At 40.4% G+C, this 235,984-nt stretch overlaps 4 protein-coding genes across 11 annotated transcripts; 3 read left to right on the forward strand and 1 right to left on the reverse strand.

The window, feature by feature from the left end:
- Positions 1 to 6,397: 6,397 nt before the first annotated feature.
- On the forward strand, positions 6,398 to 40,335 carry CDADC1 (cytidine and dCMP deaminase domain containing 1). Of its 2 annotated transcripts, none has more exons than XM_040266955.1 (10): positions 6,398 to 6,614; positions 7,359 to 7,456; positions 13,097 to 13,171; positions 16,319 to 16,496; positions 19,422 to 19,991; positions 24,023 to 24,072; positions 27,449 to 27,618; positions 29,277 to 29,466; positions 31,812 to 31,872; positions 35,725 to 40,335. In XM_040266955.1, the coding sequence occupies exons 1-10, from the start codon at positions 6,533 to 6,535 to the stop codon at positions 35,796 to 35,798; spliced, it is 1,548 nt and encodes a 515-aa protein (XP_040122889.1). In that variant the 5' UTR covers positions 6,398 to 6,532; the 3' UTR covers positions 35,799 to 40,335. The 2 variants fall into 2 exon arrangements, with proteins under 2 accessions (XP_040122889.1, XP_040122890.1); XM_040266956.1 differs by lacking the exon at positions 35,725 to 40,335 and adding an exon at positions 35,653 to 35,691.
- Positions 40,336 to 63,595: 23,260 nt separating this feature from the next.
- CAB39L (calcium binding protein 39 like) lies at positions 63,596 to 158,229 on the reverse strand. 5 transcript variants are annotated; one of them, XM_040266969.1, is made up of 11 exons: positions 157,966 to 158,134; positions 149,994 to 150,143; positions 149,287 to 149,361; positions 118,036 to 118,176; positions 114,060 to 114,224; positions 108,606 to 108,724; positions 96,689 to 96,857; positions 91,703 to 91,762; positions 85,832 to 85,897; positions 74,759 to 74,902; positions 63,596 to 65,884 (listed from the first exon to the last, which is right to left on the reverse strand). In XM_040266969.1, the coding sequence occupies exons 4-11, from the start codon at positions 118,135 to 118,137 to the stop codon at positions 65,705 to 65,707; spliced, it is 1,005 nt and encodes a 334-aa protein (XP_040122903.1). In that variant the 5' UTR covers positions 118,138 to 118,176; positions 149,287 to 149,361; positions 149,994 to 150,143; positions 157,966 to 158,134; the 3' UTR covers positions 63,596 to 65,704. The 5 variants fall into 5 exon arrangements, with proteins under 5 accessions (XP_040122903.1, XP_040122904.1, XP_040122905.1 ...); XM_040266970.1 differs by lacking the exon at positions 149,994 to 150,143 and having other exon boundaries at positions 157,966 to 158,015; XM_040266971.1 differs by lacking the exons at positions 149,287 to 149,361; positions 149,994 to 150,143 and having other exon boundaries at positions 157,966 to 158,229.
- A 469-nt stretch (positions 158,230 to 158,698) lies between these two features.
- On the forward strand, positions 158,699 to 196,876 carry SETDB2 (SET domain bifurcated histone lysine methyltransferase 2). The gene is made up of 14 exons (XM_040266944.1): positions 158,699 to 158,789; positions 161,636 to 161,992; positions 168,673 to 168,798; positions 169,814 to 169,879; positions 173,579 to 173,675; positions 177,386 to 177,949; positions 182,173 to 182,289; positions 185,323 to 185,492; positions 187,132 to 187,351; positions 187,877 to 187,976; positions 189,335 to 189,428; positions 191,535 to 191,860; positions 195,607 to 195,695; positions 196,247 to 196,876. The coding sequence occupies exons 2-14, from the start codon at positions 161,977 to 161,979 to the stop codon at positions 196,362 to 196,364; spliced, it is 2,103 nt and encodes a 700-aa protein (XP_040122878.1). The 5' UTR covers positions 158,699 to 158,789; positions 161,636 to 161,976; the 3' UTR covers positions 196,365 to 196,876.
- A 3,377-nt stretch (positions 196,877 to 200,253) lies between these two features.
- On the forward strand, positions 200,254 to 232,468 carry PHF11 (PHD finger protein 11). Of its 3 annotated transcripts, none has more exons than XM_040266965.1 (12): positions 200,254 to 200,664; positions 207,059 to 207,180; positions 216,465 to 216,572; positions 221,128 to 221,261; positions 224,137 to 224,171; positions 224,368 to 224,439; positions 225,971 to 226,014; positions 226,744 to 226,926; positions 227,339 to 227,387; positions 228,404 to 228,535; positions 229,748 to 229,819; positions 231,733 to 232,468. In XM_040266965.1, exons 1-12 carry the CDS (start codon positions 200,571 to 200,573, stop codon positions 231,867 to 231,869), a joined length of 1,182 nt encoding a protein of 393 aa, XP_040122899.1. In that variant the 5' UTR covers positions 200,254 to 200,570; the 3' UTR covers positions 231,870 to 232,468. The 3 variants fall into 3 exon arrangements, with proteins under 3 accessions (XP_040122899.1, XP_040122898.1, XP_040122900.1); XM_040266964.1 differs by having other exon boundaries at positions 200,278 to 200,664; positions 231,730 to 232,468; XM_040266966.1 differs by lacking the exon at positions 226,744 to 226,926 and having other exon boundaries at positions 200,287 to 200,664; positions 231,730 to 232,468.
- Positions 232,469 to 235,984: the final 3,516 nt, after the last annotated feature.

Below are 235,984 nucleotides of genomic sequence, written 5' to 3' on the forward strand. Positions count from 1 at the left end.
TGACTGAGCAACAACAATGGATGCAGTCAGGGTGAGAGAGACTGTACTGGATATTCTGGCCGACAACTGTGTAACGTTTTTTACAGTTTGAAACATAAACCTGTTTTTAGAGGGCTGCTGCTGCCTCTGGGAACTCCAAAGGGCCTCAGCCACTGCCAGGGTCTTATGAATGGTGGCCCCTGGAGGTAGGCAGGATACAACTAGCTCAGCTGTGAGCTACAAATGGTGACTCCATAAACAAGGGTCTGCTCCACATGGTGACCAGGTCCTTTTTCATGCTTTTTCATGTGATCAGCTATATACGTGATGCCTTCAAGTCTGCTTGAAGCGTCCTAACACCCTGGCCCTGCCCTCATACAGCAGCGAGGAAGCCTCCCGTCTACACTGTGTTTCTTGCAACTAGTGGAAGAGGCATACTGGTCACTGGGGGCAGCGGTCTCTAAACTGTGTTCTGCAGGTTTTAAGAGAACATTTCAAGAAAGGATTCTGTGGTCAGCTATGACAGAAAAACACTGCATGTTGTACCCACCTTCCCAAGAGTTACACAACACAAAAGAGCATGTCGGAGGCTCTGAGAAGTTGTTGCTGGGGTCACTGATTGGGGGCTCACTGTGCTCTCAGCTCAGCCTTGTGCCTCCGCCACTCATTTGTCTGGTGGCACTAAGTGGACACGTGCTGGAGCTGCAACCATGCAGTCTTTCTTCTCATGTGAGTTCCTCTCTGGGGCACTCAGAAGTGGCTTCTTCCCTGTGGAAAATCATGGCTAAGAATTGATACATTATTTATAGTATAATGCTTTTATGTTTTTATCTACAATGTTTTATTTATGGTATAAAGTTTAGAAGCAAAGAGCTCTCCTTTGAGCTTTCTTGTTTGGATTCTAGAAAAGAGGGATCTGGATCACACTTTCCTGTGACAAACGTGTTTCCAGGTGACACAAGGAGCATCACCCTTCCTTACCACTGGGTCCCTGAGATGGAGTCTCTGAATTCCATTGCTCCTGTGGATGGCTGGGCACCTGCTTTCAAAACACCCACCTCATCCATTGGCGGATTGTGAGATAAGTGCACTCTGACACATGTTTATTGGAATGTGAATAGATTAATCAGTATATCATGTGTACTAAGGCCAACTGTTATGTTGTGAAACTTTTGTTGCAATTATATATCAGTTGTATCTTTCATGGTTCATAAAATGTATTCTCATTGTGGGTCATAGTCAAAAATATTTGAAAAGTTGTTCTAAGGTCTAAAATTGTTCTGTGTTTAGTCATGTCTACAGAGAAGACACTGGCACCCCACTCCAGTACTCTTGCCTGGAAAATCCCATGGACTGAGGAGCCTGGTGGGGTGCAGTCCATGGGGTCGATAAGTCGGACACAACTGAGCAACTTCACTTTCACTTTTCACTTTCATGGATTGGAGAAGGAAATGGCAACCCACTCCAGTGTTCTTGCCTGGAGAATCCCAGGGACGGGGGAGCCTGGTGGGCTGCCGTCTCTGGGGTCACACAGAGGTGGACATGACTGAAGCGATTTAGCAGCAGCAGCAGCAGTCATGTCTAACCTTTTGCAACCCCATGAATTGTAGCCCATCAAGCTCCTCTGTCCATGGGATTTTCCAGGCAATCCTGGAGTGGGTTGCTATTTCCTTCTTCAGGGGGATCTTCCTGACCCAGGGATCAAACCCATGTCCCCTGCATTGGCAGGTGGATTCTTTACTACTAGCACCACCTGGGAACCCCCAAAGTGTTCTCTAGCACAGCAGAAAGTGTCCTCTCACGTTGACCACTAGCTGTAAAGGGTAGAGGCATCATAGAAAGACGTGAGGAGTGGCCTCATGGGTCTCAAGGGTCACTGGAGAGGGATGGGTGGCTGTGATTTCAGTCCTGGGCCTCCCTCTGCCCCGCAGATGGTGTCCTGGAAGCCCTGACTGGGAACTCTCGCTGACCCCAGAAAGAGCTCTCTTTGAGCCCCCCAGCTTTTTTCAAGTGAGGTACCAACCTTGGGGAAGGGTCTGTGTTTCATTAATTGACTCCACAAATACTCACCAAGCAAAGTGTATGACAAAATACTCTAGAAACATTAGTTCATGTTATGGGGTTGAAATCATCTCGACTTTTGAATGGCCTTTTTGGCCTTGAAATGTATGACTGTATCATCCAGACTAACCACAGATTCAGCTCACAGGACAATAAAAGCACTGACATCAGAAAGGCCTGCAGAATTTCAGGTGATTAAAAAAAAAAGTGGTTCTGTATAGATTCTGCTTTGATAGGTCTGAAGGAGGGCCCAAGGTTCTTCATTTCTAATAAGCTCCTAAATGATGCTGATGTTGCTGGTCCAAGGGCCTTAGCTTCCTTGCCTGTAAAATGGAGATGATGAAAATCTGCATCATAGATGTTGTATTAAATGATGAACATTTATATCTTTCTCCCACCCCTCTCAAGCTATGTCTGCTTGATCAAGGTACTCAATGTCTCAGCTCCTATCAGTAGGGATAAAAATAAAAATACATACTTCATACGGTTGTTGGAATGAGTAAATAAATATGTAAAAGGGGCTGGGCTTCCCAATTGGCTCAGTGGTAAAGAACCTGCCTGCCAACACAGTAGACGTGGGTTCAATCTCTAGATCACGAAGATCCCCTGGAGAAGGAAATGGCAACCCACTCCACTATCCTTGCCTGGGAAATCCATGGACAGAGGAGCCTGGCAGGCTACAGCCATGGGGTCACAAGAGTTGGACATGACTGAGCGACTGAGCACTGAACACATGCAAAGTGGCTAGAACAGAGTCTGGAATGTAGAAAACGCTCTCTACTGTAAGATACCATGATCATTACCATTATCATTGTTGTAAAGTTGATTCAAGTAGCTGTTCCACCAGCATAAGTTCCCTATTCCCTGTCTTCCCTCTCCTCTCATTCCTACCCCTCCCTCCAGTCCCTTGACTTCTAACATGAAGCATCAGAGAACCTCTTCAGGCTGCTGATTCAGAAACACCCAAACCCAGTCCAGACGGTGCTGCACACATGGGAACCCTCACGAAGCATGGTCATGGACCATGGTACCAGGCCCACTGCCTGCCTGCTCCCAGGCCACCGATGGCAGAGAACCCCAGGACATCACAGGAGGCAGGCCTGCCCGTCCTTCCTACCTCGTGGGGCACAGACGTCCTCAAGGTCCCTGGACAGTCTTACTTTGTAGCATATTGACCTATGTGGCACCAAATTTACTTTTCTGAGGACACCAGTAGGGACAATATATGGAAAACTTGAGAAGTGACTTCTCTCTGGCAGCACTGCCCTCCATAACAAAGCAAATGTGCCATGAAGGGCGTCTGGACTTTGTTTTGGCTTCTCTTTGCTTCTCTGAGGTTGAAGTGCTGCCAGGAACTGCCTTCCAAGAACTCTTTAGGAAACCTCAATTTCTGGATTCAGGGTGGTGCTTATGGTTACATCCTTGCCTAAAATGACCACAAGAGGGCCGATCCTTTGTACAAGGGTGCACTGGCCAGCAGGGGTCCCTGTCAGTCCCGCGGTGACCTCATCTCCAGGCGTGCAGGAGGCATGGTCACTGGTCCTGGTGTGCCTTGCACATACCAGAGCAAGACCGAGGGTGAGGTAGGTTTTCTTCTACCAGCCAGGTATTCGGTCTCTGCCGAACCTCACCAGTACCAACAAATCCAGCACAGACACCTCAGCTTGTTTTATTGTAACAGGATTCTCTCCAAATACACACACTGCTAGGACCAATGTTCCCAATCAACAGGACCTAGAATAAAAGGAAGAGATCTGGGTTATCTACAAAAAATAAGTAAATGAAACACAAAGCAGGGAAGGATACTAATTAGTGATGTTGAGCACCTATTCTTTACCCCAGAAAACCCCAGGACATCACAGGAGGCAGGCCTGCCCGTCCTTCCTACCTCGTGGCGCTACCTGGGATCATTGAGTTTTTAAGAAAACTTGTGATAAATATAATAACCCTCCCCGCTTCCTCCATCCCCTCCATCTGTCTCTCCCTCCTTCCTTCCCCATTCTCTAAATAAGTTGGTCAAAAAGTCATTTGACAGGACTTCCCTGGCGGTCCAGTGGTTAAGACTCCGCCCTTCCAATGCAGGGGTGAGGTTTGATCCCTGGTTGGGAAGCTAAGATCCCACTTGCCACAACTAAGACCCAGCACAGCCAAATAAATATATAAATATTTTAAAAATAAATAAATAAAACATACATGGAAGATTAAAGGGTCAAGAATAACCAAGATACCCTGAAGAAAATAAGGTGGCTTTTTTTAGGGGGGTGCGGGGGGGAGTTAAGGGGGCAGAGGTATAATAAACCAATAATACAGAACCGAGAAAAAGATTTACATATATACGGAAACTTGATACGACAGAGGTGACAATGCAGATCAATAAGGAGGTAATGCTGGGCTAACTGATTATCCAAGTGGAAAAGAAAGTGGATCCTGACCTAACATCACACTGCTGCTGCTGCCAAGTCGCTTCAGTCGTGTCCGACTCTGTGCGACCCCATAGACGGCAGCCCACCAGGCTCCCCCGTCCCGGGGATTCTCCAGGCAAGAACATTGGAGTGGGTTGCCATTTTCTTCTCCGCCTAACATCATACACAGAACTAAATTCTAGATGAATGATGATATAAATATGAAAGGAAAAACTTATGGCTTTTAGAGGAAATATAAAAGCTACTGTTTAAAAACTGAGATATAATTGACAGACAAAAGATGTCTTTATAAACAGATAAAAATGCTTTTTGAAAAGATACAAAACTCACCCAAGAAAATTATTCATACGTTTGGCATGTTAAAATAAAGAACTATGCACTGAAAAAATAATTAAGTGAAAAAGCAAGTGACAAATGGGGAGAAGATATTTATCATACACATTCCCACCCAAGAATGAGTATCAAGGATGTATAAAGAATGCTCACAAATGAATAAGAAATAACTACCAAATAGAAAAATGGTTAACAGGTATTTCATAGAGAAGACATATGTATGGCCAATGCACCTAAGTAGAAACCAGGGAAAATCATAACCACAGAATATCATTTTATGCCAACCAGATTGGTAAACATTAAAAGTTTGACAATACCCAAGAATTAGTGGGGATACAGAGCTATGTAAATTGGTCCAATCTCTCCGGAAAACTTTTCAGCAGTATCTGGAAAACTTGACAACTCAAGAATTCTACTCCCAAGTGTAGTCCCTAAAGAAGCTCATCCATATGAACGTAAAAAAATATACAAAAAGAGTTTAAAGCAGCACTGCTTGCAATAGCAAAAAGCTGGAGATAGAGCAAATGGCTCTTGACTCAAATATGGGTAAATAAATTGTGGTATATAGCTACAATGAATTACTATACAGCAGTGACAATTAATGAACCACAGTCATCTCCATCAACACTGAAAATTCTCTTCAGTCTTTTACAAAATAATGTACTTTCATAACGTTGGCTTTTGCTTTCATAGTCCTGGAGCGGTTTTTGTGCCTATTTTTTAAATATTTCAAATTATGATAACAGCTTAGGTTGGTGACGGGAAATGGGCTGAGTCACTGGGGGGAGGGAGGAGTTTCATTCTGAGTCATGCCTAGGACACATAAAATAATAAAACTAAATTGCACTGAGCACAAATCCACAATGTCTGGTACCTCTCAGATTTTCCAAGGGCCACTTCCTCCATCCTCAATTTCCTGAGGACAGTTCTACCTTCAATGTCTTCATGTGTTTAAGAAGCAGAATGTTCTTGTGGCGGTCCCTGGCACTAAGTTGCCCCGGACTGGCCAATCTTAGAGAATAACCACCTGGCACCGCCGAGCTCCCACCTCATTCGCTTCTCAAACTCTCTGAGACCCTGACCGCTAACTGTATGGGGGCTAGTTTCCATCATAATGGCTCAGGCAGTAAAGAACCTGCCCGTAATGCAGGAGACCTGGGTTCGATCCCTGGGTCGGGAAGATCTCCTGGAGGAGGAAGTGGCAACCCACTCCAGTATTCCTGCCTGGAGAATCCCACGAACAGAGTAACCTGGCGGGCTGCAGTCCATGGGGTCGCAAAGAGTGGGAGACGACTGAGTGATTAACACTAACTTCCACTTCAATTCTCCTTCACTCTCGGGCCAACTCTCACGTATGCGAAGCCCTCATCGCCCTCGCCGAGTGTGCGCAACCTGGGACTTCGAGCCAAGACATCCTCAAGCGACCAGACTTCATTCAGCAAACCCTAAGAACGCAGTCAAACACAAACGTCAAATGATTCACGGACCCGTGTCCTCTACTACTCGCCGGGTCGCCACGGGAGGAATAGGCCCTACGCCACCGCGGCCGCGCCTCGCCGTGACGTCACACAGGGCGCCCGGAAATGGCCGCCGAGCTCGTGCGTCATCTGACCGCGCCGAATTGGCTGTCGCCGTCCTGTCTGTTGCTAGGAGGAGACGAGAGGTGGGGTTGCTGGGGCAAAGATCATGCAGGACAGCGAGAGGTTTCCTGGGCTGCAGAGGCCGCTAGGCTGGGGATGAGAGAAGCGGGGCAGATGCAAAATCTGGAGAGCGCGGGGGCCGGACGGTCAGTCAGCACCCAGACGGGCAGCATGACCGGTGAGTGCCCCGAATCCTGCTCCCGCCGTCAGCCTCTCGCTCTGCTCTGCGAGTCTCCCGCCGTTTCACTCCGGGTTTGCTCTTGCTCTTCTTCGCCTGCGTTTCTGCTCTCGGGTGTCCCATCCCTGCCCCGGGCGCGTCCCGGCCTCCGTCACCGGGATCTCCTGGCCCGGCTGCACTGGCTTCTGAAGTTGTGCTCACTCCTCACTCCCCTTTACTTTTTCTCCCAGGACGTGGATCGGCGAGCCTGAAAATTCCATAAATCGTGTTTTGTTTTGTTTTCGATTTGATTCCAAAATTAACCGCACGCGGCGCTTTCCTGTATTTCAGCTCCTTTACCTTTTAAGGTCACTATTTTTCGTTCTATGTTCTAATCCCTGCGCTTGTTGCAGCTCCTCATCACAGTTCAGAGTAAAGCTTGCTTCACCGTGATCTCCGATGCAAGGACTTTTCATAACTTTTAAAAAAATAATTCCCATAGCTACGTGCATCACTTGTACTTTTTTTTTTTTTGCCTGCTGGGTGAAAGAAGGCCCAACTTCGGAAGTTGCTGGAAGAGGTTGCCCTTAAGGAGGCTGAAACTTTCTGATAAGAAAGTGCTTTGATTCTTTTGCACACGAATCCTTTTTCTCTGCCTCTTGCTAAAACAGCGGAGCCAAGGCTGCAGCACCCAAGTGGCAGTGAGCTTAGTTCTGATTTTCATCATCAGTAAAAGTTTTAAGTGTTTGCCCTCTCTTTTTGTAGGTGAAATACCAAGGCTTTCTAAAGTCAACCTTTTCACTCTGCTCAGCCTCTGGATGGAACTCTTCCCAGCAGTGAAAACCCAAAGACAGAAATCTCAGGTATAATTTGTTTCATAGTTTTTCAACCTTTAGACAAGCGATGGTCTAAAATCTGATTTTATTGCTCTAGTTTCGGTCACACTTAAAAACAAACTCAACAAGCTTTCAAATTGCAAAACACCCTCGCGATTTAGTGTGATGCTTGTAGTTCACAGCTGTGACGGTTTCGCTTTCCAGACTAAAAATAGAATATTAACAGTTACCCTCTCAGACTGCCATCGGTATTTTCTTTGGTCAGCTGACTGTTAAGGTCTTTGGCCCACATTTTAATCAGGTTATCTGTTTCCTTACTGTTGAGTTTTAAGAGTTCTTTGTATATTTTGGAGAGCAGTCTTTTATCAGCTGTGTCTATTATAAATATTTTCTCCTGGTCTGTGACTTGTCTTCTCATGCTCTTGAGACATTGTCTTTTGCAGAGCGGTTTTTAATTTTAATGAAGTCCAACTTACCATTGATTTCTTTCATGTATCATGCCTTTGGTGGTGTATTTAAAAAATCATTGCCACACTCAAAATCATCTAGGTTTTCTCCTGTGGTTATTTTCTAGGAGTGTTTTAGTTTTGGTCTGTGACTCATTTTGAGTTAATTTTTGTGAAGAGTGTAAGGTCTGTGTGTAGATGGGAAATTTACTTCATGATAAAATGATAGTTCTTGGAGTGGTTTTCTCCCAATACTTATGTGAAATGTTTTATAAATAAAACATTATTTAAGATGTTGTGCATTTTCATTTCCTATTTTTCAACCACTTACTGTTATTGGCTTTGAGAAAGTTCTTCATTTTCTTCATGGATTTTGAAGTCCTTTATTCTCCCCAGTTGTTAATAGCTTAGTATTATTTTATGAAAATAGAAGATTGCCAAGCTGTTGGGTTTTTTGGTTTGGGGATTTTTTTTACTGATGGAATTTGTCTTAAAAAGACAGAAGCAGCGTTCATAGCGACATCGCTTTTTGATCCTTCGATGTCGGCTCTTCCTATCATTGTGAAGCAGAATTCACCAAGCGTTGGATTGTTCACCCACTAATACTAACACATATATATGGAATTTAGAAAGATGGCAATGATGACCCTGTATGCAGGACAGCAAAAAGACTCAGAGGGAGAGGGAGAGGGTGAGATGATTTGGGAGAATGGCATTGAAACATGTATAATATCGTGTAAGAATCGAATTGCCAGTCTGTGTCCGATGCAGGATACGGCACGCTTGGGGCTGGTACACAGGGATGACCCAGAGAGATGTTGTGGGGAGGGGGGTGGGCGGGGGGTTCATGTTTGGGAACGCATGTACACCCGTGGTGGGTTCATGTCAATGTATGGCAAAACCAATACAGAATTGTAAAGTAAAATAAAAAATAAATTAATTAATTAATTTAAAAAATACAAAAAAAAAGAAGCAAATGTTTAAGACTTAAGCCTTTTAAAGTGCATGTAAAAGCTGGACTTTACATTGCTGTATTTTTCAGCTGTGAGAAGGAAGGACATCCTCCTATTTGCAGCAGAATAAATAGACCTTGAGCACATTATGCAAAATGAGTAAGTCAGACAGAGAAAGACAAGTCTGTATGGCCAAACTTGGAGAGAGTGAAATGGTGGTTACTGGGGGCTGAAATAGATGTCGTTTAAGGGTACAGACTTATGAGTAGTAAATAAGCCCTGGAGATCTAGTGCACAGTCGCAGGGAATGCAGAAAACAATGCTGTTTTATAATCATCAAACATGCTAAGAAATTAGGACTTAATTATTCCAACTGCTAGAAAGAAGTGAATAGTAGTTGTGTAACATGATTATTCCAACTACTAAAAAGAACTGAATAGTTGTGTAATATGATTGAGGTGCGCTGCTGCTACTGCTGCTAAGTCGCTTCAGTCGTGTCCGACTCTGTGAGACCCCAGAGACGGCAGCCCACCTGGCTCCCCCGTCCCTGGGATTCTCCAGGCAAGAACACTGGAGTGGGCTGCCATTTCCTTCTCCAATGCATGAAAGTGAAAAGTGAAAGGGAAGTCGCTCAGTCGTGTCCGACTCTTGGCGACCCCATGGACTGCAGCCCACCAGGCTCCTCGTCCATGGGATTTTCCAGGCAAGAGTACTGGAGTGGGGTGCCATTGCTTTCTCTGGATTGAGGTGCTAATTATTGCTATAATGGCAGTCATATAATATACAAATGTATCAAAGTAATGTACACCTTGATTTTTTACAATGTTATATGTCAAATGTATTTCAATTAAACATTAATTAAAAGCGGGGCTTTTTACAAATTGAGTAATAATTTTTAAGAACCTTTTTTAATATAAAGACTTGCTATCATTTTAATTCATTCATACACACCACACACACACACACACACACACACACACACACTCCAAAATATATCTTGTTCTTTTTCATCAGACAGGCACATTAATTTATATAAATAATTCCACTATTAATTGCACATGATGCTCACAAAGTTGATAAGATCTTTTTCCTAATAAGAAAAATGTTCTCTAAGCTAAAGTAATAAATTCATTTCACTTACATTCTTTATCCTGCTTTTGCTATAGAAAGTAAGCCACAGAAACTCTAAGATGCAATTTCACATGTATTTGTATTGGAAACACTGCTTTTGACACTCTAAAAGTCTTTATCTTTTTAAAAATAAAATATTTTTATGTGTGATGAAAATAATACATGTTTATTATTTACAAAATAGAAGAAAAAAATTCCTCATAATTGCACCACTTGGAGACTGCTAACATTTTTGTGCTGTTTCACAACCTTTTTGCTCTATTTCCTTTGTTCACTGAATATCATTTAATTCTGGATCCTGCCCTTTTGACTTAACAACATTGAAAATGCTCATGTTGCAATACTGTTATAAACACTGGAGTGGCGACTTAGTCTAATGCTTTTGGAGTAGCCACTGGTTCAGCAATTTCCCTCACCCTCACCCCTATCTTTGTCGACCATCATTCTGTTCTCTGTGTCTATGAACTTGGGGATTTTTGTTTGTTTCTTTTGAGATCCCATATAAGAGAGATCATATGGTCTTTGTCTTTCTCTGTCTGACTTAGTTCAGTTAGCATAATGCCCTTGAGATCCCTTTATGTTGTTGTAGATGGCAAGATTTCATTCTGTTCTATGGCTAAATAATATTCCATTGTGTGTCCTGAATACTCACAGTGTTTCTTCTCCATTCATCTGTTGATGGACGCTGAGGTTGTCTTCATATTTGGGCTATTGTAAGTAAATAATGCTGCAGTGAACATTGGGAGTGCATATATCTCTTCAAGTTAGTGTTTTCATCTGCTTTTGATAAATACCCAGAAGTGAAATTGCTGGTTCATGTTACAGTTCTATTTTTAATTTTTAGAAGAACCGCCATACTGTTTTCCATAGTGCCTGAACCAATTTACACTCTCAGCAACAGTGCATGCTGCTGCTGCGTCGCTTCAGTCGTGTCCAATTCTGTGCGATGCCGTAGATGGCAGCCCACCGGGCTCCCTCATCCCTGGGATTCTCCAGGCAAGAACACTGGAGTGGGTTGCCATTGCCTTCTCCAATGCATGAAAGTGAAGTCAACAGTGCATGAGAGTTCCCTTTTCCCACACTCTCCCTAACACTTGTCAATTCTAGCTTCTTTGATGATAGCCATTCTAACAGGTGTGAGGTGATATCTCATTGTGATTTTGATTTGTACTTCCCTGATAATTAATGATGTAGAGTATCTTTTTGTTTACCTGTTGACCATCTGTATATCTTTGGGAAAATGTCTCTTCAGCTTCTGCCCATTTTTTAATTGGATTTGTTGATTCTTTTTTTGCTGTTGAGTTGTATGAGTATTCTTGCCTGGAGAATCCCATGGACGGAGGAGCCTGGTAGGCTACAGTCCATGGGGTCGCAAAGAGTCGGACACGACTGAGCGACTTCACCTTTCACCTTGTGTGAGTTCTTTATATATTTTGAATATTAGCCTTTTGTCAGATATGTGATTTGCAAATATTTTCTCCAACTCAACAAGCTTTTTAGTTTGTTGTATTTCCAGTTTATTTTTGCTTTTGCTCTTTTGCTTTTGCTGTCAGATTCAAAAAATTACCAAAACCTATGTCAAGAAGCTTACCACCTGTTTTCTTCTAGGTTTTTATCATTTTTTGTCATCGTAATGATACCACCTGTTTTCTTCTAGGTTTTTATCATTTTTTGTCATCGTAATGATTGCATAACAATCCATTCTATCAATGTAACATGTCTGTTTCCTTATTATTGGACATTTAAATTATAATTTTTGCCAACCTTAGGGAATTGTTAACTACAACCATTTCTGAATATAACTGCTGAGTTTTCTGTGTTGTCAAATATTTACACTGTATGAATGTGTCTTGAGGTTTGTTCAGCAAAGTATACATAGTATAAAGAGTAAGAATTTTTAATTATCCAGTCTAAAACTAGATAAATGAGTGGGACTTCTGAGGAAAAAAAAACCCATAAGTACTTAAAAATTTTAGAATAATACACAATGGAATATTAGCCATTAAAAAGAATACATTTGAATCAGTTCTAATGAAGTGGATGAAGCTAGAGCCTATTATACAGAGTGAAGTAAGCCAGAAAGAAAAACACCAATGTAGTATATTAATGCATACATATGGAATTTAGAAAGATGGTAATGATAACCCTATATGCGAGACAGCAAAAGAGACACAGATGTATAGAACAGTCTTTTGGACTCTGTGGGAGAGGGCAAGGGTGGGATGACTTGGGAGAATGGCATTGAAATCTGTGTTTTACCATATGTGAAATAGATCGCCAGTCCAGGTTCAATGCATGAGACAGGATGCTCAGGGCTGGTGCACTGGGATGACCCAGAGGGATGTGATGGAGAGGGAGGTGGGAGGGGGGTTCAGGATGGGGAACACATGTACACCCGGGGTGGATTCATGTCAATGTATGGCAAAAACCACCAGAATATTGTAAAGTAATTAGCCTCCAATTAAAATAAATAAATTTGAAAAAAAAATTCTGGAATAGAAATCGAATACTATTGAACATGGCTGTCATTTAAAAATAGTTATCTTTCCTACTAGTTCATAGTTTTAAATTTCAGTTATGTAAGACTTATCTAAAATTTCCCAAATATTACTTCATTAAGACTTTAGAATAATTGCGTTGTTCCCTCATGTTTCTCTATACATCATGTATTGTCTTTCTCCCCCAGCTCTTCCCATGGTGTCCTCTGGGACCTTATCTTTATGCTGAAAGACCTCACATACTTTTCCAGGACAGAAGTAATGTAGCATAATGGTGAAGACAGTGGATTAGGGGCTCAGATCCCTGCTTACCCATTTATTAGCTCTGTGACCATGGTTGAGATATTTTATCTCTATCCACAATTTCTTCATCTGGAAAATGAGAATAATCATAGCTACTTTGTAAAAGCTGGGAAAATTAGAGAAGGTGATTTAGGACCAGATACATGGTAACTGTTGGGAATTATTATTATCATCATACACATAGTTAGCATTACCACTACCACCACCCACACCCCCATCATTTCATTACCAACATCATTACTTCCTCTGCTTCCTGTTCTTTACATGGGAAATATTGAATTAATCACATTTTATGTACTAATCCTTTTTTTCCCCCCTTAATCTGCTTTTAATTAGGAAAAGGAGGAAGGAAAGCATGGACCCCTAGGAGACAATGAAGACATGGGCAGAGTATCTGCTGACAAAAAACAGGTGCATTTTTATGATTTTTAAAAAAGACATGTTCATAATAACAAAGCAAAAGGGATGATACAAAGTAGAATAAAAGTTTCTTTTATATTCAAGTTCCCCATTCCCATTTCCAGGAGAGTTTTTGTGTATCCTTCTAAAAACCATACATTTACAAGACCATGTGTGTCTCTCCAAAGGCTGGGGGTGGGGAGGTGAGACCAGATAGGATTATATAATCTATAATCTGTTCCTATGTCTTGCTCTTTTTTTTTTTTTTTTTAACATTTTCAAGTTTCACTCTCATCACCTTCCCGTGTGAGTTCATATAGAATGTGTTGAGAAACCCTCTTCCATATTCTCTCAAACTCCAACATATCCTGCTCGTCTTGCCAAGAAGGCAAGGCCCTCGCTGTGCTCTGCCCAGGCCATTTCTCAGGAGTTGAGTTTGCAGCAGGTGACCTTGAGGGTTGAAGTAATGTCTCTCTCTGGGATATAGAACAGGCTTGCTCACCATTCTCAATAAAACACAGCAGAATTCCCGAGCACAGCGTTCCTCTCCTGTGACACAGCTAGCTCACTCTGTGTCTAGAAATCCATATAGGCCCGTCCACGTGACCCCTTGTGGGCAAGGGGACCATCGCAGACGTGAGGCTTGGCACTGCTTGCTGTACGGGAGCCGTAGTCATTTCTGATGTAGTTTGTCTTCTGCTGGCATCTATGGAACAGTACCAGGCCAGCTTACTAGCTTATAAGTAGAGTCACAGCAAAGCCCAGACCTGACCAGATGAGCCTTGTTCTTTTTGATATGCCTCGTATTTCCTTGCCATCTTAATCTTTTGAGTTTTCCAGAGAGACTCTGTGATTCACTGGGTGTGGAGAGGAGATAAAACATTCATATTTTGAAAAAAGTTACCTTGTACATTTTTATCATTCAAAAAAGTTACCTTGATGTACATCCCTGGAGACTTCTGGTTATTTCTGAGAGTGAGTCTTGAAAATGCCCAACAAGAATATAGAAATGATTTGTTTTAGAATATTTAGATGTTTTTAATTATAAGAAAGGTAAAAGAAAAAAAGTAGTGAACGTATACAAAACAGACTGTCCTCTTTCACGTCTGTTTTACTGTAAAACTCTGCGATTAGGTTTACGTAGACGACTTGTCAAGATGTTAGTGAAGTGAAGCAAAATCAGTATCTAGAACAGTGACTCACTGCAAAGATTTAGTTCTGGGAGTTGGAGTAAGCAGAAGTCCCAGAATGGAATGCAACAGAGGCTTTTATTGGCTTTAAGTTGGGGATGGAAGAATCCTGGTCTCAAACTTGAGGTTTTGGCCCTAGCTAGAAACGGAATGGGAAGAAAAAAAAGATATTTTCGAAAGTAAAAAGTACTCTCAACAAAAAAGTGATAAATGTGGCCTAAAAGATTGTTCTAATAAAAAAGTTAACTGATGAGTAATGCTTCATTTTTTAAGAATGATTTTTAGATATTCCATTGAGTCTCATTTTCCTCTGTTACAGAAATTTATACTCATAACTGAAACCGAAACTTGGCTCTTTTAGTTTGGTCTCATCTTGAAAGCAATTTCAAACATGTCCTCTTGGGAATAACTTTAGAGTAAAATCTTTTTGAAAGGGAATAGGGAATAATGGACACTGTGTTCTCAGCCCAAGTCCCCCTCATACTGTAAAATCCCTTATGAACCCAAGGATTAGTTTTAATGTCCCTTCCTTCAGAATTTTTTGCTGTGAAAACAGCTATTTTGTGGCACATGCAGAACTGATTTTTAACCTTAATGTGTTTTATCTGATGTAATATTGTTACAGCTGCCTTTTTGATTAGTATCTGTATAAATTAGATCACCTTAGGTTTAAAGGAGCCACTCTTTAGCCCTCCAGCCCATGCCCAGCTTCTGGGACTGAAAAATAAAAGTCAGTCCAGCCCCTTACTGTGGGCGGGAGACCGCTGAGACGGCTGTGGCTGACTGCTCTTGCCTTGAGTTCTCTCTCTTTCTAACACCCGAGGTTATGTCTTCCTTTCCTTGAGCTTGATTATACATTTTAAAACATTTTAAAAATTATAAATAACCTATATATTTGTGGGAGGTGAATCCTAACCACATTAGTCTAGAGTGCCATAGTCTTAAAAATTAATAGAATCATTTGTTAGAAAGAAGTTGAGAATTATCTTATTTTAGTCAGTATTTAAAATATTTTAGCGACTGCCCTCATGGTCCAGTGGTTAAGACACTGCTCCCAGTGCAGACAGCACAGGTTCAGCCGCCGGTCAGGGAACTAAAATCCCACATGCCAAAGCCAAATAAGTAAATAAACAAGAATAAAAAGTAAAATATGATCAATTAGAAAATTTTTAGTTAGTAGATGTAAACTTTATATAGAATGGATATAGCAAGGTCCTATTATATAGCAGAGAAAACTATATTCAGTATCCTATTGTAAACCATAACGGAAAAGAATGTATAAAAAAATGAATGTGTATATGTATAACTGAATCACTTTGCTTTACAGCAGTAACTAATACAGCATTGTAAATCAACTATACTTCAATTAAAAAAAACTTTTTTTTTTTTTTTTTAAATTTAAGATGACCTCTGATTTAGTTCTGGCTTTTACCATCTGTGAGTCTTTCAGAAAGTCATGTAAATTTTCTGGGCTTCACTTACCCATGTGTAAAATCACAGGGTTTGCCAAATTTTTCCTTCTTACTATCTAGAACCTTAATACTAAGTAGTCTTAGGCTAGATGCTATAAGAAACAAGTCAGGATTCATGTCAATCTATGCCAAAACCAATACAGAATTGTAAAGTAAAAATTAAAAATTAAAAAAAAAAAAAAAAAAGAAACAAGTCAAATCAATCAACTTCATTATTGCCCTTTACTAGGGTAAAAAGTAATTCATTTTTTACTAGGATAAATTTGTGATAATTAAATGCTTGTTTGGTTAAGAAAGCCTAGATTTAGAAAACTTCTGGTATAAAGTCAGCGTTTTAAACCTTCAGAAAATTTTTTGGACCTAATGAGAAATGTGTATTTGTTCAAACTATGTTCAGATGAAGAATTAAACTTTCGTTTTATTCATAAATCAAGTATAATCCATGAGATGATCTTTAGATATTATAAAATAAATTACTACTTTATATCTTAATATAGGTGAAGAGAACTGGTCTTGTGGTGGTGAAAAATATGAAAATTGTTGGTCTCCACTGTTCAAGTGAAGATTTACATGCTGGGAAAATTGCTCTGATAAAACATGGGTCAAAGCTGAAAAACTGTGATCTCTATTTTTCCAGAAAGCCATGTTCTGCTTGTTTGAAAATGATTGTAAATGGTAAGTGCATATAAGGCTTTGTTGGGGATTAGTAGCATTTATCTGAGAACAAGTCAAATTGCCTAATATAATTTAAAAATATACATATGTATCTGAAGACAGTTTGATATACTGTAAGAAGAAGAATCGGAAAACATGTATTCTGCTCTCAGCTGTATCACTAACTAGTTAGGTGACCCTCAGTGTGAAGTGAAGTGAAGTCGCTCAGTCGTGTCCGACTCTTCGAGACCCCATGGACTGTAGTCTACCAGGCTCCTCTTGTCCATGGGATTTTCCAGGCAATAGTCCTGGAGTGGATTGCCATTTCCTTCTCCAGGGGATCTTCCCAACCCAGGGATCAAACCTGGGTCTCCCGCATTGTAAACAGACGCTTTACTGTCTGAGCCGCCAGGGACCCTCAGTGTATTGGTAGACTAATACTAGCTGCTTTCACAAACACCAGCAACGTTTCAGTGGCTTAATATATTAGACACTCATCATGCATGTAATAGTCCAATGCAGGTATTATCAAACAGCAGCCAGCTATTCTGTGGTTGATCTGTGGGCCTCAGCATCTTCTGTCGTAAGCTACTGGAATCCCTACTGGCCTCTCCTGTATCTAGAGACAGAGTAGAGCAGGCATGTTGTTGTTTAGTCACTAAGTAGTGTCCGACTCTTTGAATGTTTAAAAAATGTTGCTTTGTTATTGTTGTTTAGCCTCTTAAGTCTTGTCTGCTTCTTTTGCGACCTCGTAGGACTGTAGCCCACCAGGCTCCTCTATCCATGGGATTTCCCAGGCATGAATACTGGAGTGGGTTGCCATTTACTCCTCCAGGGGATCTTCCCACCTCAGGAATCAAACCTGAGTCTCCTGTGTTGGCAGGCAGATTCTTTACCATTGAGCCACTAGGGAAAGCAAGAGAAAGCATACCTGTTTCTTAAAAACCCTGGCCTGGAAGTCGCAGACATCATTTCTGTTTGCGTCCATTGTGGGAACTGTAATTCCTGGCTGAGTGGCTGCCTCCCAGTGACTACCCCTCAGAAGGAGGAGCACAAAGAATTAATGTATAGCTATCTATACACACTGGGCTCCTCTCTAATCTTTGTGTTTATGATTCTGTTTTGCACCTAGGTGTGTATCCAGACCATTTTTCCTGTTTAAAAAATGGTATATCTTTTACATGGGCATCCCGGGTGGCTAGTGGTAAGGAATCTGCCTGCCAGTGCAGGAGAGTAAAGATCAGATTGATGGTAAGGAGAGTTCCCTTGAGCTATAGGCACTTCCAGAAGTGGTCACGTGGCTAGAGCCTCCTTCAAAGGAGGCCTTCACAGTTACCTTACAGCCCAAGCCACAATAAGAGTCTGTAGTAGCAAGGAGTAGATAGAAATGTGCATTTGTTCAACTCAGATGTTTATTATTTTGAATACAGAAAACCTGTGGTCCATCTGTCTATTCACTTCTGGGCACAATGATAAAAAAATAAATGCCTTTTCTAATGGAAATTGTATGAGACATGAGCAAAGAGGTTTCTTTGTTTTAAATACTAATTAATTGATGAACATTTATGTGTTTAATTCTGTATCAGGCATCTTGTTGTTCATTTCCAAACACAAATTTAAAACTGTTTTCATGTTTGTTATTCAGTTTTGCTTTCTCTTTTGTAAATTTACTTTCTCTCTTGTCAATTCACACGTGCTCTCAAGGATTTCGGTCTCTGTATGTTAAAGATGGGACTTCTTGGTGGCTCAGTGGTAAAGAATCCACCTGCAGTACTGCTGGGTTTGATGCGGGTCAGAAAGATCCCCCTGGAAGAGGGCATGGCAACCCCCTCCAGTATTCGTGCCTGGAGAATCCCATGGACAGAGAAGCCTGGCGGGCTACAGCCCATCGGATTGCAAAGTGTCGGACATGACTGAGCTGCCAAGCACAGCAGCCCATATGAAAATGACTAACTATTCCTCTGCTACATTGATTGAAGAATGTTCCTTCTAGTTGTTGTTTTGTCTTTAATTTTGTATTCGTAAAAGCAGCTCACACTTCTTCCTCTCCCCCTGCTTCCCTGCTCCCGTCACGTTATAAATTCTTTATGGATGTTTTAGATAACTGTATATTTTATTATGAGGAGGACTGTAATGTGTTAAACTGTTCCCCTGTTCTGGCCATTTAGATTTTTTCTATTTTTACTGTTTTAAACAATGTGCTGCACTAAACATATACGTACATGAATTTTTATTTTTTGTCTTTACTTCAAATATTTTCTTAGACGAGCTTCCCAGAGAAAGAGTTTAAAGTACCAGTACATTTTTCATGCGTGGATGAATTGTTTATTTTAGGTTCACAACTCTAGTCAATATCAATTATGCTGTACTATTTCTAGAAGCAGCCGTTTCATTACTTGGAGTACTCTGGTACATCTTCCTAGCTCTGGGCTTTGGGACCACACTTAGCAAAACCATTGATTCCCACGGGCTTTGTTGTCAGCAAACATTTCCTATAAAGGGCCACATAGTAAGTATTTTAGGCTTTACAGGCTGTATCGTATTCATACAGCTGTTCAGCTCTCAGCTAATCCATCGTAGTACAGAAACAATGAGACTATGCCAATGATTAGGTATGTCTGTGTTCCCACAAATCTTTACGGGCACTGAAATTTGAATTTTATATAATTTTCATTGTGTTACAAGTATTTTTTTTTTTCATTTTCTCAACTATTTAAAACTGTGAAAGCCATTCTTGACCCGCAAGCTGTACAAAAGTAGGCAACGGGACAGATTTGGCCTGTGGCCATAGTTTGCCAACACTCAGGCTATATTACTGGTGATTTGGTAGTAGACATTTATTACACTGGGACCTCAGGATCAACTGCAATGATATGATAGATTTATCAAGAAAACCCTTAATTTCAGCAGGCATCTGCTAACTACCTTTCATATTTTTTATTTCAGCTGGAGTTAATCGAATTTCATATTGGCCTGCTGACCCAGAAATCAGTTTGCTCACTGAGGCTTCCAGTTTTGAAGACGCAAAGTTAGATGCCAAAGCAGTAGAAAGACTGAAGTCAAACAGTCGGGCCCACGTGTGTGTCTTACTTCAGCCTTTGGTGTGTTACATGGTGCAGTTTGTAGAGGAGACCTCTTACAAATGTGACTTTATTCAAAAAATTTCCAAAACATTGCCAGACACTAACTTTGATTTTTATTCTGAATGTAAACAAGAGAGAATAAAAGAATATGAAATGATATTTTTGGTTTCCAATGAAGAAATGCATAAGCAAATACTGATGACTATAGGTTTGGAGAACTTGTGTGAGAATCCGTACTTTAGCAATCTAAGGCAGAACATGAAAGACCTTGTCCTTCTCCTGGCCGCAGTAGCTTCCAGCGTGCCCAACTTTAAACACTACGGATTTTATTGTGGCAACACCGAACACAGTAATGAAATTCACAATCAAAGTTTGCCACAAGAAATTGCAAGGCACTGCATGATTCAGGCCAGGTTACTGGCATATCGAACTGGTGAGTTACATGCTTAGTTCCTAAATCGGGGTTGATGGGGTTGTATTTGTGTCAGACATAAAGTGGTGTTCATTTCACTTCTGGTAGCGTTTATTGACTCTTAGATACTAAAGTGTTGCTGCTCATACCAATATAGAGAAGTTAGTGAGACCCTTGAGTAGACATCTCTTTCTTAGAGCAGTTTTAGGATTTCTTGTGGCCTATATTGGATGCTGCATTTATAAATCAGGATGTAATTCAGCCCTTTCTGCTTCTTGCTGTTATCATTTCCCAGTTGAATGAGCCCTCACTAGAGAAAGGACAAAAAGAAAGAGAGAGAACCAGAATTATTCCTCTTTTTTAACTACTCAGTATTCTATATCTATTCAATATTTAGTAAAAATGTAGAAAAATCTTTAAAAATATGAATTTCAAATAACCAGTAGAATCAAAGAAAATTTGGCAGATTCTTCCAATTTCTGGTATGTTTTCAAACAGCAAGGGGAGAATCAAATAGTTTTAACTTTATTAAGTTGTACATGAGTATGTATGTGAAGAAGGAAAATATTACTTGGGAATTTTACCTTACCATGATAAAGGGTGGTATCTATATTTCTAGTTACAGAATAGTGTTTTTACATCTTACCAGACATAACATTTTTGAAAGTAGAATGATGATCACTTTTTAAAATGCGACTTTGGAATAGGGAAAAGAAAATGCCGGCAGGAGGAGCGGCAGAGGAATGCCTGGCGAGTGGGCTATAGTAGGAATTTTAAAACTTATCCCAAGAAGAGAAGGAGGATAGAGAAAATCTTCAGAAAAAGTCCATACAGATGCACTGGTCTGCAGTGCATGCTCAACAGAGACCATGGGTTGAAGTAATTTCAGTAAAATGGAGGTTTTCAAAAGGCAGCTTGTCAGGATCACCATAGAAACTTTTATTAAAAGTGAAAGTTCAGTTACAGTCGTGTCCAACTCTTTGCAACCCCATAGACTGTAGCCCATCAGGCTCCTCTGCCCATGGGATTTTCCAGGCAAGAATACTGGAGTGGGTTGCCATTTCCTTCTCCAGAGGATCTTCCTGACTCAGGGGTTGAACCCGGGTCTCGCACATTGTAGGCAGATGCTTTACCATCTGAGCCACCAGGGAAGTTCTAAGTACAGATGCTCAAATTGTAATCCAGACCCACTAAGCCTGGTCCCTGTAGGTGTGTCCTAGGCCTGTGAATTTTTAAAATTCTTCAAGGGATTCCAACATTCAACAGGGTTAATCATCACCTTAAAAGAATTTGATTCTACTACAGACACAAACTGTATGATGCCAAACCACTGTAGGGCATCTAATCTTAACTATCTGGTTTAAGTGTGAATTTTGATTTCTTTTTATGTCCTGTTTTCCATTAGACTAGGTGTTTTCCAAAGCTGACAATTATGCCTTCCTCCTGAACCACACAATGTGGACGATGAAAGTAGGGTGACATAGCCAAGAAAGCTTAACTGTTTCAAATCATAACTCAGCAGTTCTCAACTTTAAGTTGAGGCGATGCTCATGAGAAGTCTAGGTTCCCAAGTCTGCTGCCTCCCTTGGAGAGGTTAATTCAGGGAGTTTCCATGGAAGTCAGGAGTCTGCCTTTTGAACAAGCGTCCAATGGTTCTGATGCAGTTGGTCTGTGGACCACACTTGGACAAACCCTGATGTGACCACAGTATTGGGAGTAAAAATAACCACACTTGTGTGCCAGAACAATAGCATAAATAGTCCCCTGACTTTTGGTGATCAAAGGGTCCGAGGACTTTCAGTGATTACAAGTTGACCTTTCCTTCAAGGGTATACAGAGAAAACCCTGTGAATGAACAGATCCTGGGTAGCAATTTATAGACATGAAAGATTTTAAGTTTTACATAAAAATTACAGATGTGAAAAGCTTCTTGAGAAATTACCTCATCTGTCATCCAACCTTGAGGGCTGGGTGAAACCTACTCCATTGTATATGGATGAAATTTTATTCCGATTTCAAAAGACATGTAGTAAAGTATATTCTCTTGGTGAAACTAACCTTAGCTAAATAGTGGAGCTTAGAAATCATATTTTGGGGGGCTTCCCTAGTGGTTCAGTGGAAAGAACCTGCCTGCCAGTGCAGGAGACACGACCTCAATCCCTGGTCCAGGAAGATCCACATGCCTTGGGACCACTAAGGCCATATGCCACAACGGTTGAACCTGTGCTGTAGAGCCCGGGAGCTGCGGCTGCTGAGCCCATGTGCCCCAGCTCCTGCAGCCTGGGCGACCTAGGTGAGAGCCCATGCTCTGCAGCAAGAACCCACCTCAATGAGAAGCTCTCGCACGGCAACTAGAGAATAGCCTCCGCTCACCGCAGTTAGAGAAAACCTTGGACAGCATCGAAGACCCAGCACAGCCATAAATAAAATTCTAAAAAAAAAAAGAAAGAAAATTTTTAAAAAACCACATTTTCCCCCCCTCTTGACAAGATTTAGTCTGTCCTTAGACTGAAACAGAAAAGGTGGCTCCTGGACTAAAAAATAATAATATGAAGAGTCTTAGTGTCAGTGGTAGGAAAAGTAGACTTGATATGAAGAATTTCTTACCACCCCCCAGCAAATAGATATTATTTCATTAAAATCATATTACTCTTGTTTTTTTTCATTCAGCAAAAGGTTTTTGGGCTTTTACCATATATTAGTCACTGCCCTGAGCTCTCTAGATAAAGTTAATATGTTTAACTTTTAAAATTAAAAACTTGGGATCTGAAGAATTTCCATGAGTTTTTCATTTTTTGTTCCAGATTTATGCATGTATTAAGTACAATTTTACTTAGAGGTTTTCATTTTTAGCTTCTGCTACTTGCCTTAGAAATGAGCATAAAGCCATAATTATGTTCTTTTCTCACCATGTTATATTCTGAAGATCTTGGAAGGCACAAGACTTTGTTTATCCCCAAATCCTTTTGTTGACAGTCTCCCCCTCTAAAGTACATTCCTGCCTCACTGTTCCTTGGTATCATGTTCCTTTCCTTTATAGCCCAGCACACTGCCTCTGCTTTTAGACTCTTTCTTGTTACCACCTTCCTCCCACACCAGACCATGAGCTTCATGAGTGTAGGGACTCAGGTATTCAGTAAAGGGAAGTCTTGGTTACGAAATTCTTGATGTCAGAGGAAGGCAAGCAGATTGGATGAAGAGATCTAAATCTTAATCACTTAATTTGAATATGTAGAATTTCTATTTTGGTTTTGTATTTTCTGTTTAAGGTTAATAGTTTAAAGAAATACAGCTTTGCTTGTTGCAGAGTAATTAAATTGGTTCTGCAGGGAAATTTTAATCTAATATTCATAACTTCTACCACTTGATTTAGAAACGAGCATCATGTCAACAACTTGGCGTTCTTCTCCCCGCAAGGTAAACTCTGAAGGTCAGGGAAAGGACATCATTTTGTGTAAATTAAAATTCCTTTCATGTACCTTCCAGCAATATATATATATATGTATGTGAGGGCCCATAAGGATTTATGTTTATGAGTTTGAACTTTTTTCATAGCAAGAACACGTCCATGAAATGTATTGATGAGAGTGCAAAAAATGCTAGGAGTAGACATTGCTTGTTGTGATTGTTTGATTGTTGTGAATGGTTATTATATTACACCAAATCCATTAGTTCAGAAACTTCTGTCTTACTTTCATCATCTATTAGAAATAGGTATTTAAAAACTGACTTGGTGGAGATTCAGTAAAGTTACCCTAAAGTCTTGTTACAGCTTTGAAGTCACCCAAGTATGGGCACTGCTCCTGCACACACATCGTCTATGACTGGGTTGGTAGTGACACTGTCTATAATTAGTTCATACCTAGCTCTCCTAGTCTGTGCTTGACAGTATTCTCATACTTTTCCATAATTAGTGAGGTTGTCAAGGATTGCTGCTATATTTATGCAGTATATTTCAATAAATACATGTTTATTATTTTTGGAAAAACAATCTATTTCTGAAACTAATAGATCATTGGTTTTCACTGAGTCACATGCCATGTATCTTTCAGAGGATCATAAAACAGGAGTCGGGGCAGTCATCTGGGCGGAAGGAAAATCTGTAAGTGTGAAATTAATTCTTTATAATCATTTATACTTGATTTTGTTTAACATATTTTGATCTTAAGTGCATGACATTTTGTTGACCCATGGGGATTAATATTTATTAGGGTATTTATTAAGTTCTAAAAACATTACTTTGCCAACAAAGGTCCATCTAGTCAAGGCTATGGTTTTTCCAGTGGTTATGTATGGATGTGAGAGTTGGACTGTGAAGAAAGCTGAGCGCCAAAGGATTGATGCTTTTGAGCTGTGGTGTTGGAGAAGACTCTTGAGAGTCCCTTGGACTGCAAGGAAATCCAACCAGTCCATTGTAAAGGAGATCAGTCCTGGGTGTTCTTTGGAAGGAATGATGCTCAAGCTGAAACTCCAGTACTCTGGCCACCTCATGTGAAGAGTTAACTCATTGGAAAAGACTGATGCTGGGAGGGATTGAGGGCAGGAGGAGAAGGGGACGACAGAGGATGAGCTGGCTGAATGGCATCACTGACTCGATGGACATGAGTCTGGGTGGACTCCAGGAGTTGGTGATAGACAGGGAGGCCTGGCGTGCTGCAATTCATGGGGTCGAAAAGAGTCGGACACGACTGAGCAACTGAACTGACTGAACTGAAAAACATTTGTGCTTTCAGCAGTTTTCTAGATAGATACATTCATTTAGTAAGCCTTCATTCAACAGCTTCCACAGGACAGGATAGACTCTGTGCCCCAGTGAACAGTGGGAAGTTAAAGGCCACATATTCCACCCTTCATGGCCTTACACAGTCTACTGATGGAGACAGAGGTGAAAAAGAGACAGGCATATAACTAACCATAACATGACTCCATGAGAGCATAGAGGAGGCCTCTTACTCTGCTCGGAGAAATTAAAGCATTCTTGGAGGAGGTCAGGTGCTATTAGTTTTGAAGAATGAGGTGGAGTTCATCAGCAGAGCAAGTTAGTGGGACTTGGAGGGCAACATGCAGAGGTAGCACGTAAGAATATGGGGAAATGCAAGCGATTTGGCATATTGGAGTCCAGAGTCCTGTGTCTAGTAGAATACCAAAAAGATTAGGCTGCACCATGAAGAACTTCATATACCATGGAGAGTTCAGGCTTTATCTTTTAGACAGTGGGGATACCCGAGCATAGCACTAACCAGCAGAAATGAAAAGCAAGCCGCATACGTGATTTAAAAGTTCTTAGGAGCCGCATTAAAAAAAAATAAAAAACAAGTGAATTAATTTTGCTGCTGCTGCTGCTGCTAAGTCGCTTCAGTCGTGTCCAACTCTGTGCGACCCCATAGATGGCAGCTCACCAGGCTCCCCTGTCCCTGGGATTCTCTAGGCAAGAACACTGGAGTGAATTAATTTTAGGAATATACTTAGTCACCTGTTGAGAAATACTACCATTTCAGCATGTAACCAATATAAAAATATTGTTTAATATTTTTAATAAAATATTTTGCATTTGAGGGGAGTATTGAGTCTTCATAATTCTGTGTGTATTTTATACTTGTTTGTTGTTTAGTCACTTCAGTTGTGTCAGACTCTCCTGCGACCCCATGGACTGTGGCCCCCCAGGCCCCTCTGTCCATGAGTCTCCCAGGCAGGAACCCTGGAGTGGGTTGCCGTTTCCTTCTCCGGGGCATCTTCTGGCCCCTCTCAGTTTGCACTGACCATGTGTGCCCAGTGGCCACTGTATTGGACAGTGCAGTCCAAGAACATCTTAAGTGGGAAAATGATCAGATTTGCATTTTAAAAATAAAGTGGGGGTAGACAGGAAGTAGAGAGATTAAGAAAAGAGATAATGAGGACTTGAAATTATGGGGATGTGTTGAGAAGGAATGGAACTAGGAGACAGTAAATATGATACTGCTCATACTATCACATGAGTAATTATAATATTAATATATTGAAATTTAGTGAGGTTTATCGCTAAGAGTCGGGCATGACTGAGCGACTTCGCTTTCACTTTTCCCTTTCATGCATTGGAGAAGGCAATGGCAACCCACTCCAGTGTTCTTGCCTGGAGCATCCCAGGGACGGGGGAGCCTGGTGGGCCGCCGTCTCTGGGGTCGCACGGAGTCGGACACGACTGAAGCGACTTAGCAGCAGCAGCCGCAGCATAGCATTTTCCAAACTATTTTGAACAGGTTTGGTTTATTAAATATTTTACTCTTAGAGTTGATAAAGCATTCATATTAACACCTAATATGCCACTGACCAGGAGAAAGAAACATGCCACTTAGGTAGGAAGTTCTATGTTTCCGTATATATATACACACACACACATACACACAATAGAGGCTCAGTAAACTTAAAGATGAAAGGAAAATACATTATTTATTTTCCAACTGTATATATAATAGCACATTTTTAACCCCAAACAGAAATTGCTCAAAATATTTTTGGAATTTCTGACTAGCTAACCAGGAGCACAGCACAGAGCATATAATAAATTAACAAGAATTTATAATAATGTAGAGTACCTGCTCTGTATGGACCACTATAATAGGTGTGCTTTAAGGGCCAGAAAGATGGTATAAGACATGGTTTCTGTTCTCTAGGATCTTATAACCAATCAGTGAGGGATATCTGAGTCAAGTGAAACAGTTTGTGGATTAAGCTAGTATTTAACAAACTGCTAAAATGAAGGACTGTCTTGATATTATATACTAGAGATGATTAGCCTGCTTGAAATTTAACTTTGACAAGATCACCCTGCTGAAGGAAAATCCAATACTGTATTTTTCTGATGGCTCAGTGTATCACTGTTGTTCATTGTTGAGTCACTAAGTTGTGTCCGACTCTTTGCGACCCCATGGACTATAGCCCTCCAGGCTTCCCTGCCCTTCCCTCGTTTGCTCAAACTCATGTCCATCGAGTCGGTGATACCATCCAACCATCTCATCTTCTATCGTCCCCTTCTCCTCCTGCCCTCAATTCTTGCCAGCATCAGGGGTCTTTTCAAATGAGTCGGCTCTTTGCATCAGGTGGCCACAGTATTGGCACTTCAGCTTCAGTCCTTCCAGTGAATATTCAAGATTGATTTCCTATAGGATTGACTGGTTTGATCTTGCTGTCCACGGGACTCTCGAGAGTCTTCTCCAGCACCACAATTTGAAAGCATCAGTTCTTCAGCACTCAGACTTCTTTATGGTCCAATTCTCACATCTGTACATGACTACTGGAAAATCCATAGCTTTGACTATATGGACCTTTGTCAGCCAGGTCTCTGCTTTTTAATACGATGTCTGGGTTTGCCAAAACTTTATAGTGTGTTATGGAAAAGTGAATCCATTATACAAAGTGTGAGGCTAGGCTTTAAAGATACAGTGTAAGATGCCTTTTCAGAATGTTGAACACGGCTTTGTTGGTTTGCTCACTTTCCATAGAGAAGCTGTGATGGGACAGGCGCCATGTACTTCATAGGATGCGGTTATAATGCTTTTCCTGTTGGATCCGAGTATGCTGACTTCCCGCACATGGATGACAAACAGAAAGACAGAGAAATAAGGAAATTCAGATACATCGTACATGCGGAACAGAATGCCTTAACATTTAGGTATGAAATCTGTTTGCGTGTATTTTGTATAAAATGTAGCAAGGGTTAATTGAAATTAGCTTTCATTTTGCTATAATTTATTGCCTTTTTAAAAATTCCAAGAAATATCCTTTTCAGAAGTATAGCTCCGGTCGTACGTGGTTTTTGCTACGTGACCAGGGGCCACTGTCAGGGATCCTCCAGGCCTTCAGATTTATCGAGCAAATCTTTTTTCCTTTCTTCCTTCTCTCTCCAGGATAAAACTACTTGAAGTGTGTCCTTAGAGTCTTGCATATTTCTGCGTTATAAAATCACCTTTGTTTTCTAAATTCTGAGCATGTATTTATGAATATATAGATTTTATTATGAACCAAATTGCTTTAACATAGTTTTTGTTAGAGCTTATCACTGGCATTACCTCCTTCTAACGTGAATTTAGATAATTTCCACAAAAATTTCTCAGCATTTACCATTTAGTGGGTGTTCTTGGGAGATTCAAATCTGTATAAGTCATGGTTTCTGTCCTGAAGAGTTTATAGTCCAGTGTGGAATATAAGACTGTACTCAACCTAACATGGTCAGTTGTGTGGGAAGGGTCAACACAAAGTGGGTAGAAATTCAGGGGCTGCAATAGATGGAGAGGGAGTGTGAGGGAAAACCTTTATGGAGAAACTGGCATTTGAGCTGAGCTTTAAAGCTTTGGTAGGATTGTGGCAATTGAAGATCCTTACTTGAAGGGAAACCATTCTTGCGTGAGGCATAGCAGTGGGCTAGAAGACGGAAAATGCTTGTGTGTTTAGGAACATAGATGTTCCAGTTAGGCTGGACTGTGGGCTAGCTTGGGATTGACAAGGGAGAACTTCGAGTTTAGACTTCACTTGGTAGTAGTGGACAAATGGAAAGACATTGACAGAGCTATAGTAATGATTACTTAGGGTACAGGTGTACAGTTTGAACAGGCTGCTGCTGCTAAGTCGCTAGATGCATACAATTCTGCTTCCCTGGTCCAGGGGAAGAGAATGAGACTCTAAACTTAGGACATGGATGCAGAAGGCTGGTGATGGGGAGCATACGACTGAGAGCTTTGTAAACCACAGAACCCGGAAGTGCAACTCCTCTATCCTCAGTCCTAAACTACCCCGGCGTGCAGAATTTCACTACACAGGTTTTTTTCTTGAACTCTTCATTACAGATTTACTTGCTTCATTTTTTCAAATCCAAGTGTTTGTTAAGTTATCCTATGTGAGGTAAAAGCAGTAAGGGAACCATAACTCAAAACAGAACTCTAACATTAATCAATTTATTAAGCATTTATTAAATATCTATTAGGCACCAGATGAGAGGTAGACCTTCTGGCTACCATGATGACTTAATGTCTAATCATACATGGTACATTCTCAGGGAAGGCCTTAGTTCTGGCCCGTAATTCTGGCTTTATAAAGAGTTTCCTACTTAGAAAGCATTATTCCCTCTGTTTTCATTTCCTTTGTAGTCTAAATACTGAAAATCTTGGCATTGACTAATTCAGCAAGAATAAGGCTTGATCATTATTGTGTATAATGTTGTAAATCTGTTTCCAAAATGGCTCAATTTTAATGTTTAAAGATTTTTCTAAAACATAACTTACCCTTTTAGAAACTACCTTCCTAATTTTTTCATATGTATATATATTTTTGTAGGTGTCAAGAAATAAAACCAGAAGAAAGAAGTATGATTTTTGTGACCAAGTGCCCTTGTGATGAATGTGTACCTTTAATTAAAGGTGCAGGCATAAAACAAATCTATGCAGGGGATGTAGATGTTGGAAAAAAGAAGGCAGACATCTCTTACATGAGATTTGGGGAACTTGAAGGTGTCAGCAAATTTACAGTAAGTAGATACACATTTTTTCAAATATGCTTTGTATTATGTTGATAGCTGTTGTTTAGTCGCTAGGTCATGTCCGACTGTTTTGTGGCCCCATGGGCTGTAGCCCACCAGGCTCCTTTGTCCATGGGATTTTCCAGGCAAGAATAATGGAGTAGGTTGTCATTTCCTCCTCCAGGGAATCTTCTCGACCAAGGGATTGAACCCTTGTCTCCTGCATTGGCAGGCGAGCTCTTTACCACTGAGCCACCTGGGAAGCCCATGTTGTTAAGTTACTCTGCTGCATATTTTAAATTAGCGATTCTTGCCCTTTTAAAGAGTTTCAACAAAATATTATCATTGAGTTTATTTTTATGTGCAAGCACTTGCCTAGTCACAAATGTTCAGCTTAGGACCTGCCTTATGAATATATATCTCTAGAGAGAGAATTTTACCTTGACCTTGTGCTGTGCTGTGCCAGGCTCCTCTGTCCATGGGGATTCTCCAGGCAAGAATACTGGAGTGGGTTGCCATGCCCTCCTCCAGGAGATCTTCCCAATCCAGGGATCCAACCCAAGTCTCACACTGCAGGTGGATTCTTTACCAGATGAGCTACCAGGGAAGAACTTGACCTTACAGACCTTGAATCAGTTGGTTCTACAGTGCCATCTGGTGGCTAACAGAAGTCCCTGACCCACCTCTTCCCGCAGCCTTTTTTTCAAATTCAGTGGTTCAGTTCAGTCGCTCAGTCGTGTCCGACTCTTTGCGACCCCATGGACCTCAGCATGCCAGGCCTCCCTGTCCATCACCAACTCCCAGAGTTTATTCAAACTCACGTCCATTGAATCGGTGATGTCATGCAACCATCTCATCCTCTGTCATCCCCTTCTCCTCCTGCCCCCAATCCCTCCCAGCATCAGAGTCTTTTCTAATAAGTCAGTTCTTCGCATCAGATGGCCAAAGTATTGGAGTTTCAGCTTCAGCATCAGTCCTTCCAGTGAATAGTCAGGACTCATCTCCTTTAGGATGGACTGGTTGGATCTCCTTGCAGTCCAAGGAACTCTCAAGAGTCTTCTCCAACACCACAGTTCAAAAGCATCAATTCTTCGGCGCTCAGCTTTCTTCACAGTCCAACTCTCACATCCATACATGACTACTGGAAGAACCATAGCTTTGTCTAGATGGACCTTTGTTGGCAAAGTAATGTCTCTGCTTTTTAATATGCTGTCTAGATTGATCATAACTTTTCTTCCAAGGAGCAAGTGTCTTTTAGTTTCATGGCTGCAGTCACCATCTACAGTGATTTTGGAGCCCAAAAAAATAAAGTCTGCCACTGTTTCCTTTGTTTCCCCATCTACTTGCCATGAAGTGATGGGACCAGATGCCGTGATCTTAGTTTTCTGAATGTTGAGCTTTAAGCCAACTTAAATTCAGTAGTATATAGTAGTAGATAGAGGTGAACGTAGTTTAAGATTACACAAAAGAAGGGGACACATACACACACGTGCATGCACACACACACGTGCGCGCGCACACACACACACATGCATTTCTCATGAGAAAAATCAGGAAAAAATTCGAAGCAATTAGTATTTGATATTTCCAAAGAACTGCTGAGGTGGTAATTATTTTGTGGAAAACTCAGAACTTTAATGCCTCATGATTTTTTTTAACTACTCTGGTTTCTAAAAACCTTTCTCTTTTTAGAAATAATCTCAAGCATGCAGAAAGGTTACAAAAACACTATGAAAAATTTTTTTCCAGAAACACTTGAGAGTTAAGTTGTTGCCATGATGCCAGATCACTCTTAAATACTCTCTTGTGTATTTCCTCAAATAGTAGGTTGTCCTACGTAACCACAATACAACCACAAAACTCAGGAAATTTTCATTGATATATCGCTACCATTTAATCCACAGAGGTCAGTCAGGGTTTACCAGTTGTCCCAATAAAGTTCCTTATAGCAAAAGGATCCTGTCCAGAATCATGTGTTGCTTTTTAATGATAATTCTGGCACTTAATATAACTTTTATATGCTATAGTTTGCAGTAAGTGCAAAAGATATAATAGTACTGTTTATAGATTTCAACTTGACTTTTCTGTTTGTGTCCAGGGTGCCTGGAACATATAAAGCACCTAAAAAATACTTACTAAACCATGTATATAAGATTCTCTAAGAATATTGATCCTTAATCCGGCAGTCATATCATTCAGGGTCATCCAAAGTTGTTATTAGGGCTTTGGGTGGTATGACACACTAACTTTTCTTACTGTTTTAAGCTGTTTTTATATTTGAAGGCACAATGCTGAAATGCTGTTTTTTAAAACCTTCTTAAACATATACAGAAAATGTTTGTGTCCTTTTATAGTGGCAACTGAATCCATCAAGAACTGGTGTTCTTGAGCAAAATGAGCCTGAAAGCAGAGAGAGTAAGTATCTCCAAGTCCTTTATTGAGGTTGACTTTGTTGCTAAGAAAAGAAAAATAGTGACTTATAATGATCAGATGTTGGAAATTGCTGTGGTTGGAGGTAGACCATATTCTTTTAGCAGGTTAGATTTTTGCCATTCAGTTTGTGCACTTGTGTATTGACTATATGCTAGATGTCATGGGAAGTGCTTATTAATGACTAGTCCTATGGACTCTGTAGTTTAATGCAAATAATCATGCAAAAATTGAATTTATAAATTAAATTTATATGAGACTATAGGCAACAATGCTCTTCTATACCAAAACTAAAGCCTCTTGAGCAGTTAGAAAGGAAAAATACATCTAATTAATACAGATGCAACCAGGGCCAAATTATGAGGCTATGTACATTCTTGTTAGAGTAAAGCCACATTAGCTCAGATTGGCCAGAGAATGGAAATATCCTGGTTATTTTAATAATCTAATTAAGAGTCATCACAGTTACCATAAATGAATTACTAGTATTCAGAATTTTACTGTTTATATATTAATACATATTTTTAATGCAATATAGTCTTTAGGAGACCTTGCAATTCCTCATGCATATTATTTTGAATATGAATTATTACTGTACAATATTATTTTTAAATATTAGTTGTTATCTTTCTGTTTGGATTCAAGGTAAGTAGAAGTTCAGTATAATAAGTAAAATTTTCTTGATAATAACAATGATTTGATTACTCTGAAAAATCAGCAAATATGAAAGTCTTTATGAAAATAATGTCTATGTGAATATCCTGATTTTCTGTGTTCTAACTTAGCTTTACTTTATTCAAGTAGTGAAATTTTAATTTGCAGTCTGGAAAAAAAGTACATATCCACTCCATCTTTCTTTTTAAAAATTTATCGGGGAGGGTAAGAAGTGGTTAAAGATAAAAGGAAAGGAAAAAAATATGGATCTGATTGAAGAATATGTATTCAATAATAGTGTTCGAGGGGGGTGAGTTAATAATTCCCTGTTGTTAGGGAGAAGACACAAAAAAGCATTAAACATGAAAAACATTTATCTGTGTTAAAATAAAGAACATCTGTTTGTCAGAAGATAGCGCTGAAAGAGTACAAAGGCAAGCCAGGAAAGAGGAGATTTTTGCCACTTACAATCAAGAGTCTTGTAGCCAGGATTCCCTGTCCGTAGATCACTAAGGAAGGGGAGACGTGCTGTCAGGGGTGTCCTGAGAGGGGAAGGAGGGGTCATGGTGGCGAGGGGATGAGAGGAGTGCTTCCGTTTTGCTGGCAAGGCTTTATTTCTTGGCCTGGGTGATGGTTAAATATGTTTGCTTTATGACTGTCCACTGAACTGCAGGTTTGTGTTTTGTATGTATTTTTTAACAAATACATATTTGTTTTTTAAAAAATTATTAATATGTATTTTTTGTATTTGTATATCACTAAATAATATCCTTATCTCTTTTTCAATTTTATAAGAGCTTGATTGAGGTATAATCTATATACCATAAATTTGCCCTTTTAAAGTACAGAATTGGGTGGGTTTTGGTAGATTCAGAGTTGTGTAACCATCACCACAGCCTAATTTCAGAATTTTCCATCAGCTCAAAAAGAATCCTCTTACCCATTTATTAGTCATCCCTGTTTCCTCCTACCTCCAGCCCCAGGCTACCACGAATCTACTTTGGTTATTTGGATTTGTATATTCTGGCCATTGATTTTAGATCATTCTTCTTTTCTCATATATACATTCACTGCTGTAAATTTCTCTCTAGCATTTCTTCCACCGAATGCTACAAATTTTGATAAGTTGTGTTTTATTTAGTTCAAAATATTTAAAAATTTATGTTGGTTTTTTTTTTTTTTTTTACTCATTTGTTATTTAGCAATGTATTATTGAACTTCCACATATATTTTGGGATTTTCCAGTTATGTTTCTATTAGTCATTTCTAGTTTAATTATATTGTGGTCTGAGAGCAGATATTGTATGATTTCTATTCTTTTAAATTTATTAGGGTGTGTTTTATGGCCCAGAATGTGGTCTCTCTTGGTGAACATTCCATGTGAGGTTAAGAATAATGTGTATTCTGCTGTTGTTGGATGGAGTAGTCCGTGGTTGCCAATTATATACAGTTGATTAATGGTTGAGTTCATTTGAGAATGGGTACAAGATAGTTACAGGTATTTCACAACAGAAGAAACACAGACATCTAATAAACACATGAAAAAATGCTCAAGCTCATTAGCAGTCATGGAAATGCAAATTAAAATCACTGCAACAATGTTTACACCCCTATTGCTGTACCTACTAGAGTTGCAAAATTAAAGTTTGCCGCCACCAAGTGTGCTAGTGAGGAGGCGGATCGTTAGAAACTTTTGTATATTGCTGGTTGGACTGAAAATGTATACAGCCACCTTGGGAAAGCAGTTTAATGTTATCTTTGTAAAACTAAAGATGTGTATATTCCATGACCCAGCAATTTGGCCTCTAAGCATATACCCTAGGAAAACTCTTACATGTTTCGTAGAAAAGACAGAGATAGATAATTCATTGCAACATTGCTCTTAAAAGCAAAAACTGGAAATAGCACAAAAATTTATCTCTGGAAATTAAAATATTACAGTGGAATATTATAAAGCAGTGAAAGTAAAATGAATTATAGCTTCTTAAACATGGATGGATCTTAGAAATATAATGCTGAATGAAAAAATCAAGTTTCAGAAGACTAAATACTTTATAATGCAACTCCTTTGTAAAGATAACAAGAAGGCAAATAGTGTATTGGTTAGTACATGTGGCAAAATTATTTTTAAGAAGCAATGGAATGATAAACGATTCAGCACAGTGGTTACCTCTGAATAAGGGTGACCGAGGGATGGGATTAGACTGGGGGGCACCTGAGAGGTGGTTTTGGGGGTGGTTTCACCACCACCCCTCAGTTTTGGGGGTTGGGTAGTAGATTCTTGAGCAAACTCTGGGAAAGAGTGGAGGACAGAGGAGCCTGGGGTGAAAGAGTCGGACACAGCTTAGGGACTGAACACTGACAAAGTAGAGTCTTGAGTGTTAATTTATTATTAGGCTTTAGGACTCCCATCTGTATCACACACGGTCTTCTTTTTTTAATGTTTCCAATATTACATAATAAGAGAGAGAGAGAAAGCTTTCCAGATCTATTCTCCCTGCACCCTGATCCAAGTGTCCTCAAGACTAGGAAGAGCGAGGCGAGCACAGAGGCTTGGAGGGCAGGCAGATCCCTAGAAAGACAGAAAACAGCAGGATAAAAGGAGACTCTCAGAGGTGGTGGGTATACTTACCATCTTAAGTGTGGTGGTGGTTTCTCAGATGTGTGCTTGTGTTGAAACCCATCACATTGTGCACTTTATACGCACACAGTGTGTGTCCCAGGAAAGCCAGGAAATCAGGTCATGGGGTGAGCTGGAAGCCAGGCCCGTCTCCCACCTGACCAAGGTGATGAGTCCGCTTGCCTTGTCCCCTCACACCTCACTGCCCCACAGACGACTCCCTTTTCTCCCTGGACCACAGACGGGTCCTTTTGTCTCCTCCAGCCTAACAGTAATAACTTTTCCCCCGAAAAAGTTTTGTGAATTGTTGTCTATACACTGTTGATGAATCCAGTTTGTAAAAGGTCAGATACATTGTGTCACCTGTGAGTGACTTATCTAGAATCTGTTCTTTAACAGTTGAGAATTTTAAAGATAAAACCAATATGCCCTTTTTCATTTTTATTTTTAAAATATTCCTCTTTAGCTTAAGCATTGTTTTGATCTTACAGCCTCTGACCTTAACAAATGCTCATTTCTTTGAAGTGACATTTTCCTGACGGTAAGTTATTCTTGACCATCAGATGGCGTTTTGGGATCCGTACCCCTGGATGAAGAACCACACCAGAACAAGAAGCTGCGTCTTGCAAACCACTAAGAAGTCTTGTCTGAACAAGCGGTGAAGGCCTCCAGAATTTTTATTGCACTTTTAAAATCCAGCCTTGTTAACTCAGAAAATAAGAATGGATTTTGTAAATAATTGAAAAAAATTTTTTAAAGGAAGCTAATTTATTATTAGCATATGAATGATACTAAGGAGAATATTTTTATTTAGATTTATTTGTATGTTTTCCAGAGTATAGTGGTGTGTTCTTTTTTTACACTGAAGCAGGTGTCAGTCATTTCAAGAGACCGGTTCAGTCGGCTACAGGGATTGATTTCTCCTGGTCTTAGCTTTAGGGGATCCAGTCTGAAAGGGGCTGGTTCATTGGAGGTCACATCTCAGCAGAGAAGTACACACCTTTTCAGAAATATTAATCCCTTTGGATTATGAAGGTGATAATTAGTAATCTACTCCATGGAAATAAACAGCAACCTGACCATTTTTAAGTTAATGTGAGACTCACCAAAAGGCCCCATTTATACCCAAAGCTTTCTGGAAATCAGAATTTACTTGATTAGCCTGGAGTCATAAAAAATGAATTTGGTGGACCTGCTCTCCATTATAAAAGTGTGCTCCTAACAAGGTTATTCATTTGTTTTTCAGTCTTTCAGTGTGTAAAAATCATGATTACTTGCTGGACTCTGGTGTTACATCACTGATTCAGGGTAGCAATAGGAAGACAGCATTATTCTCAGACAATGTTATTCTCTGATCTCAACTGACTCTTGAAACCACTAACAAGAGAAGAAATATTTTTGTCTGGAATTCTATTCATGAATGCTGCCCATTATCCCCTCCATATAATTAGCAGAGAGAGTTTCAGGGCTTTGAATGGAAGGCCTTATAAAAACATTTGCAAACCTTAAGAATACTGAAAGTCTTGACGGTGAACATGATGGTTATTTTCCAAATTGCTCTTCGTGAGTCCTCTCATTTTTTATTTGTTGAGGAAACTTTCAGAAAATCAGCCCAAAGATACAGGCACGGGCTTTGTACTTTCCTGGAGTTAGGGAGAGCGCTGCGTGGCCGGTGGCCCGTGGGCAGCCCTGGGGTGCGACGGGCTCTGTGCGGGGAGTCATCTTCACCTCTGCTATCGCCCACTTTCTCCCTGGGGCATCTCGTATCCTCACAGGGCCTCCTGCCAGTCTCAGGAGAGTGCACAGGCCACCCCGCACGCGGGCCTGTGCCCCTGGTTGGACGGCAGCCTGCTTAGCCTGTGTTGTGTGTGTAAATTTTTTTTTTAACTGCTGAATCTAGTGCCTGCAAGAGTGTCTGGCACGTGACAGGCATTCAATAAATATTTGTTGACTGAATGACTGCTGGACACCGGCTAAACCCTGGAGATGAGACGTGTAAGAAATGCTCCCTGACCTCAAGAAGCTTGCAGTCTAGTGACAGACATAAGCATAAAGTCACGTATTAATAATAGTGCTTCTCAGAGTGGGGTCCCTGGACCAACAGCGTTAGCCTCATCTGGGGACTTGTTAGAAGTGCACATTGTTAAGCCCTAACCCAGACCTGTTGAATCAAACTCCGGGGCTGGGGCCAGCGTTCCCTGAAGGTGCCTCTGAGGACCTTCAAGGTTGAGAACTGCCCTGTGGATGTAACTGAAGGAACAGTGGTGGAAGGAACACACAGGAGGACAGGCAGGCACTCGGGTGAGTCACGGAAGAAGGACCTGGAGAAGCGGAGGCCCCGTAGAAGTGGAGGTCCTGAAGGGGCTGCAGGGAGCGGGCAGCCGAACAGGGGGGGTGAGATGAACATCTGAGAGAGTCATGGAGATGGGTGGTCACCCCGGGCAGCAGGAAAGGGGAGCGACTGGGAACTCACGCAAAGATTGCTAACCTGTACCAGGAGCCCCCTGGGGCAGCAACAGTACTGCCTAAAACCTAGTCACCCACAGTCAAGAGGGCTCACCCCTCAGGCTGAGAAATTGGAACTTGCCCTTAAAAATACATCACCATTAATTTCAAAGATTGGGAAGGCAATAGTAAATGCATAATTTGAAACAGAGCTCTGCATTTGTTTACTGCCAAGGACAGCAGCTATGCCGACTGGAGGTGGGGTGAGCGCAGGCCTGGCTCGGCGCTCGGCTGTCAGGTGGGGTGCGTGAGGGTTTACCCGTATCTAATCACTGCTAACGCTTTTTCTTTTATTCGGCTTTTCCATGGGCTTCTCTTCCCCAGTTACTTAATGAGTTTGAGAATATACCTTCTCATAAGTCTTCCTCGGTTTATGCATGAACAGTTGAGCTTTCAGATCTACCACAGCAGTCTGCTTCTAAACTCACTTTAGAGCTGTTTTGAAGTTCTGATATTGCCAAGAGTGGCCGCTTAGCATTGAGCTGCAGCTGTTACTACTGCTTCTTAAGGTCAAGGAACAGTTTAGAACCTTCATTTCATGTGTCATATTAAGGAGTTTTTCTGTGATCATTTAAAATTATTACATATAAGAAAAGTGAAAAGCCCTATTAATCAGTACTAGTTGAAAACAAGGCCTGTTTAAAATGGAATACCCTTTAGAAATGCATCCATAAAATGTGTTTACCCTATTCAACTACTGCACTTAAACAGACTCAGATTTCAAAGAAACTTAGATCTCATCTATTTAGAATATTCCTCTGTAGAACTGGAAACACGAGTGTCCAGAAGGTGAATGATTTCTTAAAGTCTAGCTCAGGATGTCACAAGGGCCTAAATCAGTATCAGCTTTGGTTTTTTTTTCTCTTTACATTTTCAGTTTTGTTTTTAATATCAGTGTTCATTTGTCCTGTACCTGTTGACGTATTAGCTGATTTTAACATGTATGTGACAGTAATAAAAGACTTCTATCATTGCAAATTAAGTCATTTTTTAAGTAAAATTAAATCCTACACATTTAAAATAAGCAAATTAGATCTATAAACCTTTCTTTGAAACAGTAAGACCCACTCTGTCTTCTGTATCACCCCTCCCCAGAGGCCACCAGGCTCAAGGATTTTAGCTGATTTACTTTGTATTTGTCTTCAAATCACATGTTTGTTAATAGTGTTTCAGTTTTAGGTATTTTCTTTTGAATTTCCTTCATGGAAGGGCTTTCTTTCACCTCCCTCTCCTCAGCACACACTTCCATCTCTCCATCCTGTTAATCTTTCAATTTGGTTGCATCACTATTCATTGTTTGGTATTTAAGTGCTTACTCACAGCTTTATCTTGTTAGGTACTGTGATGACTTTCTGTATAAAATGTGTTCTCGTGCATTTCAAATTTGTTTTTTCTGCGCAGGGCCGCGGGGATGTTGATTTTGTATATTTTATTGCTAACCTGTAACCAAACCCTTCTCCCAGCTGTGTAATCTTCTCTTGGTATTCAAGCACATTGGGTGTCCTAAAAAGCTTTTCTTATTGAAGAAGTGCCTCCCAGAGCCTCTGACCACCTCCAGCCTGGGCTGATCAGTCACTGGACTTTATGCGCAGCTGTCTTCCAGGGTTCTCCCTCCGCGGCACTCCTGGGGTCGGGGAGGGCAGGGACAGAGGCATCCTCCACTGTCTTGAACTGGAACCCCCAGAATCCAGAGTTTTCTCAGTTGGCGGGCATATCTTTCAGAAGGTCCCTGAGAAAAGGTACATGGTGGTAAGATGACTGTTGATGGGGAACAGTTTCAATACTGTGAGTATCTGTGAATGTCTTTATTCTGCCCTCAATTTAGACACTTTGTTGGGTGTAGAATTGTAGATTGGGAATAACCACCACCCCAGACCCTCCCCTCACCACGCCTCAGAATTCTGAAGGCCTTGTTTCATGATCCTGGTTACACTACTGGAATGAGTTTCAAGGTTGGCGCTGTCAATCAGACTCACAAGATTCAATGAGGGCTGCTGGGCAACGTCTTTCAGGACAGTATAGAGCAGAGCTCAGCCTCGTGCACCGCAGCACGTTCCCAGGCAGAGCGTCCGACTGTCCTCACTGAGTCCTCTATTCTGTCTGTCCTGAGCTTACATTTAAAACAGAGAAAGCCAAAAAAAACTTCACTCTCGTTTTATGATTTCAGGGCCATAAACAGAGGTGAATTAATATGTTTGTTCACTTCTCCATTTTCATGTTTTCTGTAATGTTTTGGCTTTAAGCATGAAATTCCTTCCCTGTAGTCATTTTAAATAATGTATTTAGTATAAATGGGCTCAGTTGCTTCAGTTGTGTCTGACTCTTTGAGATCCTATGGACTGGGGCCCGCCAGGCTCCTCTGTCCATGGGAGTGGGTTCCCATGCCCTCGTCTAGGGGGCCTTCCCAACCCAGGGATCAAACCCACCTCTCCTGCATTGCAAGCAGATTCTTTACCGCTGAACCACCGGGGAAGCCCATTTAGTACCAATAGCCACTCCCTAATATTATGTATCTTTCCCCTGGGGATAAGCCCCAAAGATACTGTGTCAGAGGAGTATGTGTTCTTCTGCTGAGGGCTATTTTTTAGACAAGGAAGGAATACCTGAAAAATACTGATTTTCTAAAACACAATCTTTGGGGATAAAGAATTAAAATCTATTCGACACCACTATAGCATCTGAGTGTCTTTCTATTTGTTATTTCTGATTGTATATTTTAAAAGGCTTGAAAATAGAAAATATTTGACCAGGCTAACCATGTATTTTGGTTCATATTAAACATCTGCTGGAATTGGCCCACTAGGTGGCTTCAGGCTCCAGTTTACTTGCACAGTATATATCTGATAGAGTTAATGCCTCAAATATACAAAGAACTCATAAAAGTCAACATTAGTAAAACAAAGCACTCAGTTTAAAAAAATGAGCCAGGGGATCTGAAGAGACAAATTTTCCAAAGAAAATATACAGATAGCAACAGGCACATGAAAAGATGCTCAGCATCACTCATCAGAGAAATGCAAATCCAAATCACAAGAAGATACCATCTCAGAGCTGTCAGAAGAGTCTGTTATCAAGAACACAATAACAGATGACAACAGAGAAAAGGTAACCATTGTTCACTCTTGGTGGGAAGGAAATTGGTATAGTCACTGTGGAAAAAATTGGAAAAAAAAAAAGTATGGCTATTTCCGAAAAGAAATATAGGTCTACCATATATTTTAGGAATTCCAGTTCTGGTTATTTATCTGAAAAAATTCAAAACAATTATCAGAAAATACATGTGCACCACTACGATCACAGCAGCGTTATTTACATAGCCAACCCAAGAGCCCATTAATGGATAAAGATTCTACATACGTACATATGCACAACAGGATATTACTCAGCCATAGAGAAGAATGAAATCTTGCTAGTTGAGACAACGTGAATTGACCTAGAGGGTGCTATGCTAAGTGAAAATAAGACTTAGAAAAACAGTTATTGTATGACTTCAATTATTGGTATAATCTAAAAAACAAAGCAAATGAACAGATACCAAAACAAAACAGATTTGTAAATACAGAGGAAAAAGTAGGTAGTCACCAGGGAGGGGAGTGGGAGGAGGGAAGAAACAGGTGAGGGAGATCAAGAGCTACAGACTTGCAAACAAATAAACAGTCTTGGGTATAAGATTTGAGAAATGTAGTTAATAGTTATGTGATACTTACCTATGTATGATGACATACACAGACTTACTGTGTTGATCATTTTGAAATGTCCAGAAATATCTAATTGCTACATTGGGCAACCAGAACTACCGTGTCATAGACCAATTATAGTTCAACAAACGAACTCAGAGTAAAAGAGATTTGTGGTTACCAGACGCAGTGTACTCCAGGTTACAGGCAAATTTAGCCTTGGAGTACAGAATGCAGCAGGGAAAAGGCTAACAATTGTGCCAAGAGAACGTGCTGGTCACAGCAAACACCCTCTTCCAACAACACAAGAAGACTCTACACATGGACATCACCAGATGGCCAACACCAAAATCAGATTATGCTTTTTGCAGCCAAAGATGGGGAAGCTCTACACAGTTAGCAAAAACAAGACCAGGAGCTGACTGTGGCTCAGATCATGAACTCCTTACTGCCAAATTCAGGCTTAAATTGAAGAAAGTATGGAAAACCATTAGACCATTCAGGTATGACCTAAATCAAATCTCTTACGATTATACAGAAGTGAGAAATAGATTCAAGGGATTAGATCTGATAGAGTGCCTGATGAACTGTGGACGGGGGTTCGTGACATTGTACAGGAGACAGGAAGAAAAAGAAATGCAAAAAACCAAAATGGCTGTCTGAGGAGGCCTTACAAATAGCTGTGAAAAGAAGAGAAGTGAAAAGCAAAGGAGATTTGGACTCTGTGGGAGAGGGAGAGGGTGGGATGATTTGGGAGAATGGCATTAAAACATGTATATCATATAAGAAACGAATCGCCAGTCTAGATTCAATGCAGGGTGCAGGATGCTTGGGGCTGGTGCACTGGGAAGACCCTGAGGGATGGTGTGGGAGGAGTCAGGGGTGGGAGAGGGGTTCGGGATTGGGAAAACGTGTACACTCATGGTGGATTCATGTTGATGTGTGGCAAAACCAATACAATATTGTAAAGTAAAAATAATAATAAAAGCAGGGTGAAAATCAAAAGAAAAAAAAAAGCAAAGCAAAGGAGAAAAGAAAAGATATACCCATTTAAATGCAGATTCCAAAGAATAGCAAGGAGAGATAAGAAAGCCTTCCTCAGCGATCAATGCAGAGAAATAGAAGAAAACAATAGAATGGGAAAGACTAGAGATCTCTTCAAGAAAATTAGAGATACCAAGGGAACATTTCATGCAAAGATGAGCTCAATAAAGGACAGAAATAATATGGATCTAACAGAAGCAGAAGATATTAAGAAGAGATGGCAAGAATACATAGAAGAACTATACAAAAAAGATCTTCATGACACAGATAATCATGATGGTATGATCACTCACCTAGAGCCAGACATCCTGGAATGTGAAGTCAAGTGAGCTTTAGGAAGCATCACTATGAACAAAGCTAGTGGAGGTGATGGAATTCCAGTTGAGCTATTTCAAATCCTGAAAGATGATGCTGTGAAAGTGCTGCACTCAATATGCCAGCAAATTTGGAAAACTCAGCAATGGCCACAGGACTGGAAAAGGTCAGTTTTCATTCCAATCCCAAAGAATGTTCAAACTACTGGAATCAAGATTGCCAGGAGAAATATCAATAACCTCAGATATGCAGATGACACCACCATTATAGCACAAAGTGAAGAACTAAAGAGCCTCTTGATAAAAGAGGACAGTGAAAAAGTTGGCTTAAAATGCAACAGTCAGAAAACTAAGATCATGGCATCTGGTCCCATCACTTCACGGCAAATAGATGGGGAAACAGTGGAAACAGTGACAGACTTTACTTTGGGGGACTCCAAAATCACTGCATATGGTGACTGCAGCCATGAAGTTAAAAGATGCTTACTTCTTGGAAGAAAAGTTATGACCAACCTAGACAGCATATTAAAAAGAAGAGACATTATTTTGCCAAAAAGGTCTGTCTAGTCAAAGCTATGGTTTTTCCACCAGTTATGTATGGATATGAGAGTTGGACTATAAAGAAAGCTGAGTGCCAAAGAATTGATGCTTTTGAGTTGTGGTGTTCGAGAAAACTCTTGAGAGTCCCTTGGACTGCAAGGAGATCCAACCAGTCCATCCTAAAGGAGATCAGTCCTGAATATTCATTGGAAGGACTGATACTGAAGCTGATACTCCAATACTTTGACCACCTGATGCAAAGAACTGAGTCACTGGAAAAGACCCTGATCCTGGGAAAATTGAAGGCAGGAGGAGAAGGGGATGACAGAGGATGAGATGGTTGAATGGTATCACCAACTCAATGGACATGAGTTTGAGTAAACTGGGAGTTGGTGATGGACAGGGAGGCCTGGCGTGCTGTGGTCCATGGGGTTGCCAAGTCAGACATGACTGAGTGACTGAACTGACTGGCTGGTGCAGTGTATGGGTGGAGAAGGAACTAGATGAATGCAGCCAAAGTTACAAACTTCCAGTAATAAAATTAATAAGTGCTAGGTATTTATTTAAGGTACAACATGACTAATATCATTAACATCCCTTTATGTTATATATGAAAGTTATTAAGAGAGTACCTCATAAGAGTTATCTCAAAATTTTTTGCTATTTCTTGAATTTTATACCTATATGAGGTGTTGAATGTTCACTAAACTGATTTGGATAATCCTGATATATGTTCATCAAATCATTATGCTGTAGACCTTCAGTTCAGTTCAGTTCAGGTCAATCGTTCAATCGTGTCTGACTCTTTGCGATCCCATGAACCGCAACACGCCAGGCCTCCCTGTCCATCACCAACTCCCGGAGTCTACCCAAACCCTTGTCCATCGAGTCAGTGATGCCATCCAGCCATCTCATCCTCTGTCGTCCCCTTCTCCTCCTGCCCTCAATCTTTCCCAGCATCAGGGTCTTTTCAAATGAGTCAGCTCTTCGCATCAGGTGGCCAAAGTTTTGGAGTTTCAGCTTCAACATAAGTCCTTCCAATGAACACCCAGGACTGATTTCCTTTAGGATGGACTGGTTGGCTCTCCTTGCAGTCCAAGGGACTCTCAAGAGTCTTCTCCAACACCACAGCTCAATTCTTTGGCACTCAGCTTTCTTCACAGTCCAACTCTCACATCCATACATGACCACTGGAAAAACCATAGCCTTGACTAGATGGACCTTTGTTGGCAAAGTAACATCTCTGCTTTTTAATATGCTGTCTAGGTTGGTCATAACTTTCCTTCCAAGGAGTAAGTGTCTTTTAATTTCATGGCTGCAGTCACCATCTGCAGTGATTTTGGAGCCCAGAAAAATAAAGTCAGCCACTGTTTCCACTATTTCCCCACCTATTTGCAATGAAGTGATGGGACCCAATGCCATGATCTTAGTTTTCTGAATGTTGAGCTTTAAGCCAACTTTTTCACTCTCCTCTTTCACTTTCATCAAGAGGCTTTTTAGTTCTTCCTCACTTTCTGCCATAAGAGTGGTGTCATCTGCATATCCGAGATTATTGATATTTCTCCCGGCAATCGTGATTCCAGCTTGTGCTTCATCCAGCCCAGTGTTTCTCATGATGTACTCTATAGAAGTTAAATAACTAGGGTGACAATATACAGCCTTGACATACTCCTTTTCCTAGTTAGAACCAGTCTGTTGTTCCATGTCCAATTCTAACTGTTGCTTCCTGACCTGCATAGAGGTTTCTCAAGAGGCAGGTCAGGTGGTCTGGTATTCCCATCTCTTTCAGAATTTTCCACAGTTTATTGTGATCCACACAGTCAAAGGCTTTGGCATAGTCAATAAAGCAGAAATAGATGTTTTTCTGGAACTCTCTTGCTTTTTCCATGATCCAGCGGATGTTGGCAATTTGATCTCTGGTTCCTCTGCCTTTTCTAAAACCAGCTTGAACATCTGGAAGTTCACGGTTCACATATTGCTGAAGCCTGGCTTGGAGAATTTTGAGCATGACTTTACTAGCATGTGAGATGAGTGCAATTGTGCAGTAGTTTGAGCATTCTTTGGCATTACTTTTCTTTGGGATTGGAATGAAAACTGACCTTCTCCAGTCCTGTGGCCACTGCTGAGTTTTCCAAATTTGCTGGTATTTGAGTGCAGCACTTTCACAGCATCATCTTTGAGGATTTGAAATAGCTCAACTGGAATTCCATTACCTCCACTAGCTTTGTTTGTAGTGATGCTTCCTAAGGCCCACTTAACTTCACATTCCAGGATGTCTGGCTCTAGGTGAGTGATCACACCATCGTGATTATCTTGGTCGTGAAGATCTTTTTTGTACAGTTCTTCTGTGCTGTAGACCTTAAACTTACACAATGCTGTATGTTGATTATATCTCAATTCAGTTCAGCTCAGTTCAGTCACTCAGTCGTTTCCAACTCTTTGTGACCCCATGAATCGCAGCACGCCAGGCCTCCCTGTCCATTACCATCTCCCGGAGTTCACTCAGACTCACGTCCATCGAGTCCATGATGCCATCCAGCCATCTCATCCTCTGTTGTCCCTTTCTCCTCCTGCCCCCAATCTCTCCCAGCATCAGAGTCTTTTCCAATGAGTCAACTCCTCGCATGAGGTGTCCAAAGTACTGGAGCTTCAGCTTTAGCATCATTCCTTCCAAAGAAATCCCAGGGTTGATCTCCTTCAGAATGGACTGGTTGGATCTCCTTGCAGTCTAAGGGACCCTCAAGAGTCTTCTCCAACACCACAGTTCAAACGCATCAATTCTTCGGCGCTCAGCCTTCTTCACAGTCCAACTCACATCCACACATGACCACAGGAAAAACCATAGCCTTGACTAGACAGACCTTAGTCGGCAAAGTAATGTCTCTGCCTTTGAATATACTATCTAGGTTGGTCATAACTTTTCTTCCAAGGCGTAAGCGTCCTTTAATTTCAGTCACCATCTGCAGTGATTTTGGAGCCCCCCAAAATAAAATCTGACACTGTTTCTACTGTTTCTCCATCTATTTCCCATGAAGTGATGGGACCAGATGCCATGATCTTCGTTTTCTGAATGTTGAGCTTTAAGCCAACTTTTTCACTCTCCACTTTCACTTTCATCAAGAGGCTTTTTAGCTCCTCTTCACTTTCTGCCATAAGGGTGGTGTCATCTGCATATCTGAGGTTATTGATATTTCTCCCGGCAATCTTGATTCCAGCTTGTGTTTCTTCCAGCCCAGCGTTTCTCATGATGTACTCTGCATATAAGTTAAACAAGCAGGGTGACAATATACAGCCTTGACGTACTCCTTTTCCTATTTGGAACCAGTCTGTTGTTCCATGTCCAGTTCTAACTGTTGCTTCCTGACGTGCATACAGATTTCTCAAGAGGCAGGTTAGGTGGTCTGGTATTCCCATCTCTTTCAGAATTTTCCACAGTTTATTGTGATCCACACAGTCAAAGGCTTTGGCATAGTCAATAAAGCAGAAATAGATGTTTTTCTGGAACTCTCTTGCTTTTTCCATGATCCAGCGGATGTTGGCAATTTGATCTCTGGTTCCTCTGCCTTTTCTAAAACCAGCTTGAACATCAGGGAGTTCATGGTTCACGTATTGCTGAAGCCTGGCTCGGAGAATTTTGAGCATGACTTTACTAGCATGTGAGATTAGTGCAATTGTGCGGTAGTTTGAGCATTATTTTGCATTGCCTTTCTCAATTAGACTCGAAGAAATGAATAATGCCTTAATAAAGCTAACTTTTGGCTTCCCGGGTAGCTCAAATGGTACAGCTTCTGCTTGCAATAAGGGAGACCCAGGTTCGATCCCTGGGTTGGGAAGATTCCCCAGAGAAGGGCATGGCAACCCACTCCAGTATTGTTGCCTGGAGAATCCCACGGACAGAGGAGCCTGGTGGCCTACAGTCCATGGGGTCACAAAGAGTCAGACACTAGTGAGTGACTTTGATATTCACTTTCAAAGCTAACTTAGGAAAAAACTTTATACCAAGATTAAGTGAGTTCAACACCAAAGAATCCAATGTTTTGGTTGTTAGTGTTAGGTAGGTAGAACAGGGAAAAGGAGTCCAAAATGGCGGTGGCTACAGACAAGGAAGGGAAAAACCTGCGAAAATGAAAAAGAAGGTCCGAGGACGGGTAAAACAAACAACACTCCTGGCTGGCCCAATTTACATAGGACAGGCCCAGGGAGAGATAAACATATAAATAGAAGAGCCAAAGCCAGCTGTCTCTCTGCTGCATGCTGGGCGCTCTGCTCTTCGCATCTTTGGATCGACGTGCCCTCACGCCTCGAAGATGGATTTTCCTGCTATCTTCTAAATAAAATAGAGCTGTAACACTGATTTGTCTAAGAGGTATAACATGGTCCATTCAAGACCTGAGAGCTATAACACGGTCTATCCAAGACCTGAGAGCTGTGACACACCGAGGGGGCTTTAATGTCCGTCACTCCAAATCTTTGTTGTGACGAGACAAAGAATCGAGGAACATGCACTTGCGTGACATTAGGAAATATAGTAATATAACTAATTGACTTACAAATTTTGGAAAAGCATGTGATCAACTTGATAGACACAAAGTAGCATGGTAGAATATTGCAGGGAACAATTATAAAAATAAAAAAAGATATTAACGCTTATGTACCCAAAGAAATCTCCAATACCCACACTAGTTCACCTATAGAGAAATAATACATTGATTTCCTGTAATTGTCAGAAAGATCACTAGTAGACATGCACCCCTAACAACACTTTGAGTAGTAAAAAAACCATCTCCATTTGTAGAGCATGTGGATCTGTAATAAGTCTGAATAACCGATGGAAATTCATTACAGAAAATAAGGCAAAATATATATTTTTTAAAGTCTTTATTGAATTTATTACAATATTGCTTTTGTTTTTTTTTGCTGCAAGGTATGTGGGATGTTAGCTCCCTGACCAGGGATTGAACTCGCACCCCTTGCAATGGAAGGTGAATTCTTAACCACTGGACCACCAGGGAAGTCCCAAGACAAAATATTTTTAAAGACTATAGTATAAGTGGAATCCCAGGGACAGAGGAGCCTGGTGGGCTGCCATCTATGGGGTCGCACAGAGTCAGACATGACTGAAGCGACTTAGCAGCCGCAGCAGCATAGCATAAGTATGTAATACACAGTTCACACAGACACATTAGTTAAAAGGTCTATTAAAAGGGAGGCTGCGAGTTTAAAAGTATAAAAGAAAATAAAAATAAATCTAATACCACATGTGGAAAGCGCTCATATGAATAAAATTATCGTGAACTCCTCATATAGATAGTACAGGAAAAAATAACTGAAGAAAAGGAAAAAACGACTTCCTTAAATATAATAAGAAATCTTACCTGTAAAGAAAAATATACCAATATCCAAATGTGTAACGGATATTTGCGTATGTCTGTGTGTGTGTATATATATACAAACACATATACAAGTATTTTTCTGAGGATAATTTATGGTTTACATGAAATATTTTATGAAATTAAAGGCTATTAACTTAAACACATTTTACATACAAGATACTTTAGAAAAATTACTATAGTTACACAAAAGACAAATAATTAATTCATACCATATCCAAAAAAAAAAAAAAACCCTAAAGGAACTGTTGTAGCCACAAGTTCCAAGAAACAAACTCACTCAGAAGGACAATGCAGATAGTGGAGTGCAGTTTATTATACCCGCCGGCCCAAGGCAGAGTCTCCTCTTAGCCAAGGACCCTGGCCAGTTTTTGTGAAAACCTTACATACCCTAAATTCCCTGAAACAAGTCTGAATGAAGGAAAAAGAAAGATAAAATCAAAGTTAACCCATGATTCATATACCTTAAACCTAGGTAGTTAACGGAGGACAATTATCAATAGGCCTGTGGTCATACCCCAATAAGCATAATAGAATGTATGATTCTATTCGGTTACACAGATAATTAGGGTATTCTTTTAGGCAATGGGTGCTTCCTTCTGGGGGCCTGGTTTTCCAGTTGGTATGTCGTTTCCATGGATACTGTACCTATAGCTCAAAGTCCACAGTCCAGCCCAAGATGGAGTCCTGCATTCAAGATAGAGCCTGTTCTGTTTCCTCCTTCAGAACAACAGCAATAACAAACAGAAAACAATGAAAATCCTTATCAACAACTTAAACATTAATGGATGAAATTCTCCGATTAAATGACACAAAGTGACAATTAATTTAAGAAAGGAATCTACAGGGAATTCCCTGGAGATCTAGAGGTTAAGTTCCTGTACTTTCACTGCTGGGAACCTGGGTACAATCCCTGGTTGGGGAACAAGGATCCTGCAGGCCAAGCGGCATGTCCAAAATAAAACAATAATTTTAAAAAGAACGTGCAGTATGCTGTTTACAAGAGACTTAATTCAACATAAGGACATATATAGATTAAAGTGAGAGGATATGAAAATATATTCCATGCAAATAGCAGCCCAAAAGACAGAAGTAACTACTTAGTACATGTTTTCCATCCAAATCAGTCACAAGAGGCAAAGAATGTTTCCTTACAGTGATAAAGGGGTCAAATTATCAAGAGACTATTACAAGCATACACGTATGTGCACCCAGCACTGGAACATGTAGATACTTAAAGCAAATATGAACAAAACTACAGACAAAGGTGCCGGGGGCCAGCGTGAGGAACCCCGCCCGTGGCAAAGGTCATGAGGAAGGAGGCTCGGCTACCCCAAAACCAGACTCTGTTTTATGCTCTCCCCCATAACCGTTTCTCTCGGAGAAGGAGTAAACGTGCAGCTCCAAGGCAATAAAAATTCCTGGGCGTGACAAGGCTGTTTCAGCTTACGGACTCCTCTGAAGGTTATCTAGCCCGCCTGTATAGGTTCGTCCAGCCACATGTGATTGTTTACAGCCTCCCAACCTGAGAGGCACGAGATGTTTTAGACTTACTAAAGGCAAATTCTTTTGGGGAGTTGGAAATTATTAGTATAGTGGGTTGGTTAGGAATTATATCGCTGAAGGGTTTTTCATTTGTTGTGCCAATAATTGCTGCTAATTCCCTGCCCTGGGTGGGACAAGGATGTTTTAGGTCAAACCTCTCTGCTGACAGACTAGCTTGTGTGACAGGATTATCCATACTCCTGCCACTAGGCACATGATTGTTTACTACCTCTCAACCGAAAACAGCACAGAGAGTTTTGGAGTATTTTGAAAGTCTTAATTAGCATAGGGCTTTTCTCATTGTTGAGTCAATGATTGCCGCCAGGCCTCCATATCCTTAGGCACCTGGGAATATATTAATCAATGTATTTGGAATATAGAAAAGGAAATATAGTAGTTTTTAAGGTTAGCAATACTAGACTTTTTGAGTTAATGGATTTTCTCTTTTGTAATAGATCACTGTACTTTGTTATAAATCACTGTGTCCTTGCTATGTAAAAATGTAACTTTATCACTATCTTAAGACTAAATAGATCTTAAGGGGAACACTGGTGAAAGGATTTTCATTTGTTGGGCTGATGTTTGAGGCTAAATCTCCATATTCCCTGCCCTTATAATGAATATAACTAGCATATAGGAGAAGTAAGTATTAACCTTTAAGCATATAGGAGAAATAAGTATTAACCTTTAAGATTAATCATGTTAACCTTGGGTTAAATAAATTCCTTTCTTGATTGTAACTCACTACACCCTCATCCTATAGGAATGCAACTTTATTTGGAGGGTGGTGCCTGGTTTAAGAAAAAACACCCTTGGAAGAAATAAGTTTTTTGGTTATCAGAAAGAAAGGATCATAAAATGTCAGCAGGTCTCACTCATGGCCAGAAGATGATGTAAAATCCCTAAGACCTTTTTATGTGAAGCACCTGATTTTGATAAAGGTCAGGACTGCTGACCCCTGTGTGACTCTGTATTCATCCCTATGTGTAACAAAAGGTATAAGCAAACCCCAAAATAAGGAAATCGGATCAGTTTCCGGAAAGACTGATTCCCCCATGTCGTTTCTTTCTTGTTCCCCGTTTTTCCGGCTGAATTCCCATCTGGAGCATGGATGCTATTCCACGTAAACCAAATTATTCAGCCTCTTTTTCTCCACTAATTTTCCTACTACACTATCGATTTCTATTCCCTCTCTATCTGTAATTAAATATGTATTTTTCCAAGGACGCCAACTCCGTCCCCACCTTCGAATCACCCTGGATCCACCGGGGCTGGACCCCGGTACAAAGGAGCAGTAATGAATAGCCAGGTACTTCAATATCCCATCTGTAAACACAGATAGATCTCCAGGCAGAAAACTAATGAAAAACACTGACCTGCATAACGCTTTCGAAAAGTAAGAAGTGTTAGTCACTCAGTCATGTCCAACTCTTTGTGACCCCTCTGTCCATGGGATTCTCCAGGCAAGAATACTGGAGTGGGTTAGCCATTTCCTTCTCCCATGGATCTTCCCCAACCAGGGATCAGAACCCGGGTCTCCCACCTTGCAGGCAGACTCCTAACCAACTGAACCACCAGGGAAGCCTTAGAAAAGTAACCCTAACAGATATATGGGCTTCCCAGGTGGTGCGGTGGTAAAGAATTTGCCTGCCAAATGCAGGAGATTCAAGAGACCCGGGCTCCATCCCAAGTGAAAACTTCAGAGCTTTTCCTGTAAAATCAGGAACAAGGTAAGGCTATCCACACTCACGACTCTCATTATAGATAGTACTGAAGTCCTAAGCAGAGGAATCTGACAGAAAAATAAGAACTAGAAAGGCATCCAAAATGGAGAGGAAAAAGTAAAGCTTCTGTCTTCAGAAAACGTGACCTTATATATGGCTCCCCCGCCCCAAATGTTATTAATAGTAGTAGTAAGTACAATAAGGTTGTAGGATACAGAATCAATATACAAAAGTCAGCTGCATTACATATTAATACAATCTGTTGTTTTATCATTCAGTCGGTAAGTGGTGTCTGACTCTCTGCGACCCCATGGACTGCATGAAGCATGCCAGGCTTCCATGTCCTTCACCATCTCTTGGAGTTTGCTCAAACTCAGGTCCATTGAGTGGATGATGCCATCCAACCATCTCATCCTCTGCCGCCTCTTTCTCCTCCTGCCCTCAATCTTGCCCAGCATCAGAATATAATAGTGACCAAATATTAGAAAGAAATAAAATAATTCCATTTACAGTTAACTATCATCCTCGACCACCCCAAGGCCGTCTATGACCGCGCGGCTCTGACCTGTTTAGTCTGCTGAGCCCAGGGCTTCAGGGTCCCCTCCAGTAGCATCTGCTGTCCCCTCCCCGCTGGTACTTGATCTAACAGTGGAAAGAGCGCAGAGGCACTTGGCTAAATCAAGGGACTTGCGAATCTATGGATCAATTTTAAGCCCGAGAACTCGAGAAGCAATTAAGTATTACCGGAAATTCCACTGAAAGGTGAGGGCAGGTTAGGAGGCTGAATCCCGCCTCCGGGGGTGCAGACCCAGGACCCCCAACACCCACCCGCATACACTCCCGGCCCACAGGAGGAGGGGACTCTGCGACTCCAGCCCGAACTCTGTCCTGCCCCCTCCCCGATTCCACGCGGGGCCAAGCCAGCCGGGCAGAGGGCAAAGGGGCGAAAAGAGAGACCAAGATTCCCCTGGACTAAGGTGCTGGAGGAGAAGGGGATGACAGAGGATGAGTTGGTGGGATGGCATCACCGATTCAATGGACACGAGTTTGAGTGAACTCCGGGAGTTGGTGATGGACAGGGAGGCTTGGCGTGCCGCGGTCCACGGGGTCGCAAGGAGTCGGACACGACTGAGCTGAACTGAACTGAACGGAAGGTGCTGCGGGGCCGCTCTTCCGAAGGAGCAGCCGCAGCTCGGAGCGAACCCCCTGCGCCTCAAAAGTCGGCCTTGCGCCGCCCACCCCCACCCCGACCCACGCGGTGCAGGGTGCGGGCCAGCGCACCTGGCGGGCGGCCCCAGGTGCGGTCTGGGCTTCAGCGGGGGCGGATGGCAGAGTCGCGGCGCTAGGAGTTCCGGCTCCGCAGTGACCCCCCCGCTCCACTCCCGGCGGCGGGGCGCTCGGCCCCCAGTCAACTGCAGGGTCTATTGTCAGGCCCCGCCCCGCCCCAGGCGCTAAACCCCAGGTGTCCGGGATGGAGGGCTGGTGGGCGGCTTTTAGTCGCGTGACCCAGCTCCACCGCTCCGTCTGCCCCTTAAGCCTGCAACTGCAAAAGTTGGGAACTCTTCCTTGATCCCAGCACCTCACATAGCTTTTGACGCCAAGTCTAGGATCAGTGATTGGGCAACAGATGGATACGTGAGACCCTTCTGCTGCGGGAAGGGCTGTGGGGACAGGAGAGAGGCTCAGATGGGAAAGAAAGAAGTTTGCCGGGGGGCGGGGGTGGGGAGAATCTCTCGAGAGAAAGGGCGCAGGGATGAGCACAGCCCACCCACCAAAATACCGCCGCCTTTACAGGCTGCCCGTTCAGGACCGCCACTCCCCCATCCCCCCTTTTCCAAATGCCAACACCCACGCAGGCAAGCTGCAAGTCTCAGAGTCAAGCAAGGGAGTTCTGGGTCCAGAGTCCTGCCTCTTTAGAAACAGCCCGTCAGCCTGTCTAGCCCCTGAGCCACCCGATCAGAGGGGAAGTGACCCATCGGATGCCGAAGGGGCCTCTGTGAGGCCAACCAGTTTGGGCCGGAGAGTCAGAGGCGCCCGGGAACCAACCTCTGCCCTCTGGGCTCATCCTTGGGCTTCCACCAGCCGCGTCTCGCAGCCTGGAGGTCTGGCTGGGGAGCCGCAGGTGGGCTCCGCTGGTGCCCGGCGCCCTCTAGAGGCCGTCCTCTGTAAAGCCGACGCTCGGCCCTTCCTCCTGCCTTCCATCCCCAGCACTTGAGCGTCTGCCAGCCTGGTTGCGATCCTCCGCTCCCTCTAAGCGCCGTGAAGTGCCCTACAGACGTTTAGGATCTCTTGGAGAAGGAAGCTCTTTCGGTCAATACAACTTGACCCTGCGAAGGTGGTTTCAAGCATGAACCTGAAATATTGTTATTTTTCTCCACGTATTTCCAAGGAGAAAGAGCTCTAGTTTTCCAAGTTATAAGAAATATAAAGTTAGGGACGTCCCTGGTGGTCCAGTGGTTAAGAATCCGCCTTGCAATGCAAGAGATGAAGGTTTGCTCTCTGGTCGGGGATTTAAGATCCTTCATGCCACGGGACTACTGAGCCTGGGTGCCACAGCTAGAGAGTTCTGGGCAGCTATGAGAGATTCCCCCATTACCCAGTGACGAGGCCCTGTGCCGCAACCCAATAGAGCCAAATAAACACACAGTTAAAAATACAAAGTTATAATGTATTTTTGATGTTCTGAGCCAGGACTGTAAAATTAACACTTTAGAAAGTTTGTTCTTTTTGAATGGATCTTTCATTGAAGATAGAAAAAAGATCCCCCTGTCGATCCTTTGAAATGTAAATACATGCAATTTCTCTCTGGACTTGGTTGATTCAGCTGTGACATTTGAAAGAGAAAGCTAAAACTGCGCATGAGCAATTTTTCTTCACAAAATTCGATCGATCAATCAGCCCCCTTAAATCAAAGTGACCCTTTTGATTAAATCAGTCATCTTAAATCCCATGACCCCCATTAGCTCAGTCAGCAAGATAACAGTTTTCATTTCACAGGAAAGTACCAGGAAGTGTTCCCAAGAGCACAGTTCTATTTAGGCAAGTTCACACACACACGCACACACACTCACACACAGTTTTTGAGTTCTGTGCACATATCCTACTATTTAAGACTAGCAGATAATTTATCTCTTTTTCCTCAGTTTTAGAATTTCCATTCTAAAAGGGTAGATGTGATGCTTTGTACTTTGAAAACTAATATCTAGAATCTGTAGTACATTCACATGGTGCAAAACTAAGATATATACATACGTGTTTATATTTTACACACACACATATGTAATACAACCGTGTATTTGAGTTTATGGCCCTGTCATAATTTACTGAATCAGTCTCTGTTGATGGAAATGTGAGTCATTTCCAGTCCTGTACCTTCGCCGTCTGCACAAATATCTTGTGCGTGGAAATAATTTCACAGGGATATCTGTGGAATAATATCCAGAAGTTAAAATTTGAATATTATCAAGTACCCTCAAAGAGGTTACCCCAGTTTCTACTTACATCATCAGTGCATAAGACTGCTGGTCTCAGGCTTCGATGTTCACATCTCCCAACCTCAAAAGTCATGGAGCAGTTTGTAAAGTGGGGACCTTGCAGCTGAAACACCGGGCAGGTGCTCTTGTTCCCTGTCGGAATGACCTGGAAACCGAGCTGTGTGGAGCAGGCCACGCCAGCGCAGTTCAGACATCCCGGGACGCTGGGACCGGCTCCGAGTTGCTGTCACCGAAAGGGGGGTCCCTCAGGCAGGGCCGGGGGCTGGGGCGCTGGACTGCGTTCCCTGGCTTGTCGCACATCAGCTCATGACCTGTGGCACCTGTGCTTGGCTTGGGGCCTGTGGGAAAGGAGGTTCTTTGGAGAGACTGACTCTTCTCTTTGGTTCAGGGCCTCCTCTGTGTCCTGCTTGGAAAGCCAGGCACCAAGTGGTCAGGAAATGATTCCAGGTCACACAGCTGATGCAGGCCAGGTGCCCAGCCCTCACTCTCTCCACCTTCCCAGGCGCCATGGTGATCCCACGCATCAGGGTCCCTCGGAGAGGCCCAGGTCTCGTGGCTGGGAGTTAGAAGCCAGGGCACTGCCATGAGAGGGGGGACGGGGCCTTTCCTGGGCCCCTGATGTCCAGAGGCTGCTGTCAGCGAAGGGCCAGCAAGCACACTGCACTCTGGGCTGTTTCTTCTTGCAAACACCGGGAGGAAAACACAGTATTGCAGGCTCATTCTAGAAACCCACCTTCTCAGGGTTAAAGCATATTGACTAAAAGAGCTTCCTTTTCCAAGAGATCCTAAACCTCCGCAGGACGCTTGTTTGCACTTAGGGGGAGAGGATGGGATAGCATCAGCCTGGCAGGTGCTCAAAGCCACTAGCTGGCCAGGGCTGAGAATCGAGGCAGGAGGGAGGGCGGAGAGTTGACCCCACAGCGATGGGTCGCTAGAGGGCGCCAGAGCACCGGCGGTTTCAGATCGCTAGGTTCAGGGATGGGGTTGGTGGAACCTCTTCCCGAAGCGGCGGAGTTGGTTACCAGACACTTCTGGCCTGGAGAATCCATGGACTGTATAAGTCCATGGGGTCACAAAGAATCTGACACGACTGAGCAACTTTCACTTCACTTCACTTTTTCTGACTCTCCCGCCCCAACTGCCTCGCTTTCCTCTTTAGGAAGAGCTGCTGGCAGCCGCTTAGTCTAGGAGAACTTTGGCCCCCACGTCTTCTGAGATGGGAGAGGCAAGGCTCTGTGCGGTCCCAGGGCTTGCTGCAGGGGGGATTCCACCTCTCAGCCGCCTAACCACCTTCCTCCCTTAGAATACTTTCCAACAAGATTTAATGTAGATCCATGGGCCCCACCTCCAGGGTTTCTGACCGGGTGAGTCTAGTGTTAAGAGTCAAATAATTTGTATCTCTGACAATTTCTCAGGTGCTACTGCTGTTGCTAGTTTAGGAACCACACTTTGAGACCCAATGCTTTATATATTCACTTTATTTAGGTGAACTGCACATTAACGGAGGGCAGCCTTGTGGTGAGGAAAGAGATCTGACATTTACTGAGTATCTATGACACTTGCTTTGTGCTGGGTACCTTGGGGCTTCCCTGGTGGTTCAGACAGTAAAGAATCTGCCCACAATGCAGGAGACCTGGGTTCGACCCCTGGCTGGGGAAGATCCCCTGGAGGAAGAAATGGCAAACTACTCCAGTAATCTTGCCTGGAGAATCCCATGGATAGAGGAACCTTGTGGACTATGGTCCATGGGGTCACAGAGACAGACACGACTTAGCGTGCCTGCAGGCAGGTACCTCAGCAGCACTTTGCACATATCGCCCCATGTAATCCTCATATCTGTCCCACTGATCAACCCATCAACTCATAGTTGTTTGCTGAGGCCCTGTCCTGTATCATGCAATGTGCTGTGCTAGGGTTATGGAACGAACCTTACAGACATAATCGGGGAAACATGCTTGAGCAGATAATTACAAGGGCAATTAGTTCGACCCATAGAAAGTGGAAGGCCACAGAGGTTACATTTCTCAGCTAAGGTTGCCTAGCTAGCGGGAGAGAAAACAAACTTAAAAATTGTTTTACTCCAAAATGTCCCGTTCTTCAGCCAAACCAAAGGTTGTCGAATTTTTGGTCTCAAGACCTCTTTACAGTCTCAAAAATTATTAAAGACCCGGGCTTCCCTGGTGACTCAGTGGTAAAGAGTCCTGCCAGTGCCGGAGACATAGGTTTGATCCCTGATCCAGGAAGATCCCACATGCCACAGAGCAACTAAGTCTGTGCGCCTCAACTCTTGAGCCCGTGCTCTGCAACTACGGAAGCCACTGTGATGAGAAGCCTGAGCACAACAACCAGGGAATAGCCCCAACTCTGTGAAACTAGAGAACAGCCCATGCAGGAACAAAGACCCAGAACGCAGCCAATAAATAAATAAAACCATTTCTAAAATTATTAAAGACCAAATGATTCATTTATTTGGGTTAAATCTATTAATGTTTGCTGCTCAGTTGCTCGGTCATGCCCAACTCTTTGCGACCCCATGGACTGCAGCGCATCAGGCCCCTCTGTCCATGGGATTCTCCAGGCAGGAATACTGGAGTGGGTTGCCATGCCCTCCTCCAGGGAATCTTCCCAACCCAGGAATTGAACCCCGGTCTCCTGCATTGCAGGTGGTTTCTTTTACTGTCTGAGCCACCTATCAATGTTTACTATATAAGAAATAAAAATATTTACTGTATTAGAAATGAGAACCACTGCACTAAACCAGGCTTCAAATAGTAACATCTTTCTTAGATTCTGAGCCCTGATCTGTTTTAATGACTTCTGTAGTCGTCAAAAATGAAGAAACTTCTATTTTTTTTAAATATGAGGGTCTCTTTTAAGCCTTGGCCTATATTTCTAGTGATGATGGCTTTCTAAAGATAAGCCTGACCTGCTCTGGAACCCCTGTTTTTACATGTGTGTGCATGTGTGTGTGTTTATGATAAGGAAAAGCAGCAGGTAAGCAGGACGAACTAAGATGTGGTGGCTGTGCTAGTCACCAAAGGGTCGCTATCCCAGCCGAGAGCATTAAAAGTTACGGTTCATGGGGCTTCCCTGGCGATTCAGTGGTTAACATTTTGCCTTCCAATGCAGGAGTGTAGATTTGACCCTGGTCGCCAAGCTAATATCCCACATGCCTGGGAGCCCAAAAACCAAAACATAAAACAGAAGCCATCTTGTAACAAACTCAATAAATGCCCCACAGCAAAAAAAAATCTCTTAAAACGATACAGTTCCTGAAAGTTTATGACTGTGCCTTGCCTTCAGGGTTCCTGGGGGCAAACACCACCCCCAGGGAAACCCAAGGAAGGGCCGAGGGATCCCTCCTGCTGCCCCATTACAGTAACAGAGTGAAAGAAAGTGAAAGTCACTCAGTTGCGCTGAACTCTTTGCATGCTCTTGGATGCTCCAGTCCATGGAATTCTCCAGGCCAGAATACTGGAGTGGGTAGCCTTTCCCTTCTCCAGGAGATCTTCCCAACCCAGGGATTGAACCTAGGTCTACCGCATTGCAGGCAGTTTCTTTACCAGCTGCGCCACAGGGGAAGCCCAAGAATACTGGAGTGGGTAGCCTATCCCTTCGCCAGTGGATCTTCCTGACCCAGGAATCGAACTGGGGTCTCCTGCATTAGGAGGCAGATTCTTTACCAGCTGAGCTATCAGGGAAACAGTAATAGAAGCAAATGGATAATTGGACTCAAGTGCTGGCAGCTTTTCTGTAATATTAGGAGCAGAACCCTGTTTAATGGTGGGCTAATGACCGGAATTCTCCCCTTTCCCATCATTTATATTGTCTAATGGGCCTGAGAAGGTCTGGTAGATGATACATTCCTTTGGTATGAAATGGTCCGCCGTTGTTCAGACAGAGGCACTTGCTGACTCTGAATGCTTTATGGCTTTTGTTAAGTTTTACTGAGTCAAGTCATCAAGTCAGAGCTGATGTAACTTGATGTGATTCTCAGCAGATGATCAGTGAGTCCAGATCTTTTATTTTTATAGAAACCAGTGAACTGGTGTGTCGGGGCGGGGGAGGGGGGCGGGCGCTGAAGCAAGGTAAGTGCTGTTTAGATACAGCAGGTTCTTGGATGAGAAGCAGATGAGTTAGTTGGATGGCATCACGGACTCAATGGACATGAGCTTGAGCAAGCTTCGGGAGCTGGTGATGGACAGGGAGGCCTGGCGTGCTGCAGTCCATGGGGTCATAAAGAGTCGGACACAACTGAGCGACTGAACTGAACTGACTGGATGAGAAGCAGGAAGAAAGAGAAGCTGCAAGTCATCTGACCGTGTTGTCTTCTTGACATCGAACACCTACGTCTCTGGTTCACGGGGAGATTTTTTATATGTTTATCCAAGTGTACTGTGTCACGTGGGCATGTCCCAAAGCCCAAACCAACCAACCTGAAGACGTATGATGCTAGATGGCCATTTGTCATCTTCCATAAAAGCTGCAGTTTTCCAGTTGACCTGGGCATTGTGGGGTCCTTCACATGGCATCTCTATGCACAGGGCACATTGTGCCAGGTGATTGTGGCTTTTAGAGGAGATATTTTTCTGGAAAGAAGCTCCTGGAGGAGGGTTGATGGTCCAAGGAGTTGTACTAGCAAGTTGAACCTCCTCTTCACTGTCACCTCAAACAGCAGGCTCTTACTTGTCCCCTGAGGGGCCACCTCACAGGAATCCTTTTAGCCAAGTTTCGCGTGCTCTTAATGCCCTGATCTTTGAGAAGGGATTTGGAACTAAGCCCAGTCAATGTCAAGTCCTAAGTTATTTCACAGATTCCAGGGCTCCTGCCTCTGGCCCCTGGGTTTGAATCTTGCCCCACCGTGTGCTTACCGGACAATCCCTGGCCAGTGACCCACGCTCTCTGAGCCTCGGTTCCTGCATTTGTAAAGTCAGGATCGTAAGAGCTCTTGCCTCACAGGAGGTTCTAAGGTTTGAGTTTAGTATCTGTGAAGCACCTGGAATCAGGTCAACCCAGAGAAGGCTCAGATCAGCCATAGTTGCTCTTAGAGCCTCCTCGTCTTGCACCCCCTCGCTCAGCACTCCCCAGGCCAGGCCACTGCCCTCCAGACTGACACCTCTCTGACAGGCAGGATGCAGGTCACTTCCTGCTGAAAAGCCAGCTGCCTCCATGATGGCCCTAAACCCTTGAGGTGCCACTGAAGGCTCCCCTCCGAGATCCTTCCCTGTGTCCTCACGCTCAGTACTCAGGGCACACACCTGTCATCTCCGCACGTGTTTCGTGCCTGTGGCCCCTTCCACGCGGACTCCACACTGGAGCGTGATTCCCTCTCCCACTGGCCGTGAACCCCAAGGGGTAGCTAAAGGAATCAACGTGGCAGTGACCCTGGGTTGGCACATCACAGATGTTATCTCACTGATTCTCTGTGAAGCAGCTTCTCTTTCCCAATCATGTTACGGGTAGGAAAATGAAGGTGACTGATTCTCAAGATCGAATCCTTGTCGTGGAGCTGGGATGAAGTCCAGGTATGGTTGTCCCCACTGTCTGTGTAGTTCCAGCAACTCCACACAACCCTTTGGTGTCATTTAAGAGGGAAAACCAGCCAGAGGTCTTCAAGGGGGTAAGATGCTAAGAGGATGTGAGAACACAGCCCCCGGTACAGCACCTACATGGGGAGTTTTGAACACGTCCATTTAACTGAGCTGCAACAGGCTTCCAGGGTCTCCTCTCCTGCTTGGTTGGGCTCAAAAGAAAGTTGGCAGCATTGCCAATGGAAGTGAGGTTGGCAGCCACCCTTTCACTGGGCAGGTGGAGCCATGACAGCTCAGGCCTCCTGGCTGGGCCTGTCATCAGGGTCCAGCCCCACCACCCTCCCGCCCCCCCCCCGCCCCGGGGACCCTCTCCTTCAGCTGCTCCAAATCTGGGCTCAGCCAGGGGAGCTCTACAGTGAACTGTACCATCCTGCAGTCAACCACAGGCTTCCCAGGTGGCGCCAGTGGTAAAGAACCCACCTCCCAATGCAGGAGACACAGGAGACACGGGTTTGGTCCCTGGGTCGGAAGATCCCCTGGAGGAGGGCATGGCAACCCATGCCAGGATTCTTGCCTGGAGAATCCTATGGACAGAGGAGCCTGGTGGGCTACAGTCCATGGGGTCGCAAAGAGTCAGACAGGACTGAGCAACTGACACTTTCACTTTCTGTTTTCAGAGTCAAGAGATTGCTCGAAAGGATCCAGAAGTTCAAGATGGAATCTCTTGTCCCACGTGTAGATCTAATGTTTTCTTCCAGTATCAGACAACCACGTGGAGCAAAGCTACCCCCTGAAATGAAGCTAGCTTTTGAAATCTTCCTGCTGAGTTCTCCTTCAGCAGGATTTCCGCTTTTCCTTGGGGGCCATGATGAAGGATGTGTCTGTCCTGGGGGCGGAGCTGAAGAGCAGGCTTGGAAAGAGGCGGCCCAGGCGTGCAGCCTGGACTCTGGGGTCAGACCTGGCCCTCAATCCTGGCTCTGCTGCCAGCTGTTTGATCGGGTGAAGTTACTCACCCTTTCTGTGAGTCAGTGCTTTCCTCCGTCACCTCTGGGACTGATACAAAGGGGTGTCTGAAGAGGCTTAGCGCCGGCTAGGCTGCTCATTTTGCTGTACTTTGCTTTCATTACGTAGTCATGTACTAACACTTTCTTTTTAAAATAAATTTTTTAGTATTTTTATTTTTTAATTTTTTGGCCACCCCAAATGGCATATGGGATCTTAGTTCCCCAACCAGGGGTCAAACCCACGCCCCCTGCACTGGAAGCACAGTCTTAACCACTGGACCACCAAGGAAGTCCCATAACAGCACTTTCTGTACGTCAAAAATAAAACCACGAGCTTCCCTAGTAGCTCAGGGTGGTAAAGAATCAGCCTGCCAATGCAGCTGATCCCTGGTCTGGGAAGATCCCACATGCCACAGACCAACTAAGCCCGAGTGCCCCAACTGTTGAGCCTGTGGTCCACAAGAGAAGCCACCGCAGTGGGAAGTCCACACACTGCAATTAGAGTAGCCCCCACTTGCGGCAACCAGAGAAAGCCTGCTTGCAGCGATGAGAACCCAGCACATCCAAAAATAAATTATGTAAAAAAAACCCACCCAAAATACAAAATCACATCCATGTTCACAGCCATCTTCTGTCTTTTCAATCTTCTTAGGAAGACTAAGTCTAGCTTTTCCAGGTCTCTTTTTGTTTCGGGCTTTATCTAACTATGGGCCCTCATTAAAATAGCCCAAACTTTCCTGAAAGAACAGGCATGAAAAGATGGTGGTGATTCATCCATACATACAATATTCTTTTGGATAACACAGAAAAAAACAAGTAAAAGATATAAATCTTAAGTGCCTCTAAGACTAGAAAGACCCATCAAGTTATTTTAAAACAACTATCATTTCATATTTTAAAAATCCTAGTGATTTGTGAATTTCATTTTCCTTCACACGATTCCAGTCACTTTCAGGTCGTATGTCATTTCCAGATCGCACCATGGCTCAGAGCAGCTGCGTGTCACACGGACCAGCAAGTGCGGTTGCTGACAGAGGCATTGGGAAGTTCACTGCCCACCCCCCTCCAGGAGGTACTGCTCCCCAGAGCCTCCCAAAGATGGGCAGCCACAGAAGCTGGCAGTCAGAACGGTTGCTCAAGGACCGCGTGCCTCTTGTCCTTTCCTCCCACGATAATAATCCTAACATTTGGGCAAACGCTTGGCTTGAGCCAGAGCCCCGTCCAAAAACAATATGAACTCAATCCATCCTGGCTTCATTCTAGAGCCTTCACCCCTGGGAGCCTACCAGGTGGCAGTGGGGGAGGGCACAGCATGAGTCCAGACCCCCAGGACCGCCCCTCGTTCACAGCCCTGGGATGAAAAAAAGCATAAGAGTAGGAGTTTGGCCTCTGGCCACCGTGGCTTTGTTCCCCAGCTCTGGTCCATGTTGTCTGGGGTAAACTCCTTAGCGCCTTGGTTTCCTCAAATATAAAATGGGAATGACTGGCTGTAGTGAAGCACCCGTGAAATGTCTACTGCCTGACAGGCAGCCCTTGGTCAAGGGCAGTGAGCCTCACAGGGCGGGGGAACGTGGGGCCTCCGGGCAGCCCGGTGCTTTCCCTCTTTGGAGCGGTGACAAGAACACAGGGGCGGGACACACAGAGAGAAACGAAACCGACCAAGGAGTATGTGGCACCTTTTCATTTAGTCAGTCTTTATTTAAATGTGTGCTTTTGAAATGGCTTATTAAATATGACCTTTTCGAAACTCAAATCTCACAATATTTACAGTGACTTTTATGCAGACGTACTTTAACTGTGAGCTTTTGGCTCCCTCTTTCTCACGTTAACAATTTACAAATTTGTATCACAGCAAAACCCCAGCTACTTCATTTATTACGGGGGTTTGCTAGGAAAGAGCTAATTCAAGCTCAGGGGAAATAAAATATGTTTTACTTATCAAAAACAGAACTCTAACAAGGCTTTGCTTTCCACTTGAAAGTACATGTCCCATGATGTGTGGGACAGTATTTAAGCAAAGAAATAAATTTCCAATAGTCATTGCTGTGCCTTCTTTCTTTCTTCCTTTTTTTTTTTAAATATTTATACTCATCTCTTTTAAACAAACAAAACCAGAAAAGTCAGATTCGAAGAGACTCTGGACTGTCAGGGAATGTTATAAAAATAATCTGACCTCAGCGATGCAAGACTGAAGGCCATCAGATGGTCCAGCACTGGTCAGTGCTGCTACAAGAAGCTCCAGCAGACCCGAGAGCATCTGCCTCAGAATTCAACGCTGGGGCTGGGGGCGAGGATAAACGTAGCCAAGAAGGATGAAACCATGCCAGGTGATGCTTCAGATGCTAAATCTACAAGAGCGTGGATCCTGGAGGGGGATCTTCCCCTCTCTGGCTGGAGAAATATCTGGTTCAAGAACACAGTACCCTACACTGTAAAAAGTGAAGATTCCTATGGAAGGCACTAATTCATGATCTGGAAACAGAATCATTAAAAAAAAAAAACAGACTAACAATTGTACTTTTAATGTTTTGTAAATATAGCTTTAAAATTCCATTTTGTACACTTGATGTCTGAAAACAAACCGTGACCTTTATTTTAAAAAACACAAATTAATTCCTAAATCATCCTAGTATGCAAGAGAGTACTTGAGACCAACATTTTTACAGAAACCTTTTCAGGGAAGAATCTGATGTGAAATTACAATGACAGATCAGAAATTAGAGTGAAATTTGTTTTAGTCCTTTGAGGATGTTTCCTGCGTGTCATCATTTGTCCTTCCAACTGCAGTGTCCCCTTATGTATAAGTGGTCTAAAGCCCTGTGTGACCCTCTGGACCTGTGGTTTTACACACACTAGGCATCTCAATGCAATGATTCTTACTCTGAAAAACACTTTCACCACAAAACTTCTTTCCCAAATTAAGAAGTATGAATGAAATATTCCAAATATTCACTAACCCTACAGAAGTCTGTGAAACAGCAATTACTTCTGCTAGAGTTGTGGTTCTTGACCGTCGGTTACAAGTTTTCAAGTGAGCAGATCCTACCCCAGTGGGTCCTCCATGCCTGTGATCCTTGTTAGACCATCCTGTTTATACCTAGTTGGTTCTATACTAACCTGGTCAGAGTAGGGTGTGTGTGTGTGTGTGTACCATGAGTCAGGTGTGTAGAGGAGATTCACTGAGATGGAATGTGGGGTCATAAGCAGAAAGGAGGGTAGCAGTTTCCTAGGAAGTTAAGAATGAGTGATTATGGTTAATAGATGTGGGCAGGGAATAGAATATGGAATGGCTGAAAATACTGGACCTTATTTTCTTCATGCCTTAAGAAATTTGTGGGCAAATGCGCAGACAGGCAAAACAGTTTTGTGTCTCTTGCCCCAACTCCCAATTCTCCTCTGAGAATTTAATCCTCCTTGAGGACTGGGTGATGTCCACCCCGCGAGTTCCCAGTACTCGGTGGCTCGTGGTACTGAGGGCTCATCTGCAAGCCCACAGCCTTGCTGCCTTCCATTAAGAAAGTGTTAAAGTTGCCTTCATCAATTCCCCAATACAATGGCTCTGATTTCATATAAATAATCACAGGTTTAAATGAATATATTATTCTAAATTAATTTTTTTCATTCAAATGATTATATCCCACCTACCCTGAATGACAGATTGAGGAAAAACAGGCACCTCCATAGCCTTCCCAAGAATGGCTACTTTTTGAAATGACACTTGTCATACGAACGGAATAAACGAGATGGCGACGGTGGCAGGAGACTCGGTGGGACTTTAAGGGGCTGCCTTCTTCAAGTCACGAATCTGTTTAATCAGGTAGTTCTTCTCATCAGTGAACTGCTCATCGTCGGTCCTTTCTTTTTGGAAGTTGCTCAGAAACTCGATGAGTTTGGGTTGGTTTTTCAGAAGAATCTCCACAATAGGCTGTGTTTTGTGAGGACTGGCCACAAACACCTGAAACATGGGGAAACAAACACCCAGGTCAAGGGGTGCACACCTGGAAACCACAGGTCCCTCCCGCATCTCATTGGTTACTTGAGTTATTGAACACAGAAAGCCTGAGATTTTACTCCCTTTTAGAAGAAAATTACAGTGTAGGTGGAATGAGAGTCCATGAATCAGATTTTCTCTTTCTTTTTTGGTGGATTGTATATTCCTTGGATTTTGTCCATTTCATCTAGGTTACCTAATTTATTTATGTACAATTATTTGTAGTATTCTCTTATGATCTTTTATTTCTTTAAGGAAGTTGAATCAGGAACCAAAAACCTCTCAACAAAAGTCCAGACAGAACCAGATGATTTCACAGTAAATTCTACACATTTTAAAAGAAAAATCGACACCAATCTACTTCAAATTGTTCCAGAAAATGAAAGAGAAGGGAATAATTCCTAACTCGTTATATGAAGTTAGCATTACCGTGTTACCAAAGCCAGACAAAACTACCACGAGAAAACTACAGACCAATATCCTTTATGAATGAAGATACAAAAATCCTCAACAAAAGACAAGCAAATGAAGTCCAGAATAATATTAAAAGGATTACACACTATGACCAAGTGGGAGTTATCTGAGAAATACAAGCATGGCTCAACATAGTGAAATCAATCAATGTAATACACCACATGTACTGGACTGAACTGCATCCTCTCAAAAGATGAATGTTCAAGCCCTAAGCCTCAGTACCTGTGAGTATGACCTTATTTGGAAGCAGAGATGTAATCAAATTAAGATGAGTTCATACTGGGCTAGGCTGGGCCTGAACCCCACTATTAATACCAGTATCCTTAGAAGAGGAAATTTTGGACACAGAAACACACGGACATATGCAGAGGAAAATGCCATGTGAAGATGGAGACAGACAGGAATGCTGCAAAATCAGCTTTACTTCAGACACAATGAATAAACTTGAATTAAAAAGAAAAACAAAAAAGATGGAGACAGAGACTGGGGTTATGCATCTATAAGGCAACGAGTGCCAAGGACTGTTGGCAACCACCAGAAGCTAGGAGAGAGGCATCGATTTTCCCTGAAAGCTCCAAAAGGAAACAAGCTTGCTGATGCCTTGATTTTGGACTTTTAGTCGACAGAATGCAGACACGACTTTCTGTTGTTTTAGGACACTTAGCCTATGGAACGTCGTTAAACCAGCTCTAGGAAGTCAATATGACACATGATTACATTGAAAGAAAACCATATGATCATTTTAACTCATGCAGATAAAGTATTTGACAAACTCCAATACCTTTTCATAATAATTTTAAAAACACAAACACTCAACATGGGACAGCTGGAAATCCACATGCAAAAAAAAAAATTAAGTTGGATCCTTATTTCACACCATAAACAAAAATTAACTCAAAACTGATCAAAGACCTAAATATAAGAGCTAATAAAAATTTTAGAGGAAAATATATGGGTACATCTTCATGACCTTTGATTTAACAGTGGTTTCATAGCTATATCAGAAGCATGATCAAGAAAAGAAAAAAATGGGTAAAGCGAACTTCATCAAAATTTAAAACATTTGTGCATCAAAGGATACTATCAAGAGAGTGAAAAGACAACATAAAGAAGGTTAGAAAATATTTACAAATCGTATATATGACCAGTGTCTATTATCCAGAATCTATAAAGAATTCTTCCAATGCAACAAAAAAAAAATACACACAATGCTTTTTAAAAAGGGGCAAAGGACTTGAGTGGACATTTCCCCAAAGAAAATATATAAATTATCAATATGCATGTGAAAAAAAGTTCAACATCATTAGGTCACTAGTAAACACAAATGAAAACCGCAACGAGACTAGTGCTTGCTGTGTGCTCAGTTGCTCATTCATGTCCAACTCTTTGTGACTCCACGGACTGTAGCCCACCAGGCTCTTCTGTCCATGGGATTCTCCAAGCAAGAATACTGGAGTGGGTTGCCACTTATTTCTCCAGAGTATCTCCCCAACACAGGGATCGAACCCATGTCCCCTGTATTGACAGGCAGATTCTCTACTGCTGAGCCACCCGGGAAGCCCATTTTTTCTGTGCATATGGCTAAATGTAATAATTGAGACAAAACTGGGCTTCCTGGGTGGTGCTAGTGGTAAGGAACCCATCTGCCAGTTCAGGAAAGCAGGGGACAGGGGTTCAATCCCTGGGGCCACAAGATCCCCTGGAGGAGGGCATGGCAACTCATACCTGTACTCTTGCCTGAAGAATCCCATGGACAGAGGAGCCTGGGACTACAGTCCATGGGGTCACGAAGAGTCAGTCACTCACGCACCACATATGCTCAAGTTCCAGCAGCTCTGAAAGTGGTGAGCTGAAAGGCACTGACCACCCCCATCCTCTACATGGCTTAGTAGAAAGTGGCAGTCGGGTCCTTTGCTATTAAGGAGGCTAACAGGGAAAGGAAAGAGATACCAGCTCATAGTGGATTCCTAAATTCACATTGGGCGCCTCTCTGGAAGAGGCAGGATCATAGAGACAAAGGTCTCCTGAACCTAGTATCCTGGAATTACACTTAAAAAAAAAATACTGCATGTTTATTTATTTTTTCTTGGAGTATAACTGCTTTACAATGTTCTGTTATTTCTGCTGTACAGTAGGATGAATCAGCTCTGTGTATAAATACATCCATCCATCCACACCCTCTTGAGCCTCCCTTCCACCTTGTCCAGACTTTTTTCATTTTAATCTAACTGTACTTTTTAAACATTTTTTTATTTTTATTTATTTACTTGGCTGTGCCGGGTCTTAGTTGCCGCACATGGTATCTTTGATTTTTGTTGTGGCACATGGGACCTTTAGCTCTTTAGTTGTGGCATGTGAACTCTTAGTTGGAGCATACGGGATCTAGTTCCCTGACCAGGGATCGAACCCGGGCCCAGGGCACTGGGAGCGTGCAGTCTCAGCCACTGGACCACGAGGCAAGTCCCTAACTTCAACTTTTTAAATTTAACATTTTGCAAGTGAAGATACAGATCCGAATGGATTTGCCCAAAGTCACTGATGGCAACTGAGCCACAACAAACACCCAGGTCTCGTGAGTTCCGGCCAGTCCTTTCCCATCATACTATCTTGTTTGTCAGTAGCAGAGAAAACATGAAATGGTATCTCATTCAAGTCTTTGAAAGATTCAAGCAAGCTAATGAAAACTGGCCATTAATAATCTGGTGAAGACATCACATTTTCTGTATCTTATGGAAGGTACTTGGGGAAAGAGACTATTAATAAAGAAGTGAAAAAAAAATGTGAAAATAACTTTATTTTTCTAAATAACAAAATATTATTTTTGGCAAGTAAACAATTCAGTGTGTGCTTCAGTGGAAGGAAGAAAGTCAGGGTCCGGGGTACATCCAGTTTATACACATCCAAGTACTCTGTCCAATAATGAGATGATCCAAATTCTGATCTCACAGGATGGAAGTAGGTTATTTCTATTTTGCCACCCACTGAATACTTCTATAATACTGCATTTTGGAACAAAATTATATGAAGCATGTTTTCGTCTAGGATGGCATAGTAAAACTCTGTGGGAGTTGGAATGACAAAACAATGGCAAGCCTTCTATAATTTCCTCAGTCAAAAAGGAAGGATCTTAAGAGGGTCTATCATTTTATACTGTGCAGGCATTTTCCTGTCCTACAAGAGCCTATTTTTATTCCATCCAATTTGTGCTTATTCCTTATGAAATAATACAGAGAAGAGTACAGCAGTAACACTGGAGATTTCAAGTTCCCACCATCAGCTCTATCATTTTTGCCATATGTGCCTTCAGAATCTGAATAAAATAAAACGTTACAATTAAAATTAAAGGCCATTAGACACTTCTTGATGTCGTTCTCTTTCCTGATGTCATTCTCCCTCCTGTGAGGTGACTGCTATCCTGAATTTGGTGTTTATCATTTCCATGCAGGTTTTTAGACACTAACTGCTGCTGCTGCTGCTAAGTTGCTTCAGTCGTGTCCGACTCTGTGCGACCCCATAGACGGCAGCCCACCAGGCTCCCCCGTTCCTGGGATTCTCCAGGCAAGAACACTGGAGTGGGTTGCCGTTTCCTTTTCCAATGCATGAAAGTGAAAAGTGAAAGGGAAGTCGCTCAGTCGTGTCTGACTCTTAGTGACCCCATGGACTGTAGCCCACCAGGCTCCTCCATCCATGGGATTTCCCAGGCAAGAGTACTAGAGTGGAGTGCCATTGCCTTCTCCTAGACACTAACTACATACGTATGAATCTATACATAGTATAGTTTTTCATGTTTTAAACTTTAAATAAATTAAATCCTTTTAATATTTGCTTGATTCCACTCAATGTTTCTGAGACTTACCTACATTGATCCCATATAACTATTAATTTTAACCCATTACTATATGCTATTATATAAAAATATCACAATTTATTGTCCTAGATTTCTGCAGATACCCAATTTTTTTTCATTTTCATGCTAAACAATGTGCAATAAACATTTTGGTACATAATTCCTTATGCCTGTGATCAAGACTGTCCAGGAAATGAGATTTTAGGAATGAAGAGTATGGACACTTTCAGTACTTAATTTTGCTAAACTGCTCTCCCAAGTGCTTGTATTAATACTAATTTACAGTGTACAAACTGACTGCTCTCCCAACCTTACTACAATTTGATATTGTCAGACCTAAACATTTTTGGCAATATGAAAATTGTAACGTGACATCTCATTGATATTTTAATGGTCATTTCCATGACTGCCACTGAGATGAGCACCTTTACTTATTTGTTGGCCAATCAGGTTTCCCCCGGAGAAGGAAAGGGCAACCCGCTCCAGTATTCTTGCCTGGGAAATCCAATGAACAGAGGAGCCTGGCGGGCTACAGCCCATGGGGTCACAGTGTCAAACACAACTGAGTGACTAAACAAACAACAACAAAAACAGGTTTCCTCATTTGTAAGTTACCAACTTGTATCCTTTGCCCATTTTTCTGTTTAATTGTTTGCCTTTTTCTAAACGATTTGTAACTCTCTGTGCCACATTCCATCCTGTTCTCTCATTTTGTTTATGATGTCTTTTCAAATAGGTGTTAAATTTAATGTCAAATATTATTTCCTTTTATGCTTTGTGATTTCAAATTCTTTTAAAAAATTCTTCCTTCCCCAACATCATAAACAGTTTATTTTCTCTTTTAAAAGTTAAAAGATGTTTTGCTTTTCAAGTGTAGATCTCTACTGATAATTTATTTCTGAATATAGTGGATGGGAGTTTTCTATATTAATAATCCCTTATCCTAGAACCATACACAGAAGAACTATACAAAAAAGATCTTCATGACCCAGATAACCACGACAGTGTGATCAGTCACCTAGAGCGAGACATCCTGGAATGTGAAGTCAAGTGGGCCTTAAAGCATCACTGCGAACAAAGCTAGTGGATGTGATGGAATTCCAGTTGAGCTGTTTCAACTCCTAAAAGATGATGCTGTGAAAGTGCTGCACTTATATGCCAGCAAATTTGGAAAACTCAGCAGTAGCCAGAGGACTGGAAAAGGTCAGTTTTCATTCAAATCCCAAAGAAAGGCAATGCCAAAGAATGCTCAAACTACCACACAGTTGCACTCATCTCACATGCTAGTAAAGTAATGCTCAAAATTCCCCAAGTCAGGCTTCAAAAGGACATGAACTGTGAACTTCAAGTTGGATTTAGAAAAGGCAGAGGAACCAGAGGTCAAATTGCCAACATCCACTGGATCATCGAAAAAGACAGAGTTCCAGAAAAACATCTACTTCTGCTTTATTGACTATGCCAAAGCCTTTGACTGTGTGGATCACAACAAACTGTGGAAAATTCTTAAAGAGATGGGAATACCAGACCACTTACCTTCCTCCTGAGAAATCTGTATGCAGGTCAAGAAGCAACAGTTAGAACTGGACATGGAACAACAGACTGGTTCCAAATTGGGAAAGGAGTACGTCAAGGCTGCATCTTGTCACCCTGCTTATTTAACTTATATGCAGAGTTCATCATGCAAAATGCCGGGCTGGATGAAGCACAAGATGGGATCAAGACTGCCAGGAGAAACACCAATAACCTCAGATATGCAAATAACACCATCCTTATGGCAGAAAGTGAAGAAGAACTAAAGAGCCTTTTGATGAAAGTGAAAGAGGACAGTGAAAAAGTAGGCTTAAAACTCAACATTCAGAAAACTAATATCATGGCATCTGGTCCCATCAGTTCATGGCAAATACATGGGGAAACAATGGAAACAGTGACAGACTATCTTTTTGGGTCTCCAAAATCACTGCAGATGGTGACTGCAGCCATGAAATTAAAAGAAGCTTGTTCCTTGGAAGACAAGCTATGACCAACCTAGACAGCATTTAAAACTGCCAACAAAGGTCCATCTACTCAAAGCTATGGTTTTTCCAGTAGCCATGTATGGATGTAAGAGTTGGACTATAAAGAAAGCTGAGCACGGAAGAATTTATGCTTTTGAACTTGGTGTTGGAGAAGACTCTTGAGAGTCCCTTGGACTGAAAAAAGATCAACCCAGTCAATCATAAAGGACATCAGTCCTGAATATTCACTGGAAGGACTGATGCTGAAGCTGAAACTCCAATATTTTGGCCACCTGATGTGAAGAATTGACTCATTTGAAAAAACCCTGATGCTGGGAAAGATTGAAGACAGGAGAAGGGGACAACAGAAGATGAGATGGTTGGATGGCATCACTGACTCAATGGACATGAGTTTCAGTAAGCTCTAGGAGTTGGTGATAGACAGGGAAGCCTGGTGTGCTGCAGTCCATGGGGTCGCAAAGAGTCAGACCTGACTGAGCAACTAAACTGAACTAAGAAACAGTAACCCTTTCTTTAATGATTTATAATTTCTCCACTACCAAATATCAAATTTTCATATTTGCACAGGCTCACTTCAGGGCTTTACTCTGTTTTGTTGCTCTATTTATCTGTCTCCATGCCAATACAGTATTATTTCCATTTATGATAAATCCCAGAGGAAGTCTTAATATATAGTAGAGTGGATTTCTCTACCTTGTTTTCTTTGAAAATTGTCACAGATAATCCCAGGCCATTGCTCTATCATACAAATTTTAGAATCAGCTAGTCAGGTTCCAGAAAAAGACTTGCTAGGATTCTGAATGCAATTAAATAGAATTTATAAATTAATATGGGATTTGAATGGCTCTAGTGTTTTTCTGCACAATAAAGATCTGGTGGCTTGAAAAATCGACTAAAATTTTTTTTACCTTTCAAAGCAACAATTACACACCTTAAAAATTGCTGTGTCGCTGACTTATATATGTAAATTCAATCACAGAATATACCTTACAAAGATTTAAAAAAGAAAAAGAGGTTGGAACTCTCTCAACCCTTAATTCTATTCTAGATACTGATCCTAAGAAAATAATCCTAAAATTGGAAACAAATTAGCTCAAAACATAAAATGCTCCTTGTAGCTACAAATTGAAAACAGCCTAACTATAAACAGCATGCGAATATTTAAGTAAACTAAATATACTCAGTGAAAAACTATGATACCAGTAAAACTATTGACTCTTTTAAAAAGCTATATATAACAATAATGAATTATAGTGTTCACATATGGTATAGCATTAAGTGATAAAATTAGTGTATCAATATTGTGTACAATGTGAATTCAGCTGCAGAAAAAAACGTTTACATACATGCACAGGAAAATAAAATTTACTAAAATCTTTACAAGAGTTAAGTCACGGTAGTGGATTATAGATTAGATTTCTCTCATCTACCCTACTTTTATTTTTTTTTAGTTTATTTTTGAAAAGATTTGACTTCCCTGCTGACTCAGATGGTAAAGCGTCTGCCTACAAGGCAGGAGACCCAGGTTCTATCCCTGGGTTGGGAAGATCCTCTGGAGAAGGAAATGGCAACCCACTCCAGCATTCTCACCTGGAGAATCCCATGGACGGAGGAGCCTGGTAGGCTACATACAGTCCATGGGATCACAAAGAGTCGGACATGACTGAGTGACGTCACTTTCTTTTCACTCTTTTAAAAAGATTTTATTTATTTATTTTGGGGTGTGCTGGGTCTTCACTGCTGCGCATTGCAGCGAGCCGGGGCTACTCTTTAGGTGCGGTGCACGCCCTTCTCACTGCAGGGGTTTCACCTTTTGTGGAGCGCGAGCTCTAGGGCGTCCTGGCTTTGGCAGTTGCGGCACACAGGCTTAGCTGCTCCTCGGCATGTGAGATCTTCCTGACCTGGGATCAAATCCATGTCCCCTGCACTGGCAGGTGGATTCTTAACCACTGGACCACCAGGGAAGCCCCCCACTCTACTTTTAAACAAATCTACTGCTTAAAGTTTCTAGGAGATGATTTTATTACTCTTACATCACAGAAAAAAATATTTGAAAAAGTAGGTATTATATAGACTAGTTTTCTTTTAAAATGCATTAAAATATTTCTAAGCAAGGAATAAAAGTAGTACACTGTGTTTCTTTCCGTTTCATTTAAAGTTCAAAGGAACATTTAAGACAGAAGTGAAACATTCAAATTCTGACACTCGGGGTTTGGGTTTTAGCTCAATCACTGATTATCTTAGTAACTTCTGGGAAACAGTATCCACCTATTTTCTTACTGAAAAAGATGCAAATATTTCGAGATATAGATTCATCAGCAAATCTTTTTGAAACAAATGGGCATCCACTCAAATAACTCTAGAATTTCACCTAAGCCACACAAAACCGACAGATTGCTTAGTTCATGTTCTCTCAAGTCAAAAGGAAGGTTTAAAATAGGGATTTTGCCATTTGAAACTGGAAAAGGAATGTCCACATTATTTCTGCAGGGTGCTGTTTACCTTAAAGACGTGAAAGGCTTCAAACTGGATGTTGGGGCTTTTATCCCGGAGGAGGTTCATCGTCAGTTTGAGGTTCTCTGGCTTGCTGATGTACTTGGTCATGATGGCAAAGTTGTGCCGGTCCAGGATCAGTTCACCTAGCAGCTACAGAAAAACACAAAATCAAAGTAGAATCTGAGAGTCTGCTTATTCAAAATATATCCCACTCCTTTCTCACCAGAAAACAAAATGTAAGTTATGAATGTTGACATGAAAAAAAAAATCAGAGTCCTTAAAGTGCATCTTAAAGCACAGGCATGGAAGCTGTAGTTATCCTTGTTATTTTTAAACTTTTCATACAGTCATGCTAAAGTCAGTGCTTAATCCATTTCTGAGTCTTTTTTTTTTAATGCCATTCATTGTTGCAGCTTAAAAAAAAGCTCTTTCAGGCTTCCCTAGTGGTCCAGTGGTTAAGGATCCACCTTGCAAAGTAGGGGACACGGGGTCCATCCTTGGTCCAGGAAGATCCCACATGCACAGTGGCAACTACGTCCTCACACCTTAGAGCCTGTGCTCTGCAACAAGAGAAGCCACCACATTGAGAAGGCTGCCTACCACAACTAGAGAGTAGCTCCCACTTGCCACAACTAGAGAAACGCAGCAACGGAGACCCAGAGCAGACAAAAAGAAAGCTCTCTCTGCAGCTTTCATCAAGTTAGCCAGAAATTAATTTCTAATTTTTATCCTTTGCTTTAATGTGATTCTCACTAATGTATTGCTCCTTAGGCACTGAGATAGGATAAGAATAATAAAACTGACTCAACAATGATATCTCCCTTATCTGAATAAATATACTCTGGTAGTACTGGAAAAACAGATAATATTAAGTGACTCTTACCTTCTCCCTAAATTTTATGACAAAACCTGATATAGAGCTAGAAGAGAAAAAATTCATTGACCCTGAGTCCATATGAAATTTAATACATATAGCAAGTTTTTATCAAAAAGTAAAACAGAATATTTTCTAGGGACAATAATTTCTAAAATGCAGCATTACTCCGTGTTATGAACTGCAGGTTTTTGTCCCTGTAAATCTATATGTTGGAATCATAATCCCCAGCGCAGTGGTATTAGGAGGTGGGGCCTTTGGCAGGTCAACAGGACATGAGGGTGGAGCCACCATGCATGGGTTTGGTGCTAATACACAAGAGACCCCGGGAGCTTTCTTGCTGCTGGCCCCTTGATCTCAGACTTCCTAGCATCCACACTGTGAGAAACAAATGTGCGTTCCTTAAGTCACCCAGTCTATGGTATTTTTGTTATTGCAGCCCAAACAGACTAAGACATTTCAAAACAAAATAAAAATGCCAAAAGCGAGAATAGTTGAAGACCCTCTGGCAGGAAATAGCTGAACTTTTATTTTCACCATAGTGGCAGCAAAACTAAGACTCAGTGCAGCCAAATAAACAAATAAAAATATTTTTTAAAAACCCGAAACAAAACCCACTGTGACTGGACTCATTGCTACTCCATCCCTCCCTCCACTACCTCACTTATTTTTTCTCATTCTTCTGCTTCTGTGGCATAACTCCCCTTGCTCCAATTTTCCCCCAGCTTTAGCAAGGTGTAATGACAAAACTGTATACATTTAAAGTGTACTTCATGAAGATTTGATACGAGTACATACTGTGAAATATTTACCACAATCAATTGAATTAACACATCCGTCACCTCATGTAGGTACCCTTTCCTTTTTTTGTGGTGAGACTAGTTAAGATCTACTCTCAGCAACTTTCAAGCATACACTACAATATTACTATGAATTTTTTTTTTTTTTTGGCTGTAAGCGTGGCATGTGAGATCACAGTTCCTTGCCAGGGATGGAACCAGCACCCCTTGCGTTGAAAACTTGGGGTCCTAACCACTGGACTACAAGGGAAGTCCCACAATACAGTATTAATAACTATAGCCATCATGCTGTACATTAGATCTTCAGAATTCATTCACCTTATAACCAGAAGCTTGTACCCTTTGGCCCACATCTCCCATCCTCCTGCCCCTCACCCTATAACCACCATTCCACCTTCTGTTTCTATAGCTCATCTCTGTTTCTCAACCTCAACTTTTCTCCTCAGCTGAATCACCTCTCCTGCCTTTGTGCTCTTTGCTTTTTCCTAGTTGTACTTACTCTGCTTTGCAGAACAGAGTTACTGGTAAACTTATTTAGAATACAAGCTTCACAAGGGCATGTGTCAAATCCTGCTCACATCAGCAGCCTTGACAACCTGTGTGAGGTGTGTGGATACTGTTTGCGATATAAAGTCCAAACAACACAGAATCCTCTCCACAAAGTGTAGAAAAGAAAGAAAGCAGTTTTGTTACTGAATACGTGTATCCAGAGCATGATGCTATCGGCACTCTACACAGAAGACATTACAAAGACATACAATCCTGCCTCATTTATACAGGCAAACAGTTATAATCCAGTACCTACATATACGCTCAAGATGAAAGATAACTGGTCACTCCCCTTTAAGAGACCTTCCCTGGTGGCTCAGACAGTAAAGAGTCTGCCTGCAATTTAGGAGACCTGAGTTCAATCCCTGGGTAGGGAAGATTCCCCTGGAGAAGGAAATGGCAACCTGCTCCGGTATTCTTGCCTGGAAAATCCCACGGACAGAGGAGCCTGGCGAGCTACATACAGTCCATGGGGTCACAAAGAGTCAGACACGACTGAGCAACCTCACTTTCCTTTCTTTCCCCTATAAAAGGGCTTGATAGCACCCTTTCATAGTCCACTCTGAATTCACCCAGCCATGGAAGTAGCCATTTGTTTTACCTAGCTGCTTTTATCCAACTAATGAAGAGGAGAATAAATCTTTTCTTATCACTCTGACAAGCAAATAGTTACAGCTTGGAGAGCAGGACCAAGGTTAAATTCTCCTGTGATGCAGAGGCAGGAGTGCTATCTTTCTAGATGTTCACATTCCAGGGGGATGGCTCCCAGACTCTCAAAAAAATTATGCTCGGTTGTAAAACGGACAAGCTTCTAAAGATATATATACAGATACACACACACATATATTTATCTGCATATATACCCACACATATGGGTTCCCCTGGTGTCTCAGTGGTGAAGAACCTGCCTGCAGTACAGGAGATGCAGGTTCCATCCCTGGCTTGGGAAGATACTCTGGAGAGGGAATGGCAACCCACTCCAGTATTCTTGCTGGAGAATTCCATGGACAGAGGAGCCTGGCGGGGTATGGTCTATGGTCTATGGGGTCCCAAAGAGTTAGACACAACTGAAGCCACTGAGCACGCGCACACACATGCACACACACACACACACACATATATAGCTTCTGTGTAACTATAAATTCTATGTAGATACATATTTATTTAAATATAATATGAATAATATATACACATAGATCATATACTCCTACACATATCAAAAGGTCTTTTGACCACAGAGAAATTTCATTTAAAAAATTTAAAATTTGTGCACACACACATTCAATAAATATTAATTGCAGTGATATTTATGAGTTAAGTTCAGGTAAAGTCACTTCAATTTTTATTACATGAGGATGCCTACATATAAATTCTATCAATCTATCTTCCTTATATAATTTCACTACTTTTCAGAAGCAAGCAATTGTGTTAAACCACTTGGCCAAAACACTAAGTCTTTTAGTTATTAGATATTAGTCTATTCATTAATACTGATTATAAAAGAGTTCATTTCATAATAATACAAAGCATTATAAAGAAATACTGTACTAGGTAAATGGCAAAAGATTCATATTTCTGTTTCTTTAAATTTCATGTTACAGGCTTAATAGCACACAGTGAAACCATGTAGAAATAATGAGAGCTTTAAAAATAAAACCTTTATATTTTAATAAAATTGATCAGTTCAGTTCAGTCACTCAGTCATGTCTGACTCTTTGCGACCCCACGAATCGCAGCATGCCAGGCCTCCCTGTCCATCACCAACTCCCGGAGTTCACTCAGACTCCCGTCCATTGAGTCCGTGATGCCATCCAGCCATCTCATCCTCTGTCGTCCCCTTCTCCTCTTGCCCCTAATCCCTACCAGCATCAGAGTCTTTTCCAGTGAGTCAACTCTTCACATGAGGTGGCCAAAGTACTGGAGTTTCAGCTTGAGCATCATTCCTTCCAAAGAAATCCCAGGGTTGATCTCCTTCAGAATGGACTGGTTGGATCTCCTTGTAGTCCAAGGGACTCTCAAGAGTCTTCTCCAACACCACAGTTCAAAAGCATCAATTCTTCGGCGCTCAGCCTTCTTCACAGTCCAACTTTCACATCCATACATGACCACAGGAAAAACCATAGCCTTGACTAGACGGACCTTAATAGGCAAAGTAATGTCTCTGCTTTTCAATATGCTATCTAGGTTGGTCATAACTTTTCTCCCAAGGAGTAAACGTCTTTTAATTTCATGGCTGCACTCACCATCTGCAGTGATTTTGGAGCCCCCCAAAATAAAGTCTGACACTGTTTCCACTGTTTCCCCATCTATTTCCCATGAAGTGATGGGACCGGATGCCATGATCTTCGTTTTCTGAATGTTGAGCTTAGGCCAACTTTTTCACTCTCCACTTTCATCAACAGGCTTTTGAGTTCCTCTTCACTTTCTGCCATAAGGGTGATGTCATCTGCATATCTGAGGTTATTGATACTTCTTCCAGCAATCTTGATTCCAGCTTGTGCTTCTTCCAGCCCAGCGTTTCTCACGATGTACTCTGCATAGAAGTTAAATAAGCAGGGTGACAATACACAGCCTTGATGTACTCCTTTTCCTATTTGGAACCAGTCTGTTGTTCCATGTCGAGTTCTAACTGTTGCTTCCTGATCTGCATACAGATTTCTCAAGAGGCAGGTCAGGTGGTCTGGTATTCCCATCTCTTTCAGAATTTTCCACAGTTTATTGTGATCCACACAGTCAAAGGCTTTGGCATAGTCAATAAAGCAGAAATAGATGTTTTTCTGGAACTCTCTTGCTTTTTCCATGATCCAGTGGATGTTGGCAATTTGATCTCTGGTTTCTCTGCCTTTTCTAAAACCAGCTTGAACATCTGGAAGTTCACGGTTCATGTATTGCTGAAGCCTGGCTTGGAGAATTTTGAGCATTACTTTACTAGCGTGTGAGATGAGCGCAATTGTGCGGTAGTTTGAACATTCTTTGGCATTGCCTTTCTTGGGATTGGAATGAAAACTGACCTTTTCCAGTCCTGTGGCCACTGCTGAGTTTTCCAAATGTGCTGGCATATTGAGTGCAGCACTTTCACAGCATCATCTTTCAGGATTTGAAATAGCTCAACTGGAATTCCATCACCTCCACTAGCTTTGTTCGTAGCGATGCTTTCCAAGGCCCACTTGACTTCATATTCCAGGATGTCTGGCTCTAGATGAATGATCACACCATCATGATTATCTGGGTCGTGAAGATCTTTTTTGTACAGTTCTTCTGTGTATTCTTGCCACCTCTTCTTAATATCTTCTGCTTCTGTTAGGTCCAGACCATTTCTGTCCTTTATCGAGCCCATCTTTGCATGAAATGTTCCCTTGGTATCTCTAATTTTCTTGAAGAGATCTCTAGTCTTTCCCATTCTGTTGTTTTCCTCTATTTCTTTGCACTGATTGCTGAAGAAGGCTTTCTTATCTCTTCTTGCTATTCTTTGGAACTCTGCATTCAGATGCTTATATCAGAGCCATCCCCAAATCCAAATTCCACCAAGCTTCTTTTGAATTATAATCTTTCCTGCTAGTAATTAAATAACAGGCCTCTGAAGAAGATAAGAAATAAATCCTAAGCTGTGTCACCTGAGTGAAAGGAGTTTCTCTGTTAATTACTTTTTATTGACACCAGGAATCTAAACACCTCAAGATAGTTCAAAAAATTTAGAATATGATTAATAATAAGCAGCAGGTAGCAAATACTTTGGAATCAGAAAATAGCCTAGTTTTCAGTCTATTACTTACACAGTACTGTGAGTAAATACACTTACAATAATCTAACCTCTCTTGTTTTCTAAAATCATGAAATATCGCAAAATACTACAGAATCCAGAGATATAAACATTGTTACATCAAAACAGGACACACTGCTACCACAGATCTAATTTCCCAAAGGAAAACCCACCAGCGCATGGGGGAATTCTCCAGAACCATGTTCTTTGGTTGAAGGAAAGAGCAAACAATATTTAAGGAGTTCATTCCTTGAATAGAGCGATACAAGACCATCCAAGCAATACCTCTGCCTAGAATCTAGCATTCAAAAAGGACATCTTCAATAATGATTTGAACAATTTTTGCATTCTTGATATGCCTTATCTGCCTTTTACTAGTGCTTTTCAATGTCTGACCAATGCTCGGTTTTACCACGTTGTAAGTCAAATATTGGTGAGATAGTCAGCTGTAAAGGATTCTAGGCAGAAATGGTGGCTTACGTAGTATGTGTGGGTGGATTAATAATGAACAAGAAAGAGACCTTATGAGTGGGCTGGGGCATCTGTAAATAAGCAGCTAACAATCAGTTTGAGAGGGAAGAGGTTTCTTTTTTTAATGCCTTTGTTTGCTGTGCCACGTCTTCTTGTGCAGCATGCAGGATATTTAGTTGCAGCATGTGGGAACTAGTTCTCTGACCCAGGCATCGAACCTGTACCACCTGCATTGAAAGGCAAAGTCTTAACCACTGGACAGCAAAGGAAGTCCCGAAAAGGGGAGAGTTTAAAGGAGCCTTTCTATACTAAATACTGTACAAAGTCAGATGCTCTCTGCCAGTGTCACTGGGAATGGTGCTGAGGTCTTCAGCTGCAGAACCATGTAAAAAGAGGAAGAGAAGCTGGATGATGGAGAGCAGGGTGGTGAGAAATGTGTCTTTCTCACCTTTGCTACCCACCAAATGTGTATTACGCGTTGTACTAATCATACATCTACTGGGTGAAGAGGCTTGGATTTTTAAATGCAAATGCATCCTGGTAGGAAAAAGCCTAACTCATACAGGTGTGTGTGTGTGTGTGATCAGTCACTCAGTCGTGTCCAACTCTTTGCGGCCCCACGGAGTATAGCCCACCAGGCTCCTCTGTCCATGGGATTTCCCAGGCAAGAACACTGGAGTGGGTTGCCATTTCCTCCTCCAGGGGATCTTCCTGACCCAGGGATCAAACCCAGTGCAGTTCAGTCGCTCAGTCATGTCCAACTCTTTGCATCCCCATGCTGTAGCACGCCAGGCCTCCCTGTCCCTCATCAACCCCCAAAGCTTGCTCAAACTCATGTCCATTGAGTCGGTGACACCATCCAACCATCTCATTCTCCACCATCCCCTTCTCCTCCTGCCTTCAGTCTTTTCTAGCATCAGGGGCTTTTCCAAGGAAGTCAGTTCTTTGCATCATGTGGCCAAAGTACTGGAGTTTCAGCTTCAGCATCAGTCGTTCCAGTGAATATTCAGGACTGATTTCCTTAAGGATTGATTGGTTTGATCTCCTTGCAGTCCAAGGGGCTCTCAAGAGTCTTCTCCAACACCATAGTTCAAAAGCATCAATTCTTTGGCACTCAGCTTTCTTTATAGTCCAACTCTCACATCCATACATGATCACTGGAAAAATCATAGCCTTGACTAGATGGACCCTTGTTGGCAAAGTAATGTCTGCGCTTTTTACCATGCTGTCTAGGTTGCTCATAGCTTTTCTTCCAAGGAGCAAGCTTCTTTCAATTTCATCTGCAATGATTTTGGAGCCCCCCAAAATAAAGTCTCTCACTGTTTCCCCATCTATTTGCCATGAAGTGATGGGACTGGCTGCCATGATCTTAGTTTTTTGAATGCTGAGTTTCAAGCCAACTTTTTCACTCTCCTCTTCCACTTTCATCAAGAGGCTTTTTAGTTCTTCTTTGCTTTCTGCCATAAGGGTGGGGTAATCTGTATATTTGAGGTTATTGATATTTCTCCCGGCAATCTTGGTTCCAACTTGTGCTTCCTCCAGCCCAGCGTTTCTCATGATGTACTCTGCATATAAATTAAATAAGCAGGGTGACAATATAAAGCCTTAACATAATCCTTTTCCAATTTGGAACCAGTCTGTTGTTCCATGTCCAGTTCTAACTATTGCTTCCTGACCTGCATACAGATTTCTCAGAAGGCAGGTAAGTGGTCTGGGATTCCCACCTCTTGAAGAATTTTCCACAGTTTGTTGTGATCCACACAGTCAAAGGCTTTGGCATATTCAATAAAGCAAAAATAGATGTTTTTCTGGAACTCTCTTGCTTTTTCGATGATCTGATGGATGTTGGCAATTTGGTCTCTGGTTCTTCCGCCTTTTCTAACTCCAGCTTCAATATCTGGAAGTTCACAGTTCACATACTGTTGAAGCCTGCCTTAGAGAATTTTGAGCATTACTTTGCTAGCTTGTGAGATGAGTGCAATTGTGCGGTAGTTTGAATATTTTTTGGCATTGCCCTTCTTTGGAATTGGAATGAAAACTGACCTTTTCCAGTCCTGTGGCCACTGCTGAGTTTTCCCAATTTGCTGGCATATGGAGTGCAGCACTTTCACAGCATCATCTTTCAGGAGTTGAAACAGCTCCACTGAAATTCCATCACCTCCACTAGCTTTGTTCATGCATATCCTGCTGTGGCAGGCAGTGTCTTTACCACTGAGCCACCTGGGAAGCCCTCTAATTCATACCCTAGTCCCAATTATTTATTTAGGATAGATCAGTGCCTTCCAGAGACTGAACTCTGGGGACAATGATGAAGAATATTTATTAATGAAATTTACTTCAATTTTCTTTAGCAAATATATCCAGCCCTTACCATTTGATGGGTTCTGCTCTAACCATTTTACAAATATTAACAAGGGAACAGGACCAGGTGGGGTTGAAAACATCCTGAGAAGAGAATGAGGGCACATGCGTATGACGGTATGACAGGACAGTGGGAAAGAAAAGCAGGAAGAAGTCCAAGAAGGGAGATACCTGGGTAAAAAAATGTCAGCTTTATAACTTTGCCTAAAGCCCTAGAGACTGTCAATCTCAGAAAAATCTGCCGCAAGTTCTCATCACTGTGGGAAATGGTGTGAGGATCAACTCTAAGCCCATGACCCCAGCTTTCTTGATCCATATTTGTTCAAGCATCTTAGTTCACATCAACCTCTCTACTTTGGTCCAGTATCTGACAGATGCCCATTAAAAAGAGGAAGGACTTGGAAAATTCATGACAGATTAGCTACACATTGACCCTTTAGAGCACTGTTACCTCTGTTTCCTGTTCCAAAGTCCTCTACCTCTGTAACACAGAGTTTCCCTGGCTTGACTCTTTCAGTACATGGCTATCCCAACAAGATGCACTCTCATCTTTGACTGCTTCTTTTTTAAAAAATATTTTTAATTAATTTATTTATTTGCTGCATAGGGTCTTAGTTAGGTCATGCAAGATCTTTCACTGTGGCACACTGACCCTAGGTATGGAGTGTGGGCTCAGTACTTACAGGTGTGTGGGCTTAGTTGCTCCACGGCATGTGGGATCTTAGTTCCCTGACCAGGGATTGAACCCATGTCCCCTGAACTTCGAGGTGGATTCTTAACCACTGGACCTGCCGGGGAAGCCCCTTCAACTGCTTTTAACAAGCTTTCTGGACATGGGAGAACACAGCATTGATGGCCTTTGCCTGAAGTTCCATCTCATTACTTCACCTCCAGTACAGAGAGCAGCGTACCCATGGTATGTTTTTTTCAATGTGGATCACACTGTATGGGTTTCTCCACAAGGAGAAACTCAATAAAGAGTGCTGAATGACTTGCTGGAAATAGTCCACTGATCTCCCCCTCCACGGGTAAAGCTGGAGCAGCGAGGGCGCAGGTACAGGGGAGCATGGTCAAGGCCGACACAGTCACGGGGACAGTGAACTGACAAATGTGTGCTACAAGGCAGATTTAATTTATTGCTTTAGCTTAAAACTGCATCCAATATTTAGAAACAAGTGTACTGTTCTATAATGTCAATATGTAAAAATAATATATTTTAGAAATAATATATAGAATATGAATATGTAATAATATATAGATTTATCTGTTGAGCTTAAAACTGTATCTAACATTTAGAAAAAAATGCACTGTTCTATAATATAAAAGTAATATATTTTAGAAATAATAAATAAAATAATAATATAAAATAATATTTAGTAAGCTCAAGCATCATATAAACGGCTTGACAAAAGATAGCAAATTATTATCTGCCAAAAACCTTGTTTTGAAGCTCTGAGGGGCAGAGATACAGCTCCAGCCCATGCCCACTCTCTCAGGAGCTGTCCCTCTTCGTGTGGACAAAATGACTGCCTCCAGGCACCTCTCCACTGAGGAAGGGGAGATCCCTCATGGACGGGTGTGGCTCCACTCTGCCGGGTCCCCGTCTGATGAGGGACAGGCATTTCATCGGAGACAGAACCTCATATCACAAACGCTGTTTGGTTACATACGAACACAGACTCCTCATCCTGTGCTTACGCTGTACTCAATACTTTTACTGTTACTTCCAAAAAGTATTTGAAACAGGGCACTTAGCTTGTTTTGCTATAAAGTACTGTCATAACACGTGCTTCCCTGGTGGTTCAGATGGTAAGGAATCCACCTGCAGTACAGGACACCCAGGTTCCATCTCTGAGTGAAGATCTCCTGGAGAAAGAAATGGCAACCCACGCCAGGATTCCTGCCTGGAGAATTCCACGGACAGAGGAGCCTGGCTACATGGGGTCACAAAGAGTCGGACACGGCTGAGTGACCAATATACATGGTCATAACATAGAAAATAGTTCTCAAGTTACAAAAAAAGAGAAGAATTTTTCTGTATTTCCTTGCCCACTATTTTTTGGTTTGTTTTTTGCTGGTGCCAAATGGCTTGAGGGATCTTAGTTCCCTAATCAGAGATCAAACACCTGACCCCTGCAGTGGAAGCTCAGAGTCCTAACCACTGGACCGCCAGAGAATTTCCTACTTGTCCACTATTAAACCAGTCATTTAGGAACAAGAATGTCAACTTCTGGAGACTCTAACCTAAAGAAATTTGACATTACCTTCAAAGATTGTCTCTTAGTCACATAATTCTCAGACTGAAGCAGTTTCTCATAGTCTTCAAAAATCTAATGAAAAGAAAAGAAATATTAAGAATGTAAACCCAGCAGTGATTTCTCTGCATTAAGTCTGTTTGCTTCAGAAGTAAATCCCCAGTCCTTCAGCCCAGCCCAGCGGTTGTGCTGTGTATCTCTGGGCGGATTGCCTTTGTCCATGGGGAGGCTTCCCCGTTTCTCCATCCTCACTTACTCATAGAGATACCAGGGGACGAGGAGGCGGGTGATACCAGAGACATGCTTCCCTCTGTTCTACAAATTAGAAATTGAGTAGAAAAATGGAGTAATTGAGTCCTCCCAATAAATCACTTTGACTAAAACATCTATTTTATTTTTGGCTGTGTGGGGTCTTTGTTGCAGTGCATGGGCTCAGTAGTGTTGGTGCATGGGCTTGATTGCCCCTCAGATGTCGGATCTTCCCAGACCAGGGATGGAACCCATATCGCCTGCATGGGCAGGCAGATTCTTAACTCTAGAACACCAGGGAAGTCCTGAAGAAAGCATCTATTAACTCATCTAATGAGCTGCAGGATAACTCATTTTATGCCATTTTTAAAGAAATGCGTTTATGCAGTCTTGCTGGTAGCTATTAGTCTTTGGATAATTTGAGAAAGTGAAGAAGAACTAAAGAGCTTCTTGATGAAAGTGAAAGAGGAGAGTGAAAAAGTTGGCTTAAAGCTCAACATTCAGAAAACGAAGATCATGGTATCCAGTCCCATTGCTTCATGGGAAATAGATGGGGAAACAATGGAAACAGTGGCTGACTTTATTTTTCTGGGCTCCAAAATCACTGCAGATGGTGATTGCAGCCATGAAATTAAAAGACGCTTACTCCTTGGAAGGAAAGTTATGACCAACCTGGACAGCATATTGAAAAGGAGAGACATTACTTTGTCAACAAAGGTCCGTCTAGTCAAGACTATAGTTTTTCCAGTGGTCATGTATGGATGTGAGAGTTGGACTATAAAGAAAGCTGAGCACCAAAGAAATGATGCTTTTGAACTGTGGTGTTGGAGAAGAGTCTTGAGAGCCCCTTGGACTGCAAGGAGATCCAACCAGTCCATCCTAAAGGAGATCAGTCCTGGGTATTCATTGGAAGGACTGATGCTGAAGCTGAAACTCCCAATACTTTGGCCACCTGATGTGAAGAGCTGACTCACTGGAAAAGACCCTGATGCTGGGAAAGATTGAGGGCAGGAGGAGAAGGGGAAGACAGAGGATGAGATGGTTGGATGGCATCACTGACTCCATGGACATGGGTTTGGGTGGACTCTGGGAGTTTGTGATGGACAAGGAGGCCTGGCGTGCTGCAGTTCATGAGGTTGCAAAGAGTCGGACACTACTGAGCAACTGAACTGAACTGAATTTGAGAAAAGATTGAAGACACTTAGCAACTCATAAAGAATCAAACTGGCAAATTCACAGCATGAACAGGTAGAGGAATAGGGCCACTCTGCCACATGATGGCCATGTGAATCCCAACTGGCCTCTCGGGAGCACTTCTACTCTCCCCAGAAGCTGGGGGATGCTGGTGACAGGGGCCCGTTTCCTAGTGTGATTGGTCATCAAACACACTCTAGGTCATTCGGTTGAACACAGAGTTCTGGCAGCTGGGAAAATCCAGTCAGCCTCTGGTCACACACAGGCACACTCAGAGGCCACTTGGGTGGGAGGGCAAGCCTAGCAGAGAACTGAAGGCAAGAGAGTTTAGGGGCTGGGGAGGGTAGCAAAGGGTCCTTGGAAGACCAAATGCCAGGTATGAGTGATGAGGACAAGCTGTGCACACTGATGAGAATGCCCAAGAGAGAATTCAGAAACTGAGAAAACAAAATCATGGAGCTCACGTTAAAGTCACAATAATTTCTTTTTCTTTTACTTGAAGGACTTATTATTTATTCTGATTGTCATGGAACACAAGAAGGACTTTGTGGGTTACTCAATGTAGCAGACAAACATCGTGGTAAATGTTACTTGTAACCACAAAATGTAAATACATGCATATAAGGTATTATCGACTCCCTAGGCTACCAGTTTCATTATTTTAGGTCATATATCATGTTCTCCAGCTTCAGGTTTACTACTAAAGAAATAAGAAGCTCAACAAGTAGGAAATGTTTAAGGAGGATGAGTTCTGGAAGCTAATGCTCAGGTCGGTGCAATAGGCTCAGTATCTGTGAGACTACTAAATTACACAAGATGCAACTATAAAGACAAATTTAGGTAAACAAGTGCGTGGAAAATCCCATGGATGGAGGAGCCTGGTGGGCTGCAGTCCATGGGGTCACGAAGAGTCGGACACGACTGAGTGACTTCACTTTGACTTTTCACTTTCATGCACTGGAGAAGGAAATGGCAACCCACTCCAGTATTCTTGCCTAGAGAATCCCAGGGATGGGGGAGCCTGGTGGGCTGCCATCTATGGGGTCGCACAGAGTCGGACACAATTGAAGCGATTTAGCAGCAGCAGCAGCAGGTAAACAAGGGTCAGAGAGAATGAGCTTATGGCCTCTCAAATTGTTGCTTATTATACTTGAGTGCAAACTGCACAACACACTATTTCACTCATTCTATAGAAAAGAGTAGTTGATACACAGGTTTTGTCATAAGCTATCTTTGTCCTCTTATTTTCATTTATTATAAATATTATACCTAATGAATTTGAGAAAACTATGCACTATGTCCATAGTGAAGGACAGGGAAGCCTGGTGTGCTGCAGTCTATGGGGTCACAAGGAGTTGGACATTATTTAGTGACTGCACAACAATGAGTCTTTAACATTCCATTCAGCATCTACAGTTACGGAACAAACTATAATAGCAGTTTGTTCCCTAAATTCAAAAATATATGAGTCTCTTTTGGTCTTGAAGCTTTTGGATACATCTGGCAGTAATCTTTTTCTCCCTTCATATTTTACACTTTGATCAATGATCTCCAATTGATTCCATGGATTTTCTCTTGATAATTTTGATTTCATGATTACATTGATAATTCTTAATCTCAAAGGAAGAGCAGCAAACAATTTATGAAGAAGAAAGCCATAGTTTAATTTCTATGATTTGGATGTGTGAAAACACAGGATATGGGTACGGTATTCCATAGCTTCCCAGAGTCATCTGTTTCCTTTTACCTTTTTTGTGTGGCTAACTACAAAATTTTAAATTACACAGTGGCTTGCCTTATGTTTCAACTGGACAGTACTGGTCTAGAGCAGCTAAACTAACACTGCAACAAATCATGTAAAGTTTTGTCTCTAAGCCTGTGCTATGTTTTACTCTAATTCATGGCAAATAGATGGGGAAACAATGGAAACAGTGGCTGACTTTATTTTTCTGGGCTCCAAAATCACTGCAGATGGTGACTGCAGCCATGAAATTAAAAGATGCTTATTCCTTGGAAGGAAAGTTATGACCAACCTAGACAGCATATTAAAAAGCAGAAATGTTACTTTGCCAACAAGGTCCGTCTAGTCAAGGCTATGGCTTTTCCAGTGGTCATGTATGGATGTGAGAGTTGGACTATAAAGAAAGCTGAGCACCGAAGAAATGATGCTTTTGAACTGTGGTGTTGGAGAAGACTCTTGAGAGCCCCTTGAACTGCAAGGAGATCCAACCAGTCCCATCCCAAAGGAGATCAGTCCTGAGTATTCATTGGAAGGACTGATGTTGAAGCTGAAACTCCAATACTTTGGCCACCTGATGCAAAGAGCTGACTCATTGGAAAAGACCCTTATGCTGGGAAAGATTGAAGGCAGGAGGAGAAGGGGAAGACAGAGGATGAGATGGTTGGATGGCATCACTGACTCAATGGACAAGGGTTTTGGTAGGCTCCAGCAGTTGGGGATGGACAGGGAGGCCTGGTGTGCTGCGGTTCATGGGGTCACAAAGAGTCGGACACGACTGAGAGACTGAACTGAACTGAACCGAATGCTGTTTCTATCGCTGATACACTTAGCAAAAGCATAGCAGCTCTTGGTTGGGTCTGCTTATTCAATGTTCATTTAACACCACCAAATATATGGTACTGAGTTAGGTATTAGGGATGTAAGTAATCATGATAAAAATTAATCCATGGTGCTATCCCCAAAACCTTAAATCTTGTCAAATTCCTCCAACAACCCTATGAAGTAGCTATTATTAATATCTTCATTTTTTAGTAGGCACAGAAACTTGTTCAGAATCATAATTAGTAAGAGATACAGCAGGATTCTGAAGCAAAGCAACTGGACATAAATCTGTACTGCATTCTGAACTCCTGTGTTTGACACATAAGGTTCCTGCCTCCCAGGGAGCTTATGAACCAGACAGAAAGAAATAAAGACACACCATAATAATACTGTACAATGTGGAAAACGTGTGAGAAAGAAGGAGAATGGCAGCGGCGGGGAGAGAGAGAGTGTGTGTGTATTTGTGTGTGTTTGGGGGTGAGGGGGTTAGGGTGTATGTTAGGGAAAGCTTCCTAGAAGAGTTACATGATGAAACCAAGCAGGACCCTGAGGGCAATCCCGGGGATGTACCTTCCCGAGTCTCCCACTTCTTGTTTCTAGGAAATGTTTACCCTCCAAGGCCCAGGTTCCAAAGAGCAAATTTAATCAGAGAAGTGAGAAAATGCAGAAACAAAGGACAACAGTCAAGCAAGACAAAACAGTAATAGTTTAGCCAAAAACAAAGTCAGGGATCTTCAGTTCCTCCATAAAGTCTATAGATAATATCCTGAGTCATATCCTTGAGTTGTTTAAGAGAGAATGAAATCCCCACCAGGTGGAAGAAGTTAACTGTATACTGACCACAAGTACGAAGACCTCATACTGTTTGAAACGAAAGGGTTGATGATGTTAACCCCTGATATACCACCTTGTCACCTTACTACCAACCAGTCAGAAGACGGTCCACTCACAACCCTCACCCTTTCCTGGAAAACTATTCAAGATCTGAGTCTTTTGAGCATTTATTGCCTTGCAGTAAATGCTGGACTTTCCTTCACCACAACCTGGTGTCAGCAGACTGGCTTTGCTGCATGCTGGGTAAGTTTGGTTCAGTAACAATGATAGCTGATTATCAAAAGGATGAGATGGATTCACCCTTAGAGAAGGGAGCTGGAAGACAGATGTATATTTTGGTGTTTCTACTAGTCAGTGAACCTAGTTATCAACCATGTAAAAGGATTCATTTTATTAAGGGTGGGATGCCCTACATGGCTTAGATGGTAAAGCATCTGGTGCAATGCAGGAGACCTGGGTTTGATCCCTGGGTCAGGAAGATTCCCCTGGAGAAGTGAATGGCAACCCACTCTAGTATTCTGGGTCTTCCCAGGTGGCACGAGTGGTAAAGAACCTGCTTGCCAATGCAGGAGACATAAGAGACTCCGGTTCGATCCCTGGGTGGGAAGATCCCCTGGAGAAGGGCATGGCAACCCACTCCAGTATTCCTGCCTGGAGAATCCCAAGGAAAGAGGAGCCTGGTGGGCTATAATCGGGTCACACAGAGTCGGACACGACTGAAGGGACTTAGCACGTACATATACACTGCCTCTTAAGGGCAACATGGATGCTCTTAAGTCAAGGTCAAAGTGAGCTGGTGCTAGTTGTTTCCTGGAGCTCCAGAGCACAACAGGAAGAGATAAGAAAAACAAGGACGCCCTGATCTCCTGCTATCCTCTATTTTTCATAGTTTCTTAATGATCTGACTTCTGGGTAATAAACCAAGCGGGTGGATGGTTGGTTTCAACTTCTCTCATAAATAGAAGTAAGGGCTAAGAGATCTAAGAAGAAGAGAGAGAAAGGAAGAATGAGATAGAGACTTAAAAATGACTTCTACTTACAGTGTCATAATTTTGTTCTAAAAAGTCTGCTACCAACACTTTATGTCTGGTTAGTAAATCCTAGAAAAAGAACAGTCAATGAAACAAAATTATTATAGGTAATAATTTTACAAATCTATTCTTTTCTTCTAAGATTTTCCAAGTCAATTAATTTGAAGCACAACAATTTCAGAATATTTTCATTTGCATCCCAGAATTATTTCCATTTCTTAGTTTAAGGTGTGAAATACAATTTGTTTCATGGTAAAAACAACAAAGAGTGCTTTAAATTTGTATCATTGTTAGATTACAGAAATAATTTAGTGAAACAAATGTCACCAAAGAGACAAGCTTATATTATATTTCTTCAAGCCCATAACTATACATTGTAAATATGATACAATAAATATTCAAATAAAGCTTATGATGATCTTTTAAAATGTCATTAATAACTATTAAAAGCAAAAAACTCTGAACGGACTAAAACCATATCTCACAAGGTAACAAGATTTTCAATGATTGACTTTTAGTTTTCTTCTTAATCACTTTTGAAATGGAGGTGCCTAGGATTCTCGGAAGCACAAGAACGACATTTAAAAAACTATATTTATTTTACTTATTTATTTGGCTGCACTGGGTCTTAGTTGTGGCATGTGGCATCTCTAGTTGCAGCATTCAAACTCTTAGTTATGGCATGTGGGATCTATTTCCCTGACCAGGGATGGAATCTGGGCCCCTGCATTGGGAGCGTGGAGTCTCAGCCACTGGACTGCCAGGGAAGTCCCACAAGAATGACATTTATCTCGGCATTGTCCTAGTCCTGCGCTTGGGTTAGTGGGCTGTGAAGTGTTGTGCAGTTACTAAGTAGCACAATGCACCCTTTCAAAGTTGAGGACAAGTCGCCTGATCTAATTATAGACCTAACTCCCAGGAAACTGAACAAAAGCATAAAGGAACGCTTGATTGGAAATTCACACCTAAATTATAACCTTAAGTCACCTTGATGTCAAAAGAAAACAAGCCCCAGCTAATCCTCTTAATATGCTTAAAGGCTAAATGCCTTGCCTAGGTACTATGCAGAATTTAATTAAAAACAACATGAATTTTCAAGTTTTCCAAAATAAACTCTTATGCTTTAATACATATTTAATTAAAACTTTTAATTTAATTAAAAGTATATACAAGATACACAACATAACCTCACAGAGAAAAAGAAGGCAGCTGCAACGGTAAAACTCACTTCTTTTTAAAACAATTTTTTAAATTGGAGGATAATGGCTTTACAGTATTGTGCTGGTTTCTGCCATACATCAACATGAATCAGTCACAGGTATACTTATGTCCCCTCTCTCCTGAACCTCCCTCCCATTTTCCCATCCCATCCCATCCCACCCCTCCAGGTTGCCACTGAGTCCTGGGTTGTAAAACCCACTTATTTTTATTTCAAAAAAAGGTAAAATATTTAAAGTACTTTGCACTACAGTTTTCTTCTTTAAAATTTTTATTGGCATATAATTAATTTACAATGTTGTATCAGTTTCTGCTGTATGGCAGAGTGAATCAGTTGTATATGTACACATATATCCACTCTCTGATTCTTTTCCCACATAGGTCATTACAGAGTATTGAGGAGAGTTCTCTGTGATATACGGTAGGTCCTCATCAGTTTGCACTACAATTTTCAAGCCCCAAAATAATGAAACTGGCTATTAACTTCATTTCCTATTACTTATCATCACAACTTGTTTGACCACTGGATCTATCAATGGAAACATGTACTTGTTTCCCCAGGAGAAAGTAACAGTTCAGTTCTGGAACTGGGATTTTAAAATGGGAAAACCCTCTAAGGAACTCATCCCAGTCAAAATTCAAACTAGTTGCTACATCAGGGACCCCCTAGTTCCACAGCATCCTTTTGGAGTCCTTAGTCTTTTTCTAAGTGGATATTTGGAATGCCCAATTTTCACGTCCCCAATCTCCTGAGCATTACTAGTGGTTTTCTGAGCTGACTCAGGTTAGAAAGGTCTCCACATGGGCTGCAGCAGGCACTCTGGATGACTGCACCCATGGAGCTCTGCATCTATGATGCCAGTCATCAGCCTTGAGTACAAGAATCACAATCTGCCGTGGCCTCAGGCCCTACACCTGCAACGATGGTGACACCGGAAAGAGTACCTGGCAGGTAAGTGCTGCCTGAGAAGGTTTTCCATTCACCCTACATTAGTGTTACACAAAGAAAGAGAAATAAGGAGGGGTTCTGTGGGCAGCGGCTCCTTCAAATTCTAAGGGGAAAAAATAACTTTAGAATCCAACAATAGAATATATAATAGGGTAGGGAAAAATTTCTCCAGCACATATGTGTGTGGATAGAGACAATAAGTGAGTGTGTACACATTATATATACATAGATATACCCTCAAATTTATACACATAATAATGCAAAACTGGAGGGACTGTACCATATCCAGGGCATCTTCCCATCCCAGGGATTGAACCTGGGTCTCCTGCGTAGCAGGCAGATAGGGAAGTCCCATATACATATATGCGAGCTAAGTCGCTTCGGTTGTATCCAATTCCATGTGACCCCATGGACTGCAGCCTGCCTGGCTCCTCTGTCCATGGGATTCTCCAGGCAAGAATGCTGGAGTGGGCTGCCATGCCCTCCTCCCGACCCAGGGATCAAACCTGCATTGGCAGGCGGGTACCTTACCACTAGGACCACCTGGGAAGCCCCCATATACATACATAGGGTGGGCCAAAACGTTCACTTGGATTTTTCTATAATATCTCATATATGTGTGTCTGTGTATATATATAATATATATAAATAACATATTATATTATATATATACACACATGTATATGTATATAATACATAGACAAATACAGCTGTTGCATTATTAAAGATCAAAGAACTGAGTGGGAAAAAAAATAGCTAGGATTCTACCAAAAAAGGAAAAAGCCAGGAAATTGCCAAGAAAGCTAAAATTCAAATTTTTAAAAATTAAAAAAAAATTTTAAAGTATTCAAAATAGTGTATTCTTTCATCCCACCTCCTAACAATTCTGTTTTGACAGGACTAGCTTCTGCACAGTCTAAGTCTTATGCTAAAAATTATTGATATTGGTATTTTAGTGAATTCTCACAGCCTGGAAGAACTCGGGGTGAAATGACAGAGACACACATTCCATGGCAGGGACCCAAGATCACAGCAGCTCACAGCAGCTGCATTTACTATGTGCTGGAGAGTGTGCTTTGCACTTTACATAGGTTATTTCTAATCTGCACAACTCTGCAAAAACGGGGATTATGTTCCTCATCTCACAGATGAAGAAAATGAGGCCCAAGGGTTAACTAACTTGCTCAAGGACATACAGCAAATCAGGTGCAGACAGAGATGGAATTCAAACCACTTTTTAGCATGTCAATTCTTGGTGGGGGGGTGGGCATGGAAGAGACTGTGGTTGTAAGGAATCTTTTTGGGGAATGGAAAATTTGCAGACAAGGCCATGAGAAAATATAATCCAATAATGGTAAAACGTCAATAATTAAACTGAAGAACAGTCGTCCTACAGGTCAAAAAAAAAGGCTAAGCCTAGGAAGTTAAAAACAAAAGCCCAAACCAGCCAAGCAATCAAGCTAACAAATCCCTCTGAAAGCAGTTACTTAAAAAAAGAAGTAGGACTTCCCTAGTGGCCTAGTGGATATGAATCTGCCTGCCAATGCAGAGGACAGGCAGAGGACATGGGTTCGATCCCTGGTCCAGGAAGATCCCACATGCCTCGGAGTAACTAAGCCCGTGTGCCACAACTACTGAGCCCCAGCTCTAGAAACTATGTGCGTCAACAAGAGAAGCCACTCCAATGAGAAGCCCTCACACCGTGAGGAAGAGTAGCCCCCGCTAGCTGCAACTACAGAAAGCCTGCACACACAGCAATGAAGACACAGTGCAGCCAAAACTAAATAAATTAATTGGTTTTTAAAAAGGGACTTGCGTTCATTACATTATATTGGCCACAGAATTTTGGTAAAATGTAGAAAATTGGTGTTTTCAATATCAGTAGCATACTAGGAAAGTTTACTTTTTTAAAGGTTATTTAGATTCTCAGAGACTTAAGTTCAACAAAAAATATGCTCAAGTACAAACTGTTGTAATTTATCTTTGTGCTTCAATATTGTGCTGAAAGTTAAATTGGGTCGATCATATGATGTCAAGACATTAGTATCACATTTGCTTATTCTATTAAATGTTGAAAAATCTTTGGGGAAATTTTCAGAAATAAATGCTGAATTGAATTTGCTTTCTTCCCCTTCATTAGAGCTGCTGTAGGTGTACAGCTATTTGTGAAGCCTCACTGATGGTTTTTCAAAAAAGGAACTAACTTGTTTCCATGATGGCAAAGGGTCATCAGATAGAAAAGGGAAAAAAAAAAAAGTCACTACAGTATTTACTAATAGAGAACAGCTTCTTAATTATTTCGGCACAAATATTTGCTGGAAAGAAATGGAACGGTCCTTTGTGTTAAATGTCCGTCTTCATATTTGACGCACCAAGGTCCCTCTTACCATGTGTTCTAGGATAGACTCTTGGGGGTTTCATCTGTAGCCACTGTACAACTGTTGTTTGGCCAGGTGAGACTTTTTATGTGCCCAGGTGCCTCATGTCATGTGGGATCTTCCCCAAACAGGGGTGGAACCAGAGTCCCCAGCATTGCAAGGTGGGTTGTTAATCACCAGACCACCAGGGAAGCCCCATGACAAGCATGTTGAGTTGCTCTTTCCACAATGTGACAGAACGGGTCTAGTAGATTGTGTTCTGTTTACTGAATTCTCTTACGATCCACATCATACATGGTTGGCTATGCTCAGGTTTAAGAAATACAATTTTCTGCTTTTTAAAAGTAAACTGCCTCTTAGAGCCAAGTGACTTAAGTACTGAAACTAAATAACCCTGCTGATTCTGGTGGGTGGGTGGGGGTGGGTGAGGGGGGAGGGGCAGGGAATTACCTTAAAAGTTGCAAAGGCATCTGAAGCAATATCAAATGTTGACAGTTCGACATACTTAAAGAAATCTTGGAACTGATTAGAAAAGAGGATGATTTTGGCAAGTGGTTCATGTCGAATACATTCTCTCAGCATAATACCACAACGTAAGGCGATCTGTGGGACTTCATAGCTAAAGCACAAACAAGAGAGAGAGAACTATGTATTAAAAGAACCATTTCAATACTGCTGTTAATGGAAGCATAGGTACCATTTGTCACAGTTCATTCAAACACCACTCACTGAATACCCACTAAATACCTACAATGTGCCTGGCACTATTTCAGATGCTGGGGATACCTTAAACGTAGCAAAGGCATCTGAAGCAATATCAAATGTTCACAGTTCGACAGACTTAAAGAAATCTTGGAATTGATTAGAAAAGATACAACAGTATCTTTTGTTGGGGATACAACAGTCAGCAGACAAGGTCACTGCCTTCCTAGCATTCACAATTTAGTGAAAATGTGTCTGGTGGGAGAAGAAACAGACTATAAACAATGACCAGATAATTTCATATATTTCAGAGCTATGAAACTGAAGAAAATAAAATAGGTACGCTAGCGAGTGTGACTCCTTAATTTGTTTTACTTTAGACTAAGTGGTCCTGGAAGGAGAAAAGCATTCCAGGAAAAGGAACTAAAAGTGCAAAGGGTCCAAGCAAAGAACCAGCATCTTTGTAAGCCAAGCAAGTGTGGTAGGAAGCCTTTGTAGAGTTTAACGTATGCAATTAACACAGCTGATCAGATACTTTTAAAATGATCATTCTGGCTCCCTGTGGAGAATTCTGTAAAACAGGAAAGAATGGGCTGTGGAGCTAAAGGGCAATCAGGGAGACTAGCTAGTAAGGAGGAACAGCAGCCCAGCTAGACGATGGGGGCCTGGGTTGGGCGATGGAAGTAGAATAGAGGACTGTGGGCAGGTCATGGATATTGTTCAGAGGAAGAGTCAACAGAGCTTGTAGATATTGAGGTAGGTTGAGGAATAAATTTGGGCTGAGGGAAATTGAGGATTCAAGAATAACAAAAGAATATTTACATGAACTTCAGATTTGAGAATAAAATCTCTTTCCCACAATTCAGGAAACAGGCTACTTGGCAACTTCAAATTGATAATTATAGTAGAGAAAACAGCAAAGAAAGGTCTCTGAGAGAAGTCATTAAACCTGGGCAGTATTTATTCATTTTGTCCCATTTTTATGTGGAATAATATTCACAAATATCATCTGAATATTCCCTGAAAAACTCATGTTAACATTAAATGCTAATATATTCAGATAGGTACAATTCTTTGTAGAATATTTAAAAAATGCCAAATTATAGTGTTAGCAATTTCCCTTATCAGAAGAATTTGAAAATCAGAGCTACTGGCATGCATGGAACAGTTATAAGGTGGGTTTTATTAAAGATGTACCCTTTCATAAAGAGGGGTACATTTCCTGAAATGTGAAGGAGAACAGTCATTTACTAATAGAGCACTGAAGAAGTAATTAAAAAAAAAAAAAAGACTGTTGACCTAGAGAAAAAACGTAAGGGGCACACAATTAAAATCCTAAAATGACTTATTAGTAAGATATTTATGTTCAGTTCAGTTCAGTCACTCAGTCGTGTCCGACTCTTTGCGACCCCATGAATTGCAGCACGCCAGGCCTCCCTGTCCATCACCAACTCCCGGAGTTCACTCAGACTCATGTCCATCGAGTCAGTGATGCCATCCAGCCATCTCATCCTCTGTCATCCCCTTTTCCTCCTGCCCCCAATCTCTCCCAGCATCAGAGTCTTTTCCAATGAGTCAACTCTTTGCAGGAGGTGGCCATAGTACTGGAGTTTCAGCTTTAGCATCAGTCCTTCCAAAGAAATCCCAGGGCTGATCTCCTTCAGAATGGACTGGTTGGATCTCCTTGTAGTCCAAGGGACTCTCAAGAGTCTTCTCCAACACCACAGTTCAAAAGCATCAATTCTTCGGTGCTCAGCCTTCTTCACAGTCCAACTCTCACATCCATACATGACCACAGGAAAAACCATAGCCTTGACTAGATGGACCTTAGCTCATACTATTTCCACTACGTGAGTTGTCCTTCTCTCCTTTCTCTACCTGGCAGAGACCTCGGTCACATATCATTCCCTGAATTATTTTTCCTGATTCTCCTTGATTGAGTTTCTAGCTCTACCCATACTTTATTTTGTTACATGAATTCCAATTGTTTATTTTACTCAATAATACAACCAGATAGAAATTAAACCTGTTGAAGAATCTTGAACTCAGTTAGTATCTTTGTTTGCAACTCTACAGACCAGGGTTAATTAACAAATTATAAAGCCCACAGAATGATTTGGCATGCTATGAGAATTACATATAATTTCCCAAAGAGTTAGATAAATCGTAGTTCTAGTGAAAGCAGATACAATATTGAGTGGATCTGATCAAATATTTTAATATTTATTTACTAGAGAACCTGGTGAATGCTTTATCCAGGTGTGCTTTTTGCCCTGCATTGTCTACTGATCTTTCTGTGTGCTCCCTGGAGAGTACCCCATTCACTTCCTTGAATCAGAGTTTCAGACAAGTGTTAGTTTCTCATCTGAGATCGTTTTCTGTATCCTCCTCTATACACTGTGTTTCAGTAAGTCTTGAAATATTGTTGCTTCTCTTCTTCTGAGTTATGTAGCATCCCTCCTATGAATTGAAGGTGAGAAGATAACCTGTGGGTTTAGTCAAACCTGAAATTTTTTTCCAATGAAAACTATGCAGTGAGTTCCATGATGTCAAGAACACAGTCACTCAAATCAATTTTGTTTCAGACTAACTGTTCACCTTAACCTAAACATTTATTATTAACACTCATGTATACCATAGTATAAATTAATATAAATATTAGAAAATATGATTGTTATACAACAGTTTATGGGGAAAATATGTGTGTTCAAACTTTAAAATGATAGACTCTTTGTAAGCAAATTAAAATATTTTCTCTTGAATCTTTCTTGTATTGAAAATATTTTTTATAAAAGAGATGAAAATATTTTCCTTTCTTCATGACATGGCTGACATTTTAAAGAGTCAATTAGTCAAGCTGAGGGTCTGAGTAGTTTGAGTAGATCATACTTTAGCTACCAAATACCATTGACTCCTTGAGCATAAACCTAGTTGTAATTCTATTGTATTAGCTTAGAGACTCTTTTAATATTATCATTTTTATATATTCTCAATGATACCCTTTTATTTTATGGAGAAGAATAGACTCTAAAGGTTTTGGCAATGGGACAATAAATAAGTGAACCAAATGATAAACATAACACATCTACCCAGTGTTTATTTGCACAATTGTTATGTGTGTGTTTAGAGGATAGGAAATCATTATATTCATATTGAGAGAAATGGATATATATTTTCATGAATCTTTAATATTTGAGGTTTAAGAAAATTTTGTGCAGTAGTTACTGCACACTCAGTTCATCTCCTGAAGTGGTTGTGGGCATAAGGAGAAGCTTGGACTCAAGCAACACTTTACTGAGCACCTCCAATCAGTGCTTCATATGCAAGTTCAAAGATCTGAAATAAATATCAAATTATTTTACTCAAATCCCTAAGGGAAAATGTCATTGACTCCTCATAGGCAGCATGTGTTGCTGGCTCCTCACAGTATGTGTCCTTCACCTCCAGCCTGATACTGCTCCTTGCCCTCATTCTATTCTGCAGTTGAGTTGATCTTCTATCTGCTTCTCCAAATGAAATGCTCTATTGTGATATAAGGCATATTATTTGCCAACAATATTCTGACCTATCTGCTATCCTATCCTTTAGATTTCTGCTTAGACGTACATATGGGATTTGTTGCAACCAAATGGTACAAATCACTGTTATAATTTATGGAGTGGAATATATACCTGGATGTATATCTGGATGCCATTCGGGGAGAAGTGGATGAAAGGTGGAGTGAATGGAAAGTAGACAGAAAAGTATCTAGATTGAGGGATATATGCTAAGAGCACACCTTGAGCATCCCATAGGACTGGTCCAGGATGTGGCATCTCTGATGGGAAGTTTATAGACTCTGTGGGGAGCTATCATTCTGCCCAGATTTCAAGACAAAGGCCTCATTTCCTTTCAATTAATGCCCAGTGGGGCCATAGACAACTCTGGAAGCCTAGAAGTAATACATAAAAACACGGAGGGGCATAACTTGTTCAGTCATTTATGGAGAGAATTTTTATAAAAAATAAAAAGCCTTGTATCATCTCATGGATTTGTGTGGCTTTTTTCTTCCTTATGGACGTTCATAATTTTGCTTTAAACTTAACCTTTCAATTTCATCTCCCATCACCTCCCTTAATTCTTTGGGGTGTGGCCTTCTCTCAACCTAGAATGCCCTGCTCCCTCAGTTTTCACCTCTAAGATTCTCTCTCATTTTTCAAAACTTAGTTCAAATGCCACCTCCTTCTTGAAGCGTTTCCAATCACCTACCATTCAGAGTCACCCTCCCCTCCTTCAGACTCCTAAATAGCTTGTCTGTAATTCCACTTTAACACATTTCTCATTCTTCAGTATGGCCTATTGCAATAAATTGTTATACATTTGTTTTCTTTGCCTCATCACAAACAGCTTAATTGCTAAGGATACACTTTACTCATCCTGTTACTTTCTCTCCTCCTCTATGTGAATCTCCATGTGGTATCCATGTCTTATTTACTGGTATCTGCCTCTATCTTTACCCTGGTCTCCAAAGAGTGCTTAGTATAATGTCTTTCACAAAGGTGTATAAAGAATTTAGTAAACTTCAAACTCTGATTAAACTTCTTAATACTAGGGGTCTCTAATGAGACACAAACTTTGGCTTACAGAAAAAACTGTACGATCTCTAGCTATTCTCATTTCTTAACTAATCAAATGGAAACTATAGAAAAAAAGTTTCTACTCGCAACTTTTTGTGTATAATTAGTTCCTTTATTTTTGTTTCATTAGGTGAAGTTTATTGGAACCATCTGTGATGCACAGACTATTTATTCTTGAGAACCAAGAGAGTATTTTTCAAAATGCTACTCTGAGTCAGAACATTGGTCATTCCATCCTAGTAGTTTGTGCCCAAGAGAACGGTCATTCCTCTGAGCTGACAACTTCTTACAGTTAGGAATATATTGGGATATATAAAGAAATTCCTAGTTTTCCTCCAGTACCCTTTAAGGAACTTGTAATTCACATGTTTCAAACTGACTGTCCTCCAGGATACTGACTTTTGATAGGTTATTGCTTGCTATATAAAGAAGTGCTCCGTAAGTTAAGTACCTTGAGTTTCAAATCCCTAGAACATTAATATCCTTAGGTTTGGTAAAGAATCAATATTTACCTCATCTATTTTACTCTACTTGTGGATAAGGGTCTCAGGGACAAGGACCATGACAAATCATTATGTTCTCCACAACTAGCCTAGTGGCAGGTTGCTGATAAAAGTTATTCCAATGAATGTAAATCATTGTTTTATAGAACTGAGCCATATCTTCCTTCTGATTTGCTGTTTAGATCATACGCACACAGGCATGCTCAGTCGCTCAGACATATTCGACTCTTTGCGACCCCATGGACTGTAGCCCACCAGGCTCCTCTCTCCATGGAATTTTCCAGGCAAGAGTACTGGAGTGGGTTGCCATTTCCTGCTCCAGGGGATCTTCCCGACCCAGGGATTGAACTCAAGTCCCCTGCATCTCCTGCGTTGACAGGCAGGTTCTCTACCACTGAGCCACCTAGGAAACCACATGGGAAGTCTGGACCATATAGTTAACTGTGTCAGTGTGGAGAAGGCACACTATTTTATATGCATGCTTATTCAAATAATAGCACAGAAGATCTGTTTCAAATTTGATAAAAGCCAAAGTATAAGAGCACTTATCTCATCTGGTGGTGAGCTACAATAAATATTACACATAAAATGATTTGAAGAAAGATCCTGTGGAAGAATATCTCAGTTTAAGAATGCAGATTATATTATGTAAGGAGAAAAATGACTTTTGTTGCTCCTGATAGAAGAAACAAGGGCAGCCAGCACTAGGAAAAGCATCAAAAACAAAAGTGGCCCTTTCCAGATAACCCCTGTCCATTTGACATCACTCCCACTAGTTTGTGAACACTTCCTTGCTTTCTGGCCATCCTGTACATTTCCTAACACAGACCTGGAATTAGCTGTTTCTACAAAGGACTCTTAGTTTTCTGAATGCTGAGCTTCAAGCCAACTTTTTCACGCTCCTCTTTCATTTTCATCAAGAGGCTTTTTAGTTCCTCTTCACTTTCTGCCATAAGGGTGGTGTCATCTGCATATCTGAGGTTATTGATATTTCTTCCAGGAAATAGATGGGGAAACAGTGGAAACAGTGTCAGACTTTATTTTGGGGGGCTTCAAAATCACTGCAGATGGTGATTGCAGCCAGGAAATTAAAAGACGCTTATTCCTTGGAAGGAAAGTTACGACCAACCTAGATAGCATATTAAAAAGCAGAGATATTACTTTGCCAACAAAGGTCTGTCTAGTCAAGGCTATGGTTTTTCCAGTGGTCATGTATGGATGTGAGAGTTAGACTGTGAAGAAAGCTGAGCGCCGAAGAATTGATGCTTTTGAACTGTGGTGTTGGAGAAGACTTGCGAGTCCCTTGGACTGCAAGGAGATCCAACCAGTCCATCCTAAAGGAGACCAGTCCTAGGTGTTCATTGGAAGGACTGATGTTGAAGCTGAAACTCCAGTACTCTGGCCACCTAATGTGAAGAGTTGACTCATTGGAAAAGACTCTGATGCTGGGAGGGATTGGCGGCAGGAGGAGAAGGGGATGACAGAGGATGAGATGGTTGGATGGCATCACCGACTCGATGGACATGGGTTTGGGTGAACTCCGGTAGTTGGTGATGGACAGGGAGGCCTGGTGTGCTGCAATTATGGGGTCACAGAGAGTCGGACATGACTGAGCGACTGAAGTGAACTGAACTGAACAAAGGACTCTGACTCCTTTTAGTTAGAAATGGTTCTTAGAAACTACAATCTGAATGCTAGGGATACTCATTAACATTGGGTCGTTACTGCTTCTAGGCTGTTTCAGTGGACAGTGTTAGCTTGCTATTTTTAAAGTTAGCAAATGTTTCTAGATTAGAAGCAAAACTTCTTGATTATATTGAGGAGGCCAAGTGTTTGCTGAAAGATATTTTATAAAACTTTTCCTAGTGTTTTTTTTATACATCTTATATAGAGGTACTTAAAAAAATTGATGCTTGATTAAAAGTACAATTATATAAGATGTATGAAAACACACTAAGTCCACTAGTTCATAATGATACTACAAAAAAAAAAAAAAAAAGAAAAAAGAAGGGAGGGGTGTTGGGAAGATAGAGAAAAAAAAAAACACAGCAAAATATCAATGGTTATGAAGGTTGGGACATGGGATTTCTTTCTTCCGTCTTTTGCATATGGTTGAAAAAAGTTTTGCAATAAAATTTAAAATAAGATTATTAGGAGAAATTTACTATTTTAATATTGGACTTGGAACAGCTTCCACTGGCAGTGGCTCTTTATGGATCAGTGAGAGCAGTTTAGCAACCTCACTCTCAAATCCTCTCAGTATCCTGGAATGTCATTTGCATGGGCCAGGAAAAAAGTTTGTCTAAAGTGAGAAAGTCCTTTTAAATAATGTTTTCCTAAACTTTGGGCTCCAAATCCTTTTACCAAGTTTTGTATCCCATACCCAAATGATTCTCCTTGATAGACAAGAATCACCTTCTTTCTGTCTTAATTTTTATGGTTTAACTTAGGTCCAATATAGCATGTTACTACCGTATCCCTAAATAACACCATTATTTGATTTATGAGTGCACCAGTAAAGTTATGTTCTAAGTTTTTGCACAACTTTGCAAGAGATAATTCAGTAAAAATGCTGACCTTTACCAAATGTCTAGCTAAACTCTAGGCATTTCAAGCTAACCTAGAAAATGGTAATGGGGAAAGCTGATTCAGGTGCAGTAGTTCCATTTAAGGCTTCTTTTTGTCTACTCTGTCCTCAGGGTCTTCTATAATTCCCTCTCCCTTCCTATCTGAAGGGCTTCAAGTCTTTATAAGGATGTATTAGTGGTTAAGATGGAATTTAGAATCAGATCTGGACTGAAAAATTGGCTGTCACTCAGTTGTACATATAACCTTGAGCAATAGCCTTACTCTAAGTTTCAATTTCCTCATCTGTAAAATGGTGAGGATAATACCTAGTCCTTAGAGTATTGATAGAAGGATTAAATGAAACAGCATAAGTAAAGACACTGAATGTAACACCTGGCACATAGCAAACACTCAATAAGTGATGTCTATAAAGCAGGACGTGAAGGAATGAGTTTAAAGTTTGGGTTACAAAATAAAGGAAGAATCATTATAATAGAGACAGTTGCCATCATCTGACTGCTATTCAGTGACAGCAACTACAGAAAGGAGAGCCTCCAAACAAATAATTCCCACTCCGAGAATGCAGTTCGTGGAGGTGCATGTCTCCTTTCACATAATGACCTCACTGTGGAAGATACCATTTTAAACCATCTACACCACTTCTCTTCCATATCAGCTGACGTGCTCTCCAACATATTTTTAGGAGGACAACATATTTCAGCATTGTCAAGGGATCACTTATTTACAAGCTGACTCCATTTTATTTTTTTGAAGGAGATGAACTTGAAATGACTTATTTATTTTTGGCTGCACTGGGTCTTCATTGCTGTGCCTGGGCACTCTCTAGTTGCAGCGAGCACGGGCTGCTCTCTGCAGCGCTCAAGCTTCTCACTGCAGTGGCTTCTCTTGCTGCGGAGCACAGGCTCCAGGGCGTGCAGGCTCCAGGGCGTGCAGGCTCAGCATTCCATGGCATATGGAATCTTTCTGGGCCAGGTATCGAACATGGAGGGATCCCTGCACTGGCAGGCAGATTCCTGCCTGCACTGGCAGTTAATTTAATCTCTGGATTTAATTTAATCCAGAGATTAATTTAACCACTCGACCACCAGGGAAGTCCTGCAAGCCAACTTCAAATGACTATTAATTTGTCTTCACTTGCTGAAACACAAATCTGATATTTTTCTCCCAAAACAATCCAATGGCTTCCCATTTCCTACAGGATGATGTCAAATGCTTTAGCTTAACATTTTAGAATCTCCAGATGGGAGTACAAATTGATCATTTCAGCCTTTTTCACCAATGACCAGGTAGGCGGATCATACCCCATTAAATCTTGTGGATATACCTGAACTGGAAATGAACACTTCCCTTTACAGTATTATTCTGACACTTACATATGGTCTTAATTATACTTGTTCAAACTTTTACTCAGTGTGAACTGCAGCTCTTAAGAGGGATAGTAATAACAATTTCTTAGACTAGTAGTTACCAAGTAGAGTACCATGTGCTCAGTGCTAAACTCTGCAGAAACTGCCTCACTAAAAGACTCATAATGACCTGCTGAAGTAGGTGTTATTATTGTCTTCAGGTTGCAAGGAGGAAATCAAGACCTAAGGAAGTTAGGTAACTTGCCCAAAGTCTTACCAAGTAAATAGCGGAACCCCGACTGTACACGAAGATCTGTCTGACGATGCATGTAATGTAACACTGTTTTGTGCAAAGGTAATATTACAAATTTTACTCTTTATAGATAAGGTAACAGACTTGGTGGAAAGCTGCAGAGGCTTGCCCAAAGTCACAGAGATAAGTGCAAGAGACCAGAAAAAGGAATAATCAGAGAACAAAAAAGAGTTCTTATAAATTAAAAATAGGGTAGTTGAAAGTTCAGTTCAGTTGAGTTTATCTTCAATGGAAGATACAATTAAGAACATCTTCTGACTAGCGAGACAAAAGGACAAACAGAAAACAGAAGAGTTAAGAAATCAATCTCAGAGATTTTGCTTTGACTAACAGGAGGTCTAGAAAGTAAGGACAGAGAATATGGAAGGGAATACATTTTCAAAGAAACACTAAGGGGCAGAGAATGTTAGCTGTCTGCAGAATCCCTTCTCCTCTTCTTCCTGGGTGCTTACTACATTTCTCAGGTTCCCTTAAGAATTCAGAGGCCAAGTGACTAAGTGCTCTCAAATGGAATGTGAGTGAGAGTAACACAAGCCATTTCCTGGCCTGGCTCATAGATTCTCCCAAGTATTTTTGCCTTCCTGTGGGCTGAACTGGCGATCAACAAAGTGATCTTAGGAAGCACACTTTGAAGGAACCCCTGCTGACCTAGAACATCTGTTCTCTATTACCTGAGAAATACAGTTATCTTGTAGTGGGGCCACTACATTGTGGGGACTATTTGTTATAAAGCTTAAGGTTTCTTATAATTTTAAACTACCCTAATACATGATACAAGTATATTGCCCTTTCCAGAATTTAAAGACTTAATTCTCCAGTAAAAACAATATTTTGTACGGAAAAACAAAGTAATAGTACACTACATAGCTATAATAATATAAATGTGACTTTTAAATGAAATAAAAAATTGTGATAAAGGATATTGGGAGGGTGAGGGGAAGGAAAATGGAGTAGTGGTGGTGGTGGTGGAAAAAAGAAATTGTCACCTAGTCCATGAGAAATTTAACAGATATTTTTTAAATGGGCAAATCAAAACTTAGGAAAAGCTCCTAATTCATAATATAGAGGTAAATACCAGATGAACAAATAAAAAAGATCAAAGTGGTTGTCTTTGGTAAATGGGACTGAGGAATGGAGAAGGAAGAAGCAAAGAGCTGCTGTTTGTTGTTGTGTCTGGTTTATTTATTTGGCTGTACCGGGTCTTAGCTGCAGCTTGTGGGATCTAGTTCCCTGACCAGGGATTGAATCTGGGCCCCCTGCATTGGGAAGGCAGAGTCTTAGCCACCAGATCACCAAGGAAGTCCCTATATCTGGTTTTTAAACTATGTGGCATGTATTATGTTGATACAATTAAATATTTTAAAATGTACAAGGACTTGGGAATTGAAAACAGATGAGATGGACTAGGTATGCAATAGCATGCGAAGTTCAAAATGGTAAAGTAGAAAGACAGAGAAAGGGAGACCAAAGACAAAAGGCTACTATCCCCAAGCCCTGCTACATTCATATTTCTGATCCTAGGAGTTAGAATAGCCTCACAATGCCCAAGAAACCTCTGTAAATGAGCAAACACAAAAAAGTCATAATCAAGGATTTTATTATCCGACTAGACTTTAGGTTTTTGGCTGCCCTGTGGTCCCATATATGTACAGTGATATTTATTCTATCCCCACATGAAAGCATGTCACTTGAGTAGAAGCTAACCATTGAAAGGATATTGTATGTATGCGTCCGTGTCTGTGTATATTTGTATAATGAGGGGATTCAATTTTATGTAAAGAGGGTAAAGTGTGAATGTGAAAGTGTTAGTTGCTCAGTTGTGTTCAACTCTTTGCAACCCCGTGGACTGTATCCCACCAGGCTTTTCTGTCCATGGAATTCTCCAGACAAGAATACTGGAGTGAGTAGCCATTCCCTTCTTCAGGGGATCTTCCCAACCTGGGGATTGAAGCTGGGTCTCTCGTAGGAAGATTCTTTACCATCTGAGCCACTAGTGAAGCGAAGAGGGTAAGTGGGCAGCCAGAAAGAAGGTGGATTGGGAAGTGTAAGCTATAATGTAATAGGTAGAGAAGAAAGGAAAGTGGAGGAAAGAGGGGCAGTAGGTGGAAGGAATTTTACTTAGAAAGCATTTTGTTGCAGCCTGAACAATCACAGAGACATAGATTTGGAGGGCTGACTTCAAGCATAGCAAATATGAATCCAAAAGGGAACTGATCATATCTCAAATGATGCTAATGCCATCTACTTTTAACAACTTTTCCAAACTCAAACCTACTTTAAAGGAAAGCATGCACCTACCCTTTGAGGAGCATAAACAGGATGTGAGGATGAGCACTAATGTACTCCACGGTAGGAATCCGAGTGCCTATCTGTCTTCTCAGGATGTTGTTAAATATCTGGGTCACATCCTTTTTTCCCTGTTAAAGAAACAAACATCCGTTAAGTTGTATAGTTTAAATGAGTGAATTGTATGGCATGTACATTATTTCAAAAGCTGTTTATATACAAACACACACGCATTCAGTCCATTTAATATGATATTTTCCCACCTGTGCATTCTTTGACTTCATTTGTCTAAAGATGGGTACAAAAATAAACAAACAACCAGAGTCAAGGCCAAATAAAATCAATGCCCTACACACATAGTAAGCATTTCAAATCATTAAATGCATGAAGTACAGTCAAAGCTTGTGTCTAAAGTCTTTATGATCTCTATTTTTACAGTAATAAAACCAAAGGTTGAGGACCACTTTTTAATTAGGGTTGGGGAACAGAAAAAGATTTTAAGAGGATAGAAAGTTTCAAAAACAGGACCATAAACTGGCTTATTGAGAAGCTGATTCTAGAGTGCTTTTTTTGCTTTTTATTTTTTTAATGTAGCAAGAAATAATCATTAGTGATTAAATTATCACAGTAGGAAGTTTTCTGCATTTTGGAGCTGCCTTCTAATTTAACCTGAACAGTTGACTGTATCTACCCTACTTTTGCAAGGCACACCTGCCTTTAAAATGAATGCATGGACTCTTACATACAATACATTTTCATCCTTTGATCTCTTATCACATTGTATTTCAAAACATCAAAGAGTCTAAGGCTGTGTCTTGAATACTGGCCAAACCTCAAAAACCATAGCTCTGAGTTTGTTCCTGAGCCCATAAAGCAGATAGCTTGCAATCTCAGCCATAACTCTTTTTTTTTTTTTGGAACTCATAAGAATATGCTGAAGTAATTTTTTTTTTTTCTGTCAGCATCTTTAAGGCTTAAAAGATTAGAGAAAAATTTATGGTTATAAAGTAATGAGTTTTCTTTTTAAACAACTGTAACCCAAAGGTCTGTCTTCTAATGAGCCCTTATTCACATCACAGCAGGGTCTTCCAGTTTTTCGCTCACCCCATTGGACTACTCTCCTCCCGGTTTCTGAAGAAGGAAGTGGGCTTGTCACACAGATTGCTGAGTTAGTCTCTGCTACTCAACCGAAACCGACACCTTGGGCCACCATCACCGCTGTCAGCTCTGGAGTTAAAATCCCTGCTCCTACCTCCTCTCAACCCTTGTTCATTGTCTTGCCTTCTACAACCAGTTATTTCCTCAACCAGCTATTTTATACAGTTTATCTCAAGTGTAGAAAACTGCCTCTTCTCCTTCATTCAACATATTATTAGTACATAGTTCTTTTATCAAGGGTTTAGGGGTAACAAAGGGTAATTATAGCACACTGCAGAAACAACTTCCTATTGAATCTCCCACATCACTATTATTACAGATTCCTCAGCATTTCTGATTATCTTTTTCCTTAAGCCCCTTCCTCTGTCATGGTTCTGGAGCCTTCAGTCTCCCTTACTCCATTCCCTTTTCCTATCTCCTATTTCCTTCTACTATCAAAGTTAGCCAATGAGAGGACATTTCTCAAATTTCTGTTATTTTACTCTGCAAAAGGAATCTAAGCTCTTTTCTTTCAGTCTTTTCCGTCCAAACACTGCCTGGAGACCTCACTTTTCACAGTGAATAAAAAAGCCCATGTAGGTGTCTTCTAAAGAAAAGGTCTGTTTTTCTCTGTAAGCAATGCTCCATCTTTTTAGGCTATCTGGCAAAAGCTGCAGCCCATCCCTAAAGAAATAATTTTCCTTTCCTGTTATAAAAATACACCAAAGATTTTACAATCAAAGAGACGCAGGTTCGATCCCTGGGTGGGAAGATTCCCCGGAGAAGGACATGGCAACCCCAGTATTCTTGCCTGGAGAATCCCATGGACAGAGGAGCCTGGAGGGCAACAGTCCATGGGGGTCGCACAGAGTCAGACATGATTGAAGTCACTTAACATGCAAAATGCACTTTTTAATGTGGATACTTTAAGCGTGAGAAGAAAAGTTGCTGCCTGCAGGCTGATCTTTTAACACTTCTAGTCCATAGAAATGGACAGTACATTTCTGCAAGTAATCTAATGATGCTCGTAATGGTGCGTTCTTTCTGAAAATACTGTATGTAATTGGTGGAATGCTTAAAACTAAACTGTTTTCAACTTTAACTGCTTTTCATTCATTCATTCAACCAAGAAGCATTTATAAGTATTTATTTTCTGTGGGCTTGATTGAGGAGGACAGCCTCACCTACTGAATATCACGTTCATTTATAACTATGTTCTAGGTGACAACTGAATGAACAAAGTCAAGACCTGTCTGGTTAACTACACCTCAATAAAGCTGGGGAGAAAAAAAACTGCCTGCAATTATCATGACAGCAAGCCTTCGTAATGATAGTATTGAGTCACCAGGGAAAATTATTACATCTAGTACATCATTTTGGAGGACAGGCACGTCTACAATGCATTTTATAAAGAAAATGTAAAGTAAGCCACAAAAGTACTACTTATCTAGTTATCTCTCTCATTTAATCTTCAGCTACATGGAAAATTCAAATATTCAGAAAGATAAATATTTTTCTCCAAGGATTTTAGGGAGTATAATTTTACTCTACTTGATAATGTAGAAGCCCATTTTTAGGCAATTTAATGACTTAATTCCCAAATAATTTTAAAGTAAACTTTCTTACTGTTCCTCTTTTGTTACCTAAGTCAATGCAGCACAAAGATGTGAAACATACAAAGTTTTTCTTTGGTCTACTCCCATCTCCTCAATTCTTAGCGAGGCTTTGAGCCTATGCTATTCTGTGGTTGCTCAAGGCCTCACAAGGTCACCGGACCCGACAATATTTCACCCTTGACTCAGTCTTCAAAACATAGCCAACCTTGGTCATAGGCCTTCCAGCATCCCACTGCAGATTAGGTTAATCTCATAAACTAACTCAAGCTAAATTAATGATGATAATAGCTTAATACACTGCTGCTTTCAGGGAAACACACAAAACAATAGATTTATAGAAATCTAACACCATATTCTAAGAGCGGGGGAGTTTCCCGTTTACGGTCACTCACCAACCAAGTTTAAAACTAAAATAATAAACAAAGAAACAGACATCAAGGGTTATAACAAAAATAAACCAGATTATATTTAAGTTTGAGAAGGAGAGAAGATGAGAATATACTATTTGGCATCTATATATTTGCATATGTATTTACTGTTCTTCCATAACACATATATGTATGTATATTTTACTTAGTTTAATATTTAAAAACAATGCTGTAAGTTCATATTATTCCTGTTTTATAGATGGTAAAGTTTAGTCCCAAAGAGGTTATGTTGCTAACTACCAAATGGCAGAGCAGGGACTCCATAAACAAGTCTAAATCTAAGTCAAGGGTTTTCTTACTACGCACAGCTCCTACAAATGTCCATAATACCTTATTTTAAACTAAATTAAGGAAACATGAAAGTATATAAACACAATGATAAAACTACAGTTTAATTCCATTAAGTCTGGTTTAAAAAAGGAAACAGGGAGGGGCTTCCTAGGCGGTCTAGTGGCTAAAACTCCACACTCCCAATGCACAGGTCCTTTGTTTGATCCCTGGTCAGGGAACTAGATCCCACATGCTGCAACTAAGGCCCAGTGCAGCCAAAATAAATAACTAAATAAAAATATTTTTTAAAGGGAAATAGGGAGTAAGATGGGGAGGGAGAAGGACAAGCCAAGCAAGAGGGAAAAGTAAGAAAGGAGATAACTGAGCAGAAAATGTCAAAGTTAGAGAAGCAGATAAGGGAGGGAAGGAAGAAAAAGACACATGTTTCTCCCATCCAAGCATTAGCCAGGCCCAATGCTGCTTAGCTTCAGAGATCAGACAAGACTGGGCACGCTCAGAGTGGTATGGCCATAGACAAGACAGAGGTTTCTAAAAGGAAGGCTGAGTTGAAATCTGGGCCCTGTGGGGCCCTCAGTCAGTCTTGTTTCTAGTCAAACACACAGAGCAGTCTTGCCCTGCATTCCTCCCGCTCAGCTCTAGTTGGCCAAAATCTTCTTCCATCTAAGCCATCCAGAGAACCGTGAGCTAGTATTTCCACACATCCCCAGAGTCCCGACCTTATCTTGGTCCATCACTATAATGAGTCTCCTTTTACTTCCTCAGTGACAAAACTAAAGCAATTTACTTCAGAAATCTCCATTCTCTTCTATCTCTGAGAATTAATGGAGATCCAAGTGCTTACCTGACATTATCTAAAGCCTGACAGTAGTAGCAAAACAACAATCAAATCAAAACCAAGATTTCCATCGTGAAATGTGTCTTACAACCACACATTTCACTGAGAAACCACTGTTCTAAGTTAGATATAGCATAGATAATAAAATGCTTACACACATTCACCCCTTATGTTTCTAGATTATTGTTTTACATATCATTTCAGTAATTAGGTATAACTGCTTTCAAAAAATGAGAGAAATATCCTATATTAGTAGCATTTAACAAAATTCTTAAATCATTGGTATAAATGTTTTAATTAAAGAAAAAGGCCTGGGAGATACTACATTTGAACCTCAGCTTACGCTCTTAGTGACCGAGTGACTTTGGGGAAATTAACATCTCTAAACTTGAGGGTCTTCATCTATAAATCAAGGCTAATAATATGGTACTGATCACATACAGGTTGCTTTAAGAATAAAATGAGGGACTTCCCTGGTGGTCAGTGGCTAAGACTCCATGTTCCCAATGCAGGGGCTCTGGGTTCAATCCCTGGTCAGGGTTTGATCCCTGGTCAGGGAACTAGATCCCACATGCCCCAGTTAAACCTGGCAAGCCAAATAAATAAATATTTTTTAAAACTTAAAAAGAAAAGAATTAAACTAGAAGAGTGCCTAAAAACTATACAACGTTCAGTAAGCACTCAACAAGTTATTTTTTATTATTATTGACCATTAACTTCACTACCTGGCTGCATAAAACTTAACTATGGTATACCTTTTGCTTTTTTTTTTTAAAAAAAGATTAAGGTGATTTTAGAAGTTTTAGTGGGGAAAATGGGATTTTAAATACTATATAAATAGTAATAATTTGGCCATGTGATGCAAACAGCCAACTCATTGGAAAAGACCCTGAAAGACTGAAGGCAAAAGGAAAAGAGGGCAGCAGGATGGGATGGTTGGATAGCATCACCAACGCCATGGACGTGAACTTGGGCAAACTCCAGCAGGAAGTGAGGGCCAGGGAGGCCTGGCATGCTGTAGTCCATAGTGTCGTAAAGAGTCGGACACAACTTAGCGACTGACCAACAACAACAGTAACAAAAAATGACAGTCAGATATTGGTAGTCATGTATATAAAAATTGAAAAGCACAAGTGTCAGCCTTTGGCAGATAGTGTACCTCAAAGTCTATCAGCTGCAGGTCGGCTATGAGTGTCGCCAGCAGCCCGGTGTTGTAGAGCTCCTGTGAGAGCTGGGCCACGGCTTCCACTGGGGGCTCCTTGTCACTTGTCCCACACAGAATTTCTTTCATTGCTTGCAATGATTTTGACACTTCTTCTGAAGCCTAGGGGCCAAAATATACACTAATAGTTAAGAGTGGAAAAAAAAAATTTCAGGCTACAAACAAACAAAAACCACTTCTTGAGCCCTGCTTATTTGTTTACTTTTAAAATTCTGTATAATTATTATATTTATTAATTGATTGATAACTGTTTTACAGTGTTACGTGAGCTTCTTCTGTACAACACCATGAATCAGCTATATATCCCCTCCCTCCTGAACCTCCCTTCCACCCGCCAACACCCCACCAACCCCATACCCCCACCCCCTCCAGGTCATCACAGAGCACTCAGCTGAGCCCACTGTGCTATACAGCAGCTTCCCACTAGCTACCTATTTTCTGCTTATTTATGATTAAAGAACTCAATACAGTTACAAACAAACAAAAGCCATGTAGTAGGCACTGTTTTTTTTTAATATTACTGAAATTAATTTATAAAAGAGAGATCTTCAGTATTTCTACTTGGTTAATATAATTGAAATGATCTTTCTTTAAATCATATTCATAGTGAACTTTGCTAGTAATTAATTATAAATTTAACTCTTGGAAATTAAATTCAATCCATGTTGAAGACTTATCAGTAGCAAGTAGTCTTATTTAAAGCATTTGCTGATGATTTTCAGCAAATCCCTATGATTCTGATTTTTTAAATGGAATAGGTACAAAATCATATACTGTCAAAACCTATAACCTTTGTCAATCCACTGATCCCTCACACATAACCATTATCTTTTTGTTATCTATGAAACTTAAAAAAGAAGGCAAAAAATCTCACTACATTCTAAAGAAAAACAGGAGAGGGACTTCCCTGGTGGTCCCGTGGCTAGTATTCCACCTTCCCAATACAGGGGCCCTCGACATGCTGAAACCAAGAGCTCACTTGCACAACTAAAAACTCCATGTGCTGCAACTAAGATTCAGTGCAGCCAAACTGATTACTCAAAAGAATAGTAGGAGAACCTATAGAGGAAGAAAGTATATCAGTGAGTAGAGCCTGGGGAGGGGAGAATGAGGTGCTGAAAATATTCTGAAATTAGACAGTGGTGATGGGTACACAACCTTCTGAATAAACTAATAACCACTGAATCGCACACTTTAAAATGGTAGATTGTATAGTATCTTAATTATACTAAGAAATTATAGCAAAAATTTTAAAAAATAGGTAAGGAAAACAAACAGGCAAATTAGTTAACACTTTGTTGAATATTTTAAAGTAGGTATAGTTTTAGTACTTTCATGTATTGTACTCTAATCATTATAAGTAAAGAAGAAAATAGAATAAAGCAAAATAATAAAAAACTAACTCATAGTTGTTAATTAAAAAATTAATTTCGAGATACATTTCATGATATGACTGAAGAAATCCTTAGTTTATTAAAGGTAAGAAGTTTTCTTAAATTGTGATATATACCTATAGAAGATTACTTTAAACATATATAGAGTTTACAATAATTATAAAGCAAACACTTGTGTGGCCAAAACAGAGGTCAAAAAAAGAGAACATTTTTAGCATCCCAGAAGCCACTTTGAATGCCTTCTTTTCAGTCTAGAAGTAAATCATTTTATGTCTTTGATGACAATCACTTATTTAGTTTTCTTTACAGGTTTTTTTTTTTAAATTCTACATATAAGGGATATCATACAGTGTTTGTCTTTCTCTATCTAACTTATTGCACTAAGCATAATATTCTTTATTTTATTTTTTTAATTAAATTATTTATTTATTTATTTATTTTTATTTTACTTTACAATTCTGTATTGGTTTTGCCATGCATTGACATGAATCCACCACAGGTGTACATGCGTTCCCAAACATGAACCCCCCTCCCACCCCCCTCCCCACAACAGGTTATTTTAAAATCTATGTTTGTTTCCCAAAACAACATAGCTTAGTTCTGCTGACTTGGAATAGCACCTATACCCTCTTATGATTTGTTTCTTTCACTCAACACTGTATTTGTAAGGCTCATTCTTTCTGCTGTATGTCGCAGCACTTCTTTAAATTCACTCTTCTATAGTATTCTATTGACAGCTGGACAGCAACTTCTCAGTTTCACTGTTGATGGGCATCGAGGTGTTTCCACTGATGGGTTACTATGAACAACAACGCTATGAACAATCTTGACAACGCATCCTAGTGCACGTGTGCAAGAACATCTCCAGAGTTTACACTAGGAGGGAACCGCAGGGTCTCAGAGCATGCATGCAGTGCAGTGCGGGGGTGCAGGTGTGATCAGTCGAGTCCGACCCTTTGCGACCCCACAGACTGCAGCCCGCCAGGCTCCTCTGTCCATGGGGATTTCTCAGGCAAGAATGCTGGAGTCGGATCTTCCCCACCCAGAGGTCAAGCCACATTTGCTCCATCTCCTGCACTGCAGGCGGATTCTTTACCGATGAGACCCCAGTCACTTTAGAGACAAACTGAATATGCTGGATTCAATGTCCCTTTGAGGGAATATCTAAGATACTAAAAAGACCTTCCTCTGAGGAAGTGCTGCTGGGTAGGACTTTAAAACAATGTTAAAAGGAGGCTGCACTGGGTATTCCTGGCAGTCCAGTGGTTACCAGTACAAGATTCAATCCCTGGTTGGGGAACTAAGATCCCACATGGTGCTGTGGTGTGGCCAAAAAGAAAAAAGGCGGCATCATAGTAGAAACTGTCAGATGATCTTTAAACACAAACTTTTTACCCTTTGTGTATAACATTACACACAGTATAAGTATTAACAGTATAACCTGTTAGATGTTTAACTGTAAAACCTCTTAGATGTTTTTTTAATTCTGAATTTTTTCCTTCTAGTTTTATTGAAATATAATTGACATATAGTCCTGTATAAGTTTCAGGTGTACAGCATAATGATTTGACTTACATACATCATGAAATGGTTATCACAATAAGTTTATCCATCACTGCATACAGACACAAAATTAAAGAAACAGAGGAGAAAAAAAATTTTTTCCTTGTGATGAGAACTCAGGATTCTCTTAACCACTTCCTTATATAATGTACAGCAGTGATGATCACATTTATCATGCTGCACCTTATATTTCTAGTACTTTCTTAGCTTTCAACTGGAAGATTGTCTACATCCAATTCCTTCTTCCCAACACCCCTGCCTTTGGTAACCACAAATCTGATCTCTTTTTCTGAGTTTGTTTGTTCATATGTTTTTGAAGTATAATTGACCTATAACACTATGTCAGTTTCTGTTACACAACATAGTGATTCTACATTTCTATACATTTCTAAAATGTATAAGTCTAGTTATGATCTGTGGCCATACAAAGACACTACTTAGTTATTGACTATATTCTCCACACTTTCATACCCATGCAACTGGAAGTCTGTACCTCTTAATCTCCCTCACCAATTCCTTCCCCCAACCCCAACCCCACCTCCCCTCTGACAATAACTGTTTCTCCTTAATATTGTTTTTTTAGATTCCACAATATAAGTGAAATTGCACAGTGTTTATCTTTCTCTGACTTATTTCACTTAGCATAGTGAACCTCTAGGTCTATCCAAGTTGTTGCAAATGGCAAGATGTCCTTTCCTTTTTATGACTGAGTAATACTCTGTTACTCCTTAAGTCTAGAGGATACAAGGTTGGTCTGAGGCTTTAGAAAATGAAAGAAGAGTTCAAGGCAACAGATTCAATAATTATCAATGGCATAAGACCTGAAACCAATTTAAATGTATTCACAAAGACCCTGAGAGTGCATCTCAGACCATGTTTAGGATTCTTCATTAAGCTTTTACATTGGCTTTTGGTCTATTCATGTATTTTAATAACATTATTGTTTTAGCTCATACCTTATCTGTCTTTTTGTCTTGTTTTTCCAAAATGGCCAAGTTGTCTCTCAGAATTTTCACGATTTCTGCTGGATTTTTGTGTGATTTACTAAACAGAGGCATTTTTTCACCTATAGAAATCTCTTCATGTAATATAGAATGCTAAAAACAAGTAAACAAACAAAAATTATTATTTTAATTCTTAACATGATTAAATTGTTATACCAAAATGTCATGTTTTCAACAACCAATTCAGTAATATGGAACATTAAAATCGATCAAACTAAAACAAGTTTTAAGTTTCATGCCAAATTTAAGTTAGTGTAAAATATTTCAAGAAAGATATTTTTAAAGGTTTACCTAAAAGTTTTTACTCAGAGTTTAATGTCTTTCTTATAAAAGAAATTAAAGATTTATGCAAGAATAGGAAAAGGAATATTCTTAGAGAATAAGCTGATACTTAAAACTAGATATTTTGACTAAAGAGAGTGAGGAAGATGGTGATATTAATGATGATAAATAAAATAGAACATGTAAAACAAAAGTCAGACTAAGATCCACAAGCTCTAGTAAAGCAATATTTTAAAACATTCCACTCCATAGCAATAAGAAAATTACAATGTAAAATTATTTAGAATCTGTTTTTTTTAACTCTTCAAATATTCAGCTGGCCATACTCACTGATGAAATGAGGATTACCATGATGGGTGGGAGTGGGGAGGTGAGGAGGAGGGGAAAAGAAAAATCAGTTCTTCTTTTTGAGAACATCTATTTGCATAGAGCAGAAAAAGCTAAATATAGCTATTATTACCTTATTTATACTAAAAATGTGCTAGGGAAAAAGATCTAAATTAAAGGCTCCAGTTAGGAGAAACATATTCATTTGCTTTACATTAATTAGTAAAAATATGTCAAACGTTACAGAAATATGATGTAATTAATCAAAAGCTCCCATTAACCAGTGATCCAGAGGTAACAGCTGTTATCAGCTTTTATATATATTCCTCCTTAATTTTTCTCTCTATATATAAAAATGTATTTTTAAAACCAAAATATAATAATACTAAAAACAGTATTTTTCAGGCTATAGTATTTTTTAAGGTTTTCCCTAATGGAAGAAAGCAAAGAGAAACTAAAGAACCTCTTGGTGAAAGAGGAGAGTGAACATGTTGGCTTAAAACTCAACATTCAAAAAACTAAGATCATGGCATCTGGGCCTATCATCTCATGGCAAATAGATAGGGAAGCAATGGAAACAAGTGACAGACATTATTTTCTTGGGCTCCAAAATCACTGCAGATGGTGACTGCAGCCATGAAATTAAAAGATGCTTGCTCCTTGGAAGAAAAGCTATGACAAATCTAGATGGTATATTAAAAAGCAGAGATACCACATTGCTGACAAAGGTCTGTCTAGTCAAAGCTATGGTTTTCCAGTAGTCATGTATGGATGTGACAGCTGGACCATAAAGAAGGCTGAGCACCAAAGAATTGATGCTTTTGGAGAAGACTCTTGAGAGTCCCTTGGACTGCAAAGAAATCAAACCAGTCAATCCTATAGGAAATCAGCCTTGAATATTCATTGGAAAGACAGATGCTGAAACTGAAGCTCCAATACTTTGGCCACCTGATGTGAAGAGCCAACTCACTGGAAAAGACCCTGATGCTGGGCAAGACTGAGGGAAGGAGGAGAAGGGGCCAGCAGAGGATGAGATGGTTGGATGGCATCACCAACTCAGAGGACATGAATTTGAGCAAACTCAGGAGATAGCGAAGGGCAGGAAAGCCTGGCGTGCTGCAGTCCATGGGTCATAAAGAGTTAGACACAACTGAGCAACTGAACAACAACAACATCCATTATACAGACATATAATTACTAGGAGTATTTGGTAATTTCTTATTAAATTTTATTTTACCAATAACTCTATAGAAAGACTTCTGGGTTAACTCCATTTTTCCTCATATTTTTCTTATTAACAATAATGCAATTAATCAGTGAAGAATATTACACACAAATGTATAACAGCAACTGATAGCAATACTCTAACCAGTTATACACCCAGCATAACCTTGGTTACGGTTCTAAACACTACATCCCCTGGATTCCTACTCCCCAAATCTGCTTCTCTAGGATTTCTATCAAATCTCTGAGTTAACTGATATCCTTCCAAAAATTTTCTTCAGTACTTGTTGTTTGTGATCAAGAGTTATAATTGCTGGCATTCAACGTATCTGCTAAACAAACATGAGGTATTTAAATCCTAATCTAGCTCTGACTTGGTAACTGACCCACTATGATTCAGAAGTTATCATGCTTGTCTACATGTCATTTAAGTTTTTAATAAGTGTTTTTTTAAACTAACTGCAAATTCACCTTGTCATAACGTTTAACTCATATTTTTTCTATCTCACTCACAAAGATATCAGGACAAATGTTGCCAAAGGCTCTGAGAAAGCCCACATACATTCTATCTGTTAGTACCAAGTAAGTTACCTTATTTTATTTTTTAATACATCCCCATGACTTACTTAGTTTATGACTGAAAGTTGGTACCTTTTGACCCCCTTCACCCATTTCATCCACACCCCACTCTCTGCCTCTGGCAACCACCAATCCATTCTGTGTATCTATAAGCTTGGCTTCTGTTTCTTAGTCTTTTAGATTCCACATGTAAGTGAGATAATATGGTATTTGTCTTTTTCTGATTTACTTCACTTAGCATAATACCCTCAAAGTTCCATCCTTGTTGTTACAAATGGCAAGATTTCATTCCTTTATGGCTGAATAATACTGTTCTATACACACACACACCTCACACACACAGAGCCTTTCTTTATCCATTCATCCATAGATGGGCACTGAGCTTGTCTCCATTATCTTGGCTATTGTAAATAGTGTTGCAATAAAGATGGGGGTGCATAGTTCTTTATGAATTGGTGTTTTCATTTTCTTCAGATAAGTACCCGTACCATATGGTCAGTCTATTTTTAATTTTTTGAGGAACCTTTATATTGAAAGGTTGATTCATAAAGAAAGATAGAGCATCATATTTTCAAATTAGATAGGCCAAATATGGTGAGCTCTCGCTTATTCATCACTGGCCCACACCCATTCTGAGTCTAATTCTTAGTATCTATCAAGGCCAAAGATAAAGGGTGTAAGGGGGGTTCTGAAAATGATGCCTCCTTGGGATAACGTGGTACTAGTAATTTTTCCATAAATTCTACCTCAGAGTTTCTATAACATGCATTATATTTCAGCAACACAAGAAGCAGGAACAAGAGAAGATGCCACATTAGGTCCAACACACCGACACTGCCCAGAAGAATGCCCCCGGGGCACTGAAAATCAACTTGCCCTCCACGTTAGTGGTGACAGTGAGCCACGCAGCAACACAAATACCAGATGACCGACACGGGCCCTTTTGTACTTTTCCCATTTACAAAGTAAGTAAACAGAATAAACAACAAATAACACAAGTGCTATTTTTTTTTCTTTACAGTAGTACAAGAAAAGGGGATAAGTGTCCTGTGGACTTCAACAGGAAAGGTTACCTCCAGAATTAATTCTCTGTAGGAGACAGAACAGAGATAACTAGGGGTGGGGAGGCAGGAAAGAAAAGGACTTAAGACACAGGAGAACTGGTCAAGATAAAAGATGAACATATAATATACACACGCACATATAGAAACACCCCCAGACATAGCATGACAATCCAGATCTGCACAGGGCAGAAGTGACCCCATAGAACATTGACTGAGGACAACTGAAAGGTACACAATTAGTCCATATTTATTCAGTCAAAAAATATTTACTGAGTTTCTATAAGGTTCGAGGCCTTGCACTACTAAATACAAAAGTTAATAAGCCTCAGAGAGTGCTCGATGTAGTGGGAGACACAGCCACACAGAAGGATTTTGCCAGAACACCAGAAAAGCTCAAACTAAAATGATGGAGATAAGATACTCGAGTGTGTGTGGGGTGTGTGCGTGTGTGTGTGCGCGCGTGTGTGTGCGTGTGTGTGTGTGTGTGTGTGTAGTATATCCTGCGTTGGAAAAACCTGAATGAACATTTTGGCCAACCCAGTATTATAGAAATATGGAGAAGATACAGTGTTATATCCTATAAAAACACATATTACAATGAAAAGAGGTGGAGGAAGCCAACAAGTGCAAAAGGAACTAAAACATGGAGTAGAAGCAACAAAGATAAAACAGCTTAAGTAGAAAAGAGACCTAAATGAGATGATTGAAAGGATTTTTCTAGCTGAGACTAATAATGAGGCCCCCAAACTCACTGAGCTGCAGCGTGTTGCAAACCATGGGGTCGCAAAGAGTAGGACATGACTGAGCGACTGAACAACATCAACAAAACTCAGTGTGGCTTTCAGAAGAAAGCAACACTTTTCTCTTAAAGCTCATTCCTACAGAATGACTGTAACAACAAAAAGGATCAGAACTAAGTTGTCTTTGGACTTTCATAAAACTACATGTCATGAAGCCATGGAGAGAATCTAGAGTTCTGAAAGGAAAGTCTACAACCTCATAATTAAATCTCTGGCCAACATATTTATGTGCAGATAGACTGTGTACACTTCATAAAATTTTTACCAAAAGTTGAGATGGAGTCAAACCCACAAAAGCTCAACAAAACCAGAAATAGTTCTTGAAAGGGAGCCTTGAGGTGGGAGGGTGAGAATCTACAATTCATTCATGTCAAAAAGGAAATTGCCTCAAAAATCTCAAAGAAAAAGAAGAATGGAAATAACAATAAAATTAGAATTAACTGAATCAAAAAAGGAAAAGAAAATATCTGGTACTTTGGGTACCTGTTTTTTTCTGGTGATAGGCCTTTCTGCTCTCCTTCCCACCCCACCTCACACACACCACCCTACCTACTCTAGCAAGAGGGTGAGGACATGACCCAGGCAGGCCAACTATCTCTTCCACTGCCCTGGCTCTAGGAATTGGCTCACAAACGGATTGTGACACCACCAAGCTAATTAAAATATGTTTCAACTTGGCTTTTCCCCCTACATGTTTTAATTTAGTTTAAATAAAATATTTGGGGCATCTAGAAGGAGAAATAGAGAACAATGTAACAAGTTCCTGTGTATTTACCACCCAGCTCAAAAATTAAAACAACCCAAGCTACCACCTTGGCAGCTTCAGTTCTCTGATCCCATTCACCTTTGGCTCAAAATGTATCTATTTATCATGTACCCTAGCTATACATACTTTCACACTTTTACTAATATTACAGATAATATGTGATACTGTTATGTGTGCTTTGAAGCATTACAGAAACAGTACCAGTGAGTTTCTTTCCCCCCACCAACATTATGTTTATGACATTTGTGTATTGATACAAATCTCATATTTATCTTACATGCTATAGAGCATCCCACTGGCTTCCCAGGTGGCGCTAGTGGTAAAACAAAACTGAACTAAACAAAACCTGTCTCCCAGTGTAGGAGATGCAAGAGATGTAGGTTTGATCCCTGGATCAGGAAGATTCCCTTGAGAAGGGCATGGCAACCCACTCTAGTATTCTTGCCTGGAGAATCCCATGGACAGAGGAGCCTGGCAGTTCAGTTCATAGGGTCACAAAGAGCTGGACACAACTGAAGCGACTTAGCATGCACTTATGACTATATCACAATTTGGGCTTCCCTGGTGGCACAGTTGGTAAAGAATCTGTCTGCAATGTGGGAGATCTGGGTTCCATCCCTTGGTTGGGAAGATCCCCCAGAGAAGGGAACAAACAGCTACCCACTCCAGTATTCTGGCCTAGAGAATTCCCTGGACTATGGGGTTGCAAAGAGTCGGACAACTGAGCGAATTTCACTCACTCTCTGAGTTCTAATTGTTTTCAACTGTTTCATTTTTAAAAAATTTTTATTTATTTACTTGGCTGCTCCAGGTCTTAGATGTGGCCTGGGAGATGTTTAGTTGCGGCATGGAGGATCTAGTTTACCAACTAGGGGTTGAACCCGGGCCCCTGTCTTGGGAGCAAGGAATTTTGGCCACTGGACCACCAGGAAACTCCTTTTAAAATAGTGACATATAGTAAAAAATGCACTTTATATTGTGACCCAGAGCAGAGGAGTGTATAAATGGTCGTATAATTGTCTCATGAAACAATACCTGAACTCTGGATAGATCCCATACCTGAACTCTGGATAGATCCCATTCTATCTGTTCTATCCTACATCATTAAAAAAAAAAAAAGAGTCCTGATCATTATCCATTAAATTAATTCACTACCTGTTAGTTGGGCTTCCCTGGTGGCTCAGACGGTAAAGAATCTGCCTGCAGTGTGGCAGACCTGGGTTCGATCCCTGGGTGGGGAAGATCCCCTGGAGAAGGGAACGGCAACCTACTCCAGTATTCTGGCCTGGAGAATCCCGTGGACAGCGGAGCCTGGCGGGCTGCAGTCCATGCAGTGGCAGAGTCGGACACGACTGAGCAACTTTTACTTCACTTTCACTAACTGCTAACTAGCATGCAAGATGTCATTATGGGTGAAGCTAGATGAAAGGTATACAGGATCTCTTGGTATTGTTTCTTTTTTTTTTTTCTTGGTATTGTTTCTTATCTATAGTTATCTCAAAATAAAAAGTTAAAAGTAAAGAATCTATCACTATGGAAAATTGACAGCAATAATCCAACATAAGAATAGTTATTGTTCCTGAGGCTATTTATCTCTTCAATCCTTCAGCAAGCCACCTTTTAAACTGTATACAACCACAGAATCGTTTCAGGAATGTGACTCAATTAATGTTAATTCATATTATCCAAATGAGATTTGTCATCTTGATGTTTTTCTGTATTACCTATAATGAGCATATTTCTTCTTTCCTGAAACAATAAACAGATTTGTCAGGGAAAAAAAATCCATATAACTAAGCAAGGAACTGAAGAGAAAAACCCATTTTGTTTTTGAACAGGAAAATCAAATATTAAATACTTAAATATCATTAAAATGTCAATGACTCCTAAAGTCCATAATTTGATAAATTCCAGTCACAAATCCAAGAAAGTTTTTAGTAAATGAATTCAGTCAAGAATATGAAAGAACAGGATAACAAATTTTAAAATGGAAGATTTCTTACGGGGGAATGAAATTAAAAGTGTTATAAAGTGCTATAAGTAAAACAGTAAGAAAGGAAAACAGACCAATGGAACAAAACAGGCCAGATACAGAAGTGACTGTAAGTGACTTTCAAACTTCTGGATATAAAATAATTTCTCTAATTTTACAAGTGATAAAGTAAATCTCAAAAAAAAAAAAAAAAAAAGACTGACAAATCAGTTAATATAAATATGCTACAAATTTAATTAAAACTTTTTAAATTTTTATGGATATAATAATAATAACATTACAGGCAAACAACAAATAAGAGAATTCTGTGATATGAATACGAAAGACAGAGGGCTAAAATCATTATAAAAGGAGATCTAAAACAAATAAGAAAATCATGAAAAAATAATGTATACATATTAGAAAACCACAAAGGAGGAAATATAGTTAAACACATAGTAAATGTTTATTTTCTATCATGGGAACACGCAAAGTTAAAAATGAAGGACTATTTTGCTCATGATGTAACACAGTGTTTTTGTTGGTTTGAGAAAATTCTATCTATTGATGGTGAAATGCAACAGGCTCTCTTTTCTTATTGGTGGGATTGGGCAACATAGATCTAGAGCCTTTAAATATCAGAACCTCTGATGCAGTAATTCTATCAGTTTGTCCTAAGAAAATAAACTAATAATGGTTATCTTTACAACTCTTTTTTTTTTTCACATTTCAACATCTCTAAAATGTGGATGTATCTTAATAATTTATGGAAACATACTAACTGGCAGGGTATTTTTGTTCATTTGTTTGTTTTCTTTCTTAGTGATACATAAAGTGTATGCCTTAAAACCAATGACTTCTTACATTTGACGGAATATAGTATATGGCTATGAAAATGTTTACAAAGAATGTGAAATAAAATGTACAGGCTGCTAAAAGAACCATCCCATAATATAGAGTATAACGACAACTACATAAAAGCAAGCAAACCCACAAATACACAAAACTTATGCAGAAAGAAATAATTTTAAAAAGTTAACAGTGATAGCCTCTGGGTAGCTAGATTATGAATATTTAATTTTCTTCTTCCTTAAAATTTTCTCTTTTATTCAAACTTTGTTTAATAGATCATGCAAATGCATTTACAATGGAAACACCTTTTCATAAATGAAAACTTTAATGACTAAATAACCGTTTTTTAAAGTTCAAACTGTGGAATATTTGATCATCATGTCTTTTCAAAGCATTAGTCAAACAAATGATTTCTGTTACTCTGGCTATGAAATTTCATTAAAGAGTTGTACTTGGCTTAGATCCTAGAGAGAAAGCCAAAAAAAATTATTCAGCTCTGCTCCCAGGCAACTCAGGCTCTGTAGACTTTTAGTAGATTTTGGCAGCATTCCTTTTCCTAAGACACAGTGAAATATTTCATATTCCTAATTTACGTGTGTGCGCCTCTACAGATGACCCAATGTCAGTCACTCCAATGACTCATCTAAACATGTTTATGATGTAAGTGGAGAGGAGTACATTTGAAGGGGGAAGGAGAAGCTAGGAGAAGAGGTCATTTGGGGCCTTAAATGCCCTCATGATATCCTTTAAAGTATTTTAAAGGGGAATAAATGGCTAATGCCTGTCTAGTCAAAGCTATAGTTTTTCCAGTAGTCACGTATGAATGTGAGAGTTGGACCATTAAAGAAAGTTGAGCGCTGAACAATTAATGCTTTTGAACTGTGGTGTTGGAGAAGACTCTTGAGAGTCCCTTGGACTACAAGGAGATCAAACCAGTCAATCCTAAAGGAAATCAGTCCTGAATATTCATTGGAAGGACTGATGATGAAACTGAAGCTCCAGTACTTTGGCCACCTGATGTGAGTAACTGACTCATTAGAAAAGACCCTGATGCTGGGAAAGGTTGAAGGCAGGAAGAGAAGGGGCCAGCAGAGGATGAGATGGTTGGATGGCATCACAGACTCAATGGACATGAGTTTGAGCAAGCTTTGGAAGTTGGTGATGGACAGGGAAGCCTGGCGTGCCACAGTCCATGGGGTCACAAAGAGTTGGACACGACTGAACTGAACTGAACTGAACTAGCTAATGAGAATTTATAGGCCTTTATGTCTAACCTCCAACTGTACTGTTCAATAACAGTTCTAACTTCAAAGGTTTTCCACGAAATCTTAAAGGAGTGGGAAATTTATCTCTGAAGACAAGAAAAGTCTCAGGATTTCCACGGGTAAAACCGTATCTTCTGCCCATCAACTGATGAATGAAGAAAGAAGCTGTGGTACCCATATACGATGGAATACTACTCAGACGTAAAAAGGAACGAAACTGATTCAGTTGTAGTGAGGTGCATGAACCCAGAGTCTGTCATACAGGGTGAAATAAGTCAGAAAAATGAAGATCACATATCAATGCATATATATGGAATCAAGAAAAACGGTACTGATGAACCTATTTGCAGGGCAGGAATAGAGACACAGACGTAGAAAATGGACTTGTGGACACGGCAGGGGAAGGAGAGGGTGGGGCGAACTGAGAGAGCAGCACTGACGTATACACACCACCATGTGTAAACTAGACAGCTAGTGGGAGGCTGCTGCGCAGCGCAGGAGTTCAGCCTGGCGCTCTGTGACGACCCGCGGCAGGGGTGGGGGGCGGGGTGGGGGGGTGGGGGGAGGGGGGGAGGGGCTGTGTGGGAGGGACGCGCAAGAGGGAGGGGGTAGATAGATATATAAAAGTATAGAGCTGATTCAATTTGTTGTGTAGCAGAACCCAACATAGCACTGTAAAGCAATTATCCTCCAATTAAAAATAATTTTTTTAAATGAGCCTTTTTTTCCCCTTCATATAGGTTTCTTTTATAATCAGCAATAAGAGGGGAACATTTCCAAACGTCTTCCATAGAGCTTGCTAATTTAAACAAGTCACAGTTACCTTCTCTCAACTAAAAGAAAAGTAAACCACCACATTAAAGAAAATTTCAGGAAAGTTCAGAAATTCCCATTCTTTTATCTTTTATTCCATATACGACTCACAGATAGAAATAATGCAGTGAAAAAGTACATCTATGGGGGAAACTAATTGGGCCAATAAGTTTCATTTTCAAAAATCAATGGGATGGGGACTTTTCCTGGCAGTCCAGTGGTTTAGAATATGCCTTCAAAGGCAGGGGACATGGGTTTGATCCTTGGTCAGGAAACTAAGATGTCACATGTCTCGGGGCAACTAAACCTGAGCAAACTGAAAGATCCCGCTTGCCATAGAGAAGACCCCATGCATAGCAAGTAAGACCCGGATGCAGCCAAAAATAAGTACATAAATACATTTTTTTTAAAATCAGTGGGATGGAGATTACAGGAGTATATATATTTCTCAACATTCAGTGGAACATTCTCTTAAAATGGGTAATTTGAATAAATTTAAATTTTAAAATAAAAAAGTACACATAAAAGTTCTACTGTATTTGTTATATCCCAAATAGGCCTCTCCCTACTGCAAAATCATAACTTGGAATTGCCTTCCCAGATATAATAAATTACAAAGCACATCATTATTGTTATTATGCCATTATTTGTTGAGTTGAAGTAAGAGTGATATGTAATATGTATGTAATAAGTAATAAGTCTGAAGTTGACACCTTTCTTGAGAATGTCCCATGTATTCAAGATACCAAGCTTGTAAATTGGCCCCCTCTTCACCATCCTTACTCATTCAGGGTTGTCACTAAGTTACACCACGGTCTTTTCTTCTTCTTTTAACAGTTAGGCCTATTCTGTACTACTATTGCCCTGCTTGCTTCTTAAAATTCTTGACAGGCCATCTCTTTCTCATAATAAAAACTGTGTGCCCCTAAACCCTTTTCTTTTGGGGGGTACATTGGAAAAACTACTCAGTTCCATTTTTGTAAACCAAAGAAAGAGTTCAGTCTCCATGTGGTAAATATTTATTAGCTACCTACTTATGTTCCAGATACTGGGCTAGATCTTAGAAATGGCTGATAAGTATAAAAGAATCAGCTAGAAATATTTCTGTAACAAGGAAAAGAAAAATCACTGCTATTAATGTAAGATTAGGGATCAGAAGCAGTAGAGTTAATCTTAGAAGCTCTTAAAAGTACATAGAAATGCTATTTATAAACATATTGTTTTTCTTCAGGTATTAACATTTAGGAAAAATAAAAGTGTCTTATTCAACCCTGAATTGTTTTTAGATTTAGTTTCATCACTTTTTGTTGTTGTTTTCAGTTGCTAAATCATGTCTGAATCTTTGCAATAACTGATTTTCTAATATTTTTCAGGGTGGCAATGGTTTTTCTATAGTGTGAATAAAATATAATCTTAGACTATAATAAAATCAAGCAATCATTTGTTAAATCGTTTCCCAGGGAAGATGGTTCCTAAATTCCCAACAACCCACTCACAAATAAATTTCTAAGGTACAAAACACTTGGAATCTGAGGATGACTTATTCCCTATTTCTATATATTTACATTCCTATAGGCTTAAGAAATGGTGCCACTACTAAGATAATATCAATGAAATACTAGTTTAAAATAAAAGCTTATTCTGAAGATTGTGAAGCTATATGCAATTCTTCCATCAGTCTAAGCACTGAGTGTGGGGAATTCTGTAAAGAAATAAAACTTGGTTTGTGATATAAATATAATTGCTTTGGATTTACTTTTGACTTCAAGAACAAGATACTAGTTCAGAAAAGGTTTCCACAGACCAGCTAAGTTTCTTCTTATACACAGGTCAACAGGTTTAAAACAAAACAAAACACACATACACACACACAAACCCATGAAACAAAACTTGTTCTACAGGCTTCTGAACACATACAGGAACTATTAGAGAAAGTACAGCCAGTTTATATTATACCTCAAGTACAAACCCTTTTAATTGTTCACTGACACTCTGCTTAAGTTTTCACTTCTGCTAAGTTGTTCTGTCTTAAAGGACTCACTTGAATCAGTAACTAAGGACATCTTTTTTGAGGCTGGCAGAGTAGATTAGAAACTTTGCTTAGAAAGATGCATCTTTAAGCAATGACTCACTTTAGCAGCTAACAATATATACTTCCTTCTTCCCACAGAAGAACGATTACATGCCTTCCATGGATGCCTTTAAAAAGACGTGTAAAATTAGTATATAATCTCCTCTGTTAAGATTGTAAAATGAAGTTTATTGGAATATGAATAAATAGTTCAAGAGTTTACTCTTTTTTTCTCTGTTCTACTGCTTACATACATAAATGCAACTGGTTAAAATAGTTCTTCACCAGAACAACAATATTATATGAGAGTTTGGTACCATCTATGAGAACAAAATAACTGTTCTTCTTTCTTATTCCTTAATTTGAAAGGTGCATTCATTTTGTATCAAATGGTAAGTTTGAGATGTAAATTATCTAATTTTTGTTTTCACTACAGAACTTTGAGTCTAACTGAAACATTCAACATTCAAATTTCATATCCCTTTAATTAATGGCCTCATTAACATTCCTAATTGAATTATGAGGGAATGCTTCAATTTATAATAATTGACACTATCAAACATCACAATGATCATATTAAATTTACTGACAATAAAAAGATAGAAGTAACTTTGGAATTTTCATTCAGTTGAAAGAGAAACATGAAAAATGGCATCCTGCCACTGTTTTATTTTTGGAAACATGCTGTAAATAAAAACCCATTTCCAAAATAAGATATTCCATGGACACAGAATAGTTGGTAATGATTCAAGTGCCTTAGGCAACAGAGAAGTATTGTTTTGTAGTTGTTGTTTTTTTTAAACCTCTCCTAGTAACAGCAGTTCATCATGCACAAAGAAACGAGGTAACAGCTTGGTTTATAAAACAAATTTATAAGCAGTAACCATAAAACCTCAACTAAACGAAAAGTTTATCATATTAATTCCATTTCTGTGAACCAGGATAGGTAACCTGGTTGATAACTCACCCAGTGTTATAGAAAAGTCCAGGCTTGTCTAAGCAGCAAAAAGTAGACCCATGGTGAGGTGCTGAAGACAGCTCTCTCTGGGGCTCAAAGCACTTTAGATGAAGTAGCCTTTATCTTCCATTTCACAGAGGGTGCCTCCTATTACCAAAGCATGGCAGAGAAAAGACTTTCCACGATCTGTCTTGACTTTCTGTCTCTCTCTTTGAAGAGTAACAGTTACCACCGGAAAACGTTAGCAGAAAATGCTCACTGAACACTCACACCGGGCAGCTGTAAATTTCCACTCTTTACTTGCTCTCAGATTCCCAGCCTTGCTTGTCTCTTAATCTGTCACAGGCAGTTCTGTTTCTGGTCAAACCAGCTTGCTTGTGCTTTCTCTTCTCCTCTAATGCACGCTTTTAGACACATTCCACACAGTCACAGCTCCATCTTTCTCTCCCTCCCTCCCAATCATGCAATGTCACAAGAATGTGCGTAAAGCAATTAAGTTGAGGCAAATTTAATTCTTGGCCAAAAAAAAAAAAAGAAAGTCTAAGGATAAACAAAATCTTTTTCTCATTACATCTTTCCCCCTCTAAGCCCTATACTTGCATGGGGTTTTGTCAACAGATTAAATTGCCCTGACCATCTTGTTTCAAAATGTGAATAACAAAGGCATGTTGATAGTGATAACAGATTTATCTGCCAATATGCTAGTTCCTCTGGGCAGATGCTATTTTCAGTCATAATAAGAAAGTGTAGGAAGTAAACACACCAATATTAGTAATTTAATCTTGAGATTTAAAAAGCAAGGGAGATGGGGGTCAGTGATGCAATGGATAATGCATCTGACTATAGGTCAGAAGATTCTTAAAAAAGCAAGGGAGGTGTTAGAATGAGTATTCATAATTTTAATGTAATTTTGTGAAAAAAAATTAAAAAATATGGCATATTTTGAAATTTAGCATCAATATTAGTTATACAAAGGAAATTACATAGAACAGAGAAACAACACCAAACACAAAATGGTTTATACCATTCATGTGCAAACCAAATGCTCCCCATCCCTCCCCACTTCATCACATACAAGCACTATCAGTCAGGATATGTAACACCCCTTCAGTGAGAATTTCAAAAGCTAAAGCTTATAAAAAACACTTTTTCATTATTATACATGTATAATTATAGAGCAAATTATCTTTTTTTTTTGGTTATGCTGTGTGTCATGTGGGATCCTAGTTCCTTAACCATGGATCAAACCCATGCTCCCTGGAGTGGAAACATGGAGCCTTAAACACTGGACCACCAGGAAAGTCCTGATTATCAATTTTGAGAGAAGGAGGCTCATATTCACTTTCAATGGTGGCAAATGAGAGGCTGGGTTTTTTTGGTAGGGGAATTCTTTCTCTTCTTTTGACTATCGCTATTAGGTTCACAAATTTTCATATATTCAATATGCTTCAGTTAATTACAGGCACTATTCTTTTTGCTGCTGTCCTTGTAGCCTGTGTTTTTGCCCCCACCAAAAGCATGGTCTGAAGCAAAAAGCTCATGTAATATTATTTTAATAAGAAATCCAATCACAGTGAGCAGGAATGAGGGAATAGGGAAATAAAGCAAAGAAGGACAGTCAATATGACAATGCCTCATCAAGCTAGCCACCTGGGTTAAATCTATCAGACTGAGCCTCTTAGAAGCCATATAAAGTGCATTTCAGGATCACCCCTAGGGCTGGGGGGTGGGAGGGTGGAAAAGGAAGGAGAAGAATTTACCTATGGCTCTCATCTTTTCTTGATCAAAGGCTTTCCCCAAAAGGCATTAAATCCCCTACCCTTGAGTTTAACTCCTCTGTGCTTCTGGGTTGCACAAGTGTGGTCTGGACCTTGAGGAGACCTCATAGCAGTGGCCACAGGGAAGCCTTGGGGCAGGTAGCAAAGGGCTTGCAAAATGACGAGAGATGAAGCTATGAGATTGTACCTGCATGAGGGTTTGCACAGAGCTAAAATGAGACAAGCAAGTGCCAGAGGATCTGCAATGGTATATGTTGTTGTCGTTTAGTTGCTCAGTTGTGTCAGACTCTTTTGTGACCCCATGGACTGTAGCCTGGCAGGCTCTTTTGTCTGGGGGATTTCCCAGGAAAGAATACTGGAGTGAGTTGACATTTCCTTCTCCAGGGGATCTTCTCAATCCAGGGACCATGTTTCCTACCTTGGCAGGCAGATTTTTTTTTTTTTTTTTTTTTAACCTGGGAAGCCCTGTAACAATATATAAGATAAATCTAAAACAACTGTTCACCTGTGGTGGAACAGAATTGTAAAGTAAAAATTAAAAATAAATAAATTAATTAAAAAAAATAAAAAAATAAAAAATAAAACAACTGTTCAGGGACTTCTTTAGAAGTCCAGTGATTAAGACTCCTCACTCTCACTGCAGGGGCACAGTTTCGATCCCTGGTCAGGGAACTAAAAACCTGTATGTCACTCCGTGTGGCCAAAAATTTAAACACACACACACACACACACACACACAAAGAAACAACTGCTCAAATTTCTCATATGAGTTCATTATCTTTTACTCAAAATCCTGTGACTCAAATTCTACCCAGATAGAACTCTGTGAAAGCACATATTACTCCACTTCAGTGATTATGATCATTTCATTTACCTGCAACTTTGCTTATTTACAATATCATGAGGAGGGTGGCTTAAAATCTGGCAATTAGAAGTGATATCTGGAAGGTCTTAAATAAGACTTTCTCTCTTTTTCTACTTTATTTATATCATTGGGTCAGCCAACAAGTTTTACCGCAAGAAGGCAGAAATTTTACAGCCTTCTTTCACCTTATCTTGCATGCATTTTTCTAAAAGACCTCTTATTACTTAACTAAATTCCTATTAGTTCTGTACATCACTCCACTTCCCATGGTCCACATCTTTCTATATTTAACTCTCTATAGAAAGGGGTCAGCCTCTATTTTCCTCACAGTCTTCCCTCCTGATCAGTAACACTGTAGTTACCTAAACAGATAAGAAAGTTTATTTTGTGTTTGGTTTAATTATACTTCTAAGGTTGGTGATAGTAAAATAAAACAAGAACTCTAGTACTTTAACACAGAGTGTAAATTAACATAACTTTTCCCTATAGGGATATTAACAATAAGTTGCAAAAGGCTTAAAATATTCATATTCCTTTTCATTTAGTAATTCAATGTCTACAAATTTATTCTAAGAATAACAACTATGCAAGGAAGCAGATACAGAGATATTTATTACACTGTGGGTGCTTAGTTGCTTTAGTCGTGTCCAACTTTTTGTGACCCCATGGACACACAGCCCACCAGACTCCTCTGTAAACTGGATTTCTCAGACAAGAATACTGGCCTGGGGTGCCATGCCCTCCTCCAGGGGATCTTCCTGACCCAGGGCTCAAACCCTCACCTCCTGCATTGCAGGTGGATTCTTTACCACTGAGCCACTACTACTACGTATAGCAAACACCCCTCCCCAGAAAGTCCAAAACTACGTGATTGACTATATTTAATCATTGGATTCCATGTAGCATGGGCATTGACCAACCGAAGCAAGTGTACAAACAACTAGCATAGTCCCAGGCCATTCAGCATGCCTGCTGAATACTGAGTGGAGTTCATTCATCCATACAGAATATCATAGACAAACTGCTTAAGAATATTTAAAGAAATGGGGATATATTTATTGCATAATATCAAGTTAAAAAATCCAAGATCCTAAGCTTAATAAAGAATATGAGCTCACAATTTTTGTTCTAATTTTTCCACAAACATTTTTTTTATATGGATATGGAAATAATACCAAGGGTTAACGTTAGTTGGAACACTGGTAATTTAAAAAAAATATATTTTAAATTTTCTTTTAAAATTTCTTTTTATTTACTTATTTGTTTATTAACTTGGCTGTGCCAGGTCTTAGTTGCCACATGTGTGACCTTTAGTTGCAGCATGTGGGAATTTTGTTTTTTCAGTTGCAGCAAGTGGAATCTAGTTCCCTGACCAGGGATGGAACTTGGGCCCCCTGCGTTTGGAGTGCAGAGTCTTAATCACTGGACCACCAGGGAAGTCCTGGAACACTGATGATTACATTCATATATTCTATTGTTTTCCAAATATGCTATAATTAACATGTACAATCAGTTTCACTACAAAACAAGGTAAGTGTTCCTAAAAAATCACATTACACAGCTCTGTATCATGTAGTAAGAACCAAAGAAATTATGGGGGAAATCGGGTTGGAGCTCAATAATAATGTCATCAGAAACATACTTATTTCTCTTAAAGTAGGAACCTAATAAAAATAAGAAATACATAAAATAAATATGGCATAAACAAATACATAAATACCATAATAAATATGGCATTTTCCTTGAAAAAGACCTGGTATTTGCTTGTGGAGGTAGATGTTAGAAGATTTATAGCTTGTGAATTAGGTCAAAAGTGGAAATAGGATTTATCTTGTTGATAGCCATACCACCCTGAATGCACCTGATCTCATCTCACTTGGAAGCTAAGCAGGGTTGGGCCTGGTTAGTACTTGGATGGGAGGGTTGTCTGTTATCAGCTGAAAAGTTGTAACACCAAAGGTGGATGAATATGACTCACATAACGTGAGGTATACAGAGATGGCTGGTATGTGTCTGAGATGTATGCATTTCTATGTTTTGTGTATTTCTCCATGGCTTGGTTCAGCTGGGTGGCTTTCTGCATTCATGAAACTGTACAATGAGAAATCTGCATTATGTTCAAATGTTTCCTAATACATCAATCATATTGGAACAAATCTGTGTTTTCAAAACGTGTTAAAGCAGAAATGACTGTTACTTTCACCACCATAAAATATATGTATATATATATTTGAATAAGTTCAAGTATTGTGAACTTATTGCTATTACTTTGCTAATTTGGGCAACTAAAGATTTTTTTAAGTGGTATTTACCTCTCTCTTTGTCCCCCTCCCCTTCTCATTTATGCTTTTGTTTCTCTATTTTTCTCTCTTCTTAAAGACTACAGTGTGAATACAAAATATTAATACCACAGCTACATATTCAGGTAGCCTAGGAATAACATTTGACTTATTCTTCAATGGTCTTAAGCCAAAAAGAAAGCCCCAAAGCAAAGAATCTATTTACTACCTTAGGAGTTTGCCATGCTATCCACGTACCACAGATACCTCAAGTTCTTTTCATAATTCCCATTTTAGGCAGAATTGTTACCCTGGAACTTGCTTAAGATATTCAAATTGTTTTCATAAAAGCAGAATATAGAAGAAATGCTAGATGAGAAATGCTTTAGAGGTGTCCAAGCTGCAGTGAAATGGGGGTTAAATGACAGAATGAAAACACATTTCCAATTATCCATTAATTGCTAATCCTTGGCTAAATTTGGAAAGCTTTAAAAGATCTTCAGCAAGATAACAAAGCTTCATTAGTCTGTTTTTGTTCTCATGCTAACTCTGCTTCCATCTCTTCCTGCTTTTTTTAGGCAGGAGGAAGCTTGGATTACAGAATTTAGGTGACAATCCTGCCCACTGGCTGTATTTCCTAAATGCTGGAGCAATCTTTAAGTTGAGAACAGCAGACCTTTTCTCAATTTGGAGCACTACTCTGGCCCCCTGCTGGTACAGCGCTGCAGTGGCAGCTAAAATACTTAGGTCTCAGCAGTGAGCTCTACCATGCCAGTCTAAGGAAGAATCACCTTGTTTCCTTAATGCCAAGATAAAATATATATCTATGTACATCTATTCACTAATAAATGAATATAGATATATAGCCTCTGAAGGGGTTTATGTGGTAAACTATTGTGAACATTCTTCTCATATCAAGTGGCTAGTTTCATAGGCCACAGAATCTTTGGAATTAGGCTGACCCAGACTTGAATGAAAACAGATTGTATATAAGCAATATTATCCCTAAGTTGGATACAAACATATACACTCCAGCGCTAGTTAAGAAGATCAAGTGAAATACACTATACATGCATGCCTGGCATCTAGTTAACTGTTAAATGTTAGACACTGATCCACTCATAAAATAAAAAAAAAATACTCTTATATTCTAAAAGTACATCATCCAACTTGAAGTTTCTCTGTGACTACTCTTAGATGAGGCAGATCCTTTGGAGGGGGTCACAGGTAGTTTGTAGTCAACCTCATTCATAAAACACTTAGTAGATGCAAAGTGCCACAGTAAGAGCCCCCGAGATACATATAACCCACACACCGAGTCATTAACTGTGTGTTTAAGGACTTTTAAATTTGTCTTAAGACTTTCCTGGTGGTCCAGTGGTTAAGACTCTGTGCTTCCACTGCAGGAAGGTTGGGTGACCCCAGGTTGAGGTTCTAAGATCCTGTATGACACTTTTGTTATTCAGTCACTCAGGTGGGTCCAACTCTTTGCGACCTGATGAACTGCAGCACCCTCAGGCTTCTTTGTGCTTCACTATCTCCTGCAGTTTTCTCAAACTCATGTCCATTGAGTTTGCCATAGCACAGTCCAAAAAAGAAAAAGTGAAAGTGAAAGTGAAGTCGCTCAGTCGTGTCCGACTCTTTGTGACCCCATGGACTGCAGCCTACCATGCTCTTCTGTCCATGGGATTTTCCAGGCAAGAGTACTGGAGTGGGCTGCTATTTCCTTCTCCAGAGGATCTTTCTGACCGAGGGATTGAACCTGGGTCTCCCGCATTGTAGGCAGACGCTTTACCATCTGAGTCACCAGGGAAGTCCAAAAAAAAAGAAAAAAAAAAAGCCTTATACACCAACCAGGCCAAAATAATTCAATTAAAAGAATTCTGAAATAGATTGCCAGTCCAGGTTCGATGCATGAGACAAGGTGCTCAGGGCTGGTGCATTGGGATGACCCTAATGGATGGGATGGGGAGGGAGATGGGAGGGGGTTTCCAGATGGGGAACACATGTACACCCATGGCTGATTCATGTCAATGTATGGCAAAAACAACCATAATATTTACAGTAATTAGCCTCCAATTAAAATTAAAAAATAATTCTGGATGCAGTTTCTTTGGGTTTTTTTGGCCACACCACATGGCCTGTGGGATATTAGTTCCCCCATCAGGAACTGAACCTGCCCTTGGCATTAAAAGCATGGATTCCTAATCACTGGACAGCCAAGAAATTCCCTGGATGTAGCATTTTAAAAAAGCACAGGACAGGAGTACAGAAACTCTAGAGTCTAGTCTAATTTACTCTAACCAAAGATAGAGTTGAGGTAGGGGAAAGGGAAATGGGATATTAGCCATTTGATCTAAGTAAAATATTACAAGAAATCTCAAAGGTTCTAGAGGTATCACAAGGGTTCCAGAATATTTATGAATTTGAGATTAATTGCAAATTATCAAGGAGACTGTCTATAACAATGCTTTATTTTACACTTGATTAATCCACATCTTTCATTCAACAAACAAATCTGGGGTACTTTCTATGTGACACAAAGTAGGGTTTTTTAATATTTATTTATTTATTTGGCTGCACCAGGTCTTAGTTGCCACACGTGGGATCTTTCATCTTTGTTTCCACATGTGGGATCTAGTTCCTGAACCAGGGATTGAACCTGGGCCCCCAGCATTGGGAGCAGGGAGCCTTAGCCACTGGCCCACCAGGGAAGTCCCCAAGGTAGTTTCCATAATGAACTTCAATCAATACTGTCAATACTTTCAGGGTTGCTACTAGCTTACTTTGGTAAGAGTCAGAAAAAGAGACAGGTGCAGTCAAGCAGGTGCACAGATTAACCAGACTATAGCATCATCATGCAAAGGGCAAGTATTCTTTTCTTCAGGCAGATGCAACCCTGCACCAGCCTGGCACATAGTTTGATTGGAGGGAATGGGGAATGTGAGCTGGATTTCAGGCCCTACTCACTTCCCTAGCCAAGAGTTTTGAGCAGTGGACAAACCATACAACTAACATGAAATGGCCCTGAACACAATGGCAAGGCCCTGTTACAACTTTCTTATCATGTCCATATATAGGATTCATTCATCCAACCATCTGAGGAAAATATGCTCTTTGGGGCTACAGAGTGAAAAGGAATTCACATTCTCTTAAGGGGTATAATACATGTACCAAAAATCACTACGGTGTAAGGCAAAAAGTTATGAATCACAAATGAATGAAATGCCAAAAAACTCAGGAAAGCCAAACTGTACTTATATCTTGAAGAATCACAGGTTTCAGAGAAAAGGTACACTGAACCCAGTTCTGAATGATGGGTAGCATTTGGTCACATGGAGATAGGAACAGAGGATTTAGGAACTGCAAGATGTAAATAACAAACAATAATTTAGTTTATCAGAAGCAAATGCCGGGAGCCAGCGTGAGGAATCCCGCCCGTGGCAAAGGTCATGAGGAAGGAAGCCCGACAAAATGCAAAGGCATGATCTGGCTTCAGGGGTTCCCCCTGGGTTTTCCTGAACATCTACCCCCCAAAACCAGAGTCGGCCTGATTTTATTGTACTGTGCTTTCCACTCTTCTGACATTCTCTGGAAAAAAGTTAACTCAGGGCTTCAGTCTCCTGCATATGAAAGGAATGTTTCAGCTCAGACCCCTCTTATGGCTCTCTAACTTGCCTGACAGGTTCCCCCGGACTTTTTACAACTTGTGAATTGTTTACAGCCCCCCAACCTGGAGAGGCACAAAGCTTAAAGCATCTTAAAGATACAGAGCCTTTTCTAAAAAGCTAAAAATTATACTGGTGATGGGTTTCACTGTTGAGTCAATGACTGCTGCCAGGCCTCCATATTCTTTATCTTTTAGGCATCTGAAGGATATTAATCAATGTAATTGGGATATAGAAAAAGGAATATAGTAGTTTTGATGTTAGCAACACTAGACTTTTGAGTTAATTACTTTTCTCTTTGTTATAAATCACTGTACTCCTTTTACTTGTTATAAATTATTGTATCCTTGCTATGTAAGAATGTAACTTTATTTAGTGCTTTCTGAGAGTGGTACCAGACTTTGGGAAGAACACCACAAATAAGTCTTCTGGTTGACAAACTTATCAGAAAAGGGCCGTAAAATGTTAATTGGCCTTCTGGCTAGAAGATGATGTAAATCACCTAAGACTTGTGTATACAACTAGGTATGCAGAGAGAAAGCCTGGTCTCGATAAGAGTCAGGGCTGCTGACGCTGCATAATTTTATATTATCCATTGATCTCTATGTACAAAAAAAAGGTATAAAAAGCCTTTACAACAATAGAGGGGGGGCCAGTCACTGGACTGGTTTCCCCCATGTCTTCTTTTCTTACTCTATTTTCTGGCTGAATTCCCATCTGGGGTGTGGAGGCTCGCCATGTCTACTTACTTGCCCTGGCTTTTAAGATCCACGTGAGAGGGAGCCCAGGGCGGGGCACCCCCCCACTATTCAAGGGGACGCTGATGGCCTAACGTAGATGGTGCAAGTTCCTTGTCTTGGAACTTTATTGGTTTTCCACGTAAATCAAGTTATTCAGCCTCTTTTCTCCACTAAATTTTCCTACTACACGATTTCTTCCTAATCTCTTTTTATATTTCTAAATAAACAAGTTTTTCCTTGCCATGCCGTCCCTGCTTCGAATTACCCTGGATCCACCAGGGCAGGACCCTGGCAAGCAAATGCTATGTGAATGACAGTAAAAAGAAAAATTGATTGGGACCAGATTATGAAGAGTTTGTAATACTAGGCTAATGAGTTTAACCATTAATTTGTGGGCAAAGGAGAGCCATGAGATAATCAAACTCTTTCATGAGTATGAATTTAGAAGAGTAAAAAAGAATCAAAAAGGTAGAGAAATAGGCAGAGATGAAACGAAAGGCAATTGTACTAATCTAGGATGACAATGTGGAGAAGGCAATGGCAACCCATTCCAGTACTCTTGCCTGAAAAATCCCACGGAGGGAGGAGCCTGGTGGGCTGTAGTCCATGAAGTCACGAAGAGTCAGACACGACTGAGCAACTTCACTTTCACTTTTCACTTTCATGCATTGGAGAAGGAAATGGCAACCCACTCCAGTGTTGTTGCCTGGAGAATTCCAGGGATGGGGGAGCCTGGTGGGCTGCAGTCCATGGGGTCGCACAGAGTCTGACACGACTGAAGTGACTTAGCAGCAGCAGCAGCAGGATGAGAATGTGGAGAAGGCAATGGCAACCCACTCCAGTACTCTTGCCTGGAAAATCCCATGGGCGGAGGAGCTGGTAGGCTGCAGTCCATGGGGTTGCACAGAGTCGGACACGACTGAAGTGACTTAGCAGCAGCAGCAGCAGGATGACAATGAAACTAACTACACAGTGGGAAGGAGAGGACTATGTGACTGTGAGAGACAATAGATTTGGCCACTGAATAAATGTAGGTGGTAATGGAGAGAACAGACAGGATGATGAGTTTCCATGCCTGTGTGAGAGTAGATGGGTAATATCTTCAAAGTAAATAAGGGCCAAAGAAGAAAAAACAAATCTTTACACAAAAACAACTTGCTTTTATGTAACAAGTTTGAGATGCCAGCAAGACTTCTGGATATAGATGTTTACAGAGGCAGTTGAACACACAGAACTAGGAGAGAAAATAGAGCCAGAGACATACATCGGGGGTCACTCATGCTGCCTATACAATGTATGCTCCTCAACTGCTCATGCTTGTCCAATTCTTTGCGACACCATGGACCGCTAGCAGCTAGGGTCCTCTGTCCATGGAATCTTCCAGCAAAGAATACTGGAATGGGTTGCTATTTCCTACTCCAAGGGATCTTTCTGACCCAGGGATCGAACCCTCATTTCCTGTCTCCTTCATTGGCAGGCGGATTCTTTACTACTGTGCCACTTGGGAAGTCAATGCAATATAAGAGACCAACAAGAAAGACAAGAACAAACCTTTAAAGGACACCTACAGGTGGTGGTAGAAAAAAACAGTGACTAAAGAAATCATAGTCAGAGAAGGAAAGGAGAAGCAGAAGAGTATACTATCACTATGACCAAAAGTCAGAGCATCAAGAATATGAAGTGTGCAATAACAGTACTGAACACTGTAGAGCAGGGATGAGCACCTGTATACACCTGTAATCTAACTGCCAAGGCTCACTTTCAATTCTTACAAACCAAAAGTATTAGCAGAAACAGTGATATCCAAAGAAGTAGGACAAGGAAGGGGACCTTTAAGTATTCATATTCCCCTAAAATCCTGAAATATAGGCTGATCAGTTCATTTCCGTCACTCAGTTGTGTCCGACTCTTTGCGATCCTATGGACTGCAGCACGCCAGGCCTCCCTGTCCATCACCAGCTCCCAGAGTTTGCTCAGACTCATGTCCATTGAGTCAGTGATGCCATCCAACCATCTCATCCTCTGTCGTCCCCTTCTCCTCCTGCCTTCAATTTTTCTGAGCATCAGGGTCTTTTCAAATGAGTCAGTACTTCTTATCAGGTGGCCAAAGTATTGCAATTTCAGCTTTAGCATCAGTCCTTCCAATGAATATTCAGGACTGATTTCCTTTATGATTGACTGATTGGATCTCCTTGTAGTCCTAGGGGCTCTCAAGAGTCTTCTCCAACATCACAGTTCAAAAGCATCAATTCTTCGGCGCTCAGCTTTCTTTATAGTCCAACTCTCACATCCATACATGACTACTGGAAAAACCACAGCTTTGACTAGATAGACCTTTGTTGACAAAGTAATGTCTTAGTTTCTTAATATGCTGTCTAGGTTGGTCATAGCTTTTCTTCCAAGGAGCAAGTGATTTTTAATTTCATGGCTGCAGCCACCATCTGCAGTGACTTGGGAGCCCAAAACAATAAAGTCTCTCACTGTTTCCATTGTTTCCCCATTTATTTGCCATGAAGTGATGGGACCAGATGCCATGATCTTCATTTTCTGAATGTTGAGTTTTAAGCCTACTTTTTCACTCTCCTCTTTCACTTTCATCAAGAGGCTCTTTAGTTCTTCTTTGCTTTCTGCCATAAGGGTGGTGTCATCTGTGTATCTGAGGTTATTGATATTTCTCCTGGCAAATCTTGATTCCAGCTTGTGCTTCATCAAGCCCAGTATTTTGCATGATGTACTCTGCATACAAGTTAAATAACTAGGGTGACAATATAAAGCCCTGACATACTCCTTTCCCTATTTGGAACTAGTCTGTTGTTCCATGTCCAGTTCTAACTGTTGCTTCCTGACCTGCATACAGATTTCTCAAGAGGCAGGTCAGGTGGTCTGGAATTCCCATCTCTTTAAGAATCTTCCACAGTTTGTTGTGATCCACAGTCAAAGGCTTTGACATAGTCAATAAAGCAGAAGTAGATGTTTTTCTGGAACTCCCTTGCTTTTTCCATGATCCAGTGGATGTTGGCAATTTGATCTCTGATTCCTCTGCTTTTTCTAAATCCAGCTTGAACATCTGGAAGTTCACGGTTCACATACTGTTGAAGCCTGGCTTGGAGAGTTTTGAGCATTACTTTACTAGCGTTGAGATGCATGCAATTGTGTGGTAGTTTGAGCATTCTTTGGCATTGCCTTTCTAGGGATTGGAATGAAAACTGACCTTTTCCAGTCCTGTGGCCACTGCTGAGCTTTCCAAATTTGCTGGTATATTAAGTACAGCACTTTCACAGCAGCATCTTTGAGGATTTGAAATAACTCAACTGGAATTCCATCACCTCCACTAGCTTTGTTCATAGTGATGCTTTCTAAGGCCCACTTGACTTCACATTCCAGGATGTCTGGCTCTAGGTGACTGATCACACCATCATGGTTATCTGGGTCATGAAGATCTTTTTTGTATAGTTCTTCTGTGTATTCTTGCCACCTCTTCTTTTATCTTCTGCTAGGTCCATACCATTTCTGTCCTTTATTGTGCCCATCTTTGCATGAAATGTTCCCTTGGTATCTCTAATTTTCTTGAAGAGATCTCTAGTCTTCCCCAGTCTATTGTTTTCCTCTATTTCTTTGCAATGATTACTGAGAAAGGCTTTCTTATCTCTCTAGCTATTCTTTGGAACTCTACATTCAAATGGGTATATCTTTCCTTTTCTACTTTGCCTTTAGCGTCTCTTCTTTTCTCAGCTATTTGTAAGCCCTCCTCAGACAACCATTTTGTCTTTTTGTGTTTCTCTTTCTCGATAGAGAGGTCAAAGCCAGGTTGCTATCACCAGATCATAGGGCACCATGCGTGCTAAGTCGCTTCAGTCGTGTCCAGCTCTTTGCAAGTCCGTGGACTGTAGCCCGCTAGGGTCCTCAGTCCATGGGATTCTCTAGGCAAGATACTGGAGTGGGTTGCCATGTCCTCCTCCAAGGGATCCTCCCTACCTAGGGCTTGAACCTGCATCTCCTAGGTCTCCTGCATTGGCAGGCAGGTTCTTTACCACTAGCGTCACCTGGGAAGCCCCATGTGGGCACTATAGCAAAGCATAAAGCAGGAAGAGGACTCCTAGCCAGTCCTTCTGGGAAACTGGTAATAGTGGTTCAGATCTAGGTAGCATGGCTCAGCTGCCTCATCTAGAACACTGAATGGAAAGGTCAGAGTCTTCGCAGTACCTGACACACAACAGAAGTCCAGGGCAAAAGTAGGATTGTAAGAGGTTAAGGATGAGCTGATGAAGGCACTAGCGTACAACACTGTTTCCAAGCATTTGATAAGGAACAGAAGGAGAGCTTGAAGGGATTTTTGTTGCTTTTTTGTTGTTAACTTTGAACTGTCAGTAGACTGAGTGGGTGGAACAGATAGGAGGAAGATGCAAGATAAGAAGAGGGCAATTAATGAGGCAAGAGTCTGAAGCCCACAACAGAAGATGGAATCAAGACCATAAGTGGAAAGTTCAACCCCCACAAAGAAGTATATATATTTTTCTAAAATGAAAAAGGAAGAGAAAGAGTGCATAAAGAAACTGTCCAGGTAAAGAGGAATGAAGTTACAAAGCACATGATTGCTTCCATTTTCTCAGAAGAGAAGGACTCAAAATCATCTCAAGAGAGTAAGAGTGAAGTAACAGAATGTGCACTGGAGCAGAGTGAAAAGTAAGGTTACAAAAACACATAAATGTAGTAAGAAGAAAAGCTAAAGGCTATAATTCATGTACATCAAATCCTACGTCCAATGGTTACAATTTCACTTACAATTGCACCACAAAAACTAACTAGGTAAGAAACATGCTACGGTATTCCTCCAACTTCCCAATTTAAGGACTAACAGAGAATGACAAAAGAAAGAAATCATGGAATCCTCAGGTATAATATACAATAGCATCATAACCAACAAAGATGGGCTTAGTGCTATAAAACTAGAGTCAGATGGTGGTCAGTCTCATATTTCTCTGCCCTTCTTTGCTGGAGCTATTTTCTACTTTTTCCACAGTCGATACTTCTATGAAAAGTTCTTTCTTGAATCAGTTATGAATACAATATAGCTTTTAAACAACTCTCAGCCCATGTTTGCTCTTTTTATAAAGTATGTCATCTTCTAATTTTCCAAGTTTTTACAAACTTTCACTTTGCTACAAATTATTGAAATCAGAACTACATGAAAAATTTTATGTTGGAAAATCATATTATTTCTATTATAAATCTTTAAAAGTACAATTTGTAAGCTGGTGCTCTAGAGCCAAGGAGAGAACAGGATTTAAAAAGAACACAGAAAGGACAAATAAAGATAAGGCTGAATGAAGAGAAAGAAAACCTTGAGTTATAAATTACTCAGTTTAAAATGTCAAGGGAAACTTGTCTCAGAGTATCCCTTTCTATGTTTTGAAGCTTGTTAATAATGGAAAGTCCTTTTAAACAAGATATTTAATTTTCAGATTCCAACAAATCCATTTACAGCAAACAAATACATAGAACTTATAATAAAACATATACACTGAATGGAAAAATCTCTATGGAATTAGTTCAGTAACTATAGTTGGATTCCATTTTCTTTATAAAACACATTTTACCATAACTCTAAAGACTTCTAAAACATGATCTAGAATAGGAGAAATAATTATAGAATAGGAGAAATAATTAATAACTACTGACCACAGGGGGAAAAATCTGTAATAAATATAAACACACACGGTCTCTTGTTTTACAAAGGAAATGTGAACTAATTCTTGTGCCAACTACTAAAAGATGGACAATTTCTCCATTTCAATACAGAATCAAAAATGTAGATGAAAGTTTTCACCTTAGTAAAAGAAGCATAACTGTTATAAGAAACAGAATCTTCCTAAGAAATAGAAGAAAGATTTTTTAAAACATAGACTACCACCATGCAGTGAGACAAAGTCTCATATGCTGCTGTGCAGAATAAAATCACTAAGAATACTTCTAGGAAGCAATTTTTCAGAATGTTTATGCTCTTTAACACACCATTTCTACTAACAGAAAGCTAGTCTGAGAAAGTAATCAGAAATATGACCAGATATTCAGTGATGTTACACAATGTTATTTATGATAGGAAAGCCTAGAATAGCTATAAAAAAGAAATGGTTGAATAAATTATGCTATGCTACCATTTTATTATAGAATTTAATAGAATGTAAAAATAACATTTGAAAGTGTCATATATTCATATAAGAAAAATATGCTAAATAAAAATTAAATGATAAAATATATGAGTATTTCAAATTCATTTTTTATAGGAATACAACTGTTTGACAATATGGTATTAGTTTCTGCTGCACAATGAAGTGAATCAGCTATCATATGTGTATGGTGGTGGTGGTGGTTTAGTCACCAAGTTGTGTCTGACTCTTGCGACCCCATGGGCTAGAGCCCGCCAGGCTCCTCTGTGTATGGGGTTCTCCAGGCAAGAATACTGACATAAATACTATCACTGACATAAATCGATCTGTGGCAAATGTGACTACCCTGCCAAGTGCAAGAGAAAATATAACTGGAGTGCCAAGGCTAAAAGAAAGGCCACTGGCACTAGTTGAATAAGGCACCTAAAAGCTGTATACAGCAGATTCAGGCCTGAGTTCCTAAATAACATCACCTAATCCCAAAAGAGCAGCTGTGGCAGCATCCAGTTGATCTTAAGAGTTTTGATAATTAGTTGCTCAATAAATGTTCTAGTTTAAAAAGAAAAACACTGAGCTTTCTACCATAGCATTTATAAGTAGAAAGTTTCTTTTTTTAAAAAGTAGCAGCTATGTTTCTCTTTAAACAGGCATTTTTTTAAAAAATGTAGGCTCTGATATATATAATGTACATACTCTACACTATTGTATCCTCTGAATATGATAAGGTCTGCAGACTCCTGGATCTCCATTATAATCCCATGCTGAGGAAAGTTATGAATGAAAAGAAAAGGAGAAAGCATGCTGTTGTCTTGATGTTTACTTCCTAAATGACTTTAAGGACACTAGAACATAAGTTAATCTGAAGGGAGGGAATTTGTGTGTTTTGTTCACTGCTTTATCCTGCTTTATTCTCAGAAAATAAATCTACAACTGATTTTTTAAAATTATGAATCACTTTCCTGTTCTACTACGTTCTTTATCTTGAATTAAAAAGTAAGACAAGGAGGAAGTGCTGACTTTTATGTGATGAGTTCAGGAACTCACTAAATGAAATTAGTTTTTTTCTTCTTTTATCCCCTTACAAAGGGGATGATGCTTTCTCTGTAGAGAAGTTCATCTTTTCTACTTTAGTATTAACTTTCTTGCACAAATTGTATCCTGTTATTCTGATTAACTCATCTCACAGTTTCTTTTATTTTTTCTGTGTCTTTTTTCTTTGTGTATGGCCTTCTATGCACAGTTGAACCTGGAACAAATGGAGGGTTAGGGGTACTAACCACCATGCAGTCAAAAATCTATGTTTAACTTTAAAATTAGCTTTCTGTAATTGCAGTAACCACATCTGTGGGTTCAGCCAACCACAGATCATGTAGTACTGTAGAAGGTACTTTTTGAAAAAAATTCACAAGTTTAACTACAGTTTCTTTCTCTTTTTAACTGTGCCTTATATGCTGGGTTTAACATCTTTACTTCTTAGTTTTATTATGGGGTTTATCATTTCTGATATCCTAATTTGTTCTTATTTTAGTGTGCCTGGCCATTTTTATAGTCTGTTACTTTTTATATTTGAAAATCCCTCTTTAATTAAATATATTTATCTTATATCTTGGATACTTCTAATAGCTGAAATATCTGTAGATAAGTTTTAGTTCTGGTTTCTGCTGACTCTAGCTCAATGTATTTTTATTTTTTCTCCCTTGTTATGTTTTGTGATTTTAAAAAAATGTGTATGAGCTTATTTTTTAGAATGTTAACTATGATTATTTGATAACTAGGTTGATAATCCTCTCTATGGAGGATTTGTGATGGTTTCTGAAAACTGTCACAGACCCATGTCTATTATAAATTAAAACTCTCTACTTGCAGAGTTTAGAGACCATGAAAATAGTATAAAATAAGGCCTCAAATCCAAGTAAATGTGACCTGGTAACCAGGAATTGCTCAGGGAGATTTTAACTCCACCTAGAGTTATATGCCTCTCCAGGATGATCTCTAACAGGCCCCCTACACTTTGCAGAATGCAAAGGATTTTCTCCAAGTCTCCATTTTTCTCCATGTACAAATTTCTATGCCAACAGAAATTGATGGATGCCGCCAAAGTATTCAGTGATTTCAGCACTTGTTTACCTCACAGAATAGACTTGCTTGGTTTCTAGCCCCAGAAAGTTTCCTTTGTTTTCTTATAGGTTCATGCATTTATTTTAAAGGATTTTTTAATATGGAATCTACTATTTTACATATTTTATGGATGTCTTCTCTATCATGATCTTCCCTGGTGGCTCAGACAGTAAAGAGTCTGCCTGCAATTCAGGAGACCTGGGTTCAATCCCTGGGTCGGGAAGATTCCCCTGGAGAAGGAAATGGCAACCCACTCCACTATTCTTGCCTGGAAAATCCCATGGGCAGAGGAGTCTGGCAGGCTGCATACAGTCCATGGGGTCACAAAGAGTCTGACATGACTAAGAAACTTCACTTTCTTTTCTCTATCATATTCTCAGAAATGGAAATCTATTTAATACTTCTGCAATTGCTTTGCACAATTTAAATTGGGATATTATAATTATTCCTGATAAATCTTGTTTTGGTGTGTTAGGGTAGTCTACAAGTCTGTCAAGGGCACCTATAATCTTGACTGAGTTATTGGGTTGGCCAAAGAGTTCGTTCAGGCTTTTCTGTTAGATGATATGGAGAAACCCAAATGAACTTTTTGGTCAATCCAGTATGTTAGCTTACCTTAGAAGTTTGTATCACCTGCAGATTTGCTTCAACTTTCTCAGCCTTCACCACAGTCACTGATCAACACAGCTTCTGACAAAAAGAAAAGCTAAAAACTTAATTTAAAAAATCTTTATAGAAATTTTAACAGTTTTTTCTTATTGTTATCAGGTACATAGAATTATAAATTGGATTTTCATCATCACCATAGATCAATACAAATAAATCAAATTAAAATAGCCTACCCTGATTACTTTAACTGGTAGATGTTTTAAAAAGTAGTATTGAACCAAATAAAAATATTTCAACATTGGGGGAAATAAGTAGAAATGTGAAAGGGTGGTATGGATGAGAGGAACTCTAACACAGCTGAAATCCCTATCAGCCTTCACCTTACACAGGAGGAAACCTCTTTATCTAAACTAGTATTTTCCAAACTACACAACTTCAATATGTACAAAAAATTGTGCAAAGCTTAGAAGAGCTCTAAAATATCACAAAGGGAAGCTTTGAAAGGTTTTTTGCTGATAAAAGCACCATGAAAACCCATGACTACTAGATTCTTTTTTCTTTTCTGCTTTGGGCTTTAGTTCATATCTTTCACTAATTTCAGTCATCAGTGGCAACTTTTATAAAATTTTTCTCTCTCAACATCTATATGATGGTGTACACATGTACATGTGTGTATGTTTACATTTTCCCATTAGTAATAAGAGAAAACTTACACTCTCTCCTTCAGTATAATGCTCTTGCATGAAGAATGTGTAAACCACTGACTCTGGGTCTGCATCTTTATTTTCTGAGCAGCAACTACCAGTTTAAATAGAACATTTAGCTCTTGATATTCTTTCTTCTCAATACTTGATGTATATATCCTACAATAATGTAGTAGAAAAAACACAGGCTTTGGAATCACATAGATCTGGGTTTAAATCTCAATATCTCTGACCCTCTTATGAAAATAGTATCACAAATCTCAAAGGACACCTGTTAAGAGTCAAATTAGCACAAAGCCTGCCATGTGACCCGCACTCTGTTATGTTAGCTGTCTTTCCGTGTAATTTTGTACTTCATTTCCACTTTGCTCAATTTAGCAAAGGACTTTCCAAGCTAAATTTTCTAAGTCATAGCCCTGATAAACTACTGTGGCTCTGTTCAAGAATTAATATTCTGTAATACTTATTTTACCCAACAATAGACATAAAATACTTCAAAAATAGCAATGCAACAACAATTATACTACTGAGTATATCCCACTAAGGTACAGTCATCTCTTGTTATCCATGGGGGACTGGTTCCAGCCCAATCCCCTCATGAACAACAAAATCCATGGATGCTTAGATCCCTTACATAAACATTACAGATATACTTTAAATTATCTCTACATTATTTAACAATGTACATGCTCTATAAATTGGGGGAAATTCAAGCTTTGCTTTTTGGAACTTTCTCAAATTTTTTTTTCCCGGAACATGCTCGATCTGTAGTTGGTTGACACTGCAGATGCAGAGGGCCAAGGTATAGTCCAGAATTTATGTTCTAAAGTCACTAAAATTAGGGCTTCCCTGGTGGTCCAGTGGTTAAGCATCTGCCTGCTAATGCAGGGGATACTGGTTTGATCCCTGGTCTGGGAAGATCCCACATGCTGTGGGACAACTAAGCTCATTAGCTGCAACTACTCAGCTTGCACACCCTAGAGCTCATCTCTGCAACAAGAGAAGCCACTGCAATGAGAAGCTTAAGCACTGCAACTATAGAAAGACTTTCAGCAGCAATGAAGACCCAATGCAGCCATAAATAAATTTGAAAGATAAAATAAAGTTACTAAAATTGTTCCTTTTTTTGAGTGGCTATGTCATCAAAATTCTTTATAGTTACGTAAATTTATTTCCTTTTTAGATTTCTCTTTCTACCTGTTTATTTTAGTTTTGAATATGTAAACATACATGATTCTAAGGTCAAAACTATATAAACAAGTTATAGAGAAATCTCTCCATCATTGGCACCATCCCTTTTACTTATAGATAATCTATAGACTCTTCTGGGCTTTTGCTTTTTCCATTTCAAAATATACTCTGCAGATCACCCTATATTGGTGCATGGAGACTTTCTACAGTCTCTTTATGCCTTCTGAGGAAAAGGGTGGCTTGGAAGGGATACCATCAACCTGGAGATTATTTCATTGTTGCCAATCTTTTGCTAATACAAGTAATTGTTTGACTAAATTTATACAAATGCCAGTTTATATTTTATGCCAATGTGTCCTTAGAACAGATTCCTAAAAGTGAGATGTCTGGGTCAAAAGATACATGCATATGTAATTCTATAAGGTATTGTCAAAGTTACTCCTGGGCTTGCACTTTTGCATTCTTACCAGAAAGGCATCAAAGTGCTGGTCTCACACAGTCCATAGACTATATTATATAACTTTGGATTTGGGAGAGAAAGGCTTTTTTTAAGATAATTAATCAGTTGTGGCTGTTTTTCAAATTTTATTTTTAACTGAACAGAAATTGCTTTACAATATTGTGTTGGTGCTGCCATATGTCAACATGAATCATTTTTGGCTGTTTTTGCGATATGCATATATGCTCAGGTGTGTCCAACTCCTTGCGACTCCATGGACTATATAGCCCACCAGGCTCCTCTGGCCACCGAATTTTCCAGGCAAGAATACTGGAATGGGTTGCCATCTCCTTTTCGAGGGGATCTTCCCGACCCAGGGGCTGAGCCATGTCTCTTGCATCGGCAGGTGGGTTCTTTATCACTAGTGCCACCTGGGAAGCCCAGGTGAATTCTTTACCCACTGAGACACCAAGGGTTTTCCTCTTAGGGTAGGCTTTTCTCTTCTACTTGCATTCTACTGACCCCAGGTCCTGCTTCCCTTTCCTCTGTTCTGAAGTCTCAACTTCACTTTTGTCATTCTGAGCCCAGGTTCTAGAGCTGAGGCTGTTTTGTCTCAGTGTTAACTTGCCTACATAACCATAATTTGAGATTATGTTAGTCAGGCAAGGGTGGTGGTAGTTTACTTTGCTCTCCTTATAGATCTATGTGGTTTTCAAAAAGAATATATGGAGAGATTTGGATTTAGAAAGCTACCATCATCCTACAGAAACCCTGAGCCGAGTTTTATTTTTTTAATTTTTGAATTATCTTCTTGACTTACTATGTGTGATCAAAATTTTGACTTTTTGTATTCTGGAACCAAGATATTCTTTGTGGTCTAATATAGATTTTTATAACTGTCCTATGTGCACTTGTGGAGAAGGCAATGGCACCCCACTCCAGTAATCTTGCCTGGAAAACCCCATGAATGGAGGAGCCTGGTAGGCTACAGTCCATGGGATCGAGAAGAGTTGGACACGACTGAGCGATTTCACTTTCACTTTTCACTTTCATGCATTGGAGAAGGAAATGGCAACCCACTCCAGAGTTCTTGCCTGGAGAATCCCAGGGACAGGGGAGCCTGGTGGGCTGCCGTCTGTGGGGTCACACAGAGTCAGACACGACTGAAGTGACTCAGCAGCAGCATGTGCACTTGAGAAGATATATTCTCTACTAATGGATTCAGACTTTGATACAAATCTGTAAGAGCTACTTTATGGATTTTTTTGGTCTACTTAACCTGACTTACGTCAAGATACATGTTAAAGTTTTCTATTATTAGCAGGCTTCTGTTCCTTCTTATATCTCTAGCAGTTTCTACTTTATATCAATTGATGTGTCCTTTGGTAAATAGATATTTTTAAAAATCTTTATTGTAAATATAGCCCTTAGCTTTATAAGGGATATTTTATAATATCCTTCATCTTAATGCTTTTTCAATTAAATTCTGCCTTGTCTAATACTAAGATAATGAACCCTGCTTTCTAAAAAATTTGCATTTATTGTTAAGTCTTACACTCTTACTATTTTTAAATTATTCATTTACTAACTCCCTTTATTTATGATTTTTACAACTGTATCTTTCATATACAACAATCATGAAGTTGAGCCATCAGTTCAGTTCAATTCAGTTCAGTCGCTCAGTCGTGTCCAACTCTTTGTGACCCCATGAATCGCAGCACGCCAGGCCTCCCTGTTCATCACCAACTCCCAGAGTTCACTCAGACTCTGAGACATTGAAAAGTAATATCTCTGCTTTTCAATATGCTATCTAGGTTGGTCATAACTTTCCTTCCAAGGAGTAAGCGTCTTTTAATTTCATGGCTGCAATCACCATCTGCAGTGATTTTGGAGCCCCAAAAAATAAAGTCTGACACTGTTTCCACTGTTTCTCCATCTATTTCCCATGAAGTGATGGGACCGGATGCCATGGTCTTCGTTTGAGGCTTTTTAGTTCCTCTTCATTTTCTGCCATAAGGGTGGTGTCATCTGCATATCTGAGGTTATTGATATTTCTCCCGGCAATCTTGATTCCAGCTTGTGCTTCATCCAGCCCAGTGTTTCTCATGATGTACCCTGAATAGAAGTTAAATAAGCAGGGTGACAATATACAGCCTTGACGTATACCTTTTCCTATTTGGAACCAGTCTGTTGTTCCATGTCCAGTTCTAACTGTTGCTTCCTGGCCTGCATACAGATTTCTCAAGAGGCAGGTCAGGTGGTCTGGTATTCCCATCTCTTTCAGAATTTTCCACAGTTTATTGTGATCCACACAGTCAAAGGCTTTGGCATAGTCAATAAAGCAGAAATAGATGGTTTTCTGGAACTCTCTTGCTTTTTCCATGATCCAGCGGATGTTGGCAATTTGATCTCTGGTTCTTCTGCCTTTTCTAAAACCAGCTTGAACATCTGGAAGTTCACAGTTCACGTATTGCTGAAGCCTGGCTTGGAGAATTTTGAGCATGACTTTACTAGCATGTGAGATGAGTGCAATTGTGCGGTAGTTTGAGCAGTCTTTGGCATTGCCTTTCTTAGGGATTGGAATGAAAACTGACCTTTTCCAGTCCTGTGGCCACTGCTGAGTCTTCCAAATTTGCTGGCATATTGAGTGCGGCACTTTCACAGCATCATCTTGCCGGATTTGAAATAGCTCTACTGGAATTCCATCACCTCCACTAGCTTTGTTCGTAGTGATGCTTTCTAAGGCCCACTTGACTTCACATTCCAAGATGTCTGGCTCTAGATGAGTGATCACACCATTGTGATTATCCAGGTCATGAAGATCTTTTTTGTACAGTTTTTCTGTGTATTCTTGCCATCTCTTCTTAATATCTTCTGCTTCTGTTAGGTCCAGATCATTTCTGTCCTTTATTGAGCCCATCTTTGCATGAAATGTTCCCTTGGTATCTCTAATTTTCTTGAAGAGATCTCTAGTCTTTCCCATTCTGTTCTTTTCCTCTATTTCTTTGCATTGATTGCTGAAGAAGGCTTTCTTATCTCTTCTTGCTATTCTTTGGAACTCTGCATTCAGATGCTTATATCTTTCCTTTTCTCCTTGGCTTTTCGCTTCTCTTCTTTTCACAGCTATTTGTAAGGCCTCCCCAGACAACCATTTTGCTTTTTTGCATTTCTTTTCCATGGGGATGGTCTTGATCCCTGTCTCCTGTACAATGTCATGAACCTCATTCCATAGTTCATCAGGCACTCCATCTATCAGATCTAGTCCCTTAAATCTATTTCTCACTTCCACTGTATAATCATAAGGGATTTTATTTAGGTCATACCTGAATGGTCTAGAGGTTTTTCCTGCTTTCTTCAATTTAAGTCTGAATTTGGTAATAAGGAGTTCATGGTCTGAACCACAGTCAGCTCCTGGTCTTGTTTTTGTTGACTGTATAGAGCTTCTCCATCTTTTGCTGCAGAGAATATAATCAATCTGATTTCGGTGTTGACCATCTGGTGATGTCCATGTGTAGAGTCTTCTCTTGTATTGTTGGTATTTGCTATGACCAGTGCATTATCTTGGCAAAACTTTATTAGTCTTTGCCCTGCTTCATTCCATATTCCAAGGCCAAATTTGCCTGTTACTCCAGGTGTTTCTTGACTTCCTACTTTTGAATTCCAGTCCCCTATAATGAAAAGGACATCTTTTTTGGGTGTTAGTTCTAAAAGGTCTTGTAGGTCTTCATAGAATCGTTCAACTTCAGCTTCTTCAGCATTACTGGTTGGGGCATAGACTTGGATTACTGTGATATTCTAATCTACATTCAGTCACAAAACATATTTAGAAGGTGTTGTCAAATTTTTGATAATGGGAAAAAAATCTGAATTTGTAATATATGCTGCTGCTGCTGTTGCTACTAAGTTGCTTCAGGTGTGTCCGACTCTGTGCGACCCCACAGACGCAGCCCACCAGGCTCCCCCGTCCCTGAGATTCTCCAGGCAAGAACACTGGAGTGGGTTGCCATTTCCTTCTCCAATGCATGAAAGTGAAGTCGCTCAGTTGTGTCCAACTCTTAGCGACCCCATGGACTGCAGCTCACCAGGGCTTTAACTTTTAATACAAGTTAAAACAAAGTTAAATTACTTTTACTTAACATCACTTGACATTGTTCACGCAAAAGCATTATTTTAAAACATTTCTATGGATCTTCAGATTATATATTATGAAATCTAGAGAATTATGTTCTTCAAACAAAAGTCTGCAGATACTCACCTAATTTGTTTTTAAATTACTTATATACAGAACATATTTATGCAATATAGTAAATGTAAACACAGTATTTTCACTTTAAGTTGTCTCAAAAAGAAAATAGTAGAGTAATAAATTTTCTTCAGCAGAAGAGACTGAAAGCAATAAGTTTGGCATCATTTACCCTGACTGGATACTTTCAAGAAAACAATGGCAAATAGAGCATTATTACTTAGTTCATTTTCATTATCTCTACTGTAGGATCTCATAAACAGACCTCAGAAAAAAAGGATTACGAACTCGTCCTTAGTATGATTCTAATGTATAAATTGGAAGAGAAAAACAAACTGAAGGTCAAGTTTTCTGAAAAGCAGATTAAAAAGTTATTTTTTAGTTAGGCTAAAGGAAAAAAAAATGGACATGAGTTTGACTAAACTCTGGGAGTTGGTGATGGACAGGGAGGTCTGGCGTGCTGCAGTCCATGGGGTCGCAGAGTCAGACACGACTGAGTGACTGAACTGAACTGAAAAAAAAAAGTATATCTATACCTCCCAATTGCTATATTTTTTAATTCATTCATTCAACAATTATGTTTTTGAATATATGCCAAGAACTATTACCGTGTTATCGTTACCCAAAGGCTTTCACAAACATTTACTGAGCAGGTACTTTGTTATTGGTGTTTGTTAGCCACCAATCCCTTTGATAGCCTATATAGTTCTCCAAAGCCAAGGACTGGTTCCAAAACTCCCCATAGATACCAAAATTCCTTAGGCACCTAGTACCTAAGCCATCAACTCCATAATAAATTACTGGTATTTGAACTCATAACTTAAGCTTTTAAGATTCATGGATAAAAAGTAAAATTTTTAAAGAAAATTAATTTGCAATTATTTTACATTTTACTGCTGTTCTCCTTGATACTCCTGCCACAAAATACAAGGCACTGTTGACTTGATTGGGTTACCAGTTAACCTTGATAGTGAAGTGAAGTGAAGTGACTCAGTCATGTCCGACTCTTTGCCACCCCGTGGACTGTAGCCCGCTCATGCTCCTCTGTCCATGGGATTCTCCAGGCAAGAATACTGGAGTGCGTTGCCATTTGATTTCTAAACTCAAGGCAGTATCTTCGCTTCTTCTCATGAGTATCAAAACTGGTAACGTTAATCATAAAATACTAGCATTTTAGCTAGGTTTTCGGATCTGAGGTAATTTCCCCCTCAAATGAATAACCAAGCAAGCTTTCTACTTTGATTTTTAAAAATAATAAAGAGGAGAAAGAGGTAATTCTTGCCTCCGTCCCCCCATCTCAAAGATCTTGGGAGTTAAAAATGCTTTCTTTTACACAAACTTCTGCCTACCCAGGACGAAGCCCATGCCAAAGCAAACCCTGAGACTCCCAAATCTTCAGCAGATCATAATCAGGAAAACCAAGATTTGACAAAATTCTTCCTTCGCTTCCACTGTTTCTGCAAAGGCCATCCACATTCTAGCTTAAAAAAAAAGAAAAAGAAAAAGAAACCACTGGAGGAGTGTCGGCTGTACACTAATGAATAAAACTGCCCTAACGCAGAAGCTGGGGCACGGCTTCAAAGGATGGCCTTAGAGGTTAAGCAAAACACATGAGTAGTCACTCCCTCGCAAATGACAGAAAACGAAGACGTCTCTTTCGACTAGTAAAGATAGTCGTATCTCCCTCTCTCCTCTTCCATCACCAGTCTTGTTCCTTTCTCAATCAGGCAGTCCATCAACCTTCCTTGTCAGTATAGAGGGTTGATGGTCAGAATCTTTCGCAGACAACGATTACTAGAATAGTTCCCTGGAACCCAAGGGATCACGGCTAAAGCATCAGAGTCCACGCCAAGCCCTGACAATAACCAACCAAAGCCTGTGATCCTAATCACCTCCATCATTTATCTCTTTCCAGCCAGGGCTGAGACTCAGACCAAGAAAACCTTTCCCTTTCAGGGAGGTAAGAAGCTTCCAGGTCTGTTTCCTCAGGCCCCTTCTTTCCTCCACTGCTTCTTCAGGACATCTCTACAGCTTGAGCCGCTAAGGTAGGTTCCAAAGGCCCAGCAGCCCAGTCCCAGCCACACACAAGATGGCAGCCAAACACCTACCAGAGGAAACAGACGAACCACCTCTCCAGCGATGCCGGCCTTTCGACTGTGGATATCCGCATTGGTCCAGTCGGAGAGCGCGAGACAACCCGAGAACTCTGACAGCCAATCGGAAAACGGCGCGCTGAAGCGCCGTCGCGTTGCAGGCTGTACGCGCTCGGGACCTCTAAGGCGTGAACCCGGTACGGGTGTGCAGCCAATGAGCTAGGGCCTGGGAAGTGGGCGCTGTCGGTGTTCTCCTCCCATTTCGGGTTCATGAACGTTAGAAATATGGGCGGTCCTCCCTACCCGGCTGAGGCGAGGCGGAACTGTTGGCTGAGGTGAGGGCTAAGAAACGGTGAAGTACTTCCCGGCCAGGGGGCACCTGAGGCCGCGGGTTCTCGGCGGCGTGGAGTGGCAGAGGAGTCCGACCCGCGGGGAACTCAGCCTCGCCGGCGGGGCGGGCGGAGCGCAGCTCTCGGCTGTTGCGGGCTGCGTGAAAACCGTTAGCTGAGCTAGTGTAGCTGCCGTGGGTGGCCCTCCCGAAGGCTCTTTCGGCCCAGGACCAGGGAACGCGGCGGAGCTCTCTGCCGCCTGGATCCCAGCCCTTGGGACCTCCCATCTCCCTTTCACCCGCGTACAGTCCCAGGCTGAAGAGGGGAACCGCGGGCGCCCTGAGTTCCCACCCGCCGCATTTCAGTCTCTTGACATACGGTTGCACACCGTGAGAGGTGATTCCTAAAGCAGCTGGGGACCTGAAGCTGTAAAGGGGGCTGCGGAAAATGAACTGCGGTCCAAAATCCAGAAGCAGAGCTTGACGGTTTATCCACTGACCCATTTCTCAGGTAAGACTACGCTGAATAAGTAACATCATTTCCCCAAGATCACGGAGTTGAGAGCAGATGCTCAGAGCGCCTTTCATTAACCACAACCCAATAAGTAGTTATTCCCAATAGGTAGGAAATAAGAAACAATACGTAATTGTGCTCATCAGCAAGTGGAATCCTGCAGTGAGTTCTGTGTGTGTTAAGAATTAGGCGGTAGATTAGAAGGATCAAAAACGGGCTCAGAAACCAGGCTGCTTGGTTCCTTCGTTTGTCTTTGCTATTTACAGTGTAACATACTTTAGCTTCTTTGTGAGAGAAATCCAGGCATGCTACAATTTGTCCCTCGTGATTGTTATGCGGGTTAATAACATGGGAAGTGTTTAGAAGCCTGCCTGACACATGGTTTATACTCAATGAATGTTCATTACTGTCATCACTGTTAAAACATAACAGAAGAAATGGTCACAGTTTCACAAAAGCCTATTGGTGAAAATGAACCATAAGTCGAAGCGAAACAGTGTTTTTCTGCCAAAATGAAAAAGTGAGAAGGAAAAATATGAACAAATTTTTAAATACTGTGACAATCTAAAGTTAAATTGGTAGTCTCTGGATGATGAAATTATGAATGATTTAAATTTTCTTCTCTGTGCTTTACAATATTCTGCAAATTTACTGAAGAAAACCTTTTTTGTGATTACTAACATAATTGGCCTTTTTCCGCTTCCTCTTTATTTACCATGTTTCTATTCGTATCTTTTGTATCTTGTATTTTTCCATTTTTCTTTTTAAATGAGCTTAGCCCCAAGTTTTCTTTGTTCTGTTTTCTTTTTCATACTGTACTTTTACATTTTTAAAATTTTTTATTGGAGGATAGTTGCTTTACAATGTGTCACCTTTATATTTTTAATGCAATTCATACATTTAGTTGGTATTGATATTCTCTCTGCAAAGAACTTAGTATGATTTACTTTACTTTCTGTAATCTTACAACAATCCCCTTCCGTCCCTCCTCCAAAAAAACACGTTAATTTCCTGTGGTTTTATTTTCTAGCATTATTTCATTTGTCATTAAAACCCACTTTTAATCTCTTTTTATCTAGCATTAATGTGTTTTATTTATGTATTTGCTCACTTTTGTTTCTTTTACCTCAGTACTTCCTTCTGGGTTAGTTTTTATTAATGAAGTGCTTCTTCATTTCTTTCAGAGTCTCTGATGGCTCTTTGAGTGTCTGTAAGAGTCTTTTTCTTTTTTTTTTAACTCTTGCTATTAAAACATAAGATGGCTGAAATAGTATTCTTTCTGGATTCAGACTTATTTTCCCTTAACATTTTGCATTGACATTTCTGATGAGAAGTCTGATTACCAGTTTGATAAATGTTCATTTTAGATCATCTAGATTTTCTGAAAGTTTCTGACGCTTTGTCTTTATTCTTGATATTCTGAAGTTTACCCATGGTTTGTCTAGTGGTTTGTATTAATAAGTTTATTTTGTTACTCAGTGGACTCTTAGTGGCCTATGTGTTTTCCAGTTATAAGAATTTTTCGATCATTATTGCCTTGTCTTCTTTCTACTTACCCCTCTTTTTGCCAGTTCTTTGCTCTGTATTCTGAGTGAATTACTCAACTTTGTCTCCTGGCTCTTTATCTGAATCTGTTACTATGAATGTTTATTATTGAGTTTATTTAACAACTACTTTTATATCCAAGATATCCAGTTAATTATTTTTCAGAATTGTATGTTATTTCTTTAGCTCTTTGATAGTAAATACAATAATATTTGTTTTAAAATTATTTTCAGGATGCTCAGTTAATTCTCTTTAATTCAATTCAATTCATCAGTTTGGTGGGCTTGTTAAGTCTCTTCCATGGTGTAACTTTTTTCAGATGTTCGATGACTCTTGGTTGTACATACTCATCTCCTCTGAGAGGATCTGCTCTTTATTTTGCCATGATACGTTTGTGGTTGGCATTATCTTTGCAACTTCCCATCTATTTCCTTTCCACAGAGAGGTCCCACAGACTCAGTCTATAGATAATTTCCTTTTTATTTTCAGCATGATTCTATATTTTTAATTAAAAAAATTAAGATTTCTGTGAATTTGGTGTGGGAGTAGAAGAATTTATCATGTGTTGACTAACGTCCTGAGACTAAAAGTGCTGACCTCTTTTTGACCTTTATTTCCACCTCTAGGTGTGTATCTTAAGGAAATAATCAGAGATGGGCATAAAGTATATTCCATCATTATTTATTGTATTGGAAAAATGGAAATAATCTAAATGTCTGATATAGAGGTTGACTTAATAACTTACTACATTTTAATTATTAAAATTCTTTAGTATAATTTAACTTAATGGATTATTGACCAAAGTATATTGTACAATCACTTAAAAGGTCATATTATAGAAAAACATTAATGATGAGAGAAAGTGCAAGATATATTATCAATGAAAGATCATAAAAATTTATATATACTAAAATTCAAATTTGGTTTTTAAAGTATATATACAGAAAGAATAATAATAACTGTTAGCATTTATTGAGTCCTTTGTAATGTGCCAGGTATTATTCTAAGGGATTAAGTCAGCCTCACAACAGTCTTTTGAAGTAGTTAACATTATTAGCCCCATTTAAAAGTTTTTAAAGGTTTATGAAATGGAGATTACTTTATAGTAATTTTGAATTTTTCTATAATATTCCTAATATTGATATTTTACATGTTTTTCCGGTTAACATGTATTCTTTTTTCATGATAGTTCATGCTATTTTAAAAGATAGAGCTATTGTTACAACAACCCTCTTTTTCTGATATATTTTATTATTTTCAAATATGCCATTTACCATTCCTTATTGTTTTCCTTACAGAATGTTTCATGTATTCATGGACGAAAAGATGGAGTTGATTTTTGTTTTTAAAAAGATACTGTTGATGATTTGATACAACTGTACGTATTCACTTGATAAAGATTCATGGAGTGATCATTAAGTTGGACTAGTAATCATTTCTGAAAGTTTCTTCAAGCACAGTTTAAAATTCAGGTGTCAAAGAATATTTGGCTTAAAACAGTATAATGATATATTTTCTCTGAGTACTGCAAATTTCAGAGACCACAGTTGGATACCAGTTATATTCTACAATCAAAGTGATTCAGTTCTTTGATACAGTTAATTTCGAAGAATTTGATGTTTGTAAACAGCACCAAAAGATGGGAGAAAAAAATGGTAGGTTGAAAAACCATTGTTAAACTTTATATTTAAAAGTATAAAGACTTCTTAATGAAGTTGAATTGTCAAATTTTCAAGTTTTTTCATTGCATGTGACTTTCCTGAATTACAATTAAGGATTTATTCTCATGGAACAACAGTTTTGACTCTTCATAATTAATTGTGTATCTGTAATGCTTAGTCAGTACTTAAATGTACTTTTAAAAACTATACTTTATTTTTTTAGAAAACTTTCAACTTTACAGAAAAATTGAAAGGCTGGTACAGAGTTCCCTGCACCCAGTTCTGCCTATGATTAAAATCTAACATTTGGCTGATACATTTGTTATAGTTATTGTTACTGACACATTATTGTTAACTAAAGTTCATAGTTTATTCTTATTTCCTTAAATGATATCTTTTTCTGTTCCAGGGTCCTATTCAGGATACCACATTACATTTACTTGTCATGTCTCTTTAGGGTCCTCTTGGATATAACAGTTTCTCAGACATTTCTTGTTTTTGTAAGATTTTGTATCCAAATGTCTTATAAGATGCTCCTCTATCAGAATTATTGAGTGATATTTGTTTTTCTCATGATTAGACCTGGGGTTGTTTATTTGGGGGAGGGAGACCATAGAGGGAAAGTGTCATTTTTTACCAAATGATGTCAAGCGTACATGGTATCAACATGATTTCTCGTCTGTTGATGTTGATCCTGGCTGAATTGTGTTCAGTGATTTCTCCACTGTAAATTACTGCTCTCTTTCCCCTCCGTTTCCCTACTTACTCTTTGATAGGAAATGACTATGTGCAGCCCATACTTAAAGAGTGGAAAGTCATACTCCTCCTCTTTGAGAGCAGGATACTCACACTATTATTCAAAATTCTTCTGCAAGGGAGATTGGTCTCCTCTCCCCAATATATGTATTTATTCAGTTATGTGTTTATATCAGTATAGATTCGTGAATACATATTTTATATTTTGGGTTATAATCCAGTACTTTTTTATTTTGTTATTCAAATTATCCCAGGATTGGGCATTTGGAGCTCTTTCTGTCAGTCTCCTCCCCCTTTGACATACTCCATCAGTGCAGGTGGTTTTTGTTTTGTTCTTTGTTTTGGTTTTTAGCACTTTCTTATTTTCTGGTACTAAAAGATGCTCCAAGTTAATCTCATGTATTTCCTGCCATCCTCCTAGAATGAGCCATTTCCTGAATGAGCCTTCCTGGTTCCTTTTATTGGAGAATGGTATTACAAACCAAGATCTGGGCAGTAGGTGTGTTTGTTGCTCTTGGGGTGTCTTGATTATAGGCCCTCTCAACTGACAGAGCAAGATATATATAAATTGTATTTACACGTATCTATAAATATTTCTGTATATAACCATCTCTAACTATCTTAAGTTAAACATGAGTTTATACTGATGTTTCTGGCTCTAATCTATTACCACATGGGTATGCTAACCTAGTCTTCTTGCTTATCTGTAAATTCCCATTATCTGTTATCCACTTATTTATTTGCTTAATTCCAATATATATGTATAACAGTATCAGAAGTATAAACTCATTCCGAGGTGGGAAACCTCAGTGCTTGTGCAAGTTCCTTTTGCCTGTAGTTTTACAGAGTCCACTTATTTCCAAAGTTGTTTCAATCAGCATCTTTTCCACCCAGCCCTCAGCAAAGTTGTGTATACATGCCTTCCTGGGATCCCTGATCTCTTAAATGATATTGCATACATTAAGCTTCCATCTTTGTGCTTTCAAGTACTGTGGGTTTTGATGAATGCATAATGTTATGTATACACCATTACAGTATCATACAGAATAGTTTCACCACCCTTTGTACATGTGTGTAATAGGTGAATTGTTATACAGATTGTAGTACCTATTTCACTGGACAGTTATCTAGGCCAGTTGTTTTAAGCCTTCTTTTAGTTTCAGAGTATAAAGAGTATAAAGCTTACTTTATACTTTTAAAAGTATTTAAAACCCTCAATAGCTTTTGTTTATGTGGTTCATATCTGTTCATATTTACTATATTAAGAAATTGAGAAGCTTAAAAAATGGTAGTTGATCTATATTTTAAAAGTAATAAACCCAACATGTTAATATAAATTACATGAGAGAGAACTATTTTCTGAAACAAAAAAATTAGAAAACCACTGTTTTTTATTTTTACAAATCTCTTTGATAGTTGGCTTAATAGAAGAGAGATTCTCATATCTGCTTCTGCCTTCAGTCTGTTGTGTAATGAGGCTTCAGTGTGAATGTATAAAGAAAATGAAGCTTCACACAGACAAGAAGTTGGAAAAAGGAAGAATATTTTAATAGCCTCTCAGATAATCGTGGAAATTTTTATTTGATACAACTACAAAACTCAACAAGTAGTCATTCCTTCAAGTTTAGTTATAGTGTGGAATCTGAATTCATATCAGTGAGTTTTCTTTACACTGTTACGTTAAAATCCATTGATTTGCCTTGCACTTTGAATGGGTCTCTTACACATGCATGATTTTATAACATCATGCATTGGCCACTTGGAAAACATTGGTGCAATGAATTATGCAGATTTTTCTAAATGTTGACACATTTAATCACAATATTTTAAAATTATATTTGTTAATATTTCTATCAGTCATCTAAAATTGATGAATTAGTGAGAACCTTTCAAACTTATCATGGCAGATGCAAGTTTTCTAAATTTTCAATTTTAATTTGGTAGCTTGAATTTTATCATTAGCAATGACTGCAGTTAGTTTTGTCCTTCAAGTTTGAGAAAATGTGTACCAAACACCCAGTCAGAAAACCATAATTTTTATTAGTGTTTCTTTTAAGTAAAAATGGTTTTCCATGGTCATGAGAAACACTGGGCTGGAGGAAGCACAAGCTGGAATCAAGATTGCCAGGAGAAATATCAATAACCTCAGATATGCAGATGACACCACCCTTATGGCAGAAAGTGAAGAACTAAAGAGCCTATTGATGAAAGTGAAAGGAGAGTGGAAAAAGTTGGCTTAAAGCTCAACATTCAGAAAATGAAGATCATGGCATCTGGTCCCATGACTTCATGGGAAATAGATGGGGAAACAGTGGTTGACTTTATTTTTCTGGGCTCCAAAATCACTGCAGATGGTGAATGCAGCCATGAAATTAAAAGACACTTACTCCTTGGAAGGAAAGTTATGACCAACCTAGACAGCATATTAAAAAGCAGAGACATTACTTTGCAACAAATGTCTGTCTAGTCAAGGCTGTGGTTTTTCCAGTGGTCATGTATGGATGTGAGAGTTGGACTGTGAAGAAAGCTGAGTGCCAAAGAATTGATGCTTTTGAACTGTGGTGTTGGAGAAGACTCTTGAGAGTCCTTTGGACTGCAAGGAGATCCAACCAGTCCATCCTAAAGGAGATCAGTCCTGGGTGTTCATTGGAAGGACTGATGTTGAAGCTGAAATTCCAGTACTTTGGCCACCTGATGTGAAGAGCTGACTCATTTGAAAAGACCCTGATACTGGGAAAGATTGAGGGCAGGAGGAGAAGGGCACGACAGAGGATGAGATGGTTGGGTGGCATCATCGACTCAATGGACGTGGGTTTGGGTGAACTCCAGGAGTTGGTGATGGACAGGGAGGCCTGGCGTGCTGCGGTTCATGGGGTCGCAAAGAGTTGGACATGGCTGAGCAACTGAACTGATGGGAGGATAAGAAAGCTAGTTTATCTTACAACTCAAAACGGTCTCACTAGTGGTTTTCCTTGAAAGAGCCATTGTACTGTGGTAATTATTTATGTTGCTTTATCAAGAACCGTAAGTGAAATTGGTGGTAAACAATACAATGGCTAACTGGTAGTTTGGTGCAACTGCCTTGATTCGCACTAAGGCTCCAGCGCTTTTATTCACCAGAGCTTTTGAACCATCAGCTAATGTCAATATAGGGAAGAAAAAGGCAAATAATGTATTACTGTTAAAATACTTTGACCTAGTGTATTGTCTGAAAAGATTTGTGCTATGCTGTGCTTAGTCACTTGTTCGTGTCCGACTCTTTTGACCCATGGACTATAGTCCGCCAGGCTTCTCTATTCATGAGGATTCTCTAGGCAAGAATACTGGAGTGGGTTGCTATTCCTTTCTCCAGGGGATCTTCCCCACCCAGGGATCAAACCCAGGTGCCCTGCATCGCAAGTAGATTCTTTCCTATCTGAGCCACCAAGGAAGCCCCAACATCCAAGAATTCATAAACTATACTTTGCTGATAACAGGCTCAAAGGTGTCTTAGAGATTCTCTGGACCACTGCCCTGAGGCTCTTCAAGGAATGGATGGTGAGATTGGAAGACGTATAGTATAACTGTATAGTTTACTTGTTTTCCTTCTCTGCAAAGGTGCCGTACCTCTTGCTTCATGATTATGTTCTTGCAATAAATCTTAAATCTAGCTGAATAATGGAGCAAGCTTGGATAGACAGTGGAGTTGTAAGATGATATTCTTCATTTCTAGAGGCAAGTAGCAGCAGTATTAGTTTACTGATTTGAGTTTCAACTCAAGTATCTGGTGCTATATTCCTTCTCAGTCTCCATGATTCCTTTTTCTTATTCTCATCACTTACATGTTGATGTTTTACAGAAAACCCTTCTCATTCTACACATTCTCTCTAATCACATCTTCTCTGTGGCTTCAATCAAGAATTTTTGTATTATTGACTCCAAAATTAACTTGTATATCTGGACCAGATCTTCCTCTGGAACCTATGTATCCACTTTACCTATGCTGCTTGAATTTCTCACTTGTTGCTCTACCTTTATTCACTGTTGCAAATAATACCAGTATTATACATGTGGTTGACCAAATCAGAAACAGAGAAATCAGTCTTGACTCCCTTTTCCCACTGCCCCCCATGAGTGATATTTTTAAAAACAAATTAATGACATAACGATAAGATGCTTAAGCCTCTTAAGTGGCTCTCCATTGCCTTCCATATAAAAATAAGGTTGCTTAGTATGGCACACAAGGCCCTCCATGTCACAGCCCCTACCTTTCTCTAAAACATTTCTCACCCCTTTTGCCTTTTCACATTGTGTATTTTTTTTTTCAAGTGTTGAAACCTTTGTCTGAACTGTGCTTTGGGGAATTAAAAGTAGGCTTAGTCTTGTGTAGTACACAATAGGCCAGAGAGTTAACAGGGAAGCAGTGCTCCTCCTGAGGCTGCTGAGAGCAGTGGCTTGCATTAGCCAGAGGTCCCCTTGGGGTAAGATGACTGCCAGGGAGAGTTGAGACTTTGAAGTCTAAGCCTCTTTTGAAGAATTCCCCACCGTTACTAACTGGGAGGTTCTGGGCTTAATTTTTATGAAGGAAAATGTATTTTTTGGTGAACTTACTGTGCTGTCTGCTCATTAATCCTCCCAGTGGCTTCTCAACTGACCTGTCTTCAGTGCATTTCCTCCTTTGCTTAAGGCCCTATTCATTTTAAGCATTGTTTGCATTAATGTTATCTATTTTAGAAATAATTTGTGTTTAACATTTTGGGTATTTTTGTTACTTTGAAACATGGTGTGAGATGTAACTTTTGTCAGTTTATTTTCATTGCATTTCTCATATTTCTGTTTTCAACTGTGAAAGGATGGAAATTTTTGATTACAGTGTTAGTTTATCTATATAACTTTATAAAAGCTTTAAACATTATTTTGCCTCATGTCACTGTGAACAAAAAATATTGCCTGCCACTTCAGAAAATAGTGCTGCCTGCCATCAAGCCAACATCTACATCCACCCCCAGTGGCACTCCCTGAGGAGAATTGAGAAGGTAGGAAAAGTTAGATACGACCGCAGATACTTAAGATGCATATCCGAAGAATAATTTCGGCGAGCCCAGACTCTTGTATCTCTCTAGACATAAAGCACTAACATCGTTAAATTGAGACGTCTGTTCTTTGTGATTGGCAGTAATCATTCAATCTTTAATTACATGTTTTATTTTTTCCTCTCAGCAAAAACTGTTTATCCTGACTCCTCCCTTACCTCTTGGGAGCCGTTTCTCAGAGCTATCTCAGAGGCTCTCTCCCAGACTGTAGTCCTCAGTAGGTCCCCAAATAAAACATAATTTGCAGCTTTTAGATTGTTTTTCTTCAGTCAACATAACCATTAAAAAGTTGGTAGCAAAGATTTTTAAAAGCATTAGTGTTAGATATTTCATTATTTCAACAGTTGTTGAGATGTTTCATTCTGAAATCATCCACTTGCATACTCATTGGAGGTTATGTCCTTGAAAATTTTAAATGTATAGTTGTCCATAAGTACGCCTGCTTCCACCGCAGAATGAAGTCATTCCTTCTGTTTTCCAGTCAAGAAATAGCTTCACTAAAGTATTCAACACTTTTTTTTGTTAACAGAAATAAGGGCGATGCCTAGGTCATCTTTGTTTTCCATTCTTTCTAAAGAGACATTGACCAAGGACTCCAGTGGTTAGGCCCCCACGCTTCCACTGCCAAGGACCCGGGTTCAGTCCTTGGTCAGGGAACTAGGATCATGTGGCCGAAAGAGAAAAGAAGAAACAGTGACAAAAATCTTTTTCCTGAAGGAAAGTAATAGCCCAATTAAATCTTGATTTTTATTTAGAAACCAAGTAGATTTTTAATAGCATGTGCCTTAGGAAAGTTACAGTCTATGTCTGTTGAGCTCTTAGGCTGTTCACTTATTTTTTCTTTAGGTGATGCAAAAACTTTTTGGCTGGAGCTGGAAGATGATGGGAAAGTGGATTTCATATTTGAACAAGTGCAAAATGTGGTGCAGTCACTGAAACAAAAGATCAAAGATGGGTCTGCCACAAATAAAGGTATGAAGCAATAAAAACTTTCAACACATTTAATGCTAAATATTGCCCACTGGCAATACAGTTAAGTTCTAATTCCAGTATTGCTATTTGTTTTAAAAGTAAAAATATTTTCTTTTGTTTTCTAAGAACCTGACATCAGTTCTGTTTGCTTTTTTTGTGTATATGCTCTGTTTCTATAAAAACTCATTTTTATCATACTGTGAACATTTGTAAAAGTGGATGAAGATGATTATTTTGAATAATAAATAAATTATGAATAAATAAATCTCTTTATCTCAGGCTACTTTTCTCTCCCTCATTGTATCTTTATGCAGGGGTGGAGGGGGTGTATTACAAAACTAGTATGTGCTCCTTGTAGAACATTTGGTACATACAGTAAAATATAACAGATTATCCATCACCCAGTCTTTCAGAGACAGCTTAGATGTATATGGATATGTTTTGCCTGCTTTAAACAGAATTTGCCTTAGTAGTCTTCAGAAAGCAAATCTTGTGTTTTACATAAGCAATCAGTTCAGTCATCCACGTTTTTATTTTTTCTGTTTCTTTGTCTTCAGCCCAGGTAGTTGTAGAATATAGACTTTTATATGGAAACTTCTTTCATTACATCAGAATATATGATTTTCAAGCAAAATTTCCCCCCTCCTATTCTTTGTTTTCCCCAGGATATTAATTCTTTTTGGATATTCTATGACATTAATCTGTTGTGTGTTTGTCTGCAAAATTAATACTGTCTTTCATTTTAATATTCTCATTCCTTCATGAATCTGATATATGTAGGTTTGAATTCACTTCTACCTCTTCCTATCTGATTGACCTGAAGTAAACAGCTTAACCTATAAGCTTCAATTTCTTTGTCTTTAAAGTAGATACTCATAAAAACCTCTCAGAGGAGTTACAAAGATTGAATGAGATAAAGTATGTATCAGTGAATTGCATAGCACAGCAGCTGACATCTTGAATAAAGGTGATGCTGTTGCTGATTGTTTTCATTCTTTTTTCCCTTCCTTAACAGAATACATCCAAGCAATGATTCTAGTAAAAGATGCAACTATAAACCACAATTCAACATTGATAAAGGGTATGTACATTTCTAATCCTAACCTAGAATATTCTCTGCTGTTTTCTTGCTTTGAAGCAAGCCAGCCTTAATTATGTTGCGTTAAGCAAAGACAGTTTAAAATAAAACTGCAAGATCCATATAGGTAAGTTATGGAAATCAGTGTTCCTAGTCAATGAAAAGTCCTGCCCATCCAGAGATAGGAAATGCACACCCTGTTAAACCTCTCAGGAAGAACAAATGTATCTCTTCTTCAAAAAAGGTTCTCCTATAAGAAGCACAAACAGAATTCCAAGACTCCAAACCACTGTAAACCTGCTTTGTGTAAAGAACAATGCTACAAAGATATATTTTGGTATAGATAAATTGATGGAAACTTTTTTCATTTCTAGATTATTATTAGAAAGTGTATCAACTTTAAAGGAATTGAACAAAGATAATGTACTAGGATTAGAAAAAGAAAAATTGAGAAGTTATTTTAGGTTAACAACAAGGTCCTACTGTATAGTACAGGGAACTATGTTCAGTATGCTATAATAGTCCATAGTGGGGAAGAATATGAAGAAGACCATACATGTGTGTGTGTGTGTGTATATAACTGAATCACATTGCTATATAACAAACACAACACTGTCAATCAATTATCCTTCAATTAAAAAACTTTTTTTTATTAAAAAGTTATCAGAATCACTAGCCTATAAATGTTAGACTATCACCAATTTGCTAAAGTGTTGAGGAAGTACATTTTCTAAATTTTAGTTAATACTGCCATATATTTTCAACAGATTGTAATCATTTTAACTGTCATAATTTGGAGCCTTAGAATTTTAAATCTGTGAAAATATGGTTTAACATCAGTTTATTTTATTTTTTAAAAATATAAATTTATTTATTTTAATTGGAGGCTAATTACTTTACAATATTCTATTGGTTTTGCCATACATCAGCATGAATCCGCCACAGGTGTACACTTGTTCCCCATCCTGAACCCCCTAATATTATACATGTTTCAATGCCATTCTCCCAAATCAGCCCACCCTTGCCCTCTCCCATAGAGTTCAAAAGACAGGTCTCTTTTGCTGTCTCATACAGGGTTATCGTTACCATCTTTATTAATTCCATATATATGGGGTACTGTATTGGTGTTTCTCTTTCTGGCTTACTTCACTCTGTATAATAGGCTCCAGTTTCATCCCACCTCATTAGAACTGATTTAAATGTATTCTTTTTAATGGCTGAGTAATACTCCATTGTGTATATGCATCAGTTTATTTTAAAGAAAGGTTTTATTATTCAGAAATGTTTTCAGTTTCAGTCGCTAACGTAAAGTTTTAGAAGAGAGTACATTCTTTCAAGAAAACAGTCTTTCTCCCAGTAGCCTACAGTAGCACTTAGAATCAACATACCCTTAAGGGGTTAGATTAGTTTTCTAAGAGAGAAGCCTATAAGTGCAAGAAGTGGTAAGAAGAAATAATTCTAAACAGCTTTTTTCTTTCTAAATAATCTTTCCCAGTAAAAAAAGTAAGTTGGATTTTTGTCTTGGTTCTGTTAAAGTAATGATTTCATTAGTAGAAATGCAGAGTATTCTAGTTTCATATTTTTATATGTTTATCTGAAGTGTAATAAATTTATCAAAATAGAAGTATATGTTTGCTAGTGGTAGAGCTAGCAAATGTTTTTAAAGTAATCAGGGAATTATGTTGTGACACTGCTAGCAAATGTAGGGATTAAACACTTCATAGTACTCTTGCCTGGAAAATCCCATGGACGGAGGAGCCTGGTGGGCTGCAGTCCATGGAGTCGCTAAGAGTTGGACACGACTGAGTGACTTCACTTTCACTTTTCACTTCATGCATTGGAGAAGGAAATGGCAACCCACTCCAGTGTTCTTGCCTGGAGAATCCCAGGGACGGGAGCCTGGTGGGCTGCCGTCTCTGGGGTCGCACAGAGTCAGACATGACTGAAGCGACTTAGCAGCAGCAGCAACAGCAGTAACTTTATTAAACTTTAGGTTTCATATTAGTATTTATTTTTAAAGGAATACTAAGACTGGGAGAAACAAAAGGACTTGGTGTTGAGGTCAAAACAAGCCATCCCGGATCCAGCCTGAATTCCCCAAACCACTAATTCATGTTTGATTTTTCTTTGCTTGTGTATAATTCTAGAAATATTTGCTGTATCCCTATACAAAGAACTGGATACTGTTTTCTTGAAAGAAATTATTATTACTCCTTTCTCCTCTTATCTAATGGTTAATATAAAATCTCCATGTTTTTTAGTAAATCTTGTTTCCGACTATGCTTATATACCTTTGTTATATTTGTATCTGTTAGTATGGCGTTATATGGCTCATTTAAAGAAATTTGCTGGGAAAAATCAGAAATTCTTAATTTGAAAAACTTACTTTTTTTTTAAAGGCTGTGCCATATGGCATTGGGTTATTACTTCCCCAACCAAGGATTGAACTTTTGCCCCCTACTACGTTGGGAGCACAGTCTTAACCACTGGCCAAAACTTATTTGTTAATCAGTTATTGTAGCTCTCTTCATCTATCAGATTTTAAATCTTCTTTCTTTACCTCAATAACTAAAGAGGGATATTTGCTTTCCAGTTAGCCAAGGATGACCTTGGATTAGGACTTCCCATGTGGCACTAGTGGTAAAAACCTGCTTCCCAATGCAGGAGACATGAAACGCAGGTTCGATCCCTGGGTCAGGAATATCCCCTGGAGTAGAGCATGGCAAATATTCTCGTATTCATCTCCAGTATTCTTGCCTGGAGAATCCCCTGGACAGAGGAGCCTGGTGGCCTAAGGACACAAAAAGCTGGACATGACTGAAGCGACGCATTTGTCTGCACACATGACCCTGGATTATAACTTAAACTATTCCTTTATTTTCTTAAACTTTTTTTTTCTGTTTAGTAAGACTGGTCTACACTAAAGGACCAATGCAAGTTAATAATAAGGCAGGAAGAGAATCACTTTTTTATTAAGGTCCACCACTGCATAGGAAAAAAGCATGATTAAAAACAATTTTTTTAAAAACAGACTACTCTGCATATTCACCTTTTTTTTTCCAAAATAAGAGCAGGAAATCTATAACTTTTTTTCATTAACTGCATAGCTTATTTGTATAGTGAAGTTATGTTAGAGAGTAAGAATAGGTGAAGTTGGAAAACACAGAGATAAGAATGAACCAGGGACATCCTGGCTCAAGATGAAATTAAGTGCAGAAAGATATAGGGGAAACTTAAGAGAACTATGAATGAACAAATGAAAAGACAAAAAGAGCAAGCCAAATACTTTTCCCTCTACAAAAATAGAAAGTAATAGAATAACGAGAAAGTAATAGAATAACGAGAAAGCAAGAGAAATGTAGAGGCTTCCCATTCTGTGACCTTAATAGAGTCTCTGAGAGTTACACTATTTTTTCTGTAAAATACAAGCAGAAATAGGGATACTTGATGTGTGCTTTAAAGGATGATTAAAATTCAGATAAAGTTTGGGCCGAATTAGAATTTCTGCAGTAGAAATTTCTTCTACATCTCATTTTATCCTATCTTGTTTCCTTAATATTTTTGAAAATGTTGAATTTTGGCCTCAATTTTGAAACCTTAATGGTTTCAGATTTAAGGGCTTCTTATATCTCTAGTCAATAAAGTTATTATTTAGATATTATAGTGACTCATTTTTAACTTGTTTGTAATTTTTTCATGTAGATCATACATCTGTGACCCAGAATGCAGAAGAAAACAAATTAAGTTCATTGCCCTCGACATCATATGAAGACTTCTTTCCAAAAGACTGCACCTATCTGTATGTATAGAAGTTAAATTTATTTATGTTGTTAGTGCTTTTGCTCCCAGAAAGCGATTTATTGTTGCTAATCATTTGATGTAAGAGTAGATACAATATATTAAAAAAGGATTCTTTCCCATGAAAGGTTTTTTTTTTTAAATCTTCTTTATTTTGTATTGGAGTATAGCTGATTAACAATGCTGTGATAGTTTCAGGTGGACGGCAAAGGTACTCAGCCATACATATACATGTATCCATTCTCCCCCAAACTCCCTCCCATCCAGGCTTCCATATAACATTGAGCAGAGTTCCCTGTGCTTTACAATAGGTCCTTGTTGGTTATCCATTTTAAATATAACAGTGTATAGCTGTCCATCCCAAACTCTCTAACTATCCATTTCCTCTGCCCTTCCTGAAAAGTTTTAAAAGTTGTATATTTTATGTAGCTTAATAATTCTCTACATAGGTTATTTGTTAAATCTGTAAGTAATAAACTCTTTTAATAAACTTTAGAACTAAGGATACCCCAGATAAAATTTTTTCTCTTGAATATATGCTGAGTTAATCCCTTCATAACAAAGAACTTCTTGAATCATCAGTATTTCATATTCCCTTTCCCCAAAAATAGGGGAAATAAATTGACAACATTTTGTAGAAAAGAATGCCACAGAACCCAGCTTGAAACATAATTTATTTGTTTTAAAGTTCAAAATCAAGTTGAAAAGGGAAATGAAACACTCAGTTTACTGGTTATACAACACTAGTGGAATCGCTCAGTTGTGTCTGACTCTTTGTGACCCCATGGTCTGTAGCCTACCAGGTTCCTCCATCCATGGAATTTTCCAGACAAGAGTACTGGAGTGGGTTACCATTTCCTTCTCTAGGGGATCTTCCCAACCCAAGAATAAAACCCAGGTCTCCTGCATTGCAGACAGACACTTTACCCTCTCAGCCACACTGTAGCTATGTAAATCACTCGAGAGTAAATTAGTCTAGAACAAAACAAAGAACAAAGCTATGAGAGCTTAAGAGAATTTATTTCAGTAAGTACTGAATGAAACCAAAGGTATATATATCCCAGGTAGACAAATAGTAGTGTTCATAGCTCAGAATATACTATAATGCTTTATAAGAAAAAGTAGTAGAAGGGAACTTGGCATTTAATAATAAGGAAAGAGTAATTCCAGGCACAGTCTTTAAAAAAGAAGGAAATACTGAATACCAAAGTAAACAAATAAATCAAAAACTTATTAAAGTGGACTAGGCTAAGAAGATAGAAGTTAAATGGAAAAACAAAGAAAAATGGAAGAACAAAGCAAAAAATGCATTATAGACTATATTTTTACTATGGAATGTACCCCCAGTATTATTCAAAAACTACTAAAATAGATTGAAATTATTTAAGAGAAAATATAACCTTACCTCTTTTTTTGTTTGTTTCTTCCCTCGTTTTTAATGTATTACGTGCTATTGCATTGTAGTCCATGGATATGATAGATTTGCATTGATCTTTTAGCTGCATTCTCATTCAGTATTTTTTACTATCTTTTTGAGAGTTTTTAAGATTGAAACATATAAAAGAATATAGCAAAAACTATACTAACACCAGCCAGAACTAACAGCTATTAACATTTCATTGTATTTGCTTCCAGTGTCTTTTTTTAAAAGAAAACAAAACACTGTAGTCTCTTTTGAGCCATATCTAACTTCTCACCCTGTTCTCCTCTCTGCCTTTCTAAGAGCAGTCACTATCATCAGTTATTTCTCTAGTTCATTTTAAAAATATTTACATAGCCATAAGTAATATTTAGTGCTATTACTTATAGTTTTTAAGTTTTACATAAATATTCATATATGTACCTTCTTACTTTACTCAGCATTAGTTTGAGATCTAATCATGTTGCTTGCTATGTTATAGATCTGTTTCATTCCCTTTAACTGTTGTTTGGATTTCCATAATGTGAAAATACATTTTATTTATTCATCCCTTTAAGGATGGATAGATCATTCCAAATATTACCTAATGTAAATAGTAGTACAGTGATCAGTTTTACCCCAAACTTTCTTTTAAGGAAGTATTCATTGTGAAAGTTGCTATTAAGGAACTCAAAGATATAGTCTGGAATCTATAAGATTACCCAAAATGTAGAAGAAAAGGGCAAATGGATGAGAAAAAGAAGAGAGAATGATGAATAGTGTTCTTAAAAAAGAAACCATTACCAGAAAACCAATGATTTTAATGAACACTATAGAAATATTTTCTGGATTATCCATGTTATAATGTTTTTTTAGGAAATGTTGAGTTTCAAGCTAAGACGATAGAGTTAGGGCCACTGTGCTGCTCCTCATAGCTCCAGTGAGGGAAATCACAGTATCTAAACTAGGCTTCAGGATGGTTCCAGCAACTAGAAAATGAAAATACATGCTTTTCATTTAAAAATTTGTTATTTAGGGAATTCCCTGATCGTCCAGTGATTAAGACTCCATGTTCCCAGTGCAGGGGACATGGGTTCTTTCCCTGATCGGGGAACTGAGATCTACATGCCATACAGCATGGCTAAAATAGAAAAAGTGAGTCTAGAAAATAAGAGAACATTTTTGTGTATTTATAAAAACTTGAGATATTAAGCTAGTAAGTCAAAGTTAGGTGAAAGGACTCTTGAAAGTATTCAGTAAAAGACTTTAGAACAATTGGATATCATTTGGAGAATTTAAGTTAGATATTCATGTTACATCAATATAAACTCCAGATGAAACTGAACTCTCAAACCCAAAAAATTAATTATAAAATTAGAAACCTTAAAATCAGAAAAATAAAAGATGTCTTTCCATAACATTATTTAACATGGCATTATTCATAATACCATTTATACTTTATTATAAATACTTAATTCTCTGCCTCGAATGTAAGTTCCTTGATTACAGAGCTCTCATCTCTGTTTTCATAGCACCTGGCACATAGCAAGCATTCAAGAAATCTTTGATGCCCTTGCAGCCCTACCTCCCAGCCTCCAGGGAGGGGAGAAAGGCTGCAGGTGGAGATAATCACCAGTCGCAAGTGATTTAATCTTTCGTGCTTAAGCAGTTAAACCACTATAAAAAACAACAGGGCTCTTGGAGCTTCCTGGTTGGCAGACACTTTGAGGTGCTGGGAGTGGGGTGCATTTGGAGAGGGCATATGGGAACTCCATGCCCCTTCTTACCTACATTACCCCATGCCTCTCTCCCATTTGGCTGTTCCTGAATGCATCTTTTATTATAAACTGGTAATAGTAGTTAAAATGCTGTCCTGAAGTCTGTGAGTCTTTCCAGCCCATTAACAAAGAGGAGGAGGTTGTGGAAACTCATGGATTGGTCAGAAGTGTGGTGACCTGGAAATTGCATTTTGCATCTGGATTGAGGGCAGTTTTATGGGACTGAACCCTTTAATTTGTGAAATCTGATGCTGTCTCCAGGTGGATAATGCCAGAATTGAACTGAATTATTGGACACTCATTGAAGAAGTGGTGCTAGAAAAAAAACACCATGTATTTGGTGCTCAGAAGATTAAAAAACATAACTTTATATAACTGTAAAACATAGATGTTTTATTTCAGGGTCTGGCTTATTTTCATGTTGTCTGAGAAGAAACTAATATAGGAATTAAATATCATCTTAGTGTTTTTTTTTTAAATATGGGGAATTGTGCTATAAATTTGAGGTTCTAATAAATAATTAATTTTAAACAGATCTACAGAAAACCAGGAAATTCCCCTTATGGAAAATAAAGATGCAGACTTTAGAGAAAAAGAATCTTCTTTAAATTTATCTTACCAAAAGCATGAGTGCTCTGGCATCTGTCTGATGAAAATGCCATTTACCTTCAAGGGGGAAAACCCTCTGCAGCTACCAGTCAAATGCCATTTCCAAAGACGACATGCAAAGACAAACTCTCATTCTTCAGCACTCCACGTGAGTTATAAAACCCCTTGTGGAAGGAGTCTACGAAACATGGAGGAAGTTTTTCGTTACCTGCTTGAGACAGAGTGTAACTTTCTATTTACAGATAACTTTTCTTTCAATACCTATGTTCAGTTGACTCGGAATTACCTAAAGGAAGAAGAAATTGTTTCTGATGTGGATATTAGCAATGGAGTGGAATCGGTGCCCATTTCTTTCTGTAATGAAATTGACAATAGAAAACTTCCGCAGTTTAAATACAGAAAGACTATGTGGCCACGAGCATATTATCTAAACAGCTTTTCCAACATGTTTACTGATTCATGTGACTGTTCTGAGGGCTGCATAGACATGTGAGTAGAAGAACATGGCATTAAAAAAAAATCTTCTGAATGTAGGGGTACTTGTCAAGAAATCCTGCTGTGTATCAGTTTGTCTGTCTGTCTTATCTAAAACCAGTTCATCAAGAATTGAAAACAGAAAGATGCACTCTCCTTTAGCAGTAGGAAGGAAACTCTTCACCTATTATTTTGTTTATTGGGGAATTATTTCTTGCAGAGATAAGTTTTTCCCTTAATCTGTTACTGTAACTATTGATAGCAACAATTAGCGCTAGTGCCGTGTAACTGTGCCAAACATCGTGACAAGTACTTTCCATCTATTTTCTGTTTAGTTCTCACAAAGTCTTATGGAGTAGTTAATATTATTTCCATGTTGCAAATGAGGAAGTTGAGAAACCAAATGTCAGGTCAACAAATTTAAGCACCAGGATTTGAACCTATGCTGCTGCTGCTGCTAAGTCGCTTCAGTCGTGTCTGACTCTGTGCAACCCCATAGACGTAAGCCCATCAGGCTTCTCCATCCCTGGGATTCTCCAGGCAAGAACACTGGAGTGGGTTGCCATTGCTTTCTCCTTTAGGTTTTGTCATAGAGGAAACCTCTCACTGTGCCAAGTTTTATTCTGTTTAAATATAGGTGGTTGTTTTTAAGCATTGCCTCTAACCTGTCTACATCTGGCCAAGCCCAGTCTCCTTCAGTGCTAAAGGAGAAAACTAACTGTTGGATTGGACAGTGTTTCCTGAACTTTATGGTTAGTTTAACAAGGTTTTTTTCAAGAATAATTTTGATGGTGTGTGATTTTTGCCTTAGACCATAGAAACTAATCCCCATGTAACATGCACCACCAGCACACATATGTTCGTTTTTTGGTCACAGATTACAAGAGAAGTCACAAAATAAGCAAAAGCTGAGGCTCACGGGAATCTGGAGTTGGACACGAGCACTGTGGCCAGGGATTCTGATCCTGACGGGAATGGGAATTAAATGTGTCCCATGCATGGTGGAGAGTGGGCACCAAGCTCTCAGGGAAAGAGGGCAGAAACAGGGACCTACCCAAGACTAGGAGGTTGGCTAATAACCCACAGGGCCTGCAGTTGTATAACTGTATTGATAACAACCAGGCTTAGAGCTGTGAAACCCATAGGTCGGAGCCAGAGCAGCCGGTGTAGAGGAGCACCTAGGAGTAACCTGGGCAGAAGTATGACCTCGCATAGTCAGAGCACACAGGCATTTAGGACCATGAAGGCAGCGTAAGTTCTGACAAACGGTAGAGTTCACTCCTGAGGAGTCAGAGATAGATGGAGAATGTGACTGAAGGAGACTTTAAAATAGGTATGTCTAAAATGTCCAAAGAGATAAAATACTAATATCCATGAAATGAGGAGGTGATCATTTTTAACTATACTATATAAATAAAAGAGCCATTTAGAAATATGGGAAATAAAGCATATGGTTATGGAAATAAAAAACTAAGTAGATGGACTAAGTGGTAGCCTTGGTATAGCTGGAGAAATAATCAGTGAATAGCAAAGCAAAACTAAAGGGTTCTCCCAGAATGCAAAGGGATAAAGATACGAGGAAAAAAAATTTACAGGTTGAAAAATATGAAAGGTCAATGGGAAATTCCAACATACCTCTGAGAAGAGAGCATCATTCAAAGAGATAATAGCTGAGAATTTTCCAGAACTGAAGAAAGACAGGAGTCCTCAGAGTGAAAAAGCCTGCTGTGTACTGCTGCTGCTGCTGCTGCTAAGTCGCTTCAGTCATGTCTGACAGTGTCCTAGGAAGGGAAATAAGATAACTGTACATCTAAATATATCATGATACAACTTTGCAAGTATCTAGGGCAAAGAATAAATATGCTAGCAGATGGAAAAGAGAAAAAATATATTGACAAGGCAGTTTTCATCAAAAATAATAGAAGACAAAAAGGCATATTAGCTTAAAAAGCTGAAGGGAAATAAATATAAAACTAGAATTCTGTAACAAGCCAGACAGTTATATGGTGGGGGGTGGGGGTGTTAAGAGGGTATTCAGACAGTTACACAGCAGTTGAAGATATGCATTCCTATTTTTCAGCAATAGTATTTTTATACCTAGAGCATTGTTTTCCAAGCTCTAAGTAAAATCACTTAAAGGGTTGTAACTAGAACCTTAAAAATTAAATTGCACAGAAAGTACCATGTGTACAGGAAGTACAGTGATAAGGTACTTATATGTGACTGCTATTTCTTACTTTACATATACACACACATAAATATGCTGCCTCTGTAGGGTCTTTTCTTACAAATGTAAGACAGTTCTTGCTGTGAGTCATAGTCAAAACCATTTGAAAGCCGCTACCCAAGTGATGCTTAGACAGGGACATAAGAGTAGGGATGTTGCAGCACCGTTGTTGTAAAAACTAGAAGCAGTTTACCTGTGACCCTAAATGCTGTGGAAAAGGGAAAAAGGTGGATCTCAAAAGCGTTATACTGAACGAAAGACAAGTTGTAGGATCATAACTATAGTAATTTTTTAAAACAATGCGTTGTATTGTGTGTGAAATATATATGTAAAAGTTTAAAGGATGCCTCACCAAACCTCTTGAGAGCTTAGTTTTACCTTTTTTTTTTTTTTGAAGGAAGATCATATATACAGTATATATGTTGTAAATTATAGTTGACCTTTGAACAATGCAGGGGTTGGGGTGCCAGCCCTCGAAAATATAACATGTAACATAATTGGCCCTCCACATAAGCGGTTCCGCATCCATAATTCCACAGCCAAGTTTTCATCCAACTGTAGATTATGTTCGGTTCAGTTCAGTCCCTCAGTCGTGTCCGACTCTTTGCGACCCCATGAATCGTGGCACACCAGGCCTCCCTGTCCATCACCAACTCCCGGAGTTCACTCAGACTCACGTCCATCGAGTCGGTGATGCCATTCAGCCATCTCATCCTCTGTCGTCCCCTTCTCCTCCTGCCCCCAGTACTTCCCAGCATCAGAGTCTTTTCCAATGAGTCAACTCTTCGCATGAGGTGGCCAAAGTACTGGAGTTTCAGCTTCAGCATCAGTCCTTCCAGTCAACACCCAGGACTGATCTCTTTTAGGATGGACTGGTTGTATCTCCTTGGAGTCCAAGGGACTCTCAAGAGTCTTCTCCAACACCACAGTTCAAAAGCATCAATTCTTTGGCGCTTAGCCTTCTTCACAGTCCAACTCTCACATCCATACATGACCACATGTATGTAGTACTGTGTTATTTACTATTGAAAAATATCCACATAGAAGTGGACCTGTGTAGTTCAAACCTGTGCTGATCAAGGGCCAGCTGTATGTATATAAGAGAAAGGACTAGACAAAATGATGACAGCTGATTCTGTTTGGTCAGAATGAGTGTTTGTTATTGTTTGTGCTGTCTGTACTTTGTAAACTTTGCAAACAAACTCGTATTGAAAAAGCAACAATAGGTTTCTACATCTGTAAACAGAATCCAAGTCAATCAATTTATTGCTTATTTTTTCTGTTGCAAACGGTAGTTACCACTCTGACATGTATTGTATATATACAGAAAAATACTGAAGTGAATCATAGAGGAAACGATCTTAAAGTCACTTGCCATTTAACACAGGAGATGAGATTCAGAGATTTTTAACCAGTAGTCACACATCTGGTTTATAACTGAGATACCCAGGTTCCTTACTCCTATCGAGTGTTAAGTCCCTGTCATGTTAGATAGTCATCTCTTAGTTAGAGAGGAAATTTGTTTCTAGGTGTTCATGTTTACTGCTTAGCAGTGCTATGAAAAACAGCCAGATATGTGGCATCAGTCTCCTCAATCTATTTTTATGTCATTGGAGAGAGAGATAATATAAAACATACACAAAACTATGTAAGTTCGTTTGAGCTTGACACGTTTAAGTTTATCCATTGTAGGAGAGCAGACCTGGGAGAATTCTCACAGTGAAGCTTCTGCTGAATAGGAAATGAAGGGAATTCATTTTGAAATGTTAAAACTCGTATAGTTAACTATTTCATGAGCAAGTCGAGATACAGGGCAGTTTATAATTATTTATAAACTTTTGGTAAATGTTGTCTTTCAAAGAGGTCTATTTTATTTAGGGAAGAAGTCTTGACAGTCCATGAGCCAAACAACTGTTTTAAATACAATTATATTCTTAATACTTTTGTCAAGAGAGTCTCATAACTTGATGCTTTTTTATTCTTACTTCTCCATCCATTGTCTTCCTCTTAGAACAAAATGTGCATGTCTTCAACTGACAGCAAGGAATGCCAAGACTTGCCCCTTGTCAAGTAATAAAATAACCACTGGATATAAATATAAAAGACTAGAGAGACAGATACCTACTGGGTAAGATACACTGTGGATTTGTTGCAGGGTGTTTATACCTTTGAAGGAGGGTGCTCTATCATTGTGGCCTATTTAGCCTTCTAAATGTTCTTAATGTGAGAGTTGGACTATAAAGAAAGCTGAGCACCAAATAATTGATGCGTTTGAACTGTGGTGTTGGAGCAGACTCTTGAGAGTCCCTTGAACTGCAAGGAGATCCAACCAATCCCATCCCAAAGGAGATCAGTCCTGGGTGTTCATTGGAAGGACTGATGTTGAAGCTGAAACTCCAATACTTTGGCCACCTGATGCAAAGAGCTGACTCATTAGGAAAGACCCTGATGCTGGGAAAGATTGAGGGCAGGAGGAGAAGGGGACAGCAGAGGATGAGATGGTTGGATGGCATCACCAACTCAATGGACATGGGTTTGGGTAGACTCTGGCAGTTGGGGATGGACAGGGAAGCCTGGCGTGCTGCGGTTCATGGGGTCGCAGAGTCGGACACGACTGAGCGACTGAACTGAACTGAATGCTTAATTTCTTATTTGTTGTTTTTGTTTAGTTGCTAAGTTGTTTCCAACTGCAGCTCCATGGACTGCAGCACACTAGGCTCCCCTGTCCTTCACTGTCTCCCTGAGTTTGCTCAAATTCATATACATTGAGTCAGTGATGCCATCTAACCATCTCAACCTCTGCTGCCCCCTTCTCCTTTTGCTTTCAGTCTTTCACAGCATCAGGGTCTTTTCCATCGAGTTGGCTCTTCGCATTAGGTGGCCAAAGTATTGGAGCTTCAGCTTCAGCATCAGTCCTTGCATTGAATATTGAGGGTTGATTTCCTTTAGGATTTGACTGGTTTGATCTCCTTGCAGTCTGAAGGACTCTCAAGTCTTCTCCAACACCACAATTCAAAGGCATCAATTCTTCAAGCATCAATTCTTTGGCCCTCAGCTTTCTTTATGGTCTACCTCTCACATCCATTCATGACTACTGGAAAAACCATAGCTTTGAGTATACAGACTTTGTTGGCAGAGTAATGTCTTTGCTTTTTGATACACTGTCTAGGTTTTTCACAGCTTTCCTTTGAAGGAGAAAGTATCTTTTAGTTTTATGACTGCAGTCACCGTCCACAGTGGTTTTGGAGCCCAAGAAAATAAAGTCTGTCAGTGTTCCCACTTTTTCCCCATCTATTTGTCATGAAGTGATGGGACCAGATGCCATGATCTTTGTTGGGTTTTGAGTTTCAAGACAACTTTTTCACTCTCCTCTTTCACCCTCATCAGGAGGCTCTTTAATTCCTCTTTGCTTTCTGCTTTTAAAGTTGTATCATCTGCATATGTGAGGTTGTTGGTATTTCTCCTGTCATTCTTAATTCCTGCTGGTGACTCATCCAGCCTGACACTTCTCATGATATACTTTGCATATAAGTTAAATAAGCAGGGTGAAAATAAACAGCCTTGACGTACTCCTTTCCCAATTTGAAACCAGTCCATTGTTCCACATCTGGTTCTAACTGTTGCTTCTTGATCTGCATACAGGTTTCTCAGGAGACAGGTAAGGTGGTCTGGTATTTGCATCTCTTTAAGAATTTTCTACAGTTTGTTGTGATCCCCACAGTCAAAGGCTTTGGTACAGTCAGTGAAGCAAAAGTAGATGTTTTTCTGGAATTCTCTTGCTTTCCAACAACAGATGTTGGCAATTTGATCTCTGGTTCCTCTGCCTTTTCTAAATCCAGCTTGTACATCTGAAAGTTCTTGGTTCCTGTACTGCTGAAGCCTGACTTGAAGGATTTTGAGCATTACCTTAGTAGCATGTGAAACGAGCACATTTGTCCAGTAGTTTGAACATTCTTTGGTATTGGCCTTTCTTGGGATTGGAATGAAAGCGTACCTTTTCTAGTCCTGTGGCACTGGCAAGTTTCCAAATTTGCTGACATGTTGAGTGCAGCACTTTAACAGCATCATCTTTTAGGATTTTAAATAGTTCAGCTGGAATTAATTTCTTATACCAAAAATCTAAATTAAAGAAATTTTTTTTAAAGCCTGTATATCATTTTTGGAAATGGAAGTCAGAGTGCACACATGTACTCGACACTCATCTGCTTTGCCTCTGACTCTTAGCCCTGTTGGGTTAGCTTACTTTGGGTAGACGTTTCCCCATTAAGACATATACTGTGCAGAGGTCATCTGAGAATTGGGAATTTTCTTCTTTTCAAGGTTGTTATTGCTAAAAGACAAAGAGAAAAGTATTCTTCCTAGACTTTCCCTTCTTAGACATTGGGAGACATTTTAAAAGAGCTAACCCTTATTGTGTGCCACGCATTGTCTCAAGCACCTTGTAAACAGACTTATTTAATCTTTTTTTAGAATTAAATTTTATTGAAATATAGTTGATTTCCATGTTGTGTTAGTTGCGGCTATACAGCGATGTGATTCAGTTATACATCTATCCACTTGCTTTTAGATTCTATTCCCATATAGGTCATTATAGAGTACTGAGTAGAGTTCCCGTGCTATACAGTAAGTCCTTATTAGTTGTCTATTTTAGTCCTTATAAGTTGTCTATTTTATATATAGTAGTGTGTATATGTCACCCCTGATCTCCGATTTATTCCCCCCACCCCGCAACTTTCCCCTTTGGTAACCTTAAGTTTGTTTTCTACATCTCTGACTCTGTTTCTACTTTGTGAATAAGTTCATTTATACCATTTTCTTAGATTCCACATATAAATAATATCATGTGATACTTGTCTTTCTCTGTCTGACTTACCCAATTCATTTAATCTTCACAAAACCACCCTATGCCATATAATCCATATTATATGGTAGTACCATATAATCCCCATTTTTCAAAATGGAAAATTGAAGCACAAAGAGATTAAATCCATGGGCATGCAGCTAGTGAGTAATGGAGCTGTGATGGGAACTAGGCAGTCTAGCCCTGGGAGCCTTCACACTTAGTCTCTTTCCCTCAGTGATTATTAGCGAGGTAGCAATAGAAAGTGCTTTTGCTTTTAATTTGTCTAATTGATTTTCTCTTGTATATTTTATTGACAAGCATTTATGAATGCAGCCTGTTATGCAAGTGTGATCGACTAATATGTCAAAACCGAGTTGTCCAGCACGGACCTCAAGTGAGGCTACAAGTGTTCAAAACTGAGAAGAAGGGATGGGGAGTGCGCTGTCTAGATGACATTGACAGAGGGACGTTTGTTTGCATTTATTCAGGTAAAGCAAAGGTTTACTTTCACATTACACTGTGGTAAGATCTACATTTCTGAATCTCCATTTACTAGTCAGGGCCACCGAGATCTTATAGCAAGGACAAGAGTGACAATGTAGAGGACTATCAGAGGAAGGCAGGTGACTGGGAAATCGAGCCCTGAAGGGATGACATGCCTTAGGAGGTACCAGGTGTTCCAGAAGAGAAAGGCTAAAGGATAAAACTTGGGTTACTGCATGAGATGTGTTTTTTAGTCTCTGTGGCTGCAGATGCTTTGGGGTAAAGTAAGAAAACTTTTAAATAGAAAAACCACTGATTTACTAAGGTAAAGATTATTGGTCAGAGACTGTCTTCGTCAACATCTTGAGCTATTAGAATTTACCAAGTTAATGTTATAATGAATACCTTTAGGTGATGATTCAGTCAAGGCTGCTGCTGCTGCTGCTACCAAGTCGTTTCAGTTGTGTCCCACTTTGGTGCGATCCCATAGACGGCAGCCCACCAGGCTCCTCTGTCCCTGGGATTTTCCAAGCAAGAGTATTGGAGTGGGTTGCCATTGCCTTCTCCAAGTCAGTCAAGGCAGTTCTCTCCATTTCAGGGATTCTATAGAGAGTTGCCCATGTTCTGAGCAAAGCTTCCCCACCGTGTGTTACGGTTGTGCAAATTAGTGATTCATTCAGGCCATAGCCCACAGGCCAGACAGGTCCATCTCTAATAGTCTCTTCCTTTTACCCCAGAGTGTCAGGCAAAAGTCCTCACTTTCTGTGTGTTTCATGAAGTGAGAAAGGTTGGTGAAATGTGGCTCTCAAGTCAGTCTGAAGGAAATGTGCCAGGCAGCAGGGACCAGAGCAGTCCTCCTCATCTGGAATTCCAGGTTCCCTTTAGTGAGGGCAAGAATCCTCAGAGTTCAGAACAGTCACACTGGATCCCTGCCACATCCCACTTACAGACACAAATACTGCACAACTTGCTGGGACATTTGTCTCTCATATTTCTCAAAATAACTTTGATAAAAGTTAGCTTACCATAAAATGCCAGATGGTGTCCAGGAAGTGTCATTTATTGACTTTATCTGCATTGCTAGGAAATGCACCTAAGGGTATCTCTCTAATCTAGCTGTTAATTTTGACTTGTTAACTGTAATTTGAAGTTCCTTGAAAGAAAATACATAAACTTCAGACTAACATTTTGATTACATTAAGGCTTAAGATGAGAATAGGCACATATCACCACAGATTTAAATACATCACTTTATAAAGTTTTTAAATGATAAAGCATTCATAACTAGGCACAAAAGCTATAATTGTAAGACTAGAGTTCACCTCTCTAATTTTCTAGAGTGCTTTCTGATCTTTATTTTTGTTTTATATTATTGTAGCCGAATCTGTTGTCTTCTGTGTTATTCCACTTCAGACAAATACTTGTTCCTATGTTTTTTCATGTACTGGAAGATACGAAATCTCTTCTTGGTCTTTTATTTTTATTATTTCTCACAGTAGTTTTCTGGGATGAATTAATGTTTATCTTCATTCTAGAAATGAGATATACCATACATGGTTCTAATAGAGCAGAAGAGATGCCCTTTTGTTGCTTAGTAACTGTATTACTTTTTGTCATATTTAGCTGTTTTACTTTTTCTTTTAGGAAGATTACTAAGCAGATCTGACACTGAGAAACCTGATGCTATTGATGAAAATGGAAAAGAAGAGAATATTATGAAAAATATGTTTTCCAAAAAGAGGAAAATAGAAGTTGCAGATTGTGAGGTTGAAATTATCCCAGTAGAACTGGAAGCACGTCCTAGAAGTATGGAGACTCAGGAGTATCCACCTAAGTTCCATAATAATACCAAAGAGCCTGTTATGTGAGTGAGATCATAGGAACCCAGTCAAGATTTATCTATACTGTTTGATACCAATTAAGAGTAGTTCTTTCTTTTTCTTCTTTCTTACTTTCCACTCCAACTTCTATATCTCTTATATATCAATTTGCTTCCCAGTTGTATGTTTCACACTGAGAAATCTAGGGCACTTAAATTTAAAAATCTAACCAACATACTGTATTTCCTCAGTTTCCATCTGTGGAACTTCATCTTTAAAAACTTTGACTTTAATCAGATTGTTTATGGATGTCATGACTTTGGCAGTTCTTTTTATTTTCTATCACCATTTTATTTGCAAAGGTTTTCTTAGATTTTCTTCATTTTTTAAACATACTTCCAGAATGATTGACTTTAAAATATGATTATTCTAGTGAGGAGTAGGTATAGGTGTTATAGCTTAGATTAATTTCTAATGAATATTTACATAACAGTGATGCTGTCTATATTTCAGGGCACAGTAAAGAGCATTTTTAGTGATTTACAGAATAACTTTGTTTTCCTTTTCAGAGGAATGAAATATAACAGCATTTCAAGAATTCGATATCATTCAGTCATTAGAAGTCCTAAAACCAAGACGGTCATTATTCAACACAATGGGAAAAATATGGTAAAAAGTGCAAAACATAGATGGTGCCCTTCTGAGAACGTTAACTACTACTTAATTCAAATTGTTTGTGTTACTTAATAATGTGTAGAATTTCTTTTATTATTTTGTAATGTGGTGCTGTTAAAGTGTTAGGACTGTGTTTTTTAATGACTTTGTATCCTAAGTAATGGTTGGCATGTTCCCAACTTAGATATAGAAGGAGAATGTTGATCATGATCTGACCTTGTATTCTACTGGGACTGAGAGCTATGCAGTATAAGAATTCATGGAAGAAGCTAAAGTGATAGTATTACATAGAAAGAAGGATGGAGTAATTTAGGTTGAGGAGATATGGTTGTGAGATGTAGGAGAAAGAACAGAAGCAGTCTAATGAGAGGATCATCCAGAAAGCAGCACTTTACATGATAGCCTCTGAAGATACACTTTTCAGTCTGTCCTGAGAAGAATAACTAGTCAGAGACTGTAACTTAAGAGAATGATGCAAGAAACAGAACAGGCAGACAAAATGGTAGTTCATGGCTTGTTGGTGAAAAATACTAACATAGGTGGTACACAGATACTTGCCCTCTGCCTAGTAACATACAGAAGATAACTCCTTAATACCATATCATTATGCAAAGATTGGCCAGGAGATCACATAGACCTAGTTTGCCCTCCAACACTGCACCTTAACTAGCTGGTTAACATCTGTCTGCATTTCTTTTTCTGAAAAGTTAGAATAATAGTATCTATCTCAGAATTAAGAGGGTTAAATGAGATGATGTCAGAAACTTAGTGTAGCACAATGCTTGACACCCAGCTAAGTGCTCAACACATGTTGACCGTTGAAGTACATGGATAAGAAGAATAATGGTCAAATGTGTTGCGTGCCAAGCATTGTGCTAAACCTAATACCCCCTTTTTGAAAGTTATCATTACCATATAAAGTGACTGCAGTGTCCTCAACTCATGGAGATAGGCAGCTCCTTTAACCTTTTCTTTTAAGTAACTAGCCAAAGAGTGTTTTTAATCTTTGCACATCTTATAGTGGAAGCCAAATTTATCATCTGGTATCAGAATTGAGGGATACCGACAGATATATGTGTATTTCATTTTGAATTTATAGTGCCTCAAGAATGTCTTGACAGTCCTTATAATTTTCATAGCTTTGGCTCACGAAAGTGCCTGGGAGTAGAACACAGCTAAAAGGGCTCCGACGTGTCAGAGATTCCTCAGGCTATCAGCTTTGAGTCTTTGAAAACTAATCTAATTGCTGCAGCCTATGGAGATTGATAACTTGATGAAAGAGGCCTTACTGCTAACTTAAATTCTTTTTCCTAACCTCGAAAGTAAAGACATCTTCCTTGTTTTCTTTTAAGGGATTTACTTCCTCAGAGTCTGTCACCTCAGAAGATAATGGGGAACTTAATCCAGCTCAAGTACATCTGAACTCTAAAGCCAAGGAAATGAGAAGTAGGCTTTGTTTCATTCTGTGGTTGCCTGCCTCTTCTGCCTTTTGTCTCTCATGCTCAATACTCGTAGCTAATTTTTTCAGACACCATTACAAAAATGCTGCATTCATCACAAGGCTTTCTGTATGTCTAGATCAGAGGTCGACAAACCGTGATCTGTGGGCCACATCCAGCCCACCGCCGGTTTATGTATGGCCTGTAAGCTAAGATAATTTTTCCCTTTTAAAATAACTGAGAAAAGATGAGAAGATAAATAATGCTTTGTGACACTCGAAACTTACAGGATATTATAATTTCAGTGTTGCTAAATAAATTGTATCGGAAGATAGCCACACTGTTTGATTTACCTATTGTCTCTACTTTCACACTATAGTAGCAGAGCTGAATACTCAACAACAGAGATGGTGTAGCCCACAGTGTTTACTGTTTGGCCCCTTACGGAAGAAGTTTGCTGACCCCTGGTCTAGATGCCAACCGTGACCTGATGCTGGGCAGGAGAATAGCGTGGACAACTCACAGTCCATCTCCAGCTTTGGAAGCCCTGCCCAGTGCAGCCATTTCCTCTTTGTTTAGGCTTCTTTAAAAATAAAGACATGACATTCTCCTGCAGTATTCCAGCCAGTGCTGCCCCAGAAGATGCTTAGCAGAAAGTGAAAATATTGCTACCCTGAGTGCTCATCTTTCAGTGTTACCAGTCTTGCCATGGTATAGACTATACAGTCCATGGAATTCTCCAGGCCAGAATACTGGAGTGGGTAGCCTTTCCCTTCTCCAGGGATCTTCCCAACCCAGGGATCAAACTCAGGTCTCCTGCACTGCAGGCAGATTCTTTACCAGCTGAGCCACAAGGAAAGCCCACTTTAATATTAAAACCTGACAAAACTGGGCTTTAGTTTATTTGTATTTCAGTATATCCCTCAGGGAGAGATGTTGCTGAGACATGACCCTTTGTGAAGAACTGACTGACCGTGGCCTCTTCTCCCTTTGGGCTTCCTTGACATATACGCCCCCAACTCCCCACCTTCCTAGTATTAATAGAAAGAAGGACACCTTTGTAAATTTATATCCTGTTTTTAGGCAGAGAGGGGAGAGAACTTGGCGCTTTTCCTGTATCACTGCTTAGCTCAAATTGCCCTTAGCTCAAAATAGTTCTTATGTCAAAGATGTGTATTTGGGGACAATATTCTGATATATCACCGTTTAATGCATGAAAGTCATCTGAGTACTGTTGCTCTTGGTTCTTTTGCTGTTTTCACTGGCCACTACAGTACATATAGCAGGCACTACGAAATTAGTTATGTACTATTAATATTACTGCAAGTAACCATGGTAGGAAAAAGCAGCCAGAAACAGTGATGATGACATCAAAACATTAATTTTAGAAAAGTGTAATTCCCTTCTGCCACTGAATTAGGAGGCACAAATTACTTTTTAACAATAAATAATTTTACTTATTCCATTTGACATGCATCCATACTTTCGAATATTTTGGAAAATTACTTGCATTATTGGATAAGAAAAATAAGCAGTTCATCTTCTAAAGTATTGTTGTTTGTAAAAGTGTGATTACTGAATGATCATCTAGCAGAAACACGTATACAAAACCCATAGCAGTAGTTACTGCTACTGGGCCTTAGAGCGGGTAACTCTTAATCAGGGTCTCCCCAGCCTTTCATTGGTATCATAAAGGCCTAAAGTGCTCCCTAAACCCTTTCTGTTCCAGCTGTTTAGAATATATTTAAATGCAGAGTACAAAGTTGAAGAGAAGTCAGTTTGTAAGGAGTAGAGCTTAACTATAGTAACAGGAAGCAACATGTATACAGATTCATAAAAAGCCATTGTTAGGTAGTAGAAAGAAGGTAGACTTCAGAATCAGATATTTCTGGGTTTCTTACCCCACTTTTCATTATTATTGCTACTTGAGTGAATCCCTTAAGCCTTCAGAAGCTCAGAGTTTTCATTTGTAAAATTGAAGTACTGTGTACCTTAATACATTGTACAGATTAGCAATAATTAGCACAACTTGCACTTAATTAGTATTGTTACTCTAAGCAGTATTGCTCAGCCATTTATATTCCCTGACAATTCCTTCCAAAATGTTTATTAGAGGACTCAAGCTCAAACCAAGTTGAAGATTGTGAAGACAACCCTGTGATTGAATCTGATGTCATAGATATAACCAAGTGTGGAGAAGACACTCCACCAGGGGACACATGTCACCAAGCAGTCACACTGGATAACAAGAATGAGGTTCAAATACAAAAGCCCCAAGAGGAAAAATCTCCAGCATGTCAAAACCAGCAGGTCTTTTGTGGTAAAGAGTTACCAAATGAAATCAAGGTTGCTTCATCTGATTCTCTAGAGAAGTTCAATAAAGGGAATGTGTTTTTACTGGATGCCACAAAAGAAGGAAATGTGGGCCGCTTCCTTAATGTGAGTATATGGGCTGAGATTCCTATATCTAAACACATTTTTTCCCTAGGCTGCTTCACAAAATCATGAGGAAAATATGACTGACAGATTCCAGAGCCACACTACCTGGATTAGAATGCCAGGCCTCTACTTACATGGGCTTGGACATCTTACTTGACCTCTCCATGCTGTATTTCCCACTTCAGTAATATAGAGTTAATAACTGTCCAGAATGTTGTGAATGATCATCTAGCAAAAACACGTATACAAAACCCATAGCGGTAGTTATTGCTACTGGGCCATTTATATATAAATGTATTATATATAAAGTGCTTAAACTATCTAGCACATGGTAAACATTTGCTTAGAGAAACTATAAGAAATTATAAGTAAGAAAATCGTATATATTTATTAAAAGGCTTTCAAGATGCATTTCTTCAAAAAAACAATGGGGCACATAGAATAAGTTTTTCTTTTGTGTCTCATATAATAGAATGTCTTATTCAAAATACCTCTATTAAAAAAATTTAGTTGGGAGCACTTATGTTTTACTACTCTAATTAAATTTTGAGTGATTTAATGGCTTAGTACCAGAGAAGGCAATGGCACCCCACTCCAGTACTCTTGCCTGGAAAATCCCATGGATGGAGGAGCCTGGTAGGCTGTAGTCCATGGAGTCGCTAAGAATCAGACACGACTGAGCAACTTCACTTTCACTTTTCACTTTCATGCATTGGAGAAGGAAATTGCATCCCACTCCAGTGTTCTTGCCTGGAGAATCCCAGGGATGGGGGAGCCTGGTGGGCTGCCGTCTCTGGGGTCGCACAGAGTCGGACACGACTGAAGCGACTTAGCAGCAGCAGTGGCAGCAGTGGCTTAGTATAGAAAACCAGTACATTTATCAGAATATTGCATTTCACTATCTTACTCTTTTCTTATTCGTAAGCCATAGTCATTTGCTGTTTCTGTGTATGTTTGGGATATATGTAATGAGACTTATTTTCATTTATATAGAGGAATATTTATGATTTCTCTGATTTAAGGTTCATTGGGCTTCCCTGTTAGCTCAGTTGGAAAAGAATCCACCTGCAGTGCAGGAAACCCCAGTTCTGTTCCTGGCTCTAGAAGATCCACTGGAGAAGGGATAGGCTACCCACTTCAGCATTCTTGGGCTTCCCTTGTGGCTCAGCTGATAAAGAATCTGCCTGCAATGCGGGAGACCTGGGTTCGATCCCTGGGTTGGAAAGAGCCCCTGGAGAAGGGAAAGGCTACCCACTCTAGTATTCTGGCCTGGAGAATTCCACGAACTGTATAGTCCATGGGATCGCAAAGAGTCATGCACGACTGAGCGGCTCACTTCACAAGGTTCGTTGACACTTAAGACTCCTGGCGTCTTCATGATGAGAGGATGCTTTACACTGTTGGCCATAACTACTGTGTAGGGTGGAACTGGAGTTAGCTTTTCCCATCAGACTGCCAGTCTCGTCTCTCCCACCTCCTACCATCATACATGCTTTTCAAAGAGTGTATATAGTCCCAGAAATTTTCCAGGGGAAGAAAGAGAAGTACCTTCGCCACTAGTCCCAGTGTCTGTATAGACTGCCCTGTCTTTGGCCAGCCGGACCGTGCAGAAGCCACCTGCATTCCTCCTCCTCTCTGGGCTCCACTTTGTTCTGACTTATCCTACCCAGGAGAGTGACGAGGAGTCAGGACAGGAACTTTATGATAACCTCCACACATCCTTTGGAAAAGTCCATTCAGGTTCACTGATTTCTGGATGTGGCCTTAATTTTTCTCTTTGCTCTGTATCAGAGCTCTTCTTCCTCTCTGTGGGGTTCAGTTAGTGGGATGAGCAGCTTTGACTTTTCCCTTAAAATAATGGGAAGCATGCATAGCCCAAGATTCTTTTATGTATTTCCTTTGCTAAACTCAAGATCTATTTATTTATTTATTTGTGGCTATACTACTTGGCTCAAAGGATCTTAGTTCACTGACCAGGGATCAAACCTGTGCCCTCTGCAGTGAGAGTAGAGTCCTAAGAACTGAACCACCAGGGAATTCCGTCAACACCTCTTTAAAATATGACATTTGAATGGTTTGAAATTGCTATTTAGTGATAATTTTAAATGTAATTCATGTGCCATCAGAAGAAAAAGTACTCTCAAGTCAGAAAATCTTTGAAACCAAAGAACTTTTTTTCCTTGCTAGAGAAATCTGTTTGGCCTTTTTCTTTTTCGCTCTCCTAGTTAGAAGGATACTTGGTTAACAAGAGAAGCCTCTCTGAATACTGGAGTGGGTTGCCATTCTCTTCTCCATAGGATCTTCCTGACCCAGGGATCGAACCTGGGTCTCCTGCACTTTCACTACTTCTACACTATTGCCAAACATGCTGGAAGCTACTAAACATGCCAGGAGAGCCAGGAGATCAGTAAAGAATGATCCCTAGCAAAGGACTGTTGTGCCTTTCTTTCCAGTCAGTTACGTTGAATAGTGGCTGCACTGGAATGATACGGTTGGTCTCACTAGCTGGATCTCCCCTTGTTTATAGGAAGAGAAAAACAAGGCTTTTCTGTCTTTTTAAATTTAATTTTCTACATAGATAATCCATTCTCATGATTTAAAAACTTAAAACACCTTAGAAAATACGTACAAACAGAATTGTTTCCCAGCAGCTATGACCCTGCCAAGTAGGTACCCTGAGGAAAGCTCACCAGGCTCAAACTGAAAAAAATGTATGGATGATAGGAAGTTGTCATTGAAATCTAACAGTGGTGAATGTGTCTGAGGAATATTGCTGGGGTTCGATCCCTTTACGAATCTGGTGATAGATGACTGTGTAGCAATAACAGCTCATGTGCAGCAAAATAACACTGAAATGGTGGTGATAGGAGATAGTTATCACCATGTTAGGAGCCTTGGAAAAACAATAAATAATGCTTGTGTTCAGCAGAGAAATCAATTACTTACACAGATACCCTTTCCAAAGGATCTGTTTGACTCTGATGTAAAATTCAGGACATAACGTATTCTTCATATTAAACTTTTTGTTTTGTTTTAAAAATAATGTACTCTGCCCCCGTTCACCCTGCCACCAATCCACCCTCTATAGTAAAATCATTTTTTATTACTTTTTGGTATATCCTTACAGTGTTTCTTTATGCAAATACAAGTAAACGTAAGGATGTGTTCTTATTCCTACCCCTTACCTAAAAGACAGCATATTACATTCAGTGTCCTACACCTTGTGTTTTAAGTTAACAATATACCCTGGAGATCTTTCTGTATGAGTACACAGAGCTCCTCATTTGTTTTTGTTCATAGGTGCATATGATTCCAATGTGTGGCTATCCAGAAGTTTAAATAATCCTCTTTAGATAGACATTTGCATTGCTTCAAAACCTCTACTGTTGAAAACAATGCTCAGTAAATAATCTTACGCAGAGACATATGCAGATATATCTGTCGAATACACTCCCAGATACTGGATTGTTGAATCAAAAGATAAATGCATTTATAATAATGATAAATAGGAGTTTTTACTATTTTGCATTTCTACTGGCAAGATGTAAGAATGTCAAAACAGGGCTTTCTGAATGAATTCCTACCATCAACAAAATTGTAATGAGCTATGATATTTTGCATACTAGTCAGAAAAAAAAAAGAAAAATAAGATGTGTTGGAAACAGAATGGTATTCTAATACTTCAAAGAACAATGTATCAGACTTTATGCTGTATCTAACATGTGTTTGTCTATTTCTGTTAACAGCATAGTTGTTGCCCAAATCTTTTGGTACAGAATGTTTTTGTAGAAACACATGACAGAAATTTTCCCTTGGTGGCGTTCTTCACCAACAGGTTTGAAAAAATTTTTAATATGATTAATTTTGAAGTTGTGACTTTAAAAATAACAGTACAAAAATATTAAAAGAAGATATATGCTATAGCCCCAACTCTCTGGTACCCTAGAATACTCAGTCATCCCAAACTGTTTAGAGGCAATAAAATTTTAAATAGTTGAAATTTTAATTCTTATTTCCTCTTAGAATTAATGTCCAAAAAGGCTAAGAATGACAGGTCTCAGCCAGTTCAGTTCAGAGAATAAACGATGCAGAATGCTACATCTTTAAGTCAAAACTGATTACTTCCCTGGGCCTCAGTGCATTGCTGGGGCCCACTCTTTTTAAGAACACACTTTCTCCCTTGTGGATATTGACAAGTTTCTTCTTATTTGGGATTTTAGTAGATTTGAAATAAAACTCAAAAAGAGCATTCCTAAGTAGTGGATGTTGGAGAGAGAAAACCATATTGTTGAGGAGGGTTAATGATGTTAATATGAAAATTGATTATAATCAAATTTGGTTCATTCAGGATAATTTATGATTATTTTTAAAATTTCTACTTTCTAGGTATGTGAAAGCAAGAACAGAACTAACATGGGATTATGCTTATGAAGCTGGAACTATGCCTGAGAAAGAAATCCTCTGCCAATGTGGGGTTAATAAGTGTAGAAAAAAAATATTATAAATCTGCAGTTATTACCTGCTCATGAAATCAGCTGATGAAGCTGAAACTAGGGCCATGCAAAAGAAATCCCTGTGGCCAGTGGAATTAATTTACATTACCATCTGTCAAGAGAATTCCTCTCAGTTTACCCTTATTGGGAGTGTTTATTTGCATTACTTAGAAATGCTTGGAACAAAATAGGGACATTTTCATATGCATAGCCTATCTCTTTATTCTTACTGCTCTTCAACTGTACATGAGTAGAATGGATGTATATATTTTATATGAAACACCACTGTATAAGTTGTAACTTATTTGTAAATTATATATTCAGAAGAACAGATGTCACAGTTGATTTCAGCACTTCTTACTGCTTTTGTAATTATTATCTTTGACTTTCAGGGCCCCACAGGGCCAAATTTCACCTCTTTACCTACAAAATTTATTTATGTTTAGTTCCTGGCAAATAATTTACCATTATGAGCCATAAGATGGGCATCAGAGCCTGAAGAATATTAATATTATGCAAATTACTTCCAAGTATTTTAAGTTAATTGGATAAGCTCCATGAAATAGTGTCCCATCAGTCCACTTGAATGAGAAAGAAGAGAAACTCTCCTAGGGGAAAGTTTTGGCACATTTTTTGAAATGAAACTTCTTTTCCACAGATTCTCTTCACTCCTTTTATAGAAACACAGGAAAAGAGGGAATAGAAACTTGGATGAGCTGAAATATTTTTGTTCTAGACAGAGTAGAACTGTAAGAAAAGGAAACTTAAGAGAACAGTCAGGCATGGCTTATTTATTGCCAGAAGAGATGGTGCTGGGTAAGAATTTCACTTAAAACAATTCTGTTGAAAGAGTCTGAAACAGACCATTGGAGTTTCCTGGGCATGATGTGCAAATTATTTTCCTAGAGAAAAAGGGAAAGATTTACTCTGCTGTAGGTTTTCTGCCCATGATCATCTAGTGAAAAGGGGGTGAGAGTCTCCAAGAGTTAAAACAAAGATGTACATTTGGCTGTCAGGAAATTCTCCTCGCCCTTGGAACCAGCATGGGAATACTAAAAAAGGAGTAATTGAAGTAGTTCTGGGTTTTTTAGGGTTTGTTTTTTTCTCAGCTTCTGGGTTTAATTACCTTTGGTTACCTTTCAGACAATGGAGAAGGAAATGGCAACCCACTACAGTATTCTTGCCTGGAGAATCCTGTGGACAGGGGAGCCTGGTGGGCTGCTGCCCATGGGGTCGCACAGAGTCGGACATGACTGAAGCGACTTAGCATGCATGTATTGGAGAAGGAATTAGCAACCCACTCCAGTATTCTTGCCTGGAGAATCCCAGGGACAGAGGAGCCTGGTGGGCTGCCGTCTGTGGGGTCACACAGAGTCGGACATGACTGATGTGACTTAGCAGCAGCAGCAGCACCTTGCAAACAAGAATCTAAATTTGTACCAGGTTTAATTTCTTAAAAATATTGAACTAAATAAAAATTTAACTTGAAGGTGGGTTAGAGAGTGGGAAACCAAAGAGCTAGGAAAGGGAGCAAGAAATTGTAACCAGACAGCCATAGACAAATGGGGAAAGCTGAGAAGTTCATTTATTCACAGTAAAGATGCAGGAATTTTAGGCAACGCACTGAAATAAAATGAAGACACTTGAAGAGTATGGAAAATCTGTACAGAGATCTGACATCTTGATCATCTGTACTGGTTCCCAGTTGTCATCTCCCGTCAGCATCCTAGAGATTCCCTTTGTCTTTCCGATGTCAGGTCTATTTCTAGTTAAATCCCCTTATTTCTCCTTTCATTGATTTACTGCCATGTATAGGCATGGGGTCACAAAGAGTTGGACACAACTGAATGACTCACTTCATGGGTGAAGCACATCCTCCAGTACCTTTTGAAAGGGAAAAAATGAGACTATATGTTTAAATATGTTCTTTTGCCGTTACACTTGATTGCTGTTTTGGGAGGGCAGAGAGTTCATGAGTAGCTTTCATACCCAATTTTGAACATACATGCTACATTCCAGTGTTGCTGCTTTGAAATCTGAAAATGTTCTCATCTCTAGCCTTCAGTGACTGTTGGAAGTCAGAGGCCATTCTTTCTCTTTTATATTTGTGACCAGTCTTTCTCTCTCTGGAACCTTACAGCAATCTCTTTGACCCAGTGTTCTGTTCCCAGTAAAGGTCTATTATTATACCTGATACTAGGTGCTTGGTGGGGTCTTTAATCTGAAAACCTTGTTCTTTGGTTCAGAGAACTTTTCTTGACGTGTCTCTTTAATGATACCTTATGTGTTCTCACTTTCTAGAATTCCTGTTACCCAGACTGTAGACCTCCAGGATTGGTTCTCTGATTTTCTTACCTTCTCTGTTAATTTCCAGCTCTGTCTTGTTGCTCTACTTTCTGGGAGATTTCCTCAATGTAATCTTCCAATTTGTCTATTGTGGTGGGTTTGGGGGGTTTGTTAGGTAGGTAGAACAGGGAAAAGGAGTCCAAAATGGCAGTGGCTACAAGACAAGGAAGGGAAAAGCCCGTGAAAATGAAACAAAAGAAGGTCCGAGGACCAGAGTGAGGACCTCAGGTAAAACAAGCAACACTCCTGGCTAGCCCAATTTACATAGGACAGGCCCAGGGAGAGAGAAATACAGGAGCCAAAGCTAGCTCGCGCTCTTCTCGTGTCTTTTAGATCGACGTGCCCTCACACCTCGAAGATGGATTTTCCTGCTATCTTCTAAATAAAATAGAACTGTAATACTGAGCTGTAACACTGATTTGTCTAAGAGCTATAACATGGTCCATTCGAGACCTGAGAGCTATAACACGGTCTATCCAAGACTTGAGAGCTGCGACACGCTGAGGGGGCTTTAATGTCTGTCACTCCAAATCTTTGTTTTGATGAGACAAAGAATCGAGGAACATACACTCCCATGACAGTTTCTTAGTTTATTTGGGGGCAGGGATTTCTAGAGCTCTCTGAACATTTTGTTTTTCTTCAGTAGTATCCTATTTTTGGTTCATGGTTGCAGTATCTTGTCTCTTGGAAAACACTTTATATAGTACATCACACACAGGCATTCGTGCCTATATTTTCTTCCTGAGTATCTGACCTGCAGGATTTCTGTTTTCTTTGTATGTTTCCTTTGGTCTCTGTCTTTCAGGTTTTAGGCTTTCCTTAGTGAGCTTGGCAGTCTGCTCCTCCCTAAGAGTGGAACACTGAAAAGCTGAGATTATGATCTGAGAGTGAGGGAAGGGGCCCTTCACCTGCTTCACTTATTCAGTGTCTTTAGGACTCTTTGGCCTGGCAATGAGTCAGTCTTACTGCTTGAAGGCAAAACACTGCTGGCAGAGCCTGCCCTTTTTTCTCTCGTTTTGCTGCTGTTTCTGTAATTCATTTGTGTTGGTCAAGACTGTTATCCTTTTTAACAGTTTCTCTTTTCTGTCCCCAATTTGCCTCCTTTCGTCTCTTTAAAACCTGCTCAAAAAGCAAGACTTCGAGAAGTTTTTCCTTTGATTGCTTCAGCAAACCACCAGCTATTACATGTTTCTTTTTTACAGAGCAGCTTATTTTGTAACTGCGATTTATGTGTGTTTTGTTCCGTGTGCCAGAAACCTCATCTTGTATGGTGCTGTGTACACTACGGGTGCTAAATAAAGGACTACCACTGGAAACTGGCATTGCACTCAGTTAATTCTGCCTCCGCTTATGATAGACCTATTCAGCCCAAACTTGGGGGGGGGGTGTGTGAGTGAAATAATGGCTGACCACTGGAAACTGGCATTGCACTCGGTTAATACTTTGGTGGGTGTGGGTGTGTGGAGTGTTATTTTGATTGTGCCGCATGGCATGTGGGATTTTAGTTCCCCAACAAGGGATTGAATCCGGCCCCCCTGCAGTGGAAGTGTGGAGTCTCAATCACTGGACCGCCAGGGAAGCCCCACGTGATAACGGCTTTGTAAAAATAACGGGTAATCCCTCAGGAAGACCCATCACTTCTCCAGCTGAGTCCAGAGGCTTCGGCCACCTTCTCTCCGACCATCGGATAAGTGGGCGCCGGGTGGGGAGCGCCTCGCGTGATTCGTTTTTTCTTTTTAAAGCAGTTCGAATTCAGACTCGGAGGTAGAGAAGCCGTCTGCAAAGCCTCGGTGCGCTTCCCCGGCAGGGGAAATCCATCAGCTTGATTTCGCCAAAGCGGACTTCCGGCGGCGGGGACGCAGCGCGCAGACATGGATCCGGCGGGGCCTCCCGCGCCCGAGTCGACCCGCGGCGCCAGCTGGTCCGAGGCCCACGCCGCGCGGGACTCAGTCCCGCTCCCGACCGGTGAGTACCGCGCCGGGGGCGGTCGGGCGGGGCTCGGTGGGTGCCCAGGGCCGCTCTCCGGTCGCCGCCTTATGGGAGTCACCGGCCCCGTCTCCGAGACCGCGCTGAAGTCTTTGCCCCGCGGCCCCCGGGCGTCCACCGCCAGAGGCCCCGTGCCCAGACCACTACCCGGGGCCTCTCGGAGGGGCGATCGTTTGCCTCCGTTTACCGTGTGCCTCGCCTCTCCCCACTGCAGATGGGAAAGCCCATTGCTGCAGTCCTACAGCGCTAGGAATGCAGCCAGCTGGGGAAAGCGAAAGAAAAGCCTGTGGGTTTCCTTTCCCAGCGAGGCTCCACCCGCTTCTAAAACAATGCGGTCGGAGAAGTGCCCCGGGGAGAGGGGAGCTAGGCTGGAGGTGGACCCCTTTTGAAGAGAACTGGTCAGTTGGGTCTCAGGATCAGTTGTTTAGTCGCTAAATCGCGTCCGACTCTTTGTGACCGCGTGGGCTGTAGCCCTCCAGGCTCCTCTGTCTAAGGGATTCCCCAGGCAGGAATACTGGAGTGGGTAGCCATGCCCTCCTCCAGGGATCTTGGCAGGCGGATTTTTTTTTTTTAACCGCTGAGCCACCGGAGAAGCTGGGCGGGGAGGAGGGGTGGAAGCGGGCTGGCTGGGTTTAAGAAGCAGTTTGGAAACTTTCCACAGAGAATGCGATGTTTTGGAACCATGCCCTCCTTTCCATTTAGTAGTTCAAGTCTGTGGCCCTGTCTTTAAGTGAGACAGCAGCCTCTTGAGGGGGCACCTTTCTTGCAGTTCAACAGGTGTGGATCTTCTAACCCGTGTAGACCTTCTTCCCAGTGCATGCTCAGGACCAGGGGCCAGGAATACAGAGATGAGCTAGGCAGACCCTGCCCTAGAGAATCTAATAGGCAACTCGTGTGTGAGCTGCTGAGAACCACAGAGGCACAAATAAGGGGCTCCTTCAGCTCAGCCTGGTGTTCAGGGGACACCCTGTCTTCGTTTTAAAAGGCAAGAGTCAGTCACCCAGGGGTAGAAAGGGTGAAAAGGCAGTCCAGAGATGAAGACTCGAACTAAGGCGCCAGCCACAAAACATCAAATGTGGCAGCCACAAGTGAAGCAACATGTTGACTTTCATTTTAGCCGGCGAGCATTTAGCTAGTGGGCTTCCCTGGTGGCTCACATGGGAAAGACTCTTTCAGCAATGCAGGAGACGTGGGTTTGATTCCTGGTTGGGAAGATCCCCTGGAGAAGGGAATGGCTACCCACCCCATTATTCTTGCCTGGAGAATCCCGTAGACAGAGGAGCTTGGTGGGCTGCATACAGTCCATGAGGTCGCAAAGAGTTGGACTCAGCTGAGTGACTTAACACTAGCACTACTGATCATACAGAATGCAAGATGAGTTACTGGAGATGAGGTTGTTTCCCGACCTTTTGCCCAGACTCCAGACTCCTATCACCAATTTAATCAATGCTTGGAGCGATCTCAAACTCCTGTTTGCCTGCACACACCCACATTCTCCAGACCTGCTCAACCAACCACTAGCAGCCTTCCCATTCCATTCACCCAGGTGCTCAGGCCAAGACCCTAGTGCCATACTCGGTGCTGCTCTTTCCTCCTTGCCTCCCACTTCACGGGTTAGTCAGACCAGTCAGTTCTGTCTCCAAAATATATCTCGAGCCTGACCTCTTCTTGCCGCTTCTATCACTACCATCCAAGCCACTATCATCTCAGGCCTAGACTGTGGGTTTCCTGGCTTCTGCTGTAGCCTCTCATACAGACAGGACTGCACAGAAGCCAAAAGGACCTTATAAAACAAAAAGCAAATGTGATTCTCCTGCTCAAAGCCCTCTAGTAGTCTCATTGCTTTCCGAATAATCTTACTGTGGCTACTGTGTACCCCGTGTCCTGATCTGATCCAGTCCCTACCCATCTTGATGACTGCCACCCCTCGCTGCCTTGCGAGTCCTCTAAACCCCCACCATATTCAAATCTCTGCTCAGCGGTAACCTCCACAGATAGCCTTGCCTGCCCACCCTGTTTAGAAGAGCCCTCCCCCGACCCTCATCAATCTCACCCTCCTTCCCTTGCTCGTTTTTCCTTCATAGCACTTACTACTACCTGAAAATAATGTGTTTGAGGGTCTATCTCTACTACTAGGATGTAAGTTTCATGAGTGTTGAAATTCACATCTTATTCCCTGCCTTACTTCTAGTGCCTAAAAGGATGCTTAATAGGTGCTCATCACGTATTAAAGAAACCAGTGAGTCTGCATGTAAAGAGCTTGGCTTCTATTCTCCAGGTGATAAAGAGTTTTTAGCAGGAGAGAAACACGGACAGTGGACATTTTAGATAGCCCACTCTGGCAGCAGTGTGACGAAGGAAGTGGAGGCGTGACAAGGGAAAGCAGGAGGAGGGACATGAGCTTATCAGAGTGGACCAGATAAAAGACAGTGAGGGCAAGGCAGTCCCCTTTCCCACACTGCTGCCAGAGCTCACTCTCAGGTGCACGTGTACCTACACACAGAGATCAGGTCATGGTACTGCCAGTGTTAATCAGGGCCTGTTGGCTACAAATAGTGCAAAATCAACCTGATACCATTTAAGCAACGGGGATGCTTGTTATTGGAAAGCAGGGAGACCAGACTCATCCCAGGAGCATGGATGCTGTTGTGTTTTCCAGAAACAGCCAGGAACCAGGGCCTGAAAAGTCTTCATACACTGTGACAGCACTCAGCATATCTGCTTTGTTCTTCTCTTTCTTTGGTCCAGTTTTCCTGCTAATGGGATAGAAGATGGCCACACTCACAGCTTCTCAGGTTTTTACATCTCCTTCAAGAAGCCAGCCCAGTCTGAACTAAAATCTTCTATTCTGAATTCTGTATATCTGGGACGGGCAGGTAGGTCCTCTAGGACTGTCAGCTGTGCATAGGGAAAGAGTCACTTAGTACAAACATGTCTGCTGGGGGTCATTCCTGTGTGTGATGGTGAGCCTGGATAAATCAGGAGATAGTACAGCTCTTATAAATCAGGAAATAGGAAGGAAATAGTGAATAACCCAGTAGAAAAAGGGGCTAAGGATGTCAGTGCCAGAGGGGAAACGCAGATGCCACCTTGTGATATCCTGTATTCACAATTAGAGATGATGATTCATTTCTCTCTGCACTTGGTATTCTTTTTTGACTCAGTCATCTAACTTTCTGACCCGGCTGTACCTTTATAGTATGTTTTAAAATCAGACAGACACTCTCTCATTTTTCCCTAAGTTTTGTTCATGGCGCATAATCATTTATTCTTCCAAATAATATATTTTTCAACCTCTTTAAAATAACCTTCTTGAGATTTAACTTGAAATGGCATTAAATCTAAAACTTATGCTAACCAAAGGAAAACACACCCTAAAAACTGCAAGTTTTGTTTCATGTGGGGGCCTTGCTCAGGAGTGTAGCCTGGGAGCCAGACTCTGAGGAACTGCTTTGAAGAGGTGACGGAGAAGCCAGGATATAAAGTTTTTGCTGAAAACAAACGTGGTGGAACATCAGAAGACTTCTGCTAAGTTAATGATTTTAGAGCTTTTCTAAGTATGGGAAGATGCAAGAATCTGGGCTCATGGAAATTAGTCCTTAGAAGTGCATCCTAAGTATTTAGAGCAAGTATTCCGTTTTCGCCATCCTGAACCCCCCTGAGGGCACACCGTTTTTAGGGGCTGGGGATTGCTGCAGTGGCTGGTGGCTTGATGGATTTTTAGGGGCTGGGGACTGCTGCCGTGGCTGGTGGCCTGATGGATTTTTAGAGGCTGGGGATTGCTGCCGTGGCTGGTGGCCTGATGGATTTTTAGGGGCTGGGGATTGCTGCCGTGGCTGGTGGCCTGATGGATTTTTAGGGGCTGGGGATTGCTGCCATGGCTGATGGCTTGATGGCGGGCAGCTTGTTTTCGTTTGCCCTTATTTGAGCTAGAACAGACAGCATTATGACATCCAGCCTTCTGTCCAGGTGCACCGTATTTCTCTCCTTGTACTGAAATGGAGCTTAAAACAACTCTTTCATCGTGTTATTCCCCTCCTCAAAAATCCTTCCTGGCAGCCTTTCACCATCTGTTCCTCAGATTCTTTTCCCGCTTCCTTTGCATGAAGTCTCCTCTTCAGTCCCGCTGATGAGCTGTCTCCCAGTCAGACCTCTTGGCCTCTTCCCCCATCTGTGCTTCTGTCTGCGACGTCCCTCCCACCTTGACTCCCCTTTCCATCTCCAGGTTGTACCGGCTCCTTGACAGCACCCCATCCCACCGGGAGCGCTTCCTCCTCTGACCATAGCATGTATTTTATTTCCTACTCAGCAGCTACAGTACTCTGTGCCATGTATTCTGTTATTTTACTTTCCTAGTTGCTACTTCATCTCCTTGATTACCTTGTAAGCTTCTTGCAGGCAACAGTTCTGTCTCATGTTTCTTTTCTATCCTCTGCTGCACCTTCTTCCATCTGTACCATATCTTCCATATGGTAGCCACCGTCTGCCTATGCCTCTGGAGCATTGAAAATGTGGACTGTCCAGTTGAGACATGCAGTAACCACTAAACACACTGGACTTCAAAACTCAGTACAAAGGATGAATTAGTTGTTTTATTGATTAAACGTTGAAAGGGTAGTATTTTGGATATATTTGATGGAATAAAGCCTGTTAAAATTAATTTCACCAACTTCCTTTTGAGGGGGACCTGCCATGCAGCATGTGGAATCTTAGATCCCCAATGGGATCAAACCTGTGCCCCCTGCATGGAGAGCAGGGTGTTAACCACTGGACCACCAGGGAAGTCCCTCCTTTGCTTTTTAAAATGAGGCTTCTAGAAATTCTTCATCTGCACCTGTGGTTCACATGATGTTTCTACAGATAGCACTGGTCAAGAGCCCTCAACACAGTGACTCTTGTACAAAGAGGCGCTCCCAACTCGGTGGTAGTTTGAGAGGAATGAAAAGCAGCAGTTCGCTGGTTCCACTTCATCTGAGGCATTTTCTCTCAGTCTCCTCCACTCCTGTTTTCTTGGTTGATAGGAGCAGGAGGATCACTCATTTGTAGCCCCACTAAGCAGGACTCCAATCCAGGAAACAAATGGTAATTAAAGAAGAAACTCATCTGAACGTGAAACAAATGCTAGCTCCAAAGTGAGGTCTTCAGACAGTGTGAGATGCAAAATCTAATTTAAGAGAGGTGCTGAGAGATCTTACACTTTGGAGTAACCAAAAAGACTTATAAGCGCTTAAGCAGTTTAACCTCATCTAAATTAAACCCTTTCACTGTTAAATGAAGTTTTGTTTCGGAACTAAAATTTGAAGGTAAAATTGAAAGTGATTTCTGCTATGGAAAACCAGATGAATAAAGAGGATGAGCATTGGAAAGGGCAAAGAAATATTACATGGATGCTTGTGGCCAAACTAACAGCAAACTAATAGATTAGAGAGTAAAGGTTGTCTCCCCCTGGTGCGTCCAAGTGGGATGTTGGGAACAGCTGGCTTTTTTCTCCATCTCTGTCTCTTCCCTGTTCTTCCTAGCTCTCCTTCTCTGTTTCTTTCCTTTCTTCATTCTTCTCTTTAAAAAAAAACCAAGAACTGCTTCCTATCATGTATCTTTCTCTCCTAATTTATTATAATGCTAGATTACATCACATTAAAGTACATTGTTCATTTACCTCTTTAATTCACCCCAGATTTATTTTTGAATATAGTATAAGGATCTAAATTCTTTTTTATAGGTAGTTAATCAAAGCGTTATTTATTGAATACAATTGATTTATAATGTCAGTGATTATAATTGAGAGCTTCCTGTGGGCAGGGAAGTGATGTGAGAACTTTGTATTTAAATTCCTACTTGTGCTTGTTAGGCAGAGGGTTTCCTCCTGTGTGTGCTCAGGCTCTTCAGTCGTGTCTGACTCTGCCCCTGTGGACTCTTAGCTCACCAGGCTCCTCTGTCTATGGGATTCTCCAGGCAGGAAGACTGTAGTGGGCTGTCATTCCCTCCTCCATGGGAGTCTCTCCGATCCAGGGGTCAGACCGTGTCTCTAATGCCTCCTGCATTGGCAGGCGGGTTCTTTACCACTGGCACCATCTGGGAACCCCACTGTTCCTCATGTTTCAATCTTTTATTTATTTTTTTTGTTTTGTTTTAGAAAGTCCCTGGACATTTTAAATAAAACATTTTCTTTTTTATTAATCCATTAAAAAATGCAAAAGTAAAATTTAAAAAATTGCAAAGGTGCTTTTCTACTTGGGTCCCAAATTTTTTCTCCCTGGGAGCTGAGAGACTCTTCTAAAAACAAGTGCCCGGCCCTCTCCTTTAAGATGGGTGGAGGAATTACAGACTAAGAAATTCCACTTTTCCATTTCTCATGAGGGATGTTACTTTGTAGGTGTCTTCCAGGTTGCAGAAAGGTTGCAAAAAAGGATATGCGCGCTCTGCCCCAAAGACCTCGAGTGTAGTGTCCTGTACTTTGCACAGTCAGAGAATATAGCTGCTCATGAAAACTGTTTGGTAAGTTTGAACACACATGAGTCCTTTCAGGGAAGGACATCCCGAAATAGATAAATGTACTTTGAATACAACAAAGAACAACACATTGGCTGCCCATGGTTTGGGCTTTGAAGTGGGGATTTGGGGAGCATATTTTTCTCTTTTTAAAGTGTCAGATACATTGACATGAATCCGCCATGGGTGTACATGAGCTCCCAAACATGAACCCCCCTTATGTCAATGTATGCCAAAACCAATACAGTATTGTAAAGTAAAATAAAGTAAAAATAAAAATTAAAAAAGTGTCAGATAGTAATACTTTTTGATTACTTTTGGTTTTATTTATAACTGATCAAACATAAGGAATTATGGTGAAGAAGCTTCTTTAAAGATATTTTAATTAAATATTTCAAATATAACAGATACCCATAGACATTTATAAAATGTCTACCCCAGATTTATAAAATGATACTATATGATACTCACTTCAGCTTTTTTTTTTTTTTTAAGGAAAAACAACGTAGATAGTTAAGGACTCTCCCTTCTCTGTCCCATTAGTGGCATTCCTTCACCAGCACAAATTTGGTACTTATTATTATCTTGTCTTTTTAATTTTATGCTTCCACCACATATTTAATTATTTCTAAACAATAATATGATATTGTTTTACATGTTCTTGGACTTTACAGAATTTCTATCAAATTCTGTGGATTATTGAGACTTATCCATGTTGATAGGCGCTCTAATCTTTAACTCTTTAAATGTTACAGTATTCCATTTTATGACTATAATTACTATCTTTTTTAAATGATTTTGTTTTTCTTTCTTTAGTGTTTGTTTATCTTTTGACTGTGCTGGGTCTTTGTTGCTGCGCCTGGGCTTTCTCCAGTTGCAGCAGGCAGGGGCTACTCTAGTTGGCAGTGCGTGGGCTGCTCAGTGTTGGGGCTTCTCTTGTTGCAGAGCAGAGGCTCCGGAGAGCGCAGGCTCAGCAGTTATGGTGCACAGGCTTAGTTGCAAGACATGTGGGATCTTCCCAGATCAGGGATCGAGCCCGAGTCTCCTGCATTGGCAGGCACATTCTTAGTCACTGGACCAGAGAAGTCCCCATAATCACTGTTAAAGTGAATGATCATTTGGGGTTTTCCAGTTTTTTGTGTGCCTGACCAGCTGCCATGAATATCCTTGGATAGGTCTCCTAATTCATGGGAGCTTTCCTCTGATCTGGGGGGCACTTAGCAAAAAGCAGAACTGCTGGGTTCAGTAAGAGTACATTCTGCACCTCACGAAATGTGCCAAACTGCTCTCCAAAGGGATTGCGCCGAGTTTGACTTGCACTGTTCTGACTTCTTCGTCAACACTTAATTCTGTGTGATTTATTTATTTATTCATTTTGGTCTGGTAAAAGTATGTGTAATTATGTAGAAAACTGCCAAACTGTCCTCCACGGTGGCTGTACCATTTTACATTCCCACCGGAAATGAGTGAGAGTTCTTGTTGTTTGTATTTTAATCAGTATTTTAATCTGATGACATGAGATTTTGAACATTTTTTCATGTATTTATTTACCATCTGTATATCTTCTTTGGTGTTGTCTGTTCAGATCTTTTGTCCAGTTTTTAATTAGCTTGTTATTGTTGTTAAGTTTTAAGAGCTCTTTATATCTTGGATAGAAGTCCTTTGACAGATATATTTTATGTATTTGCCCCCAACCTGTAGCTCTTCTTTTCTCTCTTCACAGTTCCTCCTCGGGTCTATGGTTTGGTGTCTGTCGTGATACTATGAAATTTAATGTTTTCCTTTCAGATGGGTGTGCGATAGTCTCTTGTTTGTATTTGCAGTTCCTGGATGACTTAGTGGGCTTGCACCTCCTTTGCTGTGCTTCTTCTGTGTGGTTCTGTTTTGCTTTCTGTATGCCGTTCTGTTTGTTGATTCTATGACTTCTGTTCAGAGACTACATTTTATTTTTGAGATCTTAATTTCACTTATATATGTTTATTTACATAAAAATACATTCAATGCATTATCATATATTTGGCTTTTGATTTTATTTATGGTGCTTCCTGTTGCATGGAAGCTTGTAATGTAATTAACATTCATCATTTTCCTTTATAATTTGTAGGATTTTCACCCTAAGAATTTCTTTTCCATATTAAGTTTCTATTTCCCAAAAAGTTTAAAAATTGTGTTGTTCTCATTTAGCTTTTTTAAAAAAATTATGCTAATCAGTTTATTGTTGATAATAAGAATGCCTTTGGATTTAGAAACAGCTCATTTAGGACTGAGGTAAATTAGAAAGCTATGGGCTTCCCAGGTGGCTCACTGGTAAAGAATCCACCTGTCAATGCAGGAGATGTGGGTTTGATCCCTAGTTGAGAAGATCCTCTGGATAAGGAAATGGCAACTCTCTCTAGTATTCTTGCCTGGGAAACCCCATGGACTGAGGAGCCTGTTGGGCTACAGTCTGTGGGTCACAAACGAGTTAGATACAACTTAGCTACTAAACAACAGCATATTAGAAAGCTAAAGGAAAGATTGAAATAATTAAGGGAAGTGATATTTTTGATGCAACTGAATTTATCTGGATCACCATACAAAGCAGGAATCTACTTTTGACAGCTTATGGTGAACAATGTTGAATTCGTGGTATCTGAAGATGATTTAGCTTTGGGACCAGGAGCCAGGCTTGGCCACTCAAGAACTTTCGTGTAGCAGAGTTTTATTAAAGTGAAAAAGGAACAGAGAAAGCTTCTGACACAGACATCAGAAGAGGGGTGGCGAGTACCCCGCTCACCGGTCTTTGCAAGGGCGCTGTGTACCTTGTCACAATAAAGGGTCTTACCAGATGCATTCCCACAACATACATCTTAAGACAACAAGATTAGTCAGAAGGTTCTTGTTAAGGAGAAACATGTCTTTGAGCAAGATTCATTGTTACATTGACTAAGACAAAGCAGTGTAGAAAAAAAACATTTGTCCTTTTCTTCTCTTTGGGAACTTCAGACCCCTCTCTCCTCCTTGAGTACCCAGACTTCTTATCAGCCTACCTACGAATTGACTCTCTCACCTCTTTTTGTTTTTTCCATGTGATTAACTATTTCTCTCAGCTCTATCTCGCCTGCAGTGCGGAAGACCCAGGTTTGATCCCTGGGTTGGAAAGGTCCCCTGGAGAAGGAAAGGGCTACCCACTCCGGTATTCTTCCCTGGAGAATCCCATGGACAGAGGAGCCTGGTGGGCTACAGTCCATGGGATTGCAAAGAGTCAGACACAACTGAGGAACTAACACTTTCACTTTCCTGCACTGTTATTAAACAAACTATCCTTTCCTTACTGATTTGTAGTGATAATAATGGTAACTATTGTTACTATGATTTGGTGTCCAGTGTGTGTAAGGTAATACTCTGGGTGGGAGCTTACCTGTGTTTAACTATTCATCCTTACAACTACCCTAAGACGGAGGTTTTGTAATTACGCCCAAACTAAAGGTGGAACAACTGAGGCATAGAGAAATTAAGTGACTTGCCCAAGGTCACAGGGTTGTAAGTGACTGAGCCAGGACTCTCACCTAGATGTCTAGTTCTTGAACCTTCATCCTTACCTGTTGCTCTTAACAGTATTGTCATATGGGCACAGATATCTTTCTGGCTGTCCATTCTGTTCCATTAGTCACTTATGTATCCCTGAGCTGGTACAATGCTCTTAATTACTATGATTTTACAATAAGCCTTAGCTATTTTTTTTTTTTGCACTTTGAATTTGACATCGGCTTATCAGGTTTCACAGAAATTTCTATTGGAATTTTAACTGGAATTCTATGGAATTTGTAGATAAATTTGGGAAAAAATAGACACCCTCACAATATGTCTTTCCGTTAACAGGGGCGTCTCTCCAATTAGCCAGGTCTTTTATGAATTTCAAAAATGTCCAACAATTTTTGTCAGAACTTTGGGTTAGGTCTATTCCTGTGTTTGGTTTTGTTTTGTTTTTGTTAAAACGTTTTTTAAATGGACTATTATCGGTCTACAGGCATCCCAGGCGGCTCAGAGGTGAAGAATCCATGTGTCAATACAGGAGATACAGGTTCAGTCTGAGGGTCAGAAAGAGCTTCTGGAGAGGAAATGACAGCCCGCTCCAGTACAGTCTTGCTTGGAGAATCCCACGAACAGAGGAGGCTATAGTGTACAGGGTTGCAAAAGAGTCGGACATGACTTAGCAACTAGACAGCAGCATAATTGATACACACAAACACTATTGATTTTTTTTTTAAACTCATCCAAAAATCTTGCCAAACTCTTGCATCTAAAAATCAGTTACTTGGATATTTCATTTGGACAGTCCTCATCTATTTTTTCCTATAAATTTTTGGGCCTCTTAATTTCATTTTCTTATTTTACCACATTTTTCTAGAACATTGTGTTATACTGGTGATTAGAAGCATTTTAGTGAGCCTTGATTGTTCTTATATTACTGGGATGCTTCTAGGTTTTATCATTAAATTTGTATTTACTTTTATTTTTAATGCCCTCAATTTATTAAAATTAGATAGTTCTGTTTTATTTCTAGTTTTCTACAAGTTAAAGCATTGAATATTATGAAGTGCTTTTTTCTGCATCTATTGTAATGATCTTCTGGGTTCTTTCCCTCTCTTTCTCTGGCCATGCACAATGCTAGATACTTTCTTTTTTATATACATACTTTGACTTTCTTAAATCTCAAACTTATAGAAAAGTACATACACATACAGTACATACAGTACAAAAGCACATACAGTACAAAGAATCTTTTTTGTTGGAACTGATCAAAGAAATATTCACATATTGAGATAAAGGAAAGTCATTCTGGCTTATACATGAGTTAACTTGAATTTTATGCTAACTAAAATAGTCTTTCTGTGGCCTATCAAATAGACATTGTAATCTGCTTTATTTGTTAGAGATAAGGGCACATTGACCAGAAGTAAAGAATGCCCATGTTAAAAATAAAGATTAAATGTCTTTCTTCCTGGCATGCCAACGCTGGTCCTTCTTTGATGATAAACCTCCCTTCCCAGGTACCAAGGTCATACTGACTCACTGCGTACGTGCTGGTTGGTTCTTTTTCTTCTTCTTTTTTTAAAAATAATCTTGAAGAAATGTAACGCTGACTTGTTCTGACAAGGTATAAAACTGTACTAGAAACAGTGCTTCTGCAGAGCAATTTCTTAGAGTAATCTGGGAAATGGACTTCCGGGCTAGGCCTTCATTTGGCTCAAATCCATTCTTATTATAGATTGTTTATTGATTATTTTCATTGACAGAACCATTGGAAATTGAGACATGATGTCTTTCCTTAACACTTAGTGCACCTTTTCTACAAACAAGGATGTTTACATAATCACAATGTAACCATCAAAATCAGGGATTTAGCGTTAATATATGACTATCACCTGATCCTCAGACCACTCAGGTTTCAGGTTCAAGTGTCCTAATAACTTGCTTTATAACAGAAGATTCTGTTATGTTTGGTTTTCATGTCTCAAGTTTTCTCCCTTTGTTACTATAAGATATGTGCTTGTTTATTTTCTGCTGTTAAGCCATTTTGAGAATAACACTATTTGACTGATGGTTATCGTAATATACTCTTAATGTTCATTTTCTATTTTTAGTTAACTTTGTTGGTATAATTTACATTAAAAAGCACTCATTTTAAACGTACAGTTCAGAGAGTATTAATTCATGTATTTGCCAATGTAACTGCTCAAGATGTAGAACACTTCTATTACCCCAGAAGGTTCTCTCATGCCTCCTTGTAACCACTTCCCCCCTAGCCCCAGCACCTCTAGGTTGAGCCTGTCTTTCCATCTCGTATGAAAGGAAGCAGTATGTATTCTTTGTGTCTGGCATCTTTTGCTCAGTAACAGTCTTTGGAGATTCTTTCATGGTGTTTCTCATATCTGTATTTTGTTCCTTTTTACTTCTGCATAGTATTCCATTGTATGGATCTATCGTAATTTGTTTATTCATTTGTCTGTTGATAGACATAGATATTATTTCCATTGTGGGGCTATGCTATATGCTGTGCTCAGTTGCTTCCGTCTCTTTGCAACCCTATGGCCTGTAGCCCGCCAGGCTCCTCCGTCCATGGGATTCTCCAGGCAAGAATACTGGAGTGGGTCGCCACGCCCTCCTCGGGGGATCTTACCAGCCCAGGGACGGTACCTGCTTCTCTTGTGTCTCCTTCATTAGCAGGTGGGTCCTTTACCACCAGCACCACCTGGGGATTTTACGATAACTCTGCTGTGAACATCTGAATATGTGTCTTCATGCAGACATGCTTTTTGTGTGTTATATCACTGGTTTGTTTTTTTAGATTCTACATATAAGTGGTGACATGTACTATCTGTCTGACTTATTTCACTAAGCGTTAACACCCTCCATGTCCATCCATGTTGTTGCAAATGGCAAAATTTCATTCTTTTTTATGGCTGAATAGTATTCCATTGTGTGTCTGTGTGTGTGTCTGTGTGTGTGTGTATACCTACTAAATATACACATGCATACATACATATATGTGTGTATATATATAGGAGCTCCCCTGGTGGCTCAGACGGTAAAGAATCTGCCTGCAGTGTGAGAGACTCGAGTTTGATCCATGAATCTGGGAGATCCCCTGGAGAAGGGATCTTCTGAAGTGGCTACCCACTCCAGTATTCTTGCTTGGAGAATCCCACGGACAGAGAAGCCTGGCAGGCTACAGTCCATGGGGCCACAAAGAGTCACACACCGCACCTCTTTATTATCCGTTCATCTGTTGATGGACACGTAGTCTGTTTCCATACTTTGGCTCTTGTAAATAATACTGTTATGAACATGGTGGTACATGCATCTTGTTGAATTAGTGTTTTCATTTTCTTTGGATGCATACCCAGGAGTGGAATTACTGGATCATATGATAGTTCTATTTTCAGTTTTTTTCGAGGAGCCTCCATATTGTTTTCCATAGCAGCTGCACCAACTTACATTCCCACCATCCGTGCACAGGGTTCCCTTTTCCCAACATTGTCACCACCGTTTGTGTGCAGTCTCCTTGATGACAGCCGTTCTGACAGGTGAGAGGTGACCTCTCTTTCAGGCTTTCATTTGCCCTTCTCTGATGACCAGTGATATTGAGCATCTTTTCACGTGCCTTTTGGGCATCTGCAGGTCTTCTTTGGAAAAATATCCATTCAGATCTTCTGCCCATCTTTTAATCAGGTTATTTATTTTTTTTTTAAAGCAATTTTTAATTTATTTTATTCAATGTATTAATTTTTGTTGTACAGCCAGGTAAATCAGTTACACACACACACACACACACACAAATATATATATACACACACACACACACACAAACATTCTTTCCATTATGGTTTATCACATGATGTTGACTACAGTTCCTTGTGCTACACAGTGGGACCTTGTTGTTTATTAAGTCTATATATAATAGTTTTTTCTTTTTTTGAACTTTTATTTATTTATTTTTATTTATTTTTTATTTTACTTTACAATTCTGTATTGGTTTTGCCATACATTGACATGAATCCACCACGGGTTCAGTTTTATGAGCTGTTTGTATATTAACTCCTTACTGGTCATTATCATATACAAATACTTTCTCCCACTCAATAGGTTGTCTTTCTGTCTTATTGATGGTTTGTTGATGCAAAAGCTTTTAAGTTTAATTAGGTCCCATTTGTTTATTTTTGTTTATATTTTCCTTGCATTTGGAGATGAAAAAGAATATTGCCCGTGTTTTCTTCTAGGAGTTTTATGGTGCCCCATCTTACACTTAGGTCTTTAATCCATTTTGAATTTATTTTTGTGTATGATGAGAAGATGTTCAAATTTCATTTTTTAACATGTTGCTATCCAATTTTCCCATCACTGCTTATTGAAGAGACTGTCTTTTCTCCATTGTATATTCTTGCCTTCTTTAAATGTGGACATACGGTTTTATTTCTTGGGTGAATACCTAGAAAAGGAATGCTGGGTCATAAAGTAAGTGTATGTTTAACTTTAAAAGTGACTGCATTATTTTACACTTCTACCAACAATGTGTAAGCATTTCATTTGCTCCATACCTGCACTGACACTTGGTTATTTTTCAGTCTTTTTCATTCTAACCAATCTGGTGAGTGTGTATTGGTATCTCATTGTGGCTGTGGCTGCGGGTTACCGATTTTGAGCATCTTTTCATGTGCTTATTCATCATTTGTAACTCTTCTTCTCTGAAGTGTCTGTCCAGATTTTTTGGCCATTTTTAATTGTATTGTCTTATTGAGTGGCAACAGTTTTTCCTATATCCTAGATATAAGTTTTTTGTCAGGTATATGAATTGCAAATATTTTCTCCCAATTTCTGGCTTGCCTTTCTTTCTTCTTAGCAATGTCTTTCAAAGAGCAAAAACTTTTAATTTTGATGAACTCCAACTTGATAACTTCTAAAACCCTTTATCTGTTTGGCTGTGTTGAGTCTTAGTTGCAACATACGGAGCCTTTTTTGCGGAGCACGGGCTTAGTTGCTCCACGGCATGCGGTATCTTAGTTCCCTGACCAGGGTCGATCCCTGTCCTCTCACGTCCTCTGCATTGGAAGGCGGATTCTTAACCGCTGGACCACCAGAGAAGTCCCAACCAACTTGACAACTTTTTTATAGTTTCTGCTTTTATTAGAAATCTTTGCCTTGTCAGGTCAGAATGTTTTTCTTATGGTTTTCATGCACTTTATGATTTAAGTATACTGTAACGTTGATCTTGCATTAGGAAGTAGTTTGGATTCTTTTGGTCTCAAGAAGCTCTTAGAAACTTGAGCCAACCTGAATACACGAGGCTTCGTAGTGAGTTGCAGGGCCACTGTGTGGCTTCTGAAGGCAGGTCCAGAGGTGCGGCCAAGAAACAGGAGCTGAGAAGCCCTTAGGAACCTGGGATGTCCTGTCTGGCCCTCATTTTTTGTTTTCCCTCTCTCAATAGACTGACTTTCTCTTCTCTGACCATGCGCCTCAGAGCCTATTTAACTTTCCTAGAATAGGAACTTTGGTTGGCCCAGCTTGGGATCTGGGCCTTGACCAAGTCCAGTTAGCCACTGAGGGTCAGGGTTAGGCAGTGTGAAACATGCCCGGGGATCAGGACTCTTCCCAGAGGAAAGCTGGCTGGCTTGAGGTCTGCTCACACACCCCAAAAGGTTGTCAGCTTCCATTCCTGATGAACACTTTTTTGGTACCATTTTCTGACTTGTAGCTCTCAACATTTCTTTGTACATAATCTGGATTGTTTTTCTTTTCCCAATCTACAGCTGTATTCCTCTGCACTTGTGGAATGTGAGGACCATGATCAATCTAATAGTGATAGAAATTTTGATGTGGAATCAGTAAAGAAAGAAATCAAGAGAGGAAGGAAGTTGGTAAGTATGAATGATTTTCTCAGAAAGATGAACAGACCCTTGGGGATGCCTTCAAAAGAAAGTCTGTTTGATTAATAAAGCAGGGATACAGATGTATCTTGGAGAGCTGAAAGAAGTAGGATCTGTATTGGAAACTTACATTCAATTGAATATATTAACATTTTAAAATAAGCTACAATGTGTTTCATCAGCAAAAAGTATCAATAGATAAGGAGTCAGAATGCTTTGGCTAAAAGAAGGAACTCCAGCTGACACTGGCTTTAAAAAAAGAGAATGCTCATTTTCTCACTTAGCCAGAGGAAAAACTGGCTTCAGAGTTGGTTGATTCAGGGGCTCAATGACATCATCAAGGGCCTATCATCCTTTCCACCCTGCTGTCCACAGCATCAGCTGGTCCTTTTGTGATCCTAGGGTGGCCACAGGCAGCTGCTGAAGCATCAGGTTTTCGTCTTCCTGTCTATAAAAAGTTCTTCCCCAAGCATGGCCTAAGAGCCCTCCTGAAAGCTGAGTTAGGCCATATTTCTCTTTCTGCACCAGTTGCTAGAGGCGACCATATGTAATCAGGATCTACCCTTGGAGCTGGGGTCAGCTCCTTGGGAAGGAAGCACCCTGGATAGTTACCCTCCTGGGGCTGCTGCAGGAGACTCCCCCAGTGACAGCACCCCTCCCAGCTTAGTCAGCAGTACAGCAACCGTAAGCACTGACACGCCCAGCACCACCACAACCCACAGTCAGGTTAGTGATCCAGAGCAAACTCCTTTAGTCCTTGTGCGATGTCAGCATATACGGGGGCAGTTTCCGCAGCACCTGATGCACTTTGAGATGTGCCTGCTCTGGGCGCTCAGTGAGCAGGCAGCTCAGCACAGCTGGGGCTCAGCAAGCCTTCCGCGCTGGGGGTGGGGGTGAAAATGAAGGCGGGGAATTCCAGAGAGAGAGGACAGGGTGTGCAAAAGCTATGGAAGGCCAGAAAGAAGATGCGATGTGTTCATAGAACCACAAGCATAAGACCCTCCCTGGCATTCTCTTTACTGACCTCACAGAATTACATAGATGTAATAGAAGGTGTGAGGCCATTCCTTTGCCCTTAGATAGTGAGTTGACTGGTTTTCGCTGGAACAACAAAGCCGTAGTAAACATCTTTGTGCATTACCCTTATGTGCTGGTGTGAAGGGTACTGTACGGCACAGTCCTAGAAACCGCCGAGTCAGAGAGAATTCCCTTTAAAATCTTTGAAACGTGCTGACAAAATGACCCCCAGGAAGACTGTACCACTTTATACGTCTGTTCTTAGTGGATGAAAGAGCGCTTCTCCCAGTCCTAGACAAAAATGAGTGTCACAGACCTTGTTGACTTTTGCCAGTCTCACCAAGTTCTACGTTGTGCTTCCCTGGCCCCTGGAGAGGTTGACCATTTCCCCTCCTTGCATTTTCCTCCCCTGCCCCTTCATATCAGTGTCCCCTCTTTCTACTTGATTATTCCCGTCAGCATATAAACATGATCAACTGATCATGTCATCTTTTTTTAAAAAAAATCCTCCCTCATAACGCCAAAAGCTGGTCAGTTACAGGGTTACTTGTCTGACTTAGGTGACCTTCCGGCAGGACCCTCACACACTGGTCCCTGCCCTGCATCTTGCAACACTTTCTTCTTCTCACATCCGGGCACACTCTGCTGGGATGTCTTACCTTTCGGGCTGCTTCTTCCCAGGTGCCTGGGCTGTTTTTCCTCCTCTGCTCACCCTCTGTGGTTTGGAGTGCCCAAGGCCCTGGCCTGGGCTCCTTCATCAGTCTGAACATCCTTCCTCCATGACCTCATCCAGTTGCCGTGGCTTCAGGACCACTCTTATCCCTGGACTCGTTTATCTCCAGCCCTGAAGACCAGCCTGACATACTTACCTGGATGTCTAATTGCATCTCCCGTTAAACTGGCCCAGAAACAAATAGTTCCACCCCCTGCACATTCCTGCACGTGGTCCATCCACACCTGTCCGCTTCTCCTCTGCAAACAGCACGTCGCTTGTCCACCATCGTCTGGTCCGCAGCCCCAGCCCAGCATCAAGCCCATCAGCGTCACCCTCTGGACCTTGCGCCCTCCTCTTCTCTCTCACCACCACCCATCCACCAGGGTGGGGTCTGACCCTGCTCTCTCGGCCGGTTGCTGAACACTGTGGATACCCATCCCGCTTTCTCCCTCCCAGCCCATCCTCCATACAGCTGCCAGAACAGTGTCTTTATGCATCCGTTTATGCTCCCCTTGCATGAAGATAAAACCACAGCTCATCACTGTGGTTCATAAGGCCCATATGTCCAAGCCCTCAATTACCCCCTGGATCTTAGTTCACACTCTCCCCCTTGCCTCCCCTCTGTTCTAGCAACACTACCCGTCCCTCTTGTAAGCTGGCCAGTATGGAAGCTCATTCCTATCACAAGAACACAAGGCCTTCTGCTGACAATGTCCTTACCTCTGCTTTGATGTAGACTAGGAGCCCTTATAATGTCACCCCCTTAGGGAGGCCTTGTGTATCACTGGCCACCCAATTTGAAGTAGGGAACCAGAGACACTCTATCACGTGGCCTTAATTTTCTACAAAGCATATGTCATTGTTTTAAAGTTGGCTTTATTTGATCATTGTCTCCACCACAGAGTTTACTTCATAATGGCAGGTACCTTATCCATTCCGGTTTCCCGTCCTAGAAGAGAGCCTGCCAGGTTAGCAGCTACTCTGTGGACTTTCAGTGAGTCAGTGTTTATTGTTGTTCAGTTGCTAAGACATGTCTGACTCTGTGACCCCATGAACTGCACACCAGGCTCCTCTGTCCTCCACCATCTTCCTAGAGTTTGCTCAGATTCATGTCCATTAAGTTGATGATGCCATCCAACCACCACATCCTCTGTCGTCCCCTTCTCCTCCTGCTCTCTATCTTTCCCAGCATCAGGGTCTTTTCCAATAAGTCAGCTCTTAACATCCGGTGGCCAAAGTATTGGAGTTTCAGCTTTAGCATCAGTCCTTCCAATGAATATTCAGGGTTGATTTCCTTTAGGATTGACTGGTTTGATCTCTTTGCTGTCCCAGGGACTCTCAAGAATCTTCTCCAGTACCACAATTCAAAATCATCAGTTCTTCAGCACTCAGCCTTCTTTTTGGTCCAACTGCCACACCTGTACATGACTACTGGAAAAAACCATGGTTTTGACTATGTGGACCTTTGTCGGCAAAGTGATGTCTCTGCTTTTTAATATGCTGTCTAGGTTTGTCATAGCTTTCCTTCCAAGGAGCAAGCGTCTTCTAATTTGATGTTTATTAGCTGACTGTATTTCTGGTGTGATTTGCCTCTTCCTGTTTTTCTGTGGGTTAGTAGATTCTTAACCCGTTATCAGCTAGGCAGCAAACAGTCCTCCTTTCTTCTTTTTTATGGTATCTTATCCCCTTAAAGGTGGTGCTTACATTCTCTTATGTAGTCAGATCAGTCTTTTCTTTGTGGCTTCTGAGTTTCCTACCTTGCTTAGACAGCCTTCCTAACCTCAGTACTATACTTTTTTCTTCTTTCTCATATTTTCCAGATTTCAGTAGGTTTTTAAAAATAACCTATTTTTTTATATAAAGCCTTATTCCACATGAAATTTATTGAGAAATATATTGTGAGGTAGGGATCTTCTTACTTCTTTTCTATGCATCTAGTTAGATGCCCCCCCAACGTTAAATGGTCCTTCTTTGTACTCTGACTTCACAACCTGCCTTCCGCACAATCTAATTGCTCTCCCATATTTGCATTTTGTTTATTTAGAGAGTTGTTTGTGCTGCTCTTGGGATACTGTGTGAGCTTTCTCCTGTTTTGCTAGGTGGTTACCTTGAGCTTGTACTTCGTGCAGCCAGAGTGTGATATAAACCAGCCTTGGTCATGGCTCGGATTCCCACAAACGGTTAGGTTTCTGTCCTTCTAGCCACCTCTACCCCAGCCTCCTATCAGGCCAACAGACTAATACAGAGGCAAGAGATCAAATTAATTGAAGTAAGGGAAAAACTTACTCTTCAGAAGCTTTTTTATGTTTTTTTTTTTTTACGTTTTTGGCCTTTCTGCATAGATGCCAAAGAGGTTTCCCTTCCTCTCTCTCATGTCTCCTCAGTCAAGCGTCTATAAGACACGCGCTGTTATCCCCAGGGAAGAATGCAGGTCTAGGAGAGGGGAAGGGGCCTGCTCGAGATCGCACAGCTGTTAGGGCACCCCCTGGAGCTGCCCTTGGCCACAGGCTCAGTGTCACGTGCAGAACCTCTTGCCTAGAGCCAGGCAGTGTTGCCAGCCCTGCTTTTTAGAAAGCTGTTAAAGAGAGGGGACAGGAGTTTTCTGCTTTTAATCAGATCATTACAAAACATTCCAGTTAGCTGAAGTTGTGCTGAGATTCCAAAACAAGCAGCCACATGTCAGGACCCAGTGTTTGTAACTGAGGACATGAAGGCAGCCAGCTTAAAAAATAGCACTTGATGACCTCTTGCCTTTTAATTTTTATAAAAAACTGAAAAAGCAGATGTTTACTCAGTATATCTCCTCTTCTGTAGAAATGCACGTTTTGTGGGAAAAAAGGAGCCACCGTGGGATGTGACTTAAAATCCTGTTTCAAGAATTACCACTTTTTCTGTGCCAAGAATGACCATGCAGTTCTGCAAGTTGATGGACATACAGGAATTTATAAGTATTTAATAAAACTGTTTTAAAGCCACATTTGGGGGAGGGGTGGATTGGAATATGGAATGGTTAGATTAAGAGAAGATTTTTTAAAGCTAGTTTTATACAAATTGTTTCCAAGTAGGAATGTGGTTTGGGAGATGCCCAGTTAGGAACCTGACTTCAAAAGACCATCCCTGGCTTCCCAGGTGGCTCAGTGGTAAAGAACCCACCTGCCAGTGTATGAATGTGGGTTCAGTCTCTGGGTCAGAAAGATCCTCTGAAGGAGGGCATGGCAACCACACCAGTATTCTTGCCTGGAGAAAGAATCCCACGGACAAGAGGGCCTGGCAGGCTACAGTCCATGGGGTCACAAAGAGTTGAACACGACTTAGCGACTAAACAGCAACAGCAATAGTCACAGGAAGGAAAGAAGCAAGGCTGGCTCTGTCTGGAGTTTGCTATTCCTGCATCGAGTCTTTCCTGATAGAAAGTGCCGCTTGTCTTAGGGGCACCAGTGACCTAACAGGTGGCCACGAGGCTGGGAACCAGTTCTCACTCGCTCTTGTCTGCAAACAGGAAGGGAGCCTTCTTAGTCACAGGTCCCCGCTATGCCAATCTTGTCTCCAAATGGATGCATTTTCCCACTAATGTCACCACCCTCTTCACTATAAACAGCCTCTGAAAATGATAAACTAGGCAGCAAGTAGAGTTATCAGACATCAAGTCCTTGAAGAAAAACTTGTTTTGGCTTTGAAACCCTGCTCCTTGTCTGTAAACAATTCTACCATGTTAATTTTTACACAGTGAGGCGTATTTCAAGTCTACTACAAGTGTATTTGTTTTACCCGGAGAAACGTGATCTTCCTTCTGATGAAAGATGTCAGTTGAGTCATTATACAATTTAGTTAGAGGAAATCAGTAAGCCAGTTGTTAATTGATTCAGGTCATTTTAAGTGAACTCTTTCATACATAGATGCGGTCTAGAGTATGTTACATAAAGGTGAAGAAAATTATATAATGGTCTTAACGGTTTTGACCTTTTTAATGTTATGAGATGGAATAAAACAGAGACTGATGGTCTAGCGTGGACAAGCCAGGCAGACACTTGTCACTTCTTTGGGGCATGTGAACAGATTCTGATCGAACCAGACATTTTCTTTATTTTCGCTGTACTGGGTCTTCGTGGCTGCGCACAGGCTTTCTCTAGTTGTGACGATGGGGGTGCCACTCTCGAGTTGCTGAGAGGGCTTCTCTTTGCGGTGGCCTCTTGTTGCAGAGCTCGGGCCCCGGCTACGCGGGCTCTAGAGCACAGGCCCAGTAGTTGTGGTGCACAAGCTTAGTTGCCCCTCAGCCTGCGGACTCTTCTGAGACCAGGGATCGAACATGTGTTACCTGCATTGGCAGGTGAATTCTGTATCACTGGACCACCAAGGAAGTCCTGGACATTTTTAAGTTCAGTGAAATATGTACATTTTTTTCAGTCATGGTGTCTGAATAATAGGATCAGTGCTGAGAGGATTATTCTTTTATCATTGGATACAGTTGATTTACAGTGGTGTGTTAGTTCCAGGTGTACAGCGAAGTGAGTCAGCTCAGACTTTCTCAGATTCTTTCCCCCTACAGGTTGTTACATAATACTAAGCAGAGTTCCCTGTGTTATACCGTAGGTCCTTGCTGATTATCTGTTTTATATATAGTAGTATATATATGCTAATCCCAAACTCCTAATTTATCCCTCCCAGAGGGTTACTTTTAATACGATTTTTATAAGATCTATTACATTCCTAAATGATATTTAAAAATTCCATATGGAGGGTAGACTCCCCCCCCCAATTTTATCAAAATCTTCCAACACTATTACTTTATTAACCTTTTACTTTATGCCAGGAATACTTCAAAGTACTTTGCAAAGGTTAATTCATTTAAAACTCATATAATAGCCCAGTAAGGTAGATACTGTTATTCCCATACTATTATGAGGAGACTGAGGCCCTGAGGGACAGTAATTTGTACCCAGACCACACTTTTGGCAAGTAGCAGGGCTGGGCTAAAGGGCTCCAGAGACTTTGCTCTTTGGCACCACATCCTCTTTAAGCTTAGGGGTCATATATGCTAAAATATGGGCAAACCTAACATTCCAAGAAGTTTAAAATAATTTATAAAATAATTTGATACCTGATTTTACAAGTTCCATAGGTATTTTCTTGCTTGAGACTAGACAGGAAATGTATGAATATGTTAATTTTATATTCTTTTTATATTTGATTTACAGAGAAACCCATGGGTTGTAATATTCTATTTCACTTTTATTACTTACCTTCCCAAAGAGCTTGTTTTGTTTGGGGTTTTTTTCTTGGCTGTGCTGCGTAGCATGCAGAATCTGAGTTTCTTGACCAAGGATCAAACCATCACCTCCTGCATTGGGAGCGCAGAGTCCTAACGACTCGACACCCAGGGAGGTCCCAGCAGTTTTGTTTTTAATAATTTTATTTATTTTTGGCCATGCTGCGTCGTCGTCGCTGCAAGGGCGTTTCTCCAGTTGTGGCGAGTGGGGGCTTCTCATTGTGATGGCTTCTCTCGTTGCAGAGCACAGGGGCCCAGTAACTGCGGCTCCCAGGCTCTACAGCACAGGCTTAGTAGTTCTGGCGCACACAAGCTTAGCTGTTCCAAGGCCATGTGGGATCTTCCTGGATCAGGAATCAAACCCGTGTCTCCTGGATTGGCAGGCAGATTCTTTACCACTGAGTCACCAGGGAAGCCCAGCAATTTTGTTTTTAAATACTTAGGGTTAAGCCCTCATGAAAAACAGGTTAGTTCCCTTTTAAGTTACAAAGCAATAGGCATAATACTTGAAAAGTGTAAATCAAAATATCTGACTCTCTGAAATTTCATGTTTTCAGAGTGTTGTGCCAACAACATGCTGACTCTCAAAATAGTAAGTATCTAAAATTCAGTGTTGTGAGTTTAAAAAAGGTAAACATTTAGGTAAGACATGGAATAATCTGATGTACTGGCCTCAGTAAGTTAAAATACAAGTTTTTGAGTTAAAATGTTAACTACTTTTAAAATTAAGTTGTTGGTCCCTGTGTGGTGTGCAGTATATAATGGACTAAATTTCTCTTTGTAACTAGATCTACCATTGATGAAGCCTTTGTCTGGTGTCTTCCATTCTCACTACAGTGAGCAGACCAAACCAAGACACGGTAAAAGCTGTGGGTTTTATGACTATTCGTCTTCTAACTGCTACTGCTAAGTCACTTCAGTCGTGCCCGACTCTGTGCGACCCCATAGATGGCAGCCCACCAGGCTCCCCCGTCCCTGGGATTCTCCAGGCAAGAACACTGGAGTGGGTTGCCATTTCCTTCTCCAATGCATGAAAGTAAAAAGTGAAAGTGAAGTCGCTGAGTCGTGTCCGACTCTTAGCGACCCCATGGACTGCAACCTACCAGGCTCCTCCATCCATGGGATTTTTCAGGCAGGAGTACTAGAGTGGGGTGCCATTGCCTTCTCCGATTCATCATCTAAAATGAGTATCAATTTTCAGTAGATAAACTGACAAAGTGCTGTATGTTCCCTGAATGCAATTTTCCTAAGAATGCATGATTAGCATGTCTGTTCTGAGGCCAGTTGGGTCCTGGCTGCCTAGAGTTAGGTAGCCTTTGTGTACTGCCGGGACAGCAGTCTTGCCAACACTTAGCTGGAATGCTGTCTGCATGCGAGTCAGCCCTCTTGGGTGAAGGCTTAGTTCCCTGCCCTGCCAGCTGCATTGTGTAGTGTTAAACAATGCTCTTTAAACCCAAGAGTCACCCTCATTCTTCAACCATTAGCCTTTCAAAAATACTGCTGTCAATCAATGTTTATTGACAGGAAAAGATGACCATAATGTGTTTCAAAAAGCAAATTGTAACACCATTTGTAATGAATCCTTTCCCTGGATGAAACCATCTTTTTTTCTTTAATTCTTCCAAAAGTGTTCTGTGTATACATATACTGTACTTCGCTTTTTTCACTTCGTGTATCTTAGAGATTCTTCCCTGTCAGTGGCTGTGAGTAGATCTTACTTCATTTTTTAAAATAGGCTTCATAGTCTTCCACTGTGTATCTTACTCAGTTATATAGCTGAACCACTTGTTTCCAGCTTTTTCTGTCACATTAAATACTGTAGTTAACATTCTTCTGGAATCATCCTTGTGCAGGAATGTAACAATACTATTCGACTTCCTGTAAGCAGATAGCTGGGTCAAAGCGTATGGAGAGTGAAACTCTGGGTTAACTGTTGGCTAGTTATCTTCTAGAGGCCACACCAGCAGTACACACAATGACCCAAATCCTTGCAAACTTTATATATTAAACATCTTCATCTTAATCTGACCAGTGAAAACTTCTGTTTTCCTCTGCATATCTTTACTTTGGGTGAAATTGAGTGTATTTCCCTTACTTTTGATCAGTTACATCTGTTGTCCTGTGACCTAATTTGTTTTTCTGTTTAATGAACTCTCTTCTCCAGAGCTCCCCATTTGCCCATTTTTCTACCTAAGCTGCCTTTTTCATATTGATTTATATGGTCTTTTTCTATTTTAAAATTTGCCCTTTTGTCGTTTGTTTTGCAGACATTTAGTCTTAAGTCTGACATATCCAAGTTTGACTTTGTACACTTTATGCAGTCAAGCATTAGTCTTTTCCTTTACGAATTCTAGTGTCTACATAATTTGTGTTTTTCACCCTACCTTTCAGGAGTGAAAAGAAAGAGAGGAAGACGTAAACGTCATCATGTACAGGTAATTTGACTTCATTTTATTACAGCTATAATTTTCTCCATATAGTCTTTTTTTTAAACCATTCTGAATTTTGGGTGACACAATGATAGATGATAAGATGAATACCAAAGAGAAGTCAGATGTGTCTTGGGTGTCCAAGCACATAACCTCCAGGAGGTGACCATCCCATGGTTCCTGTAAAACGTGCCCTGGTACCAAATCAGTGAGGATCTGAGCCCACGTGGTACAGTGGAACATCCTTACCTAGCCAAGTATTTCCCAGCTACAGGATCCATATTTGCCCTAATACATGACTCATAATTTTCTGATTCCTGTTATGGGTAAAGCATATGAAAATGTTTTGGGGATTTGCAGTAGCTCATATAAGCTAAATTAATATGAGCCAGCAGCCTTCGCCTTTCACCCTTTATACAAGAGGGGTTTGTTACACCTCTTAAGGTTTTATTAGACAACACAAAAATACATTTGATGTTTATACCTACAGACATGACTTTCACCATAGGCATATCACTGAATTTGATAAAACTTCTCACTTTATGCAATACAGTAAGTCCCTACATATGAACCTTCAAGTTGCACCCTTTCAAAGATGCATGTCCAGTCACATAAGCTGGTTTACTTGTCTGGCGCACAGTCACCTGTGCGCAGCCTCTACAGGCACTGGTTCTATTGTGCACTTCACAGTACTACAGAGACTACAGTAGTACAGTATCTCTATTTCGAGCACAGGACCTGAACGTAGGACGGCACACGAAGGCTGCAGCAGCCGTTCAGAATGCAGTCCAGTGCTGCGCTGTCGCCTGTGATGAGAAACAGAGAGCTCCTATCCAGACAACACTGGACCGCTTTCTCAAGAGGGTAGATAAAATTGAACCCAGCAAGGAGCCAGAACCTGTGCCATCCACCTCAGGCGTGAGTGAAGCTGCAGCTTGCCCTCACCTCCCACTGCTGGGACCCTTCAGCTCTAGACCATCTCCCACCTCCTCTCCCTTCTCCAGTCAGTAACTCTTCCTTTCACTCGGCCAGCCCCTGTATGCCAGCTGTTATACTGTACTACTGTACTTTTCAAGGTACTGTACTGTAATACTAAAAATGCTTTTTTGGTGTGTTCTGTATTATTTTTGTTGAAAGTATTATACACCCATTACAGTACTGTATAGCCGATTGTGTTAGTTGGGTACCTAGGCTAACTGTTGGAATCACAAACAAACTGGACTTGGGAACGCGCTCTCAGACTGGAACTTGTTCATATGTAGAGGACTTACTGTATTAAATATCAACAGTAAAAAATCAGTGTAAAGTAGTCTTGATTCTTCTCTCCTAGCCACCTGAGAGAATGGCATTGAAGAAGGAAAAGGACGGCAGACACACAGGTTTGCTATAAGTTTTTGGTAACAAATATGACTTACAGTACTTATTACCGTGAATTTGAGAGTTGGTACCCCACTTTATTCTTCTGGACTTTAGTAGTGAACTGTCAGAGTGGAAATCTTCTGTCATGACTATCCACTCCATCAGAATCTCAACAGATCAAGGTAACAGGGTGGGATGGCCCACTGCTCTTCAGTATTAGGAAAGGATACAGTTCCTGATACAGAAGCCAGGGTTGCCTGAGTTCAGAGTCCAATGACAGGCCGCCCCTCACCCTGTGATCCTCTCCCCTCACCCCAGGAGGCTGAAGCCAGGAATTTTACCTTTCTGTTGAGGAAATGGACTTCCCTTGCAGCTCAGCTGGTAAAGAATCCTCCTGCAATGCAGGAGGCCTGGGTTTGATCCCTGAGTTGGGAAGATCTCCTGGAGAAGGGAAAGGCTGCCCACTCCAGTGTCCAGTGAAGGAAACAGATATTCCATAATGATAAACAGTCAATTGTGACAGAAAAAAAATGAGGGAGACTATTATCTCAAAGATTTGAAGCTAAATTTTAGAAAATTCTATTTACATCATTATTCTAAGCAGAGAAATTGTTTTCCCTTTTTATAACGTTTGTTTCAGCTTAAAAAAAAAAAAAGGCGCTATGGTGAAATTAACAGAAAAAATAAAGGTGATGTGCTGTGCTTAGTAACTCAGTCACGTCCGACTCTTTGTGACCCCATGGACGGTAGCCCGCCAGGCCCCTCTGTCCATGGGGATTCTCCAAGCAAGAATACTGGAGTGAATTGCCATGCCCTTCTCCAGGGGATTTTCCCAACCCAGGGATTGAACCCAGGTCTCTCAGATTGCAGGCGGATTCTTTACCAGTTTGAGCTACCAGGGAAGCCCCAAAGTGCTGTGTATGTATTATCTAATAACGCTCATCCACCATTAGGGAAAGTCTAAAGAAGTTAGTGTATGTAGGATGGCTGCCCTGAGATGTACCATGTCCTTCTAAGATTCTTTTCTTATTCCTAGATGCAATTGTGAAAGCTGCTTTTCTCAAGAAATGTAAAGAAGCAGGGCTTCTTGATGCTTTATTTGAAGAAATATTAGACAAACTTCATTTGATTCAGGAAAGACTCATGGATGAGACCACTGCAGAATCAGGTACTGAAATAACAAATTTTCTACATATAGAGATGTCTCACAGACCTACATCGTGAACAAAACAAACAGCCCCCATAAAGTACACATTTTCTTTCTATGCTGTTTATTTTTTCTTTTCCTTCTTTATCTCATTATTTAATGAAGTTTATCGATCCAGATCTCTGTAAGTCAACAGGATGTAAGTAATTCACAAACTCATTAATGTAGTAAAAGAAAAAAACTTAGCCTGATGCCCTGGAAGTTTTAATGTTTTTTCCCCAGAGGTTCCTAACTGAGAGTGACCAGCAAGAGCTCAGAACTAGATTCACTCAGACACTTGCCCCCTCCCCGCAACTGAGCATGTTTACTACCAAGATCTGAGAATGGCATTCATTATGTTAGTTTTGATTGGACTCAGATTCTGTTCATTAAAAAGCTAGTTGTCTTTTTTTTTTAAACTATAAAACATAGAAGAAAGAAATTTTAACGTTTTTGTTGATTTTGGTGTAAAGATGCCTTTCAGAAACAGCTCTTTTGGCAGCTTAAGTTCCATCTGTACACGCAGGTATATAGCCACATACCCTTCTTATAAGCTGTGTTAGGAGCCTAAAAGCTTTATTATAAATAAAGCTGACACTTAAATAACAGGTTTGTACTTTACAGGCCCACTTATACCTGAATTTTTTTCAGTAAATACTACACAATAAAATACTACCCAATCTGTGGATGCAAAACCACAGATCGAGGAACTGCATATTTTGGGGGGCTGACTATAAAGTTTAGCCTGGATTTTTGATGGCGCAGGAGGTCAGCAGCATAGCTGTCGTAAAAGAAAAGGCCTGACTGTATTTTAGGGAACAATGTAAAATATGATTATTTGAAAGGGATTTTTTCTATAGGATAAAACCAAAAAGTGAAGTTAAAAGCAAACATTTGCCAAAGATCACTCATTACATTCTTTTGTTTATTCTTGTCTCTAGATCGAGCACATGTGAACTTGAGCATGCCCCTCAGGACCACCTGGGGGGCTTGTTAACACAGTGGCCCCTTCCCAGGAGGGGCCAGGGACCTTTTTGACCCAGTAAAGTGCTAGGAGTTTGCGTTTCTAGCAAGGTCCCTGGGGAGGCTGCTGCTGCTGCAGGGGGTGCCCGCTGTGTGTGTTGCTCCTTATTTGGGGTTCCTCTGTGAGGTGTTTCTGTCTGTATAAAACTGAAAATGTTTTCCTCCCTCCAGACTATGAGGAAATCGGGACTTCACTTTTTGACTGTAGATTGTTTGAAGACACACTTGTAAACTTTCAAGCAGGTATGTGAGTTATAACTGGGCAGCAGAGTTCATAAATACTTCCATATTGAAATAATATAACACTAGTCAGGTGATGAAAGTCCTACTCTAGAAGAATGTTCAATTCAGCTTCATTCAATTAAAAAGCCCATTACAAACATGAGCCCTCACACCCAGCAGGAGCACATATACACACAGACATACATGCGCACACAAAGACTGCACGTGACGGAAACAGCAGTTACCTGTAAGTGGCCAGGTTATAGTAACTTCTTTTGTCTCAGTGCTCATTGTATTTTTCACATTTAATACAGACACAAACTACTTCCCTCATCAGGAAAAAACTCATTTAAAAAAGTAGGAACAACAAAAAAAATTGACTGCAGAATGGAAGTATTTGGGCACCATTCCTGGGCATCAGCGGGAACAGGTGAGGCTGTGATAAATCACGATGCCACCGTCTCCCTCTCACTTGGTGTGACGTATAAATTTCAATTCTGCCAACATCAATCTTCAAATCTAATGGAGGAGAGGGAAAGTTGTGGTTGATTCTAAAGTTCATCATCAAAAAAGAACCACCCAGAAATTTTTGAGAAAGCCTGCTGGAAACAGAGACACAATTTTTCCAGGAGACACTGGGCAGTGGTCCTCTCACCACTGTTCCGGATGCCTTTGAAAGAGGCTACATTTCCACGCTGATGGGTCTTGCCTGACTTCTCCACCAAGGCTGCCACACACAGCTGGCAGGCTGTGCCCTGCACATCCCAGGCAGGAGCGGAGGGTTTGGGGCAAAGGGCTCCCCCTGAAGTTGAAAACAAACAATGGCCTCTACTCTTTTCTCTTCTGGAGGTGTATCTGTCTTTCCAGCAAATGTATTAAGAAAATACTTTCCCCGTGAAGAAAATATTAGTTCATGTTCCTCTCTCAGTATGCACAAGCCTTTCTCATTTTTGTTTTCATAATACACATTTCTGTTTGAATTTTGTGTTACATTTATAATTGGCAGGAAAATGTTTTTAATTTACCAGCAATGGTGTGGTGGTGTTTTTTTACCAGTCTCTTGAGAATGTCTGCATACTTCTAATGGGAGTACCTTTTTTTTTGAAAGCACCTGCTTTATTTTGTATTTTGACTTTCGTTTGTGTTTTTGTTTTGTATAAAAGTGGCATGTTTAGCACACGTCAGCACCTAGGTGAGTCAGGTGGGAGCAGTACAGTGTATTGCTTGCGGGGTGTGAGCACCAGGGAGAGACACTGTTAGGAGGAGACACCATTTGGAATTGCATGAGAACCAACTTAGAAGATTTAATTTCTGACACTCCAAGGGGTAACTCTCGTGCTTAATTCAGCCTTTCCAATGTTCCAGAAAGTTAACTACATATATACAGATACTCTAAGAAAAGATTATGTATGTATATTCTTCCATTTTCAGGTTTTTAAAAAATGACATTGCCATTGAATATTATTACAGATTCATAAAGCCTAACTAAAGTAGCTTCTAAGTTGCCACAATAAAAGCACTTCTATTTCTAAATAAAGCCAGAAGCTTTTATGTAACCTTAAAACTAGGATGCATTTGTCTGAAAGATTTGCCTTACCCTCGGTAATCTAACCACATCCTCTCCCAATAAATGGATAATGTGCAGTATTAAGGTTATATAGTCGCTGCTTTCAAGTCCTCAGAGATATACAGAAGCTACCTTTTCTAACCGTGTACAAAATTTTAAAGATTTATGGACCCGCCTTAAGTGTGATAAATACTAGCATTCGATCCTGAACTAGAAGAGGAAGCAAAGGCATGAAGGCTCACAGGACACTGGACCCTGTTCATCTGGGGCACAGTGCTGTGGACTGAGCACTTTGAAAAGAGGCTAGAAATGGTACATTACGTATAGAACTACCAAATGACCTGAAATAACCTCCTCCTCACAGCAATAGAGAATCACATTCACGAATCTGAAGGGAGGCGACGGCGGCTGAAGGAAGAGATTGAGCTGCTCCAGGACTTAAAACAAACCTTGTGCTCTGGGCTTCAGTCAAGCTCCACTTCGGATTCTTCTCTGTCGTCTTAAGAAGGGCCCTTTCCTGAGCCAGGAACCGAGCACAGCTGCAGGCAGGGTGAAAGCGGGAGAGCGGCCTGTGAAGCCACACACCATCAGCCCCGGGCCCGCGGGGCATCTCTGGCCCCGCCCGCTCTTACCTGCCGGGCATCTGAGGCCCAGCTGCCCCCTCCTACTGTCACCTCACTTCTACCTCTCTCCCACTAATGAACTATTCCTCAGAGTCGACCATGCGTCCCATGGCCCTTAAAATCCTTTAGTGGCCTCCCCCCTCCCCCACTCCAGTGAGCGAAGTGGCTGCCAGGTGCTCCCGCCCCAGGGCCTTTGCACGATCTGCTGTGAGGTCTTCACCGAGATGGTCCTTTCTCCTGGCGTCTCCTCTCAGTGCAAGCCACTGTATCGCACATCAGACCACTGAGTGTAAGGAGCCTGTGGGCAGAAACTCCCATTTCCTGTTTTTCTCCCTGTCACGTTTCTAGCAGCTAGCATGCTCAGTAAACGTTAAATGCATAAACTGTTTTTATCTTTGATTCTAGTTCCATTTTATCTTTGATTCTAGTTCCAGCCCATAATGCCTCTTTGATATAATAAATTTTATTATACATTACCAACCCTGTCTGCTTTTGAAATTTCTTTTCATCCACAGTCACCACGTGAGTACAATATCATCTTCAAAATAAACATTTAAAACTGGCCTCTTTGGAGGTTTTTCTCAACCTAACAATATATAGTTCAGATGTTATGTCCTATTCATGTCTGACCTCTGAAAACTTCACATTCAGGTTTCTACCTTTTCACCAACACTATCTGATCCACAACAGTACTACATTTCAGCATGAGTTTGATCTGAGTCCCCAACATGGTATCTGGCACATAAACACTCAAAAAATATCTGTTGAAGAATATGATGTAAATGAAGAATACGTCCATCCCTGCTGTAATGGCAACCCCAGCCCAAGCCAGTAATAACGGGGCAAAATCTCAGTGGTTTTCAAATTTGGCTACATCAGAATCATCAGAAAACTATAGAAGCCAAAAAAAAAAAAAAATATATATATATATATACATACACACACACACACACACTTTAGATTAGAAGATGGCAGAGTATACCAAAATTACAACTTGCTTCCCAGGTGGTACAGTGGTAAAGAATCTGCCTGCCAATGGTGGAGAAACAAGAGATTTGGGTTTGATCCCTGGATTGGGAAGAACCCCTGGAGAAGGAAATGACAATCCACTCCAGTATTCTTGCCTGGGAAACTCCATGGACAGAGGAGCCTGGAGGGTACAGTCCACAGGGTCACAAAGAGGTGGACACGACTGAGCATGTGCACACACACACACGAAGAACTACTATGGATCAAAGAGACTATGACTGAGTGAACACACACACACACTACTGTGGATCCAAGGGACCGAAGGTACCCAACAGTCTTTTCTACAACTAAAGATAAAGAACCATAACCAGACGTGGCGCAAAAACACAATACGGTCAAGCCCCACACTTGGGGTGAGTGGCCCACAGAGAGGTTCCCCGAGGAACGATGGGCTGAGCCTCACATCAGCGTCCCCAGCCAAAGGGTCTTGTGCCAGGAAGACAAGCCTCCGGGACATTCGGCTTTGGAGGTCAGTGGGGCTTGCCTTTGGGAGTCCCAGGGGGCAGGGGAAAATGCAGGCTTCACTCTTAAAGGCTGCACACAGGAACGCATGCTCCCGGGCACAAGCAGCAATTTGAAAAGAGCCAGAGACAGGCCTGCCTGCTCATCGTGAAGCATCTCCCTGAGAGCTGGGAGGCGAGGTCCATGAGCTGGAAGACAGACTAGTGGCACCTGGAACACAGAGACCGGCCGTTTCTGGGAGCTCATTCTACCACGTGGACACTGCTGGTAGACCAGTAGCGAACACCATTCTGGAATCCTCTAGCTTTAGCCTCAGGATGAGCTGTGCCCCTGCTCACTAGCCTATCGGTAGCAGTACTGGGAGACCTTGGGCTTCCTGGGTGGTGTAGTGGTGAAGAATCCACCTGCCAATGCAGGAGATGTGGGTTCAATCCCTGGGTTGAGAGGATCCCCTGGAGGAGGGCATGGCAACCACACCAATATTCTTGCCTCGAGAACTCCACAGACAAAGGAGCCTGGCGGGCTACAATCCCTAGAGTTGCAAGAGTTGGACACAGCAAGTAAACAGCAGCAGCAAATGGTATACCTCAGGCAGAACAACTGGGGTGGGGACAGAGCCCCACACACCAGCAGACCTGCCGCCTTAAGACCCCCGAGCCCAGAGCCACCCCTGGACATAGCCCTGCCTGCCAGAGGGCCAGGCCCCGGTGCAGAGACAGCAGACCTGACCACCCTGGGACCCAGCTCCGTCCCACCAGTGGGCAAACAGCAGCCCCAGACTCCCCGGAGCCCCAGCCCACTCACCAGTGAGCCTGCTCCAGCCTGGGGACCAGCCTCACCTGCCTCAGGACAACCACAGCCCCCCAGCAGGCCAGTACCAGTCCCGGGACCAGCTGGGCCCAAGCCCCGCCCACCAGGAGATAAACCCAATTTCAAGACACGCCTGACCCAGGACTTCCCAGGTGGTCCAGTGGCTAAGACTGCACACTCCAAATACAGGGGGCCTGGATTCAATCCCTGGTCAGAGAAGTAGAGTCTGCATGGTGCAATTAAGAGTTCACATGCCACAACTAAGACCCCGCACAGCTTAAAAAAAAAAAAAAATACACCCCAGACCCTGTAGCCAGCTGTGTCAGGAACTGACCATAGCCACCAAGGGTCTGACACCAGTTCTGGGACCCCAGGACCCAGAAGCGAGACCCCAGGACCTGGCTTCAGCCACCAGGGGGCAGGAACCAGCTCCAGAATCTCCTGGACCCAATTCCTGGTTCTGGCGAGCCAGCACTAGCCCCTGGGCGAGCCTTGCAGGGTTCCACAGCCTCATGATCCACCTGCCAACCAGTGGTCAGCTGCTTCTGTACAAGGCAGGGCCTGGAAACCCATCAGACCAGAGGCCAGCCACACCTTCCACAATGCCCACAGTGGTCAGCCTGCCACAGCAGAAAGACCCACACAGCCCACACAGAAGGGCACCCCCTACCAAAAGCCACTTTTCCAAAGTCAGGAAACATAACCAACCTCCCAATACATAAACACAGTAAGTTAAATAAAATGAGGTGACAGAGAAACACTTCATCTCAGATGAAAGATAATAATCCTAGAGCTAAGCAGTGGCAGAGTTCCAAGTCATGATCATAAAGATGACTAAAGAACTGAGAATAAGAATGAAGGAACAGAGTGAGAAATTAGAAGTTCTTAAAAAAGAGTTAGAAAACATAAAGAACCAGCAAACAGATGAGGAACACAATAACTGAAATGAAAAACACACTAGAAGGAATCAATGGCAGACTAAAATGATACAGATGGACAGGTCCATGAGCTGGAAGACAGACTAGTGGCAATCACTGACACTGAACAGAAAAGAACAGAAAGAGGGCAGCTGAGATCACTGAGGCAGTGACAATCACACCAACATTCATATTATAGAAAATCCAGAGGAGAAGAGAGAAAGGGCCCGAGAATACGTCTGAAAACACAGAAGCTAAAGACCTGCCTAACCTGGGAAAGAAAACAGTCACCCAAGTCCAGGAAGCACAGAGTCCCAAACAGGATCAACCCAAAGAGGACCACACCAAGACATACTGTAACTACAATGGCAAAAACAGAAGATAAAGAGAGAATATTAAAAGCAACAGGGAAAAGCAACAAGTTACTTATAAGGAAACTCCCACAAGGACATCAGCTGACTTTTCAGCAGAAACTCCACAGACCAGAAGGGAGTAGCATGATAGTATTTAAAGTGATGAGAGGGAAAACCCTACAACCAAGAATACTCCACTTGACATGGCTCTCGTTCAGATCTGATGAAAATCGAAAGTTTCACAGAGTCAGCAAAAGCCAAAAATGTTCAGTGCCACCAAACCAGCTTTATGACAAATGTTAGAGGAAACTTTTTAGTGGAAAAGAAAAGGCCACACAACTAGAAACATGGAAATTATACAAGGAAAAAACTCACTGGTAACGGCAAACATACAGCAAAGACAGTAAATCCTTCATGAACAAAGT

The sequence above is a fragment of the Oryx dammah genome, unplaced genomic scaffold (genome assembly GCF_014754425.2).
Source record: "Oryx dammah isolate SB20612 unplaced genomic scaffold, SCBI_Odam_1.1 HiC_scaffold_24, whole genome shotgun sequence".
Taxonomy (NCBI): Eukaryota; Metazoa; Chordata; class Mammalia; order Artiodactyla; family Bovidae; genus Oryx; species Oryx dammah.

Excerpts from the sequence above, each read along its gene's own strand:
- SETDB2 (XM_040266944.1), top strand. Across the intron at positions 169,880-173,578 it reads CAATTCAACATTGATAAAGG|ATCATACATCTGTGACCCAG; the intron begins GTATGTACATTT and ends TTTTTCATGTAG. Across the intron at positions 173,676-177,385 it reads CCAAAAGACTGCACCTATCT|ATCTACAGAAAACCAGGAAA; the intron begins GTATGTATAGAA and ends AATTTTAAACAG.
- CAB39L (XM_040266971.1), bottom strand. The coding sequence starts at position 118,137 with ATGCCTCTGTTTAGTAAATCACACAAAAATCCAGCAGAAATCGTGAAA. Across the intron at positions 91,763-96,688 it reads ATGCCTTTGCAACTTTTAAG|GATTTACTAACCAGACATAA; the intron begins GTAATTCCCTGC and ends TTCTTTTTCTAG. Across the intron at positions 74,903-85,831 it reads CTAAGAGACAATCTTTGAAG|CTGCTAGGTGAACTGATCCT; the intron begins GTAATGTCAAAT and ends GTTTTTCTGTAG.
- CDADC1 (XM_040266955.1), top strand. The coding sequence starts at position 6,533 with ATGAGAGAAGCGGGGCAGATGCAAAATCTGGAGAGCGCGGGGGCCGGA. Across the intron at positions 13,172-16,318 it reads TATCTGCTGACAAAAAACAG|GTGAAGAGAACTGGTCTTGT; the intron begins GTGCATTTTTAT and ends ATCTTAATATAG. Across the intron at positions 19,992-24,022 it reads GTTACTGGCATATCGAACTG|AGGATCATAAAACAGGAGTC; the intron begins GTGAGTTACATG and ends TGTATCTTTCAG.
- PHF11 (XM_040266964.1), top strand. The coding sequence starts at position 200,571 with ATGGATCCGGCGGGGCCTCCCGCGCCCGAGTCGACCCGCGGCGCCAGC. Across the intron at positions 226,927-227,338 it reads CTGTGCCATCCACCTCAGGC|CCACCTGAGAGAATGGCATT; the intron begins GTGAGTGAAGCT and ends CTTCTCTCCTAG. Across the intron at positions 228,536-229,747 it reads TGAGACCACTGCAGAATCAG|ACTATGAGGAAATCGGGACT; the intron begins GTACTGAAATAA and ends TCCTCCCTCCAG.